The sequence below is a fragment of the Coenobita brevimanus genome, chromosome 66, assembly GCF_032717465.1.
Source record: "Coenobita brevimanus isolate Jiangsu-jjx chromosome 66, ASM3271746v2, whole genome shotgun sequence".
Classification (NCBI taxonomy): Eukaryota; Metazoa; Arthropoda; class Malacostraca; order Decapoda; family Coenobitidae; genus Coenobita; species Coenobita brevimanus.
The window spans coordinates 18,590,870-18,840,660 of NC_137019.1; the positions used below are offsets into that span (position 1 = coordinate 18,590,870).

The window sequence follows — 249,791 nt, forward strand, 5'->3', positions numbered from 1 at the left end:
ACACACACACACACACACACACACACACACACACACACACAAAGACCTGACAGGGCAGGCAAAAAGAAAGAAAGACAAGAAAAGCCAAAACAGTAGGTGAGGAAGACAGACAAGCATGAGAAAATACACAATACTAAAAAAAAAAAAAAAAAAGGTGGGGGGGGGGTAAATGTGGGATGGATGCGTAACAGGATGCTTCCGGGTAAGGCAGGATGATAATGGGTGAGGCGGGTTGATGGTTCCTCATTACCCACAAGAGACTCATTACCACTACAAAAAATAATAAATTTATAAGAAAAGTAAGGGGCAAGAAAGGGAAGCATAAGTAAATATAGAAGGAGGTAAATTTCGTGTGGATAAGTAAAAGTCGAGAAAGAGCAGGCGTGAAAATTATTAAATAAATAAAAAATAAAATAAGAAAAAACTAAGGGATATAGGAGGAAAACAAGAGAAAATACATTTTTTAAAAAAGGAGGTGAAAGATGAATGCGCAAGATGATCCTTCCTGGTAAAGCAGGATAGTAATGAGTGAGACGGGCTGAAGGTTCCTGTCATTACCCTCACAAGAGACTCATTACCACCTCACTGAGCCACACAGGGATGCCTCTCATGCCTTGGGGTGAGTAGCTATTGTGTTCGACGCTTAGGTAAGGAGTACAAAGTACAAAGGAGTACAAAATTTGGAGATACTTTTGGTAGCGGGATTCATGCAGGGTCGTTCTGGTTGGCCTGATGCACTGATAAATAGAGAGACAGATAGGACACTGACAGTACACAGGTAATTAGAGGCTGACTGACTGACTAACTTACTGACAGGCTGACAGACAGACAAATGAGTAGATAGACAGATAGAGAGACAGATATATAGATAGATGCACATACAGGCATACAGATAGAAACACAGATAGATGAATACAGATAGACAGATAGATATGCAGACGATAGATAGGTAGACAAATATAGAGACAGCGATAGATAAATAGACGGACAGATAAACAGATAGACACATCCTGGCGTGTAAAGATATTATGTCAAGTGATGTCCTGAGACTCACTCATTCTCTGTTCTCCCCTTAAAGATGTACAATACACTAAACCGCTCGAATAATGTAGTGTTTAATTTTTCCGAATGAATGTTTATGAATAATTACCATTTAGTTAAAATATTTGCATATACATATACAGAATACATATATATATATATATATATATATATATATATATATATATATATATATATATATATATATATATATATATAGATAGATAGATAGATAGATAGATAGATAGATTTTTTAATTTATTACATATATACAGTATATGGATAAATAGATACGTGTGTGTGTGTGTGTGTGTGTGTGTGTGTGTGTGTAAAACCAGGTTGTCTCTTTGTACTGGCAGGTGGACCGGAAATGTGTGGGAGATGAGAAGAGCTGATGAGAAAATGGTGAGAAAGAGAGGGATGATGAGGAAGCAGGAAGTGAGGAGGGAAGAACAGGTGCAAGGCAGGAAGAGAGAGAGAGAGAGAGAGAGAGAGAGAGAGAGAGCAATGGAGAAAGAACGGAGGATGAAAATGAGGGAAAGGGGCAGCGAAGAAGGCAAAGGAAGGACAGGAGGAGGGAAGGAGGACGCTGCGTGGAAGGAAAGGAAGAGGGAAGGAGACAGAAGGGAGGAAGGAAAGGAGGAGGGGAGAGGAACCAGGACGAAGGAAAGGAGGAGGGGGAAAAATGTGAGAAATGTGGAAGAAAGGGATGAAGAAAAGACGTGAGAAAAAGGAAGAGATGAGATAGGAAGGGAATGGACGAGAGCGACAACAGTGCGAAGAAGTGACGAGAAAGAAGGAGGAAAAGACGAGAAGGAGGAAGGAGGAAGAGAAATGGCAAGAAGGAGGAAGGGAGGAGAGATGAAGGAAAGAAAAACGGAAAGAGGAAGGAGTGGAGAGACGGAGAAAGGGTTGGATAGAAGAAGAACTGATGAGAAAATGGTGAGAGGTAGGAAGCGGGGGAAGCGGGAAGTAAGGAGAGGCGCAATGCAAAATGAAGGGAGGAAGGAAGAGAGGGAAGAAGAAAAATGACAAGGAGGTCGGGGTGAAGAGATGGCGTGAGAGAGACAGAAGGAAAGGGGCATGAGGAGAATGGACGGGAAGACAGAAGTGAGAAGGGAAGAAGAGAGAAGAGATGGTAGGCATGGAAAGAAGACATTAGAGAAAAGGAAAGGAGTGGATGGATGAAGCGCAATGATAGGAAGAGGAAACGTGAGACGAAGTGATGAGTAACAAGAAGAGGGAAGGAAGGAAGGAAGAGGAAGGACGCGTAGGAGAAAGGAGAGACATGAAGGAAAGTGAAATGGATGGAAGAAAGCAGAATGGAGAGAAGGGGAGAAGAGTGGAAGAAAGTGGGTAAGAAGGGAGGGAATGAAGAAAACAATGAGAGGGAGGGAAGATGAGGAGCAGAAGTGAGGACAGATGGAAGGCAGGAAGAGGGAAGGACGAGAGGGAGAGAAGCACAGGAGACAGGAGGGAGCGAGGGAAGGAGAAGGAGAGATGAAGCGGGGAAGAAGAAGGACAAGAGGAAGAAAGGGAGGAAAAACAAAGGATGAAAATGAGGAAAGGAAGGAGGGAAGAGGTGAAATGGAGAGAAAACGTGACAGGAGAAGAAAAGAATAATAAATATGAAAGAATAGGAGAAGATGGGGGAGGAGGGTGGAGTGGAAAACAAGAAAGAGGGAAACAAGGAAAGAGACGAGGGAAGAGTGGAAGAAGGAAGGAGAGCAAGGAGGAAGGGAGGAGAAGGACAGAAGGGAAGAGGGAGGAAGGAAATAGGAAGGGTGGTAAGAGGAAATGAGGGGGAAAGAGGAGGGTAAAAAGGTAGAAAGGAACGAAAGAGGGAGTGGCAGAAATCAAGTCATGATGAAAGTGAGAGGAGGGAAATAGAAGGAATGAAGAAGGATAAACAGGGGTAGTGGATGAGAAAATGAGAGAGAGAGAGAGTACACGAAGACGAAAATGACTGAGTGAAGGAAAGGATAGAAAATGTGAAGAATGAAAAAAGAATAAAAATGGATGGAAAGGAAGGATGATGAATGGGAGGACGAGATAAAAAAAAAATATAGGTAAGTTGAAAGAGAGAGAGAGAGAGAGAGAGAGAGAGTACTTTTCCTCTGTAGTCATGAGAGAGAAAGTATACATAATTCAGACATTCCACCTCTCCTTTCCCCTGAGCGTTAGGCATACTCTCTCTCTCTCTCTCTCTCTCTCTCTCTCTCTCTCTCTCTCTCTCTCTCTCTCTCTCTCTCTCTCTCTCTAAACCATTATACTTCGATGCGACACACACACACACACACACACACACACACACACACACACACGCACGCACACTGGAATAGACATTAATATATATATCTATTTATCCACCTGTCTATATACAGATAGATAGATAGATATAGTATATATACTGTATATATATATGAGAGAGAGAGAGAGAGAGGAAAAATATTAGACATATCCTACCCTCACCTCGTCCTCCTCATTTGTTCAGCGGTCCCCGATGCATCAGTATTAATCACACGCTTATTAAGGAGTAATTACTGTAGGATTAATGGCCAATGCACCTAGTGGGAAAGAGATGAAAGGGACAGGCGTGGGAGACTGGAATGCACTTTCTTACTTTGACTGCGTCCCTTGTACCCCCTCCTCCCTCCTCCTACCTGCTCCCTTTCCCTTCGCATCCTCCCTCTCTCCTTTCTCTCCTCCCCCCCCCCTCTCTCCTCCTCTGTCCGTGTTTCTACCTACTTTCCTTCCTGTTCTAGCATATCGAGTGTTTGCAGCCAAATTTGTATTTTAACTGTTCTCGGCACATATAACTGTGCTAAACATACTAACCTGGAAACGAGGTTAAAAGAAGAAAAAATCCTCACCCCATATCCCAGTCCTTTCCTTTTTCTCCCTCCCTTACTCTTCCCTTTTCCTGCCCTTCCTCTCCACTTTTCCCTCCCCAATCCTCTTCCCGTACACCTCGGCTTCCCCTTCATCACCTATTCCCTTTCCCACCACCCCCTCACCCTCTCTCTATCTCTTCATTTCTCTCCACAATCATTTCTTTCCTTTTCTCCTTTCTCTTCTCTTACCCATCACACTCCCTTTCTCCTGCTCTCCTCCTCCTCACTCCCTGTCCCCTCCCATCTCACCTTCCGATCTCTCCCCTTCCTGCTTTTCCTCCTCATCTCATCATCTCCAAGATACCCACCTTTATCTCAAGATGACTCCGTGGGATTATACGTGATGAGTTCCAGGCTTTTTTTTTTTTTTTTTCTAAGGCGCCTAATACTCTGGCTGCCCATAGAATTATCTATCACAAAGCCATCATTTTGTAGGGAAAATTCAAGGCAGACAGCTGATTAATCTTGACCGGATGCTATTATAAGAATATTATTAAGTCAATTTCACTTGACCCCTTCAGCACGAGGGCCTACTTTATATACATCTCACTCTGGTTAATGTTAGACAATGCTATTTAGCTCGTGAGATTTTTCAGGAGAGGGACATAGAAATGGTCTCAACATCTTCTCCGCGACTATGTACTTTGTATTTTATTCTAGCTAACGCCAAACGATTTTAGTCATTTCAAGAAAGACCTCTCAGAGTAAAAAAGTTAAAAATACGACTTCTGGGCATTCCAGTAACCAGTCCGTATGTATATAAATGAGATGGTTTGCCCTCCCAGGAATAATAACGGGTGGTATGGCTAAACGAGAGCACAAGAGTTATTCAAAGTACTCGTTATCATCGTATATGTGGCCGATGGCATCCGTATGAGGAGACGACGGGTATTGTGTGCTGGAAATAATGCTATTTGGGGTAGTAAGCAAAGAGTGGGGCAGGAGAGGGACGCCTTTATGTGGTGGCATCGAAATGATGGAGTAGCTCCACTGCCTGGTTAAACAAGCGTTGCTCAGTTCCTTCTCCGTCCTCCAAAAGGATGATGTTGGACTGCAGGAGAAAGGTAACTTCAGCCCGCAGCCCACTGGGTTCACGTTCGTATGTGCCTGGGGTTACACCTACTATTACTAGTACTACAGACAACTGTTTCGGCCTGATCTGGACCCTCTTCAGATACGAACAGTGATTGACATGAGATTTCAGAAGGAGTGTTAGATTGATGAATGCCCATCAAGTACATGAGAGAGAGAGAGAGAGAGAGAGAGAGAGAGAGAGAGAGAGAGAGAGAGAGAGAGGTGGATAAGGTAGGGAGGGAGATATTATGAGGTAATAAACCGAAACCAGGACTACTGCTGTGGGTGTTGACAGGAACGTGAGTGATGGCGGGGCCGGGGGCAAGTAGGTGTCACGCTTGGAGTAATAACTCGGCGGCGATTATTTAATTCGACTACTCAGGGCCGTAGAAGACTTTGGAATACCATTTTCTTAATGATACTACACATTAATGTTCTCCTCTAAGTTATTTGTATCTGTGTGTTGTCATAATGCAAAACTGTGAAATATCCAAAGCCAACAAAAATACGACCTCGACCTCCCAGAACCACAGAAAACTCGGTAGAACCTACTTAATAGCGATAATATTTGCATATTATAACTACACCTGAATCCAGTCATTACTCTTTAGTGGTGTCTTTCATGTTATGTATGTCAGTTTAATATCGATACAGTTGTATCACTAAACAGGAGACTCCTTCCTTAAAGATGTGGAAGAAAATATACTCCCATACGTGGATATAACTTCTTCCACTTGAACAATTCACGGACTCAGAAATCAAGACCCATCAGCGGTTATTTTGTATTGTCCTCTCAATATTTTCATAACATTAATATAAAACTAATATAAGCTTATTTTGCATCAGTACTAAGGTCCCATAGGAAATATAAATTGCTTAAGGAATAGCAGCTACGAAATCTTGGGAGCCAGCGAGTATCCGACCCTCTGTCTCCAATGGTACTCGAAGATGATTGATCCGACGGTACGTAGACTGGTGTGTGTGTGTGTGTGTGTGTGTGTGTGTGTGTGTGTGTGTGTGTGTGTGTGTGTGTGTGTGTGTGTGTGTGTGTGTGTGTGTGTGTGTGTGTGTGTGTGTGTGTGTGTGTGTGTGTGCGTGCGTGCGTGCGTGCGTGCGTGCGTGCGTGCGTGCGTGCGTGCGTGCGTGCGTGCGTGCGTGCGTGCGTGTGCACACAGTTCGTCGGTTTCTTGGGTTTTAAGGTTAGGCTGGGAGGGAGGGGCTGATCGTGTGAACTACTTAATCCCAGGTCTCTCTGTCGCTGAGGGTATTGAGATATGATTGATCCCCCGCGTGAGATTGTGCGACTCACGATTGGTTAGAGGAAGTTGGGTGAGCTTTGGAGGAACCAGGTCGGGTCGAAATAATTCAGTCTTAACCTTCCCTTGTCCGTGGTAATATGAGACAGGCTACAGAATGACAGATTCCTCGCCAGTGGGATCTCTGCTTGGGAGTCTGGAGGGTAACACTGAGATGGGTACAGTATTGAACGGAGTAGAGAGCATTCTTCAATCAACAACTTCATAAAATCTGAGGGAAGTAATTTTCATTTATATATCGTCTTGGATAAAGAACAGTTCGAAAGCCTGTGGACATATTCTGTCCTAACTAGGGCATATTATGGAAAGTAGTGGGGATATTCTATCTTAAATTTTTAGTTTCTTATTATATGATGGCGTAATCGAAAGCAATAATCTTGTATAAATCATCTCTTAGGTACTTATGGTCATTTCTGTGGATGAATCTGATTCTGGCGTCCTTCTGATGTTTGGGTGATATGCTACCAGAATGGAAAGACTGGTGAAGTATAAAGAGCAAATCTATAACAGGCTGTTATGAAGGTAAGTTAAAAGAAGTGACTGGGACTGATGCACCTAATCTATCAAGGAATCAGCAGGAAACAGATATCAGGCAAACGTACTTCAGATGATAACGAGATAAGTTTAGCGATAAAATAATAATACATCTAGATTTACCCACAACAACTATTCATAATTAGTCTACGTTCTGAATGGAAGTAAAAACAGTACTTATGAGAAAGTGAGTGAGCAGGGAAAGATGAACCGAGAAAAAATTATTAAGGTGTGTGACACAGTAAGTTCAGAGAGAGAGAGAGAGAGAGAGAGAGAGGGGGGGGGGGCAAAGTGCATAGGGAGACAGACAGTGGGGTGGCGATAGGAGATAGTGGAGGGATGGGCAGGAAGCAGGCTCGGGGAAAGGATGAGACAGGAAAAGGGGACAGGTGTGTGGAGGGTGATAGCGTGGGGAAGGTGACAGGTGTGGGGAAAGTAATAGGTGTAGGGATGGTGATAGGTGTGGAGAGGGCGATAAATGTAGGGATGGTGATAGGCGTAGGGAGGGTGATAAGCGCAGGGAAGATGATAGGTGTAGGGAAGGTGACAGGTGTAGGGATGGTGATAGGTGTAGGGAAGGTGATAAGTGTAGGGAAAGTGACAGGTGTAGGAAAGGTGATAGGTGCTGGGAAGGTGATAGGTGTAGTTATGGTGATAAGTGTAGGGAAGGTGATAGGTGTTGGGAAGGTAATAGGGGTAGGGAAGGTGATAGGTGTTGGGAAGGTAATAGGTGTAGGGATGGTGATAGCTGTGGGGAAGGTAATAGGTGTAGGGATGGTGATAGGTGTCGAGAAGGCGATAGATGTAGGGATGGTGATAGGTGTAGGAAAGGTAGTAAGTGCAGGGAAGATGATAGGTGTAGGGAAGGTGATAATAAGCGTAGGGAAAGTGACAGGTGTAGGAAAGGTGATAGGTGCGGGGAAGGTGATAGGTGTAGGCAAGGAGATAAGTGTAGGGAAGGTGATAGGCCCGGGGAAGGTGATAGGTGCAGGGAAGATGATAGGTGTAGGGAAGGTGAGAGGTGTAGGGAAGATGATAGGTGTTGGGAAGGCGATAGGTGTAGTTATGGTGATAAGTATAGGGAAGGTGATAGGTGCGGGGAAGGTAATAGGTGTAGGGAAGATGATAGGTGTAGGGAAGGTGAGAGGTGTAGGGAAGGTGACAGGTGTAGGGAAGGTGACAGGTGCGGGGAAGGTGATAGGTGTTGGGAGGGTGATAGGTGTAGGGACGGTGATATGTTGGGAGCAAGGGAAAAGTGTGGGGGAAGGGGACAGGTATGAGGGAAGGGAATGCGTATGGGGTAAGGAGATAAGTGTGGGGGAAGGGGATACGTGTGGGGGATGGGGGTACGTGTGGGGGAAGGGGATACGTGTGGGGGAAGGGGATAGATGTGGAGGAAGGTGATAGGTGTGGGGGAAGGGGATAGGTGTGGGGGAAGGGGATAGGTGTGGGGAAAGGAAATAGGTGTGGGGGAAGGGGATAGGTGTGGGGGAAGGAGACAGGTGTGGGGGAAGGGGATAGGTATGGGGGAAGGAGATAGGTGTGGGGGAAGGGGATAGGTGTGGGGGAAGGGGATAGGTGTGCGGGAAGGGGATAGGTGTGGGGGAAGGAGATAGGTGTGGGAGAAGGGGATAGGTGTGGGGGAAGGAGATAGGTGTGGGGAAGGGGATAGGTGTGGGGGAAGGGGATAGGTGTGGGGGAAGGGGATAGGTGTGGGGGAAGGGGATAGGTGTGGGGGAGGGGGATAGGTGTGGGGGAAGGGGATAGGTGTGGGGGAAGGGATAGGTGTGGGGGAAGGGGATAGGTGTGGTGGAAGGGGATAGGTGCGGGAGAAGGGGATAGGTGTAGGGGAAGGAGATAGGTGTGGGGGAAGGGGACAGGGGTGAAAGGCAGGGATCAAAAGACAGAGTACAAAAGGCTGGGGACAGACAGGGAACAGGGTACAAGAAACAAGGGGCAGACAACGCAGGAAATGGCAGGGGGACAGGGAGTTAGGGTAAGGCAAGGGGTGGGGTCAGCTGTAAGGGGACACTATCCCGAGTGGCTGTTTGCATAACAGTGAAGGACAGGAGATAGGCAGGAAACAGAAAAAAAAGAATAGACAAGAAACAGGCTTTCTGGTTTGGGAGGAAGATAGGGGGTGGAGAAGGGGCTAAGACAGGAGGCAGAGTCACCTGTAAGGTGTCACCTTCCCTTATAGCCGACAGGAGACAAAGGACAGACAGGACATAGCAGGAGAGACTAAAAGCAGACAAGAGGCATGCAAAGGAAAAGGGTCAGGCGGGAAGACAAAGGTACAGGGTAAGGCTAAGGAGGGGTCATCTGTGTGGGGCTACGTTTCCTTGTAGCCAACAGCAGACAGACAAGAGACAAACACGAAGTCAGATAAGGAAACAGAGGAGAGACAGGGAAGAGACAAGGGGGGACAGGGTAAAGCAGAGGGTGGGGTCATCTATAAAGGGCCACGTTCCCCGGTGGCTGTTTGGATAACAATGAAGGACAGTTACATCATTTTCACCCACCGAAGGCTGGGAAACACCCTGAGGCCACCACTGCTAGATTAAACCATGGCTCACGTTGTGGCCCCATCTTCTACCCCCCCCCCTTTCTATCTAGTAGTCTTCCTTCCTCCCTACCTTCATCTTTTTTTTTCCTACCTCCTCCTATCTCTTCCTCCCTCTATTCTCAGTCCTTTTCCTCTTCTACCTCACAGTCGTTCCTCCCTTGCCTTCCTTTTATTGTTCTCTTTCACCGTTTTTCTCTCTCTCTCTTCCCTTTCTTTGCCCCTTTACCTTTCCCCTTAAATCCACTCTTCCCAAATTTCGTCTCCTAGCTTTCCACATCTTCCTTCTTTCTTCCTTACTTTTCTCTTTCCCATATTCCTCTATTTAAATTCTCGCTTCTTCTCCGTATCTCCCACAATCTTCTTTTCCTTTTCTTTCTTCTTGCTTATTGCATTCTTTTCTATTCTTTTTCTTCCATTTTTCCATTTCTTCCAGTCAAATTTCATCCTGTCCATGTAAGACTCATTTATCTTAACTAAATCTTAATCGACTTCATAAAAGGCAGGTAATCAATTTTGAGCCTCCTGATCTCCCTCTTGGTCCATTATCTAATCTGCTGACCATTAAAACAATATGTCATACCATATCAGTAAATCTATACGCCAATCTATCTATCTATCCTCCCAGGTTCTATTATGTATACTCTCCACCTAATCATCTACTATCCCATCTCTGTCTATCTATCCATCTATCTACCCAACCATCTACCTACCTCCCTATCTGTCTGTCTGTCTGTCTATCTATCTATCTATCTGTCTATCTATCGTGGGTTCAAATGGTTGTTTTCAGCTGTGGAAACTGAACCACTCATATTCCATATACTTAATCACTACTTAGTTGCGATTGCAAGAAATTCAGTGAGCCTTAGGTCGCGTCCACACGTGCGCTGGAACAAGTGCTGGCAACACGTAAACAACACAATAACGAACAAGCTGCAAACACGCTGGGAACAGCAGCGTCCAGATCACGTTGGCAACATCGTGATGAAGGCTCAGGTGCCTCGTATGGACACACTTATCCCATCACCTCTGCTGCCAGCATGTTTGAAGCAGCACCGTAACATGTTTGCATACATCTGTCCAAATACTGCTGCCTACTTGTATACAAACATGTTGCCAGCTGTGTCGTCAACAGATGTCCAAGTGCACGTGTGGACGCGCCCTCAGTCATGAGGAAGGAATGAGTCTCCTTGTTTACTTGTTAATTCTAAATACCACTCTGACTGTACTTGGCTATCAACTAAGCTGAAAGAGGTTAGAGATCTCTGTCAGCTGAAAACAAACCGACTATATTGTACTTCCATCTGTGCAGTTTATACTAGTTTTTCCTTCATTTTTTATGCATACATATACAATATACACATATATATATTTACACACACACACACACACACACACACACACACACACATATATATATATATATATATATATATATATATATATATATATATATATATATATATATATATATATATATATATTTATTTATTTATTTATTTATTTATTTATTCTTGTCTCACTTGTGCAAAGATAAAAATAAATCACTCCTCCATTGGAATTAATTAATTATACTTTCACGCATTTAGTTAATATTTCCCCTTGTTTATTATACTGTATTTACTTTAACTTGACGTAAAGTATGTCTATATTAAAACGATACAAACAACACAGAAGATATTTGGACTCAATATGCAAAATAAGTCACAAAGAAAAGGTTGCTACGAAACCTAAATATACAGGATGATATTAAGGAGTAATATGCAAAACAAATAGCTCAGGAAAAGTGTCAAGCCTCCTTTACCAAAGACAAATACAAAAGAATATTAGGGAGTAATATGCAAAATAACCTGCAAAGGAAAAGGTGTTACGAAGCCTTCTATACAACCTACAATAATATACAAATGAATAGTAAGGGGTAATATGAAAAATAAGTCGCAAAGGAAACAGTGCTATGAACTTTCTAACATCTCCAAAAAATACGGCCCTAAGCCATCTTCCTATCCACCTCCAATCTACCCAATCCACTGTCTACTATTACCCTACACATTACCTTCCTCCCTCCCCATTAAATTGTTTTATTATCCTACACATTGCTTTCCTACCACCCCATTAACCTAATATTAACACTGTCATCCTCCCTCACTACCCTACCCATTTCCTTTCTACCTCTTATTAACCTAATATTAACACTCACGGTCTCCTTCATTACCTTATCCATTACCATCCTCTCTCCCCATTAAATCGTCTATTATCCTACCCATTACCTTTTTACCTCCCCACTAAATTGTCTTACTATCCTACCCATTACTTTCCTATCTCCCCATTAACCTTCTATTAAAACATACTCCCTCACTGCCCTACACATGATCTTCCTACCTCTTCATTAACATAGTACACTCAGGCTCCCTCACTACTCCAACCCATTACATTCCTCCCTCCCTCATCATTAAACTGTCTAACTATTTACCCATTACCTTCCTACCTCCCCATTAAACTGTCTTACTAACTTACCCATTACCATCCTACTTCCCCAGTCACCTATTATTAATACTCAAGTTTCATCAATCTACAGTACAGTAACTCTGAGTTCCGAGAAATGAGCTGCACAAGAACAAAAATATGGGTCAAGTTAAGGAACAACGACTATAGTAAATTATTATCAATAAACATTTCCTCATCTTACCTAATAAGCTGCCCTAATGAGCTGCTTGGTGAAGTGTGAGAGGATGAGAGAGTGGACCTACTGCACATCCTTCCCCACGCATTCTTCCAGCAGCTCCGTCCATCTACCTACTCCCTTGTTCCGCTTTATCTGTGTCAGAATATATCGTCAGTACTAAAAAAAAAAAAATGTTTTACATTCGTGGTATATCAATATAATGGCCACTGTATAGAGACATTTTTGCATAAGTGGGTTGGTGGAGAAAACACGGGTGAATAGAGGTAAGTTTATTCTCGACTATTATTATTATTATTATTATTATATTACAGGAAAATATGTATAAACCTCACAGAAAAGACTAGAAGCATTCCATATAGCGCAAAGAATCCAGGTGGGGGGTATAAAGTATGGAAGAAATTAATGTCTGAGCTAAAATACATTAACCTCAGTTACCGTTCAACAAGGCGTAAAGCTGTCACATTTCCATCTTTAATGCTGAGTTGCAACAATAGACCGACACTAGAATATGGTGCTTGACACGAAAATGTGCTATGGAAAGGATGCAGTGCTGCATTATTTTCATATTTTGTCACTGTGCACCGGGAAACAAACTAAAAAAAAAAAAAAAAAAAAAGTCAAGCACAAATTCGTCTCTGTTCACCAGTGCTTTCCCTATCCTTCTTCCCAAAACGAACACTGAATCATAAATATTATTGACAGAAAATTAAGAGGATTTATTATACCCAACATATGCCATTCAAGTGCTGCAGAGGGACGCCTTCATGTGGTGGCACCGATTCAACCAGGCGGCTCAACTGCCTGGTTAAACAAACCTAAATTACCTCCCTATCCCCTATATTGAGGATGAAGAACTGCAGGAAGAGGGATACTTAAGCCTACAGTCCAGTGGGTTCACATTTTAGATGAGCCTGGGGCCACAACAACAACAGCAGAAACACCCCGTCTTTTTTTTTTTTTTTTTTTTTTTTTTTTTTTTTTTTGCAAGGAAGAAGGAACCAAAGGCAAGAAGCCTGCAAACTGATCTCCGCCAGAAAAAATAAAAACAAGATAACAGAGCCAAATGCAAGAACCGTTCATTTCGAGATTCCTGAACACACTGCGTTTAAACGATTGGATGGCATAGGTAGTCGGAAATACAGACAGAGGAGGACAGTTCCAGAGTTGACCAGTTGCATACAAGAGGACTGGGAGTAACAGTTAACTCTTGCATTAAAGAGTTCAACAGAAAAGGGATGAGACTTTCCTGCTGTACAGTACATGTGCTACCCACCCGCCGTAGTGGTGAAGGGTTGCAAGAAGACAGTTCAGAGGAGTAGTGACCACTGAAGTAGCAATAGAAAACATAAAGATGCAACAGTGCGGTGACGAGACAGAGGTTGAGGGAAGTCAGTAAATGGAGGACAGTTAATGAGACGAAAAGCCTTTGACTCCAGCTTGTTGAGAAAAGCTGTATGTACGGAGCCTCCCCAACATCTGAGTTGTACTCTACACAGGGGCGAATAAAACCCCTGTATAAAGTCAACAACTGTGTAGGGGTAAAAAGGGAACGGAGCAGTCTTAGCACACCTAATGTCTTTGAAGCAGATTTTACAGGAGAGGTAATATGAATTTCCAAGATAAATCCCAAGAGAATGACACCCCAAGTATGTTCAAAGATGATGCAGAATTGAGTTGGGTATTGTTAAAAATTAGAGGATGTTTCTGTAGAAGATTCTGAAGGGTCGAAAGATATACGAACTGAGTTTTTGATGCATTAAAAACTACATGACTACTTTTACCCCAATCAGAGATATTAGCCAAGACAGACATCAGGTGTGCCATAGCCTCATCTCTTGACTGTTGAAGTAACTGCTGAGATGAATGCTGTGGGAAAAGGATGGAAAGGTGAAGGGTGTAGTCATCAACATAAGGGTGAATAGGGTTAGATGTACAGCTTAGGTCACTGATGAAAAGAAGGAAGAGAGTTGGTGAAAGGAGAAAGCCCTGAGGAACACCGCTATTGATGGCCCTAGCCTTGGGGAAGAACGGTGGCCGTCTACAACAGCAGCTATAGAACGACAAGAAAGGAAGCTAGAGATGAAGGCACAGAAAGGACAGAAACCGTAAGAGGGCAGTTTGGAAATTAAAGATGTGTGCAGAGTCGATCAAAAGCCTTGAAAATGTCAAGCACAATGAAAAAGCTTTCGCCATAGTTCCGAAAGGAGGATGACAAGGAGTCTAAAAGGAATGTAGGAAGAACGCCAGTCAAGTGTCCTTGGAAGAACCCATACTGACGATCAGAAAGAAGGTTATGAAAGGAAAAGTGCTTTAAAATTTTTCTGTTAAGCACTGATTCACAAACTTTAGAAATACAGGGTGTTAATGTAACTGAGCGATAGTTAAAGGGCTGGGAATGGTCACCCTTCTTCGGGACGGGCTGAATGAGAATAAACTTCCAACAAGAAGGAAAGGTACAAGGTGACAGACAAAGACAAAAGAGTTTACCCAGGCAGGGTGTAAGCAGAGAAGCTCAGTTCTTGAGGACAACAGGAGGGAACCCATCAGGCCCATATGCCTTGTTAGTACTGAGGTCAGTGATAACAGAAAGCACATCAATTTAAGAAATTTTAATGTCAGCTATGAGGAAGTCAGAGGGGGAAAGTGATGAAGGAACAGCACCAGCATCATCTAAGTTGGAATTGGAAGAGAAAGTCTGAGCGAAGAGTACTGCTTTATCAGTAGAAGAAACAGCTATAGAGTCATCAGAGAAGAAAAGATGAAGGAAGGGTGATGAAGTAAGGTTGTTAGAATGGCTTTTGGCAAAATACCAGAAGAAGTTGGGGAATTTGAGTTAGATAGTTCAGAGCATTTAGTACTGATTAAATTATGTTTAGCAGGGCAAAGGACAGACTTAGCACAATTCCAGGCAAAAGCACAAAATAGATGAGATTCAGGGGTCGGTTAGCTCTAATTCCAGGCAAAAGCACAAAATAGATGAGATTCAGGGGTGGGTTGGCTCTGGTTCCTTTTGTAGGTCCTCTCCTTGTTGCAGACAGCATTAGAACATGGGTGGCTAAATCAATTTTTTTTGCATTAGTCACAGGATACGAAAAAGGAACATATGTTTCCATGCCTGAGAGAATAACCTTCAGAATGAGCGAGGCACACACAAATGGCTCTTGGCAATGGAAGCAATAATAATTCCTGAGAAAATAAAAGAAGTACTGCCTGAGGGCCTCCCAATCGGCAGCTCCAAAGTGCCAAAGCTGCTACTTCTTGAGAGGGTCCACAGGCCTTACTGGAGTGGTAGGACAGGTTACGGTGATAAGGTTGTGATTGGAGGAGCCCAGTGGAAAGAAAAGATGAACAGCCTATGCAGAAGAATTAATTATAAGGAAAGGGTTAATTATGTTGGAACTCTCTCCAAGGCGGTCAGGGATAAGGACAGGGTGCTGTACAAGCTGTTTTAGGTCATTCAGAATAGACTGATGTAGGCTTGTTCACCAGGTGGATCAGTGAAAGAAGAGAACCACTGATGATGGAAAACACTGCAATCACCTTGAATGGAAATTTCAGAGAACAGAGAAACTGATAGGATGTGTTCCATCTTAGAAGCAAGATAATCAAAGAATTTTTCATAGTCGGAAGAATTAGGGTAAAAAAAAAAAAAAGCACAGATATATTTAGTCAAAGTATGACAGGATAGCCAAAGCCAGAGAGCAGAGAACTCAGAAGACTCAAATTCAGGAACACGAGAGCAAGATATTTTGCTGCATACATAATACAACAGCCACCTTTGGCTTTGCAATGTGTATAAAAAAAGTAGGAGGATACAGAGAGGGGTTTGCTACCAGTCGCCTCAGACAACTGAGTCTCAGTAAGGAAGAGAAATGAGGTTTAGAGGAAGACAGGTGGTGTTCTACAGAGAGAAAATCAGAAGAAAGGCCGCAAATGTTGCATACATGAAGAAGTGAGTCAGACAGTTGTTCCAAGTACCTCTTTTGGCCGTCCCCGGGAGAGGGGAGGATGATGCGCGGGGCTCTTATGGTCCCCTCCTCTGCTGTGGACTCTGAGGCTGGGATGCCATTTTTCTTAAAAATTTAAAAAAGGAAGTATGGTTTGTAATGTGCAAGTAGTCTGGTGTTGATAATTGGAGGAAACTGTATAGGCGAGTATGCTGGCCTACTCTCTGAGTTACTGAAACACTGAAAAAGTTCGGCAAAGGGGGATGATCAGAAGCTTGCCCTGAGGGCTGATGAAACGGGAGCTTCAGCTCTCCCTATCATCAGCTTTCCATCCACCCTGGGAGTACTGGCTTGTTCGGCTGTTGCTAAAGTCAGTTCTTGCTGATCCCAGACTATAATTTCAGCTTAGGTGAGACTGTTTGAACTAAAAAGGCTTGATATGGCCTTCATTAACTCCATAACTATTATGACGCTTTCTGGAGGTGAATAAATTCGTCTGGAGGTAGCAAAAATATAATAACAATAACAGCCTAATAATAACAACAACAACAATAATAATAATCTATCTATCTATCTCTTGCCAGACGCCTCAATCCCGTTCGGGGTGGCCAAAACAAATCGCCTCCACGTCGCTGTCCCCCGCCATTTCACTGCCCCGCTCCCAACTCACACCCACCTCTATCATATACCGGTACCTCTCCACCCCATCCCTCCATCTCATCCTCGGCCTCCCCCTCCCTCTTCCCCCCTCCACCTCACTCACATACATTACACTCTCTTCGTCAGTCTTTCACCCTCCATCCTCACCACATGGCCAAACCACCTCAGTGTATTCCTCCTAACGCTTCCTATCACATCCACATCCACACCACAACGCTCCTTTATATCCTCATTTGTCAGCCTGTCTCTCCATGTGACTCCACAGGCTCCTCCTAAATAACTCATTTCCACTGCTCTCACTCTTGACTTGTGTCATTCCAGCAACGTCCAAGCTTCACTACCATACGTTAGAGCAGGTATCACAATACTGTCATGTAGTAACTTTTTCACTTCCATGCTCACTTCCCTGCTTCCTATCACTGCTTTCAAGGAACCAGCAACCTTTCTTCCCTGCTGTACCCTTTCAAGCACTTCACCCTCCAAACCTCCATCCTTACTCATCACACTACCCAAGTACTGAAACGTACTCACATTTTCCAATTCCTCACCATCCAATCTCGATGTACATTCACTGACTTCACCTCTCTCAATGACCATCACTTTACTCTTCCCTACATTCACCTTTAGATTCCGTTTCTTACACACTCTCCCAAACTCATCTACCAAGCCTTGCAGCTCTCCTTCGTCTTCACTCAACATCACAGTATCATCTGCAAACAACAGTACAGGGAGTTTCCAAACACTACCCTCTCTCATCAGGGCCACTCCAACATCCACTGCCCTACCTTGCACCTCTTTTATTACCCCATCCATGCACAGATTGAACAACCATGGAGACATGACACATCCCTGTTTCAACCCAACCTTCAAAGAGAAAAATTTATTCAGTTCACCATCCACACGCACTGCAGCCTTAGCACCATCATACATACTCTTCACAGCATTCAACAACTTCCCATCTACTCCATATATTCTTAATACTTTCCACAATCCTTGTCTATCCACCCTGTCATATGGTTTCTCCAAATCCATGAAAGCCGCATACAACTTCTTTCCCTTCTCTAGAAGCTTTTCCACTAAAGATCTAAGAATGAATATCTGATCTACATAACCTCTTCTCTTCCTAAAGCCTCCCTGTTCTTCTCCAACTAATTCCTCTGTTCTTTCTCTAACTCTGTCAATAAGTATCCTACCATACACTTTTCCAGTTATACTAAGAAGACAAATGCCCCTATGATTACCACACTCTTCTTTTTCCCCTTTTCCATTGTACAAGGGAATAATTATACGTGACTTCCAATCCTCCGGGACTTTACCTTCTTCCCAGGCCAATCTGCACATTTTCCACAACCATTCTACTACTATCTCTCCCCCATACGTCAGCATTTCACCACACACTCCATCAGTTCCTGGGGCTTTCCCCAATTTAACTTTCTTCATTGTTTCCACAACTTCTATCCTACTGATTTCTTCCTGTCCTCTCACCTCCCTCCTTCTCCCAGACATTCCCCAGCCACTTATACTCGCATTACTTCCATCCTCTATGTTCAACAATTCCTTTAAGTGTTCTCTCCATCTGCTCACTTTTTCTCCCTTCTCCACTAGTAATCTACCATTTTTATCTTTCACTCCCCTGCTAACTTCACTTCCACCCTGTCTTACTCTTTTCACTTCTTTCCAAAACATTTTCTTAACAGTCCCTCCACTTTACACTCAAGTTCGTTCCAAATTCCTCATCCGCTCTCTTCCTACTCTCTCTTACTAATATTTTCACCTCTCTCTTTCTTTCTACATATAACTCTTTCTTCCGCCTCTCAACTTCTTCCACGCCCCTATTTCTCATCCATTCATTGTATGCTTTCTTCTTTTGTGCCACAGCTTGTCTCACCTCTTCATTCCACCACGTTGTTCCTTGCACACCCCTCCGTCTTCTCTTCATCCCACACACCACATCACATGCTGCACATATTTCTTCTGTAAATATCCTGCACACACCTTCCACGTCCCCCACCTGCTCCAATTCATATTTGCCCAATCGTTCCTCCACTTCTCTCTTATGCTCTGCCTTTTTCCTCATATTATTATTATTATTATTATCATTATTATTATTATTATATATTTTTTGGTTTTATGACGTGTCCCCTTTTTTTCGATAAGGGCTAAGGCGTTGCCTCTAGGTAGAGGATTTAGGTCTAGAGCGTGTAGCACTATATGCCCTTCCTGACGTCTACCAATGACCCTTGGGATGAACTCGAAACTCCAACCCTTCGGCCAGAGCCTTAGCGTTTGGTCGTCGTTAATCCAAATCAAGAGACCTTTTCCACCCCTACACACGATGTATGTGAGAAATTTTTAAGATCGAGGCAGGCATCGATATTCTAATAACAGACTGACAAACACATACAGACAGACAGATAGACGGACAGACATGCGGAAGAGACGGACAGACAACACATCCATCCATCCATACATACAGAAATACATATAAACATACATACATACATACATAGGCACAGAAACATTCTGATAAAACAGACAGACGAACAGGCTTACAGACAGACGAACAGACATGCAGAAAACGAACATACAAAACAGACAGACAACACATACATACGCTACATACATATAGTATATGCATCGAAACCGACTTAATCACAAATGTTGCATGAGAAATCGCTAATGACGTCATCGTAGTGAAGAGATTAAAATAACAAATGTGCAAATAAATTTCCTTCTAATAAACAAAATCAAGGGAAAAAAATACAAACAGGAACAATGTGATTAAATGAATCGCGTAATGCAAAGGCGTGGCTCACTGAAGAATCTCTTTACACCACAAACCTATCCGCACCAGTCAGACCTAAGGGTCATATTCTATGCGATTCATTTTGCTAATTTCACCTCAGTAGCCTCTTCTATGTACTGATGAAAACTATGAGACACCAAGATTAAACGGAGAGCATGCAAGTGAGTGCTAAGGCGTTAATATGCAAAATAAATCGCTACGGAAGAGGTGACACGAAGCCTCCTCTGTCTCACAAACTACGGGGCCCCACGGAGACCAAGGTGACGCCTCCAAGACCCACTCTCTTTGCACCACAGAACTACCCTCACCAATTCCAACACCAGCCATACGGAAGCCAGAAGGCACCAACATCTAACCACAACATAGCAATCTAAAGTACAGGGTCAAAAAGTTAGTAAATTATCTATAAACTAGGCCTCTGCTTACCTAAGATGTCGCACGTGTGGCAGGTGAGAAGCCGAGAGTGATGCCTTCGGACCTACTGCGCATCTTTCCCACGCAGACCCCTGCACCAGCTCCCTGCATCTCCTCCACTTGTTCCATTCACCCCTGCTCTGTGTCAAAAACATATCGCTAAACTATATTTCTAAGTCCACACAACCTTATATTAAACAGATATTAAAACTGTTAGGTGTATTATCGTATTATTTTGCCCGAAGAAATTTCACAGGGCTACAAAAAGACAGACAGACAAAGGAAGTGGACTAAGCGAAAAGAAAATTATATAATGCTCACTGAAATCGCTTAAGATCAGTTGCACATGTAGACTTCGCAAGTAACACTTTTATATAGGTACTTTTCATTTAATTAGTTTCCAGTTACTCATACTCAACAGCTTAGGCATGGAGGTTATAAGTATACCTTGAAATCGTTTAAAGAATAATTATATTACAAGAAGTTAGCTTTAGGTCACGAAATAATCAAAGAAATGATACCTAGAGTAACTCAGTGGCCCAGAGATGGAATGAGAGGAAGAGACAGAGGACGAAATGGCGAGAGAAAAGTCGAAGATTTGCTGAGATTGGATGAAACAGGCAAACAGTCAATAGGCCTGAGTGAAAGATTGGAGAGGCCGTTGCCTTACAGTGGATTGACTCAGGCTGCTGCTGCTGCTGATGATGATGATGATGACTGTAGTGCTGCGGTGATGTGGATGTGCCGGAAAACGTTAAGAGGAGCACGCTGAAACAGTATGCACATGTGGAGAGAATGAAAAATGAATGCTACACTACGGGAGTGTATGCGAGTGAGGTGCATGGGGAGAGGGAAAGGGGAGACGAACAAATATGGGACACCACAAATGCGTTTTTTTAAGCATATCAGTTAGTGTCGAGTGCAACTCGTAGCTTCCACAGACTCGTTTCAAGAATACGACAGTAAGGATGACAGATGGAGTAACGGGATGGAGAGGTTATTAAGCGAGGTCGTGTGGGAGTTGGAGAGAGAGAGCAGGCTGATGACGGGGGACAGGGTGATATGGAGGCGATTAGTACTGCATGCGCCCATCCTTCCCGGATTAAAAGGCAACTGATTATAATTAGACAGATACTTAGACATTCACCCAACCATCCATCCATCTACTTGCTCACTCATAACTCTCTCATTCGTTCTTCTGTCCATTCACTCTCTGAACCATTTCCCTTTCTGTCAATTCATCCATCCATCCATCTATCCAAGCATCCACTGCTCCAACCATCCATCTATCCATCCATCCATCCATCCATTCATCCACTACCCTTTACTTTCTCATTCATCCATCCATCCACTCACACTTCACTTCCTAAGCCAGCCAGCCATCCACTCGCCAATTATTTCCTCAGCCAGCCAGCCATCCACTCACCAATCATGACCACAGCAATCCATCCATCCATCCATCTACCCATTCATCCATCCATCCACCAATCCACCTACCAACTAACTCACAGCCACTTATCCACTCATCACACACACACACACACACACACACACACACACACACACACACACACACACACACACACACACACACACACACACACACACACACACACACACACACACACACACACACACACACACACACACACACACACACACACACACACACACACACACACACACACACACACACACACACACACCGCTCGCTGGTGCAGTGGTAACGTTCTCGCTTGCCAACTGGTGGACGGGAGTTCGCGCCTCGCTCAGGTTGCGAAAAGTTTCACTGATAAAGTGGGTGGTTACTGTCCCCCTCGAGCAAGGGGACGGGTGTGTGCGTGTGTGAAGGTCACAGCCTTGCCCTTAGATCGGACTATATGAGCTCTCAGCTCCCTTCCGGGAGGGTAAAAGCTGACGATCACGACCATCAAGTGATTCTGACCGACCCGGTGAATTACACACACACACACACACACCATTCCCCTCCTCCCTCGCCCCTCCTATCCGCCATTCCCCTTCTCCCTCCCCTTCCCATCACATCATCCTTTCCATCAGCTCTAGTCACCACCAATCCCCAATCCCCTATCAACCCACCTATCTACCTACCTCCATTAAAACCCATCCTTCTACCCTCATCAAACGTCCATCCTTCACCCATTCTAGTGCCTCCATCTAGACACATAACTTTGTCAAATGTTTATCTCTGTGTTTTCACCCCCTCGCCACCTCTACTTACCCCATTCATAGGACCACTCATCTTCTCCTTTTGTCCAACCGTCCCCTTCCCTCTTCCCCTCCTCCTCTTCCCATCCTATCTCCCTATTCCCATTAATAACCTACTCTCTTACCTAACCCATCCCCTTTCTCTCACTCTCTCCCTCCCCTACCTATTCTTCCACACACAGGCTAGGCTACATATATATTGCAATTTTAATCTGGCACATCTCAGATAACCGTAGTCTATAAAGACTAGCGTAAATGCGCACTTACGTTCTGCTACACATCCACAGATTACCTTAAACGCACACATGCAACACTAAATGTACACAGACCAGGCTGCACATAAACAGAGCACGCTAAATACACACACAGGCTACGTCACATATATACAGGCTATCTTAAAAGCACACTCCATGCTACACATACATGGGCTATCACACACACACACACACACACACACACACACACACACAACACACACACACACACACACACACACACACACACACACACACACACACACACACACACACACACACACACACACACACACACACACTCTCTCTCTCTCTCTCTCTCTCTCTCTCCTACCATGGCAAGCCTCCTTCCTCATGTACTCTGTTACCCTGGCAACCACCAGTATTTAGGCAGAGATAAGCGTGCCAGGAGTCGAAATCGACCCTGTCAGACCCTCTCGCTTAAGACCGCAAAAAGGTGTTAAAACTCATAGGACGTACCCTACCATGTAAATGCTGAGCCAGGATTTGTAGCGTTGCGTGCGTGCGTGTGTGTGTGTGTGTGTGTGTGTGTGTGTGTGTGTGTGTGTGTGTGTGTGTGTGTGTGTGTGTGTGTGTGTGTGTGTGTGTGTGTCTGTCTGTCTGTCTGTCTGTCTGTCTGTCTGTCTGTCTGTCTGTCTTTCTCAACATGCTGGATCTTCCTGCTGCTGCTGCTGCTGCTGCTGCTGGGACACACAGCACTGGATATATATAGTAGGTTGATGATTTTTTTTTATACATGGAAGAAGGAACCAAAGGTCAGATGCCAGCAAATTATTCCCTACAAGGAAAAACAAAAACAAGATAACAGAGGGCGAAACTCAAGATCTGTTCATTTCGAGATCCCTGGACACACTACTTTTAAAACAAGGGTGGTCATAGGCAGTTGGAAATACAGACAGAGGATGACAGCTCCAGGGTAGACCTGTTGCATAGATGAAGGACTGGAATGTGTGGTTGGGTACGGGAATAACAGGCTCACTGGTGAATAGGCCCAGGGAGAATATACAGTAGGTCCTTCGTGGGAATAAGTCACCCCATGATGAGAGATTAAGTCCACCATGGCAACATTTAAATCCTTCGGAGGAACATAGCTCAATGAAGAATAGCATGGACCCCTTGAAGGGGTAGTACGTCTACAGGGGAACAGTTATGCTCCCCATGAGCGATATTTATAGGTGATGGATGAATAGGTATGTCTTCCCCCCACCCACCATAGCAATTAAATAGGACCATGGGGAAACATCTCTCTCCCACGTAAGGAGTAGATTCAGGAGGGAAAGGTTAATTCCCCTAGTATGGGGAAACAGGAAAACGAAGGATACAGAAGAGACCCTTTCATAACTGAATACAGGTCCGGTGGAAGTGGGTAAATCCCACTATGTGGGTAAAATAAACCCACTAGGTATTAAGTTACCCTGCCCTCTGTTGCCTGACTACTGGCATTCTCCGTCCCCTTATTAGTGTTCACGACTATATCTTCTCTCTCTCTCTCTCTCTCTCTCTCTCTCTCTCTCTCTCTCTCTCTCTCTCTCTCTCTCATCTTTTTATCTATCTATCTGTCTTTCTCTTTCTCTCTTGTACAATGTCTGACCTTTTAAAACCCTGTCTCAGATGTCTAGCATAAAAACTCTTCCTGTAATATAATTATATTCGAAATGTATGTGTATTGTACCTACAGTAGGTTGTATATGTTGTGTCCCACGCAACGGTGCTGAAAATAAATTTTACGACTTTTTATTATACAGTACAAAGAACATTCTACATTTCCGACGACGGAATAATGTAGAAAATATGATATGCTCAGGCAAGACAAGGCAAAGTTCACGAGAAAAAAATATATATATTAAGGAACAACTGTACCACACAAGACTTGCTACAGAATGTCCATTCGACATCTTAGTACACGAAAACAGTAATGATGAAATGGCTAGACAAGGGGTCAATGAAGGCTCTACTAATCCCTCCAGTTGCATTCCGTCCAAAAGCTTTGGAAAATCGTCTGGAGATATCAACAATAATAATCATAATGATGCAATCCCAGTGAAAGGATTAATGAAGGCTATGAAGCCATCACACACCCCTAGAACAAAGAAATCTCTCCTAACCTGAATAAAATCGTCGGGAGTTAGCAGAAATGATATACTCATTGAAGGAAGGAAGGCTGAATCTAATCCAAGTTAAAAAATCAATAAGTAATCCTCTCTCTCTCTCTCTCTCTCTCTCTCTCTCTCTCTCTCTCTCTTTCCTCGCCACACCATTGTATCTTTATCTTCTTACTATCGCAACGTCAACGGCCACTTCTGTTTTGGACTATCCTCATGCAGCCCTCCTCCATTACGGCATATGCGTAGCACCTGTCTCTCAATGCACTCTCACCCCATCTCTCTTTTCTGCTCTGTTCTCTAATGCAAGCGTTAACCAATACTCTCAGTCATTCATGTACGCAACAGGTCAATCTGGAACTGTCTTCCTCAGCAACAGGTCAATCAGGAACTGTCTTCCTCAGTCTGCATTTCCCTCTCCCTATGACCCCCACTATCTTAAACGCAATGTTTCCAGACATCTCAGTATAAATGGATCTTAAATCTGGCTTTCTTTTCGTCTGTATTTCTTGGAAAGAACATTTTGTGGGCCATTCCCTTTTGGTTCTTTCTTCTTTGCATAAACGAAAAAAAAAAAAAAATTATTTACTTATTTATTCACTTATTTATGTATTCATACTGCAGTCTCTCTCATTGTGCCGACTTTTCACCTTACGGGAATATTGGAAAGGAACAGTTTTATTTTATTTCTTCGTCAAACAAAGCAGACTTTTTGTCAGCAAGGAACACAGATAAGAAAAGAAAATGGAGACTCTTTTTTTCTACTCGCACGTTTTTATTGGTGATTTTTTTATGGAACTCTGGTGATCCCATCCTTTCCACAATATCCTCGTTTCTTTGTCTCTCCCTTCACCTATATCCCACAGCCCTATTCTACCTTCTGTTCCTCTTACTTTTTCCCTGAACCGTATCACCAAGCCTCTTCATCCCAAACTCTCACCTATCCCTACCAAGAAGCCAATTTCCCTGCACCCATCCAAGTCCCATTTCCATTCACTCCCATTCCTTCTTCTTTCCTCCACCCCCCATTTCCTTCTCCACTAACCCTCTTTCCTCTTGACCTCCCTATTACTGTCTATCTGTCCGTCTACTTATCAGTCCACCGACCTACCCACCTATCAGTCCATTTTTATGTTCGTCTATCTATCTATCTAATATATATATATATATATATATATATATATATATATATATATATATATATATATATATATACACTGTATATCCTTCTCCCCCTTGCTCCACCAAAAAACATCCATATCTACCTCTCACGTCCCGTCCACCAACACACTCACTCATGTCATTCTCCAACTTTTTCACCCCCTTCTCTCAACTTTCCTCCTTCATCTACAACCTCTTCCAATCTCACCTCTCTCATTTCTTTCCTTCTTCTCACAATCAGCTCACACTAGTCTCCTTCCTCACACTTTTTCTCATCTCCTCTATTTCTTTTCCTTACTTTTCTTCATTATCTCCCTCAACTTTCCTGTTTTTCTATCCTCTCCACCATCTTCTTTAATTCCATCTTCCCTCTCCCATCCCTCTACTCCTCTCCACTCACTTCTTTTCCTCCCTCTCTTCCCCACACAAACTTCTTTCCACGAAACTACATTTTCCCCATCCCCTTCATTCTCTCCACCTCCTTCTTTCTCTCTACCCCTGTCTTTCTCTCCACCCACGTCTTTTCCTCCACTTCCTTCTTTTTTTCCATCTTCTTCCTTCTATCTCTCCATTTCTTCTTTCCTCCATCTCTTTTCCCTCTATTTTCATCCCCCTTCTTCCACCCTTTCCGCTTTACCTTTTCACTGGTCCCACTGGTCATCACTCTGCTCTCTCTCTTTCTCTCTCTCTCTCTCTCTCTCTCTCTCTCTCTCTCTCTCTCTCTCTCTCTCTCCACCGTCTTTTCGCCATTGTCCCCTCCCTCCTTCCCTCCCTCCCTCTCTTTCCTTCTCTCTCCCTCTGTCCCTTTCCCCCCATCCTTTCACTTTCCTCCCACATCTCCCTACCACCGCCCACTCACCCCTTATCCCTCCCTTTCTTTCCCTCCCTCCCACCCACAGTGTAGAGACTCCCACCTTCCCTCCTTCCCTCCATCGTCCTCCCTGACCTCTTTATCCTCCCACCCTTAACCCTCTATGGCCCCTCCTCTCTCCCTCTCCTCCTCCTCCTTCTCTTCTCCCTCTTCTTTTAATCTGTATGCCCTCTCGTCTTGGTTTTGAATAGATTGTCTTTGTCCTACATTTTTTCACTGGTCAAATTTTTGCTTTTATTTTCTCCTGTATGGTTTGCAGACTTTTTATTATTATTATTATTATTATTATTATTATTATTATTATTATTAGTGGTAGTAGTAGTAGTAGTAGTAGTAGTAGTAATAGTAGTAGTATGGCCGGACCACGGGCTTTTGTAACCGATTTTTGTGTTCTGTTTTTATTGACCGTGTTTTTGTAAATGTTGCTCCCTTCATAGGTCTAAATATCTACCAATGTATAGCTTTGGTTTTTCAGTGTCTGTCTTGCGTTCTCACATATCTTTGTCTCCCCCACTTACACATAGGATCTTTCGACTCTCTCTCTCTCTCTCTCTCTCTCTCTCTCTCTCTCTCTCTCTCTCTCTCTCTCTCCAAAACCTTTCATTTGACATCTCTAACGCTTCTTTCATATCATTACTTCCTCTTTCTCCATTTTTTTCCTCCTACACCTTCCCTTGCACCTCTCTCGTCATCTCATGCCTTTCCTCTCCCTCCACCTCCTCCTTCACCATCTGCCCCTCCACAAATCTCCTTCACATAATTATCTTTTTTTTTTTTTTGTTTAATAAATAACAGAACGGAGGAAGGAAAAACAAATGGGTAAAAAAAAATAATCCATACACCAGATTACTGGTGTCCTCTGTTCATAAAATATCTGTAACAGTTAGACTTGAACAGTTGTGGGTTGAAATTTGGAGGAAAACAACTCTGGGGAAGCGAGTTCCAGAGAGATGCAGTTCGGGGAATGAAAATTCTGATATGCAGAAGTTCTGCAATATGGTTGAGTGACATTCCAGTCATGAGCGTTACCAGATGCCCGTGTAGCACGTGGGAAGGCATGGAGAGGTGGCACCATGGATGCAACTTCGTCTGAGCATTTGCCAAAAAAATATCTGTAAAATAATGCAAGGGAGGCAACATTCCTTCTTACTTGCAGGGGAGGTAGTTTATATGTAATGACAGGGTTGTTAATGACTCTAACAGTTTTATTCTGAATTTTGTCTAGTTGTCTTAATGCAACCTCTCTACAACCATTCCACAAGGGTGAGCAATATTCAAGCTGAGAGCGCACATGACTCTTATAAATTATAGCTAACTGCTCATCAGCGAAGAAGTTACGGACTCCGTACAATAATCTAAGTTTCTTTGAGGCGGTTTTAGCAAGTGATCTGACATGAGAGGTCCAGCTGAGGGCACTGTTAAGTGAGACACCAAGAATTTCAATACTTTTGGAGATGGGAATATTAGTAGCACTGAAGGTAATGTACGAATCTGGCAATATCTGTCAATTAGTAAACTATATATATTTAGTTTTACTAGCATTAAAAGAGACAAGGTTGTTTTGTCCCCATTCACTGATTGTAGATAGATCTTGATTTATGGAGATGGCTGTACTGAGTTGAGAGGTAGAGATATTAGACTTTGTAAATGAGTGTCTGAGTGTGAATGAACTATGTAGTGTTGAGTCATGTGCATATGAGTGAATGGGATTGTGAGTGACAGATAAGAGATCATTAATATGAACCAGAAATAAGGTTGGCGCCAGAACTGATCCCTGCGGCACGCCGGCGTTAATTGAGTGGAAATTCGAATATACATCATCTACTTTTACTCTTATTTTCCTGTCACTAAGATAAGAAGAAATCAAAGGAACAAAAGACGTTAGTCCATAGCAAGGGAGTTTGGACAGCAGGGAACGGTGCCATACTCTGTCGAAAGCTTTAGAGATATCAAGAGCTACTGCATGAGTTTCTCCAAAAAGATCAATTGATTGATGGATGGTATGAGTTAAGAGATTGAGTATGTCAATGGTGGATCTTTCGTGGCGAAAACCGTATTGTCTATCACTAATTAAGTTGTTGGATTCAAGATGTTTAACAATATGCTTATTAATTAAAGTTTCAAATACCTTACCAAGAGAAGATGTGACAGCTATTGGGGTGTAATTGTAGGGGTCAGACGAACTTCCTTTCTTCGGAACTGGGTGGATATTGGCTTCTTTCCATGAATTTGGGAATAAAGAAGTACGTATGCATAGTCTGAATAATTTAGCTAGGACAGAGGCAAGTTCAGGGGAACACTTTTTCAAAACAATTGGCGGAATTCCATCTGGGCCTGGAGCTTTGTTGGTAGGTAAATTGTCTAGGATGGATTTTACGTATCTTGTCTGTATTTTAATATCTCCCTCCCTCCTCCACCATTTCCCTCTTCATCTCTCACATACATATTCCTCCCTCCCTTCACCATCTCCCTCTCCATTTTTCTCATCCCTCCCTCTCGCCCTCCCTCCCTTCACCACCTCCCTCTCCATCTTTCCCATCCCCCCCTCCCTCGTCCACTTCGTTTTTGCTATCCTCAGGCGATTTTATTTAGCTCTGAAGATACTTGTCCTCCTGGAGGATGGTTATAGCCTTCATTTAATGTTTCACTGCAAGAGATATCTTCAGAGCTGACTAAAATCGTCAGCAAATAGCAAAATATACTCACACTATGTCACTGGACAGAAGGGGTCAAGTCCCTCGGTTATAGTCCTCAATAACATTCACGGAAGACAGATCCAAGAAGAACGTTTTGGTTTTACGAAATTTGTGAGATGAAAATACTGAAAAAAAAAAAAAAAACTAATTATCCGTGTTCCGATCTTTCGCTTGTAAAGCAGACTCAAAAAGTAATTTATGAATCTTAATCTTGGTTTTATTTACTGTGTCCTTCGAAGGCAGATAAGAAAAAAATCAGAATAAATGAATCCTATATCGTTAAGCACTAGGTAAAACAAATAAAAAATGTATGAATCCTAACCTTGGATATACGCTCCTTATACGCAGTATATAAAGTAAAACATAAAAAAGAAGGCCTTCTTGTGACGTGACGTCACTGGGTTTCCGGTGGACGCCAATGCCTAGGAGTCCATCTCACTCTTTGTTGGTCCCGTCTCAGGGTCTGGTCACCCTATCTGGAGCCTTTGTTGATGCTCTTCTCGTCGGCTCATTTCATCCCTAGGCCTACCCAGTATCCACGCTCTGCAGCTTCATTCCATGTGAACCCACTACTATCAGCCGTATTTTAGGGGAAGGCTGAGACTCGGAAATTGCCTCGCTGGGGAACTGAATGGAAAACGACTATTATGGGTCGTGTTCTAGATAAAGATTCGTCGTCATCATCATCATGATTATCATTCTAGGAAAATATGGGACTTGGTGAAGCTTTGTGTGGGAATTGGACGCAAACAGACTAATGTGGGTCCTGTTCCAGGGCAAAATTGATACTAAGCAAAAGCTTATTTCCTTTTTATGGAGAAAAAAAAAAAAGCCAGAAGCCTGTATAAATCTCCTTTCCAAAGAAAATGAGAGAGAGAGAGAGAGAGAGAGAGAGAGAAAGAGAGAGAGAGAGAGAGAGGCAGCACTATAACGAGTGAATGGATGACTGACCCCTCACCTGCCCCCATACAAGCAACAGAAAACCCTATAATTTCAAATCTTATAATCTCAAACAGCTAACGAGTAGGGTTTTAGATAAAAAAAAATTATTAAAAGTGCCCTGTCTAGCTTCCTCCCATGACAATTATATATATATATATATATATATATATATATATATATATATATATATATATATATATATGTATATATATTTATGTGTCCAACTCTGGGCATAGGCTTCACAGTCTGCTTTCAAGGCCCAGTAGCCCTCCTACGTACCGCACACCTCTACATGTCACCAGTTCGACGCTAACACCCACCGTCCATACTGAATACATGCTAGGGCTGTCTCATACAGGACTGGTGTATTGGTATTTTTACATGTCGGTGGGTCTTCTAGTAGATCAGTAAAGTCTGATTTTTATGAAATTCAAATCCTTAAACTGCTCCCTGCCCCAGCGGGATTTGAACCCGGGTCCGTTAGGACTTCAAGCCACCTCTCTACCGATTGAGCCACCGCCTCCCCCCATTATCTTCACTGTGAAGCGGAGGTACAATAAGTCAAAGATTTCCCGTCCATTCCACCATCTCTTCATTATATCAATATCTCTTGCATTATATATACTGTATGGCTGTCGACATGAAGGTGGCGTATCTTTTTCTTTTCTTTTCTTTTTTTTTTGGGGGGGCCCCCTGCCTGGAAACCTTTCTTTTCCCTCCTCTATCTATCTATTGCCTGAAGCCTCAATCCCGTAAGGGATGGCCACAAACAAATCGCCTCCATGTCACGCTGTCTAATGCCACTTCACTGCCTCTCTCCCAGGCCACACATCCCTCTCTCATATTCCTCTCCACTCCATCCCTCCATCTCATCCTCAGCCTCCCCCTCTCTCTCCATGTTCCTCTCAAATAACTCATTTCCACCGCTGTCACTCTTGACTTGTGTCCTTCCAACAAGGCCCAAGCTTCATTTCCATACGTTAGAGTAGGTATCACAATACTGCCATGTAGTGATTTTTTACTTCCATGCTCACTTCCCTGTTCCCTAATCACTGCTTTCAAAGAACCAGCAACCTTTCTTCCCTGTTGTACCATTTCAAGCACTTCACCATCTAAACTTTCATCCTTACTCATCACACTACCCAAGTGCTTGAACGCACTCACATTTTCCATAACCTCCTCATCCAGTCTCACTGAACATCCAGTGACTTCATTTCTCTCGAAGATCATAACTTTACTCTTCCCTACATTCCCCTTTAGATTCCTCTTCTTACAAACTCTCTCAAATTCATTCACCAAGCCTTGCAGTCCCCCTTCGTATTCACTTAATACAGTATCATCTGTAAACAACAGTACAGGGAGTTATCACACACTGCCCTCTCTCATTAGTGTGGCTCCAACATCCACTGCCCTACCTTTTATCTCTTTTATTACCCCATCCATGTACAGACTGAACAACCATGGGAACATAACACATCCCTATTTCAATCCAAAATTCAGACAGAAAAACTCACTCAGTTCACTATGCACATGCACTGCAGCCTTAGCACCTTCATATTATATACTCTTCACGGCATTCAACAACTTCCCATTTACTCCACATATTTTTAATACTTTCCACATTCCCTGTCTATCCACCCTGTCATATGCTTTCTCCAAATCCACGAAGGACACATACAACTTCTTTCCCTTCTCTAGAAACTTTTCCACTAAAGACCTATTAATAAATATCAGATCTACACAACCTCTTTCCTTTCTAAAACCTCCCTTTTCTTCCCCAACTAAATCCTCTGTTATTTCCCTAACTCTAAATAAGTACCCTACCAAATACTTTTCCTATTACACTAAGATGACAAATGCCCCTATGATTACTGCACGCTTCATTTTCCCCTTTTCCTTTGTACAGGGGAATAATTATACCTTACTTCCAATCCTCCGGGACTTTACCTTCCTCCCAGACCAATCTGCACATCTTCCATATCCATTCTACTCCTATCTCTACCCCATGCTTCAGCATTGCACCATACACTCCATCAATTCCTGGGGCTTTCCCCATTTTGACTTTCTTCATTGCTTCCACTACTTCCATCCTACTGATTTCTTCCTCTCTTCTCATCTCCCTCCTCCTCCCAGCCATTCCCCAGCCACTTATACTCATATTACTTTCATTCTCTATGTTCAACAATTCCCTGAAGTGTTCTCTCCATCTGCTCACTTTTTCCCCCTTCTCCACTAGCAATATACCATTCTTATCTTTCACTCCCCAACTTACTTCTTTATCATCCCGTCTAACTCTCTTTACCTCTTTCCAGAACATTTTCTTACATTCCCTCCACTTTACACTCAAATTCCTCGGAAAGTCCTCATCCACTCTCTTCTTGCTCTCTCTTACTAAATTTTTTCACCTCTCATTTCCTCTCTACATGCAACTCTCACTTCTGTTTCTCATTCACTCACTATATGCTTTCTTCTTTTGTGCCACAGCCTGTCCCCTCCTCAAGGGACATAATAAACAACTAATAGTATAGATTTCTGACACATTATTCCAAATATTAACATAATTTTCGAGAGGATTCGTTCAAAATCATACTTGTGTGTGTGTGTGTGTGTGTGTGTGTGTGTGTGTGTGTGTGTGTGTGTGTGTGTGTGTGTGTGTGTGTGTGTGTGTGTGTGTGTGTGTGTGTGTGTGCGTGCGTGCGTGCGTGTGTGCGTGCGTGTGTGTGTGCGCGCGCGCGCTCTTTCTTTCTGCATTCTTTTTCAGTCCGTTTCCTTCTTTCCCTGGGCCTAGGATGCTCTGTATATGATAGCTTATCAACACTTTTATCTTCATTGATACAGCTGTCAAATGTTTCATTACCAAACTAGAGTGGTAAATAATATGACCTGATAAAACAATGTCTGAGTGGTAATTAATTGCTGTGTGGGACTGGAAGGGTGCGTTGAATGCTACTCTCTGCCTGCCGGCTCATCATCGCACAGTCCAGACCTAAACTCTGGGGTTCCTGCCTGATTAACTTTTGATACTGACTTTTTTTCAGGACAATGCGCTCTAACATATTAAGATCTCTTATAGATACATCCTAATATACGAGTAAGCCCTCGGTTGTCACGGCATCAGATATTATTATGGAAATTAGGGTTTCTCAGGGGCCGTGGACAAGTCTCATTCTGCTTTGTGAAAGGCGACTTCCTTGGTCCAGCATCCGCATCGCATTCCTTGCGTTCTCCCCCCTCCCCCATAATCACCGTTCATTTTTTCATACCCTTATTTTGTCGCCTGATTATGGCTCTCTCAGTACAGTTTTACGCTCATTGACCATTTTTAAGCCGTGGAGAGGGTCGCCTTCATTTGGTGGCACTGATATAACTGAGCGGTGGAGTTTCCCGTTTATATACGCCTTCGCTTGGTGGCACTTACATAACTGGGCGATGGAGCTACCTCATCATACAAACGTACCTCAACTATCCCCCCTACAAGAATGGTCAGCTGTGGGGAAAGGGAATCTAAAGTTTGCAACCCACCAAGTTCACGTCTACTACTCCTAAATCACATCCCCCACCTCACTGTCATCTTTCATCTCTTCATAGCTTTATTTCTCCTGTGTAATTATGGCTACCTCGGTAAAGTTTTATGCTCACTGATTATGTGTTTAAAGGATGTACTGATGATTTTTTCCCCTAACAATTTAGTCGTGCATGATGGAAGACAAGATGATAAACAGACAATCCAGTATCGTGTTGCAGAGGATTGCAGCTTCCACACCGCGACTGTACTTCCAAGACGATCTAAAGTAAATAATTTAAAGTAGGCACTTAAATGCAATATATACTTGAATTTTTACTTTCATGTTATAAAATGACACTGACACGTGTTCACAAATTCTTCCTCAGCGTGAGACCTTCGTGATGCTGCTGAGGAAATCGACGACGGTCTGCAAAACTGGATGATGTATGGAATGGGAAATATTGAAGAGAAAGAGGAATTTAGGTAACGATTGATGGTGGTGATCATGTCCTTCATTCCTTACTGTATAAAGAATGCAAAGAGTGCCGGATAAGATGTACCAAAACACTTTAATGACAATAAATGTCTCTATAACATGGACTTAAAAATTCTGAGACAACAAGAATAATTTCTAGAAGACCACTGTAGCGAAAGGGTTAAAAATGAAGATTTAATACATTTGTACATCATAAAATAAAGACACATATCTAGTGATATCTGTAGTGAAGGGTGTCTAGTCGCCTTTATTGTCCCAGCATCCACTTACGTCCTTGCTACTGCAAGGCGATTCTATTCAGCATGGAGGAGACATGTGGTAGCAGTGAATTTTGTCTAAAATTGCCATCGTTCCATCATGAAGACTGAGCTGTGATAAGAGAATAACACTGAATTATAATGCTAGGCACGGAGAAGTGTTAGGGCAAGGATGCAGAGCCCAAGTATTGCCTTATTCTGCCACTGAGCTACGGGATATCAGCTGAAAAAGAAAGAAATCTCAGAGCAGACGATCTATCACCTTCATTTCAGATATTTTACACAATTTTAATAGTCCTTGCAAATTGAGAGATACTAGTCAATAAAAGTTACATTTTCCCATTAATATTCAGTTACATTCAACCATATGACAACCTCTTTTTAATTTCTTTAACAATAATACAAGCATATGTCCCCAGAATATATCTATCCATAACCAGACTCCTTAATCCCGGAAGGCATGGCCGCACACAAATTACCTCCATGTACCCTTTTCGAGAAATTTATTAAATATGTTAAATTTACTAAAACAAGCATATATGCAGCATATAGACTGAAGAAAATTATGCAACCACTACAACAGCAAAGAGTTAATTTCATATTTCACTATACTTTTAAATAGCGGTATAATTAAGACTGCAATTTAGTTGACAAAACCAGGAAGCTAATTTGCAGTGTCGCCTCCGTCTGTTCCTGGTATATGTGATGGTATAGCGGTGAGGAAGGTGGCAACAATATAATGCGTGTAGATAATGCCTACACTTGCAACGTTTAAACTTTATACTCTCTTACTTTAACTAGGAGTAAAACTGCCATAACTCCATCTTGAATTACGCTATTCAAGAGGAAGTGCTATGGAAAGGCTGTACACTGTCGCAGAAGTGTAAAACTGCCACTGAGCTACGGGGAACAGGCTGCAAAAGGATGAACCAAGGTAGTGAATAAACAGTTTTTTTTTTTTTTTTTTTTTTTTTAATGTAAGGAAGAAGGAAGCAAAGGCCAGAAGCCCGCAAGATTGTTCCTTCCGAGAAAAAAAAATAACAGTAATGAACAACAGCACTGTCAAATAATATTAGTTTTAATCTAATTATTTACTTTTACTCCCTTCGCAGCGTAAAGGCCAGAGGCTAAGCTACTGTAGTGCCGAACAATAAGGGTAAGTGATTGATCTGCGTCCCTTGTAGCATTTTATATGACAGGAAAACCTTCAACTAAACATGTGTCTTATGTACAGTACTACCATATACAGTACGAGCAATCGTACGTTCTCTCTCTCTCTCTCTCTCTCTCTCTCTCTCTCTCTCTGTCATCCAGCTAATGACCAGATGATCCCGTGCGGGGGAGGGGGAGGTGGAGGAAGGAGTCCACATTTCCGGTCCAGCTACACTTGAGTCTTTATTCCCCTTCTTTCCTTCCTCCAACCGCCCTCCCCCCCCTCTTCCAGTGCTGGAGAGGGATGCCTTCACGGGGTGGAACTAATACGACAGGGCGCTGGAGATGAGCATTTATGCAAACGTCCCTCCCTCCCTGACCTCCCAAATGAGCATGATGTGCTGCAGAATACTGACAGTTTCAGCCTGCAGTCCATTGGGTTTACGTCCAAATTAGCCTGGGGCCACAGCAACAACCCCGTCCAAGCCCACCCACCCCCGACAGATCTTACCTCATACCCCTTGATACGTATTCCCTCCTACGCCACACCCCTGTGACTTGGCCTCTTATCCTCCTTTCCTCCCTGATATTTAGCCCGATACTCCCCCCTATCACTTGGCCCCTAATCCATCTGACATTTAGCCCCTCATCCCCCTAACACTTGGCTCCTCATCCTCTAACACTTAACCCCTCATTCCCCTAATATTTAGCTCCTCATTCTCTCTAACAATGACTCCTAATCCCCACCCCCAAATTCTGCCCATCCTCCTCCGCAGACTTGTGCCCTGGCACCCTCCCCACTTCCGCTATCCCTCCTAGGCTACAGCATAATTCCCTCCCTTTATTCAAAATGGATACGTAATCAGTAAAATGCGCTTTGTGAGCGTGTGCCGAGCGAACGAGCTCCATGTTATAACAATTTCCCTCTGATATACTAGAGTCAGTGCCAAAAAACACAGTGTTACGAGTCTTTTTAAATTTGATTTCGTAACTGAGGCGTTCACCGATTAGAGCCCAACACTCCATTAGAAAGCTCGAAATTTCACGGGGTTCCTACGCCTTTATGGGTGAGTTTTTAGCCAATAGAATATTTTACTGAATGAATGTATCACATGCAGAAAGAATTTCAACTCTTGTTTCACATAAGAGTAAAGTTATTAGCGTCGGCTTAGCATGACGGTCGGGTCGGGCCGGACGGGTTGGGCCAGGCCGCTCATTTCCAAACTTTAATGAAAGTAAACATCGCTCACTCGCTAGTAATTATTTGAACACTGTTTGTGTGTCTCTGGGATAACAAGCTTTTAACACAGAAAGGTGAGGACTATCTTAAACGCGATTTGAGTGTCCAAAAATGGTTGATGCTCTATACTTCTTTGAATAAATTCTTCACACTGTGATAGAAGCATTATCTATAAACGATTAATGTTCTCTCTCTCTCTCTCTCTCTCTCTCTCTCTCTCTCTCTCTCTCTCTCTCTCTCTCTCTCACTATTCAGAATTAATACATAATAATTAATGATCAGAACACTATTTGTGGAATCCTTTTAAGGCTAACAAGTCTCCAATGAAGGTGAGTACCCATATCGAGTCTTCGAAAATGGTTGATGCTTTATCTTCAAGTATATGCTGTATGCAGAAATATAAGCACTTTTTATGGATTCCCCCTTTGAAATACCAATCTTGCAAATAAATGGGAGTGGTGCTTATACGTATCTCGAATGCGAAGCAATATCTATGAATATAGGATATTAGTCGTGATGCTGATCGTGGCTATCCCGACAGGATGCTGTGGGGTTATCACCATGACCCCGTTACTTCCTGCACCATGATTTAGGCCTATCAGATCGACGTTCCCAGCCTTACGGCATCTTAGCCAATTATTGTTATTATTAAGTCTCCTTATCAGTTTAATACTGTTATGACTCACGTTACTTTGTCGAATTTTAACGATATTATTGTTCTAAATCTGATATGCAAATAGGCTGTGCTTTACAGTGTACAGCATGGTAACTGCCATTATCGTATTCACTTGGTGTCTCATGGAAAAAAAAAAAAAAAATCTTGCTACGACACTGGAATATGGAACCTAATCTATAGAACGGAATACACTGTTAGAGACAGCAAGTACCGTCCACAGTGTATGCGAATGCGTTCCCTGCGTCCTGCCAACATCACTCCCACCGTATGTGAAGGATTACATTATGGCAGGTCTTCTCCGAGCTGAGAAGTAGGCCTGGGATACGAACAAAGTCTGATGTCTCCTCGGTTCCTCGTCAAAAGCCAGTGATCATCCATTCTCCGGGTCCGTGGGCTGATGAGGCCGTAATTCGCGGCTCTTTTGTTTATCAGTTGACGTCCGCAGTGGTCGTCAATGGATGGGAAGTGGTGTCGTTCCCGTCTCCCCCTCTGGTCGTCATTAGTGACATTTAAGAGTAATGACTCCGTTATTCACACTCCTTTGTGGGTGCAGTTGTTCGTTTTGCGTCAGGAGAGAGAAGCCTTCTTTTTAGACTTTGGGAAGAGAGAGGGAGGCACAATGCTGTTCTCACGGCCCAATGGAGGAAACAATAGAGGCAGAATATTATACTTCCATGAATAAGTCGCCTTCTACTGGCATGGGTAGGGCCACACAATTCCACTCTTGAGAACTTTATCATCTCACACAGATACCAAAGTTCGATATTTTTCCCACATAAAATTAGAATACACAATCAAGGAGACACAGACATGGATTACAGGGAAGAGACGACGTAGACACTGCATATGCCTACAGTTAGTCCAGCTTCACAAGGCGGTGATTTTAGTTCTTCTGCAGCTTATTTCCCATGTTTCAGTGGCAGAATAAGATAGAATTGTGACTCTCCATCCTTTCCATAACATCTTTTCGTGACGCGTATCATATCCACGAGTCACCTGCTTGATACAGCTCAGCATTTAAGATGGAGAGACATCAATTTTTGGTATGGTTACAGTAAATTGAGAACAAAAAGGTCAAGAACATTATTTTCATCCTAGCCCAGTTTCCTACAACTGCTCATGATAGAGAGATCCAGACAATAGTTTTTTCCTTTCTTATTTCATACCTTTTAAAACACTACTCTGATGATGAAAGTAATAACAAAACAATAATAATAATGATGATGATGAGGATGATGATAATAATAATAATAATAATAATAATAGCGGTTATGGTGATGATGATGATGATGATGATGATGATGATGATGATGATAATGATGATGACGATGATGATGATGACGATGATGATAATGACAATGATGACGATGACGATAAAAACAATAACAGTAATAATAATAATAATAATAATAATAATAATAATAATAATAATAATAACAACAATAATAATAATAACAATAATAATAATAATAATAATAATAATTAATAATAATATTAATATTTAATAATAATAATAATAAAATAATAATAATAATAATAATTCATCTGTCGTTTCTCAAATGCTCCAGACCTTCGAGAGAATTAACTAGCACATAACTTATCAGTAAAAACAGTGAAGAGAAATTTACTATCTACCTCTCTCTCTCTCTCTCTCTTGTGGGAAGTGGGCTGATATGTCATCCCGTCTTACTTATCACAGGCAAGAGAAGATATACATAGGACTGTCTGTCGCTTCCGCAAGGCGACTCGTCTCTGTGTGTGTGTGTGTGTGTGTGTGTGTGTGTGTGTGTGTGTGTGTGTGTGTGTGTGTGTCTTTACACACACACACACACACACACACACACACACACACACACACACACACACTAGGAGGGAGGAGTGGGTCAGAGATCTACACACACACGTATTACATGGAAAATTAGGGTACTGCTTCACCACTGTTACGAACTGGTGCTTAATGACCCATGGCATGAGGTTAACGAGAAGTATAGTACTGTGTTTATCATCATCATCATCATCAAGAGAAAAATTATAATGAATGATAATGATGATGATAATGACTAATGATAATTAAGATTATGATGATGGGGGGACGACGGTGGTAGTGGCAATACTACTGATGATAATAATGAAGACTACGACGACGATGATGATGATGATGAAAAACGATGATAACAGTGATATCGAAAAGTAACCCAGCGCAATACAAAGGCACTTCCGTGTTTCATCACTGCCACACAGCAAATTCCTCTATACCCTGTTTCGTATATCACATTCTCCTACACGCCAAGTGTGAGGTGAAATAATTGGTTCCGAGAGGCTAAATAATATACCAGTTTGTCCTTATTAGCATCTCCTACCTCATCTCCCCTTCTCATCTCCCTCCCCTTCTTCCCATCACCTCCTCCTCTTATATCTACCTCCTCCAACCTCCCCCCCCCATCAACATCCCTCTCTTTCCTCACCCTCTCATCTTTCACCTCCCCTTCCACCTCCTGTCCTTCTTACCTCCTCTCGCCTCCTTTTATTTCTACCTTCTCTTCCAACCTCACCCACATCCTTCTTCCACCCCACCCCAACGTTCCTCCCATCCCTCACTCCCACCTTCGCCCCTCTCATCTTTTACCTCCCCTACCATTTCACATATCTTTCCTTCCTACCTTCCCTCAGCTCCTCTTATCTCTACTTTTTCCAACATCACCCCCATTCTCTTTCCATCTCAAGCCAATGTTCCTCCACCCCTCACTCCCACCACCCCTCCTCTCTCTCTCTCTCTCTCTCTCTCTCTCTCTCTCTCTCTCTCTCTCCCTCTCTCTCTCTCTCTCTCTTACCTTCCTCCCCACATTACATCTCTCTCCTCACTACCTCACCCCATTACTTCCTGCGTATTTACCCCACATACATCATCACCCTCCTTTATCTGTCTCTCCCTCACTTCTCATTCTCACCATCCCCAACTTTCCCCCTCCTCCTGACTCAAACCCATCTCCCCTTTTCATCTCCCCATCACCATCCTCTAGCATCCCAACCCCTGACAGATTTTGATCGACCACAACAAAGCAACCTTCTTCTCCCCCCTTGCACTTATTGTCACCTAAACTTTCCTACACCCAACATTTTATATGCTCCCATCTTACACGCACACACACACACACACACACACACACACACTTTTATGGGCCCTCCGTTCATACTCATACTTCATTGCCTACCTGGTACACGTGTCATCCTATGAATGCTCCCTTTCTATAACAATCATATTTCATTCTTTGCTCGCACCCATTCCACATTTATATATACACACTTCACTGCCATGACCCCTCCATCCATGCCCACACTGCCAACACCCTTCGCCCTATACCAATTTTCTTCCTACCACTCTTACATATTTTACTGGCCACTATTTTTTCAGGCTGTCATTCATCACAAAATTTTTCTACAGTCTTCTATTCTTCTGACTATCCACTTCAATTGTTATACGTTGTGTAGATATTAATGGAGGAAATTGAAAATGTGAGTGCGTTTAAGTACCTGGGTAGTGTGATGAGTAATGATGGAAGTTTAGTGGGTGAAGTGCTTGAAAGTGTACAACAGGGAAGAAAGGTTGCTGGCTCTTTGAAAGCTGTGCTATGGAACAGGGAAGTGAGCATGAAACTAAAAAAAAATCGCTGCATGACAGTACTGTGATACCAACTCTAAAATGGAAGTGAAGCTTGGACCTTGTTGGAAAGACACATGTCAAGTGTGGGAGCAGTGGAAATGAGTTATGTGAGAAAAGCATGTGGAGTTACGTGGAGAGACAGACTGACAAATGAGAAAGTGAAGGTGCGTTGTGGTGTGGATGTGATAGAAAACGTTATGAGAAATACATTTTTAAGCGGTTTGGCCATGTGGAGAGGATGGAGAGAGAGAGACTAACGAAAAGAGTGTATGCTTGTGAGGTGAGGGGGAGGAGAGAGGGGGAGACCGAAGATGAGATGGAGGGATGGAGAGGAGAGAGATATATGGGAGAGGGGGGTGTGAGCCGGGAGCAAGGCAGTGAAATGGCGTTAGACAGGGCGATATGGAGGCGATCTGTTTGTGGTCAGCCCTTACGGGATTACGGCGTCTGGCAATAGATCGATCGACAGATAGATATTTTACTGACCTACTTACCTATCTACTATTTGTACTGAAGATACCTGTCTATGATTATTACCATCATCATCATCTTCATCATCCACTCTCACATATCCTCACCCACTGCAACATCTAAACATGCCACTACCCACCCCAACCCATTATTATCAGCCCACAATCATCTCCATATCACCCTCCCCACTCTCACCGCCCCACTATCTACACCCTGGCCCATAGACATAACATTGCTTCCCCCACTACCTCCCACACCCACCCAAATTTACCCTCTCTCACTCGCCTGCACACCCACTCTACTTCAACCACCTATCCAGACCCAAAATTCTACCCCTATCCCGCTTCCACCCACTTCCACCCATACCCCACCCACACCCACACCCACCCTGCACCACCCTCACCTGCCCCATCCACATCTCCCGACATTCCACAACTTCCGTTCCTTGCCATCCCACCCACCTACCCAGACATGCATATACCTATACACATCAACATAAAGTACAAAAATGATACATGATGTGTGGAACCTTTCATATGAAGACAGACTTAAAAGACTAAATTTGCATTCATTTGAAAGGTGTAGTGCAAGGGGAGGCTGAACTGAGGTGTTTAAGTTGATGCAGGGAATAAATAAGGGGAATTTTAGCAAGGTACTTAAAGTAAGTGGACAGGATAGAACTAAATGTAATGGTTTCAAACTAGGCAAATTCCGCTTTAGTAAGGAAATAGGTAGAAATTGGTTGGGAAATAGAGTAACGGACGAATGGAATCAACAAGCCTAGCGGGGTAGTTGCTGCCCCTTCCACTGGGAGTTTCAAGCATGGATTAGATATGCATATGACAAGTAAGGGATGGATATGATAAAGTCTCCTAATAACCAGTACTAATTCATCCTTTTTCCTCTTCAAATTTCGCTATGATAGTCTCTTTTTTCCTTTCACACTTTCCTATAAAATGTCCACGCCAATTTTCCTACACTGCAGTATCTTCCGACTTTTCCCTACCGGTTGCGGTTGCAGGGTTTGGTGGGTGGGGGAAAGCCTTCTTCTTTACTATCCTTGTCTTCTTCTTGTAGCTCAGTCACTCTTGTAGGAACTGCCTAGCATGGGTCAGCTGGCCTACTGCAGTTATCATCACTTCTTACGTTCTCTCTCTCTCTCTCTCTCTCTCTCTCATATATCCCTCCCTATCTTTCCCTCTGCATTCCCGTATACCCCTAACCTCTTCCTATTTCTTAATATTTCACTCCCTCTCCATCCACCCATATTTCTTCCATAACTCTCTCCAACCCCTTTCCCTCCGATCTTCTTTTCTCCTCGTGCCTCCTCCTCCACCCCCCATGCCTCTGCCGGATCCCTCCATCTACCCTTTCCTCTCCCCTTCCTCTCCACCCTTCCCTCCTCCACCTCCTCCTCCTCTCTTCTCATTCTCTCCTCCGCTCTGGGCTAAAAATCCTCACCTCATTTCCTGTGGCAGAACATTCTTGGCGCCTCACCTGTCCGCCATATTGTTTGTTGATAGTCTTGCTCCCATACCTACTTGACCATCTCACAATCCAGCCTGGCAGAGCAACAAGTCATTTATTTAGCATAATAGGTATTGAACATTGCAAAATAGCATTCCATTTCACAGTGCAACACAAGAAACATTTAAAATTGCTACAGAACATCGTTGGACAGTGCACTATATCATCATATATCGGACACAGAGCAACACAGCATCATCGCACATACACCACGCTCCCACGCTGACCTGCACACAATATGGCCTAACAGAGCAATATATCGACTAATTATTATTGCGGTATAGCAATAAAGAACATAGCAGTACCGCGTCGTCAAATGAAAGATTGCAAAAGCCGTATTATACTTTTTTTTTTTTTTGTCATTCCCTATACCATCTTGCTCCCACGCTGACCATCTACGCAACCAGGTCCGACAGTGCAAAGTCCTGGAACTGAAATACAACACATAATGCCACCCAGGGAGTAGGTCGGCCACCCATCCTTCTCTGTTCTGGGCCACGGCAGACTAGTTTCGAGCTCCACCTCGCAGCAGGACAAAGCCGTAGACAAAGGGATGGCCAGGTTGGCCCTGGCCAACCTTGAAATATCCCTGCACACAGTGCACAGTGGTCACCCTAGTGGCCACCCAAATTTCCGGAGGAACACCTCCAGATTTCTCAAGAGTTCTCCTTGGGTCACCCCACAAGTGGGTCTGGCCACCCCTTTGTCACCCCATTTTATAATTCCTAGCTACACAAGTGCAGGGGGGCGGGATGGGGAGAGGAGGAAAAAGGGAGGAGAAACTAGAGACGGAAGCCGTGTGAATCAAAATCGGAATTATTTATTCCACTAAAATTGGATAATGAGAGAGGGAAGTGAGAAAGTAAGATAGGATACAAGAGAAATGGAAGGACGAGGGAGAAGGGAGGGAGGAAGGGAAGGGAGGGGTGGGGAGAGAGGGGATACAGATGAGGGAGACGGGGAGACGAGACAAAAGAAGGAGGGATACGAAAAGAATGAGAGAAGGAAGTGGAGAGGAGGGAGAGGGGACAGATAGTCAAGGAGGAAAGGGTACAGGGAAGGAGGAGGAATGATGAGAGGTGAGTGAGAGGGAGGGAAGAAGTGAAACGAATCTGAGGTGACGCAAGGTAGAGAAGGAAGACGGAGGTTGAACAGAATAGAAAGTAGTAGGGAGAGAAAGAAGAGGAAGGGAGGGAAGCGGAGAGACGTACGAGGGGTGACAGAAGGTAAAGAAGGAAAAGGGGGGGGGAGGAAGATAAAGAGATGTATGGAAGTGACAGGAGAGGGAGGGATCATGTGTGGCTGGAATGTTGAAGGATGCTGGATACTTAATTTTATACTTATTCTGGCTGATTTATATGCGGCTTTCTAAACTCTGTACATTTAAACTTGGCCTAAAATTGCCATATAACTCCACCTTGAATACTGAGTTGCAACAAGGAGTTAACACAAGAAAATGGTTCTATAACTCTTTACTTTATCTTGGTTTGAATATAAAGTTGCAACATGCAGTTAACACTAGAAAATGGTACTATATTCTTGTTACATTAACTTAGCTTAAAATTGCCATCCCCTCTCCATCCTGAGGGCTGCAACAGGCAGTTATTATTAGAATATGGTGCTTTTCTCTTGTCAGTTTAACTCTGGCTCATAATTTCATCTCCCTCCACCTTGAACTGTGATCTGTAACAAGTGATTAGTTTTAGAATTTGGATTTAATAACGAAGAAATGCTATAGATAGGGTGCAGATCCATAGTATGGTCTTAATATGCCAATAAGCCACGAGAAACAAACAGCGAAGGACGAAAATAAAGACCATATTAAGGTGAAATGAACATAGAAAGAATAATACAGTACAGAAAATACATTCTTCAGATGAAAGGAGCTAAACAAAGTTTCAACCTCTGCTCTGCATCTCATCAAAAATCAAGTTATATGCATTGGCCTTGGATTTATCATAGTTGCAACCCCACGCTCATCCGAATGTGAACCTGCTGGACCGCAGGCTGAAGCTGCCCTCTACCTATGGTCTACCATCCTACTTTTGGGGGATAGGGAGGGAACTGACGGACTTTTGCATAACTAAACGGCTCCACCATCTAAGATGATGCTGCGACAAGAAGGCACCCATCTCCAGCATCAACCTTGATATTAAAAGCCACAGTTAAACAAAATATTCCACCATCCATCCACCCAGATTACTCCATCACAACCATAGGGGCTTGGGCTAAGCTGCTCAGCCCACACATGTAAGTGAGAGTGACCAGCTGCTTTCTCCTTAGCAGCACTAAGTAAGCAAGAAACTCCAACAACCTCTTGGAAATGAATCTCTTATGGGTGACATCCAGCTGGAGCACCAAAAATCTAAGAAATTGTATGAGGGGAACGGGATTAAAGCACAACATCTCCACGTATCACGAAGGTCCACCCTCGATTTCCCTGTGTGCAACAGAGAATCAGTTAAAAACGAAAATTCTTTCATACTCTATGGAGGCATAATTTACTTAATTCAGGCTACTGTGAGACATGTTGTTCATCATCATCATTCACATCTCTCTCTTCACCACCTAAAGATGGGGTGTGGTAGGGTCCAGAAAGTAAGGAAAGAGAAAACACGATGGAGGGAGAACTAACCAACAGTATGCTCAAAGAAATAGGTCACACATTCATTCGCTTACCATTCATGCCCTTGGACTCCTGGCTATTAGTTCACCCATAGGAAATATTAATGGGTAAAAAATTGAAGAATATCTGTTTTCCCTCAGAATGCTCAAATTCAACCCTGCTTGAATAAAATTATCTGGATTTTGCTTGATTAAATTGCCCAAATACATCCAGAGCAACAAAATGATTATGGTACATGTAACTCCTTAATTCAGGTGATATACTTTCAGTCTGATTTCATCTGAGGGAACTAGGCCACTCCCACATAATAAATACTATTATGGTTGCATAAAATTGATGAACCTTACTTTTGAAGCAGGAATGAGAATCCTTGGTTACTACACAAATCAACCCTCCAATCTGACTACATTTGGCCATAACCTGAGGCGACAAGGAATAGAAATTCTTGTCGGATATGAGTAAATGCACTATAGTTTAGTCTTGCTACCTCTACATGATTGTATCTAACTTTGAAACGACCTCTACTAGTAATGGAGTTACCGAATGCTAAATCCACCCACTCCAGCTCATAAAGTCTCACTAAAACTGTCTGAAGGTAACAAGAATTAAATTAGAAATAATGTACATCATCGAAGAGAACGGGATTACAAGAGGTGATTTTCTGATCAGTTTGGTAACCTTAGTCACTCAAGGTTATAAAAAAAAAAAAAAAAAAAAAAAAAAAAAAAAAAAGACTTTTTTAAATTCCCAAAGTACAAAATAACCTTTTATATCTTTTTAAAAATTTATATTTTTCTGCATAAAACCTGAATAAAACATTTCACCTGTACACCACAACATACACTAACCATTTAACAGAATATGTAAAAGCATAAGACTTAAACCCTTCACCCAGAGTGCATCTTAAATACTGAATATCATTCTTGCTATCCACCTACCAATCCTTCATCCAGTCCAGCATTGCCTCATCAAGAGCACAGAGGCATGGGGTTAAGATACAGTCCAGGTATTTAGTCCACACAGTGCTGTAATCCTGAACCAGAAAAGCCACTCTGCCACTCTCTCTCTCTCTCTCTCTCTCTCTCTCTCACACACACACACACACACACACACACACACACACACACACACACACACACACACACACACACACACGCAAATATATTATATACCAGTATATATAAATATGTATATATTCATTTATCATTCATCATCTCATCCTGTGTTGCCCCATGAGAAGCGTTGGAGCTAGGTCCTGACATTTAAGATGAGAGCGATCAGTCTTGCTCATCCCTGAGAGGCATTACAAGAGCAATAAATCCCAACCACCCCTTGGATGTAAATATGCACAGGCTCAATGCGACTGGAGTGCCTTAATTACCCACCAAACTACCAGGCGCCATATGAGTATACGGTTACCACCCAGCCTAGTAAATAGTATCCTGTGTGTACAGGAAACCATTTGGTTTGTCACTCTGTATAGAGTCACCCATACACAGAAGGAATAGGAGAGAATGAAGGACAGAAAGACAGAAGAGGAAGGAAGGAAAGAAGAAAGGAAGAGAGGAAAGGGCAGTCATCCGAGAGTAGCACTACATCGAGTGAGTGGATGGTGAGCATTCCCACCTACCAAAATAAATATATATACTCCTCCATCCTTCTTTCCTTCCATCCTCTTGTCTTTCTTTCCTTCATCCTTTCCTTGTCCTTCTGCCTACGGGTGACTTTACACTCCCTCTTCTGTCTTTCTTTCCTTCATTCTTTCCTCTTCCTTCTGCCTGTGGGTGACTGTGCACTGATCGACAAGCCAAATGGTTTCCTGTACACCAGGAAACCATTTACTACGCTGGGTGGTAACCATATAACCAAATTTTGGTGCCGGGTGGTTTAGTGGGTAATTACTGCGCTTCAATTGGACTGAGCCGATGAAGGTTTATATCCAAGGGATGGTTGGGGTTGATTGCTCACGTAATGCCACTCAGGGATGAGTGAGGTTGGTCACTCTCATCTTAAATGTCGGGACCAACTGCCTAGCCCCGGGCTCCTATGCTCCTCATGGGGCAATATAGGATTGGATGATGGATGGATGGATGGACAGTATATCTATCTATCTATCTATCTATCTATCTATCTATATATACAAGTACATATATATGGAGCCTCTGTGGTAGAGTGGTAAAGTGTGCATTTTTGTACACTGAAGAATGAGGGTTCGCACCCCGCCAGGGTAATAAACTTTGGGAGCATTCTTCTGGCCACGTACTTCTTGGCGGACATCAGCGGTGCTGTGGCTGAACCAGTGTTGCATACTATAAAGTACACTTCCACCCAGTCGGCTTGCGTGGGCCAATTACACTTGGTTCACAGACTTCACAAACATCCAAAGCCACTACAGCACAACAATTACACTTACAAGCACTTCTCACCCTACATACAATCTCTACCAGACAGCCTAAGCCACTTGGTAGAGGTACATTGGCTGTATCGTCCCCACTTCTGTAGGGATAGGCCAGTCCTGCAGTGGACACTCAAACGGCTGATGAGATGAGATATATATATATAGGTACATTGGCTGTATCGTCCCCACTTCAGTAGGGATAGGCCGGTCCTGCAGTGGACACTCAAACGGCTGATGAGATGAGATATATATATATATATATATATATATATATGTATATATATATATATATCTCATCTCATCAGCCGTTTGAGTGTCCACTGCAGGACAGGCCTATCCCTACAGAAGTGGGGACGATACAGCCAATGTATCTCTACCAAGTGGCTTAGGCTGTTTGGTAGAGATTGTATGTAGGGTGAGAAGTGCTTGTAAGTGTAACTGTTGTGTTGGAGTGGCTTTGAATGTGTGTGTAGTCTGTGAACCAAGTGTAATCGGCCCACGCAAGCCGACTGGGTGCAAGCATACTTTAAAGTCTGCAACACTGGTTCAGCCACAGCACCCCCTGTGTCCGCCAAAGCAGTATGTGGTCAGAAGAATGCTCCCAAAGTTTATTATCCTGGCGGGGCGCGAACCCTTGTTCTTCAGCGTACGAAAATGCACACTTTACCACTGTATCACAGAGGATCCATATATATATACTGTATATATATATATATATATATATATATGCGGCCTTCATGGATCTGGAGAAAGCATATGACAGGGTGGATACACAAGGATTGTGGAACGTACTATGAATATATGGAGTAGATGGGAAGTTGTTGAATGCTGTGAAAAGTATGTATGATGGTGCTAAGGCTGCAGTGCGTGTGGATGGTGAACTGCGTGAATTTTTCTCTTTGAAGGTTGGGTTGAAACAGGGATGTGTCATGTCTCCATGGTTGTTCAATCTGTACATGGATGGGGTAATAAGAGATACAAGGTAGGGCAGTGGATGTTGGAGTGGCCCTAGTGAGAGAGGGTAGTGTTTGGAAACTCCCTGTACTGTTGTTTGCAGATGATACTGTGTTGTTAAGTGAAGATGAAGGGGAGCAGCTAGGCTTGGTGGAAGAGTTCGGGAGAGTGTGTGAGAAACAGAATCTAAAGGTGAACATAGAGAAGAGTAAAGTGATGGACTTTGAGAGAGGTGAAGTCAGTGAATGTACAGTGAGGCTGGATGAGGAGGAAATGGAAAAATGTGAGTACGTTTAAGTGCGTGGGGAGTGTGATGAGTAAGAATGGAAGTTTGGAGGGTGAAGTGCTTGAAAGGGTACAACAAGGAAGAAAGGTTGCTGCGGTTCCTTGAAAGCAATGATAAGAAACAAGGAAGTAAGCACAGAAGTGAAAAAGTTACTACATGACAGTATTGTGATACCAACTCTAACGTATGGAAGTGAAGCTTGGACACTGTTGCAAGGACACAAGTCAAGAGTGAGAGCAGTGGAAATGAGTTATTTAAGAGGAGCCTGTGAAGTCACATGGAGATACAGACTGACAAATGAGGATGTGAAGGAGCGTTGTGGTGTGGATGTGATAGGAAACATTAGGAGGAACACACTGAAGTGGTTTGGCCACATGATGGGGATGGAGGGTGAGAGACTGATGAGGAGAGTATATGCGAGTCAGGTGGAGGGAGGGAGAGGGAGGGGTAGGCCGAGGATGAGATGGAGGGATGGAGTGGATAGGGATATGAGAGAGCGGGGTATGAGTTGGGAGCAGGGCAGTGAAATGGCGGAGGACAAGACGACGTGGAGGTGATTAGTTTGTGAAGGCGTCTGGCAATAGATAGATAGACAGATAGATATACAGATTATATATGCAGTAAACCCACACCATATCAAACCAAATTAACCCTAACTTCGCCTATACTGACCTCTTCGTCTACCAAACAACCTTCAAATATATCAAACAAAAGGTCAATTTACTGAGGTGACACACTTGCCAGACTGAACAAAAATTAAAGAGTATTTTTTGTTGGCTTTCCTGTTGTGGTTTTGTTTTCGTTTTCATTTTTGAAGGCTCCAACATACTTGCATGAGTCGGCCTTTGTCACCTAATGGCAGCTCTCCATGCTGCTCGATCTCTGGCACCTTCCCTATTTAGTCCCTTAATCATGAGGTCACACTCATTGACCTCGTCTCAAGTCTTTTTCGGTCAACCTCTAACTATAATACCCCCAACATTAATACTTCTCACTTTCTGCACCCAATAATCATCCCCCATCCTCTCCACAAGCCCAAACCATCTCAATCTACCTCTCCTCATCACAACACCAATGCACTCCAGTCCCATCCTACCTCTCAACTCTTCCATCATAATTCTAGTCCCCCCAGGCCTTGTGCTCAAGGACGCACTGCACATCCACCTAATCATTGCAATTTCTGTACATTTCAGCTTGTGAATATCCTCTTCCTTTACTGCCCAGGTCTCACTACCATACAGCATTACACTCCTAACACATGCCGCATACAAAGATCCCTTAGCACGGAGGGGAAGTCCTCTCAATGTCTGGAGAGGCAATAGGTCCCTGAACTTCTTCCAACCACTCCTCACTCTAGCCACAGAGCTAGCTCCTGCCCCACCTCCAGCATATAACATGTCTCCCAAATTATAAAACTCTTCCACACACTCAAGAGACTCACCAGCAAGTTCAGTCTCCATATGCTCTCCCCAGCACACCGCACAGATGAAATCGGGATTATCTCACAGTCTACCTCTAATACCACTACAGCTCTTATGCACCCACTTATCACAAACAACGCAGAAGATGGAATTACTTCCCACACCCTCGTGACAAATTGCACATGGCCGCTCTCCCTCTTCTTTGTTCTGGTGTTTATTATAAACTGAAAATATTTAATACAGTATTTGCCTATGTGGTAGCATGATACACAGTACAAACTCGTGCAAAACTGATTTCCAGGTATAACTGTACACACATACAAGTCCATTAGGTATTCAAAAAACTAGATTTAGTATAAATTGAACACAGGGCTAGTATAGTTCCCCCAGATGAATACTGGCATTCTTTCCTCTTCTTTCTTTCCTTCATTTTTTCCTCTTTCTTCTTCCTACGGGGTGACTTTACACTCCCTCTCCTGTCTTTCTTTCCTTCTTTCTTTCCTCTTCCTTCTGCCTATGGGTAACTCTACAGTGAATGACAAGCCAAATGGTTTACCGTACACCAGGAAACCATTTACTATGCTGGGTGGTAACCATATAACCAAATTATGGTGCCTGGTGGTTTAGTGGGTAATTAGGGCGCTCCAATCGGATTGGGCCTGTGTAGGTTTATATCCAAGGGGGGGGTTGGGATTTATTTCTCACATACTGCCACTCAGGGATGAGTGAGGCTGGTCACTCTCATCTTAAGTGTCACGACCAACTTGCCTAGCCCCGGGCTCCTACGCTCCTCAAGGGGCAACGTAGGATTGCATGATGAATGATGAATGAATGAATATATATATACTGTATATATAACCTAGTTGTCTTCAGGCAAATCCTTCACTCATTCTCACTATCCCTAGACAACTTTACTCAGCTTCAGAGATGAATAGAGAAGTCTAAACAGACAGGGTGCTTGAGACTGAGCAGTGTGGGGAGCCACCACTGGGTGATCCAGGCCAATTCATGCAAATGTGTTGGAGTCTTTATACACGAAGCAAAAATACTGCAGCTATTAATCCCTGCACTATGTCTCTCCTTGGTTTAATAAAATTGCCTGGAGGTAACAAGAATAACTTACAAAATACATCAGTACAAAGGCTCACTTCTGATCTCCGTGCATGCACTGGGAAACTGTTCCATAAAGGGGTAAATACACACAAGCAATAGGGGTAAAAAAAAACTGCAAATACTCTGTACATTGCATAGATATTGGTTACCAAATATCAATCAATTAACACTACATAAATCATGAACAAATGTTCACCAACAGTCATCTGCTGGCACTGTGTCCTGCCTTACATTTTTTCTCTTCTCCCCTACACAACAAAGAGTATCCCTTACCACAATCTTTTTGTTGCCTGATTCATACTGCTATTACACAAAACAGTTCATGCAACACCTGCCATGGCCACAGCAGGCAGAGAAATGTCAGTGAATTTTTGCACATGGCTGTACCAGTACCCTAAAAACAATAAACTGCACAGTACAAACTTTCAAATCCAAAGATCCAGTTTCCAAAAACTTTTTCATTCATTCATTGCCATATGCCATGTATCCCAAACGGGGTGGCCAACGGCTTAGAGTTAATTATTTTACAGGGAGGGGCACTAATCCTCCACCAACCCCACTTGACACGTAGGGATGCCAACAGCATCTGGTGTTCCCAGGCGGTCACCCATCCAAGTACTAACCAGACCCAACGTTGCTTCCACTTATTATTTCAGGCAATGGAAGGGTGCTGATATCACTTGTCATCATACAATTATTGCATATCTGATTTTTTTTTTTTTTTTTTTTGTATAAGATCAGAAAACAAATAATGAATACAAGGTAGTTCACTGAAATTAGTGTTCATGGTACTCTAGGCTATATATGTTTTTTACACAATTTCCTCTAGTTATTATTATGATTCTACATACATAAGTTCTCCACTTTCTGTAAAGCCTCTGGACCCAAGCATTTCAAATTTGAGAGTACGTGCTGTACTGCCTAACATAACAACATAGAACAATATGCACATCCTAAGTTACTGAATAATACATAACAGCTACAACCTTTTCTTCTCCACCAAGTCTGATGGTAAAGTTACTGTAGTACTCCTAAACATAGCCATTAGTCATCTAAGGATATCAATGCTTTATCAGTTTTCTATAAAATATAGTATTGTACAATGCTGACAGATTACATAGTAACTGGAATGTATTTATTATATTTCAGTACAAGAATATAGTTAGTTCCTGCCATACACAAAAATAATAAAACTTTAACTATCACTATTCAGAAAGATACCAAAATAGTGAATCCAGTACACCTCAACAGATGAATATTTTTGGGCAAGTTGAATGTCTGGAAACACAGGGGATAGGGTGCAAAACAGGGTATCTTCAGTGATGTTCATCCATAAGCTTCCAGACTTTTGAATGACCCTGTATATAATGCATCAGGTAATCATACATTATTCATTTTCACAGACACACCAAGTTTCAACCAAACTGTCCAAATAAACAGCTAAAAAGCTGATATATCAGAATAATTAACTTTGCTACAAGTGATGCTTGACAGAGCAAAACTAAATTTTATACAAAACACAGTACACACTTGATATAATGAACTAATTGGAACCCCTTAACATTTAGGATGACAGTTTATTAAATCAGAACACCATGATGTTAGGTAATTTCCGAGGCGTCATGGCTTTTACTGAACAAAGATCGTTACATAGAGAATCGTTCGGCCACACAGTCGTACACAATTACATCCAGCTGGGTCTAAATGGCTCTTTTTCTCTATAAATGCTCTATTTATGACTCCTCTCATGATGCTGGTCACCCAGAGACTGAAGCAGCATTCTGCGGTGTGTGTGTGTGTGTGTGTGTGTGTGTGTGTGTGTGTGTGTGTGTGTGTGTGTGTGTGTGTGTGTGTTTACCTAGTTGTATTTGCCCAGTTGTGATATACAGGAAATGAGCTATGCTCGTAGGGTCCTGTCTCTGTTTCTCTGTAATTCAAATTTTGCTTTGAACTCGTTTAAGATTTTAGACTGGACGATCTCTTTGTCCAGGCTATTCCACAGCTCCATGCATCTATATGGAAAACTATATTTCTTGATATCCTTCAAGCAACTTGGCTTTTTCAGTTTCCTTCTGTGTTCTCTTGTTACTCTCCCATCACATACAAACAGATGTTCTCTGTCAATTTTTTCTAATCCCACCTTGTCCCTGAACACTGCAAATATGTTGCCCCTCTCTCTCCTTTCTTCTAAGGAAGGCAGGTCTGGTTTTTACAGCCTTGCCCTGTACGACAGATCTATCAGGCTAGGGACCATCACGGTTGCTGTTCTTTGCATTCTCTCGATCTTGTTTATATCTTTCTTTTTGTGTGAGGACCACACTACTGCTGCATATTCCAACCTGGGGCAGATCATGGCCACTATCAATTTTTTCATTATTTCCTCATCCATGTAATGAAATGCTACTCTTATGTTAGTCAAGAGATTATACGTCTCTCTATCTTGTTAGGCCTAATGTGTTTTTCAGGTGACACGTTATCCTGGACCAGCACTCCCAAGTCCTTCTCTTCTCTCATTTTTGTGACTGGGTCATTACCCATCAAATAATTCAGTGATGGACTCTTGGTACTTTTACCCATTTCCAATATTTTACTTTTTGTTGTGTTGAATTTCATTTCCCACATCCTGCTCCAATCATGAATCCTATCCAGGTCCTCCTGCAGCATTTTACAGTCTTCTTCAACTTCTACTCTCCACATGATCTTTGCATTGTCAGCAAACAGACTTGTGTAACTGTTCATTCAATCTACCATATCATCTGCGTAAATTAGGAACATGAAAGGCTTACCAGCATGCCCTGTGGGACTCCACTTGTTACTTCCCTCCATCCAGATATCCTGTCCTTTATTACTGTCCTCATTTGTCTGTCTCTCAAGAAGTCTCTCATCTACTCTGAGAGGTTCCTCTTCAGTCCTCCTATGTGTTCCAATTTCCCCATTAGTTGCTTGTGGGGTACTTGTCAAAGGCTTCCTCCAAATCTAAATACACACAATCCACCCATCTCTCTCTCTCTTCTGTAGCACATCTATCACCCTTGAGTTGAAGGTCAACAAGTTGGAAACACACGACCTTCCACTTCTGAATCCAAACTCACTTTCTGCCAAAATGTCCATCTCCTCCAGACATTTTATCCATCTGTCTTTCAGGATTCTCTCGCACAGTTTTGCAACCATGCTGGTAAGGGACACTGGTCTATAATTCAGGGGTTCTTCCTTTTTCCCTCCCTTATAAATTGGTACCACACTGGTCCTCTTCCATTCCTGAGGTACTTTCCCTTCTTCCAGAGAACAAACAATTAAACCGTGAATTTTATCCACCATTTATTCTCTCCATTTCTTTAGTATCCAATTAGAGATCCCGTTTGGTCCTGGGGCCTTCCTTATATCTTGAGTTTCCAGTAATCTGTATACTTTTTGCACTTCAACCTTTACATCTTTTAACACTACATTTCTAGTCACTCCTTCCTACTCCACAAATCACTTTCTCTAGTGAAGACTGATTGGAAGCATTTATTCATTATTTCAGCTTGCATAATTGCATCTTTATAGACATTTCCTTCTACTTTCAGCTTAATGATTCCTTCCTTTTGTTTCAATTTGCCATTAACAAAGCTGTAAAACAATTTAAGTTCTTTCTTACATTTGTCAACTATACCTTTTTTGAAGTTTCTTTCTTCCTCTCAATGTATTCTTGTATATTCATTTCTAGTTCTTTTATGTTCTTCCTTTGTTCTTTGGTAGGTGGGGGGATCCATCATCCACTCACTCGATGTAAGGATGCCTTTTGGTCTCTACACCGAGTGACAAGCCAAATGGTTGCCAGTACCCAGGAAACCACTTACTACGCAGGGTGGTAACCATATAACCGGGGTTTTTGGCCGGGTTAAGTGTTCCCCAGATTCCCCTATCTAAAATCACTTTATCATCGCAAATGTTTCAGAGAGCCTCGGAGAGCCCAATACCTCCCCCAGGGCCCCAACCAAATGGGCAGATTCGCATGGCCACTGGAATGTGAGAGGTGTGAATGAGGAAAGCAAGAGGGTGGAAGTGGTGAATGTGTTCAAGAGTGCAAGATATGCCATGATGGCATTGTGTGAGACAAAGATGAAAGAGTGTGAAGTGGAGGAGTAGGAGGGTGTAAAGTGTGTGAAGTTGGGCATGAACGGACAAGGAAGATGCAGGGAAGGAATTGCTTTGTTGATGCATGAAGTGTGGCAGAGTGGAACAAGAGATCACAAATGTGTCATCTCGAGATGTACCGGGATGTATGTCAAGTTCAGGTTCGTGAAGGTGAAAGTGGCTGTACTTGTAGCATATGCACTGTGTGATGACAAGAATGAGAGAGAGAAAGACAGGTTTTGGGATGAACTGGATGAAACAGTGGGAGAAGTGTCCAGGAGCTATAAAGTGATCATAATGGGCAATATCAATGGAAGAGTAGGCCCTGGTCCTGAGGATGACATAATGGGCTATAATGGAGTGCCAGGAGAAAATGATAATGGGAAGCGACTGAAGGATATATGTCAGGAAAAGAGGTTGTGTATTTGTATTTCAAACACACAGATGAACACAACTAAACGTGGTATAGAGGGAACGGGGATCGTGTTGAAAAGGGCCTGATTGATTATATGCTCGTTGAGAGGTTGATGGTGGGAATGGTTGCTGATATGAGGGCTGTGAGAGGACAATGCGAAGGTCTGTCAGATCATATGAATGTGCTATACAAGATAAATATGAGAGGAGTGAGGTGGACCAGGAGAGACAGGAGCAGTCAGGGAGAAAGACCGAAAATCGAGAAGCTGAGGATCAAAGAAATGGCAGATGAATGCAGGATCAAAGTAGAGAAGGAGTTAGAATCAGTGAATTGGAATGAAATGGATCTGGACAGCCTGTGGAATGCATATATGGATTGCTTAGTTAGGAATCCTAAAGCAGTGTGTGGTGTGGCAAGAGTAACAACAAAGAATAAAGGTATGGCATGGTGGGATGAAGACGTTAAGAGAGCAGTGGAGGAAAAGAGGAGGAAGTGGCTTGAGTGGTTACAGAACAAGGGTTCAATTGAAAAAAGAACTGAATAGTGGTAGGTCGAGGCACTCACCATCCACTCACTCAACGTAGTGCTGCTTTGGGTGTCTGCCATTTCCTCTTTTCCTTCCTTCCTCGTCCGTCTTTCTTTCCTTCATTCTTTCCTATTCCTTCTGCTTATGGGTGACTTTATACTCCCTCTCCTGTCTTTCTTTCCTCCATTCTTTCCTCTTTCTTCTGCCTATAGGTGACTCTACACTGAGTGACAAGCCAAATGGTTTCCTGTACATCAGGAAACCATTTACTATGCTGGGTGGTAACCATATAACCAAATCATGGTGCCTGGTGGTTTAGTGGGTAACTAAGGCGCTCAAGTCCGACTGAGCCTGTGTAGGTTTATATCCAAGGGGCAGTTGGGGTTTACTGCTCATATCATGCCACTCAGGGATGAGTGAGGCTGATTATTCTCATCTTAAACATCAGGACCAACTTGCCTAACCCCAGGCTCCTTCGCTCCTCGTGGTGCAATATAGGATTGGATGATGGATGGATAGATGGATACACTGAGATCAAGAAGCATGTTAGTGGTAGCTGGGGGTGCTCACCATCTACTCACTCGATGTAGTGCTGCTCTCAGGTGTCTGCCCTTTCCACTCCTTCCTTCTTTCCTTCCTTCCTCTCCTGTTTTTCTTTACTTCACTCTTTTCTTGTCCTTCTGCCTACAGGTGACTTTACACTCCCTCTTCTGTCTTTCCTTCCTTCATTCTTTCCTCTTTCTTCTGCCTATGGGTGACTCTACACTGAGTGACAACCCAAATGGTTTCCTGTACACCAGGAAATCATTTACTACGCTTGGTGGTAACCATATAACCAAATTATGGCACCTGGTGGTTTAGTGGGTAATTACAGCACTCCAATCAGTTTGAGCCAGTGAAGGTTTATATCCAAGGAATGGTTGGGGTTTATTGCTCACGTAATGCCACTCAAGGATGAGTGAGGCTGGTCACTCTCATCTTAAATGTCAGGACCAACTTACCTAGCCCCAGGCTCCTATGCTCCTCACGGAGCAACGTAGGGTTGGATGATGGATAGATGGGTGGATGGAAGAAACATGTCAAGAGACTAGTGAAGAGGAAAAAGAAGGAGGTAAATGATGATCTAAGAAGAAAAATGAATGCAAATTACTCTGAAAATAGGAAGTTATTCTGGACAGAGGTGTGGAAATGTAGAAGTGACAGCAGTAAGAAATGTGAAAGTGTGAAGAATGTAAGTGGTAGATTATTAACCCATGGGGATGAAGTTAGGAAGAGATGGAAAGAATATTTTAAAAGTCTGATGAATAGGAATAGAGAGAGCTGAGCCACCGTAAACATGATTGCTTTTGGGGATGTGCAGAGAGGGAATGCAGTGAGAGGAAACGTAACACTCGCACAGGTGAAGAACACTGTGAAACGGCTGATAAATCGGAGAGCAGCTGGGGTTGATGGGGTGTATGCAGAGACGATTAAGTGTAATGGGGAGAGTAGAATGAAGTGCATGTTGGCAATATGTAAGAAGGCATGGATGAGTGAAACTGTGCCAGGAGAGTGGGAAAAGGATGTGATTGTACCCTTGCACAAAAAGAAAGATGAGCGAAGAGAGTGTTTTCATGGGGCGACATAGGATTGGATGATGGATGGATGGAAGTTTACTGAGTGTGGTAGGGAAGGTATATGGAAGAATTATTATACAGAAAGTAAGAGAGTTATCAGCAGTCCTGGTGAGCGATGAACAGGGTGGCTTTAGGGAGAGACAGAGGATGTGTGGATCAAATATTTGCAGTAAAACTGCTGGCAGAGAAGGCTTGTGAGGACTATAAGGAAGACATTCACGGATCTGGAAAAAAGCAATCGACAAAGTAGACAGAGAAGAATTCTGGAAGGTTTTGTGCATGTACAGTGTAGATGGTAAGCTGCTACATGCTGTCAAGAGGTTTTCTGATGGTAGTTAAGCTGGTGTACAGGTAAATGGGTATCTATGTGAATGGTTCACGATTGGCGAGGGCCTGCGACAAGGTTGTGTGATGTTCCCATGGTTATTCAACATATATATGGATGGGGTAATAAGTAAAAACACGAGTATTGGAGAGAGGGATGGCGTTGGTAATGAATGGTGATGGATGGAATACTGTATCTCAAATTTGCTGTATACTGATGATCCAATACTACTTGCAAATACTGGACAAGAACTTGGTAGACTAGTCCAGAGTTTAGCTGATGTCTGTGAGCGTCGTGCCTTGAGAGCAAATGTAGAAATCAGTAAAGTGATGGATACTGAGAGATAAGGTGACTCCCAGTGTGATGTTACAGTGAATGGAGAGAGACTGAAATTGGTGAGAGTTCAAATACCTGGGTACAGTGATAGAAAAGAGAGGAAAATGTGCAAAAGAAGTGGAAAGTACAGTGACACAAGCAAAGAAAAGCAGCTGGTGCAATGAAGGCCTTGATAAGAAACAGAGGCTTGAGTGTTGCAGATGCACAAAGCTTACATGGAGTGTTGGTGCCAACTTTAACATACAAATGCAAAACTATGGTGTAGCATGAAAATGAAAAGTCAAGAGTGACAGCAGTAGAGATGGGACTGCTGAGGAATGTATGTGGAGTACAGAGTGTGCATAGGATATGATATAATGTAATTTGTGAATGATGTGGAGTGAGGAAGTCTGTGGACACCAGAATCAAAGAAAGTGTCCTGAGATGGTATGATCATGTGGACAGAATGGATAGCAACAGAGTGGTGAAAAAGGTACATCTGAGCAAATCTGAAGGAGGGATCAGGCATAGGTAGGCCAAGGAGAACATGGAGGGATATGGTGGTTGAGTGTGTGAGGAAGAGAGGTTTGGAAGTCCGTGAGGCTAGGGGACTGTCAAGAGACTGAGCTAGCTGGATGAATATTGTAAGGAGAAGCACATGACAGGGATTTGGCACCTCTTTTTAACATGACATCATCTGGACTGACTCTATCAGATACTTTTAAGTGAAGCTACAGAAAGTGGTGAACGTTTTTCGTGTATCAGATAGAGCCAGGATGCCCAAGGGCTTGAATGGTGAGTGAATGGAAGCGTGGTCCATTGGATTGGGCAAATTTGGGCTGTCTGGACGTTGCTACTCCTCACCCTACCCTGGGGTGGGAAAGGAGGCCAGGATGATGATGATGATGTTCTATCATTACTTCTCTTCCTCCATTTGTTCCATGCCTTATCCCTTTCTTTTTTTGCAATCATACATCTTTTGTTGAACCAGTCATTTCTGCAGTTCTCTTTCCCACTAACTTTTGGCACGTACTTTTCCATACCCGTATTATAGAAGTCTAGAAAGATATCCCACTTCTTCTGTATCTCTTGTTTCCCAGAATTCTCCCCAGTCCACTTCTTCACAAAATTTTCTCAATCTTGTCAAAGGCTGCTTTCCCAAAGTTGTATCTCCCATGCCTGTGTAGCTCATCTCTTGTCTCCCCATTTCCTTCTATCATGTGGAACTCTTTCACTACATGATCACTTTTTCCTATACAACACAGATATTATCAGGTTCTTTAGTTAGAATTAAATCTAGGCTTGCTGGTGTGTCATTCCCCCTAAATCTTGTCTCTCTTTTGACCTACTGCATCATTACATTATCCATTGCTACATTTCACAGTAAACGGACCCACGAATCTTCACTACATTCTGAGTCTCACTCCTCCCAGTTTTCCTCTTTACAACTGAAGTCCCCCATCTGGATTATGTTGTTGCTTTTCTCAATCACTTTCTGTTGGTACCTAGCCATCTCCAGCAACATCTCCTGGAACTCCTCATTCCATGCCCTTGTCTTGGGGGGGACATATGCTACAGCGGTCTCTCTTGCCTTTCCCTCTGGTTTCTATTACCATGTTTATCACTTCTGCCATACCTTCTCCCAGTTCCACACTATCCACATTTAGGCTTTTTCACTGCTATCATCACTCCTCCTGCCAATTTTTTCTTTTCTATCTCTTCTCCATATTTTGTATTTCCCATCTCCCATTTAGATTTCAATACTCTCTCTTAGACTGGTCTCTACGAAACACATAATGTCTAGCCCTCAAGAAATTGTCTATTTCTAGTCTTGCTGAGATTAGACCATCTACATTAGCAAATGCCACTTTCAATCTCTTTGCATTGTTTTTTATTCTGTTCTTCTCTCTCCCTCTCTCCTTCGGTACTACTTCCTCAATTTTTGATCCATAACTCTCTGACAGAACTCTTCTCTTCTCCCGTTCTCAGGTCTTTTTTTCTTTTGCTTCCTTAACAAATTCCTTTATTTTAGCTCTCTCTTTGCCAATTGCATCTCACCTTTTCCTGACATTTTTTATTCCTTCCTTATCTGTTGTTGATTATTTCATTTCCTGTGACCTAAGACTGGAATTTTACTCTGAGTGGCCTTGCCCCTCCCTCCACATATTTTCCCGGCCTAAACACTTCTTCAATCTCCTCTTGGACTTCGTCCTTTCCTTCCATAACTACTGACACTATTTCCTTTGCCCTTCTCATTCTGAACTCATGACATTGGTTTTTCTTTCAAACCTGAGATATTCATGCATTTTTCCTTGTCTGCTGCATCTCTGACAATTGATTCTTTACTTTTTAGTACCTTCACCACTTCCTTCTCTGCCTTCTCCTGGTTTTCCTTTTTATGTTGTTCTAAAATCTCCTTAAGACTTATTTGATCTTCCTGTTGAGTTTTTTCCACCCCTTATGGTGTTCTTGGATTTCCTTGATATGTTTTTCATGCATCTTAGTCTTAAATTCAAGCTTGTCAAGTTTACATTTCATCTTGTCCCTTTCCTCCTCCAGCCTCTTATTTCTCCATTTAAGCTGTTTTATTTCATTTACGGCTGATTCATTACCTGCTTTTAATTCAGACACCTTTCTCTCCTGCATCAACACTGCGTGAATAGACGTTCTCTAACCTATTTCTCAACTCTTTTATCTCCCTCTCCTGTTCCGAGGTTCATTCTTGTAATTCAATAATTATCGCCCATACATGTTTTAATTCCTGGGCATTCTTCTCAGCCATTTTCTCCACGCTTGTTACTCTTGCTTGGTTCAGTTTCATACTTCCATTGCTTTAGTCATCACTAGAGAACCCTGTGAACTCACTATCACTGGATGTAAACAATGAACTCCCTGTCTCCGCCATGGCGCAACAGAACAAAATTTAAAACCGTCACAGTGTTTTACTCTTATTTGACTGACACCTCCGGTTTATCTTCACTCAAATGAGATGGGACCATGACCCATGCATTCAATTCGCATATTAACAATAGAATTGCTTCCCTTCTGCTGCCAATTTCACATTATTTTCCCACTATCTACATGGACCTCTGCCTCTGATGACGTCCTCTATGTGTGTGTGTGTGGGGGGGGGGGGACACCATGCTGGGCAGTGTTTCCCTCGCATCCATTCTTTTAATGAACGAAAATTTGCTAAGAGTAACCACAAAGAAGAAAGGTATGGCATGGTGGGATGAAGAGGTTATGAGAGCACTGGAGGAAAAGAGAAAGAGTGGGTAGAATGGTTACAGGACAGGTTCAATTGACATTAGAACTGAATACACTCAGAGGAAGAAGCACGTAAAGAGACTAGTGAACAGAAAGAGTGAGTAGAATGGTTATAAGACAGGTTCAATTGACATTAGAACTGAATATATTGAGTGCAACAAGCACGTAAAGAGACTAATGAACAGGAAAAAGAAGGAAGTAAATGATGATCTAGGAAGAAAAATGAATGCAAACTACTCTGAAAATAGGATGTTCTTCTGGAAAGAGGTGCAGAAATGTAGAAGTGAAAACATTTCGTTTTTAAAGGCTCCAACATGCTTGCATGTGTCAGCCTTGGTCACCTAATGGCGGCTTTCCACGCTGCACGATCCACTGCAGCCTCCCTGTTCAGTCCCTTAACCCTGAGGTCACACTTAATGACCTCGTCCCATGTCTTTCTCGGTCTACCCCTCATAACCCCACCCTCAGTATTAACACTTCTCACCTTCCTCACCCAATTATCATCCCTCATCCTCTCCACATGTCCAAACCATCTCAATCTACCTCTCCTCATCACACCAATACACTCCAGTCCCATCCTACCTCTCAACTCTTCCATCGTAAACCCAGCCCTCCCGGACCTTGCACGCAGGGACGCACAACACATCCACCTAATCATTGTCATTTCTGTACGTCTGAGGCGGCAAATATCCTCCTCCTTTACTGCCCAGGTCTCACTACCATACAGCATTACACTCCTAACACATGCTGCATACAAAGACCCCTTAGCACGTAGGGAGAGCCCTCTCAATGTCAGAAGAGGCAAGAGCTCCCTGAACTTCTTCCAATCACTTCTCACCCTAGCCAGCTCCACCTCCAGCACACAACATGTCTCCCAAATAACAAAACTCTTCCACACACTCAAGAGATTCACCAGCAAGTTCAATCCTTTCACCCCTGACAATCTCCACCTGCTCCCCCCGACACGCCGTACACATAAAATCAGTATTATCTCGCAGAAAGAAATGTGAAAGTGTGAAGGATGTAGGTGGTAGATTATTAATCCATGGGGATGAAGTAAGGACCAGATGAAAAGAATATTTTGAAAGCCTGATGAATGGGAACAGAAAGGGCAGAGCCACCATAAACATGATTGGTTTTGGAGGTGTGCAGAGAAGGAATGCAGTGCTAGGATACGTGACATTCGCACAAGTGAAGAGCGCTGTGAAGCGGCTGAAGAATGGGCAAGTAACTGGGGTTGATGAGGTGTATGAAGAGATGATTAAGTGTAGTAGAGACAGTGGAATGATGTGCTTGTTGGAGATGTGAAAGAAGGCAGCAGAGTGGAAAAAGGCTGTGATTGTACCCCTACACAAAAATAAAGGTGAGCAAAGTGAGTGCATGAATTATCGTGGCATAAGTTTACTGAGGGTGGTAGGGAAGGTATATGGAAGAATTACTATTTAGAAAGTAAGAGAGATATCAGAAATCCTAGTGAGTGATGAACAAGGTGGCTTTAGGAGAGGCAGTGAATGTGTGGATTAAATATTTGCAGTAAGACAGACAGTGAAGAAGGCTTGTGAGAAGGACTATATGGTGTTTATAGCATTCATGGATCTGGAAAAAGCATATGACAAAGACAGAGAAGGATTCTGGAAGATTTTGCACGTGTGTGGGGTTGATGATAAGCTGCTAGGTGCCATCAAGAGTTTTTATGATGGTAATGAAGCAAGTGTTAGGGTTAATGGGAATCTAAGTGAATGGTTCACAATCAGTGTGGGTGTGCTACAAGGTTGTGTGATGTCCTCATGGTTGTTCAATATACTGTACATATGAATGGGGTGATGAGAGAAGTAAAAACATGAACGTTGGTAATGTATGGCGATGGATGGAATATCTTGAATTTGTTGTATGCCAATGATGCAGTTCTATTTAAAATACTGGACAAGAATTTGGTAGACTAGTGAAAAGTTTTGCTGATGTCTGTGAAGGTCACGCAAATGTAGAAAAGAGTAAAATGATGGTCATTGGGACAGGAAGTGACTCCCAGTGCGATGTTACAGTGCTGATGTCTGTGAACATCGTGCAAATGTAGAAATGAGTTAAATGATGGTTACTGAGAGAGGAGGTGACTCCCAGTGCAATGTTACAGTGAATGGAGAGAGACTGGAATTCATGAGAGTTCAAATACCTGGGTACAGTGGTAGAGAGAGGAAAACGTGCAAAAGAAGTGGAAAGTAGAGTGACACAAGGAAGGAAAGTAGCTGGTGCAATGAAGGCCTTGATAAGAAACCGAGGCTTGAGTGATGCAGCTGCGCGAGGCTTACATGAAGGAGTGTTAGTGCTAACTTTAACATTTGGATGTAAGACTATGGCGTGGCATGAAAATGAAAAGTCAAGAGTGACAGCAGTGGAGATGGGACTCCTGAGGAATGTATGTGGTGTACAGAGAGTGGATAGGATACAAAATAATGTGATTCGTCAAAGATGTGGAGTGAGGAAGTCTGTGGACACCAGAATCGAAGAGAGTGCACTGAGATGGTATGGTCATGTGGAGGGACTGGATAACAACAGAGTGATGAAAAAGGTATGTCTGAGCGAATCTGAAGCAGGGAGGAGGCGAGGTAGGCCAAGGAGTAGGTGGAGGGATATGATGGATGAGTGCATGAGGAAGAGAGGTTTGTAAGTCTGTGCGGCTATGGGACTGACAAGAGATCGAGCTGGCTGGATGAATATTTTGAGAAGAAGTGTATGAACAAGGATTTGGCACCCCTTTTAAACATGACAGCGTCCGGATTGACTCTACCGGATACATTTATGTGAAGCTGCAGAATGTAGTGGATGTTTTGGTGCGATCCAGACTAATGTCTGATACACTGGAAAAACTCTGGGATAAGAGGGGGGAGTCCAGATGTCGCTTTTATCAGAATTTCGTTTTTTTCGACATGGCTTTGGCCCCAGTTAGTCCGTTATAGTGAGGTCTTACTGTATTTTCAAAACAATTCATACCTACAAACGACAGACTTTGATACAATCAAAGGCACCACAGTTAAAGGGTCATGAGAGGTCTAAAATAACGATGTGGTTCATGCCTGCACTGTACTCGCCAAATCTTACCTCCTCACCAATACAAGGTAGTTCTTCTTAAGAGCTCTTTTCTTCTTTAAGCCATTCAAGAACAGTGGGGGTGTAATAAGAGACGATCACATCAGCACCTAAAAAGGATAAAAACATTATTAAGCCATTCTTCATTCATATACAATAGTCAATAATGCAAAAAAAAAAAAAAAAAAAAAATCATCATCATTAGGACCTTCTTTCCCACCCTAGGGTGGGGTGAGGAGTAGCAGCATCCAGACAGCCAAAGTTTGCCCAATTCAATGGGCCACCCTTCCATTCACTCACCATTCAAGCCAATGGAATCCTGTCTCCATCTGACAGGCCAAAAAATTCACCATGTTCTGTAGCTTCACATATACTCATCTGATAGAGCCAATCTGAGTGATGTCAAGATAAAAAGGGGTGCCTAATCCCTGGTCATGTGCTTCTTCGCTCAAAATTCATCCAGCCAGCTCGATCTCTTGTCAGTCCCTTAGCCTCACCAATTTCCACACCTCTCTTCGACACACACTCATTCACCATATCCTTCTACCTTCTCCTTGGCCTACCTTGCCTCCTTCCTCCTTTAAATTCACTCAGATATAGCCTTTTCACCACTCTATTATTATCCATTCACTCCACATGGCCATACCATCTTAGTACACTCTCTTTGATTCTAGTGTCCACAGACTTTATCACTCCACATCTTTCACGAATCATATTACAATATTCCGTATCCTATCCACTCTCTGTACTCCACATACATTCCTCAGCAGTCCCATCTCCACTGCTCTTACCCTTGACTTTTCATTTTCATGCCACACCATAGTCTCACACCATATGTTGAAGATGACACTATCACTCCTTCATGTAAGCCTCTTGCAGCTGTAACAGTCAAGCCTCTGTTTCTTATTAAGGCCTTCATTGCACCAGCTGCTTTCCTTCCTTGTGTTACTCTACTATCCACTTCTTTTGTACATTTTCCTCTCTTTTCTATCACTATACCCAGATATTTGAACTCTCCCACCAACTCTTGTCCCTCTCCATTCACTGTAACATGGCACTGGGAGTCATCTTCTCTCTCAATAACCATTACTTTACTCTTTCCATATTTACTCTCATGTCACAATGCTCTCAGACATCTACAAAACTTTGCACCAGTCTACCAAGCTCTTGTCCAGTATTTACAAGTAGCATTGCACCATCAGCATACTGTACTTCAAATTTGAGATGTTCCATCCATCACCATTCATTACCAATGCCATAACTCTCTCCATTACTCAGTCTTTACTCTTCTCATCACCCCATCCATATATATATCCATCCATCCATCCATCATCCAATCCCACGTTGCCCCATGAGGAGCGTAGAAGCCCGGGGCTAGGCATTTGGTCCGGACATTTAAGATGAGAGTGACCAGCCTCACTCATCCCTGAGTGGCATTACTAGAGCAACAAACTCCAATCACCCCTTGGATATAAACCTTCATCGGTTCAATCCAACTGGAGCACAATAATTACCCACTAAACCACCAGGCGCCAAAATTTGGTTATATGGTTACCACCCAGCGTAGTAAATGGTTTCTTGGTGTACAGGAAACCATTTGGCTTGTCACTCAGTGTAGAGTCACCCACAGGCAAAAGGGAGAGGAAAGAATGAAGGAATGAAAGACAGAAGAGGGAGTATAAAGTCACCTGTAGGCAGAAGGAAGAGAAAAGAATATTTTTATATATATATATATATATATATATATATACCTGTATATAGACACACAATATATATATGTATATATATATCTACATATATATATTGTGTGTCTATACTGTATATATATATATATATATATATATATATATATATATATATATACAGTAATCACTCTAATATCCGGATGCCCAATAACCGAACATCCCCACTAACCGAACCTTATCATCCTGGGATCAAACATTCCCAAAATGGTCCGAAAATCCAAAAAAATTGGAAAAAAAAAAAACGATTTTTTGCCATCCGTAATTTGAACTTACCGCGCACGCCGCGTGAGAGCATTGTTTTGGTTTGTCATTCCTCCGACGTCCGATAGAGCGCCGCTGCATCCTCCCCACTTCCCGCCTGTCTCTCACCGCGACAAGACCTGCGCTGTTCGCCATGGCTGCCCACGTGCTCGCTTTTGTGGTGGTGCCGTACTTGCTGCAAGGCCTCCTGCTGCTCTCTGCCATACTCTTAGTGTGTGTGATGATGGCCCCGCCTCCTGAGAAAAGGAAGAGAGTGGTGTTGACTCTGGAGAAGAAACGGGAGATATTGGAGAAGGTTGATGCGGGTTGGTCTTCCTCTCGCATTCTCCGCGAGTTCAACCTGGCCCGGTCGACTTTGTTCGATATCAAGTGTTCCCGAGACAAGCTCATGCAGTACACGGCTGACTTCTCGTCGAGAAGCAAACGCAACGTGGAGAGGAAGGTTATGTTTACCCCCAAGTATGCAGAGATCGACCGCTCCACGTTGATTTGGTATCGACAGCAACGTGCAGCTGGTGTGATGGTATGTGGAACGGAGCTGAAGGCTGCTGCTGAGAAGTTTGCAAGGCTTCACGACACCCTTGACTTCAAGGCATCCGAGGGTTGGCTCTTCGCGTTCAGGTTACGACATGGCCTTACTAACCGTAAAGCACATGGCGAAGCATTGGACGCTAACGAGGATGGAGTGGACGAGTTTCGGCACAAGGTGAAAGGCTTGATCGACAGGGAGGGCCTCACTCTCGGTCAAGTCTATAACGCTGACGAAACTGGCCTATTCTATCGCTCGGTGCCAACGAACACTCTCGCCGATGAGACGGAGAAGCGTGTACCTGGCCGCAAGCTTTCTAAGGAACGGATATCTGCTTTGTGTTGTGCCAATGCTAACGGCATGCACCGGCTTAAGCCCGTTATTGTTGGCCGTGCAAAGCAGCCTCGGTGCCTTCGTGGGGTGATGGATGTCCTTCCTGTCGTATGGTACCATTCTTTGAAAGCATGGTTCACAGCTGTGATTTTCAAAGACTGGTTTCACCATCACTTCGTCAAGGAGGTCATACATTACCAGACGAAGACACTGGGAATTCCTCGCGACCAGGTAAAGGCTCTCCTTCTCCTCGACAATGCACCTCCCCACCCGTGCGACAAGGACTTGGTTGCTGAGAATGGCCGTATTAGGTGCATGTTTCTGCCACCTAATATGACTGCTCTCATTCAACCAATGGACCAAGGAGTGATCGTGGCAACAAAGCGCCTGTACCGTCGGAAGTTCCTGGACGAGGTGATGGTGGTTCTCGAGGACGAGGACGAGCGCAGGGAAGGATGTGACACTCGAGGCAAGCGGACTTTGGAAAACCTTCGCCGCTACAACATCAAGTCTGCGCTGTACAACTGAGCTAGTGCATGGAAGGAAGTCCCTGTGAAAACTCTTGAAAATGGTTGGTCTCGTCTGCTTCTCGGAACAGATGTGGAGTACGATTTCCTAGGGTCTGACGTGGATGACTTCCATGCACGGCTACGTACGCACGGCGACGATGTTGATGTGGACGATGTTCGTGAGTGGTTGGACGACGACGAGGGCGATCCTGGGTATCAGACGTTGTCTGATATCGAGATCGCGTCTTCGGTTGCAGGTGTCAGTCCCGAACTTGAAGATTCCGACGAAGAAGGCGATGATGATGCAGACTCCGCCCAGCAGGACACTACTCCAGCCATCCCCAGGCTGAGCGCACTCCGGGAACATCTAGAGTTCGTCCTAGACTACCTGGAACACCCGGACTGCGACAGGAAGATGGGGCCCTTGGGACTCGTGGAGGAACTGCGTGCTTTCCGGCAGCACATCATCAATCGCCAGAATCGTCGGTCCTTGCGTCAGTCAACGATTGACAGTTTTTTCAGGCCCGTGACCCCCACTGTGCCAAGCCCTGGTTCCACTCCGTTGCCTCCCCAAGACAGGCCCTCATGCTCCGAGCCACAGCCCAGCACATCAGCTACAGTGGAGTCACCGCTCGACGTGAGTTTGCGGCTGTCTTCAGAGTCTTCTGTAGTCGGTACGCCATCACCACTACCCACCGATGCACCCCTTGGACGCCTGCCAGTGATACTCTCGGGCTCTGACAGTGAATAAACAGCAAGAACTTCTCCACTAGACCACACGGGAATTTTGAGTGTTGTGCAGTGAAAAAAACGGTGTGTTGTGTTAAGGTTTTCAAGTTGGGAAAAAAGACTAAGTAGAAAAGAAATTTAACGTAACTCACCTTCTTTGTTTTGGCTTTGGAAACTTATAAATTCTTGGGAAAAGTTAATGTGCAACACTTAAATTTAATGGAACATTATTTGGACTAAAGTGAACACTGTGAAAAGAACGGACTTCTGTGTGTTAGTGACTAAGTTCAGTGCAAGACTTCAGGAAGAGTGTAGTGCAAGTGCTTCAGGAAATCGTTCTTACTGTCAGAGTCCGAGAGGAGGCGGTTATTCATCGAGGTGGCCAGGGACTTGCTGTAAGTAGCCAGAATGTTTCATGTTGTACTATTTTCCATACTATATTTACCAGAATGTTTCATATTGTATTTTTTCCCATACTATACTTACCAGAAAGTGTCATACTGTACTTCTTTCCATACTAAACTTACCTCACGCATGTGCAGTAGGAATGTGTTTTTCAGAGTTCGGTTAGGTTCGGTTAGGTTAGGTTCGGTTAGAGTCCATAAGTACCAGAATGTTTATTAATGTATGAACATACTTCTAAACCCACATTTTATGTTTCTATTGCATTTATTTCAGTCATTTATGTGCCTTATTGGTGTGATTTGGGTGTTAAATAGGTGCTATGCATGTCCGGAGGGAGTTGTATAGGTGTTTCTCTGTGTTAGGGTCCGTAAGTACAAGTCCATAAGCTGGGGCCCAATATCCGGACGAAACCAATATCCGAACCTACCGATGGCTCTATTGATCCGGATATTGGAGGGGTTACTGTATATATATATATATATATATATATATATATATATATACACATATATATATATATATATATATATATATATATATATATACAGTGGAATCTCAAATTTCGACAGTTTAGAATTCCACTAATCAAATTTCGATACATTTTGGAGTGGTCTCCCTATCTTACTTTTCGATTGAATGTCGCGTATTTCGATCCTCTCAGGGCTAGACTCCAACCAAAACAAGCAAAGATAATATTTCTGATGTGAACCAAAATGCTAGAAGTGAAGGAAAATTATAAGAAAAAGTATGAGCCTAAACTAATATCATATGCGACGTGCTCTCAGGGCCAGACTCCAACCAAAACAAGCAAAGATAACATTTTTTATGTGAACCAAAATGCTAGAAGTGAAGGAAAATTATAAGAAAATGTATGAGCCTAACCTAATATTATATGTGACATGTCAAGAAGAGAATGAAAATCAACATCATTTATTCATACAGCATATGAAGTGTACGATGATATGGTTCCAAGACAATTCACCGTCAAGTCAATCTGCCATCAGCTAATTCCCCATCAAAACATAGACGATTTCCCGTCAGGACAATTTGCACCCTGGACGATTCCCCGTCATTCTATAAATATCTATCTATCTATCGCCAGACGCCTCAATCCCGTTTGAGGTGGCCACAAACAAATCGCCTCCAAGTCGCCCTGTCCCCCGCCATTTCACTGCCCTGCTCCCAACTCACACCCCCCTCTCTCATATACCTCTCCACCCCATCCCTCCATCTCATCCTCGGCCTCCCCCTCCCTCTTCCCCCCTCCACCTCACTCACATACACTCTCTTCGTCAGTCTTTCACCCTCCATCCTCTCCACATGGCCAAACCACCTCAGTGTGTTCCTCATAACGCTTCCTATCACATCCACATCAACACCACAACGTTCCTTTCTATCCTCATTCGTCAGCCTATCTCTCCATGTGACTCCACAGGCTCCTCTTAAATAACTCATTTCCACTGCTCTCACTCTTGACTTGTGTCCTTCCAACAACGTCCAAGCTTCACTTCCGTACGTTAGAGTTGGTATCACAATACTGTCATGTAGTAACTTTTTCACTTCCATGCTCACTTCCCTGTTTCTTACCACTGATTTCAAAGAACCAGCAACCTTTCTTCCCTGCTATACCCTTTCAAGCACTTCACCCTCCAAACCTCCATCCTTACTCATCACACTACCCAAGTTCTTAAACGTACCCACATTTTCCAATTCCTCACCATCCAACCTCGCTGTACATTCACTGACTTCACCTCTCTCAAAGACCATCACTTTACTCTTCCCTACATTCACCTTCAGATTCCGTTTCTTACACACTCTCTCAAACTAATCCACCAAGCCTTGCAGCTCCCCTTCGTCTTCACTCAACAACACAGTATCATCTGCACACAACAGTACAGGGAGTTTCCAAACACTATCCTCTCTCACCAGGGCCACTCCAACATCCACTACCCTACCTTGTACCTCTTTTATTACCCCATCCATGTACAGATTGAACAACCATGGAGACATGACACATCCCTGTTTCAACCCAACTTTCAAAGAGAAAAATTCACTTAGTTCACCATCCACATGCACTGCAGCCTTCGCACCATCTTACATACTCTTCACAGCATTCAACAACTTCCCATCTACTCCATATATTCTTAACACTTTCCACAATCCTTGTCTATCCACCCTGTCATATGCTTTCTCCAAATCCATGAAAGCTGCATACAACTTCTTTCCCTTCTCTAGAAACTTTTCCACTAAAGATCTAAGAATGAATATCTGATCTACACAACCTCTTCCCTTCCTAAATCCTCCCTGTTCTTCTCCAACTAATTTCTCTGTTCTTTCTCTAACTTTGTCAATAAGTATCCTACCATACACTTTTCCTATTATACTAAGAAGACAAATGCCCCTATGATTACCACACACTTCTTTTTCCCCTTTTCCTTTGTACAAGGGAATAATTATACCTGACTTCCATCCTCCAGGACTCTACCTTCCTCCCAGACTAATCTGCACATCTTCCACATCCATTCTACTACTATCTCTCCCCCATGCTTCAGCATTTCACCACACACTCCATCAATTCCTGGGGCTTTCCCAGATTTAACTTTCTTCATTGCTTCCACAACTTCTATCCTACTAATTTCTTCCTGTCTTCTCACCTCCCTCCTTCTCCCAGCCATTCCCCAGCCACTTATACTCGCATTACTTCCATCCTCTACGTTCAACAATTCCTTAAAGTGTTCTCTCCATCTGCTCACTTTTTCTCCCTTCTCCACTAGTAATCTATATACTTATTATTAATTAATCAATACTTTAATATCTCAAAGATATAACAAGAGAAACTAACCCCTAATGCGCAACCAATGGACAGCCGACCCCCCCCCTGGGTGGCGGCGTTGTATCGTGGTCTGAGTACCTGTAGGAAAATATTAGCCAAAAATCAGAGATTAACCCTAGAACATTATATTTGGTATGGCTGATAGTACTTACATTCAGCTTTCTCCAGAGACAGGTGTTGAGCCTTTGTGAACTACCCAAGGACTTGTGGAGACTTGCAAAGTTGGGTAACAAAATCTTCACTTTCACACCTCCAGCAACCCAGTTTCCCCTCTACCACAGCCTCATTCTGTCACAGTAAACTTTATACTACAACGTACAGGTAGTTTGGAATCCATATTTGTACAATAAGCACTGAAAATAAGGCTAAAATCAACGAAGTGTACGGCCGACATGCAGCGCGGCGGAGGTCTTCCCATCACTCAACAAACATTTCCATTTTCACAGCTAAAAACACGTATACTACATTATTTTCAATCATATTACTTCCCAAAAGATCACCGCAGCGCGCTTTTTATTCAGCCTTACGCCTGTCACTTTATTCTCGTTCCTGTCGGAGGCTCGCACTGACTCGGAAGAGCTAGAACTCGCCATAATGTCACTTTGAAAGTCTGCGGTAAACTGACGCTAAACAGGGGCAAACCGTGCGAAAAAAAGCTAGTGTGACAACTGGGGAAACAAGCGTTTCCTATTAGCATAAACTGCTTGTGAGAGGATAGCGCAGATTTACAGTTCTGAGCAGTCAGAGCGCTGCCATGTATCACAGCCAGGCTGGCTGGGCCGTGGGGGGGGGGGGGAAATGCGATACTTGGCAACAACGGAGGTCAGTAGTACAAAGGTAAAGTATGCTAATTGTAGCTAAAAGGTGGTGGTACTGATAGACAATACCAGCTGGAACATCCTTGCCCACGTTTATTCAAAATTAACTCGAATCGCAAACGCGACGCTCCGCCATTATGTCCCTTTTCGGCGAGCGTCACAAACGCGACGCCCCGCGTTTTAGGGGTTAATGGAAGAGAATCAATAGCAGAAATACTAAAACAAAATGAATTACAGGTGGTAGCAAATACAGTAGGCAGAATACTGAAACGAAGAGAAGTACGGTAATTATGATTATAAGGAGCAACATAGAAATGAACAATAGAGACTGAGAAAAAAAATAGTCATGTTGTTTACGGACAAGAGCTCCCAGATGGGAGTAGGCACCAACAACAACACGTCATGTGCAAGGTGATGCTCTGTTGTCGGCAGCCATCTTGCAACTGTCCAGCCAGCAGCCAGCCCTCTAGAGCAAAGTGCTGCACTTTCAGCCTGTACCTTCCACATGTGGACATGCATTTCACTGCAATTTAGTTGTATGTACTTTCTTTGTATTTTTGCGGCAACTTACCTATTTCAAGATGGCAAGCAAGAGTGGTTATTCGGGTAACAGTGGTAATGGACGAGAGCAGCCTGGCACCTCTAAATCTTCGCAGCCAAAGGAGAAATGGCAATATAGGAAAGGGCAGAAATACACCAAGTATACACTTGCTGACAGTATGGCAATACAATACAGAACTACTGTTACTTAACCACAACTATAGTTCATAAAGTTTACAGGAAAGTGGGCAAAAAATTATGATTTTAGGTAGTTAGGTTCGGAGGCCCTGGACCCAAACTAATTTTTCCCGTAAGAAGTTCAGTTTAAATTTCAATTATTTGAATTTTGCAGTGATTTTTAGGTACATATGCCCATTGAAAGTTGAAATTCCACTATATATATATATATATATATATATATATATATATATATATATATATATACTGTATATATATTCATGGATTTAGAGAAACCGTATGATAGAATTGATAGGGAGTATTTGTAGACTGTTTTAAGATTGTATGGACTTGATGGTAGGTTACTAAAAGGGGTGAAAAGTTTTTAAGTAAACAGTACAGCATGTGTAAGAGTGGGAAATGCTGTGAATGATTGGTTTCCCGTGAGAGTGAGGCTGCGACAGGGATGTGTAATGTCGCCTTGGTTGTTTAATATTTAAATGGATGGTGTTGTAAGGGTGGTGAATGCAAGAGTTTTAGGTGGAGGTCTGAGTCTGGTGAATGTTGATGGTGGAGAGTGGAATCTGAAGCAGCAGCTGTTTGCAGACGATACTGCACTGGTGGCTGATTCAGAGAAGAGATTGAGACAGTTGGTAGAGGAGTTTGGAAGGGTGTGTGAAAGGAGGAAATTGAAAGTAAATGAGAATAAGAGCAAAGTGATGAAGTGTACAAGGTTGGTAGATGGTAGGGGAATGAATATAGTTTTGAATGGTGAGCTGCTTGAGGAGGTAGAGTGTTTTAAATATTTAGGGTCACATGTTGCTATGGATGGAAGAATAGAGGCAGAAGTGAAGTTCAGAATGAATGAAGTAGGTAAGGTGCTGGGAGGAATGAAAAAAGTGTTTAGATGTCGTTCACTTAGAATGGATGTAAAGAGAAGGCTGTATGAGGGTGTTGTGGTACCGACTGCATTATATGGGTCTGAAACATGGAATGTGGGTGTAGCAGAGGAAAAGTTTGAATGTAATGGAGATGAGGTGTCTGAGGAGTATGTGTGGAGTGACACATATGGATCGAGTGCGAAATGATGAAGTGCGAAGGAGAACTGGAGTTGTTCGGGAGATGGCTGGTAGAGTTGAGCAGAGGGTGTTGCGATGGTTTGGGCACATGGAGAGACTGGATAATGAGCGATTGGTGAAAAAGATAACTAGATCTGATGTGAGAGGAGTAAGGCTGAGAGGGAGACCACGAATAGGATGGATCGACAGTGTGAAGAAAGCACTGGATGCGAGAGGAATGTCTGTTGGGCAAGGAAGAGTGGCTGTGTGTGACAGAAATAAATGGAGAGAAATTGTGAATGAATAAATGATGATGCAGCCCTGAGGTGATATTCTCCCACATTTGGTCTGATCGGCTAATCAGGTCAGGTGCAGGTAAGGGGATAGGTCTATTATGATGTGGCAGGGGTAAACCAGCTCTGCTGTCGGGGCCTTCTTGCGGATGTCACTGTTTGCACTACGCAGTTGACCCTTGTGCAGTGAGATGCGGTGAGGATCTGTTCCTTCTCCTCTTTGGGGTTAAGATGTGAATGAATGTGTTTGAATGAATGAGTAAATGGGGAGTGTGTCGTCCTGTCTCGGCTACCTCCCTTTCCTTGGGGGAAGCAGCCTTGGTATAGATAGATAGATAGATAGATAGATAGAGATAGACAGATAGATAGATAGACTGAACAACCTTGGGGACATCACACACAACTGTGTTGCACACCCACACTGATCGTGAACCATTCACTTGGACGCCCATTTACCCTTACACATGCCTCACTACCATCATAAAACCTCTTGACATCACCTAACAGATTACCATCTACGCTGTACATGTGCAAACCTTCCACAATCCCTCTTTGTTTACTTTGCTGTATGCTCTTTCCAGATCCATAAATGCCACAAACATCTTATTGTCTTTCTCACAAGCCTTCTCCACTATCTGTCTCACAGCAAATATTTGATCCACACATCCTCCACCACTCCTAAAGCCACCCTGTTCGTCACTCACTAAGCCTTCTGACATCTCTCTTACTTTCTTTATAATTATTCTTCCATATACCTTCCCTACAACACTCAACAGACATGCCACAATAATTTTTGCACTCACTTCGCTCACATTTACTTTTGTTAGAGGTAAAATCACAGCTTTTTTCCACTCTACTGACACAGTTTCACTCATGCATGCCTTGTTACATATCTCCAACAAGCACTTCATTCCACTCTCACCACTACACTTAATCATCTCTGCATATACCTCAACCCCGGCTGCTTTCCCATTTTTCAGTCACTTCACAGCGTTCTTCACCTCTGCAAGTGTCATGTTTGCTGGCACTGCATTCCTTCTCTGTACACCCTCAAAGCTAATCATGTTTATGGTCACTCTGCTCTCTCCATTCCCATTCATAAGACTTTCATAATATTCTTTCCATCTAGCATTTACTTCATCCCCATGAGTTAATAATCTACCACTTACATCCTTCACACTTTCACATTTCTTTCCACTGTCACTTCTACATTTCCAAACCCCTTTCTGGAATAACTTCCTATTATCAGAGTAATTTGCATTCATTTTTCTTCCTAGATTATCATGTACCTCCTTCTTTTTCCTCTTCATTAGTCTCTTTACAAGCTTCTTGCTCTCAATATATTCAGTTCTAATTTCAATTGAGCCCCTGTCCTGTAACCACTCTACCCACTTCTTCCTCTTTTCCTCCACTGCTCTCTCAACCTCTTCATCCCAACACGCCGTACCTTTCTTGTTTGTTGTTACTCTTGCCACACCACAAACTGCTTTAGCATTCCTAAGCACGCAATCCCTATATGTATTCCACAGGTTGTCCAGATAATTTTATTCCAATTCACTGATTCCAACTCCTCCCTTACTTTGGCCCTGTACTTATCCGCCACTTCTCTGATCCTCAGCTTTACGACTGTCAGTCTCTCTGTCTGACTGCTCCTCTCCATTCTGGTCCACCTCACTCCTCTCAGCTTGATATTGCATACCACAATCATATGATCTAACAAACCTCCACACTGTCCTCTAACTGCCCTCGTATCAGCAACACTTCCCAGCACTGACTTCTCTACGAGCACATTGGAGAGAGGGAGAGAGAGAGGAAAAAAAGCCCACATTAATGTGGTAGAAAGGATATAACCAAGTGGCTTTGTTCACCGGTTATACAAGCATCCCTCAACTCCTTTTCTATCTCCCTATCTCCCAAAGTAGGGTGGAGTGCAAGAGAAAGGCAACTTCAGCCTGAGGTCCATTGGGTTTACATCCATGAGGCTGGGGCCACAACATCAAAAAACTATAATTCTGGCAGTCCCCATACTAAATCATGGATGTATTCAAAAACCTATCCAGCTACCTATTTCCAGATACCTTAATTCCATATGGGATGGCCACAAATGAATACCCTCCATGTCATCCTGTCCTCTGCCACCTCTCTCAAACTCATACTCCTGTCTCTCATATACCATACCTCTCCACCCTATTCCTCTGTCTCACCCTCCCTCCCCCTTCAAATACAACAACTACAAAATACCATGGTTTTTTCGTTACAAATGGTACAGATAGCTGAGGAAAAAATGAACATCTGCTTTACAAAAAGCAATGGAGGAAACTTTTCTTTAACTTATGGTATGGGGTACAAGGGTTTAAGGGTAAATGCAGATAAAAACAAAAGTGATGATATCTAGGGTTGGTGGCGGTACTGTCAAAGACGAGGGAGAGTGGCCATGTGCAGTTTGCCACAAGGGCGAGGGAAGTAAATCCATCTTGTGCGGTGTTTGTGATAAATGGGTGCATAAGAGATGTAGTGGTATCAGAGGTAGACTGCGAGATAATGCTGATTTTATGTGTATGGCGTGTCGGGGTGAGCAGGTGGAGATTGTCAGACGTGAAAGGATTGAACTTGCTGGTGAGTCCCTTGAGTGTGTGGAAGAGTTTTGTTATTTGGGAGACATGTTGTGTGCTGGAGGTGGTGCTGGAGCTAGCTCTGTGGCTAGGGTGAGAAGTGGGTGGAAGAAGTTCAGGGAGCTCTTGCCTCTCCTGACATTGAGAGGATTCTCCCTACGTGCTAGGGGGTCTTTGTATGCAGCATGTGTTAGGAGTGTAATGCTGTATGGTAGTGAGACCTGGGCAGTGAAGGAGGAAGATATTCGCCAGCTCAGACGTACAGAAATGACAATGATTAGGTTGATGTGCGGTGCATCCCTGCGTTCAAGGCCTGGAGGGGCTGGGTTTACAATGGAAGAGTTGAGAGGTAGGATGGGACTGGAGTGTATTGGTGTTGTGATGAGGAGAGGTAGATTGAGATGGCTTGGACTTGTGGAGAGGATGGGGGATGGAAATTGGGTGAGGAAGGTGAGAAGTGTTAATATTGGGGGTGGGGTTATGAGGGGTAGACCGAGAAAGACATGGGACGAGGTCATTAAGTGTGACCTCGGGGTTAAGGGACTGAACAGGGAGGCCGCAATGGATCGTGCAGGGTGGAGAGCCGCCATTAGGTGACCAAGGCTGACACATGCAAGAATGTTGGAGCCTTTAAAAATGAAAACGAAAACGAAACTCTGGATACAGTAGTTAAAAACAACATTACAAGAAGGCCTATAATGATGACTTTCAGTATGCAATACTGACTATTCTGGGTTGATGTACTAGCTTCAGGAGATTATTTTAGGATTGTTTCTGAGTACCAACTGATATATAAACACAAGTTCCACTTGTCAGGCATTATGGAGGTACATTTATTGATGCCCTTGTGGGAGAAAATGGTCTCCCTCATAATTCACCCTCTGATCATTAGAAACTGTAGCTCCACAGTAGGTGAGAATTTGACCCCAAGAATCACCATCTGATGCTAGTTCAAGTCCTGGCCTTGTACATACCCTACATTCACATTGTGGACAGAACATCTGAGAGAATGAACAAAAAGCAATGAGAGTGACCATAATGGTGAGAACTTGTATGGACAAAATAACCTGGTTCCGTATAGAGGCCAGGCACCTGAGATAATGAATACAGAAATCCTCATTATATGTAGCCTTTCTTAATGTCCTTTGTTGGTAAGGGAGACCTTCACAAGGGTGGAACTGATAAGGGCGTAGTAAAGCTACCTGGTTATACAATCGTCCCTCAATTCCCTCCCTACCCTTCAAAAGGATGATGGTGGGCTGCAGAAGGGCAATGTCTATAGTCCACTGAGTTCACATTTCTGATGAACCTAGGATTACAATGACTATTAATGCTACTTTTGACACCCTTTTTTGCACTCCAGTCCAGACACAGTTACATAAATACAGTACTGCCTAAAATCCCATGCTACTTTATAAGGCTGATTTCCCAGTTTCTTCTAATATGCAGCATCAGTCATAATGAAACAAGTATTGCCATCCAATACAAAGTTCCATACTGGATGATAACTCTACATGGGTACTGTGTATACAGTACACACTTGGTTGTTGCATGCAACACACTGTCATGGTATGGGGAACAACTGTATGAAGCAATATCATAATCTGTCCATGCATGCGGAAATTACAGAGCAGTCATGAAATTGCAGACAGACTGACAAATGTACTGATGTACTGATGGAACTGCACAAACCTATAGTCCCCGACTGGTTTGGCTGGTAAGGGACTAAAAAAAAACTGATATTTTTGGGGAAAAAAAAGTATACAGTACAATGAGAAATTATTGCAGTTACAAAAGTTACATCATATTTGTCATTATCCTAACTCCACAACCCACTATTTAAAAAAAAAAAAAAAAAAAAAAAAAGTGGATAGATGAATGAGCAGGAAAGAACAGCAAGAAGATCTATGAACAGGTATGCTCAGTGTAACAGATAATGCTCCAATCTGACCGGTGGTAGGGATTAAGGGTACGCCAAATCTAGGGCTTGCACGTGTAAATCCATGAGCAAAAATTCTGTCACTTGTGGCGATGGGACATGCTTCATGAACTGTTTTTATTACAACAATATGAACCATACAACAAAAGGGAAAAAGGGAGGAAGGATGTTCTACGTCATTTACAGAAGAATTAGAACTATGGTAGTGTACGACACAAGGCTGGCTGGGGACTAACAGTGAGCTTTTACTCACAGCTGTGTACATAATGTTCTTATAAAACTGACCTGCTCGCCTCATACAGGTGAGGACTTCCATGAGTGTGACTCTGAGGTTGAAAGCACCTGCTTGAGCTCCATGGAACAGCATAGCATACTCCCCAGACACCTGCAAACACATCAACACATAAACTCTGGGAAACTGATGCTGGAAAAGGACACCATGTGACAGCATCAATGCAGCCATCCAGAGTCTTTTGTGGTTATATCTGTCTTGTTTTCATTGCTGACTGGCACACCCATATGCCACACCAGCACGCTCTCTCTCACACTCACCACTATGCTCTCCAACGGTCTCACCGCATCCTTCTCTACTGACCTCACCGCATCCCTCTCCATCAACTTCACCGCATCCCTCTCCATCAGCCACACTGCACTGCTCTCTATCAGCCTCACCACACTGCTCTCCATCGGCCTGACCGCACTGCTCTCCACCAGCCTCACCATGTCACTCTCCCTTGGCCTAACTGTACTGCTCTCCTCATCTCTCTTCACCTCCTCTTGAGGACCTGATGTGATTGTCTGGGCCCTCCAGCTGTCCTCCATCCTCTGGCACTAAGATTACACATGTTGTTAAAATATCAGGCCGAACCTGCACTTCTCCACTGACAAGCATAATTGTGGTTGCAATAACCGCTGCTGGCACAGTCCCTCAATGAGGGCCAGGACAGCCCTGAGTTGCCACGTTTGCTCAAGGTTGTATTATTAAGAGGTTGGAGGGAACACAAGACGTGCTGTCTAACGTGCATGTTGTGTGGAGTGACAGCTGGAGGCAGATGTTGTGAGAGTATGCTGGCTTATTCTGTGTTTATGAAAAACAATGAAAATGTTCAGCAAATGGAGATGGTCAGGAACTGGTCCTGAATGCTGATGACAGGACCGCCAAAGGGTATCACCAAGCCTGGGGCAAGATTATAGACAACAGGCGCCCCTCCCTCTAAAAACTGTGTTGATTATATAATACTCGAAGTCTTATGGTTAGGCTGCTCCCTAGCCAGTGTGTCACAGCACATTAACACACTGCTAAAAGAATCTTGGTGTGCCACAGCACTTCAGCCTCCCTCTCTAAAAAGTAAGATAATAACAAGGAAATTATAGTACAGGCAGACCCCGAGATATGATACCCCTAAATGCGAAACCCTGGCATAGCGATGGGAGTAGAAATACCACCCTACCCCACTGAAAGATGGCCAAACCCCAGTATAACGATGGGTTTTGTTTCTTCTTTACCAATTTTGATAATGTTTTAGACTTAAATTTTGTGTTTAGGATGATTTATAAACTGTTTTTAGACTTAGATTAATATGGTTTAGTCACTGCTGGGGTGAACATTGTCATTTTGGGGTACAATTTACTAAGTTTGATTTTTTTTAGTGTAACAGGAAAAGTATATGGTAGGATACTTATTGAAAGAGTTAGGGATATAACAGAGGAATTAGTTGGAGAAGAACAGGGAGGTTTTAGGAAGGGAAAAGGTTGTGTAGATCAGATATTCATTCCTAGATCTTAAGTGGAAAAGTTTCTAGAGAAGGGAAAGAAGTTGTACGCAGCCTTCATGGATTTGGAGAAAGCTTATGACAGGGTGGATAGACAAAGACTGTGGAAAGTATTAAGAATATATGGAGTAGATGGGAAGTTGTTGAAGGCCATGAAGAGTATATGTGACTCAATTCATCTTCATTTCTGCAACATTTGTGGCCTTTCCTCCAACTTTCACTCTGTTGAGAACCACCTCTCCTTCATTAAACGTCACCTTCTTTTCCTAACTGAGACTCAGCTGTCTGAGGCAACTGGCAGCAAACCCTTTTCTGTATCCTCCTACTTTCTCTATACTCATTTCAAAGTCAAAGGTGGCTGTTGTGTATATATACACAACGACTTATCTTGCTCTTGTGTTCCTGAACTCGATTCTTCTGAATTCTCTACATTCTGGCTTCGGCTTTCCTGTCATTCCCTGACTAAGTATGTCTGCACTGTTTACTTATCCCCTAATTCTACTGACTACCAAAAATTCTTCGACCATCTTACTTCTATGATGGAATACATTCTATCCATTTCTCCTTTCTCTGAAATCTCCATTCTAGGAGATTTCAATGTTCACCACCACCTTTGGCTCTCCTCTCCTTTCACTGATCCACCTGGTGAACAAGCCTACACCTTTTCTATCTTTAACGACCAAGAACACCTTGTATAGCACCCTACCCATATCCATGACCGCCTTGGAAAGAGCTCCAACATACTTGACCTCTTCCTTACAACTAATCCTTCTGCTTACACTGTTAATCTTTTCTCTCCGTTGGGCTCCTCCGATCACAACCTTATCACCTTAACCTGTCCTATCGCTTCGGTATGGCCTGTGGGCCCTCCAAAGAAACATCGTCTGTGGCACTTCGGAGCTGCGGACTGGGAGGCCCTCAGGCAGTACTTCTTTGATTTTCCCTGGAATAATTATTGCTTCCATGGCCGGGAGCCATCTGAGTGTGCCTTGCGCATTATGGAGGTCATTCTCTCAGACATGGAAACATACATTCCTTTCTCAAATCCTTTGACTAATGCAAGAAAGCCTTGGTTTAATCACGCTAGTTCTGATGCTGTCTGCAACAAGGAGAGGGCCTATAAAAGGTACTGGAGCCAACCCACCCCTGAATCACATCTTTTTTACGTTTCTGCCCAGAATCGTGCTAAGTCTGTTCTTCGCACTGCTAAAAATAATTTCATCTGTACTAAATGCTTTATTGCGGTAGGTAGGGGCACTCACCATCCACTCATTCAATGTAGTGTTGCTCTCGGGTGTCTGCCCTGTCCTCTCCTCCATCCCTCTTTCCTTCCATCTTCTTCTATCTTTCTTTCCTTCATTCTTTCCTCATCCTTCTGCCTACGAGTGACTTAACACTCCCTCTTCTGTCTTTCATTCTTTCCTCTTCCTTCTGCCCGTGGGTGACTCTACACTCAGTGACAGGCCAAATGGTTTCCTGTACACCAAGAAACCATTTACTATGCTGGGTGGTAACCATATAACCAAATTTTGGCGCCTGGTGGTTTAGTGGGTAATTATTGTGCTCCAATCGGATTGAGCCGGTGAAGGTTTATATCCAAGGGATGGTTGTGGTTTACTGCTCACGTAATGCCACTAAGGGATGAGTGAGGCTGGTCACTCTTATCTTAAATGTCAGGACCAACTGCCAAGCCCCGGGCTCCTACTCTCCTCATGGGGCAATGTAGGACTGGATGATGATATGATGATGATGATGATGACTAAATGCTCTCAACTCTCCAGCTCGAATTCTTCTCTTTCCTGCTGGCACCTTGCCAAAAACCTTTCTAACAACTTTACCTCATCATCCTTTCATCCTCTTTTCTACTCTGATGGCTCTGTAGCTATTTCTTCCACTGATAAAGCAGATCTCTTTGCTCAGACTTTCTCCTCCAATTCCACCTTAGATGATTCCAGTGCTGTTCCTCCATCACTTCCCCCCTCTGACTTCCTCATGGCTGACATTAAAATTTCTTCAACTGATGTATTTTCTGCCATCACAGGCCTCAATACTAACAAGGCATATGGGCCTGATGGAGTCCCTCCTGTTGTTCTCAAGAACTGTGCTTCTGTGCTTGCACCCTGCCTAGGCAAACTCTTTCACCTTTGTCTATTAACTTGGACCTTTACTTCTTGCTGGAAGTTTGCTCTCATTCAGCCAGTCCCAAATAAGGGTGACCATTCCCAACCCCCTAACTATCATCCAATTGCTTTAACATCCTGTACCTCTCTTCCTATTTCTCCCATCTTTCCTGTCACTTCCTACTGTTTTTCTTTCCATTACAGGTGGCTTTATATTGAGTGACAAGCCAAATGGTTTCCTGTAAGCCAAGAAACCATTTACAATGCTGGGTGGTAACCACATAACCAAACCATACATGCTCCCTATGTGTCAACAAGTGGGTTGGTGGAGGGTTAGTGCCCCTCCCTGTAAAACAAATAACTCAGAGTCAAATGGCCACCCCTTACGGGATTATGGCATCTGGCAATAGATAGATAGATAGATAGATCTCAAAAGCTTTCGAGTCAATTCTTAATAGAAAAATTTTAAAGCATCTTTCCTATCACAACCTTCTTTCTGATCGTCAGTATGGGCTCCGTCAGGATGCTCCACTGGCGATCTTCTCACCTACCTTTCAGACTCCTGGTCATCCTCCTTCTGGGATTTTGGTGAAAGCTTTGCCATTGCACTTGACATCCCAAAGGCTTTCGATCGAGTCTGGCATAAATCTTTAATTTCTAAACTGCCCTCTTACGGTTTCTATCCTTCTATCTGTGCCTTCATCTCTAGCTTCCTTTCTGGTCATTCTATAGCCGTTGTTGTAGACGGCCATCGTTCTTCTCCTAGATCTATCAACAGTGGTGTTCCTCAGGGCTCTGTTCTATCACCAACTCTCTTCCTTTTATTCATCAATGACCTCCTAAGCTGTACATCTAATCCTATCCACTCATACGCTGGTGACTCCACTCTTCACCTTTCCATTCGGTTCCAGCAACGCCCATCTCAGCAGTTACTTCAACAAACAAGGGATGAGGCTATGGCACACCTAATGTCTGACTTGGCTCATATCTCTGACTGAGGTAAAAATAATCTGGTTGTTTTTAATGCATCTAAGACTCAGTTCTTACACCTATCAATGCGACAAAATCTTTCACAGGTGTACCCACTAAGGTTTAATAATATTCAGCTTAATCCTGCATCATCCTTGAATTTGCTTGGTGTTTCATTCACTCTGGACTTATCTTGGAAAGATCATATTACGTCTCTTGTAAAATATGCTTCCAAGAGATTAGGTGTGCTAAGCTGACTACGTTCCTTCTTTACCCCTGCACAATTGTTGACTCTATACATGGGTTTTATCAGCCCCTGTGTGGAGTACAACTCTCATGTGTGGGGAGGTTCCCCACATACAACTCTTCTCGATAGGGTGGAGTCAAAGGCTTCTCGTCTCATTAACTCTCCTTCTCTTACTGACTCCCTTCAACCTGTCTCTTCACTGCACTGTTGCATCTTTATCTCTTTTCTATCACTACTTCAATGGTCACTGCTCCTCTGAACTGCCTGCATGCATTCCTCCACCTCTACGACGGGCGTGTAGCACCCATCTAACAGCAAACTCTCCTCCCTTTTCTGTCCAACTCTCTAATGCAAGACATAACCATTACTCCCGCCCTCTGTCTGTATTTCCTGCTTCCTATGATCTCCAGTCTTTCAAACGCAGTGTGTCCAGGCATCTCAAAATGATCGGATCTTGAATCTGGCTCTCTCTTGTATTTTGTTTTTCTCTTGGAGGGAACAGTTATTGTGGGCTTGTGGCCTTTGGTTTCTTCTTCCTCACATTATAAAAAAAAAAAAAAAAAAAAAAAAAAAAAAAGTATGAGGGTACTAAGGCTGCAGTGCGTGTGAACAGTGCACTGAGTCAATTTTTCTATTTGAAGGTTGGATTGAAACAAGGATGTGTCATGTCTCCATGGCTGTTCAATCTGTATATGAATGGGGTAATAAAAGAGATACAAGGTAGGGTAGTGGATGTTGGAGCGGCCCTAGTGAGAGAGGGCAGTGTTTGGAAACTCCCTGTACTGTTGTTTGCATATGATACTGTGTTGTTATGTGAAGATGAAGGGGAGCTGCAAGGCTTGATGGATGAGTCTGGGAGAGTGTGTAGGAAACAGAATCTAAAGATGGATGCAGGGAAGAGTAAAGTGATGGTCTTCGAGAGATGTGAAGTCAGTGAATGTACAGTGAGACTGGATGGGGAGGATATGTAGAATGTGAGTGCATTTTTGTACTTGGCTAATGTGACGAGTAAGGATGGAAGTTTAGTGGGTGAAGTGCATGAAAGGGTACAACAAGGGAGAAAGGTTGTTGGTTCCTTGAAAGAAGTGATAAGAAACATGGAAATGAGCATAGATGTAAAAAAGCTACCACATGACAGAATTGTGATACCAACTCTAACCTATGGAGGTGAAGCTTGGACCTTGTTGGAGGGACAGAAGTCGAGAGTGAGAGCAGTGGAAATGAGTTATTTGAGAGGAGCATGTGGAGTCACATGGAGAGACAGGCTGACAAATGAGGAAGTGAAGGAGTGTTGTGGCATGGATGTGATTGGAAGCATTAGGAGAAACACATTGAGCTGGTTTGGCCATGTGGAGAGGATGGAGAGTGAGAGACTGATGATGAGAGTGTATGTGAGTGAGGCGGAGGGGAGGAGAGGGAGGGGGAGGTCAAGGATGAGATGGAGGGATGGAGTGGAGAGGTATATGAGAGAGGGGGGTGTGAGCTGGGAGCAGGGTAGTGATATGGTGGGGACTGGGCAACATGGAGGCGATTTGTTTGTGGCCACCCCTTATGGGACTAAGGCATCTGGCAACAGATAAAGAAATAGATAGGTTTTGTTAGACTTCTTTGATGATGGGTTTAGGTGAGTTGTAAACTCCTTTTAGGCTTAGTTTAGCTTGTTTTAAGGCTATTCAAAGGTTTAGGTTAGCTTGAAATTTGTTTTTGGACTCATCTGGGTGGGTTTTGGACTTGGCTGTGGGGGAATCCCACGGCTCGAAAACAGCATCCCTATACTTTACTACATGTTAAATCTACCCTGAGATACAATACCCAACCTAGTGATGGGTTTTTACTTAACCAGTTGCATCGTTAAACTGGAGTATGCCTGTACATGATGTACAGAAAAGTGAGAAATATTATTCAGTAACTGAAGGAAAGAAATGAATACATTAAAGTTTACTATCACTTGTCATGTATTCATGCAGTAAATATATTTCTGACTGACTGATGTCTATAAAAGGTTAAAACAAAAGAAGATAGCAGGTCAGAGGTACTCTATATCCCTCGGCCTCTTTAGTATGACATAAAAGTATAGTAGTGCACAACTCTGTACCATAAATGTTATACATAGCCTTGTGTTAATGTTTTAACATATAACTACAGTTAAGTCACCTATGGTGCATGCTTCTATGGCACGGTTTTCTATGACACGGCAAGGTGCCAGACCCCAAAAAAAGATCCACACGCATAAACTATACCTATGGTGCAGGAGCAGCAAGATTTGAAACGCGCCTCTTGCCTCGGAATCTCCAACCCTACCCCTTCCACTTAAGCATTATCGTCGCCAGAGTCAGGTACAGTTACCTCCACTTCTAACGAGTACAGCGGGTGGTGTGTTTGGTGAAAAGTGGCACCACTGTGTTTGTTTATCATAATAATAGTAAGTGAATGGGCAGACCCGGCAGAGCTTCCCCTCCGCTATAGTATCTAGTACCCACAGAAACAATGTTCTGTCAAGTAATACTTTGTCTGCAAATCCAAGTGTTTGCCACGTATGTATAGTGGAAGGTAGAGAGAAGAAAAAATAGTAATGCCATTGGATCCCATTGTTTCTCTGACAGGAGATGACTGTGAGGCGAGCTGGAATGGAGGGAAGGGGGACAGGTGGTGGGGGTGCAGGACAGGTGGTGGGGGTGCATGTATCGAAACTTCGTCGTGTTTCGTTTTGAAAGATGAAGGGTGTGATTATACAGATGTTCTGAGGTGATCTATAACTCCGTATGCAATAACGTGTATTGGATGAATGTATGAATCTTAATGTTCGTCATACAATTTGGTGAACAGCTGTAGTTGAGCATAAATGTTAGAAACGTGGTTCACCTGAGTCTAGTGAGTTTGTGACGCAACTGCTGTAACATTTTTATGGCTGAACCAGGGTGCTCATAAATGATTTATGATTAAGCATGTGACACAATGGTCATACCATGTTGTGCATCATCCAGTGTGTTTTATTGTGGGGAAAAACAATCATTATATTCTCAAACAATGGTATAAGTAGATGTTCTGTTGCACAGTATTATAGCCACTCTGAGTGTTGGACAGCCATTGGCTTGTTGTGAGAAAATGTTGTGCAGTCATCATACTGATGGATCACATGGAGGTAATGAGATACTGTATTTGCATATTGAATACATATCATGTATCATAATAAATGAAATAACTGTTACAGACGTTCAGTCCACAAATGATGTCGCTTTCCTCGAGGTGGTATTTCATTACTCTAGATAGTTGTGACACAACATCCACAAACACTGACCATCATATATTATACTCTTTAAAACATTCATACATTAGTTTTCATACGAGGATTACACATTCAGGCCCTCCTTAGCTCCAGACGCATTATACTATTTAATCGTGCATCTATACTCACACACTGTTCATCCAGAGAGAGCAATATTTCCCATACCAACACCAAACAGCTCATGTTGGTGATGACCCTACTCCCACCTGCCCACCTCCTCACTCTCTCCTACTCCACAACAGTCTACTTCCACACACACCTTACCACCAAGCAAGGTGGTCAAGCCCTCCCACCCTCTCTATTCCTGCAACATTTCCTTCCTCTCCTAATACCCCGTCCCACCGACCAACCTCTCCTCAGGTATACCCCCTTACCCACCAAATATTCTGTTTCCAACTGTCTCTGGAATATTGTTTTGAGTGTTCAGCGTCATGGGACAGAGCATCACAGATATCCGTAATATTAAAATCTATTGTTGAACTTGTTATTATGAATCTCATATGATGCAACAATACCATAACGACTTTTTGCTTCCCACCTACAATCACTACCACCGCAGTGTCTGGTACACACTACACAGCATGATAATTTTGGTCCTGCTTTACTTTGTCCTACGATTGATATACTGTGTGTCCATTTCTGAAGTTGAAATAGCAGGGATAGCATCAGGCCAGTATTCACTGTTACAGAGACAAAGGGAGAGAGAGAGGGGTCTCACTCTGTCTTTCGTTGTGTATATGTATATACAGTATATATATATATATATATATATATATATATATATATATATATATATATATATATATATATCTGTATATATATATATATATATATATATATATATATATATATATATATATATATATATAAATATATGAGAGAAGGGGGTGAGAGTTGGGAGCGGGGCAGTGAAATGGCGGGGGACAGGGCGACGTGGAGGCGATTTGTTTGTGGCCACCCCGAACAGGATTGAGGTGTCTGGCAATAGATATATAGATATATATATATATATTTATATATTTATATATATATATATATATATATATATATATATATATATATATATATATATATATATATATATATATATATACATATATATATATATATATATATATATATATGGAGCCTCTGTGGCACAGTGGTAGAGTGTGCGTTTCGTACACAGGTGAACCAGGGTTCGCGCCCCGCCAGGGTAATGAACTTTGAGAGTGTTCACCCGGCCACGTATTGCATTGGCAGACACAAGGGGTGCTGATGTTGAACCAGTGTCGCTTACTGCAAAGTACGCTTGCATCCACTGGGCTTGCGCGGGCCGATTACACTTGGTTCATAGACTACACGCACATCCAAAGCCACTCCAACACTACAATTACATTTACAAGCACTTCTCACCCTACATACAATCTCTACCAGACAGCCTAAGCTACTTGGTAGAGATATATTGGCTGTATCGTCCCAACTTCAGTCGGGATAGGCCGGTCCTGCAGTGGATACTAAAACGGCTGATGATGATCATGATGATGATGATGATGGTACAGTAGAACCTCTTTGGTACGGACCCCTTTGATCCGGACTTCTGTTAATTCGGACAAAATTTAAAAATAATAATTTCCAAAAATATGTTGAAAGTAATTCTAAAGTCATTTTCATTATCGGCGCGGAAAGCGATAGTCATTCGTTTAGTCTCGGATCACGCTAGGTCGCAACATGGGCGCCTGTTTAAACACATGCTAGCATTCGTTCCATCAACTAGTTCACCAACCATTTATATTTTTATGCTGTATTCCTAAAGTTAATCCTCCTTACCATGCCCCTTAATTCAAGTGTAGCTTCTGCAATGAATAAAGGTGTTTAAAGGGGAGTTTGCTTACACAAAAATGGGTCAGAATATTCTGCAGTGTTTAATGATTACTGGAGGTTATTTTTTGTACTTAAATGTGCTTTACATGTACAGTACAACAAACATTAGCTTCTTGCCCATATGGGCGTTATCAATATGCCAAAGAAGACAAGGTACTTTTTTGCCTACATAAGTTTTATTTTTATTCCAAATATTACAGTTAATTAATTAATTTATTTTTTTGCCTACACGGGCCTTAGTCACTTACTATAATTTAAAATGTAGGCTAGTTTCTTGTCATGGCCTTACCTGTAAATTATGCAATACAAAACTATCGTACATGATTAGTTTGGTTAATTTAGTATCCTTTCATCTTTTGCAGTTACGTAGGGTTGACATATGCCACATATGTTAATAATTAACAAACATACCATATGTAGATAGTTTTTGGTATGAACTGGAGATTACCCTGATGGTCCGGACAATCTGCTAATTCGGACAACCCTTCCCCACATATAGTCCGAATGAGAGAGGTTCTACTGTATATATATATATATATATATATATATATATATATAATGAAAGACAGACACTCTCTCTCTCTCTCTCTCTCTCTCAAATAGCCTGTAAACAAGGGGGCTTGTTATGCTCACACTGTCACAGGTGGGTGATATGAGGCTACCGTCACTGTAGAAGGACACCAAGGGAGACAATGATCACCCTATCCTTCCCTAGGCCTATTGTGTCGTATTGTAGCAACTTATAATGAAAATGAGTGCACCAGTCTGTCTGTCTGTCTATGTGTTAATCTCTCTCTCTCTCCCTCTCTCCATATGTATATATGTGTGTGTGTGTGTGTGTGTGTGTGTGTGTGTGTGTGTGTGTGTGTGTGTGTGTGTGTGTGTGTGTGTGTGTGTGTGTGTGTGTGTGTGTGTGTGTGTGTCCATTTCTGTCACAGAAACTGCAAGGACAGTATCGGGCCAATATTCACTCTAATAGAGACAAGGACCCTCTATCCTTCCCTGGGTCTATTATTGTATCGAATTGTAGCAACTTGTAATGACACCATGAATGCACCAGTCTGTCTGTATGTGTGTGTGTGTGTGTGTGTGTGTGTGTGTGTGTGTGTGTGTGTGTGTGTGTGTGTGTCTCTCTCTCTCTCTCTCTCTTTCACAGAATTCCGGTCCTTCCTCGTATAATGGGTATCGAGACCTGATATTGACTTCCTTACCATATCGCATCACTACGACGAGATTGCAGCCTTATCAGTGACATTGTGTAGATCTACTGGACGACGTGGGGCAGCTTCAGAACCCGTGGGTATTTTTCCTGATCATGGTGGTTGGGTTTTACCATCCAGGTGCTGGTGCACCAATGTTGCTTACATTTACTTAGATGCTCCAGCAGGACTCAACTTTTATCCTACCGTAGGTCCAGCTTATCCTTGGCTGTGTCACACTGTATAAGTCTGTATGATGACACGGTGTATAAAACACTCCTTACTTTACATATAAAATTACATAGTTCACTGCACTACTTACTGTTTCTGTTGCTTGAAAACAGGACCTCATTCAGACTGCTGGGAGGTGAAAGAGTGTTCAATGCTCAGTCAGTACAGTCACCAAAACCGCGACTTTGGCTGTTATCTTGGCAGGAATGTGAATAAATTGGTGAAGGGTATTGACTCCCTGCACTAACACACATAGACTATACGCAATTTTACACTTTCCCAGCAGTACCACGCCACCGATTTATTTTGTACAGCCGTGGAACCATACTAAAACTTTGTGTTATAATGGCAGACAACAGACAGACATGCATGGTAAAGAAATATTGCTTCCTCTGGATGAACAGTGTGTGAGTGTAGACACATGATTAAATAGTAGGCTATGCGTCTGGAGCTAAGGACGGCCTGAATGTGTAATACTTGTATGAAAATGAATGAATGTTATAAAGAGTATAATATACGATGACCAATGTTTGTGGATGTTGTGTCACAACTATCTAGAGTAATGAAATACCACCTCGAGGAGAGCAACATCATTTGTGGACTGAACATCCGTAACATTGTTATTTCAATTATTATAATACAGTACTGTACATGATATGTATTCAATCAATATGCAAATACAGTATCTCATTATCTTCACGTGATCCATCAGTATGATGACTGCACATTATTTTCGCAAACAAGCCAATGGCTGTCCAACACTCATCATTCATTCATTCATTGCCAGATACCATGGATCCCAAACGGGGTGGCCAAGGGCTTAGAGTTAATTGTTTTACAGGGAGGCAAAGTGGCTATAATACTGTGCAACAGAACATCTACTTATACCACAGTTTGAGAATATAATGATTGTTTTTCCCCACAATAAATCACATTGGATGATGCACAACATGGTATGACCGTTGTGTCACATGCTTAATCATAAATCATTTATGACCACTCTGGTTCAGCCACAAAAATGTTACAGCAGTTGAGTCACAACTCACTAGACTCAGGTGAACCACGTTTCGAGACACCGGACATCACACCTTCTAACATTTATGCTCAACTACAGCTGTTCACCAAATTGTATGACGAACACTGAGACTCATACATTCATCCAATACACGTTATTGCATACGGAGTTATAGATCACCTCAGAACATCTATATAATCATACTCTTCATCTTTCAAAACGAAACACGACAAAGTTCCAATACATGCACCCCCACCACCTGTCCCCCTTCCCTCCGTTCCAGCTCGCCTCACAGTCATCTCCTGTCAGAGAAACAATGGGATCCAATGGCATTACTATTCGTTCTTCTCTCTACCTTCCACTATACATATGTGCCAAACACTTGGATTTGCAGACAAAGTATGACTTGACAGAACATTGTTTCTGTGAGTACTAGATACTGTAGCCGAGGGGAAGCTCTGCCGGGTCTGCCCATACGATGTAAACAAACACAGTGGTGCCACATTTCACCACACACACCACCTGCTGTACTCGTTAGAAGTGGAAGTAACTGTACATACAGTACCGTCACTACTTGTTATATGCTGAACCGTTATACGATAATTCACTCTAACGATAACAAAAAAGTTACACCCAAAAATCCAATTTACGATGAACTTCCCACTATAACGATAATGCCATAGGAAAATTTCGTACGAAGCCCCAGGTGCACGGAAGGCAACTGTCACTCGTCTCAGGCAAGATGGAGCCCCTAGCGTGCAGAGCATTGTTTTGGATCAGTTGCATAGCTCCACCACCCCTTCAAAGCCCTATCTTTTCCATTTGTTCACATGTGCCCCCCTGCTATCGTCACCTCTCAGCTAAGCATCGTACTACAGTGTACATCCCGTAGCACCAGGCCAACGTTATGCTAGTGTGATTATTGTGTTGTTGCAACGATTTACTATACGTGAGTAATGCTCCCTGTATTGGTGTGATAGTGTTTGTTTTGGTCTTGGAGATGACTTGGACTGATACAGGAAGTGATTAAGGTGGGCTATCATTTTTGTTTGACTGATTGCTTGATTGTGTGCATGTGTAAAGTGGGGAAAAATAAGGAAAAGTGGGGTGAAAAGGGGGACTTTGGGCAAACGTCCAGAACCAAATTGTTTTTTTCCCACAGGTTTAGTTATTTGTATGGTGCGGTTTTATATGGCATGGGCTCGGTTGAGAACCAATTAGCCGCGCCTTAGGCGACTTGACTTTATTCCTTTCCATTCATCCATCATCCAATCCTATGTCACCCCATGAAGAGCGCAGGAACCCAGGCCCAGAAATCCAATGTGCCATTATGGAATGAACTATGCTATGTTATATTTTTCCATCCTCTTAACACTACCTTGGAGGGCATGAGTCCTCCATGGGCTCGGGTCATGGGAATTGTCCCAAGTTGCCCTCCACTGTCCTAAGCCCTGGCTGGTGAAACAGGATATCCACCTCTCCCTGTTACCAGCTTGCCATCCACCTTCAGAGTGCCTTAGATTTCATTCCTCCCAACAGCTTCTAGCAAATGCTTAGAAATAATCTACAGGTTTTGATACCTGACACTGTTTCCAGCCCATGCAAAACATCAGCTTTACCTTGGCAATCCCTAGTAAGAGGATTCCTTAAGAGGATGCACTGTGTAATTTTGATATATATCACTCAAAACATCAGGACTATTGACTTACCTGATACAAGAACAAGGGATGATCTGGATATCTGTCCTTTGTTTGGCGTACAATATCGAGGTATGATATGCCAGGCTTCACCATCAGCATGTCTGCCCCTTCTTCAACATCACGATCCTGAAAAAAGATAGTGGTAAGAAATTATGATAAAGTGGTAAGCAGAAGTCTATAATGTGAAAATCATCACAATCATCATCATCATCCAGATCTCTTTTCCACCTAAGGATGGGGTTAGAAAGGGTCCAGACAGCAAGAGAAGGGTCCAGACAGCAAGAGAAGGGTCCAGACAGCAAGAGAAGGGTCCAGACAGCAAGATAGAGAACTCGCAAAAGTCTGCCCAATTTCATGAGCCAAATATTCATCATCATGGGAATGGGAGTATGGATGGGGTATATGTGCAGGAGTAGGTGAGAATGAGAGGGCAAAGGAAGGAGTATGTATAGTTGTGAGTAAAAGATGGAAGAAGAGCACAAGACAGTAAGGATCAGTTGGGTCAAGGATTGTGTGTGTAAAGTTGAAAGTTGGAATACAAATGTGGGCGATTGTGTGTGTGTATGCACCAACGCAAGATCGTGCAAGCAGAGTGAGAGAAGAGTTCTGGACAAATGTGGAAGTGTGCATGGAAAAGTTTCGAAGAAATGAGAGAGTGTTTTTGATCAGTGATATGAATGGTAAAGTAGGGAATGTGAAGGTTGATGGAACAGTTGGTGAGTGGGGTGTGCCTGCTGCGATAGATGAGAATGGCAGTGCGTTAGTGGACATTTGTGCTGGGAGGGGGTTGGTGATAGCCAATACCCTCTTCAGGCATAAAATGATCCACAGGTATACATGGCAGGTCATGAGAAGGGTGGGTGGTGAACTGAATGAAAGGAAGGCAATGATTGATTATGTGTGTGTGGATGAAAGGATGCGAAGATGTGTAATGGATGCAAGAGCTTATAGAGGTTGGGGGAGTGGACTTTCTGACCACTACTTCGTGGTGGCCAGAATTAGGATAAAAGTAAGATGAAGGAATAGAAGAAGGGAAGACGAGAGGAAGGAGTAGTTGCAAGGAGAGTGGAAAGGTTACAAGAGGATGAGAAAAAGGCAGAGTATAAGAGAGACGTGGAGGAACGATTGGGCAAATATGAATTGGAGTAGATGGGGGATGTGGAAGGTGTGTACAGGATATTTACAGAAGAAATATGTGCAGCATGTGATGTGGTGAATGGGAGGAAGAGAAGATGGAGGGGGGTGCAAGGAACAGCGTGGTGGACTAAAGAGGTGACACAGGCTGTGGCACAAAAGAAGAAAGCATACAATGAATGGATGAGAAATAGGGGCGTGGAAGAAGTTGAGAGGCGGAAGAGAGAGTTATATGTAGAAAGAAAGAGAGAGGTGAAAAGGTTAGTAAGAGAGCGTAAGAAGAGAGTGGATGAGGAATTTGGAAGAAATTTGAGTGTAAAGTGGAGGGACTGTAAGAAGATGTTCTGGAAAGAGGTGAAGAGAGTAAGACAGGGTGGAAGTGAGGTTTGCAGGGGAGTGAAAGATAAAAATGGTAGATTACTAGTGGAGAAGGGAGAAAAAGTGAGCAGATGGAGAGAACACTTAAAAGAATTGTTGAACATACAGGATGGAAGTAATGCGAGTATAAGTGGCTGGGGAATGGCTGGGAGAAGGAGGGAGTTGAGAAGACAGGAAGAAATCAGTAGGATAGAAGTTGTGGAAGCAATGAAGAAAGTTAAACTGGGGAAAGCCCCAGGAATTGATGGAGTGTGTGGTGAAATGCTGAAGCATGGGGGAGAGATAGTGGTAGAATGGATGTGGAAGATGTGCAGATTGGCCTGGGAGGAAGGTAGAGTCCCAGAGGATTGGAAGTCAGGTATAATCGTTCCCTTGTACAAAGGAAAAGGGGAAAAAGAAGTGTGTGGTAATCATAGGGGCATTTGTCTTCTTAGTATAATAGGAAAAAGTGTATGGTAGGATACTTATTGACAGAGTTAGAGAAAGAACAGAGGAATTAGTTGGAGAACAGGGAGGCTTTAGGAAGGGAAGAGGTTGTGTAGATCAGATATTCATTCTTAGATCCTTAGTGGAAAAGTTTCTAGAGAAGGGAAAGAAGTTGTATGCAGTTTTCATGGATTTGGAGAAAGCATAAATTATGACAGGGCGGATAGACAAGGATTGTGGAAAGTATTAAGAATATATGGAGTAGATGGAAAGTTGTTGAATGCTGTGAAGAGTATGTATGATCGTGCTAAGGCTGCAGTGCATGTAGATGGTGAACTAAGTGAATTTTTCTCTTTGGAGGTTGGGTTGAAACAGGGATGTGTCATGTCTCCATGGTTGTTCAATCTGTTCATGGATGGGGTAATAAAAGAGGTACAAGGTAGGGTAGTGGATATTGGAGTGGCCCTGGTGAGAGAGGATAGTGTTTGGAAACTCCCTGTACTGTTGTTTGCAGATGATACTGTGTTGTTGAGTGAAGACGAAGGGGAGCTGCAAGGCATGGTGGATGAGTTTGGGAGAGTGTGCAGGAAATGGAATCTAAAGGTGAATGTAGGGAAGAGTAAAGAGATGGTCTTTGAGAGAGGTGAAGTCAGTGAATGTACAGCGACGTTGGATGGTGAGGAATTGGAAAATGTATGTTTAAGTACTTGGGTAGTGTGATGAGTAAGGATGGAGGTTTGGAGGGTGAAGTGCTTGAAAGGGTACAGCAGGGAAGAAAGGTTGCTGGTTCTTTGAAAGCAGTGATAAGAAACAAGGAAGTGAGCATGGAAGTGAAAAAGTTACTACATGACAGTATTGTGATACCAACTCTAACAAACAGAAGTGAAGCTTGGACATTGTTGGAAGGACACAAGTCAAGAGTGAGAGCAGTGGAAATGAGTTATTTAAGAGGAGCCTGTGGAGTCACGTGGAGAGACAGGCTGACGAATGAGAATATAAAGGAGCGTTGTGGTGTTGATGTGGATGTGATAGGAAGCGTTATGAGGAACACTCTGAGGTGGTTTGGCCATGTGGAGAGGATGGAGGGTGAAAGACTGACGAAGAGAGTGTATGTGAGTGAGGTGGAGGGGGAAAGAGGGAGGGGGAGGCCGAGGATGAGATGGAGGGATGGGGTGGAGAGGTATATGAGAGAGAGGGGTGTGAGTTGGGAGCAGGGCAGTGAAATGGCGGGGAACAGGACGACGTGGAGGCGATTTGTTTGTGGCCTCCCCAAACGGGATTGAGGCGTCTGGCAACAGATAGATAGATAGTATTGCTGATGTCTGTGAGCATCGTGCCTTCAGAGTAAATGTAGAAATGAGTAAAGTGATGGTTACTAAGAGAGAATGTGACTCCCAGTGCAATGTTACAGTGAATGGAGAGAGACTGAAATTGGTGAGTTCAAATACCTGGGTACAATGATAGGAAAGAGAGGAAAATGTGCAAAAGAAGTTGAAAGCAGAGTGACACAAGGAAGGAAAGTAGCTGGTGCAATGAAGGCCTTGATAAAAAACAGAGGCTTGAGTGTTGCAGCTGCATGAGGCTTACATGAACAAGTGTTAGTGCCCACTTTAACATATGGATGTGAGACTCTGGTGTGGCTGAAAATGAAAAGCCATGAGTGAGAGCAGTGGAGATGGGACTGCTGAGGAATGTATGTGGAGTACAGAGAGAGAAGAGGATACGAAATAATGTGATTCGTGAAAGATGTGGGGTGAGGAAGCCTGTGGACACCAGAAACGAAGAGAGTGTACTGAGATGGTATGGTCATGTGGAGTGAATGGATAACAATAGAGTGGTGAAAAAGGTATTTCTGAGCAAATTTGAAGGAGGGAGGCAGCAAGGTAGGCCAAGGAGAAGGTGGAGAGAGATGGTGGATGAGTGTGTGAGGAAGAAAGGTTTGGAAGTCAGTGAGGCTAGGCGAGTGACATGTGATCAAGCTGACTGGATGAATACTGTGAGGAGAAGCACATGATCAGGCATTTGGCACCCCTTTGTAACATGACAGCATCCGGACTGACTCTATCAGATATGTTTATGTGAAGCTACAGAACGTGGTGAATGTTTCTCATGGATCAGACAGAGCCAGGATTCCAGGGGCTTGAATGGTGTGTGAATGGAAGCATGGCCCATTGGACTGGGCAAATTTGGGCTGTCTGGACATTGGTACTCCTCAACCTGCCCTAAGGTGGGAAAGGAGGTCAGGATGATGATGATGATGATGTATCACTGTATCATTTACAAAGGCTCCAACATGCTTGCATGGATCAGCCTTGGTCACCGAATAGCACCTCTCCTTGCTGCCTGATCTCTGGCAGCCTCCCTGTTCAGTCCCTTTGTCTCTAAGGCTACACTTAATTTAAGACTCTGTCCCAGGTATTCTTTGGTCTGCCCCTCACAACTCTACCCTTGATGTTCACATCTCTCATCATCCGAACTGATGTGTCGTCTCCCATCCTCTAAACATGCCCAAACCATCTCAATCTACCCCTCCTCATCACAACAGCAATATACCCAGCCCCATCCTTCCTCTCAATTCTTCAATCATAATCCTAGCTCCCCCAGGCCTCATATTCACAGACGCACTAAACATCCACCTAATCACTGTCATTCCTGTAGGTCTGAGCATATAAATATCCTCTTCCATCACTGCTCAGGTCTCACTATAATAAAGGAATACAGCATAACACTTCTAACACATGCCACCTACAAAGATCCCTTAGCATGCAGGGAACCCCTCTCAATGTCAGGAGAGGAAACAGCTCCCTGAACTTCCTCCAACCACTCCTTACCCTAGACACAGAGCCCAACCTCCAACATATAACAAGTCCCCAGATAACAAAACTCCTCCACACATTCAAGCGACTCTCTAGCAAGATCAATCTTCTCATTCCTGACAATCTCTATATGCTCTCCCCAATGGACCACACGCACATAATCAGCATTATTTTGCAGCCTACCTCTAATACCACTACATTTCTTATCCATCCATCCATCATCCAATCCTACATTCCCCCATGAGGAGCATAGGAGTCCGGGGCTAAGCAGTTGGTCCCGACATTTAAGATGAGAGTGACCAGCCTCACTCATCCCTGAGTGGCATTACATGAGCAATCAACCCCAACCACCCCTTGGATATAAACCTTCACCGACTCAATACGATTGGAGCGCAATAATTACTCACTAAACCACCAGGCGCCATAATTTGGTTATATGGTTACCACCCAGCGTAGTAAATGGTTTCCTGGTGTACAGGAAACCATCTGGCTTGTCACTCAGTGTAGAGTCACCCACAGGCAGAAGGAAGAGGAAAGAATGAAGGAAAGAAAGACAGAAGAGGAAGTGTAAAGTTACCCACAGGCAGAAGGACAAGGAAAGAATGAAGTAAAGGAAGACAGAAGAGGATGGAAGGAAAGAAGGATGGAGGAGAGGAAAGGGCAGACACCCGACAACAGCACTACATCGAGTGAGTGGATGGTGAGCGCCCCCACCTACTACAAATATACCCATTTATTACAAACACGGCACAGGATGAAGTTACTTCCCACACCCCTATGGCAAACTGCACATGCACAACATTCCCTCTGCTTTGGCAGCACCGCCACCAGCCATAGATATCATCTATCTATCTATCTATTGCCAGACACCTTAATCCCATACGGGGTGGCCACAAACAAATTGCCTCCATGTCGTCCTGTCCCCCACCATTTCACTGCCCTGCTCCCAACTCACACCCCCCTCTCTCATATACCTCTCCATTCCATCCCTCCATCTCATCCTTGGGCTCCTCCTCCCTCTCTCCCCCTCCACCTCACTCACATACACTCTCTTCGTCAGTCTCTCACTCTCCATCCTCTTCACATGGCCAAACCACCTCAACTTGTTTCTCCTAACATTTCCTATCACATCCACATCCAAACCACAATGCTCCTTTACATTCTTATTTGTCAGGCTGTCTCTCCATATGACTCCACAGGCTCCTCTCAAATAAATCATTTCCACTGCTCTCACTCTTGACTTCTGTCCCCAGAACAACGTCCAAGCTGCACTTTCATACGTTAGGGTTGGTATCACAATACTGCCATGTAGTAACTTTTTCACTTCCATGCTCACTTCCCCATTTCTTATCACTGCTTTCAAGGAACCAGCAACTTTTCTTCCTTGTTGTACCCTTTCAAGTGCTTCACCCTCCAAACTTCCATCCTTACTCATCACACTACCCAAGTACTTAAACGTACTCACATTTTCCATTTCCTCATCATCCAACCCCACTGTACATTCAGTGACTTCACTTCTCTTGAAGATCATAATTTTACTCTTCCCTTTAGATTCCGTTTCTTACAAACTCTCCCAAACTCATCCATCAAGCCTTGCAACTCCGCTTTGCCTTCACTTAACAACACAGTATCATCTGCAAAGAACAGTACAGGGAGTTTCCAAACATTGCCCTCTCTCACTAGGGACACTCCAACATCCACTGCCCTACCCTGTATTTCTTTTATAACCCCATCCATGTACAGACTGAACAACCATGGAGACTTGACACAACCCTGTGTTAACCCAAGTTTCAAATAGAAAAATTCAATTAGTTCACTATCCACATCCACTGCTGCCTTAGCAACCTCACACATACTCTTCACAGCATTCAACAACTTCCCATCTACTCCAGATATTCTTAATACTTTCCACAATCCTTGTCTATAGATATCATCACTATTGTATTATCTACATTTACTCTCAAACACTTGTGCTCCTATCCATTTCTCCATTTCCTAAATCTTTCCTCCACCACCTTTTCATTCCCTGCAATCACTATAGGTGACTCACAGCAGCCCTGGCAGCGAGACCTGATGACCCCGGGGGCAACTGATAGCACTGACGATCACCAAAGGCAGGAGAAGATTTGGCTGCATCCCTGAATGGCCCATAGAACGATGAAGCAAACTTGACAGCGTAAGACAGGACGGATACTTGACTGCCCAGCTTGGCTTCCTTCAGGGCAGCTTTGATGGCACCCACCCTCCCATCCATCATGTCTGATGGGGCAATGATTTGGGCACCTGAAAAGCGATGATAAAATAGCAAAAATATAGTTTCATCATCGTGAATCATCAGCATCATTCTGGCACTTATTCTTCCATCCAGTATGTCTCAGGATACAATGATATGGGCACCTGAAAAGTTACACCGACATGCAATCATCATCATTATTTTTTTTATCATCATCATCATCATCTAATCCAGTGCTTCCCCATAAGCAGCGTAGGCACCAAGGGCTAGGCAAATTGGTCCTGACATTTAAGATGAAAGCGACCAGCCTCACTCATTTCCGAGTGGCATTACGTGAGCAATAAACCCCAACCACCCCTTGGATAAAAACCTGCACTGACTCAACCCGATTGGAGTGCCTTAATTACCCATTAAACCACCAGATGCCATAATTAGGTTATATGGTTACCACCCAGCATAGTGAATGGTTTCTGGGTGGGAAGTAAACCATTTGGCTTGTCACTCAGTGCAGAGTCACCTGTAGACAGGTTTCTCTCGTACAGTTTTGCAACCACGCTGGTCAGGGACACTGGTCTGTAATTCAGGGGTACTTCCTTGTTCCCTCCCTTATAATTAGTGCCACATTGGCCCTCCTCCATTTCCAACGCACTTTCCCTTCTTCCAGAGAACGCACAGTTAAACTGTGAATCTTATTCACCATTTGTTCTCTGCATTCCTTTAGCATCCAATTAGAGATCCCATCTGGTCCTGGAGCCTTCCTCATATCTTGAGTTTCCAGTAATCTGTTTACTTCCTGCACTTCAACCTTTACATCTTTTAACACTACATTTCTAGTCACTCCCTCCTACTCCACAAAATCATGTTCTCTAATGAAGACTAACTAGAAGCATTTGTTCGTTACTTCAGCTTGCATAAATGCATCTTTATAGACATTTCCTTCTACTTTCAGCTTATTGATTCCTTCCTTTTGTTTCAGTTTGCCATTAACAAACAAGTAAAACAATTTAGGCTCCTCCTTACATTTGTCAACTATACCTTTTTCGAAGTTTCTTCCTCTCTTTGTATGCTTGTATATTCAGTATTAGTTCTTTTATATTCTTCCTTTGTTCTATCATTACTTCTCTTTCTCCATTTGTTCCATGCCTTATCCCTTTACTTTTTTGCAATCTTGTGCGGTGTTTGTGATATATGGGTGCGCAAGAGATGTAGTGGTATCAGAGGTAGACTGTGAGATAATGCTGATTTTATGTACGCGGCATATCGGGGAGAGCAGATGGAGATTGTCAGGCGTGACAGAATTGAACTTGCTGGTGAATCTCTTGAGTGTGTGGAAGAGTTTTGTTATTTGGGAGACATGTTGTGTGCTGGAGGTGGGGCTGGAGCTAGATCTGTGGCTAGGGTGAGAAGTGGTTGGAAGAAGTTCAGGGAGCTGTTGCCTCTCCTGACATTGAGAGGACTCTCCCTACGTGCTAAAGGGTCTTGGTATGCAGCATGTGTTGGGAGTGTAATGCTGTATGGCAGTGAGACCTGGGCAGTAAAGGAGGAGGATATTCACAGGCTCAGATGTACAGAAATGACAATGATTAGGTGGATGTGTGGTGTGTCCCTACATCCAAGGTCTGGGGGGACTGGGTTTACGATGGAAGAGTTGAGAGGTAGGATGGGACTGGAGTGTGTTGATGTTGTGACGAGGAGAGGTAGATTGAGATGATCTGGGCATGTGGAGAGGATGGGGGATGATAATTGGGTGAGAAAGGTGAGAAGTGTTAATACTGAGGGTGGGGTTATGAGGGGTTGACTGAGAAAGAGGTGGGACGAGGTCATTAAGTGTAACCTCAGGGTTAAGGGACTGAACAGGGAGGCTGCAATAGATCGTGCAGCATAGAGAGCCGCCATTAGGTGACCAAGGCAGACGCATGCAAGCATGTTGGAGTCATCTGAACGAAATGAAACGAAACGAAACGAAATGAAACAAACCCCTTTTGTTGAACCAGTCATCTCTCCAGTTCTCTTTTGCACTAAGTTTGGTACATACTTTTCCACACCCACATTATGGAAGTCTAGAAAGATATGCTACTTCTCCTGTATCTCTCATTTTCCAGAATTCTCCCCCATCCACTTCTTCAAAAAATCTTCTCAATCCTGTAAAGTTTGCATTCCCTAAGTTGTATCTTCCATGCCTGTATAGATCATCTACTGTCTCCCCATTTCCTTCTATTGTCTGGAACTCTATCACAACATGATCACTTTTTCCTACAGGACACAGTCATTTCTTCCTATAAGACACAGATATTTCAGAAATTCAATTGCATCAGGTTCTTTGGTTAGAATTAAATCTTGTCTTGCTGGTGTGTCATCCCCCCTAAATCTTGTCTCATTTTTGGCCCACTGGGTCATTACATTATCCATTCCTACATTTAACAGTATACTGCCCCACAAATCTTCACTACTTCCTGAATTCCACTCTTCCTAATTTACCTCTTTACATTTGAAGTCCCCATATCAGGATTATGTTGCTAGTTTTCTGTCACTTTCTGTAAGTATCTAACCATGTCCAACAACAACACCTGATATTCCTCCTCATTCCATGCTCTTGTCTTGGGAGGGACATAAGCTACTGTGATGTCTCTCTTGCTTTTCCCTCTGTTTTCTATTACCATGTTTAACACTTCACCCATACCTTCTCCCATTTCACTGCCATCATCACTCCTCCTCCCATTTTTTCTTTTCTATCTCTTCTCCATAGTTTGTATTTCCCAACTCTCGTTTGGGTTTCAATGTATGTAGACGTAGCCAAGGAGTGTAATTATACAGAGAAGGTTATCTGGTTGTATCATCGATGGGAGAGGCACTAGGAGAGAGTAATGGTGAGGTATTGTAGGACATGTCAGTGTAGGTCTTCTCTATTCAGTTATCCTCTTCGTATTTTAAGTGGGATGATGAAACAGGGAGATTTGAGCCGATGGAGTTTATTGTAAGACAGTTATATGTAGAAAAGTTAAGAACTTGGCCTGACCCGTGTGGCATATGGTTAGTAGCAGTTTGTGCTAGCAGCAGTCCTTGTACTTTACTCTCACTCTTCTACTCCCTTTTACCTATGGCTATATAGTTGCATACCATAGTTACATACAGTATTGCATTATAACATATTATGCCTACATTCTTCTTGCTCTCTCTCTTTCCCTTGTACTTTGTCTGTCCTAACCCTCTGCATTTTATTTTATTTTAGTTAATTTCCTTTCTCCACTGTCTGGTTGCTGCGAGTCACTGGCATTGGCTCCAGGGTAAAATATTTTTCTGCCTAAGTAATCTTGATGAACTCTGGTTATGAAGCAATGGCCCCCAGTTCCATGCAGCCCTTAAGTGGGCAGGGGGTGCTAAGAATCCCACGGTGTAGGAATAAATTTGTACATCCAAAAACAACCTTACGAATAGGAAATTGGAAAGTTCGAACTCTCAATCAGGAGGGTAAAAAGGAAGAACTTATTTCAGTGTTCAAGGAATACAATATAGATATTTAAGCTCTTACAGAAATGAGGTTGCTTGAAGTTGATAAAATGAATTTGAAAGATGGTATTACTTTGTTGGTTTCTGGTAGGCGTGATGGAAGTCATTACCAAGGAGTAGGCTTACTGTTGAGCAGAGATGCTTGTACGGCACTACGTGAGTTTGAGCCAATTAATGAGTGCTTGCTTTATTCTCGTTTAAAATCTTACCATGGTAATATCAGTATGGTGGTAGGGTATGCTCCAACAAATGAAGCTGCTGATGAAATGAAGGATGACATTTATGAGAAGCTGCAGGATGTAGTGAATACAGTGGCAAGACATGATGAGTTAGTTTGCATTGGTGATTTTAATGTGGCTGTTGGTAGTAGTAGGGATGGCTTTGAAGACTGTATGGGTAAGACGGGTGTTGGTATAAGAAACGAAAATGGGGTGCGATTTCGAAATTTTAGTTTGGCAAATGACCTTACAATTGGTGGAACCATCTTTGAGCATAGAAAAATACATAAAACTACTTGCATTTCACCATGTGGTAAATATTGTAACCAGACTGACCACATTGCAATTAGCAGAAGTCATAGGAGTTATCTGCAAGATGTTTGTGTAAGGAAGGGAGCAGATATAGGTAGTGATCATCAACTTCTTGTGTCAAAGATTAAAATAAAACTTAAGAGAAACATTAATGGTAACTGTACAGGAGGTAATAAATATGATTTTGATGAGCTGAGAAATGATGAGAACACAAAGGAAAAGTTTTGGTGGGAATGCAGGAACAGGTTTCTAGTCCTGCAGACTTTGATAGAATCTGAAGACAATGATATTAATCAAATGTGGAGAGAGGTAAAAGAGGTTTTGCATGAGAGAGCTAAAGTAACTATTAAGAAAAAGGGAAAAGCGAGAAGGAAAAAGTGGATGTACGATGAAACATGGAATGCGATTCAGAAACGGAAAGAGGCGAAGTTAAGATGTGAAGAACAACATGTTGATGGCCTGGTAGTTGAAGTACTTAGAGCAAAGTACTGGAGTCTACAGTCTGAAATAAAAAGACTCATTAGACATGATAAGAGGAGGCTATATGATGAAAAGGCAACAGAGACAGAAATTAAGGTAAGTAAAAATGACGGTCAGAGCACAAAAGTAGCGTATCAGGCCATAAAGGAGTTAACTGGGACTGAAAAGAGAAGGAAGGAAATACCGTACCAGTATGAGATAGAAATGGTAACTTGATAATTAAAGATTAGGATATAAAAGGACGGTGGAAAGAGCATTTTGAAGCTGCTCTGAATACACCAATCCCACCTGAAGAGGACATTTTGCCAGCCAAGAGAGATTTGCAAATAGAAACAGAGGATATAACCTTGGAAGAGGTAGCAGAATCTAAAAAGGAATTAAAAGAATTTTAAGGCCCCAGAAGAGGATATATTACTTCCCGAAATGCTAAGGTGGAAAATGATGAGTTTATGAATGTGCTTTTGAAACTTTTTACTGTGGCTTGGGATAATGGTGGAATTCCAGAAGAGTGGAAAAATGGACTGATTATTAAAATACCAAAAAAGGGAGATTTAAGTGTGTGTGTGGAGTTAACTGGGACTGAAAAGAGATGGAAAGATATACTGTACCAGTACGAGATAGAAATGGTAATTTGATGACTAAAGATTAGGATATAAAAGGAAGGTGGAAAGAGCACTTTGAATCTGTTCTAAATAGACCAATCCCAGCTGAAGAGGACATTTTGCCAGCCGAGAGAGATTTGCAGATAGAAACAGGGGATACAACTTTGGAAGAGGCAGCAAAATCTATAAAGGAGTTAAAGAATTTTAAGGCCCCAGGAGAGGATGGAATATTCCCTGAAATGCTTAAGGTGGAAAATGATGAGTTGATGAATGCGCTTTTGAAAATTTTTAATGTGGCTTGGGATAATGGTGGAGTTCCAGAAGAGTGGAAAAATGGAGTGATTATAAAAATGCCAGAAAAGGGATATTTAAGTGTGTGTGTGGAAATTGAAGGAGGATAACTTTGACACCTGTAGTTGCAAAAGTCTTTTCCAAAAACTTGTTGAACACAATACAGCCAGTAATTAATTAAATTTTAAGAGAAGAACAAGTGGGATTTAGAAAGGGTCAAGGCTGTAATGATCAGATTTTTATTGTAAGGCATCTGATGCAACAGGCTAATGAGATGGAAATGCCACTTAGTATGTGTTTTGTGTACTTTGAAAAGGCGTTTGATAGTGTTTCACGTGGAGCTATGTTTGAAAATTATGAGATTCTATGGTATACCAGAAAAGTCTGTAAATATTATTAGAAGCATGCATGAAGGTACACTCTGTAAGGTAATGGTGGGTGGTTCTTTGAATGATCCATTTGAGGTTAGGTCAGGAGTGATTCAAGGAGGAGTTCTTTCACCTTTACTGTTTGTTTTGGTTATGGATTATGTGTTGAGAAAGGTTGTAAGGAGAACAGGTGAAGGAATTAACTGGAAAGAAAATAAGAGGCTGATGGATTTGGACTATGCTGATGATATTGTACTGATTTGTGGAAGTATTTACGAGATGCAGAGGGTGCTTGATTGTCTGGTGGAGGAAGGAGAAAAAGTGGGATTGATAATAAATTGTGGAAAGACTGAAAATATTAATATGAATGTGGAAAACCAAATTGATTGTGTAATTGGGAATAATGTGGTGAATGTAGAAAATTTTAAATATCTGGGAACAATTGTATCATCTAATGGATCAGTAAACAATGAAATTGAGGAAAGGATTAGACAGGCTTGGCGAGCTGTCGGAATGCTGAAATTTGTTTGGAATAATAATATGCTATAAGTACATACTAAAGTAAAAATTAACATGTCCCATGCACCAATTTTAATTTATCGGCACGAGTCATGGTAAAAATACTGGGAAGGATTCTTGGGGTAATGTGGCAATGCAAAGTTACAAATGAAAGAGTAAGGGATATTACGAGAATGGAACCAGTTGATGAATATGTGAGACTGTCTCGCTGGAAATGGCTGGGGCACATATATAGAAAAGAAGGCAGTTTAATACAGGATGTGCCAGTGTGGACTGCTAGAGGAAGATGAGGCAGAGGTAGGCTGAGGGAAACCTGGTTGAGGACAATGAAAAGAGATGCAGGAGAGGAGTGTTGGTGGGACCTGGAGATGGCAGGAGACATATATTGGTGGAGAGAGTTCATCGAGGCCCTATGCATCCCATGGGGTGCCACAGGAAATGACTGACTGATTGAGTCATAGATGCCTACATCAATATTCTCTCTTAGCTTGGTCTCTACGAGGCACATAATGTGTGGCTTGTTTACCCTCAAGAAATCATCTATTTCTATGCAGTAGCATATGGCACTTTCAATCATTTTGCATTGTTTTTTATTCTATCCTTCTCTCTCCCTCTCCCCTTGGGTACCACTTCCCTCAATTTTTGATCCGTAACCCTCCAACAGAACTCTGTCTTCTTTTCCTCTGTTCTCTGGTCGTTTTTTTCCTTCGCTTCCTTAACGAGTTCCTTTATTTAAGCTCTCTCTTCCTCATTTGCATCTCTCCTTATCCAGAAATTTTTTAATCCTTCCTCATCTGCTAAATTCCAAGTCTTGTTGATAAATTCATTTACTGTGACCTGAGACTGGAATTTTACTCTGAGTGGCCTTGCCCCTCCCTCCACATATTTTCCCAGCCTAAACACTTCTTCGATCTCTTCCTGGGCTTTGTCCTTTCCTTCTATAACTATTGACACTATTTCCTTCGCAGTTCTCAGTTCTTCCCTTTCTTTTTCTGACCTCACTGACATCAGTTTTTCTTTCAAACCTGAGGTAATCACACAGTTTTTTTTGTCTGCTGCATGTCAGACAGGTGTTTCTTTACTTTTTAATGCCTTCACCATTTCCTTCTCCACCTTTTCCCGGATTTCCTTTTTCTGTTGTTTTAAAATATCCTTAACCCGTTAATTGCACATGGCGGTTTTTTGGAGGTGTCCATGGTGCGCAGACATAAGGGTAAATATTTAATTTCTCAAAGGCCAAACTCAGGAATTGAGAGAACACATGCCAAAGCATATAATAATGAAATATTAGCTCAATATTTACCTTGGTAAACCTATGGATGAACATTGAAGTGTCTGACTCCCCACTGGAATGTATGGTTTTCGTTTTCTTTTTCGGTTTTGAAGGCTCAAACATGCTTGCATGGGTCGGCCTTGGTCACCAATTCACTATATTCGAAATTCACCTGCGCAGCCAGGGCTGTATTGAGCGGTCGCACTCGGAACAGCCCAGGCTGTATAGAGCAGTTAACAGGTTGACTTATTTTATCCCGCTATTGAGTTTTTTTCCACCCTTTATGGTGTTCTTGGATTTCCTTGATATGTTCCTCGTGCATCTTAGTTTAAGATTCATACTAGTCAAGTTTATATTTCATCTTGTACCTTTCCTCCTCCAGCCTTTTATTTTCCCATTTAAGCTGTTTTACTTCACTTGTGGCTGTTTCATTAGCCGCTTTTAATTCAGACACCTCTCTCTTCTAGTCAACATCGCATGAGCAGATGCACTCTAACCTATTTTTCAGATCTTTTATCGCCCTCTCCTATTCCGAGGTTCGATCTTGTAATTCGCTAATTACTGCCCATTCCTGTTTTAATTCCTGGGCATTCTTCTCAGTCATTTTCTCCAAATTTGTTACTCTTGCTTGGTTCAGTTTGATACTTCTGTTGCTTTGGTCATCCTGGGAGAATCCCATGAACTCAATGTCACTGTATGTAAACAATGAACTGCTTCACTCCGCCATGATGCAACTGTACCGAGTTTAAAACCATCACTGTGTTTTACTCTTATTTGACCAACACCTTCAATTTATTTTCACTCAAATCAGACAGGACCATCACTCACATATTCAATTTGCATATTCAAAATATGCATGCTTCCATTTTGCAGTCGATTTTGTGTTATTTTCCCATGATCTATACAGGTCTCCACCTATGACAACATCCTGTGTGTGTGTGTGTGTGTGTGTGTGTGTGTGTGTGTGTGTGTGTGTGTGTGTGTGTGTGTGTGTGTGTGTGTGTGTGTGTGTGTGTGTGCACGCATGTTTGCAAAGCTGTGCACCCAACACATGAGGCCTGAGGTGGCTGTTGTCAACATTTTTGTTTTACTGTCAACGTCATAATGCATTAACTACTTGCTGCAGCGTGTTGATGGTTACATTCAAATTCAAAGTTTGATTTAGCTCAAAGTAAACAATTTACCATCCATCCATCAGTCAATCCTATGTTGCCCCATGAGAAGCAATAGGCACCTGGGGCTAGGCAAGTTGGTCCTGACATTTAAGATGAGAGTGACTAGCCTCACTCATTCCTGAGTGGCATTACATGAGCAATAAACTTCAACAGCCCCTTGGATATACATCCACCGCAAACTGACTTAGGACCTACACACAGAATTGCTATGGGAGAGTTGTCTGTATTTGCTTTGTGTTTCCACCTCTACCAAGTGAATTTTGGGGGCAGGAAGTAACTGGCAACTCCTCTGGTGTTGGCAGGAGGTGGTGAAACACTCAGCACGTCAGTGCCTGCCCAGAAGCAAGAGTGGGAGTATATGTTCCCGTCGCTCCGAGCTTGCACCTCCCTCTTTTTTCGTATGCATTACTGTTTGCCCTGTTATTTTCCTAGAATCAAGTTGTCATGCCTGGAAAGCACTGCTCACGGGATGAAAAGATCTGTATCACTGCATGGAGGCAGGATAATGTCCCTATCAACACAATTTGTGAACGTAATGGACGCGCAACGTCGACCGTCATGAAGATTCTTGCAGCTGCGTGTGGCCTGCCACCTGACGTCGTACCAGAGCACAAGCATGGCGGTGGAAAGAAGAGGATGACTTCCAGAGGTACAAATATGCTTCTGAAGAGGGAAGTAATCGAGAAACCTCGACTGACAGCAGCAGAATTGAAGAGAATGCATCCCCACCTGTTACAAGACGTCTCAATTCGAACTATCCAACACCACTTGCAGAAGGAGCTGGGTTTGCCATGCCGCACCGCAGCCAAGAAACTGCTTCTCGCTGACCACATGAAAAAGCAGCGCATTCAGTTTGCCAAGAAGTATGCACACTGGACATCAGATGAGTGGAGAAAAGTTAAGTTTTCCGATGCAAGCACATTTCAAGTGTTCCAAGTGCGTTCTGCCAGGATTCATCGCCCTGCCTCCCATAGTCAATATGACCCTGCTTACACGGTGCCGACTGTTAAGCACCCACAATCAGTAATGGTATGGGAGTGTTTCTCAGGTGAATTGGGAAGGGGAGGCCTCTACTTTCTTCCTAAGAACTTGATGATGAATGGTGGCCAGTACATTCAAGTTCTGAAAGATCATTTGTTAAACATTTTTGCTATTCACGGGTGCGACTTTTTCCTGCATGATTCAGCTCCATGTCACAAGTCAAGAAAGGTGACAAAATGGCTTCACGATAATCGGACTGAGGTCCTCAACTGGCCTGGCAACAGTCCGGATCTAAATCCGAGAGAAAACCGCTAAGCAAAGATGAAGAAAATCATGGGAAAGAAAAAGACTCCTAATCTGGACAACCTCATGACTGAACTGACAAAAGTTCGGTGCAAAGAAATGTCCTTAGATTACTTTAGATATCTAAGTGATTCCATGCCAAATGCATCCAACTGATCCTGAAAAACATGGGAAACATGATTTCATATTAATGAATGGCATTTCATGAACAAACATTGTGATATACTATGATTTCTGTGTTTTTTAATACCTTATAGAGGGAGGTTCAAAGCCAATTTGCGGTAGCTGTAAACCTACAACAGCTCAATTCGAATGGAGCCCTTTAATTACGCACTAAACCACCAGGTGCCATAATCTGGCTATAAAGTTACCACCCAGCATAGTAAATGGTTTCTTGGTGTAAAGATAACCATTTGGCTTGTCACTCAGAGTAGTCATCCTTAGGCAGAAGGAAGGGGAGAGAATAAAGGAAAAGAAAGGCAGAAGAGGAAGTGCAAAATCACCCGTAGGTAAAAGAAGAGAAAGAATGAAGGAAATAAAGACAAATTCATAAATAAAATGAAAACAGGGCCAAGTCCACTAGATTGTATCAGTCAGAATTCATATTATATAATCAAAGTATATTATATACTTTTTACATATCCTGGTGTTCCATGTTTGTATAAGTAGTGGGACCAAGAGCATCAAGTATGAAATTAGCTTTAAATGTAGCTGCCAGTTAAGAATGATAGATGGGGGGGTTGGGAAGGGGTACGGGGAAGGTTGGGAGTTGGATTCAAGGTGAGTGGAGTTCGTTTCGTCCTCCCTTCCCCTCCCCTCTTCCCTGGGTATGTAGGGGTAGGAAGGGTGCACCCCTAGGAAGAAATTAGTGATCGTGAGAGTACATACAGTATTTCTATTTTTTTCGGAGGTCCCACCCAACAGTCCGAAAAAAACAATAGTCCAAAAGACCCTCAGTCCCCTGTCATTCAGATTACAGGACTTTTACTGTATGTGTGTGTATATATATATATATATATTCATTCATTCATTGCCAGACCCCATGTATCCCAAACGGGGTGGCCAAGGGCTTCGAGTTAATTGTTTTACAGGGAGGGGCACTACTCTTCCACCAACCCCACTTGACACGTAGGGAGAATATATATATATATACTGTATATATATATATATATATATATATACATACTGTATATACTTTATATATACATTATATACAGTGCTCGTCAGAAGTATGGAGCGCCCTGCGTCCCTCCTAAGAAACAAACCGTTCAACATTGAAAATACATATAAATAATGCATTTTATTTACCTTTAGTGCTTCGTAGGGTAGCCTTTACGTTTCTTCACGGACCTGAGACGTCTTGGAAGTGAAAGGGCGAGGCTCCTGAGGTGCTGGAGGGGTATTTTGTCCCAGGAGTCACGAATGGCGGCTTCCAGCTTAGGCAGAGAGCTCACGTCCTTCCCTTGGAGACTCTTCTTTACGAGGTACCAGAGGTTTTCAATCGGGTTGAGGTCTGGGCTATTTCCTGGCCAGTCTGTCATGAATGGTATCTCACAGTCACGAAGCCAATTGGTGACTGATTTGGCCTTGTGAGCAGGTGCACTGTCCTGCTGAAACACTCGTGCACCTGTTAGCTTGAAGGAGTCTGGTAAATGATCACACAGAAGCTCCAGGTAAACATCCTGATTCACTCTGAGGTTCTTGGGAAGTACAACAAGCTTCCCCAAACCCTTCCCTGAGAAACAACCCCATACCATGAGTGAATCAGGATGTTTAACTGTGCTTTCTACATACCGTGGGTCAAGTGGGTCACTACCTTTGCGTCGATACACACGTGCTCCTCTGTTACAGGTAACACTAAACGTTGCCTCATCAGACCACAACACTGACAACCATTGCTCCTCACCCCAGTTTAGATATTTATTAGCAAAGGCAAGCCTACGAATTCTCTGGCTCTTGGTGAGAAGAGGCTTTTTCACAGGCCTATAACTTGTGTAACCAAGCTCATGCACCCTACGAGACACTGTTCTCACAGACACCTCACCAAACACTTCTGGGTTGCTCTCCTTAATTTTCCTTGCACTCACACGAGGATTAAACTCCACTGCACGTTTTAAAACATTAACAGACCTTGGGGAAGTTTTCCTAGGCCTACCAGACCTCGGTTTCTTTGTGGGAACTTCACCACTGTTTTCCACTCGAAACCGCGCACACCAACGACACAATGTCGATCGTGCCACACCAACCAATTCACTAATTTCCTTTGTCTGGTGGCCTGCCTCCTTTAGAGCAATGATCTGGGATATGATTTCACTCGATAGTTCACAGGTAAGTGCCATAACAAAGTTTTGAAGGCCAAAACACTGCGGGACACTCGGTAAAAAATGGCGCAATTTGAGAGGGACACTCGGCGGAGTTCCTCTCTCTCTCAGGCAGCCCGTGGGCGACTGAGGTGGGAACCAACCAGCGCGTCGGAAGGCCTCAGGCTACCGTGACGTCATGCTGGGAGCTCAAACTTGTGGCTCAATTCTTATCCCCAAAAATGGGTGATTCTTTTTGGGCCATAAGTATTGCGCACCCGGCGGACAACGCTGAATACTTTTGATGAGTACTGTATATATATATATATATATATATATATATATATATGTATATATATATACATAGTCAATCCTCGTAAAATGCGGCAATTTGGGTCTGGACCACTGCCGTGATTTATGAATAATAATTCTTATGTGAAAAATTAATTTGGGTCCAGACTTTAGCCAACTCGCCCCCACAGCACCCTACCTACACCTATCTAGGCACCATCAAACACACTCATACAAATTTAGGAATATTCAGTGCATGTATTAAGGTATCTCACCTTCATCCTATGATGAAATTGCTTAAGTGAATGGAGTGGGGTGGTGTTGGGAAGAACTTAGAACTTCTCAGCACTTGTTCTTCCCAAACTCTTTCACCAGCTTTGAAAACTTCTCTCCCCTCTCAACACAACAAATGAGCTCCAAACATTGACTGTAAGACAAATGCGGCAGCTTCTTGACGCCATACTGCTTAGAGTGCTTCATTGGGGGGTCGGGAGGGGCCATGGCGGGTAGGAGGTGGGTGGAAGTTGTACAAAAAAGGCAGGTAATCCTCGTACTCCACGGCGACGGTCTGTAGCGTGCGGATTGGCGGGACAAGAACAACAACAACATTGCGGCTTTATTATGCACATATGCTACCAGGGACACGCGGTGATTGGTTGTTGGGTCTGAATGCCGCAGTTTACGGTTCTCCTTGGAAAAGGCCCACTTAGGCGCCTAGATCCGCAATTTTCGTGACTTAACAGTGATTTAAGGTTGCCGGCAGTCTGATGGCCACCTAGCCGTGATTTACAAATCCGTGATTTATGAACAAGCGATTTACGAGGATTGAGTGTATATATATAAGGCCGCGCATGCGAGTTTGTACCAAGGGCCACCCAAGCCGATCATGCAGTTTCATGTTATATCACTATTTTGTCCCTTCTTTTATATCCCAGGCATGTCACTTGCTACAATATTGAATTAGACATAAGGATGAAAGTCCTCCAAAATACAACAGTGAAATCGATTTGTGAGGTGAGGGTGGGTGACAGACCGTCAGCCCAGGCGAGTTTGTGCCAAGCAACGCCGACAGGATGAGTCACTGCCAATCCACTTGCTATACACTGTTAGCTATTGTTAGCATCTAACAATTGTTATGAATATAATTTTGATTTATGTACCAGATTATTAAGTAAATTTTGCAAATGCTCTGACATGTATTCAAGGTCAATATTGTTTCTCATTAACCCAGAAACTCTTATGCTAATGATATGGCTACGTGCTATTTTCAGCGTTTCCAGCGCATGCTGTTGGCAGTACTACGAAGGCCCAGTTTTGCCTCGCATGTCATTCTCCGCGTACAAAAGCTACACTTTTCCTTTTGTGTGTGTGTGTGTGTGTGTGTGTGTGTGTTCATTGTGCTCTTAATGTCTTCTGATAGTGAGTATGTTGATGACCCTACCGCTGGACCTTCAGGGGTGCAAGAGAGCAGCCCTGCTGAAGGCTCCAAGTCTTTTAAAGTGGCTGTTTTTTACACCCACAGAGCTCGCCCTGGTCTTATGGATAAAGCACATGGTGTCAGTGTGGCTGCTTTGGAGAGCAGTGATAGTCATGGTGATGATAGTGATAATGGTGCAGCTAGTGTGCTGTTATGTGGGGATGCTGGAGATGGTGATATGGCTCCAGGTGCCATAATTCGTCGTGGTGAAAGTGATGGGGTTGTTGTGATGATAGTGATGACACTGGTGATAATGGTGGATGTGCTGCACTACCTGAGGACACTGGGGGTGGTGATAATGCACGTGGTAGCCTAGTGCATTATCACCACCCCCTAGTGCATATTTGATGTCTTTATGTCCATTAGCAAAATTGTAGTGAATGGTTTTGTGATCATGAACTTTGAGTGAAAATTCTGTCACACTTGGAAAACAGGAGTTTTCTCTTGCTCTAATTGGTTTATCCAAAATCTGTTTATATATTCTTAATCTGCATCCTTTCCTCTATACTATGGTTTTTTAATGGAGTCTCTAGCATTATTAATAATGGAGTTATACTTCGTTGAAGTTGTATACTAAAAATCACCGATTTTCGGCATTTCGAAAAAAAAATAATTTCGTATATTTGTGTATATTAGTTTCAGTGACTAACAACATGGGCATATTCAGCATACTTTACCCTTCATTATGGTCTTTGAATGAAGTCTCTAGCTTTAAAAACAATGGAGTTATGATCGTTTCAATATTCGCAAACTTTAAACGTGATTTCTGGCTTTTTAAAAAAATGTCGCTTGGTACAAACTCGCACGCGTGGCCTCATATATATATATATATATATATATATATATGAGGCGTCTAGAGCCAAAGGGGCATCCCCACCAATATACTGGTTTTGAGTTAGGTAGGGGAGACAACAGGCTTAACCCTCTTCTCAGTGACAGCACTGGTTGCCATACAAGATTCGGCCTTCTGGACAGTGGTAGAGGGGCTCAAAGTCACGTGGTTTTGTCCATGCTGCCGGGCGAACAAATCAGAGCAGGCAGGCATCTAAGCCACACAGCCCAAACCAATTAGCATTCTCACTCTCTGCCACTCCCCCAGAGCAGCCAATCAGCAAGCGTGTGGCCCGCCCGGTGTGCTGGTGAGACTTCCCTCCCGTATTAACTGAGGTGTCTAATTATTACGTATTGGATTTTTACCCCATTTATCGTAGATTATTGGTGACAAGATGAGCTCTTGTTATTGGGGTTGAAGGGGGGGTGACAAGATGAGTTCATCACATAGTTACAGTGAGGAGGTGATGCCTATAACCTCTCGTAAGTGTCAGAAGTGTGTGGAGAAGTGGAAAAAGATAGAAAGGAAGAGGAAAAGAGAGTGGTGAGGGGAGACAGCGGGAGGGGGCGTGGCACCGAGGAGGCAGAGTTGGATGTCGTTCTCCTAGATGACGACCCCACCATTTAACCCCCCACTACCCCTTCTCAATTTACTTAAGAAATACACTACTTTTTTTTTTTTAGTGTTATTATTTCAATCTATTATGGTAGAGGAAAAATAATAACTGCATTGATTTCAGATTTAGTTGTCAAAAACGTGAAATTACAGTAATAATCATTCGTTTATTAATATTAAGTGAACTGGAATCTTCAATTAATAAATTTTTGTACATTAATACATTCGTTGATGTTTCTTCTGCCATGTTTTTAAATCCCTACAATATGTTATTATGCCCATTTATAAATTGGGGGTTTGGTTTACTGCCTATTTTGTGGTTACGGTTATTACTGTTTTGTTTTTTTGGCTGTACATGTAGAGCATAGGCGCTGATGATCATTTAGATGTGTAAAAGGTCTGTTTATTGCCTTCTGGTTATGACGTTGCCATAAACACAACTTTAAAGCGTCATAACTCAAAAGTACATTTTGGCGCCGATGCCCCTTTGGTTCTAGACGCCTCATATATACTGTATATGAGTTTTGGGTGAGCATAGAAGCATGTATGGACAAGTTTGAGAGGAGTGAGAGAGTGATTTGATTGACGACATGAATAGCAAAGACAAGAATGTACGAGTGGATGGAGTGGTCGCTCAGTGGGGTGTGCCAGCTGAAGTAGATGGGAATGGTAGTGCTTTGGTGGACATCTGTGCCGGTAAGGGGTTAGCAACAGCTAACACCTACTTTCGGCATAAGATGATCCACAGGTATACATGGAGGGTTATCAGGAGGATGGATGGTGAACTTGTTGAACAAAAGGCAATGATAGACTATGTGTGTGTGGATGAGCAAATGAGAAGACAAGTGGTGGATGCAAGAGTGAGGAGAGGGTGGGGGAATGGAATCTCGGACCATCACTTAGTGATGGCCAAGGTAAGGCTGCAAAGAAAATGGTTGAAGAGACGAAGGGGAAGACAGGAGGAAACAGCTCCTGTGAGAAGAGTGGAGAAATTGCAAGACAATGAGAGAATGGCAGAGTATAAGAGCATAGTGGAAGAAAGATTGGGAAGGTATGAGTTAGAGCAGATGGAAGGGGTGGAAGACTTATGTAAGATACTCACAGAAGAGATAGGTGCAGCATGTGAGGTGGTTTGTGGAGTGAGAAGGAGATGCAGGGGTGTGCAAGGGACAGCATGGTGGAATGATGAGGTGAAACGAGCTGTCTTTCTCTGTCTGTATTTCCTACTGCATATAACCCCCAGTCTTTAAAACTCATTGTGTCCAGGCATCTTGAAATATATGGATCTTGAATTTGGCTCTCTGTTATCTTGTCTTTGTTTTTTCTTGGAGGGAACAATCTTGCAGGCTTCTGGCATTTGTTTCATTCTTCCTTGCATTAAAAAAAAAAAAAAAAAAAAAAATCAAACAAGTGCCTGACATCCCACCTCTGGGGGGAAACATCAATTATAAAGGATTTTTGGCTTTATTGGATCAGACTTGCCCGAAGTTAGTCCATTATAGGGAGGGTCTACTGAACAGTTTTCTAAATGGCTATTTAATTTGTACACAGCTAGTCATTTAACTAAGAATCAACTAACCTGCTTTGGCATAAGACGTGGCTTGCTGTGCAAGCCTTTTAATACTCAAGGTGTTGTCTATGGTTCCATCTTTCTTCAATATACCACAGTGTCCATGACTTGTATATGCACATAAGCAGACCTGTAATGTATGGATAAAATTCATGTATATCAGCATCACCTATACAAATCATCATCATCATAATCATCCTTACCAAGACCTCTTTTTCCCATTTAAGGATGGGGTAAGCTATGTTTCAGAAAGCAAGAAAAAACCTAACAGATAAGCCTGCCCAATTAAATGAGCCACACACTCATTCACTCATCATTCAAGCCCCTGGAATCCTGACTCCACTTCCCAGGCATAAACATCTATATAGTAAGCTCTCATTTTATGATGATCAGTTTGAAAATAAATAAATAAATAAATAAATAAAAACTCCATCGCATAATGATTTATCATGTTGAGTCACTTACAACATGGGTTCAATGGGGATACATTTTTGATTAAGGGCCACCCACCCAACAAATTCTAAAAACAAGTTTCCAACTACCCTAAACTTGCAGTTATTTCACTTCACTGTACTTTATCTGCTGTTTACCACTAATAATAGGTTTTAAAATCAGTTACCAACTCAATTACATTGGTAGTTATTTCATTTTACTACACTCCACTTGATGCTAGCACTCCAGTACCATATTATTGTTCCATCACTGACACGAACACACCCAATAATGACTGAGTTCAAAGGCCAACCTGGAACAAGGGAATTATTAAATTTACACATCGGCAATCATATATGCAAAAACAGTGACTGTACACTGGTCAGTGAGGTTCATATGGGATCATAATAACTGTAAAAGTGAAAATGAGACCATATATTGTAAAAGGTCCTAACTATTTTGTCATCACATAGGCAATTCATCACATACCAGTTCATCATAAAATGGGAGTTCACTGTAATTAGACCACTTCATACCATCCATCAGCTACAGAAGTGATCAAACAGGCTTTTAACACCTGGTTGTTGGTTGGTAACTACCATATATCCTGATATGTGCTGCCTACGTGAATATTAGGAGGCTCATTCTTACACTTGTAGCCACACACTACTCATACATTACAATCAAACTTACATTACAGTTTTCACTCAAACTTGGCCTAGATTTTTATACATTTAAAGCTTATTTCATGTAGCTCGGTGGCAGAAAGAGACAATCCTATGATTCTACAAACTTCCCATGGTACTTCTTTGTGACTAATAACATATTCTAGTGTTCAACTATTGTTACAACTAAGTACTCAAAAGGAGATGGCAGTTTTTGTCCTTGTTCAAGGGAAAAGTGTTACAAAACTGCAATGAAGATTGAGATGGCAATACAGTATCTGACCAGGTAAAAGTGAAAAGAACATACCACCATACTGTATTCTAGAGTTAATATATTGTTACAAATCAGTACTCAAGACAGAGAGAGCAATTTTTGACTCTGTCAGTGTGAAGAAAAAGCTTCCAATGACATAACAGTACATTATTTTCTTCCAGATATCTCAAGTCATATTATTCACATTTGGAAGGATTTTTTGAACTTCATGAGTTACAGATTTTTATGTCCTTGTTCCACACTGCCAGTCGTTCACTAATTGAAAGACATCGTCCAGTGAATCGTTCTTCATAGGGTCAGCTTTACAATGTACACAAGATCAACTCAGGAGTCATAATAACACAGGCTTCCTTGTCTTTATATTCCAAGTAATTACACTATCTGCTTCACAACGCCAGAGATACACTGACTTCCCAAGGCCACAGGTAAAACTAAACTGACTGAAACTCTTCGATTCTCTCCCCCATCCTTTTATAACCTTGCTTGAAACTCAAATGTTCTGGGACATGCTCCTAGCAACAACAGTTTTCTATGAAGGAGACAGCCAATATATTCCATATCTTTCTTACATTACATACTTCTCTAAATGCTTTATCATACAAAATCATCACCATCATCACCCAGACCTCCTTTCCCACCCTAGGGCAGGGTGAGGAGTAGCAATGTCCAGACAGCCCAAATTTGTCCAATTCATTGGGCCATACTTCCATTCACTCATCATTCAAGACCCTGGAATCCTGGCTCTAATGGATACACCAAAAACATTCACCACGTTCTGTAGCTTCACATAAACGTATCCAACTGAGTTAATCCGGATGGTACCACGTTAAAAAGGAGTGCCAAATCCCTGATCGTGCACTGCTCCTCACAATATTCATCCAGCCAGCTCGATTTCTTGTCAGTTCCCTAGCCTCATCAACTGAACCTCTCTTCCTCACACACTCATCCACCGTATCTCTCCACCTTCTCCTTGACCTACCTTGCCTCCTCCCTCCTTCAAATTCACTCAGATACGCCTTTTTCACCACTCTATTGATATTCATTCTCTCCACATGACCAAACCATCTCAGTACATTCTCTTTGATTCTGGTGACCACTGACTTCCTCACTCCACGTCTTTCACGAATCACAGTACTGTATTTCGAATCGTATCCACCCTCTGTACTCCACACACATTCCTCAGCAGTCCCATCTCCACTGTTCTTACTCTTGACTTTTCATTTTCATGCCACACCATAGTCTCACATCCTTATATTAAAGTTGGCGCTAACTCTCCTTCATGTAAGCCCCATGAAACTGCAACACTCAAGCCTCAGTTTCTTATCAAGGCCTTCATTGCACCAGTTACTTTTCGTCCTTGTGTCACTCTACTTCTTTTGCTCAGTTTCCTCTCTTTTCTATCACTGTACCCAGGTATTTGAACCCTCTCACCAATTCCAGTCTCTCTCCATTCACTGAAACATCGCTCAGAAATTAAATCAAATTACATAATTTCACAAACAATCACATAAATAAAACATTACAGAGGTAATAAAAAAAAAGATAAAAATTAATGCATAACTTTACTAAATACCTCTGTACACAACAGGAGGCTACCTGGCAACTCTGACTAGTTACTGAAAAGGCACAAAACATCAGGAATTTTCCACTAGCACTCCTCATCTCAACAATATTGTCTTCATTAACCCTTCTGCTGTGACAAAATTTCCTGAGCCAACTAAAGCTGTCTGTAGTCTGCCAAAATTACATTTAGAGTCTATCATCTGCCTCAGGGTTGCACTAAATACAGCTTAACACACCTTCTGCAGCTGATTTTCTTGCGCCAAATGAAACTGTTTGGGGACAGCATTATACAATCAAACATTCAGATATGACAATCAGGTGATGTGTAGTGTGTCCTTGAATGACAGGCCATGAGGAGCTAGGATTGCAAATGAAGAGTTGTGAGTAAGGATGGGACCTGACTGTATTAGTGTTGTGATGCAAAGAGGCTGACTGAGATAGCTTGGATATGTGGAGAGGATAGAGGACGACAACTAGGGTGCGGAGGGTGACAGTTGTAAACACTCAGACTGGGGTTGCAAGAGGCAGACTAAAAAAGACCTGGGATGAGGTCATACAGTGTGACCTCAGGATAGAGGAGGCTGTCAGAGATTGGGCAGCATGAAGACCTACTATACCATTAAGGTGACCAAAGCTGACACATCCTTTACAAAGAAAACTAAGGAAAATGAAATGGATGGCAAAAATAGGGGGTCCATATCTTGCGGCAAGTGTTAACTCCTTCACTGGACCTAATGCATTGGCATCTTCATCGTGGGTCCACTCCCCAGAGGCTGTCGAAGCAGAGGAGGAGGACTGCATGGGGGCCAAACCACCGTAAACTATGCCCCAGCCTCTCACGGGGCCAAAGAACACGGGAGTGGCTTTGGTCGCTTGGGCAAGTACCACATCTCTCAACACAACACATACAACTACACTGCTGTTTCAACACTGAGAAATGACTCCCCAGCGGTCATTTCTTGAAGACTTCTTCTAGCCGGTGACATTGAGAGCAATCTAGGACCCATCAACAAATACATACGTCCGGCATGCTCAAAACCTATCACTTGGAGCCGACAGGCAAAGGGTTTAGTTCAGTGCAATTCCTGCAAGAACTGGACCCATTACACCTGCACAACACTTGCATCCAGAGAATATTACACAAACACCCAGACCTGCTCCTTATGCTCCTTCCCCCCTCCCACTAAGCCCCCCCACCAACCCCTCTCCTACTTCCTCCACACCTCAGCCTAACCCACCAATCCTTCCCACACCATCCAATCCCCCAACCCCTCACTCCCACTCCACCCCGATCTAATTCACCCTAACCCTTACCTCATAACAACCTTCTCCTACCCCTTCCCCTCCACCCACACCCTCACCTCTCCACCCCGTGCTACAGCACCCAACACACATCGTACACAGAACATAAACATTCTTCAAATAAACATAGATGGCATAAACAAAAAACAAGAACTCACACAATTCATCAAACAACGAAACATACATTTTGCCATCTTACAAGAAGCAAAACTAAGTAGAACAAAATAAAAACACCTATATTTCATAATTTCACCACCGTCAGACAAGAACGGGCCAATGGCGCTGGCAGTGGACTCATCACCCTGGTACACAAATCCATCAACTTTTCAGATACTAGTGCACACACAAAATCACTTCTCCCCCCACATGACACAAAAGAAATACAATCAATTAAAATACACACTGGTAACAAATCACACATAACAACTGCAAATACATACATTCCCCCCCAATCGTCCCCCATAGTACCACACAATTACTCTCCTCAAATACACCACATCACTAATATACCCAACAAAGTGGTAGGTGGTGGCAACCATCATCCACTCACTTGATGTAGTGCTACCTACTTCTTCCTTAGCCTTTATCATTCTTTTTCTGTGCCTGCCTTCCTCTCTTCCTATTTCTTCCATCTTTCCTGTCACTTCTTATTGCTTTTCTTTCCGTGACAGGTGGCTTTACATTGAGTGACAAGCCAAATGGTTTCCTGTAAGCCAAGAAACCATTTACAGCGCTGGGTGATACCCATATAACCAAACCATAAGTGCTCCCTACGTGTCACCAAGTGGGTTGGTGGAGGGTTAGTGCCCCTCCCCATAAAACAAATAACTCAGAGTCAAATGGCCACCCCTTTCGGGATTATGGCGTCTGGCTGTAGACAGATATATAGATCATCCTGGGTGGTGATTTCAACACCAAGGCACTGACCTGGCATATCAACAACCCTGACACAGACAGAGGGCTGGTACTACAACCCCAAACAGATAATCTTTTCTTACTCAATAATCTCCATCAACATACCCATATCCCACACCAAGCCCGTTTCCTCCCTTCAACCCCAGACATCACCTTTTGCTCCCCAAACCTCATCCCCACAAGATCCTGGAGAGTGGTCAAAACCCTTGGCTCTGACCACCTCCCAATCATCATCACTACCAAAACCAGAATCACCCCAGCTGACAGACAGACACACATACACTAACTATAAGAGAGCCAACTGGGAGGCTTTTCACAACTGAAACAGAACAACACTGAAACATTAAACTGCACATCCATCACAAACATAAACACCACTGTGCACACTTTTAAGACAATTATCCATAATTCAGACAAAAGACACTTCCCTAGAGGCAACATAAAGAGACACAACCCCAACTTAACACCATAAATTCATGGCCACATCAATCAATGCGACATACTACAACACTCCCAACACCCCATACACAAGACATGGCACAACAAAGACAGGAACTCAACACTCAAACAATAAAATATCAGAACACTAAACACTAAACTGGAATACTTATCTCCAAACACTTGATCACAAACCAAACACCAGCAAACTCTACAAAACACTAAATTTCATCTCTCTCCAGCAGCAACACTATACAATCACATGCTGCCATCACAACAACTGACACCATACCCTCAAACAAACAACATACAAACACTCTCATCAATCACTTTTCACATGTCTGCCATCTAAACCCCTATCCTGACGACCGATGTGTCATCCGAGGCAAGAGACAGTTCCCCACAGACCCAGACTTCACACCTTTCACTTACAACCAGATGAAGCACATCATTAGCAACCTTAAACACTCATCTGCCTTCGGACCAGACAACATAAGCAACATACACCTTAAACACCTTGGACCACAAGGCAGACAAGCACTCACTAACATATTAAACTATAGCTACTCACACAACATAATACCGAACATCTGGAACCATGGCACTATCATCACTATCCCCAAACCAGCAAAAACCCCATGTTACCTTGCTCACACAGTCCAATCACACTCCTCTGCATCCCCTCTAAAGTCAATGAACAAATGGTATTACAACTAGTTACACCACACATCCCCCTAGCTCCATCACAAAATGGTTTTAGGCAGTTACACTCCACAAACACTCTTCTGACTGACCTTAAACAGAGAGTTTTTGATGGCATCAATTCAGCTATGCCACCATACAGAACACTCCTAGTCACACTAGACATTAGCAAAACTTTTGGTGCCATCCCCCCACAACCTCACAAACAAAATACTCTACACAAACATGCACAATAACACAAAAGATGACTGGTAAACTATTTAGCAGGCAGATGTGCACATGTAACATTTGCCGGTCAGTCATCGAACAACAGAAACTTCACAAACAATCCTCCAAAGATCTGTTTTGTCCCCTACTCTCTTTAACCTAAACATGCATGACATACCCACACCCCACACACCACAGATACACATAGCTTCCTATGCGGACGACACAACGCTTACATGTACACACCGAAATGCAAACACTGACTCACACATCCTCCAACCTTACCTCAACACACTACACAAATGCTTCACCACAGACAGAATCAAAATAGCCCCAGCCAAATCTACAGTGACCCTTCTCACAAACTGGACAGCAGAACACAGTTACATTCCACACCTCATCATAAACAACACTCTACCACACACACACACACACACACACACACACACACACACACACACACACACACACAATCCTTGGTGTAACATAATATACATCAATGTCATTTAAACAATACATCACAAACATTAAAGATAAATTAACACCAAGACTCAATGCCTTAAGGTCACTTGCCAATACAACATTTGGTCACAACAAAGAAATCACCACCACAGTATACAAACAATATATACATTCAGTGATGAATTATGCAAGCCCTGCTTGTGCTTCTAACCTCACTAAAATACACTACAACACTCCACAGACCACACAGAACAAGGCCCTAAAAATAATCACAGGCTGCACAGCTACTACACCCACAGACCACCTGCACCAAGAGACCAAGGTCCTCAAAGTCAAGTATCATCTAAGCATGAGAGGCACACAAATTCTTGCCGTACCCTCCACAAACCCACACCATCCACTACACTACATGGCAGCACATCCACATACACACCACAGAATATCAAAACAACACCCAGCACATGATATCATACACAAATACTGTCATCTCTTCCCCCTCACCTGCTTTAAACCAGCTTCCAGAAGCATAACCATACTCAAATCACTCCCCGCTCCATTCAGTCACTTGAACACAAAACACAACTGTATGCATGGCCTCCTGATATCCACCATTCTGAATCCTACCTCCCACGTGAGGACAGGGTCCACCTGGCCAGGCTGAGATGTGGGCATCATCCAGCCCTCCTGAGTTATCAGAAGAGGATGGATGACTCTGTCCCCGACGCCTGTCCAGGATGCAACACGACACCCCATACTATTAAGCACATTATGGAAGACTACATTGCACACAATCAACTGCACCAACAGCACAACATACATTCCTTGAGAGCTCTGTGGGAAAGCCCAGGTGTGACTACTACTACTACTACTACTCCTCCTCCTTCACTGCTAGAGGCCAATTAACTACAAATTACATAACTTACATCACAAGCCACAAGGAGGTCAGGGAATGTCTTTCGGATGAGTTGGATGGCCATGATGACAGGAGTATCCGGGGTGTCTGCGCTGGTCCCCTGATCATCTTTCGGCATGTTAGAGGGAACACCAAAAAGCAAAATCTGGAAAACATGACACATGGACTAATAATTTTACCATCATCAGCACTATGATCATCATCATCACTCTTAGTACTTGTACAGTATTATTATTATCTGAGCGAATTTGAAGAAGGGAGGAGGCGAGGCAGGCCAAGGAGAAGGTGGAGAGGCATGGTATATAAGTGTGTGAGGATGAGAGGTTTGAAGTCAGTGAGGCTAGGGAACTGACAAGAGATCCAGCCGGCTGGATGAATGTTGTGAGGAGAAGTGCATGATCAGGGATTTGGCACTCCTTTTTAACTTGGCAGCATCCAGAATGACTCTATCGGATGTGTTTACGTGAAGCTACAGAATGTGGTGAATGTTTTTGACGTATCTGATAAGAGCCCGGATTCCAGGGGTTTTAATGAGCAAATGGAAGAATGGCCCATTGGATTGGGCAAATTTGGGCTGTCTGGACACTGCTACTCCTCACCCTGTCCTAGGGTAAAGGAGGTCTGGATGATGATGATGATGGTGATGATGATGATGATGATTATTATTATTATTACCCATCCCTGCCCCTGTGGGGCCCGGGGACAGGTATTGTTTTCACTCGGTTTGGTTGTTTATTTATTCGTCTGTCTGTTAACAATCTTATGCAAAAACTACAGGTGCAATTTTCACTAAAACCACAGGCATGATGGGCTATGACCTTCTGATCACTTGATTAAATTTTGGTCCTAACTGGGCCAAGACCCAAGACGTAGGTAAAAAAAAAAATAATAAATAAAATAAAATAAAATATCCCCTCAAATTCATCATATTGACATGAAACCAAAACCCAAATGTGCATCTATCAAATCTGCATCCTATAACATGCCTCATTATATCAGGGGATCCCCCCTCCAGTTAGGGGTAAGGGGGTCAGTGTCAGGTGGGTCGGGCCTAAAATTTCACATGGGCATAAAATCATCAATTTTCATCTTATTATGTGGTAGGTGGGGGTGCTCACCATCCACTCACTCGATGTAGTGCTGATCTAGGGTGTCTGGCCTTTCCTCTCCTGCATCCTTCTTTCCTTCCATCCTCTTCTGTCTTTCTTTCCTTCATTCTTTACTTGTCCTTCTGCCTACGGGTGACTTTACACTCCCTCTTCTGTCTTTCCTTCCTTCATTCTTTCCTCTTTCTTCTGCCTGTGGGTGACTACACTGAGTAACAAGCCAATTTTCATCTTATTATGTGGTAGGTGGGGGCGCTCACCATCCTCTCACTCGATGTAGTGCTGCTCTCGGGTGTCTGCTCTTTCCTCTCCTTCATCCTTCTTTCCTTCCATCCTCTTCTGTCTTTCTTTCCTTCATTCTTTCCTTGTCCTTCTGCCTACGGGTGACTTTACACTCACTCTTCTGTCTTTCTTTCCTTCATTCTTTCCTCTTCCTTCTGCCTGTGGGTGACTATACACTGAGTGACAAGCCAAATGGTTTCCTGTACACCAAGAAACCATTTACTATGCTGGGTGGTAACCATATAACCAAATTTTGGAGCCTGGTGGTTCAGTGCGTAATTATTGCGTTCCAATCGGATTGAGCTGGTGAAGGTTTACATCCAAGGGATGGTTGAGGTTGACTACTCACATAATGCCACTCAGGGATGAGTGAGGCTGGTCACTCTCATCTTAAAAATTGGGATCAACTGCCTAGCCCCGGGCTCCTACGATCCTCATGGGGCAATGCAGGACTGGATGATGGATGGATGGATGGATTACATCTTATTTTCTCCAAATCTGATATGTGACATCTTTGACTAGATATCCTGATGTGCTTATACGTCAGCACTAAAATGACTATTGGAGATGGGTTTGCTGTGCCCTGGCACCACTTCTTGTAAGTAATCCCTCTAATATCCAAACGCCCAATATCCGAACATCCCCACTAACCGGACATAATCGTCCCAGGATCCAATATTCCCAAAATGGTCTGGAAAAAAAAAAAAAAAAAAAAAAAAAAAAAAAAAAAATTCCCGCCCGTAATTTGAACTTGGCGCGCGGGGCGCGGGACAGCTTTGTTGTGGCACGTCATTCCTCTGACGTCTGCTAGAGAGCCCCTGCATCCTCCCCACTTTCCGCCTGTCTCTCGTCACAAGTGCACGCTCGTAGTCATGGCTGCCCACGTGCTCGCTTTTGTGGTGGTGCCTTACCTGTTGCAGCCACTCCTGCTGCTCTCGTGCCTCTCCTTCGTGTGTGTGATGATGGCCCGGCTGCCTGAGAAGAGGAAGAGAGTGGTGTTGACTCTGGAGAAGAAGTGGGAGATATTGGAGAAAGTAGACGCGGGGTGGTCTTCTTCCCGCATCCTCCACGAGTTCAACCTGGCCCGATCTACTTTGTTTCATATTAAGAGATCCCAAGACAAACTCATGCAGTACACGGCTGACTTCTCGTCGAGAAGCAAACACAACGTGGAGAGGAAGGTGATGTTTACTCTCAAGTTTGCTGAAGTCGACCGCTCCACGTTGATTTGGTATTGACAGCAACGTGCTGCTGGTGTGATGGTACGTGGTATGGAGCTGAAGGCTGTTGCTGAGAAGTTCGCCAGGCTTCACGACGCCCTAGACTTCAAGGCATCCGAGGGTTAGCTCTTCGCGTTTAAGTTAAGGCATGGCCTTACCAACCATAAAGCTCATGACGAAGCTTTGGACGCTAATGAGGATGGAATTGACGAGTTTCAGCACAAGGTGAAGGGCTTGATCGACAGGGAGGGCCTCACTCTCGGTCAAGTCTACAACGCTGATGAAACTGGTTTATTCTATCTCTCTTTGCCAATGAATACTCCAGCCAAGGAGACAGAGTAGCGTGTACCTGGCCGCAAGCTCTCCAAGGAATGGATATCTGCTTTGTGTTGTGCCAATGCTAACGGCATGCACCGGCTTAAGCCCGTTATTGTTGGCCGCGCAAAGCAGCCTCGGTGTCTTCGTGGGGTGATGGATGTCCTTCCTGTCGTCTGGTACCATTCTTTGAAGGCATAGTTTACAGCCCATATCTTTAACCCTTTAACCGCGGGTGTCATTCCAGAATGACGTTGCAAAAACTGGACCAAACCGCGGGTGTCATTCTCGAATGTTTGTGAATATTTTGAATACCCCGCGTTTTTTCCGTGCGCCAATTGTTTCAAGGGAGAGTAGCTATTAAGTTCTTTCACTCCAGCCGACCCCCACCTCCCTCTTCCCCCCCCTAGGGCCCCACCTCCCACCCCCTGGGCCCCCCACCCCACCCCTGACCAAGCGCGCATCAGTATCTGTCCAGCTGTGTGAGTGACAACACATGTTGATGTGGCAGTGAAGTGCAGGCAATTACAGTGCCTTTTACCTGTCTCAGTGAACACAGAGTGGGTGTTTATCGTATGTGCAGTGTTCATATATGTTTATAGTATTATTATCAGAATGTGATTGGCATTTGGTAATGGTGTGTGAGCGAAAAATAGTGATTACAACACCGCTGATGTGGCAGTGAAGTGCAGGCAATTACAGTGTCTTTTACCTGCCTCAGTGAACACAGAGTGGGTGTTTATCGTATGTGCAGTGTTCATATATGTTTATAGTATTATTATCAGAATGAGGTTGGCATTTGGTAATGGTGTGTGAGCGAAAAATAGTGATTACAACACCGCTGATGTGGCAGTGAAGTGCAGGTAATTACAGTGCCTTTTACCTGCCTCAGTGAACACAGAGTGGGTGTTTATCGTATGTGCAGTGTTCATATATGTTTATAGTATTATTATCAGAATGAGGTTGGCATTTGGTAATGGTGTATGAGCGAAGGTAATGATGTGTGAGCGAAAAATAGTGATTTTACACCCCTCACTTCTAACGGCACTGCCCGTCCCGTGAAAGTCAACAAAGTCATGAAACCTACATCAATGGAAAGCTGAAGGTTAGTACTTTCTAATGGTACCTTATTTTTTTCTCTAGCTTTATTCTGTGCAGAGTTATTAAGGTGTAAAGGTTTGTTTACATTTGGCTGAAACCCCCGCGGGAGAGGACAGTCAGACCAAAACAATACCCGCGGTTAAAGGGTTAAAGACTGGTTTCACCGCCATTTCATCAAGGAGGTCATACATTACCAGACGGAGACACTGGGAATCCCATGAGACCAGGTAAAGGCCCTCCTTCTCCTCGACAATGCACCTGCCCATCCGTGTGACAAGGACTTGGTGGCTGAGAATGGCCGCATTAGGTGCATGTTTCTGCCACCTAATACGACTGCTCTCATCCAACCAATGGACCAAGAAGTGATCGTGGCAACGAAGAGTCTGTACCAAAGGAAGTTCCTGGACGAGGTGATGGTTGTCCTCGAGGACGAGGACGAGCGCAGGGAGGGATGGGACACGCGAGGCCAGCAGACTTTGGAAAACCTTCGCCGCTGCAACATCAAGTCTGCAATCTACAACTAGGCCAGTGCATGGAAGGAAATCCCTGTCAAGACTCTAGAAAATGGTTGGTCTCGTCTGCTTCTCGGAACGGATGTGGAATTCGATTTCCTAGGTTTTGACGTGGATGACTTCCATGCACGTTGTTACATAGCCTATGATTTCATCATCCTTTGTTTAATTCTAACGTACAGTGTGCTGCCTGTTTGATCACGAGCGTGTTCTGCCTCAGTCCCCCCCTTCTACCGTTATAGTAGAGTAAGTCGTCCTTTCTGTTATTCAGAGCGGGATTGTCAACTCTTTGTCCCCATGGCTTCATTTGCGCGTCCTTCTTACAAGTTGTATCAAGCTCTGCTGGCCCCTATATAATGAGCTCAGTCTCTGCATCATGGCCACTTAGATCTACTCCTCATTTCGTTCACATCTCTGTCCTCCCCTGTACAGTTATTATTATTGTGAGTGCTCAAGAAATCTCCAAACATCTAGCAGCTGTGTGCAATTTGAGTATAACTGTTGTTGCATTTCTTCTTGTACTGTGTAGCATAAGGTTAATTCTTGGGCCTAGTAGGGTTTTTTGTAATTTATGTAAAGGTTCTTTACGTCAGTCATCATTAATAATATTTTGTATCTGTAATAATTTATCTTGCATTAACTGAGCATTACCCAGTGTATTTTCATTTTATCAGGGCTGACTTAGGTAAATCTACTCTTGCTAATTTCATGTTAATAGAGGCTATTGCAGTTAACCATATATTTAACCTGTTTTTTGCCATTACATTATCCTTATGAGTCCTGAATGTTTTGTTGTTAGTTTGAGCATTAAACTTTAACTTGTAATTTTCCCTAACTCTTTTGTTTTGGACCTGGAACTTTACGGGACAGTAGTGATTTTTAGTATTCTCACTTAAAGTGTACATTATCTTTCTCTGTTCCGTAACATAAATTTGGCGACCTCATATCAGGATATTCAGGATATTATCATAAGGATATTGCTTGATATTTTGTGACTGTTACTTATTCATGATGTCTACTATTACTACACTTGATGAAGCCAAAGATTTTTTGTCAAATGTGCAAACAGTGTGTGATGTAGAGAACAGAACAAAGAATGAACTTAAGCTTGTTGCTCAACAATTGGGAATTGCTGTTCGCTCTCATCATTCTAAAGATCAAATTGTTGACATGATTAATGAAAGCTTGTTTTATGTAACTCCTCCAAATGAGCAAACGCAGATTGAATTAGCTAAGTTACAGCTAGCCCTGCAGGAGGCTCAGGTTAAGGAGGCTGAATTTCAAGCACGTGCTAAGGAGGCTGAGTCTCAGGCTCGTATTCAGGAGGCTGAATTTCAAGCAAGTGCTAAGGAGGCTGAATTTCAGACCCGTTCTAAGGAGGCTGAGGCACAAGTTGAAATTGCTAGGATTCAGGCAGACCATGAGTATCGCATGAAACAAGGTGGAACTGGATCATCTAGCTCTGATGATTTTGATGTGGCTAAAAATGTTAAACTTGTCCGTCCTTTTAATGAATCTGATTTAACAAAGTATTTTCAGTTGTTTGAGAGGGTAGCTACAGGTTTTAATTGGCCCAAAAAGTATTGGCCCGTACTCCTTCAAACTGTTCTCACCGGTAAAGCTCAAGTAACTTATGCATCTTTGCCTCAGGATCAATCTGATAATTATGATGTAGTTAAGAGCTTGATTCTTAAGGCCTATGAGCTTGTTCCTGAAGCCTATAGAGTAAAATTTAGGACAACTTATAAGCAAGATAAGCAATCCCATGTTGAGTATGCAAAAATCAAAGAAGATCTGTTAGAGCAGTGGTTAAATTCTAAGAATGTGGATTCTGATTTTGGTAAATTTAAGCAGATGATTTTGCTGGAGGACTTCAAGAGGTGCATCTATAAAGATGTAAGCCTATATCTTGATGAGAAAAGAATAGATAATTTGTCTGATGCTGCAGTTTTAGCTGATGAATATGTTCTCACTCACAAGAGATATTCTAGAGAAAAAGGGAAAGCTGAGAGTAAGTACGGTGCCTCTACTCAGAGTACAGGTAACAGGAAAGAGAATAAAGATGATGTTTCTCAGGAAGTAAATAACAGCTCCACCTCTAGATTTCAGAAAAGTAAATGTACTTATTGTAGTAAGCTTGGTCATACTACGGAGAAATGTTTCAGGAGACAGCGTGATGTGAACAAAAAGGAGTCTTTAAATATTCAGTCAATTGGTCTAGTGTCCACTCCTGAGAGTTCCCAGAATTCTTTAACTGGGTTAACTGAACCTGCTTTGAGGGGTAACTTAAATTCTCATGATGGAGCTCCTCTTTTGAGCAGTAACGTGGGTGACACTCTCAAGAGTTCATGTGCTAATTTCCTGTCTGATGGTTTTGTCAGTCCTCTGGACAGTAATGACAGGAAATCAGTTCAAATATATCGTGATACAGGTGCTTGCCAATCCCTTATGCTGACCAGTGTTCTAGGCTCTAATGTTAATTCCTCTGATGAAACTGTAATCTTACAAGGTGTAGGGAATAATTACTTCTCTGTCCCTCTGTGCAGAGTGAATTTAGAGTCTGGTTTTGTTAATGGTTCCGTTATGGTTGGGTTGGTTGAGACACTCCCAATGTCAGGTGTAACTTTCTTACTTGGAAATGATATTGGTGGAAGTCAAGTGTGTCCAGCTCCTCAGTTGTCTAGTGAGCCAGTGGCTGCGTCCCAGGATTGTGATGTCCCTGATGTGTTCCCTGCATGTGCTGTCACTAGGGCTAAGTCTAAAGTTACTGGTGATTTAGAGGATAATGATGATGATGATGTTATCCTAGCTGACACTTTTCTTGCTAATTTGGACCACTCACCAGATGAGGCAGTACCCCGTAGTGTTGATAATTTGTCTCGTCAAGAGTTGGTTGAGTTGCAGGTTGCTGACCCTGAGTTGAAAGGTCTAGCTAACTCTGCTTTCAGTGAAGAAGAGTCAGCCGGTGCTTCTACTTGTTATTATGTAAAGTCAGGAGTACTTATGAGGAAGTGGAGACCCCCAACAGCATCAGCCGACTGTGAATGGGAGGTTGTACATCAAGTTGTCATCCCTCGTGTTTGTAGGCAGGATATCATTAGAGTGGCTCATGATTCCAGTTTGGCAGGACACCTTGGAGTGAGGAAGACTGTGGCACGCATTTTGAAACACTTCTACTGGCCAGGTATCTTCAGGGATGTTTCCTGGTATTGTAAGTCTTGTCACACCTGTCAAGTTGTGGGGAAGTGTAATCAGACCAAAAGGTTGCACCTCTAGTTCCCATTCCTCCTTTTGAGGCGCCTTTCACCCGTGTGTTGGTGGATATTGTGGGCCCTCTTCCTAAGACTTCTTCAGGATTTTCTTATGTGTTGACCATGATTGATATGGCTACTCGTTATCCTGAAGCCATTCCACTTAGAAATATCTCAGCAAAGAACGTGGTTAAGGAAATGCTAGGGTTCTTCACAAAGTTTGGTCTGCCCAAGGAGGTACAGTCAGACCGGGGAAGTAATTTCATGTCAAATGTTTTCAAGCAGTCTCTGAAAGAGTTGGGGATCACCCAGATCACGTCTTCAGCTTACCATCCCCAGACCCAAGGAGCGTTGCAGAGATATCATCAAACACTCAAATCGATGCTCAAGAAATACTGTTTGGAACATCAGAAAGACTGGGATAAAGGTCTTCCATTCGTTGTGTTTGCCGCAAGAGAATCTCCAAATGAATCACTGGGCTTCTCACCTTTTGAACTACTGTTTGGCCATGAAGTAAGAGGACCCCTTAAGTTACTCAAGGAATGCTGGCTGTCGGAGGAAGATGACGTCAACCTGCTGGAGTATGTGATGAAGTTCAAAGAACGGCTGTCCACTGCTTTACAGCTGGCGAGAGAGAATTTAGGAGCTGCTCAGGAGAAGATGAAGACTTGGTATGATAAGAAGTCCAGGTTATGCCACTTTCAGCCAGGAGATCAGGTTTTGATTCTGCTACCAGTTCATGGGCAACCTCTTCAAGCCAAGTTTAGTGGTCCTTATTTCGTGGAGAAGAAACTCAGTGATGTCAACTATGTCATCGCCACACCAGATCGTAGAAAGAACAAGCAACTATGTCACATAAACATGCTAAAGTTATATCACAGGCGGGACGAAAATAATCCAGTCTGCACTGTAGCTGTTCCACCCGAGTCTGCAAGTGAAGCTCTCCCATGCAGTATGAGCCTGAGTGATAGTTTGGGGAAGAATCCTGATATCATGAATGATCTCCAGACTAAGCTTTCTCATCTACCTCCCGAGGAAAGGCAGGAGTTTTCGGCATTACTGCAGGAGTACCCGCAAGTGTTCCGTGCCACTCCAGGAAGAACCACTGTGTTGATGCATGATGTCGATGTTGGAGATGCAAAGCCAATTAAATTGCCTCCTTACCGTGTGAACCCAGTGAAAGTTCCTCTCATCCAGAAGGAGCTTGGCTACCTGTTGGACCACAAGATGATTGAGCCCTGTCAGAGCGAGTGGAGTTCTCCTGTCACTCTGGTCCCTAAGCCAGGTGGGTCACAGCGGCTTTGCATCGACTACAGACGTGTTAATCAGATAACTAAAACAGACACTTACCCTCTCCCTCGTGTGGAAGATTGCATAGACAAGATCGGAAAGGCTAGGTACATAAGTAAGTTTGATTTGTTAAAGGGATACTGGCAAGTACCTATGACTGAACGTGCTAGGGAGATCTCATGTTTTGTAACACTAGGAAAGACTTTTGCATGTTCGGTAATGCCATATGGTATGAAGAATGCACCAGCCACATTTCAGAAGCTCATGAATGTTGTAACAGAGGGTTTGGCAGGGTGTGTTGTTTATATTGATGATGTATTAATCTTCAGTGACAACTGGAAAGATCACCTATGCCATGTCAGTAAATTTCTTGACTGTTTAGTTCAGGCTAATCTTGTAGCTAATTTATCAAAGTGTGAGTTTGGTCAAGCTAAAGTTCAGTACCTCGGGTACGTAATTGGTGATGGACATGTTGCACCACCAGCAGCTAAGGTTCAGGTTATAAGTGATCTTCTCAGACCTAAAAGTAGGAAAGAGCTACAAAGATTTTTGGGAATGGTAGGTTATTACAGGAGATTTGTTCTTAACTTTTCAATTCTTGTGTCACCACTTACAGACCTACTGAAAAAGGGAGTTAAATTTGTCTGGACCGATAATTGTGAATCCTCTTTCAGCAAACTTAAAGCTATCCTATTAAGTCAGCCAGTGCTCGCTACTCCAAATTTTGCTAAGCCTTTTAAGATGGCTGTTGATGCAAGTGATACAGGAGCTGGGGCTGTTTTGCTGCAAGAGGATGATCAGGGTATTGAACACCCTGTATCTTATTACAGTAAGAAGTTCACTCCACCTCAAAAGAACTACTCAACTATTGAGAAAGAGCTTTTGGCCTTGATTTTGGGTTTACAGCATTTTTCATTTTATTTGTGTTCTGGTTTTGACCCCATAGTCATTTATACCGATCATAACCCACTGAAATTCCTTAGTAAGTTTAAAGATAAAAATCAGAGATTGACAAGATGGAGTCTACTTCTTCAGGAGTATTCATTAGACATACAACATGTCAAGGGGAAAGAAAATGTCATTGCAGATTGCTTATCTAGACTTTAGACAGATTGTTTTAGAGTAATAAGAAATTTCCTTTGTAAATTTCTTTTTCTTTGTGGGGAGGTGTTACATAGCCTATGATTTCATCATCCTTTGTGTAATTCTAACGTACAGTGTGCTGCCTGTTTGATCACGAGCGTGTTCTGCCTCAGTCCCCCCCTTCTACCGTTATAGTAGAGTAAGTCGTCCTTTCTGTTATTCAGTGCGGGATTGTCAACTCTTTGTCCCCATGGCTTCATTTGCGCGTCCTTCTTACAAGTTGTATCAAGCTCTGCTGGCCCCTATATAATGAGCTCAGTCTCTGCATCATGGCCACTTAGATCTACTCCTCATTTCGTTCACATCTCTGTCCTCCCCTGTACAGTTATTATTATTGTGAGTGCTCAAGAAATCTCCAAACATCTAGCAGCTGTGTGTAATTTGAGTATAACTGTTGTTGCATTTCTTCTTGTACTGTGTAGCATAAGGTTAATTCTTGGGCCCAGTAGGGTTTTTTGTAATTTATGTAAAGGTTCTTTACGTCAGTCATCATTAATAATATTTTGTATCTGTAATAATTTATCTTGCATTAACTGAGCATTACCCAGCGTATTTTCATTTTATCAGGGCTGACTTAGGTAAATCTACTCTTGCTAATTTCATGTTAATAGAGGCTATTGCAGTTAACCATATATTTAACCTGTTTTTTGCCATTACATTATCCTTATGAGTCCTGAATGTTTTGTTGTTAGTTTGAGCATTAAACTTTAACTTGTAATTTTACCTAACTCTTTTGTTTTGGACCTGGAACTTTACGGGACAGTAGTGATTTTTGGTATTCTCACTTAAAGTGTACATTATCTTTCTCTGTTCCATAACAACGTCTACATATGCATGGCGTCGATGTTGATGTGGACGATGTGCGTGAGTGGTTGGATGACGACGAGGGCGATCCTGGGTATCAGACCCTGTCTGATATCGAGATCGCATCTTCAGTTGCAGGTGTCAGTACCCAGCTTGAAGATTCCGACGAGGACGGGGACGATGATGCGGACTCCTCTCAGCATGACAGAACTCCAGCCATCCCCAAGCTGAGTGCACTCCGGGAACACCTAGAGTTCATTCAGGACTACCTGGAACACCCGGATTGCGACAGGGAGATGGGGCCCTTGGGACTTGTGGAGGAAGTGCATGCTTTCAGGCAGCACATCATTAATCATCAGAATCGTCATTCCTTGTGTCAATCAACGATTGACAGTTTTTTCAGGCCCGTGACTCCCGCTGTGCCCAGCCCTGGCTCCATTCCACTGCCTCCCCAAGACAGGCCCTCATGCTCCGAGCCACAGCCCAGCACATCAGCCACTGTGGAGTTACCGCTCGACGTGAGTTTGCGTCTGTCTTCAGAGTCGTCTGCAGTGGGTACGCCATCACCATGACCCAGCGACGCACCCCTAGGTCACCTGCCAGCAATACTCTCAGACTCTGACAGTGAATAGACGCCAAGAACTTCTCCACTAGACCACACGGGAATTTACATTGTTGTGCAGTGAAAAAAACAGTGCATTGTGTTAAGGATTTACAGTTGTGAGTGAAAAGACAAACAATTTTTGGACTAAATTTAACGTAAATAGACGTGTGTTTTTGCTTTAGAAAATTGTTATAAGAGTGGAAAGACTTAAAGTGCAGAGTGCAACACTTATTAAGTTACAATGGAGCATATGTTAGACAAGAGTGCGCACTGTGAAGAGAATGGACTTCTGAGTGCGAATGACTAAGTTCAGTGCAAGACTTCATGAACAGTGTACTGCACGTGCTTCAGGAAATCCTTCTTACTGTCAGAGTCTGAGAGGAGGCGGTTATTCATCGAGATGGCCATGGACTTGCTGTAAGTAGGCAGAATGTTTCATACTGTATTCTACTGTATTTTCCATACTATACTTACCTCAAACACCTCATTTCACTCTTTTATGTCTCTTATTGGTGTGAATATGCTGTGTCTTAGGTGCTATGCATGTGCAGTAGGGAGGTGTTTTTCTGAGTTAGGCTAGGTTAGTGTCCATAACTACCAGTCCAGGAGCCAGGGACTTGTAAGTACCCAGAATGTTGAATATTGTATGAACCTACCTCAAAAACCTCATTTTATGCTTCTTTTGCATTTATTTCAGTCTTTTATGTCCCTTATTGGTGTGATTTGGGTCTTAAATAGATGCTATGCATGTCCAGAGGGAGTTGTATAGGTGTTTTTCTGAGTTAGGGTCCATAAGTACAAGTCCAGAAGCTGGGGCCCAATATCCAGACAAGACCACTATCCGGACCTGCCTATGGCTCTATTACGTCGGATATTGGAGGGATTACTTATTTTTATAGTAGACCCTCGTTATACTGGATCAATTTGGGGGATGTCTGCTTTGATAAGGCCTATATTCTGGTACTCCCTGAAGAGGGGTTTCAAGTACAAAATGAAAATAAATTAGTCTATCTATCTATAGCCCGACACCCTAATCCTGCAAAGGGTGGCAGACAAAACGCCTCCAGGTCACTCTGTCACCCACCATTTGACTGTGTTCCCCCCAGCTCACTCCCCCCCCTCCCTCATATACCTCTCAACTCCACCCCTCCACCTCATCCTCAGTCTCCCCCTCCCTCTCCCTCCCTCCACTTCACTGCTTTGCGCAGTGGCAGTATCGTAACCATTGAGGTCTTGCCTAAGTGATGTATTTGCTGCTGCTATAAAGCTCGAATTGGGAAAAGTTGTCAATACCATCTCAGCACTTTTGCGGCACCTCGGTTTGGGTTACCTTTCCTAGAAGGGTAGTCAAGTCGTACCCCACCTGCTCGTGGTGACCTCGCAGACACCCTGTTTATTTCCATTTCTGTTCTTTGTGTTTTTTTCGTTTTTCTTTTTTTCTCCTAAATTAGGGTGACACAAATGGGGGCGGCGCTACCTGGGTTTATCCCAGGTAGTGTTGTATATATATACTGTATATATATATATATATATTTTTTTTTTATGCGAGGAAGAAGGAACCAAAGGCCATGAGCCACGCAATAACAGTTCCCTCCAAGAGAAAAAACAAAATACAATAGAAAGCCAAATTCAAGATCCGATCATTTCGAGATGCCTGGACACACTGCGTTTGAAAGACTGGAGATCATAGGAAGCAGGAAATACAGACAGAGGGAAACAGTTCCAAAGCTGACCTGTTGCATAAATGAAGGACTGGGAGTAACGGTTAACTGTTGCATTAGAGAGTTGGACAGAAAAGGGATGAGAGTTTGCTGCTAGACGGGTGCTACGCGCCCGTCGTAGAGGTGGAGGAATGCATGCAGACAGTTCAGAGGAGCAGCGACCATTAAACCAGTGACAGAAAAGAGATAAAGATGCAACAGTGCGGCGAAGAGACAGAGGTTGAAGAGAGTCAGTAAGAGGAGGTGAGTTAATGAGACGAAAAGCCTTTGACTCCACCCTATTGAGAAGAGCTGTTTGTGGGGAGCCTCCCCACACATGAGAGTTGTACTCCACACAGGGGCGGATAAAACCCCTATACAGTCAACAACTGAGCAGGAGTAAAGAAAGAACGAAGTCGGCTTAGCACACCTAATCTCTTAGAAGCAGATTTTACAAGATATGTAATATGATCTTTCCAAAAGAGAGGGGTGACATGATTGCGGTGTTCTGGGCCATGATGGGAGTAGATAAAGCTGACAGAAAAGATCTGTTTGTATGGGATAGGAGAGTAACAACAGGACATGGAATGAAACTGAAAAAGCCAAGTTGCTTAAAGGATATCAAGAAATACCAGTATAGCTTTCCACATAGATGCACAGACCTGTGGAATACCCTGGACAAAGAGACTGTCTGGTCTAAAAACTTAAACGAGTTCAAACCAAAATTTGACTTATTAAGAAAAAGAGATAGGACTCAACAAGCGTAGCTCATATCCTGTGTATCACAACTAGGTAAATACACACACACACACACTCAGGAGACAAGCTGGGGTGGGGAAGGGTGGGGGAATGGGGAGTTAGACAACCGGGGGCAGGGGAGGGCAGGGGGATGGAGAGGGAGACATGCCTGGCAGTGCTGAGCATGGTGGTGGATGGAGGAGGGATGGTGGGAGAGGACAGGGGACAGATGGAGGACTGGGAAAGCCGCGTGAACCACCACATCCCATTCACACACGCTTGTTTCAAACCTAGAGAGGGGTGTAGTGTTCAGACTAATGAATCAATGGTTGCTCGGATTGTGGAAATGTTCCTCTATTTCTTTTGCTCTGTCTAGCGAATCGTCGTTTATCGATGCGCTGGAAATTGGGGGATGGATGTATCCTAAAATTATGGCAAATTTTCGTAAGCCCTCCTGCAGATGTGTCGTCTGTCTTGTTTACACCCGTGTGTGTGTGTGTGTGTGTGTGTGTGTGTGTGTGTGTGTGTGTGTGTGTGTGTGTGTGTGTGTGTGTGTGTGTGTAGACATGTTTAACCCCTAACGACCGCATTTTTCTGAAGCTATGTTCCACCCCATCCACAATTCAGGGCTGATTTTTCAACTTTCTATCTATCTAGTCCAGCACCTTAATCTTGCAAAGGGTGGCCGCAGACAAAACACCTCCAAGTCGCTCTGTCACCCACCATTTGACTACCCTCCCTCCAACTCAACCCCCCTCCCTCATATACCTCTCAACTCAGTCCCTCCACCTCATCCTCGGTCTACCCCTCCCTCTCCCTCCCTCCAACTCACCCCCCCTCCCTCATATACCTCTCAACTCTATCCCTCCACCTCATCCTCGGTCTACCCCTCCCTCCACCTCACCTACATACACCCTCTTAGTCAGTCTTTCGTTCTCCATTCTCTCCACATGTCCAAACCACCTCTGTGTATTTCTCCTAATATTCTCAACCACATCAACTTTCACCAAGATAACATTTTTTCTTACTGATTTGAAGAGCTTGAATTTACACACCTGAAAATGCCAATCTGTCCCCTAGACCTAATGGTTATTGCAAAACTGCCTATCAAAGATTATAAAAGTCCCCCCTCACAGAAAGAGAGAAAACAGGAAAACATTGGCGGTAACCCAAGTTTTGCTAGAAAACCTTACAAAAATCATTGAAATCAATGTAAAATATTTTTTTGTTGATGAAACTACGTGTGGGAGTCAGGATGAGTTAAAAAAAAAAAAAAAAAAAAAAAAATCCCAAATGGCAAAAAACTAATTTTTGCTAAAGAACCTTACCAAAATCAATGAAATCAATGTAAAATATGTTTCAATGATAAGACTAGGTGCACGAGTCAACATAAAAAAAAAAAAAAGCAAAAAAAAAATTCTTGGTGAGAGTAGACAGTATGGCACGGAAATACCACTTCATATTTAGGACCAAAGGATAGGGAAGGAGGAAAGTTGAGATGGGTGGGGAGTCTCTGGTGGGGGCGAGAGAGACACACCACCAATGCCAGGGAGGTGGTCTATCTATCTACCTATTGCCAGACGCCTCAATCCCGTTTAGGGAGGTGGTGTGGGGAGTATTATGGAGGGAGGAAACACACACAAAGCGATCATAGCAGAGAAATTGCTGCGTCATTTGATATAAAGGGGGGGGAGGTGGAGGGGGGGTGACCAGGCATAAGACACCCCCCATACAATGTAGATGTGGTATTGGTGAGTAGTTTGGGTGGGAGGGGACAGAACTGGCTGTATCCAATCAGCCACAGGGAGATGGACAAGTAGCTGAGGGGGGGGGGGCCACAGACCTGATGAGGAGGTGGGATCATCCTTCCTACCATCTCATTCCTTAGTTCTGATTAGGTAGGAACCATTTACATCATAAAAGGAGCTGGCTTAATGCTCGGCAGTTTCTGACAGACCTTCTATGACCGTCAGTCATACATTCGGCATGGCAAACATGCAAACTGACGACCATCAGTCATAGTACTTCAGGGGTTAAGAACATATGATCAATTTTTAATGCAACGACTTCACTGTTCGTCCATTCAATCATTCATAAAGGCTCCAACATGCTTGTATGCATCAATTTTGGTCACCCAGTGGTGGCTCTCCACACTGCTCGAGCTCTACATTCTTTATTACAGTATTTTCTTTTTGCTACTGTTCTGATTCTACTATCCAAAATACTGTACTTTCATGTTCTGTAAAGTCTTTGTGGACCCAAGCACTTCAGATTTGCAAGTCTGATCTGTACAACTAGAGTGCTATTAAAGTCACTTATAAGGATGATTTTAAAGAAGCAACATGCTGAATAACTCAATGCCATAATATAGCAGCCTCATTCTATGAAAATACTTACAGAGGACAAGCCATTCTGCACAAGTGGCTGTAAAGCTGCTGCCAGCTTGTTCACTCCATAGCGAAAAACTCCTGGCATGCTGGCCACAGGTTGCTCTGCATCATCATCATCTCTATGGAGCAAGATATGTTACTCAAGTACTGCATTATGAACTGAGAGGATTACTTAGTCCACTAAATGAGAAAGTTCTATCTATCTGCACCTGTCTACAGCCAGACACCTTGATCCTGGAAGCGGTGGCCACAAATGAACTGCCTCCATGTCATCCTGACCCCTGCCATCAGACTACCCTCTCTCCAACTTAGACCCTTCTCACTAATATGCAGTAGAACCCCAGAATTCGCACACAATTTGTTCCTGGAGGCTGTACGTGTTGCGAACTGTTCGAAAACCGAATAATTTTTTCCCATGAGAAACAATGTAATTTGCATTAATCTGTACATAAAACCTTTAAATAAAGAAATATACCCAGTAGATAATATAAATGATAATTTTACTGCATTTTACCTGTGGTGACGAAAGGTGATGGCTTAAGCGGATGGATGTAGAGAGGAGGAGGTGTTAGTATTTGGAAGGGGAGTCACCTTCCATGAAAACTGTAGGTAGCTGCCTTTCTGGTGTCTTCTTGCTTTTCTGTCTCTGGACAAGGAGATTCTTGGGATCGAGGGGATGCTTGAGGTTGGGGCATTGCTTTGGGTTCTTTAACCCTTTAACCGCGGGTGTCATTCCAGAATGACATCGACAAAACTGGACCAAACCGTGGGTATCATTCTGGAATGTTCGTGAATATTTTGAACACCGCACGTTTTTCCTGTGCGCAAATTGTCTCACACAAGAGTAGCTGTCGAGTTCTTTCACGCCAGCCATCCCACACCTCCCTCCTCCCACCCCGAGGGGGGCCCCCCCCACCCCTGCCCTGACACGCATCAGTCAGTATCTGTCCAGCTCTGTACGTGATAATGGCACTCCGTCCCGAGTCATCGTCGCTCGCTTCCTCCTCGGAAATTATTAGTGCTAGTGTGCCTTCGACCTCTACACCGAGGAAGGAACTGCCGACGGCGAGGCAGAAGAGGTTGAGCACCCCAGAAATTAGGACAGAGCTGGATAAAACTGTAAGTACAACTCTGGATTGTAGCAGTGAGAGTGATACACTTACAGCAAGTAGTAGTGACGATTTTGCAGTGATTGGTGGTGAACCCTTTAGCATTGACAGTGACAGTGATGAAAGTGAACATGTTGTTTCCCCCCCACCGCCCCCAACTTACTCTGGGAAAGGGAAGGCCCCTATGGGGAAAATTGGTGTTGCACGTGGGAAGGGAGTGAAGCGTAAACTTACGTCTCCTACACCAGGCCCTAGCAAGCATTTCCCACCACTTTCCCATTCCCCTAGCCCTATTGCCCTTACATCTTCTTCATCTTCTGTCGTGCCCTCTCCTCAGTCTACATCATCTGAGGAATATGAATTCCCAGAGCCTGCACAGCGAGGGAAGGCAGGCCGTGCAGGCAGGGTAAGCAGGGCAGGCCGGCCTAGAACAAAGGGGATGCGTGGCACTAGGAGGGCAAAGCTGGGTGATAAGCGAGGTGATAAGCGGGGAAGAAAGGGTCAGATTTCACCACACACCAGGTCAGTAACCCCCCTGCCTGCCCCCCACCCAGCTCCCTCACCCTCGCCACCCCCCCACTCACCCCCCTCCCGCTCGCCTCCTGCATCACCCATTGCCTCCACCTCAGCTCCTTCTCACGGGGAAAAGAGTGCAATGCGACCTGCCACTTCCACTGAACCACGCACCGGGCAAGTGGATGCATTTGTTTGGTCTGATGGTGCTGATTTTCAGCCACACAATCCACCGTTTGACATGACAAATGCGGGAATACAGCCTGCCTTTCCATGCAACGAAGGAGATGATTTTGTTGACTACTTCCTAGCCTTCATGGAAGACGAAATCGTGCAGTTTGTCAGCAATGAGACCAATAGGTATGCAGCTCAGTGTGCAACAGAAGGGCTGGGACCTATTGGCTCACCAAAGCAAGTGTCGTGGTTGCCTGTCGGGATCAGAGAGCTGTATGTGTTCTTTGCTCTCATGTTCTTGATGCCCCATATCAAGAGACATGAGTTGGAGGAGTACTGGCTGGTTGATGACATTACTTCTATCCCAACATTCGGGAAGTACATGTCACGAGATCGGTTCCGACAGCTGCTAGGATACCTGCACTTCGCTGACAATGGAAACCCGTCCCAAACTGACCCTTTGTGGAAAGTGAGGGATTTTCTCAACAGGATTAGGGATCGATTTATGCAATTTTTTCGTCCTATGCAAAAAGTCGTCATAGATGAATCCCTGGTATTGTTCAGAGGACGTCTCAAATTCATGAAGTACATCCCCAGCAAACGCCACCACTTTGGGATAAAGTTCTTTGTGCTGTGTGACTGTGAGATGGGGTATATCCTTGATTTCGTGATCTACTCTGCAAGTACAATGGACGTGGACAGGAAAGACCCCCTTGGCTTCTCTGGCTCCGTTGTAAAAGTGCTGATGGAGAGTTATTTTGGTGGGAATCATGTGCTGTACACAGACAATTATTACACAGCAATGAAACTCGCCAAATACCTGGCTGAACATGGCACTGGCACTGTAGGCACTGTACGGAGCCATAGGAAAGAGTGGCCAAGTTTCCCAGAAGCATCATCCTCATCCAAGGGAGATGTGCACCTGAAGAAGTCAGACAAGCTTCTGGTGATCAGGTGGCACGACAAGAAGGTCGTGAATATGCTCAGCACCATCCACAAGGGGGAATTGCAGAGAACTGGGAAGGTCAGCTACAGGATGGGAGAGCCAATCATGAAGCCCGATGCCGTCATTGACTACAATATCAACATGAGACTTGTTGATAAGTCTGACATGATGAATGGCGAAATAGACTGTTTCAGGAGAAACACCCGATGGTACAGGAAGGCTTGCCTCCACATGCTCGATATGTGCATGCTCAACGCCTTCCTCCTCTACAAGACACAAGTCGGGGGCATAAGGCAACCATCCCTGAGACAGTTCTCCAAGACTGTCGTGCAGCAGCTGCTTGCACGATTTGGTCAGGTGATGGCATTGGTCCCGAGGCTACACTCTGACACACAACCTGACCGTTTTGAGTGCCGCAATTACATGAGCCGGCACCAGCTTGTGAAATTGCCTCTTACCGCAGGCGGCAGGTTGTCACAGGGCCGCTGCAGAGTGTGTCATAACACCACATGGAGGCCTCGGACGAGAAAAATGAGCACACACCAGTGCCAGGAATGCCAAGTCGCTCTCTGTGTGACTCCGTGCTTTGCCGAGTACCACTCTCTGAGTAAATACTGACAGTAACAGTGATATACAGTGATGTGACAGTGACGTGCTTTACCAATAATTGTATAATGGATAAGGTAGTAATAAGGGATATTTTGCCTAGAAATCAATGTAAATATTGGCCAGTATAATAAGTGATATTGTAATAAGAGAATCTGCGGCACTGCTGTGATTCTGTGATGCGACAGTGACGTGCTTTACCAATAATTGTATAATATAGTAATAAGAGATATTTTACCTAGAAAATTATGTAAATATGGCCAGTATATAAGTGATATGGTAATAAGAAAATCTGCGGCACTGCTGTAATTCTGTGATGCGACAGTGATGCAATATAGTAATAAGTGCAGTGTAAATATAATATATATTGCCCAGATTATATGTAAAATAGTAATAGAAGTTAGAAATAATGAAAACATCGCCGTTAACCAAACGTCAGTGAGCGTGTGATGCCGCAGTGAAGTGCGGGCAATTACAGTGCCTTTTACCTACCTCAGTGAACACAGAGTGGGTGTTTATCGTATGTGCAGTGTTCATATATGTTTATAGTACTATTATCAGAGAGTGGTTGGCATTTGGTACTGGTGTGTGGGGCGTAAAATAGTGATTTTACACCCCTCACTTCTAACGGCACTGCCCGTCCTGTGAAAGTCAACAAAGTCATGAAACCTACATCAATGCAAAGCTGAAGGTTAGTACTTTCTAATGGTACCTTATTTTTTTCTCTAGCTTTATTCTGTGCAGAGTTATTAAGGTTTAAAGGTTTGTTTACATTTGGCTGAAACCCTCGTGGGAGAGGCCAGCCGGGGCAAAACAATGCCCGCGGTTAAAGGGTTAATGGTAAAGAACCTGATTATGTACAATTTTCTAACAAAAATACGTAATTTATCACAAAGTTTAATGGAGCCTGTATGGCTGATGCGTAGCTGGCAGAAGACAAAGTGGGACTGGCGACCACGTGGCACCTATGACACCATGTCTCTTAGTGCGAATAGCAGGTTGCCGTACAAAAACTGGAGCGATTTTTGGACGAAAAAGCTGTACAAAAATCGAGCTGTACGAATTCTGGGGTTCCACTGTACTGTACCTCTTCAGCCTATCCCTCCATCTGATCCTCATTGTAGTCTACAAAAGATGTTTTCCATTGGACAGTTTCTTAAAAATGAGAGAAACATCAGTGACAGTGAAAGGTAAATATGAAAATACTTGCTAAATGGCAATCTGGCCTCTGCAATTCTTCGATCAATCAATTAAATGATGCCATGCTTTGACATAAGAAATCCCCATGACTGAGGTTGACCATGGTCTACACACACACACACACACACACACACACACACACACACACACACATGCACACACACACACACACACACACACACACACACACACACACACACAGTCTATTGTCAGATGCCATAATCTCATGAAGGGTTGCCACAAACAAATCACCTCCACATTGCCCTGTCCTCTGCCATTTGGTGGCCCTTTCTGAAACTCACCCTCCTCCTTCATACAACTCTCAACTCCATCCCTCCATCTCATCTTTGGTCTCCCCCTCCTTCTCTCCCTATTCACCTCACTCACATACTGTACACTCTTTTAGTCAGCCTCTAATTCTCAATACTCTAACGTAGCCAAACTATCTTGAAGTAGGCCTATTTCTCTTAACATTTCTATTCACATCCACATCAACACCACAGCCCTCCTCTGCCATAGTACTGCTGATATTTTTTATGGACTGGAAATTAAACCAAATGCCAAGCCTAGCTCCATGACAGCATAAAAATTTTGTATTCAGTACAGGCTCTAGTCCTTTCCTGTTAACTAGCTCAGATTCTCATTCTTTGGTAGTTTATTTCACATAACTCAGTGAAAGAAAAGGACAATGTTATGGCTCTACATCATTTTCCTAGCACCATTTTGTGACTAGCAACATATCTGAGTGTTTATCTACTTTTACAACTCGGCATTCAAAATGGAGTGACACCAAAATTAGACCAAGTTAGAGTAAAACAGTACTGGTACTGTATAGTGACTCAGTAATGAAATGTTCCTGTTGATCTGGAGAAGTCCTCTGACAGATGCCCTCAGGAGGTGATGAAGTGGGCAATGAAAAAGTTTGAGATCGAGGAGTGGCTGGTTAGAGTGGCTATGGCTATGCATGTGGGTTCTCGCACCCAAGTAAAAGTGAATGGAGATTTGAGTGATGAGTTTTTTGTGAATGCTGACATGCATCAGGAGTCAGACTTGAGTTCATTATTGTTTGTCACTGTGCTTAAAGCTCTCACATGACTTCAGAAATGACCTCCCATAGGAAATGACGTACACTCAACCCCTTGCTATCGCGCGTTCAGCTATCACGCAAACATCAAATGCACAACCATACATGCTATCACGCACCCCAAGACCGCTATCACGCGTTGAGTTTGAAGACAGGCTAGCCGAAACTTATTCACACGGCACTTCATATGAGGTTTGCAGAGGATATGATGGTTAATCGGAATGGTAACGTGGTAAAATTCCCGATTATCGCACGGGCATTTGGAATGCATCTGAACGGATTCCTGCCGAGGACACGACGGGCAAAACAGTCACCAAAACCCATTCGGCTCGAAAGAATATATCATACTACAATATTGAAATTTAGCCTAACACTGAATCCATCCATCCATCCATTGCCAGATGCCATGTATCCCAAATGGGGTGGCCAAGGGCTTAGAGTTAACTGTTTTACAGGGAGGGGCACTAATCCTCCACCAACCCCACTTGACACGTAGGGATGCCAACAGCATCTGGTGTTCCCAGGCGGTCACCCATCCAAGTACTAACCAGACTAACACTGAATACTTATTAATATTGTATTTTAGAATAAATATCAATCGTTTTGAAACCCTTATAAAGAGTTAATAATTCTTATGCCGAAAAAACTGTGATGTCGATAAAGTAATCACGTGTTTACAACTGAGACAGAGCTCTGACGACAGTGTGAGGGACGTGTGTGATAGCGTCCACGTTTTGTTCCACTTAAATGTTCCTCAGCCATTCCTGATATAAGGTACCATGTGGTACCCCCTTTAGCTGTGGACACTAAAGAAATGGAGACAGCCAAAGAGATCTGGCGGCAACTAAGCCACTCCCAAGCCTCGGAACCCATCAAACCACCCAAGCCGAAATCCTTATAAAAGTTTGAACGCCTTTTATGTTGTTTATTTATTCATTATACTGTTATTATTAATATAATAATGCTTTATTTCATGTTAGAGGAGAGCTTGGCAAGAAATCCTAGGCATAAAGTGGTTAATAGTTAGAAAAATGGGCCACTGAAAAAACAATTAAAAATTTTCCCATTGATTGTTCAGTTCAACTATCGCGTATTCAGCTATCACGTGCATTTCCTGTGACCAATTAGGCGTGATAGCAGGGGGTTGAGTGTATGCTGATGACTTGGTGTTCTATCTATCTATCTATTGCCAGTCACCTTAATCCCATAATGGGTGGCCACAAACAAATCGCCTCCATGTCGCCCTGTCCATGCCATTTTACTTCCCTGCTCCCAGCTCATACTCCCCTCTATCATATACCTCTCCATTCCATCCCTTCATCTCATCCTTGGCCTCCCCCTCCCTCTTCCCCCCTCCACCTCACTCACATACACTCTCCTCATCAGTCTCTCGCTCTCCATCCTCTCCACATGGCCAAACCACCTCAGTGTGTTTCTCCTAACACTTCCTATTACATCCACATCCGCACTACAGCATTCCCTCACTTCCTCATTTGTCAATCTGTCTCTCCCTGTGATTCCAAATGCTTCTCTCAAATAACTCATTTCCACTGCTCACACTCTTGTGTCCCTCGAACAATGTCCAAGCTTCATTTCCATACGTTAGAGTTGGTATCACAATACTGTCATGTAGTAGCTTTGCAGAAAATCAAAATGAGGCAAAGGATAGATTTAGGAAATGAAGAGACGGAATGGGGTACAAGGGTTTGAGAGTAAATGCAGATAAAACAAAAGTGGTGACATCTACAGCTGGTGATGGTACTGTCAAAGCAAAGGGAGTGTGGCCATGTGCAGTTTGCCACAGGGTGTTATGGGATCTTTGTATGTGGCATTTGTGGGGAGTGTAATGCTGTATGGTAGTGAACTTAGTCAGCACAGGAAGAGGCTATCTGTAGGCTCAAATGTATGGAAATGACAACGAAAACATGGATATGTAGTGCGTCCAAGAATGTGAGGCCTGAAGGGGCCTAGATTTCAACTGAAGAGTTGAGAGGAAGGATGGGACTGGAATGTATTGATATTGTGATGAGGATGGGTAGACTGAGATGGTTTAGGCACACTGAGAGAAAGGAGGATGACAACTGAGCACAGAAGGTGAGAAGTGTGAATTTCTGTGGTACAGCTTTGAGAGTCAGACCGAAAAAAAACCTGAGATAAGGTTACAGAGTGTGACCTCCGAACAGGGAGGCTGTATGAGACTAAGCTGCATGAACAGCCACCATTAGGTACTAAAACCAATTCATGAAACATGTTGGAACCTTTATAAATGATACAAAACAATACAAAACATCAAGGACTTACACAATGAAAACTGGATACATTAAGTTCCAGGGATGAATCTCAGTATTGGAAGTCTGCCATCTCCTTAATGTGGGGTTGAAGTATCCACTGTGTAGGATTCGCTTTGCTGGGGGTTCGTAGGAGGCCATAACCTGAAAGTTAAACTTGTTTTAGTTTGACTTAAAAATGTTCTCTCTCCATCATGAATGTTAAGCTGTTACAATATAGGCTACTACCACAAAAACAGGATGATGGTTATGAAGAAGTGCTATTGAATGGATGTATAGTTGTTAACACTGTCTTCTTCTGCGACCAAACTACAGTATGTCAAATAAGCTGCAAAAAGACAAAATATTGACAAAGTTAAGGTGAAAATTATAGCTAGTAATAGCATCAGGGATGTGTTATTTCATAACACAACATTTCCCATACAATAATCTTCAAGGAGACATAGAATCATCTTATTTTGCAGTTTTCTTCAGTTTTTTTCTTTACCACTGCTCTTCATAGGATTCTTTGAGTATATTCTGAGTGGGGTTTCAAGTTACAATGTTGTCTACTTCTTTTAAAAGTGAACAGTGCTTGACAGCAGTCTTTGCCTGCAGTCTCCAATGATGGCAAAGACAGGTGGATGCTATCTTGTGATACACCAAAGGCTGACAGATGCCATCTTTGAACGCCATTTTCGACACAAAATCATCAATATCAGTGATGATTTATTTAAACCCAACCTAAGTTTTCATGACAACCCAACCTTGTTTTCCTATCCAAAACTAACCTATTTTATGCTAATCTAACCAAACTTATATAATCCTAAACTCTCTCTCTATCTATCTATTGCCAGATGCCTTACTCCCATAAGGGGTGGCTACAAATTGCCTCCATGTTGCCCTGTCCCCCACTATTTCACTCCCCTGCTCCCAGCTCACACACCCCTCACTCATATACCTCTCCACTCCATTACTTCAGTTGACTATCCTAACTAAACTAGCATGTTGATACAGAAAAGACAAATATTTATGTTACTATGCATGCTGGAAAACCTTTAAAAAGGTACAACTTCTGTATTTTGAAAGTCAGGCTTGAATGAGATCAGGTGGTAACCCATTCCTGAGTGTCCATATATATAAGGACAAACCAATAGTGTCAAAGTTGCTGAGTCCGTATACATACGGCCCGACTCATAGTACCCTAAACTGCCAAGTCCACATATATACAGACAAGGTTTTTCGCACATTTGCACAAAACTGTTTGAGTCTGCCCTCAGTGTGCGACAGAAAATGGGATTATGGACACTCTTCTTGCTCTCCCATGCCTTATACCAATATAAAAAAAAAGTTGAATGTGAAAATATGGTACCGGTATGTAAAATTAGCAATGAACTCACAACTTCCCATCATTGTAGTTTTGACTATGACCACATTACATACATCAGGTTGTGTTTCCATACTACAAATACTCCTTGCATCCACCTACTCTACATCAGAATGGACTATCTATCCACATCAACTGCTGATAATATCTGAAAGTAGACATCTGACACAAATCTGGGTCATGCTGCACTGCCAAAGATATTGTGCTTACTCCCGACTTTCACTCAAAGATGGAGAACTTCCAAGTGATGAACTAACTGATAGTAATGTGTAAATAGTGTATACCTGTATATTGAAAGTAATACAGGTTCAGGCATACCCTGGTTTAAAAATCTCATTGGTTAGGTAAAACCCCAACGTTAGGTGGGGTATCGTACTATACATCAGGGTATTTTTAACATGTATTTCAAAGTGGACCGTTTACCAGCCTTTGGTTTCCCCCCAAACCAAGTCCTAAACCCACCCAGATGAGCCCAAAAACATGTTTAAAGGCAATCTAAATGGCCTAACAGCTGTCAAGGAAGCTAAACCTATGCCTAACACCTGCAAATAACTCACTAAAACTGACAAATCAAATCTGAATATTGTAAAATATGTCTGGAAAAAATCAAGCTTAGTAAACTGTACCCCAAAATGACAATGTTCACCCCACCTATGGCTAAAACACATTAATCGTGGTCTAAAAACAGTTTATAAATCAACCTAAACACATAATTTTAGTCTAAACTATCATCTAAATTGGTAAGAAAAATCAAACCCCATCATTAAACCAGGGTATGGCCATTGTTCTGCGGGGTATGGTGCAATTTCTACCCCCATCGTTAAGCCGGGGTATTGCATCTAGGGGTATCGTATATCAAGGTATTACTGTATATCAATGACAAAACCTGAGTCTAGCCATAATTCAGTCAGAGTCAAGGAATTCACATAAGCCACTGGCCATAGTTCTTTTCAAGGTTTTGCTGTAGACCAAGGTAAGACTGATTGGCCTGTAGTTTAGGGGAACGTAACAAGATCCCTTCTTGAATACTGGAATAATTTCAGATCTTTTCCAGGTAAGTCTTTACCAAATGGGCATGGCGATTCCACCCACATTGAAACAAACTCACAATCTTAAGGTAAGTAATTCGGGAACATATGCAACACAGAGTTAACAGTAGAATTGTGACTGCAAGAAGTGACTGGAAAAAAACAAAATACACCTATTTTGGAGTACAGTAAAATCTCGATATAACGGACTTCAATAGACCGGAATTCGCTTGTATCAGACTCGAGGAGCTACCGGACTAAATTCCTATACTGTATATCGGAAAAAGTCCGATAAAGCCAGAAGCAGTCCAGACTGCCCGACCACTTCAGCTATGTTCACCACAATAAGGTAAATAAAAGTCATGTTTATCAGTGTACAGTACAGAATTATTATACATATTATACCAATTGATTAATGTAGTGAAGTTATAACACAGTACAGTATAGTACTGCAGTGGTAGTCAAAACAGTTTAAAACCCGTTCATGCAATCCGGACTAATGTCTGATATATCGGAAAAAGTCCAGAAGAGCAAGGGGAAGTCCGGATGTCGCTTCGGTTGGAATTTTGCATATTTCGGAATGGTTTGGGCCCCAATTAGTCCATTATAGTGAGGTCTTACTGTACTTAGGAAGCAGCTAGGTCGGCTGCAGCACTGTTTACTGACGGGCTCTCCGACTGGCCGCACTGTTTACCAACCACTGCTCCAACTGGACACGTCAGTGTATCCCCTGTCAAAACAATGGGAAACTTAATGATTCAACCAGATCTAACCTTACCAAACCAAGCCTAATCCAACCTAACCTTACGCAAGTTTGACAGCCAGATTTCAAATTTAAAAATGTGCATTGGATGAGGAGGAAATGGAAAATGTGAGTATGTTTAAGTGCTTCGGTAGTGTGATGAGTAAGGATGGAACTGCTTGAAAGAGTTCTGGCACATCCATTATCCAGTCCTACGTTGCCCCATCAGGACCATAGTAGCCCAGGGCTAGGCAGTTGGTCCTGACACTTAACCCGAAGCGTGCCAGTCCCGTTTTAAAGCAGTCTAACAAAAATCTGCGGTCAGTGCCAGTGTGGTTTTAAAACAGTTTAAAATTAAAACATTCACTGTGATCACATTTTTCAAGATTCGTGGGTAAAAATTGGCAGGCACGTATGTTAACTGTTCCTCTATCATGCCCCAGGCAGTCAAGGCCATACACCCCCTCACTCCCCCCCTCACACTCTCTCGGCCCGTGTGCCTCACCCAGTGATGTACATAGTGAAGGCATGTTAAAAATATTTTCACCTAAATGAAGGGACTATACATAGTGAAATCAAGTTGTAAATATTTTCTAGTAAGTGTGATGTGGTGTGTGGAAGGAAGAAAAGACGGAGGGGGGTGCAAGGAACAGCGTGGTGGAATGAAGAGGTGAAACAGGCTGTGGCACAAAAGAAGAAAGCATACAATGAATGGATGAGAAATAGGGGCGTGGAAGAAGTTGAGAGGCGGAAGAGAGAGTTATATGTAGAAAGAGAGGTGAAAAGATTAGTAAGAGAGAGTAAGAAGAGAGTGGATGAGGAATTTGGAAGGAATTTGAGTGTAAAGTGAAGGGACTGTAAGAAAATGTTCTGGAGAGAGGTGAAAAGAGTAAGACAGGGTGGAAGTGAAGTTAGCGGGGGAGTGAAAGATAAAAATGGTAGATTACTAGTGGAGAAGGGAGAAAAAGTGAGCAGATGGAGAGAACACTTTAAGGAATTGTTGAATGTAGAGGATGGAAGTAATGCGAGTATAAGTGGCTGGGAGAAGGAGGGAGGTGAGAAGACAGGAAGAAATCAGTAGGATAGAAGTTGTGGAAGCAATGAAGAAAGTTAAATTGGGGAAAGCCCCAGGAATTGATGGAGTGTGTGGTGAAATGCTGAAGCATGGGGGAGAGATAGTAGTAGAATGGATGTGGAAGATGTGCAGATTGGCCTGGGAGGAAGGTAGAGTCCCGGAGGATTGGAAGTCACGTATAATTATTCCCTTGTACAAAGGAAAAGGGGAAAAAGAAGTGTGTGGTAATCATAGGGGTATTTGTCTTCTTAGTATAATAGGAAAAGTGTATGGTAGGATATTATTGACAGAGTTAGAGAAAGAACAGAGAAATTAGTTGGAGAAAAACAGGGAGGCTTTAGGAAGGGAAGAGGTTGTGTAGATCAGATATCCATTCTTAGATCTTTAGTGGAAAAGTTTCTAGAGAAGGGAAAGAAGTTGTATGCGGCTTTCATGGATTTGGAGAAAGCATATGACAGGGTGGATAGACAAGAGTTGTGGAAAGTGTTAAGAATATATGGAGTAGATGGGAAGTTGTTGAATGCTGTGAAGAGTATGTACGATGGTGCGAAGGCTGCAGTTTGTGTGGATGGTGAACTAAGTGAATTTTTCTCTTTGAAAGTTGGGTTGAAACAGGGATGTGTCATGTCTCCATGGTTGTTCAATCTGTACATGGATGGGGTAATAAAAGAGGTACAAGGTAGGGTAGTGGATGTTGGAATGGCCCTGGTGAGAGAGGATAGTGTTTGGAAACTCCCTGTACTGTTGTTTGCAGATGATACTGTGTTGTTGAGTGAAGACGAAGGGGAGCTGCAAGGCTTGGTGGATGAGTTTGAGAGAGTGTGTAAGAAACGGAATCTAAAGGTGAATGTACGGAAGAGTAAAGTGATGGTCTTTGAGAGAGGTGAAGTCAGTGAATGTACAGCGACGTTGGATGGTGAGGAATTGGAAAATGTGAGTACGTTTAAGTACTTGGGTAGTGTGATGAGTAAGGATGGAGGTTTGGAGGGTGAAGTGCTTGAAAGGGTACAGCAGGGAAGAAAGGTTGCTGGTTCTTTGAAATCAGTGGTAAGAAACAGGGAAGTGAGCATGGAAGTGAAAAAGTTACTACATGACAGTATTGTGATACCAACTCTAACGTACGGAAGTGAAGCTTGGACGTTGTTGGAAGGACACAAGTCAAGAGTGAGAGCAGTGGAAATGAGTTATTTAAGAGGAGACTGTGGAGTCACATGGATGTGATAGGAAGCGTTATGAGGAACACACTGAGGTGGTTTGGCCATGTAGAGAGGATGGAGGGTGAAAGACTGACGAAGAGAGTGTATGTGAGTGAGGTGGAGGGGGGAAGAGGGAGGAGGAGGCCGAGGATGAGATGGAGGGATGGGGTGGAGAGGTATATGAGAGAGAGGGGTGTGAGTTGGGAGCAAGGCAGCGAAATGGCGGGGGACAGGGCAACTTGGAGGCGATTTTTGTGGCCACCCCAAACGGGATTGAGGCGTCTGGCAATGGATGGATGGATGGAAGTGTAAGAACTGTACATAGTGATGTCAAGCTGTAAACACCTTGTAAGTGCCAGGACTGTTCATAGTGAAGTCAGGTTGTACCTCTCTTCAAGTACCGGTAAGTGTAAGACAATGCATTCACTTTGAGACAGGCATTCAAATTATGACAAATGTTGAAGTAATAAGTAGTCAGAAAAGTGTACTGAATATTGCCATACCTTCCCAACATAAATACGGTACCTGAGTCTACCTTACACAGAAAACGGCTTTCTCTCACCTACGCGGCGAGTGGGTGAGAATGAGAATACCTGTATACGAGTATGTAGAACTCAATAAAACCCACTTTTGAGCTTTAGTGAGTATTTTAATGGTGAGATTCATTGTTTTCACATCAAAATCTATCATTTTAGCCAGTAATAAAAAAGGTCAAAAAAATGGCCAGCATGGGGGTGACCAATAGGGCTAAAAATAGCTGGAACGCAGCAGATTAAGATGAAAGTGACCAGTCACACTCATCCCTGAGTAGCATTACGTGAACAATAAACCTTAACCACCCTTTGGATATAAACCTTCACCAGCTCAATCTGACTGGAGTGCAATAATTACCCACTAAACCACCAGGCGCCCAAATTCGATTATATGGTTACGGTACCACCTAGCATAGTAAATGGCTTTCTGGTGTACAGGGAACCATTTGGCTTGTCACTCAGTGTAGAGTCACCCTCAGGCAGAAGGAAGAGGAAAGAATGAACAAGGAAGAAAGGTTGCTGGTTCCTTGAAAGCAGTGATAAGAAACAGGGAAGAGAGCATGGAAGTGAAAAAGTTACAACATGACAGTATAGTGATACCAACTCTAATGCATGGAAGTGAAGCCTGGACCTTGTTAGAGGGACACAAGTCAAGAGTGAGGGCAGTGGAAATGAGTTATCTGAGAGGAGCATGTGGAGTCACACAGAGACACACACTGACAAATGAGGATGTGAAGGAGCATTGTGGTGTGGATGTGGATGTGACAGGAAGCGTTAAGAGAAACACACTGAGGTGGTTTGGCCATGTGGAGAAGATGGAGAGCGAGAGACTGACGAGGACAGTGTGAGTGAGGTGGACAAGGAGGTCAACGATGAGATGGAGGGATGGAGTGGAGAGGTATCTGAGGGAGAGGGGTGTGAGCTGGGAGCAGGGCAGTGAAATGGTGGGGGACAGGGCAACATGGAGGCGATTTGTTTGTAGCCACCCCGTAGGGGATTAAGGCATCTGGCAATTGATAGATAGATAGCATTAGGAATGTTAAACATAGCCGGCTACTGGCAGACGTCAACAGAATATTTATGCATTCTAAATCCTCATTTATAGCATTCAGAGGTAAGTTTATAAAAACGCCCAGTAGCTGTGGTAATCCAGGAAAAATAACAACCCGCAAAAGATTCACTTCAACAGAAAATATGGAAAGGCTTTTTCTATTTGGTAATGAATTAATCATTTCCAATATTCAATTAGTCTGCCCTGTACTAAAGACTTCTGAAATATTATATGAAGACTGGAGTGGCTAAGAATGGTCATGACTTGGAGACAATGGTGTTGTCCATCAAGGCTCATGCTGGTGTTAGTGTCCAATGTGGCCTACCTCTTCCTCACATCATCGAAACAGAAGAGACGGAGGGATGGGGTGGAGAGATACATGAGGAGGGTGCAAGTTGGAGAATGGGTGACCAAATGGCAGATGGCAAGGCAATATGGAGGCACTTTGTCTGTGGCAGCCTTTTATGGGTTTAAGGGATGTGGATATTATTGATATACCTTTATACCCCTTATTCATTACTGACTACTGTGATTATCTGTCATGCTATACCAATTCTGAGCCATGAACATAACTTCTTATGCAGCATTACAATATTATTCCAAACTCTGGTGTTTAAAAGGACCACTGGTCTTTAAATGGACCCACATGGTTTTTAAATGGCCCATGGTAAACACGAAGCAAAACACCCTCACCTTGTCATTACTATTCATAAGTATATCAAGAAAGGGCAACCATGTGCCTTACCTTAATACAGGCTCATGGCCAAATCAGTGACAATTAAATGCTGCTGTACGTACCACCAAAACACCGGCAGACACTGGAGACACAGTGTTGCCAACCCCTAAAATTTGCCCTGCACATACACTGAAATTACCCTACATTTCCTTTCATTACCCTATGGCTCAGGATGAAAATATTATTATGCTAGTTGGTAAGCCTGTATATACCAAATGTGGCTTCTCTTGTTTAGTGGAAGACGGTTCCGGGACAATTCGTCAGGACGATTCCGCGTCATTTATTGCAAGTATAACAGTATAACTATAAAGATGCCAAGTTATGAACCTGTGTAGTGCAACATATAAAATAAATGCAGAGATCTCTAGCGCGCGAAAATTTCGGTGTGATATGAGTTTCTCGTTGTGAAACTTATTTCAAAGAGAAGGCTCTAGTATTCTGTATTATTCGCCTAATTATTACCTCTGAAATGTATTGCTCATATATATATATATATATATATATATATATATATATATGTGTGTGTGTGTGTGTGTGTGTGTGTGTGTGTGTGTGCTTTCGTACATCTGGTGCAAAGAAAAATACTCTTTCTTCTGGCACTGGTTATTTAGGCTACCCGCCGATCAGAGCAAGACATTGGATATTATCATTTGAGATGAATATATACATGTACCTCTTCAAAGCCGTCTTAAAATATACCCAAGATGTTGTTGTACCAGTAATAATAAAGACAGCTACGGGTGACATAGATGGGTGACGCCAGAAAATGATTCAAAGTCGACTACGAAGTGCAACTTGTAAATTACTTGTAATACCCAAAGCCTACGCTGTTGAATGAACATGAAATTTGATAGTTCCTCTTGAAAATTAGTTATTATAGTATTAATTAAATAATATTAAGTTTATTTATAGAATAACGGGGAATCGTCCATGATGCGAATTGTCCTAATGGAGAATCGTCCATTTTTGACGGCGAATTATTTTCTCGGAACCTGCAGGACTATAATATAGCCCATGCCCCAGCAGCCGATGAGCTGTCAGCTGCCAGATTCACGAGAAGCATATTATTGAATTAAAATATCTATTGTTACAACAGAAGGTGGTGGGTAATGATGGGTGACATATCGTTGAAGCAGTTTTTCTTTTGACAGTAGACTGGTGAAGGAGAATTTTTAAAAATAGTACATTTTTTGAGCATATTCCCTCTCCGTATACTTTGCCACTTAACTTTTGCTGCAAAATAAACTTCACTCATACAAAAAAATCTTCATAACCATGCGGTTGGCAACACGGTGGAGACCCCCTCCATAAACCCTAGCGGCCTTGCAGTTCCCCAGCGTTGAGCTGGTTTGACAAAAATAACTGAATTTGCTATTAAAAAAAAAGAAGGCAAACTCGCTATAATGTAACTATAAATAATTCCACTCAATGATCTGATTTATTTAACTGTTGTAAAACCCATCGCCTTCTTTTGTCGTATTAGCACCTTTCACAACAAGTACTAATATAAGGCGGTGTGTATTTACTGAAATAGTTTTTATAGTAGTCACAAACATTCCAGAGATATTAGTTTCAGATGGCAAGATAATTTGCTAACTACGTTTCAGAGTGAACATGTCAGATTGGTTGTTATAAATGTGATTCAGTTTTTGTCAAGAAATTCTACCAGGTGTGACATGTAAACAAACATGGCGAATGAAGAGGACGTCATCTCGGCCAGAGAAGAGCTGGAGGCGGGTATCCAAAGGCTTGATGTGACCAAGAAGGCGGATGACAACAGTGGTGACGTTGTCAAAGAACTTAAGATACAAACTGACCAAGAATCTGCCGATCGTCGGGTTGGAAATGGCGTAGAGGTGCATTGGGGATTCTCTCTCCAAGACTTGTACCGAATAGCTCTTAAGTTCTATAAAGGTTGGTTTCGTTTATTAATTATGTACGACAGTAACACGGTATTTTCAAATTTCCTATTGAAATGAACTGTTGATAGGATTTTTTTTTTTTTTTTTTTTAAGTAGATGGTGGGAAACAAGTCACTCCGGCTCGTAGTTCTTCCGTTCCTTGTCACTCCGGCCCCCAGTTTTACCAGCCTTAGTCACTGTGGCCTCCCTGATAGTCAGATACAGATATGTCTCATGATCTCGGAATCTTCAGCTAGCATCCCTCGACAATCGCTCACAACCTTTAAATTTGTCTAAATGTACTTAAGATGGATTTATAAATGAGGCTATTTTATTATTTTCTTAGGTTAGGTTAGGGTAATTAATAATAATTAGGTTAATTAATAATAATAATGACAAATATGTAGGTATAAACACAAAAAACAAAATCTAAGGGCCAGTTTTCGGAAAACTACATTTCTTCATTTCAGAACCAAAAATATTTTTCCTGGTCAATTTTAGTGTGATTTGAGTGATTTTGACCTTCATTTTTGTCGGAAATCACTTGTTTTGAAGATAGGCCTATCTCCAAAACGAGTGATTTCCAACAGAAGTGAATGTCAAATTCATTCTAATCACACTAAAATTGACCAGAAAAAATACTTTTGGTTTCGAAATCGAGGATATGGGTTGAACCGTATACCTTAACTTGGAGGGCTTTGCCCCCCCGAACCCCTCTTATATTATTAACCTAACCTAACCTAACCTAACATTAACCAAACCCAACATAACCTAACCTTAATTTAAATGTCAGAAGAGGAGATGGAAGGGTTTGCCTTAATCGTTGGAGAGTCAAAGGGAGGGTAAAGTTTGGCAACATGTCGAAGGAAGCTGTGGAGGAGGCTGTCACCCTTCTCGAATGAATGGTACTGGGAGAAGTATTGGTGGAAGTATTCTCCCCAGATACCTGATCTGATGACCCAAGACTTGAGGTCCTCTCACAGCCTCTCAATATTCTGAGTGTGGCAACCAGTATCGAGGTCTACAAAGGATGTCTTGTGGCACACCGTAAAATTCTTACAGTACCACCGATTAAGGTCCTGTCTACAATGTAGGTCACTTCCACACTTATTACACTTCGGGGAGGAAGGCAGAACACCGTGACTGTGTAGGAAATTCACACTTTCCTGATTATATATAATAAAGCGAGCGATGGCCTACTATTCAGTCACAGCTTACTCACTACAAATGGAAGCCATTGTGGAACTGACTAAAGTAAGGGATGTTTGAAATTTGAAAATCTCCTAACACTATCAGTGATTTGATTGGCCCACCTTTTGACTGATGTTAATTTCATTGGCTGCGACATCCGAGCATGCTCTGCAATGGCATGACGTCATGCCCGGGAACTCCCTGGACAGGGAGAAAGACCGACGCGAAAGTTTGAAACTGAGGGGAGATCCAAGGTAATATTATATAGGATTTTTACGTTAAATATACATTTCCGAAAACAAATGTATAGTGGAATATTCAGAATAACATGGTCTACAACGTGGTTGTGTCATATTTCTTGGATCAAGAAATGTAGTTTTCCGAAAATTGACCAATCTAAGTTATGCCACCATAAGCACTCATGGTGGATTTGCGCAGCAGTACCACTCTAAACGCATCTGTAAAGAGTGGATTTCTCTCAGGAAGGGGGGGCTAGTGCAACTAGGGTGGGAGGCCGGAGTGACTAGGACCGGTAAAACAAGGGGCTGGAGTGACTTGAAATCTACATGGTGGGCTTTTATAAAATGTTCGTAAATAGGAGGCTCTAGTATTGAACATAATACTGTGTGTACCTTATATTTTATGGAATATGATGTGATTTAATTTAATCGCCAAGCGCTGTTTTACTGATCTGTACTGATATCATATTTTAAAGGATGTCTCCTGGGTGATGTACAGGTATATAATGAGTTGCCTTATGATCACACCTACCTTCACATGGTCATGTGACGATTGCGCCATGATTAGCAAACGCTCGTAATGCAAAAGTACTGTTTTGGAACAAGTTTTATGCAATGCACATTTTAGTTTGTATGCTGCTAAGTAGGTTATAATCACTGGGGAAAGCCCTTCAGTTAGACTTTCACTGCCAGTTGGGAAGGTCTTGTGGGGGCAAAGCCCCCTCAATTAGGTGACACGCTTTTCAAGATAGGTATCCGCTGAAATGTATGGTAATATAAGAGGGAAGTGGAGGAGCGACTGGGTAAATATGGATTGGAGTAGATGGGGGACATGGAAGGTGTGCAAGATATTCACAGAAGAGATCTGTGCAGCATGTGAGGTGGTGTGTGGGATGAAGAGAAGACGAAAGGGGGTGCAGGGAACAGCATGGTGGAATGAAGAGGTGAGAGAGGCTGTGGCACGAAGAAAGCATACAGTGAGTGGATGAGAAAGAGGCGTGTAGAAGAAGTTGAGAGACGGAAGATAGAGTTGCCGTATATGTAGAGAGGAGGAGAGATAAATAAAATAAATAATAATTTGGTTTTACGCCTGGTATCCTCGAAGGGCTAAGGCGTTTCCCCTGGGTAGAGGACTTTTGGACTGGAGCATGTAGGATTTTATGACTGGATGCCCTTCCTGATGTCTACCAATGACCCTTGTGTGGATTCAATCCTCCGACCCTTCGGTCAGAGCAGAGCGCTCTAACCCACTGAGCCACGGCTGCTAAGAGAGAGGTGAAAAGATTAGTAAGAAGAGAGTGGATGAGGAATTTGGAAGGACTTTGAGTGTAAAGTGGAGGGAATATAAGAAAATGTTCTGGAATGAGGTAAAGAGAGTTAGACAGGGTGCCAAAGAAGTTAGCTGGGGAGTGAAGGATAATTTTTTTTTTTTTTTTTTTTTTTTTTTTTTTTTTTTTAATGTGAGGAAGAAGGAACCAAAGGCCATGAGCCCGCAAAACTGTTCCTTCCAAGAATAAAACAAAATACAAGAGAGAGCCAAATTCAAGATCCATTCATTTCGAGATGCCTGGACACACTGCGTTTGAAAGACTGGAGATCATAGGAAGCAGGAAATACAGACAGAGGGAGACAGTTCCAGAGTTGACCTGTTGCATAAATGAAGGACTGGGAGTAACGGTTAACTCTTGCATTAGAGAGTTGGACAGAAAAGGGGTGAGAGTTTGCTGCTAGACGGGTGCTACGCGCCCGTCATAGAAGTGGAGGAATGCATGCAGACAGTTCAGAGGAACAGTGACCATTGAAGTAGCGATAGAAAAGAGATAAAGATGCAACATTGTGGTGAAGAGACAGAGGTTGAAGGGAGTCAGTAAGAGGGGGAGAGTTAATGAGACGAAAAGCCTTTGACTCCACCCTACTGAGAAGAGCTGTATGTGGGGAGCCTCCCCCCACATGAGAGTTGTACTCCACACAGGGGCGGATAAAACCCCTGTATAGAGTCAACAATTGTGCAGGGGCAAAGAAGGAACGGAGTCGGTTTAGCACACCTAATTGCTTGGAAGCAGATTTTACAAGGGATGTAATATGCTCTTTCCAAGACAAGTCCCGAGCAAATGAAACTCCAAGCATGTTCAAGGATGATGCAGGATTAAGTTGAGTATTATTAAACATAAGTGGGTATACCTGTGGAAGATTTTGTTGGGTTGATAGGTGCAAAAACTGAGTCTTTGATGCATTAAAAACAACCAGATTATTTTTACCCCAGTCAGAGATATGAGCCAAGTCAGACATTAGGTGTGCCATAGCCTCATCCCTTGCCTGCTGAAGTAACTGCTGAGATGGATGTTGTGGGAATCGAATGGAAAGGTGAAGGGTGGAGTCATCAGCGTATGAGTGGATAGGATTAGATGTACAGCTTAGAAGGTCATTGATGAATAAAAGGAAGAGAGTTGGTGATAGGACAGACCCCTGAGGAACACCACTGTTAATAGATCTAGGAGAAGAACGATAGCCGTCTACAACAGCGGCTATAGAACGACCAGAAAGGAAGCTAGAGATGAAGGCACAGAAAGAAGGATAGAAACCATAAGAGGGCAGTTTGGAAATTAAAGATTTATGCCAGACTCGATCAAAAGCCTTTGAGATGTCAATTGCAATGGCAAAGCTTTCACCAAAGTCCCGAAATGAGGATGACCAGGAGTCTGAAAGGTAGGTGAGAAGATTGCCTGTGGAGCGTCCCTGACGGAACCCATACTGACGATCAGAAAGAAGGTTGTGATAGGAAAGATGCTTTAAAATTTTTCTATTAAGAATAGACTCAAAAACTTTTGAGATACAGGATGTTAAAGCAATTGGACGATAGTTAGAGGGTTGGGAATGGTCACCCATATTTGGGACTGGCTGAATGAGAGCAAACTTCCAGCAAGAAGGAAAGGTACAAGTTGACAGACAAAGGCGAAAGAGTTTGCCTAGGCAGGGTGTAAGCACAGAAGCACAGTTCTTGAGAACAGCAGGAGGGACTCCATCAGGCCCATATGCCTTATTAGTACTGAGGCCAGCAATGGCAGAAAATACATCATCTGAAGAAATTTTAATGTTAGCCATGAGGAAGTCGGAGGGGGGAAGTGATAGAGGAACAGCATTGGAATCGTCTAAGGTGGAATTGGAGGAGAAAGTCTGAGCGAAGAGATCTGCTTTATCAGTAGAAGAAATAGCTACAGAGCCATCAGAGTAGAAAAGAGGAGGGAAGGATGATGAGGTAAAGTTGTTAGAAAGGTACATTACTAGTGGAGAAGGGAGAAGAAGTGAACAGATGGAGAGAACACTTTAAGGAATTGTTGAACATAGAGAATGAAAGTAATGCCTGTGTAAGTGGCTGAGGAGTAGCTGGGAGACGGAGGGATGTGAGAAGAGAGGAAGAAATCAGTAGGATGGAAGTTGTGGAAGCAATGAAGAAAGTTAAAATGAGGAAAGCCCCAGGAATTGATGGAGTGTGTGGCGATATGCTAAAGCATGGGAGAGAGATAGTAGTAAAATGGATGTGGAAGATGTGCAGATTGGCCTGGGAGGAAGATAGAGTCCCGGAGGATCGGATGTCAGGTTTAATTACTCCCCTGTACAAAGGAAAAGGGGAAAAAGAAGTATGAGGTAATCACAGGGGGATTTGTCTTCTTAGTATAATAGGAAAAGTATATGGTAGCATATCTGTTGAAAGATTGAGGGGAATAACAGAGGAATTAGTTGGAGAAGGACAGGGAGTTTTTAGGAAGGGAAGAGGTTGTGTAGATCAGATATTCATTCTTAGATCTTTAGTGGAATAATTTCTAGAGAAGGGAGAGAAGTTGTATGCAGCCTTCATGGATTTTGAGAAAGCATATGACAGGATGGATAGACAAGGGTTGTGGAAAGTATTAAGAATATATGGAGTAAATGGGAAGTTGTTTAATGACGTGAAGAGTATGTATGAGGGTGCTGAGGCTGCAGTGCGTTTGGATAGTTAACTGAGTGAATTTTTCTATTTGAAGATTGGATTGAAACAGGGATGTGTTATGTCTCCATGGTTGGTCAGTCTGTATATGGATAGGGTTATAAAAGATACATGGCAGGGCTGCTCCATGTTGGAGCAGCCCTAGTGAGAGAGGGCAGTGTTTGGAAACTCTTTGTACTGTTGTTTGTAGATGATACTGTGTTGTTAAGTGAAGATGAAGGGGAGCTGCAGGGCTTGGTGGATGAGTTTGGGAGAGTGTGTAAGAAACAGAATCTAAAGGTGAATGTAGGGAAGAGTAGTTATGGAAGAAGTGAATTCAATGAATGTACAGTGAAGTCGGATGAGGAGAAAATGGAAAATGTGAGTACGTTTAAGTACTTGGGTAATGTGATGAGTAAGAATGGAAGTTTAGAGAGTGAAGTGCTTGCATGGGTACAACAAGGAAGAAAGGTTGTTGGTTCCTTGAAAGCATTGGTAAGAAACAGGGAAGTGAGCATGGATTGAAAAAGTTACATGGCAGTATTGTGATAGCAACTTTAACATATGGAAGTAAAGCTTGGACCTTGTTGGAGGGACAGAAGTCAAGAGAGAGCTGTGGAAATGAGTTATTTGAGAGGATAATGTGGAGTCACACAGAGAGACAGACTGACAGATGAGGAAGTGAAGGAGCACTGTATTGTGGATGTGATAAGAAGTGTTAGGAGAAACACATTGAGGTGGTTTGGCCATGTGGAGAGGACGGAGAGTGAGAGACTGACGAGGAGGGTGTATGTGAGTGAGAGGGAGAGGGAGGCCAAGGATGAGATGGAGGGATGGAATGGAGAGGTATATGAGAGAGGGTGGTGTGAGCTGGGAGCAGGGCAGTGAAATGACGGGGGACAGGGCGACATGGAGGCAGTTTGTTTGTGGCCATCCCTTACAGGATTAAGGCGTCTGGCATTAGATAGATAGATAGACTTTTGATTATATTTGGTGTGTTCAGTGAGTGGGATCAGCAGTAAACATGCTGTCGCAGGTGTTGTTCAGGTGACTTTATTTAATATCACAAAGTAGGTATACAGTATTTTGCTTGTTTTCTTTGTTTATTTTGTCGAATATTATATTTTGTCGAATATTAGATGTACAGTTATAGTGTGATATATCTAGTACTAAAATTACTTTGGTTAAGAATGTTGGTTGTAAGAAAACAGCTTTAATCCCTGCATCACCTTCTCCATATTTACCATCTGTTTTTTCATGGATTTGGAGAAAGCATATGACAGGGTGGATAGACAAGGATAGTGGAAAGTATTAAGAATATATGGAGTAGATGGGAAGTTGTTGAATGCTGTGAGAGTATGTATGGTGGTGCTAAGGCTGCAGTGCGTGTGGATGGTGAACTGAGTGAATTTTTCATTTTGAAGGTTGGGTTGAAACAGGGATGTGTCATGTCTCCATGGTTGTTCAATCTGTACATGGATGGGGTAATAAAAGAGGTACAAGGTAGGGTAGTGGATGTTGGAATGGCCCTGGTGAGAGAGGGTGGTGTTTGGAAACTCCCTGTACTGTTGTTTGCAGATGATACTGTGTTGTTGAGTGAAGATGAAGGAGAGCTGCAAGGCTTGGTGGATGAGTTTGGGAGAGTGTGTAAGAAACGGAATCTAAAGGTGAATGTAGGGAAGAGTAAAGTGATGGTCTTTTAGAGAGGTGAAGTCAGTGAATGTACAGCAAGGTTGGATGGTGAGGAATTGGTAAATGTGAGTATGTTTAAGTACTTGGGTAGTGTGATGAGTAAGGATGGAGGTTTGGAGGGTGAAGTGCTTGAAAGGGTATAGCAGGGAAGAAAGGTTGCTGGTTCCTTGAAAGCAGTGATAAGAAGCAGAGAAGTGAGCATGGAAGTGAAAAAGTTTCTACATGACAGTATTGTGATACCAACTCTAACGTATGGAAGTGAAGCTTGGACGTTGCTGGAAGGACACAAGTCAAAGAGTGAGAGCATTGGAAATGAGTTATTTAAGAGGAGCCTGTGGAGTCACGTGGAGAGACAGGCTGACAAATGAGGATATAAAGGGGCATTGTGGTGTGGATGTGGATGTGATAGGAAGTGTTAGGAGGAATACACTGAGGTGGTTTGGCCATGTGGGGAGGATGGAGGGTGAAAGACTTACGAAGAGAGTGTATGTGAGTGAGGTGGAGGGGGGGAGAGGGAGGGGGAGGCTGAGGATGAAATGGAGGGTTGGGGTGGAGAGGTGTATGAGAGAGGGGGGTGTGAGGTGGGAGTGGGACAGTGAAATGGCGGGGGACAGGGCGACATGGAGGCGATTTGTTTGTGGCCACCCTGAACGGGATTGAGGCGTCTGGCAATAGATAGATAGATAGATTTTTATCATGTCCAGAAAATCAGTAAAATTAATTTTTTGCCAAATGGGAGTGGCCTTTCCTTATTTCCAGTTGAAATGGGTCTTTCACAGATAACTTGATATGCTTCAAGGCTTGCCATAGATACAGGGCATTTTGTATATTTTACCTGTGAAATACATAAAGACTTCGCCATGTCACAAATACTGTCCCCCTGATGATGTTGCCACCAAGAGCAAAACTTGCTGCCAAAGTCAGTTTGCCCAAATTGGTTAGTTCACCCATAGGTTTCATACTTGTCTATTCAAGTAGTAATAGGTGGTGCCAACCATCATTCACTCACTTGATGTAGTGCTGTCTACTTTTTCCTTCACCTTTATCATTGTTTTTCTGTGTCTTCCCTCCTCTCTTCCAATTCCTCCCATCTTTCCTGTCACTTTTTATTATTATTCTTTCCTCTTCAGGTGGCTTAATATTGAGTGACAAACCCAATGGTTTGCTGTAAGCCAGGAAACCATTTACAGTGCTGGGTGGTAATCATATAACCAATCGATACATGTTCCCTACTTACCAGCAGGTGGTTTGGCAGTGGATTAGTGCCCCTGCCTGTAAAACTACTACTGTACTCTCAGAGACAAACGGCCACCCCTTACGAGATTGCTGTTTCTGGCTATGGACAGATAGACTCATACTATACCTCATACCAGTTAATCTGGCCAGGCATGTATGGTAACACTGTTCCTGCCGAGATTCTGATTGGCTGGAGGTGTTTATTCGATTTCTTTGTTGCGAAAACTGATACTCTTTTTTTTTTTTTTTAATCAGATGTGATACTGAGTTTGTTGACAATACAATCGTCAAAAGCAATAAGAAATCCGTTTTATACTGATCAACATTGAAATTTTCATAGGAAGATAGAGATATTGAGTCAACAAAGTATTATAACAGTCCAAGTCAAGGTCAGCATTCGAACAATTCCTTTAAATCTCCGACACTCCGTAATATAACAGAAAATTAACGAAACCTGCTTAATCTAAGCGTTGGTATAACACACATTTAAATTTTAAGATCACTCCGCACCCTTAAATCGTGCCACAACTCTGAATAATAAAAAATTCTTATGAAAAGATGAGCTCTGTGGGGAGGGAGGTTTGAAAAAATCGCGAAAAATCAAACCAGGCTAAAGGAAAACTATTTCATTATATATCCTCTGTTATCACAGTACGGACTGATCTTAAAATTTAAATGTGTTATATCAACGCTTAGATTAAGCAGGTTTCCTTAATTTTCTGTTATATTACGGAGTGTAGGAGATTTAAAGGAATTGTTCGAATGCTGACATTGACTTGGACTGTTATAATACGTTGTTGACTCAATATCTATCTTCCTACGAAAACTTCATTGTTGTTAAGTATATAACGGATTTCTTATTGCTTTTGACGATTGTATTGTCAACAAACTCAGTATCAAATCTGATAATAAAGAGAGTATCGGTTTAGGCAACAACGAAATCGAACAAACACTTCCGGCCAATCAGAATCTCGGCAGGACAAGATAAAGCCAAGCAGCTGCAAATATTAATGCCTACAAAATTATGTACAGTAATACACTAAGTGATAAGATGCTTGGTCATACATTATGGACTTAACAGCTGCTGACTGGGCTATTGAGATGGGCACAGGAATTCAAAACTTGGTAAGATAACCTATCACCCTTCATCCATCTGTTCCAGAGAGTGAACATTTAGGCCAGCAATACCCCATACAGTATTTTCATTGTTGGATTTTTTTTTTTTCCAGCCATATGTATACAGATATTAACCCATTGGCTCCCAGTTTTCCTGCGCAAGGGATTTTGCTAGAAGGGCGCTAGGCATACCGCCATCCGTCTGTCGGCTCACAGTTGCGAAGCTCCTAGGTCCCTACCCTGGGGTTCCCTTCTTTATTAAATGTTGAAAAGTCCCAGTCCTGTCCTGTATTTAGGACACTGGGCACCAATGGCTTAAAGAAACTGATAGATTTTCCTGTGTTTAACCCATAGGCTCCCGGATTTCCTGTGCGAGGAATTTTGCTGAAAGGGCACTAGGCATACCGCCCTCTGCCTGTCGGCACATAGTCACGAAGCTCATAGGTCCCTCCCCCGGGGTTCCCTTCTTTATTATATGTTGAAAATGCCCAGTTCTCCTCTATCCCCCCTGGGGGTAGCGGGGTTTCAAAAATACTCCCCCGGTATCCCTCCTTGTCGTATGAGGCGACTTAAAGGGTTGGTGGTGGGTTAGTGCCCCACCCCGTAAAAAGAACTAACTAAACAAGCGAATAAAGCGCCTCCGACCAGGACCTACCATACGTTGATGACTAAGGAATGGACAAAGGACATTCTGAGGGTGGGGACATGGAATGTGAGAGGAGTGAATGATGAAGTGATAGGGAGAGAGATTGTTCAGGTGTTTGAGGATGCAAGAGTGGATATATGTGGGTTGACTGAAACTAAATGGAAAGGTGAAAGAGTGAGAGAATGGGAATATGGTTTAGGAATATGTGTGGGAGGTAATGAGAATGAGAGGGCAAGAGAGGAAGTATGTCTGATGATAAGCAAGAAGTGGAAGGAGAATATAAGGGAGTATGGAACAGTGGGTGCAAGGATTGTATGGGTGAGGAGGAAAGTAGGTATACAAGCATGGGCAATTGTATGTGTGTATGTGCCGACAGAGGACCAAGTGGTAAGAGTGGGGGAGGCGGTGGCTGAATCGGTAGAGAGGCGGCCTGCAGTCCTGATGGACCCAGGTTCGAATCCCGGCTGGGGCAGGAAACAGTTTAAGGATTTGAATTTCATAGAAGCAGACTTTCCTGATCTACCAGATGACCCGCCGACATGTCATAAAAGTACCCCCGCTAATACCAATACACCAGTCCTGTATGAGACAGCCCTAGTATGTATTCAATATGGACGGTGGGTATTAGCGCCGAAGTGGTGACATGTGGAGGTGTAGGAGGACTACTGGGCCTTGGGATAGGCTACTGTCCCCGAGATATAGGCCCTGAAGCCTTTGCCCAGAGTCGGACACAAAAAAAAAAAAAAAATGAGTTTTGGGCAAGTGTAGAAGCATGTATGGACAGACTTGAGAGGAGCGGGAGAGTGTTTTTGATTGGAGACATGAATGGCAAAGTTAGGAATGTACGAGTGGATGGAGTGGTTGGTCAGTGGGGTGTGCCAGCTGAAGTAGATGGGAATGGTAGTGCTTTGGTGGACATATGTGCTGGGAAGGGGTTAGGAGTAGCTAACACCTACTTTTGGCATAAGATGATCCACAGGTATACATGGAGAGTCATGAGGAGGATGGATGGTGAACTTATTGAACGAAAGGCAATGATAGATTACGTGTGTGTGGATGAGTGAATGAGAAGACAAGTGTTGGATGCAAGAGTGTGGAGAGGGTGGGGGAATAGAATCTCAGACCATCACTTAGTGATGGCCAAGATAAAACTGCAAAGAAATTGGTTGAAGAGACGAAGGGGAAGACAGGAGGATACAGCTCCTGTGAGAAGAGTGGAGAAGTTGCAAATAGTGAGAAAATGGCAGAGTATAAGAGCATAGTGGAAGAAAGATTGGGAAGGTATGAATTAGAGCAGATGGAAGGGGTGGAAAACGTATGTAAGATATTCACGGAAGAGATAGGCGCAGCGTGTGAGGTGATTTGTGGAGTGAGGAGGAGATGCAGGGGTGTGCAAGGGACAGCATGGTGGAATGATGAGGTGAAACGAGCTGTGGAACAAAAGAAGAAGGCATTTAGTGAATGGCTAGTGGGTATAGGTAGGGGAGAAGATGAGAGAGAGAAGAGAGAGGTATATGTGAGCAGGAGCAGGGAGGTGAAGAGATTGGTGAAGGACAGTAAAAAGAAAGTGGGTGAAGAGCTTGGGAGGAATCTGAGTGTGGAATGGAGGGAGAGTAAGAAATTATTTTGGAAGAAGGTAAAGAAAGTAAGGCAGTGTGAAAGGGGTAATAGTACGGGAGTGAAAGATAGGAATAATGGATTGTTGGTGGAGAAGAGAGAGAATTTGAGGAGATGGAAGGAGCACTCTGAGAATTTGTTGAATGTAGAGAGTGAGAGCAGTGTGAGTAAAAGTAGTTGGGATTGGCTGGGAGAAGAAGAGATGAGAATGGATGAAGAGATCAGTAGGGCAGAAGTAGTTGAAGCAATGAAGAAGATTAAGATGGGAAAGGCCCCAGGAATTGATGGAGTGTGTGGTGAAATGCTGAGGTGTGGGGGTGAGATTGTAGTGGATTGGATATGGAAGTTGTGTAGATTGGCTTGGGAAGAGGGAAGGGTTCCGGAGGACTGGAAATCAGGTATAATTGTTCCTTTATACAAAGGAAACTAGGAGAGAGAAGTATGTGGTAACCACAGGGGTATTTGACTTCTTAGTGTGACTGGAATGATATATGGTAGAATATTCATTGATAGGGTTAGGCATATAACAGAGGAGCTAGTTGGAGAAGAACAAGGGGGTTTTAGGAAGGGAAAATGGTGTGTAGATCAGATATTTGTTCTAAGATGTTTAGTGGAGAAGTATCTAGAGAGGGGAAAGAAAGTGTATGCTGCCTTCATGGACTTGGAGAAAGCTTATGACAGAATAGATAGACGAGGTATATGGAAAGTATTAAGAATATTTGGAGTGGATGGGAAATTGTTGAGTGCTGTGAAGAGTACGTACGAAGGAGCTAGGGCTACGGTGTGAGTGGATGTCGAGCTGAGTGAATTCTTTGATCTCAATGTGGGACTGAAACAGGGTTGTGTGATGTCTCCATGGCTGTTTAATATATACATGGATGGGGTTGTAAAGGAGGTGCAAGGTAGGGCAGTGGATGTGGGGGTGGCTCTAATGAATGAGGGTGAGATTTGGAAGATTCCGGTGTTGTTGTTTGCTGATGATACAGTATTATTGAGTGAAAATGAATGAGGGTTGCAAGGTTTGGTGAATGATTTGGGACAGTGTGTAGGAAGGGGAATCTGAAAGGTAATGTAAACAAGAGTAAAGTTATGGTGTTTGCGAGGAATGAAGTCACAGAATGCACAGTGAGGTTGGATGGTGAGGATATGGAGAATGTGAGTGCATGCAAGTACAGTACTTGGGTAGTGTGGTGAGTAAGAATGGAAGTTTTGGGGATGAAGTGCATGAAAGGGTGTAGCAGGAAGGAAGGTTGTTGGTTCACTGAAAGCAGTGATGAGAAATAGGGAGGTGAGTATGGAAGTTAAGAAGTCACTGCATGATAGTATTGTAATCCCTACCCGGATGTATGGAAGTGAGGCATGGACCTTGCAAGAGGGGACGAAGTCAAGAGTGAGAGCAGTGGAAACGAGTTACTTGAGAGGAGCATGTGGAGTGACATGGAGGGACAGGTTGACGAATGAAGAAGTGAAAGAACGTTGTGGGGTGGATGTGGATGAGAAAATTAGGAGAAATACACTGAGGTGGTTTGGACTTGTGGAGAGAATGGAGAATGAAAGACTGACTAATAGGGTGTATGTTAGTGGGGTGGAGGGAGGGGAAGACTGAGGATGAGGTGGAGGGATGGAGTTGAGAGGTATATGAGAGAGGAGGGAATGAGTTGGGGGGAGGGTAGTCAAATGGTGGGTGACAGAGCGACTTGGAGGCGTTTTGTCTGCAGCCACCCTTTGGGGGCTTAGGGCGTCGGGCTATAGATAGATAGATAGAATTTGTATTTTTTTCCTGGAGTAATTCTTTAGAGCATGTTCATGAAAATAATGAGCTGCTCCATGGAGGAACTCTGAAGGCATTAAATGTCTAAAATTAATTATTATATCCTCCTTTATTGTAGTTTCAGTTTTGGTACATTCTGGGTTACTCAGTGGAGCTTCTCATATACAGTAGCTAACTTGTGGAAGTACTAAATTTGACTTGTTTAGATAAGCATGTATCGTACAGTACCTAATTTTAAAGCCGTATTCTTATACAATCATATGATATTTGCAGAAAAGGAAGGCAAAGCAGTACACCTTGGTTATGCTGAGAAATGTTCCCTGGTTGGCCTGACCCAGCAAGTCACCCATGGCCCATTTGACCCTTCTTCCTCACCACCTGTCGGAGTCCTTGATGTCGTGGGCAAGGACCGAAGGTACCACGTGTAACTACTTGTAATTTTTTTTTTTTTTTTTTTTTTTTTTTTTTTTTAAAGAAGAAATAACCAAAGGCCATGAGCCCACAAACTGTTCCTTCCAAGAGAAAAACAAGATACAAGAGAGAGCCAAATTCAAGATCCGATCATGGCCTTTGGTTCCTTCTTCCTCACAAAAAAAAATATATATATATAAAAAAAAAAGTTCGAGATGCCTGGACGCACTGCGTTTGAAAGACTGGAGATCATAGCTAGCAGGAAATACAGACAGAGGGAGACAGTTCCAGAGTTGACCTGTTGCATAAATGAAGGACTGGGAGTAACGGTTAACTGTTGCATTAGAGAGTTGGACAGAAAATGGATGAGAGTTTGCTGCAAGACGGGTGCTATGCGCCTGTTGTAGAGGTGGAGGGATGCATGCAGACAGTTCAGAGGTGTAGTGACCATTGAAGTAGCAATAGAAAAGAGAGAAATATGACCTCTTCACTTCCAACACAGGTGCTAGAGAGTGACACCACCTTGTGGTGGCACCAGATTGATCAGATGGCCCTGCTGCCTGGTCATACAAACATCCCTCAGTTCCTTCCTTATCTGCCAAAAGGAAGATGTTGGGCTGCAGAAGAGAAACTTCTGCTTCAGTTTACTGGGTTCACATGCAGATGAACCTGAGACCACAGCTACTACTACTGTTGCTACTCATTGTGCATGTGATTGATTAATCAATGTCTGTTCGGTATTTCTCTTTCCTTGCTCTCTGAACCCTATCTCTTCCTGTCCTTAGGTAGGAATGAGTAGCTGGAATATTGGTGATATTTAACTTCCAGTCTTAAAAAACAGTGTCATGATCACCCTCAGTAAGGAGAGTCCTTAAAAGGGAGCATGGTGTAATTTTTATGCATTTATAATGTGTTCTAAATAGACCAATCCCAGCTAAAGAGGACATTTTGCCAGCCGAGAGAGATTTGCGGATAGAAACAGGTTATAACATTGGAAGAGGTAACAGAATCTATAAAGGAATTAAAGAATTTTAACCCTTTAAACGCGGATCGTCGCTTTTGCTACGATCGCCAAAAAGGACATAACGGCGGATAGTCGCGTTTGCGATTTGAGTTAATTTTGATTAAACACGGGCAAGGATGTTCCAGCTGGTATTGTCTATCAGTACCGCCACCCTTTAGCAACAATTAGCATACTTGACCTTTGTACTACTGACCTCCGTTGTTGCCAAGAATCGCGTTTTTTCCCCCCCACCCCCCACCACGGCCCGGCCAGCCTGGCTCTGATATATGGCAGCACGCTGACTGCTCAGAACTATAAATCTACGCTTTCCTCTCACAAGCAGTTTATGCTAATAGGAAACGCTTGTTTCCCCAGTTGTCACACTAGCTTTTTTTCGAGTGGTTTTCCCCTGTTTAGCGTCAGTTTACCGCAGGTTTTCAAAGTGACATTATGGCGAGTTCTAGCTCTTCCGAGTCAGTGCGAGCGGCCGACAGGAACGAGAATAAAGTGACGGGTGTAAGGCAGAATAAAAGCACACCGCAGTGGTCTTTTGGGAAGTACTATGATTGAAAATAATGTAGTATACGTGTTTTTAGCTGTGAAAATGGAAATGTTTGTTGAGTGACGGAAAGACCGCCGCCGCGCTGCATGTCGGCCGTACGCTCCGTTCATTTTAGCCTTATTTTCAGTGCTTATTGTACAAATACGGATTCCAAACTACCTGTACGTTGTAGTATAAAGTTTACTGTGACAGAATGAGGCTGTGGTAGAGGGGAAACTGGGTTGCTGGAGGTGTGAAAGTGAAGATTTTGTTACCCAACTTTGCAAGTCTCCACAAGTCCTTGGGTAGTCCATGAAGGCTCAAAACCTGTCTCTGGAGAAAGCTGAATGTAAGTACTATCTGCCATACCAAGTATAATGTTCTAGGGTTAATCTCTGATTTTTGGCTAATATTTTCCTACAGGTACTCAGACCGCGATCCTACCCTGCCACACGGGGGGGGGGGGTCGGCTGTCCATGGCCGCGTTTTGGGGGTTAAGGCCCCAGGAGAGGATGGAATATTTCCTGAAATGCTTAAGGTGGAAAATGATGAGTTGATGAATGTGCCTTTGAAACTTTTTTATGTGGGTTGGGATGATGGTGGAATTCCAGAAGAGTGGAAAAATGGAGTGATTATAAGAATGCCAGAAAAGGGATATTTAAGTGTGTGTGTGTGGAAATTGGAGGAGGATAACTTTGACACCTGTAGTTGCAAAGGTCTTTTCCAAAATCTTGTTGAACAGAATAGGGCCAGTAACCGATAGAATTTTAAGAGAAGAACAAGCTGAATTTAGAAAGGGTTGAGGTTGTAATGATCAGATTTTTATTGTATGGCATCTAATGCAACAAGCTAATGAGATGAAAATGCCACTTAATATATGTTTTGTGGGTTTTGAAAAGGCATTTGATAGTGTTTCACGTGGAACTATGTTGAAAATTATGAGATTCTGTGGTATACCAGAAAAGTTTGTAAATATTATTAGAAGCCTGCATGAAGATACCTTTTGTAAGGTAATGGTGGGCAGTTCTTTGAGTGATCCATTTGAAGTTAGGTCAGGAGTGATTCAAGGAGGAGTTCTTTTGCCTTTACTGTTTGTTTTGGTTATGGATTATGTAATGAGAAAGGTTGTAAGGAGAACAGGTGCAGGAGTTAACTGGAAAGAAAATAAGAGGCTGATGGATTTGGACTATGCTGATGATATTGTGCTGATTTGCGGAAGTATTTCCGAGATGCAGAGGGTGCTTGATTCTCTGGTGGTTGAAGGAGAAAAAGTGGGATTGGTAATAAATTGTGGAAAGACTGAAATTATTAATATGAACGTGGAAAACCATATCGATTGTGCAGTTGGGAATAATGTGGTGAAGAATGCAGAAAATTTAAATATCTGGGAACGATTGTATCATCTAATGGATCATTAAATAATGAAATTGAGGAGGGGATTAGACAGGCTTGGTGAGCTGGTGGAGTGTTGAAATCTGTTTGGAATAATAATATGCTTTCGGTACATACTAAAGTTAAAATTTACAAGTCCATGGTTTACCAATTTTAATTTATGAGTGTGAGTCATGATACAGTACAACTGCAACAGATCAGAAAGTACCGGTATTAGGATTTGAGAATAAAATACTGAGAAGGATTCTTGGGGTAAAGTGGCAAGACAAAGTTAGAAATGAAAGAGTAAGGGATATTACAAGGGTGGAACCAGTTGATGAATGTGTGAGACTGTCTCGTTGGAAATGGCTGGGGCACATATATAGAAAAGAAGGCAGTTTAATACAGGATGTACCAGAATGGACTGCTACGGGAAGAAGAGGCAGAGGTAGGCCGAGGGAAACCTGGTTGAGGACAATGAAAAGAGAAGCAGGAGAGGAGTGTTGGTGGGACCCGAAGGAGATAGCAAGAGACAAATATTGGTGGAGAGAGTTCATCGAGACCCTGTGCATCCCGTGGGGTGCCACAGGATATGATTGATTGATTGATTGCTGTTATTATTATTATTATTGGAAGTCAGGTATAATTATTCCCTTGTACAAAGGAGAAGGGGAAAAAGATGTGTGTGGTAATCATAGGGACATTTGTCTTCTTAGTATAATAGGAAAAGTATATGGTAGGATACTTACTGACAGAGTTAGAGAAAGAACAGAGGAACTAGTTGGAGAAGAACAGGGAGGCTTTAGGAAGGGAAGAGGTTGTGTAGATCAGATATTCATTCTTAGATCGTTAGTGGAAAAGTTTCTAGAGAAGGGAAAGAAGTTGTATATGGCTTTCATGGATTTGGAGAAACCATATGACAGGGTGAAGAGACAAGGATTGTGGAAAGTAATAAGAATATATGGAGTAGATGGGAAGTTGTTGAATGCTGTGAAGAGTATGTATGATGGTGCTATGGCTGCAGTGTGTGTGGATGGTGAACTGAGTGAATTTTTCTCTTTGAAGGTTGGGTTGAAACAGGGATGTGTCATGTCTCCATGGTTGTTCAGTCTGTAAATGGATGGGTTAATAAAAGAGGTAAAAGGTAGGGTAGTGGATGTTGGAGTGACCCTGGTGAGAGAGGATGGTGTTTGGAAACTCCCTGTACTGTTGTTTGCAGATGATACTGTACTGTGTTGTTGAGTGAAGACGAAGGAGAGCTGCAAAGCTTGGTGGATGAGTTTGGGAGAGTGTGTAAGAAACAGAATCTAAAGGTGAATGTAGAGAAGAGTAAAGTGATGGTCTTTTAGAGAGGTGAAATCAGTGAATGTACAGCAACGTTGGATGGTGAAGAATTGGAGAATGTGAGTACGTTTAAGTACTTGGGAAGTGTGATGAGTAAGGATGAAGGTTTGGAGGATGAAGTGCTTGAAAGGGTACAGCAGGGAAGAAAGGTTGCTGGTTCCTTGAAAGTAGTGATAAGAAGCAGAGAAGTGAGCATGGAAGTGAAAAAGTTACTACATGACAGTATTGTGATACCAACTCTAATGTATGGAAGTGAAGCTTGGACATTGCTGGAAGGACACAAGTCAAGAGTGAGAGCAGTGGAAATGAGTTATTGAAGAGGAGCCTGTGGAGTATGGAGAGACAGGCTGACAAATGAGGATATAAAGGAGCATTGTGGTGTGGATGTGGATGTGATAGGAAGCGTTAGGAGGAATACACAGAGGTGATTTGGCCATACGTGCTCCCTACCTGTCAAGTGGGTTGGTGGAGGGTTAGTGCCCCTCCCTGTAAAACAAATAACTCAGAGTCAAATGGCCACCCCGTACGGGATTATGGCGTCTGGCAATAGATAGATAGATAGATAGATTTGGCCATGTGGAGAGGATGGAGGGTGAAAGACTGACGAAGAGAGTGTATGTGAGTGAGATGGAGGGGGGAGGAGGGAGGGGGAGGCTGAGGATGAGATGGAGGGATGGGGTGGAGAGGTATATGAGAGAGGGGGGTGTGAGTTGGGAGCGGGGCAGTGAAATGGCGGTGGACAGGGCGACGTGGAGGCGATTTGTTTGTGGCCACCCCGAATGGGATTGAGGCATCTGGCAATAGATAGATAGGTTATTAGTATTATTATTATTATTTTTATTATTATTATTATTATTATCCGAGAGTTGGACAGGGTGTCAAAGAAGTTACTTGGGGAGTGAAAAATGAAAATGTTAGATTACTAGTGGAGAAGGGAGTAAAAGTGAGCACATGGAGAGAACACTTTAAGGAATTGTTGAACATAGAGAATGAAAGTAATGCAAGTTTAAGTGGCTGGGGAATGGCTGGGAGACGGAGGGATGTGAGAAGGTAGGAAGAAATAAGTAGGATGGAAGTTGTGGAAGCAACGAAGAGAGTTAAAATGGGGATAGCCTGAGAAATTGATGGAGTGTGTGGTGAAATGCTGAAGCATGGGGGAGGGATGGTAGTAGAATGGATGTGGAAGATGTGCAGATTGGCCTGGGAGGAAGGTAGAGTCCTGGAGGATTGGAAGTCAAGTATAATTACTCCCCTGTACAAAGGAAAAGGAGAAAAAGAAATGTGTGGTAATCATAGGGGCATTTGTCTTCTTAGTGTAATAGGAAAAGTATTTAGCAGGATGCTTATTGACAGAGGGAGATGACTGAGGAATCGGTTGGAGAAGAACAAGGAGGTTGTAGAAACGGGAGAGGTTGTGTAGATTAGATATTCATTCTTAGATCTTTAGTGGAAAAGTTTCTAGAGAAGGGAAAGAAGTTGTATGTGGCCTTCTTGGATTTGGAGAAAGTATATAACAGGGTGGATAGACAAGGATTGTGGAAAGTATTAAGAAGATATGGAGTAAATGGGAAGATGCTGAATGCCGTGAGGAGTATATATGAGGGTGCTGAGACTGTAGTGCGTGTTGATAGTGAACTGAGTTAATTTTCCTATTTGATGGTTGGATTGAAACAGGGATGTGTCACGTCTCCATGGTTGTTCAATCTGTATATGGATGGGGTTATAGAAGAGATACAAGGTAGGGCAGTGGATGTTGAAGCAGCCCTAATGAGAGAGAGTAGTGTTTGGAGACTCTCTGTACTGTTGTTTGCAGATGGTACTGTGTTGTTAAGTGAGGGCAAATGGGAGCTGAAAAATTTGGTGGATGAGTTTGGGAGAGTGTGTAAGAAACTGAATCTAAAGGTGAATATAGGGAAGAGTAAAGTTATGGTTTTTGAGAGACATAAAGTTAGTGAATGTACAGTGAGGTTGGATGAGGAGGAAATGGAAAATGTGAGTGTGTTTAAGTACTTGGGTAGTGTGATGAGTAAGGATGGAAGTTTAGAGGGTGAAGTGCTTGAAAGGGCACAACAAGGAACAAAGGTTGCTGGTTTCTTGAAAGCATTGGTAAGAAACAGGGAAGTGAGCATGGAAGTGAAAAAGTTACATGGCAGTATTGTGATAGCAACTTTAACATATGGAAGTAGAGCTTGGACCTTGTTGGAGGGACAGAAGTCAAGAGTGAGAGTAGTGGAAATGAGTTATTTGAGAGGAGCACGTGGAGTCACAAGGAGAGACAGACTGACAATTGATGAAATTAAGGAGCGTTGTGTGGATGTGGATGTGATAGGAAGCATTAGGAGAAACACATTGAGGTAGTTTGGCCATGTGGAGAGGATGGAGAGTGAAAGACTGATGAGGAGAGAGTATGTGAATGAGGTGAAGAGGGGGAGAGGGAGGAGGATGCCAAGAATGAGATGGAGGGATGAAGTGGAGAGGTATATGAGTGAGGGGTGTGGAGAGGGAGAGACTGACGAGGAGGGTGTATGTGAATGAGGTGAAGGGGGGAAGAGGGAGGGGGAGGCCAAGGATGAGATGGAGGGATGAAGTGGAGAGGTATATGAGAGAGGGGTGTGTGAGCTGGAACCAGGGCAGTGAAATGGCAGGGGACAGGGTGATATGGAGGCGATTTGTTTGTGGCCACCCCTTACGGGATTAAGGTGTCTGGCAATAGATAGATAGATAGGTAGATATATAGATTATTATCAGGGCTGAGTACCCTTGCCCAAGGTCTCTACACTCCTGTCTGTATGAGGCAGTATTGTTTGGATGATGGATGAGTGGATAATTATTATAAGTGTTATTATTGTAGACCTTCACTATAATGGACTAATTTTGGTGAATTCTGATGTGATTAAGCCAATAGTTTGTTATATCCACCGGTCCCCCAAAGATGGGATTTCAGGCACATGTTTAAAAATAAATGTTCTAATCCTGAGAATGAGAACTACTGTATACCCATTTTACACCAGTTTGACCCATGATTTGCCCCATTTGCAGCTTTTTTCATAGTCTTGCCATTGTATTTCATCATGATTGCTACATTATTACTATACCTGTAGTCTGTTATTACAACTCAGCAATCACAATGGGGAGAGGCAATTTCATGCCAGGTTGGAGTAAAAAGGGTAGGAAACATATGTATTGTGAGTGACCCATTGCATCCCATTTAATGGACATTGTTCAATATAGCTGACAGAAGTTCAGTGGCCTTTTTACTGTCCATTAAATATGATATCCGGTTTATTGAGATCTGTTAAACTGAAGGCCTACTGTTATTAATACCCTACCACTGAAACTGGTCGGGGACTATAGGTCAGCAATTTTGTGTCCTCTCTGTAATTTCCACATGTATAGACAGATTGTGATGTAACTTCACACAGTTGTTCTCCATACCATGATAGTGTGTTGCATGAAACAACTAGCAGTCTATTGCCAAGGTCAAGGTCACACTTGGGGCTCCGATAAGGTTGTCAGCATATTCATGTCAGCTCTGTAACTTCCTCATGCATGGACAGATTTTAGTATAACTTAACACAATTGTTCCCCATACCATGATGGTGTTTTGCTCACAACAACCAATCACCTGCTCTGAGGGTGAAGGTCACACTTGTTGCTCAAACTAGCTCGTCTGGAATTTTCTGTGTGCTCTGCAACTTCCACATGCATGGACAGATTTTGATATAACTTCACACAATTGCACCCCATACCATGACAGTGTGTCGCATGAACAACAAGCCATCTACTCCCAAGGTCAAGGTCACATTTGGGGCTCAAACAAGGTTGTCTGCAATTTTGTGTCCGCTCAGCAACTTCCACAAGCATGGACAGATTTTGATATAACTTCACGCAATTATTCCCCATACCATGACAGTGTGTCGCACGGAACAACCAGCCATCTACTCCAAAGGTCAGTTACATATGTATGGTCATCATCCGGTAGGGGACTTTGTATTGTATGGCAATACTGAATGCACTTGTCTCGCTCGGACAGAATACTTCAGCCGCAATTCACTTAAGAGTGTTAAGAAATGTTTAGCTTGGGCTGTGAAAAAGTACCCCTCACCATTTAGGGAGATCTCTTTATGCTATTATAATACTGTACAGGTTGGGGTGTCACCATTTGGGGAAATCTCTGTGGGCTACTGTAGTACAGGCTGGAGTTTAAATAGGTGTCCCTCACAATTTGGGAAGATCTCTGTATGCCACTGTTTTACAGGTTGGGATGTAAAAAAAGTATCCCTCACCATTTGGGAAGATCTCTGTAGCCTACTGTGGTTGGAGTGTAAAAAAGTATCCCTCACCATTTGGGGAGGTATCTTTGTAGGCTACTGTAGTACAGGTTGGAGTGTAAAAAGTATCCCTCAGCATTTAGGGAGATCTCTATATGCTACTATAGTACAGGTTGGGGTGTAAAAAAAGTATCCCTCAGCATTTAGGGAGATCTCTGTGGGCTACTGTTGCCATTTGGGGAGATCTTTGACAACATTAAGGTGTGAAATAGTACCGGTATGTGTCAAAATTTGCACTGGGTGAGTTCGGACACGTTCCACATCTTCAGCGTGAACGTCTGTTTCCTAGTTACTAAGGAATATTCAGCCATAATATGGGGATACTTTAAGAGAGGCATGGCACCAGTTTGTATGTATGTATGTCTATTTATCTGTCTATAGCCAGATGCCATAATTCTGTAATGGGAGGCCGTTTGACTTCTGAGTTAGTTGTTTTACGGGAAGAGGCACTGACCCACTGTCAACCCGCTTGTTGACACATAGGGAACACATATGTGTTGGTTATATGATTACCGCCAAACATTGTAAATGGTTCCCTGGCTTACAGGAAACCATTTGGCTTGTCACTCAGTGTAAAGCCACCTAAAAAGGAAAAGTGTTAGAAAAAGTGATAGGAAAGATGGAAGAAATAGGAAGGGTAGAGGGCAGACACAGAACAAGAATGATAAAGGTGAAAGAAGAAGCAGGCAGCACTACATCAAGTGGGTGGACGATGGTCATCACCACCTACCATGTACTGTTCTGTATTAACCCCTAAAGACTGCATTTTTCTAAGGCTGTGTCCCATCACGGCCGCAGTTTGAGGTTGATTTTTCAACTTTTACCAAGGTAAAAATTTTCTTGCAGATTTAAAGAGATTAATTTACACACCTGAATGTGCCAGTCTCAGTCCCGTAGGCCTAATGGTTACCGCAAAACTGCCCGTCAAAGATTACAAAAGTCCATCCTCACAGTAAGAGAGAAAACAGGAAAACATTGGCAGAAACCTAATTTTTGCTAAACAATCTTACCAAAATCAATGAAATCAATGTAAAAATGCGTTTTTGTTGCTGAAACTAGGTGTATGAGTCAGCATGAGAGTAAAAAAAAAAAAAAAAAAAAAATCCAAGCTCATAAAACACGGCAAAAAATTAATTATCATTAATGAACCTTACCAGAATCAATTAAGTCAATGTTAAATATATTTCCATTGATGAAACTAGGTGCAGGAGTCAGCATGAGAGTTAAAATCAAAAAGAAAAAAAAGAAAAATTTTGGTGAGTACACAGACACAGGTTGATCATGGCCGGGAGAAAGAATTGGGAGAGAGGACAGTGGAGGTGGGATTGGGGGTCTCTGGTGTGGGTAAGGGGGGATGAGACACTCCAGTGCAGGGGAGGTGATGGGGGGAGTATTATGGTGGGAGGAAATTCACACAAAGCGATCATAGCAAGGAAATTGTTGCATCATTCCATATAAGGGGGAGTGGAGGAGGGGTGGGGGTCTCTGGTGGGGGTGAGGGGAGGATGAGGCACACCCCCAATGCAAGGGGAAGGTGGTGTGGGTGAGGGTTATGGTGGGCAGAAACACACACAAAGGGATCATAGCAGGGAAATTACTGCATCATTCAATATGAATTGGGGATGAAGGAGGGATGGGGGGTTTCTGATGGGGGTGAGGGCAAATGAGACATGAGACACACCCCCAGCGTGGTGGAGGTAGTGTAGGGGTATTATAGTGGAAGGAAACACACAAAGTGATCACAGGAGGGATATTGCTGAGTCATTCTGATATGAAAGGGGGGGGTGGAAGAGGGGTGAGGGGTCTCTGGTGGTGGTGAGAGGGGATGAGACTCCCCACCGATACAACGTAGATTTGGTATTGGTGGGTAGTTTGAGTGGGAGGGGACTGAGATGGCTGTATCCAGTCAGCCAGAGGGGGGTGGAGAAGTGGCTGGATTAATTTTTTTTTTTTATGCGAGGAAGAAGGAACCAAAGGCCACGAGCCCGCAATTATTGTTCCTTCCAAGAGAAAAACAAAGTACAGTACAAGAGAGAACCAAATTCTAGATCCGATCATTTTGGGATGCCTGGAAACACTGTGTTTGAAAGACTGGAGATCATAGGAAGCAGGAAATACAGACAGAGGGAGACAGGTCCAGAGTTGACCTGTTGCAAAAATGAAGGAGTGGGAGTAATAGTTAACTGTTGCATTAGAGAGTTGGACAGAAAAGGAATGAGAGTTTGCTGCTAGACGGGTGCTATGTGCCTGTAGTAGAGGTGGAGGAATGCATGCAGACAGTTCAGAGGAACAGTGACCATTGAATTAGCGACAGAAAAGAGATAAAGATGCAACTGTGCGGTGAAGAGACAGAATTTGAAGGGAGTCGGTAAGAGGAGTGGAGGGTTAATGAGACGAAAAGCCTTTGACTCCACCCTATTGAGAAGAGCTGTATGTGGGGAGCCTCCCCACACATGAGAGTTGTACTCCACACAGGGGCGGATAAAACCCCTGTATAGAGTCAACAATTGTACAGGGGTAAAGAAGGAATGGAGTCGGCTTAGCACACCTTATCTCTTGGAAGCAGGTTTTACAAGTGATGTAATATTATCTTTCCAAGATAAGTAGTGAGTAAATGAAACCCCAAGCATGTTCAAGGATGATGCAGGATTAAGCTGAATATTATGAAACTTTAGTGGGTATACTTGTGGAAGATTTTGTCGGGGTGATAGGTGTAAAAACTGAGTCTTTAATGCATTAAAAACAACCAGATTATTTTTACCCCAGTCAGAGATATGAGCCAAGTCAGACATTTGGTGTGCCATAGCCTCATCCCTTGTTTATTGAAGTAACTGCTGAGATGCACGTTGCAGGAACCGAATGAAAAGTGAAGGGTGGAGTCATCAGCATATGAGTGGATAGGGTTAGATGTACAGCTTAGAAGGTCATTGATGAATAAAAGGAAGAGAGTTGGTGATAGGACAGAGCCCTGAGGAACACCACTGTTGATAGATCTAGAAGAAGAACGATGGCCATCTACAACATTGGTTCAGAAAGGAAACTAGAGATGAAGGCACAGATAGAAGGATAGAAACCGTAAGAGGGCAGTTTGGAAATTAAAGATTTATGCCAGACTCGATTGAAAGCCTTTGAGATGTCAAGTGCAATGGCAAAGCTTTTGCCAAAGTCCCGAAAGGAGGATGACCAGGAGTCTGAAAGGAAGGTGAGAAGATCGCCAGTGGAGCATCCCTGACAGAACCCATACTGACGATCAGAAAGAAGGTTGTGATTGGAAAGATGCTTTAGAATTTTTCTATTAAGAATTGACTCGAAAACTTTTGAGACACAGGATGTTAAAGCAATTGGACGATAGTTAGAGGGTTGCGAATGGTCACCCATATTTGGGACTGGCTGAATGAGAGCAAACTTCCAGCAAGAAGGAAAGGTCCAAGTTGATAGACGAAGGCGAAAGAGGTTGCCTAGGCAGGGTGTAAGCACAGAAGCACAGTTCTTGAGAACTACAGGAGGGACTCCATCAGGCCCATATGCCTTAGTATTCAGGCCTGTGATGGCAGAAAATACATCAGCTGAAGAAATTTTAACGTCAACCATAAGGAAGTCAGAGTGGGAAAATGATGGAGGAGCAGCACTGGAATCGTCGAAGGTGGAATTGGAGGAGAAAGTCTGAGTAATAAGATCTGCTTTATCAGTGGAAGAAATTGCTACAGAGCCATCAGAGTAGAAAAGAGGAGGGAAGGATGATGAGGTAAAGTTGTTAGAAAGGTTTTTGGCAAGGTGCCAGAAGGAGTGAGAAGAATTCGAGTTGGAGAGTTGAGAGCATTTAGTACTATTTTTAGCAGAGCGAAGAACAGACTTAGCACGATTCTGGGCAGAAACGTATAAAAGATGTGATTCAAGGGTGGGTTAGCTCTGGTACCTTTTATAGGCCCTCTCCTTGTTGCGGACAGCATTAGAACAAGCGTGATTAAACCAAGGCTTTCTTGCATTAGTCAGAGGATATGAGAAAGGAGTGTATGCTTCCATGCCTGAGAGAATAACCTCCATAATGCGCAAGGCAAATTCAGATGGCCCCCGGCCATGGAAGCAATAATCTATCTATCTATTGCCAGACGCCTCAATCCCGTTTGGGGTGGCCACAAACAAATCACCTCCATGTCACCCTGTCCCCTGCCATTTCACTGCCCTGCTCCAAACTCACATCCCTCTCTCTCATATACCTCTCCACCCCATCCTTCCATCTCATCCTCGGCCTCCCCCTCCCTCTTCCCCCCTTCACCTCACTCACATACACTCTCTTCGTCAGTCTCTCACCCTCTGTCCTCTACACATGGCCAAACCACCTCAGTGTGTTCCTCATAATGCTTCCTATCATATCCACATCTACACCGCAACGCTTCTTTATATCCTCATTCGTCAGCCTGTCTCTCCATGTGACTCCACAGGCTCCTCTTAAATAACTCATTTCCACTGCTCTCACTCTTGACTTGTGTCCTTCCAACGACGCCCAAGCTTCACTTCCATACATTAGAGTTGGTATCACAATATTGTCATGTAGTAACTTTTTCACTTCCATGCTCACTTCCCTGTTTCTTATCACTGCTTTCAAAGAACTAGCAACCTTTCTTCCCTGCTGTACCCTTTCAAGCACTTCACCCTCCAAACCTCCATCCTTACTCATCACACTACCCAAGTACTTAAACGTACTCACATTTTCAAATTCCTCACCATCCAACGTCACTGTACATTCACTGACTTCACCTCTCTCAAAGACCATCACTTTACTCTTCCCTACATTCACCTTTAGATTCCGTTTCTTACACACACTCCCAAATTCATCCACCAAGCCTTGCAGCTCCCCTTCGTCTTCGCTCAACAACACAGTATCATCTGGAAACAACAGTACAGGAAGTTTCCAAACACTATCCTCTCTCACCAGGGCCACTACCCTACCTTGTACCTCTTTTATTACCCCATCCATGTACAGATTGAACAACCATGGAGACATGACACATCCCTGTTTCAACCCAACCTTCAAAGAGAAAAGTTCACTTAGTTTACCATCCACACAAACTGCAGCCTTAGCACCATCATGCATACTCTTCACAGCATTCAACAACTTCCCATCTACTCCATATATTCTTAATACTTTCCACAATCCTTGTCTATCCACCCTGTCATATGCTTTCTCCAAATCCATGAAAGCCGCATACAACTTCTTTCCCTTCTCTAGAAACTTTTCCACTAAAGATCTAAGAATGATTATCTGATCTACACAACCTCTTCCCTTCCTAAAGCCTCCCTGTTCTTCTCCAACTGATTCCTCTGTTCTTTCTCTAACTCTGTCAATAAGTATCCTACCATAACGTTTTCCTATTACACTAAGAAGACAAATGCCCCTATGATTACCACACACCTCTTTTTCCCCTTTTCCTTTGTACAAGGGAATAATTATACATGACTTCCAATCCTTCGGGACTCTACTTTCCTCCCAGGCCAATCTGCACATCTTCTACATGCATTCTGTTACTATCTTTACCCCATGCTTCAGCATTTCACCACACATTCCATCAATTCCTGGGGCTTTCCCCAATTTAAGTTTCTTCATTGCGTCCACAGCTTCTATCCTACTGATTTCTTCCTGTCTTCTCATACCTCCCTCCTTCTCCCAGCCATTCCCCGGCCACTTATACTCGTATTACTTCCATCCTGTATGTTCAACAGTTCCACAAAGTGTTCTCTCCATCTGCTCACTTTTTCTCCCTTCTCCACTAGTAATCTACCATTTTTATCTTTCACTTCCCTGCTAACCTCACTTCCACCCTGTCTTACTCTCTTCACAACTTTCCAGAACATTTTCTTACAGTCCCTCCACTTTACACTCAAATTCCTTCCAAATTCCTCATCCACTCTCTCTTACTAATCTTTTCACCTCTCTCTTTCTTTGTACATATAACACTCTCTTCCGCCTCTCAACTTCTTCCATGCCCCTATTTCTCATCCATTCATTGTATGCTTTCTTCTTTTGTGCCACAGCCTGTGTCACCTCTTCAGTCCACCACGCTGTTCCTTGCACCCCCCTCCGTCTTCTCTTCCTCCCACACACCACATCACATGCTGCACATATTTTTTCTGTAAGTATCCTACACACATCTTCCACGTCCCCCATCTGCTCCAATTCATATTTGCCCAATCGTTCCTCCACATCTCTCTTATACTCTGCCTTTTTCTTATCCTCTTGTAACCTTTCCACTCTCCTTGCAACTACTCCTTCCTCTCATCTTCCCCTTCTTCTATTCCTCCATCTTACTTGGATCCTAATTCTGGCCACCACCAAGCAGTGGTCAGATAGTCCACTCCCCCAACCTCTATAAGCTCTTGCATCCATTACACATCTTCGCATCCTTTCATCCACACACACATAATCAATCATTGCCTTCCTTTCATTCAGTTCACCTCCCACCCTTCTCATCACTCGCCATGTATACCTGTGGATCATTTTATGCCTGAAGAGGGTATTGGCTATCACCAACCCCCTCCCAGCACAAATGTCCACTAACACACTGCCATTCTCATCTATCTCAGCAGGCACACCCCACTCACCAACTATTCCATCCACCTTCACATTCACTACATTACCATTCATATCACCGATCAAAAACACTCTCTCATTCCTTCCAAACTTTTCCATGCACACTTCCACATTTGTCCAGAACTCTTCTCTCACTCTGCTAGCACGATCATACATTGGCGCATACACACACACAACGCCCCACACTTGTATTCCAACTTTCAACTTTACCCGCAAAAATCCTTGACCCAACTGATCCATACTGTCTTATGCTCTTCTTCCATCTTTTACTCACAAATATACATGCTCCTTTCTTTGCCCTCTCATTCTCACCTACTCCTGCACATATGCCCCATCCATACTCCCATTCTCTCACACATTCTCCTCTCCATTTTGTTTCAGTTATTCCACATACATCCACTTTCGCACCCTCAAGCACCTGGACAATCTCTCTCTCTCTCTTTCACCTCATCATTTGCTCCTCTTACATTCCATGTAGCCATTACCAAGTCCTTTGTCCAGTGCTTGGTCGTCATTGTTAGGTCAGTCCTTGTCCAAGGCTTCGTGTTTGTTTTTTTAGTTAGTTGTTTTCCGGGGAGGGGCACTAACCCTCCGCCAACCCTTTCAGTCGCCTTTTACGACAAGCAGGGATACTGAGGGAGTATTCTTGAAAAAAAACCCTACCCCCAGGGGGTAGGAAAAATCAAACAAGTACTGCCTGAGGGCTTCCTAATCCACAGCTCCAAAGTGTCACAGACGACGTTTCTTTGGAGGGTCCACAGGTGTACAGGAGCGATAGGACAGGTTAAGGTGATAAGGTTGTGATCAGAGGAGCCCAACGGAGAGAAAAGATTAACAATGTAAGCAGAAGGATTAGTTGTAAGGAAGAGGTCAAGTATGTTGGAGCTCTCTCCAAGGTGGTCAGGGATATGAGTAGGGTGCTGTACAAGCTGCTCTAGGTCATTAAGGATAGAAAAGGTATAGGCTTGTTCACCAGGTGGTTCAGTGAAAGGAGAGGAGAGCCAAAGGTTGTGGTGAACATTGAAATCTAGAATGGAGATTTCAGAGAAAGGAGAAGTGGATAGAATGTGTTCCATCGTAGAAGTAATATAGTCAAAGAATTTTTGATAGTCAGTAGGATTAGGAGATAAGTAAACAGTGGAGATATATTTAGTCAGAGAATGACAGGAAAGCCGAAGCCAGAGTGTAGAGAATTCAGAAGAATCGTGTTCAGGAACACTAGAGCAAGATTAGTCGTTGCGTACATATACACAACAGCTTTGAAATGAGTATAGAGGAAGTAGGAGGATACAGAAAAGGATTTGACAGCTGAGTCTCAGTTAGGAGAAGAAGGTGAGGTTTAGAGAAGGAGAGGTGGTGCTCAACAGAGCGAAAGTTAGAGGAAAGGCCACGAATGTTGCAGAAATGAAGAAGAAGAGAGTCAGACAGTGGTTCCATGCAGCTCGAGTCATCACTGGGAGAGGGGTGGAAGGTGGGGGCATTTATGTTCCTCCCCCCCCCTGGATACTCTCAGACCATGTTTTGTGCTGCCATTTTTTTTTTTTTTTTTTTTTTTTTTTTTTTTTTTTTTTAAATGGAAGTGTAGTGTGTACTGTGCATGTAGTTTGGTGTTGATAGTTAGAGAAACTTGTATTGGAGAACATGCTGGCCTACTCTTTGTGTTACTGAGACACTGAAAAAAGTTCAGCAAAGGGGGATGGTCAGGACCTAGTCCTGAGGGCTGATGAAACAGGAGCTCCAGCTCTCCCTGTCATCAACTTTCCATCCACCTTGGGAGTACTGCCCTGCTCAACTGGTGCTACAGTCTGCTTCTCAGTTTTTGACAGACCTTCTATGATTGTCAGTCATAGGACTTTATGTGGCAAACTAGCAAACTGACTACAGACCTGGTGAGGGGGTGGGATCTTCCATCCTACCACCTCATCCCTTAGTTTTTATTGGGTAGGAACCACTGACATCATAAAAAGGGCTGGCTTAGTGCTTGGCGGTTTTGGGCAGACCTTCTGCTATCATCAGTCACTGGACTCTTTGTGGCAAACTAGCAAACTGATTTTCATGAGTCATAGTACTTCAGAGGTTAACCTAAGTGGGTGTTTTCTTATTCCAGAGTAGCGTGGCAGGCACTGGGATCCATGACAAGAAATGAAGCCAAACACCTATTCATCAATAAACTGAGCGACCTGGTGCCTACCTTCCGTCCATACGTTGAGGCTCTCTGGGCAGACAAACTGGAAAAGGAGAGGCTGGCGTATGTTTATGAACCTAGGGACCTAGTTTTCATTTTAATGCATAGTACTATGTGAGGTATATACTTGTTGAGTGGATAAAAAGGAATATGCTGAGAGATGGTGTGGACATGTACCGTACAAAGAATGCACATAGATTGGTGCCAGAGAAAGTGCGTGAAAATGATACTGAGAGTAGCATTGGTAGAGGCAGACCTTATCTGGTGTGGAAAAAGGGAATGGAACAGTACATTGAAGAAAGAGCAGGAAGAGGAGGGTTTGAAAGTGTGAGAATGATGTGTGAGAAAAAGGTAGTTTGGAGATACTTCTGTCATGGCTCTCCCCTGTCCAGGTGTTGCCAGGAGGGGACAGAGTGTTAAAGATGATGATGACCTCCGGGTCATTTTAACCAATATGGCATATATATGTTGTGGGTAGCAGCACTCAACATTTGCTTGTTTGATGTAGTGCTGTTTTCATGTGACAACACTGAGTGTTAAGTTAAATAGTTTCCTACAATCCAGGAAGCCATTGGTTGTGTTGAACGGTTGCCATATAACTGGAGATGTGCCGATAGTAACGGTATCGGCTGTATCGGCCTTTTTTTTTTTTTTTTTTTTTTTGTAGTACAGTATTGGTATCAGTATTGGCAAGGTAAAAATATGGCCAATACTCCGATACTTTTCTGATTAATTATGTGATTCAAGACACTCATGTTTCATGACAGTGATAAACAGATGGTTATGATATTATATTACGTTATAATTATTACATGTATGATGTAACATTGTCATATACTGTATTAATATTATATGTCGATTACTATATTGCTTCTGCATTAACAACACTCACGTTATTGGCATCAAATAAATCAAAATGAAATCAAATAAATAAAATAAAAATAAAAAAGTATCGGTATCAGTATCAGCTGAAAAGTGGGTATCGGTATCGGCCAACGTCTTGGTATCGTCACATCTCAACATATAACCATTTGACGCCTTGTAGTTTAGTAGGACAAGGGACCGTCACAAATCCATAAGAGGAAAAAGAGGTCATAATGATGATGATGATGATGCAGGAATATATTGTGTTTGTTCTCAAAATTTGTGTCAACCAAGGCAATATTTTTGTCAAGTAATAATCAGTTCTTATGGTTATATGTAGGGAAATCATTTTGTTTTAAGGTGACAGGAAATCAGGATACAGTAAAAGTCCTCTCATTCGGCATCTGGTCTTACGGTCTTTCCGGTCTTTTGGTCTATCTGTCTATCTATTGCCAGATGCCATAATCCCGTAAGGGATGGCCATTTGACTTTGAGTTACTTGTTTTACAGGGAGGGGCACTAACCCTTCACCAACCCACTTGTTGACACGTAGAGAGCACGTATGGTTTGGTTATATGGTTACCACCCAGCATTGTAAATGGTTTCTTGGCTTACAGGAAACCATTTGGCTTGTCACTCAATGTAAAGCCACCTGTCACGGAAAGAAAAGCAATAAGAAGTGACAGGAAAGATGGGAGAAATAGGAAGAGAGGATAGAAGGCACAGCAAAAGAATGATAAAGGCTAAGGTGGTTTTCATAAATAGTCTCATTACAAAAGTTCCTTGCTCTTCAGACACATGATGCCGAGCTGGTCAGCACCCACAACTGGGTCACCAGCTCATCGCTGTTACCCGTGTGCCCATAGTTGCCAATCTGGCACTGTTGGCGCTAGACCTAGTGCTTTTCATAATACTGTAATTTAGTGCCAATGAATATTGGATTTTCTTCTATATCTAGCACGTTTTGAAGTCCAATTTAGTGCGAAAATTTGAACAGTTCACCTATAGCTTAGCACATTTTGAATTTGAGCTTAGCGCTTTTGAAGATTTCTGCTTGCCAACACTGCATGGGCAGTTAGCCAAAATGACTCTTGAGTGTCTGGCTTTGTGAGCAGGACCTTTTGAAAGTTTGGAAATTTTGTTGTGCTATTTTGTGGTGTACATATGTAAATACACCTAGAGTATGATAAGTACAGTAGAACCTCTTTGGTCCGGACCCCTTTGTACCGGATTTCTGTTAATTCGGACAAAATTTAAAAATAATAAGCTCCAGAAATATGTTGAAAGTAATTCTAAAGTCATTTTTAGTATCGGCGCGGAGAGCGATCGTCATTTGTTTAGTCTCGGATCACACTAGGTCACAACATGGGTGCCTGTTTAAACACACGCTAGCATTCGTTCCATCAACTAGTTCACCAACCATTTATATTTTTATGCTGTATTTTAAAAGTTAAGCCTCCTTACCATGCCCCTTAGTGCAAGTGTAGCTTCAGCAATGAATAAAGGTGTTAAAAGGAGGAGTTTGCATACACAAAAATGGGTCAGAATATTCTGCAGTGTTTAATGATTACTGTAGGTTATTTTTTGTACTTAAATGTGCTTTACTTGTACATCAAACATTAGCTTCTTTTGCCCATATGGGCGTTATCAATATGCCAAAGATGACAATGTATTTTTTGCCTACATAAGTTTTCTTTTTATTCCAAATATTACAGTTAATTAATTAATGAATTTTTTTGCCTACACGGGCCTTAGTCACTTACTACAATTTAAAATGTAGGCTAGTTTCTTGTTATGGCCTTACCTGTAAATTATGCAATACAAAACTATCGTACATGATTAGTTTGGTTATTTTAGTATCCTTTCATCTTTTGCAGTTACGTAGGGTTGACATATGCCACATATGTTAATAATTAACAAACATACCATATGTAGATAGTTTTTGGTGTGAACTGGAGATTACCCTGATGGTCCGGACAATCTGCTAATTCGGACAACCCTTCCCTCCATATAGTCTGAATGAGAGAGGTTCTACTGTATGTTTATTGTATCATTCAGTACATTAAATTTAAGTTGCTTATTAAATATTTAAAGCTTGGGGTTGACCAGTAATACTTGCTAGACACTGATTGCATCAGGGTGACCGACAATGATTTCTAGAAACTTTTTGGCAGGTTTTCCCAGTCATTCGACAGTTTCTGCTATTTCGGCACCCACTTGGTCCTGAAGATGCCAAATGAGAGGACTTTTACTGTAATTGTATTCCATATGATACTTGGAAAAGAAAGAGAGAGAGGAAACAAGAATTATGATGGTTGTGATACTATTTTACAGAAAAGAAGAAGAAGAGAGGAAAAAGGAAGAAGAGGAAAGAAGAAAACTGGAAGAAGAGGAGAGGAGGAAAGAGGAAGAGGAGCGAAGAAAGCAAGAGGAAACAAAGTATGTATTGGTTTCCTAATTGTTATTATATTTAACTGGGCGGACTTTTGATAATCCTTCCTGTCAGGTTTTTTCTTCCTCTTTGAATCCTACCTTACTCCGTTGGTGGGAATTGAGGTCAAAAGGATGAGGATGAGGATGATTGCTATTATTATTATTATTATTATTATTATATTATTATTTTGCACTTAATGCCAAAACTGAGTTGCCTAGTTCTGGGCATGAAGCCTCTGATGGAACAAAAACAACTGAATATCTAGTGCTGGTGGCAGTAATGTCAAAGCAGAGGGATTGTGGCCATGTACAGTTTGCCACAAGGGTGTGGAAGGTAACTCCATCCTGTGTGGTGTTTGTGATAAGTGAGTGCATAAGAGCTATTGTGGTATTGGAAGTAGACTGCAAAATAATGCTGATTTTGCATGTGTAGGGGAGAGCATATAGAGATTGTGAAGTGGGGAAAGGATTGATCTTGCTGGTGAGTCTCTTGAGTTTGTGTGGGGAAGTTTGTTATTTGAAGGACATGTTATGTGCTGGTAGTGGGACAGGAGTTAGTGTTTCATTTAGGGGTGGGAGTGTTTGAAAGAAGTTCAGGGAACTGTGATCTCTCCTGACATTGAGAGGACTCTCCATCCGTGGTAAGGGGTCCATGTATGTAGCATGTTATGGGAGTGCAACACTGTATGGCAGTGAGATGTAAGCAGAAAGGGAAAATGATATTCATAGGCATAAACATCCATCTATCTATTGCCAGACGCCATAATCCCGAAAGGGGTGACCATTTGACTTTGAGTTGTTTTACGGGGAGGGGCACTAACCCTCCACCAACCCACTTGCTGACACATAGGGAGCACGTATGGTTTGGCTATATGGTTACCACCCAGCATTGTAAATGGTTTCTTGGCTTATAAGAAACCATTTAGCTTGTCACTCAATGTAAAGCCACCTGTAAAGGAATGAAAAGCAATGAGAAGTGACAGGAAAGATGGGAGAAATAGGAAGAGAGGGGGGCTGGCACAGAAAAAGAATGATACAGGCTAAGGAAGAAGTAGGCAGCACTACATCAAGTGAGTGGATGATGGTCGCCACCACCTACTAGAGATGTGTAGGACATCCTCGAATGAGAAGCCTGTGGGGGTAAGGATATCAAATGAAGAGCCAAGAGAGATGATGGGATTTGAATGTATTGTATTAGTGTTGTGATGAGGAGTAATAGATTGAGATGATTTAGGCATGTGAAGAGAATAGAAGATGACAGTGGGGGAGAGGTATGAACATTGAGGGTAGGATTATGAAGGACAGACCAAAAAAGTCCTGGGATGAGGTCATAGAATGTGACCTCAAGGAGTGGGGACTGAATGGGTCGGTTGCCAAAGATTTAGCAGTGTGGAGAGTCATCATTAGATGACCAAGGGCAATGGATGCAAACATGTAGGAGCCTTTATAAATGAAATGAAACAGTTGCTATCAGTAGTAGTAGTAGTAGTAATAGTAGTAGTAGTACTGTAGTGATAGTATGTGATGATCTCCAGATATCTGTAGATGTCATTGCTTTGTGCCTGCTTGTTGAGTGCAACATAACCATGGTGAGCAGGCTTGGGTGCTGCTTTGACCTAGTAACAGTCAGATTAATAGCAGCAGTCAGGCTAAAAGCACTGCCCCACTCGTTCAGGGATGGGGATGAAGAAGATGTGGATGAAAATGGCAAGACCAGCTTATCTGTCACCTCTCTCAAGGCCCTCTTGAGCCAGAGCCCTAGCTGGAAGATATGGTAGCCTATTTGGGAAAGGGTGGTAGAGGCCTTTCAAGGGTAGGGATGAGATGGATGCAGAGGCTGTCAGCCAGGACACCTCGTTCTCCACCTCTCCAGGAATGAGATGGATGTGGAGGATGTCAGCCAGGACACCTCATTTCCCACTTCTCTTGAGGCTCACTTAGGTCTCTGCCCCAGCCGAATAAGGTGGAGGTGGCTTTTCGGGGGTGGAGACAAGCCTGCTCAGGGAGCAGGCATAAGCACTGCTTTGAGATAGTAACAGTCAGACTAAGAGCACCCTCCCTCTTCCATCTGAGTCACAACCTAGAGAGGATGGGTAATATTGGCTATTTTCTTCGTAAATGAAACCATGTGGAAAATCCAGGAGAGGCTTGTATCCTGCCATGGAGTGATACAAGCTGCAGAGGCATTGCTTTGTAATGATATCATGTATTATCACCATATTCTAGTGTTGGTATATCATTACAGTTCAGCTGTCAAGATGGAGAGATGGCAGCTTTAGGCCAAGATAAAGTGCATGGTGTCTAGTAAGAGGCATGTTTTGTGTGCTGTTGATTTTTACCAGGATTGGTTTACTTCCAGGCGGCAGATACAAGAAGCCTTAAATCAGCAAACTTACGAACAGTTCAAGAAATACGCAGAACAACAGTATCCTGGCAATCCAGAACAGGTATATCTCTGTGTATTATGTGCCATGTCTGTCTGTCTGTCTTTATCCGTCTCTTTGTCCATCAGCCTTTGGTTGTCTCTGTCTGTTTCTGTCTGTCTATCTGTATACCAATGGCAAGGGGGCTGTCCTTTTAAACAAATGAAGGTAGCCTTTTTATCACAATGTACTGTATTTCCATTCTTGTAAGACATGAATGTATTAATGCTGTGATGAAGAAGCATTGAGAGGATTTATGCATGTTGAGAGGATGGAGAATGACAACTGGGTGTGGAGGGTGTGAAGTGTGAACATCTCAGGTAGAGTTGCAAGAGTGAGACCAAAAAAGTTCTTGGATGAGGTCGTAGAGTGTGACCGCAGGGATAAGGGACTGAATAGGGAGGCTGGCAGAGATTAAGCAGTGTGGAAGGCTACCATTAGGTGACCAAGCTCGACGCATGTAAGCATTTTGAAGCTTCCTTTTCTTTCCTATATATTTTTCCTAAAGCTGTCAGACAATGTTGCTCATTTGATTGGACACTATTGGTTACTCCCTCATTTACGTTTCTTTTTTGTCCACTGGACCCTCCATCACCCCATCCTTAGGTGGAAAAAAAAGAAAAAAAAATGAAAGTGGTGCCAAGGCACAGGAAACCCGTTCACAGCAGTCATTTTAGTGCTGACGTATAAAGGCAACAGGGTATTTAGTCAAAGATGTCACGTGTCAGATTTGGAGTAAATTGGGTGAAAATTGACAATTTTATGCCCATTTGAAATTTTAGGCCCTACCCACGTGACACTGACTCCCTTACTGCTAAGTGAGGGGTGACCCCCTGATGTAATGAGGCATATTATAGGATGAAAATTTCAAAGATACACCTTTAGGTTTTGGTTTCATGTTGATATGATGAAATTGAAAGGAGTTACGGCAAAAAAAAAAAAAAATGAGTTATTTAAGAGGAGCCTGTGGAGTCACATGGAGAGACAGGCTGACGAATGAGGATATAAAGGAGCGTTGTAGTGTTGATGTGGATGTGATAGGAAGCGTTATGAGGAACACACTGAGGTGGTTTGGCCATGTGGAGAGGATGGAGGGTGAAAGACTGACGAAGAGAGTGTATGTGAGTGAGGTGGAGGGGGGAAGAGGGAGGGGGAGGCCGAGGATGAGATGGAGGGTTGGGGTGGAGAGGTATATGAGAGAGGGGGGTGTGAGTTAGGAGCAGGGCAGTGAAATGGCAGTAAAATGGCGGGTGCCCCCCCCACCACCTGGGTGGTGGGGGGGGCACCCCCCTCTCGGCTGCCTCCATACCACCCTCTACTCCACTCCCTCACGCCCTCCTTGTCCCCCATCACTCTCCCACCCCTCCACACAACTGCATCTCTCCTCCCACAACAACCTGTATCCCTTCCCATCCTCTCTTGCCCCCCCTCCCTCCCTGCTAGCCTCATCTCTCCCTCAAACCCCATCCCATCTCTCCCTCCTTGTCCCTCACTACCCTTCCAATCCCCAACAGGACCCCGCGTGTCAGGCCTGATGTACGTACCTGTGTCATATTATTTGTACTTCTCTCCAAATTTTTACACCTCATTCTGTTCATTTCTCACTTCGTACCTACCAGTTTCTGTACGTACATGGTTGGAGAATGCCGTATGTTGTACTGCATACGACTCATCTTATTATTTTTTTTCATTCTCCCTACCTGCCCAGATTAGCACCTCAGAGTAGTGTCCATCTGTGTTAGTTTTCAAAAGGCTATGAGGCCTTGTAGGGCTACTCCCTGCACCTGTTTCATCTCCCCACACATACAAACACACCTGTTTTCGTGGCTGGTGTGATAAATTCCAATGAACTGGAGATTTTCCACAAGAGAATTTGGTTGTTGCCGAAACTGTAATGATAAGTGTGATGAAGTGTAATGATAATGTGATAATTGCAATGGTGTGATAAATGTGTAACGAGAAGTTGGGACAGTAAAAGGAGAAATCGGAAACAAATTATTGCCTTTTTTCCCCTTTCTTATGCATGCATTTAAAGCGTTATTCAACTTTATTTTGATGTCCTTCATGGTTATAAACATTTATATGCGTTTGTGTTAGTTTTGGAATGACTATGAGGCTTTGTAGGGCTACTCCCCACACCTGTTTTATGTCCCCACAACAACATACACCTGTTTTTATGGCTGGTATGACAAATCCCATTGAAATGGAGGGTTTCCACAAGGGAATTTGGTTGTTGCCAAAATTTTTGTCCCCAATTACCACCAAGGCCTTGTAGGCCTACTCCCCACACTAGTTATCTCCCTACACCTACATACACACCTGTTTTCATGGTAGATGTTACAGAACACAATGATGCGCTTTTGTTTCATGCGAAAAGCTGGTTATTTCCAACCCCTGTACCTATAGGCCTACTCTTCACAGCCTGCTTTATTTCCCCACAGTCTAGTAATCTCCCCACACCAACATACACCTGTTTTCATGGTTGGTGTGACGAAACACTTTGAAATGACCTGTTTCAATAAGAAAAAATAGGTAGTTATAAAAATTTTCATGTTTTTGATTGTTTTTGAAGGATAACTATCATAAACTTTTTTTGAACTTTGACGCACGATTGTGCGGTAACCATTAGGCCTACAGGGGTACGGATTGCGTTGTCAGGTGTGTAAATTCTTCCTTTTTGGCCAGAACACAGTCAATTTGCCCTTGATGAAAGTCACCAAAACACCCCCAAATTGCGGTTGTGGGAGGTACCGTGCCTGAAACAACTGCGGTCTTAAGGGGTTAAAATATACACTTTTTGGGCCCAGAGCCTGGGCCTTGGCCCAATTTGGCCCCAAATTTAACCAGGTGATCAAAAGGTCATAGTATATCATCTCTGTAATTTTAGTCAATATTGCACTAGCAGTTTTCACCAAAAATTGTTAACAGACAGACAGACAAACAAATGCATAAATCGAATGAAAGCAGTACCCGTCCCCGAGCCCCTCCTGGGTTGGGACGTGTAAAAAAAACATGAATGATGATGATAGTTGTAATGGTGATGGTGTTAGTAATGAAAATTTTGTCTGGTTTCTGTATCTTATATTTTCTTTGTGTTATTTGAGCTTACCTTGCTTAAATGGTGCCTTAATTGTGTACAGTATTTCGTTGTTGCTTGCAGTTCTCAGAGTGAAAATGTCCTAAATAATGGTTTCCTTGCAGCAAGGAATACTAATCCGACAGTTGCAAGATCAACATTACCAGCAGTATATGCAACAAGTATATCAGCAGCAACTTCTTCTGCAACAGCAACAAAATCACCAGCCACAACAGCTACAGCAGCAAATTGATGGCACTGTTGATCAGGTGAATTTTATTATTATTAAGCCTCTATCGGATGCGTTTATGTGAAGCTACAGAACGCAGTGAGTGTTTTTGGTGTATCAGATAGAGCCAGGATTCCAGGGGCTTGCATGGTGAGCACATGGAAGTGTGGCTCATTGTATTGGGCAGATTTGGGCTGCCTGGACATTGCTACTCCTCACCCTGCCCCAGGGTGGGAAAGGAGGTCCGGATGATGATGATGATGAATTAAACCTCATCATACAAATGGTGAAGCTTATTGTTTCCGTAAGTACTATTATTTTTTTTTTTTTGCACTGCTTTTTTCTTAGATCTTGATGATATTATATAAGGAAGGTACCCTAGGGTAACCCAAGTACTTGTGCTAAATATAAATGACCTTGACCTATTTTTGAAGGGCATATACATACTCATTTTTGGTGCAAAAATTGCATATTTGAGATTGAAATGTCTCAGAAACTAATTGAGTTCCAGGTACAGTATTTGGTTGAAAATTCTGTTATAAAAAAGTTTGCTGAGAATTTTGGCTGAATATTTTGCCATTTGGCCCCTTGGAAAGTACCAAATTCAATTCTGCTCAGTGTGTTCTTTGCCAATTGTTTTAGAGAAACCCACAAAAGCTGTAAAGCTGTAACTTTACAAAAATGTAACTATGACCATTCTTCATCCTTCTGCATACAGGTGACTTTACACTTCCTCTTCTTTCTTTCTTTCTGTCATTCTTTCCTCTTCCGTCTGCCTATGGGTGACACTGCACTGAGTGACAAGCCAAATGGTTTCCTGTACACCAGGAAACCATTTACTGTACTGGGTGGTAACCATATAACCAAATTATGGCACCTAGTGGTTAAGTGAGTAATTAAGATGCTTCAGTTGGATTGAGCCTGTGCAGGTTTATATCCGGAGGGTGGTTGGGGTTTATTGCTTACATAATGTCACTCAGGGATGAGTGAGGCTGGTCACTCTCATCTTCAATTTCAGGACCAACTTGCCTAGCCCCGGGCACCTACACTCTTCATGGGGCAATGTAGGATTAGATGATGGATGGATGGGTGATCCCTCTTACTATCTTGAGGGAATTTGGTTATAGTTAAGTATACAGTTAGCCAGTTATTGAAACAAATGTAAAATGTACCCATGCATCATTTATATCTTCCACACCCCTGTCTTCAAATCTTATTGGTATTACACAAGAAGCTACCTTAGGTTAATGTAAGTACATGTTCCAGATATGAATGACCAACTACAGTACCTTTAACCCGATAGCTGCCACGTACATCATATGATGGAAAATGTGTAGCTGCTGCATACATCACATGAGCAAATTTTTTTTTTTTTTTTTTTTTTTTTTTTTTTTTTTTTTGAATGGGTGCATTTCTAATGCTGTTTGGCACCTCAACTGAGCTCTTTCCGTCACCACCTGCGTGTCCGGCCACCACCCACATATCCTCAGTATCTCCCTATTACTAGTAAGGAGGGGAGGGTCAGATGCACAAATTCATTACTTCATCACGGCTGAACCAAGGTAAGTAATGAACTCATATATGTTTTTCCAATACTTTTTCTTTGAGAGAGTTTTTTTTTTTTCCCCACATGGGGAGGTAGACCAGGAAACCCAATGCAGCAGTTGTCGGGTTAAAGGTCGTAGACTTGCTTGTGATGCCAGAATTTCATACTTTATATGCTGGTACCATAAATAGTTATGGCAGAGCTTCCTTATTGTCTCTGCACAATAAGTAAATAGATAACTAGTTATTATTTGTTTTATCATTATTATTATTATTATTATTATTTTTTTTGGTTGTAGGTGTGGGCTCTCACCATCCACTTACTCGGTGTAGTGCTGCTCTCGGGTGACTGCCCTTTCCTCTCTTCCTTCCTTCCTTCCTTCCTCTTCTGTTTTTCTTTCCTTCATTCTTTTCTCTTCCTTTGGCCTATGGGTAACTCTACTCTGAGTGACAACCCAAATGTTTTCTTGTGCATCAGGAAGCCATTTACTGAGCTGGGTGATGACCACATAACCGAATTATGGAACCTGGTGGTTTAGTGGGTAATTAATGCACTCCAATCAGATTGAGCCTGTGCAGGTTTATATCCAAGGGGTGGTTGGGGTTTATTGCCCATGTAATGCCACCCAGGGATGAGTGAGGTTGGTCACTCTCATCATAAATGTCAGGACCAACTAGCCTAGCCCCTGGCTCCTACGCTTCTCATGGGGCAACACAGGATTGGATGATGATGATGCACTTTTTTTCTCAGATCATGATGATATACAGCAAGGTACCGTAGGGTAACCCAAGTACTGGTGCCAAATATAAATTACCTGTTTTTGAAGGTCACATACTCATTTTTGGTGCAAAAATTGCATACAGGTATTTGAAATTGAAATATCTCGGAAACTAATTGAGGTACAGCTGTTTGGTTGAAAATCCTATGATAAAAAATTTGCTGAGAATTTTGGATGGATATTTTGCCATATAGCTTAGTGGAAAGTACCAAGTTCAAATCTACCCCATGTTTTCTTTGCAACAAATTTTAGAGAAAACCACAAAAGCTGTAACTCCATAGCTACACAGTTGACTAACCTTAACCTCACCCTTACTACTGAAATTACCGTTTTGGGTGATCTTAATGTTCATCGTGTAGAATGATTATCGCGTTTGTCAGGACCGATGGTACTCGTCTAGAATGCAAGCTGTTTGCAGTATCATTTTAACCTCATGCAATTGGTAAAATAACCAACCAGAATACCAGATAATTCTGACCATAATGCCTATCTCTTGGGCCTGTTCCTGACATATAATCCAGGTCAGTACGGGATAGAAATACTGTCACCGTTTGGATCCTCCAACCGCAATCTCATCAAAGCCTCATTAGTTAATTGCCCCAAACCTCCCCATTGTGAACCAGTCAGGTTGACCAGACAGCACTCTGATAGGGCAGACTGGGATGGATTTTGAAATTATCCTTCTGATATTCCATGGAAGTCTTTCTTCACCGGTGACATCAGTTCTACCCAGTCCCACATGAATGATTTGATACAAGCAGGTATGGAATTGGTCATACCCAGTCAACAGTTCACTAAAAAATCGCACTCCCCAAAGTGGTTTGACAGCAATTGTGCCAGAGCAACGACCCAGAAGTCCTCAGCATATAGCATTTACCTAAAATCAAAATTGTCTGAATCACACAATTTAAAATTGCTAAAAACTATGCAAAAGCAGTAATTAATCTTGTTAAATCAGACTTTCTTCACAACGAAGCATCCAAACTATTAAATAGTCCTAATAACAATAGAATATTCTGGTCAACTCTCATTTACTTCAATAATAACTTTAACAAGTCATCACTTATTCCCCCACTAAAATCTTCTGATGGCAACTATAAATAACCCGCGTGGTAAAGTGAACATCCTAGTCCTTTCTTTTGCTAGAAATTCTAAGTCAGCCAGAATTTCCATGTACTAGAACTTGACTGTCCAGAAATAACTCCAATTAAGATACAGACTAGGTATGTAAAATCCATTTTAGACAATTTACCAACCAACAAAGCTCCAGGTCCAGATTGAATTCCTCCAATTGTTTTGAAAATGTTTCTCAGAACTTCTGGCTGTTCTAGGTAAATTGTTAAGACTAAGCATATGTACTTCTTCATTGTCTAATTCTTGGAAAGATGCCAATATCCACCCATTGCCAAAGAAAGGAAGCTCCTCTAACCCCTCTGATTACAGATCAATGGCTATCACATCTTTTCTTGGTAAAGTATTTGAGACTGTAATTAATAAACACATTGTTAAACATCTTCAGTCCAGCAGCTTGATCAATGATCAACAGTATGGTTTTCGTCACAAAAGATCCACTGTTGATATACTCAGTCTCCTAACTCATACCATTCATCAGTCAATTGACCAACATGGAGAAACCCATGCAGTAGCCCTTGATATTTCTAAAGCTTTTGATAAAGTATGGGACCATTCCGTGCGATCCAAAACCCCTTGCAATGGCCTATCATCTTTTGTTCTTCTGATTTCCTCATATCTTAGCGACAGAGAGTAAAGAGTAAATATAGACGATGTATATTCCAATTTGTACTCGATTAATGCTGGCGAGCCACAAGGATCAGTTCTGGCTCCATCTCCATTCCTAATTTTTATTAATTATCTCTTTTCTGTTACTCATAATCCCATTAACTCATATGCAGATGACTCAACACTTCACAGTTCATTCACACTTGAACACCGATTCACAAAGTTTAATATTTGTAACTCACAACTCACTACAGCAGTCTCCATAAATCAAAATCTTTCTAAGATCACGGAATGGGAACAAAATAATATTGTGTCATTTAACACTAGGAAAGCCAAATATATACAGTTTACTATTAGACAGATATTGCCTGATTCCTGTTACCTCCAGTGCTACTAATACTTCTATCTGTGAAAGTATTTAAATTCTCAGTGTCTCACATAACAATACCCTCAGCTGGACCTCACATATTAGATCACTTGGTAAAACCGCTTCAGAGAAACTTGGATTAATGTACAGAGTCCATAATTTCTTTATTGACGAGCAGTTAGCTATAATTCACAAGAGCCATTTGTGCTCTCAGCTGGAATATTGCTCACCCTTGTGGAATGGTTGTGGAGAGGATGCACTAAAACAACTGGACAAAATTCATAACAAAGCTATTAAAATTTTTAATAACCCCACTATTATAAATGAACTACCTCACTTACAAGTCAGAAAGAATGTTACCTTCCATGCATTATTTTACAGATACCTGTATGGCAAATGCCCAGACAAAGTTGCATCCGTTGTGCCATCTCTCCACGCCTTATCCCGCATTACACGGGCATCTGGTAGCGCTCATGAGTGGACTGTCACATTGTCATATTACAGAACTTCAGCCTATCAGAATTCTTTTATTCCTCGAACTGCGTCTCTTTGGAACTTGCTTTCCCAGAGTGGTGTTCCTCCAAACTTCAACCTACAGCGGTTCAAGTCCAGCTGTTACAGATTTTTTTATGATTGAAAGACACCTGTAACCAGGTGCATATATTATTTTCTTTTTATTCTCTTGTTTTTACTTTTTGTTATTAAAAAAAAAATAAATAAATAAATTTATAGATATTTAGCTGTGGTCCCTCTTATGATCTGAAAGGAATATGTTTACAGTTAAGCATACAGTTAGCCAGTTATTAAGACAAATGTAAAATGTACCCGTGCATTCTTCCACACCTTTGTCTTCAGATTGATATTACACAAGAAGCTACCTTAGGTTAATCTGGGTACATGTTCTATGTATGAATGACCATGAACTACTTTTAAAGGTCAACAGACATTTATGACACCAAAATTTCATGTCTTATATACCATAGATAGTTATGACGAAGCATTCTTATTGTGGCTACACTTGAAGAACAGATAACTAGTTATTATTATTATTTCACTCTCATCTTAAATGCCGGGACCAACTGCTTAGCCCCGGGCTCCTACGCTCCTCATGGGGCAATGTAGGATTGGATGATGGATGGATGGATTATTATTATTACAGTAAAAGTCCCATTATTCGGCAGCTGATTATTCGGTAGATCCGACATTTCGGCAGTTTTGAGAAATAGTCCCATTTACGAAAATCTTTGATTGTTCGGCAGATGTCTGGAATCATCTCGGCAGTCCAGGAAGTGTTATCTGTGACTTGTAGGCCTAATGTTTCATTACACTTCTGTATGTTCACTAATTTCAATATTTTTTCAGACTCAGGTATAGTATTATATTGATTACAATATTGGATAGTATCATACAGTACAGTAACAACCCCCTCCAAATTAGCGAGGGTTACGTGCCAAGCCCCCTCGCTAATTCTTGAAATTTGTTCATTCTTGACGCATTCCTGAAAGTGTCATTTACTGGTAATTGCGTAGCCCATGAACCACTGATACTGTAATGCATTACCCATAAATAATGGTGCTTGTTAAATTAGTTTCCCCATTGTTTTTAGCTGTATGGCTGTGACAGCTCTAGTATTTTTATTCCTCAGCATAATGGAGGAAGGGACTGTCCTGTTTAACTAAACCTAATCTAACCGAATTTAACTGTACCTAATAATTTAACCATACCTAACCTAACCTAAAGTCAGAAAAATACTTAAAAATAAACTGGAGGAATATGAATTGCTAAGGTCTCTCTGATGAAGGTTAAACGTACATTAAGCGCTCATTCTTTTGTTCGTTTTTGTGTTTAATGTGAAAGAGAGTACTGATGCAAACAGTAATATATCCCATTAACCCCTTAATAACCTCCGGCACTGAACAACCCTTTACAGTACCGATGTCAATGATATCAAGTCAGTGTGAGCTATAAAGAAAATTGAACAATTATGGGGAGGGAACGAAGGTCACTGGTACGTTTACACGACTCTATTCTAAGATTCCAAGCAGTCAGGCGGTCGGTTAATCTCAGATGTTTTCGCCCATTTGGTAAATGCCCCGTAACTTTACAAGGTTTTCTGTGACTCATAGCGAATCATAGCATGGGTTTGGAAAGCTAAATAACATTGCTAGGTGAGCCAGACGATTATCTTCACGTCTTTAAGAAAAACAAATTGACAGAAGAATGGAAGAAACTTACTCTACGTACTCAGAGGGATTAAATTTCTTCCATTTTCTTAAAGATGTGAAGATAATCATCTGACGCACCTAACAATGTGTTATTTAGTTTCCTAAACCCATGCTATGATTCACGGGAGAAGTTACAAAGTTACTGTGCATTTACCAAATGGGCGAAAACATCTGAGATTAACTGACCCTCTGACTGCTTGGAATTGTATCGTAGAGTCGTGTAAACATGTCAGTGACCTTCGTTCCCTTCCCATAATTGTTCACAGTTTTTTACTGTAATGGGTTGTTCAATGCCGGAGGTTATTAAGGGGTTAATGGAATACATTACTGTTTCCATCAATACTCTCCCTTTCACATGTAAACAAAAAAAACGAAGAAAAGAATGAATGCTAAATGTACGATTAACTTTCATCAGAAAGACCTTACCAATTCATATTCCTTCACTTTATTTTATACAATTTTCAGACTATTTTATTTTGTGTTTGGAAAAAATACTGTATACAGCACTCACTCCAAACATATATGTAATAACATAAGTAGTGATGAGTTCACCAATACAAGTGATGTACTGTGCTGGTAAGTAATATTATGTATCATTTCGGCCATCCAGGAAGTGTTATCTGACTTGTATGCCTACTGTGTCATTACACTTGTATATGTTCACTAATTTATATATATATATATATATATATATATATATATATATATATATATATATATATATATTTCAGATTCAGGTACAGTACTGTATTGATGGCAGTATTGTACAGTATACTCTCTCCAAACAGTTCTAATACCATAAGTGGTGATGACAGTGTTCACCAATATATTTAAGGTACTGAGTGGGTAGGTTTTTGATTATTCGGTAAATCCAACATCTCGGCATCATCCTGGTCCCATAGATGCCGAATAATGGGACTTTTACTGTATTATTACGGAGTGGCATGAAAATGAAAAGTCAAGAGTGAAAGCACTGGAGATGGGACTGCTGAGAAATATATGTGGAGTACAGAGAGTGGATAGGGTACGAAATAATGTGATTCATGAATGATGTGGAGGGAGGAAGTCTGTGGACACCAGAATCGAAGAGAGAGTACTGAGATGGTATGGTCATGTGAAGAGAATGGATAACAATAAAATGGTGAAAAAAGTATATCTGAGCGAATTTGAAGGAGGGAGGAGGCGAGGTAGGCCACGGAGAAGGTGGAGGGATATGGTGGATGAGTGTGTAGGGAACTGACAAGAGATCGAGCTAGCTGGGTGAACATTGTGAGGAGAAGCGCATGATCAGGTATTTGCCATCCCTTTTTAACACGACAGTATCCGGATTGACTGTCGGATATGTGTATGTGAAGCTACAGAACGTGATGAATATTTTTGGCGTATGAGATAGAGCCAGGATTCCAGGGGCTTGAAGGATGGGTGATTGAAAGCATGGCCTATTGGAGTGGGTAAATTTGGGCTGTCTGGACATTACTACTTCTAACCCTGCCCTAGGACGGGAAAGGAGGTCCGGATGATGATGATTATAGTTGTTATTGTTGTCATTACAGTAATCCCTCATTTATCCTGACATAATAGAGCCAAAGGCCTGTCTGGATGGTGACAGCATCCAGATAATGAACACTGTACCCCTCCCACACCCGGACCCTGCCTATACACACTTTGAACCTATACCTAACTTATTTGTACAGTACCCATGCCTAATTTGGCAGTGTTTTCTGGTCATTCAGGCATATTTAGATATCAGAACACACATAGGAATATCCAAAGTAATGCTAAACACCAAAAAAACCATGCAAAAGAACACTGAAAACCAAAAAACGTTCTATCTATTCACCACTATATGTACAGTACCCCTCCTAATTTTGGTAATTTTCAGGTCAGTCTGCCACTTTTAGACATCAAAACACAGATAGGAATATCCAAAGTAATGCTAAACACCAAGAAAACTGAAAAAAAAAAAAAAAAAAAAAAAAAAATTGAAAACCAAAACACACCCTACCTATACACCACTCCATGTATTTTCTGCCATCACAGGCCTCAATACTATTAAGGCATATAGGCCTGATGGAATCCCTCTTGTTGTTCTCAAGAACTGTGCTTCAATGCTTACACCCTGCCTAGGTAAACTCTTTCACTTTTGTCTATCAGCTTGTACCTTTCCTTCTTGCTGGAAGTTTGCTCTCATTCAACCAGTCCCAAAGAAGGGTGACCATTCGCAACCCTCTAACTATCGTCCAGTTGCTGTAACATCCTGTATCTCAAAAGTTTTCGAGTCAGTTCTTAATAGAAAAATTTTAAAGCATCTTTCCTATCACAACCTTCTTTCTGATCGTCAGTATGGGTTCCGTCAGGGACGCTCCATAGGCAATCTTCTCACCTACCTTTCAGACTCCTGGTCATCCTCATTTCGGGACTTTGGCGAAAGCTTTGCCAGTGCACTCAACATCTCAAAGGCTTTTGATCGAGTCTGGCATAAATCTTTAATTTCCAAACTGCTCTCTTACGGTTTCTATCCTTCTATCTGTGCCTTCATCTCTAGCTTCCTTTCTGGTCGTTCTATAGCCGCTGTTGTAGACGGCCATCGTTCTTCTCCTAGATCTATTAACAGTGGTGTTCCTCAGGGCTCTGTCCTATCACCAACCCTCTTCCTTTTATTCATCAATGACCTTCTATGCTGCACATCTAACCCTGTCCACTCATACGCTGATGACTCCACCCTTCACCTTTCCATTCGATTCCTGCAACATCCATCTCAGCAGTTACTTCAGCAGGCAAGGGATGAGGCTACGACACACCTAATGTCTGACTTGGTTCGTATCTCTGACTTGGGTTAAAATAATCTGGTTGTTTTTAATGCATCAAAGACTCAGTTTTTGCACCTATCAACCCGACAAAATCTTCCACAGGTATACCCACTAAAGTTTAATAATATTCAGCTTAATCCTGCATCATCCTTGAACATGCTTGGAGTTTCATTTACTTGGGACTTATCTTGGAAAGATCATATTACATCTCTTGTAAAATCTGCTTCCAAGAGATTAGGTGTGCTAAGCCGACTCCGTTCCTTCTTTACCCCTGCACAATTGTTGACTCTATACAGGGGTTTTATCCACCCCTGCATGGAGTACAACTCTCATGCATGGGGAGGCTCCCCACATACAGCTCTTCTCAATAGGGTGGAGTCAAAGGCTTTTCGCCTCATTAACTCTCGTCCTCTTACAGATTCCCTTCAACCTCTGTCTCTTCACTGCACTGTTGCATCTTTATCTCTTTTCTGTCGCTAATTCAATGGTCACTGTTCCTCTGAACTGTCTGCATGCATTCCTCCACCTCTACGACGGGCGCGTAGCACCCGTCTAGCAGCAAACTCTCATCCCTTTTCTGTCCAACTCTCTAGTGCCAGAGTTAACCATTACTCCAGGTCCTTCATTTATGCAACAGGTCAGCTCTGGAACTGTCTCCCTCTGTCTGTATTTCCTGCTTCCTATGATCTCGAGTCTTTCAAACGCTGTGTGTCCAGGCATCTCGAAATGATCGGATCTTGAATTTGGCTCTCTCTTGTATTTTGTTTTTCTCTTGGAGGGAACAGTTTTGCAGGATTGTGGCCTTTGGTTCCTTCTTCCTCACATGAAAAAAAAAAAAATCCTTCTTAGTTTTGGCACTGATTTCAGGTCAACTTGCCACATTTGGAAATCAAAACACACATAGGAATATCCAAAGTAATGCTAAACACCAAGAAAACCATGGAAGAAAACCATTGCAAACCAAAAAACACCCTACATTCAACCCTCAGCTATCACTCCCAGTTGGTCCCGCTATGGCTGCACTATAGCCGAAACCGTGATAGAACTTTTGGTAATAATTCTAATTGGTGCCATGACCTCAATATTTACCCCTAAGATACCTTTTTTGTACCACATATTAACATATAATAGTCTAAAAATGAGCATGTTTTATGATGTGATAACAATTCTTATAAATACCCCTAACAGTTGATTCATTGATGTTTTCTTCCCCACACTTCGCTTGGTCTCACCATTCTCTATAAGTTTCACATTTCCAGTTTATCTGCATAACTTAGGTTCTTCCTCTTCTTTACATCCCTACCAGGTGCCGCAGCATTATGTTGGGTGATGGTAGGGGGACAGGAAGGGGGTACGTTGGCCATGGTCGTATCACAAAAAAAGGTTATTGTTCTCGCTATCACTGTTCATGGTCTGAGGGTGTGCACTTGAATGGTTTGGCGGGCAGGAGACTCGGTCAGGCGGCCAATCAGCACTCGGCTGGCGCTGACGTCACATGACCAATCACGGAGTGAAGCTTTTGTTGGCTGGGCGGAGCACTGGAGCCTGGCCTTTTTGAAATTTTCGAACATTTGCTGTGCGCGATAGCAGGCATTTAGTGCATGATAAAGGTATTTGGGTAGTTTTGTATACAGGCGTGATAGCGAGATACGCTATAGCGGAACCCGTGATAGCCGAGGGTTGAATGTACCTATATACCGCAGGATGTACAGTACCCCTCCTAATTTCGGCACTGTTTTCAGGTCAGTCTGCCACATTTAGACATCAAGACACACAAGAATATTGAAAGTAATACTAAACACCAAGAAAACCATAAAAAGAAAACTGAAAATAAATAAACACCATATCTATACACGACTGTATGTACAGTACGCCTCCTACTCTTGGGGCAGTTTTTAGGTCAATCTGCCATATTTAGACATCAAAACACACATACGAGTATTCATAGTAATGCTAAGCACCAAGAAAACCATGAAAGCAAAACACCGAAAACCAAAAAATACCCCGCTTATACATGACTGTATATGCAGTACCCCTCCTAGTTTTGGCACTGTTTTCAGATCAGTCTACCATATTTAGACATCAAAACACACGTGATTGTCCATATTAATGCTAAACATCATGAAAACAATGCATAAATAACAAAAATCCACAAAAAAAATGACGACAGTTTGAAAGTTTGTTGTCTGTGACAAGTGATTGTTCCCGGGGCTCAAATATGCCACTGTAAATTTGTTATATTGGTATAAATCATATACCATCTTCTTCGATGATGTTTATGCTATAAGATAAGCTAATAAGAAGACATAAAACTGACAAGTAAGAGTACAAAATTCAGGCAGGAATAAAGTGTTCAAGATTAAAACTTACCTTCATATAACATCCCACCATTCTAATTCAAAATTTTGCCAGTGTCTTCCAAGAATTAAGCATATGTCTAGATGCAGAATTTCATGAGCTTTCTTGTTGTCACCAAGGAATTTCCATATGACCAATAGAGTTGAATAAATTGCAAAAAACTTTGAAAACTTACTAGTCAGTGCTATCACCACGGAAGTGGGTAAAGACTGAAGGAGTGGGGGGGGGGGAAGGAAAGGAGGGGGGGGTAGAGGCGAGGCTGTGGGCAGGATTCTCCCCCTTATGTCAGCAGGCAGACGGGTGCTTTTGCCATACATTTACCCTTGGCTTGCGGTCTGTTAGACGCCGAGTAGCCATGTGGAAACAACGCATCATCACCGGGGGACTTTCAACCTGCGATAGAGAGGCGGATGGCTGCTGTCACTGAACCTGTACTCGTGGTTTGTGGTCTGTGTTCGATGGAGGTGGCGGTTGGGAAAGACTTAGCCCCTTTGGCCGCGCGATATTAGACATTCGGTGGGGAATGTGCAAGGTAACAACACTCATACAGAATCAGGCTAAACAGTGATTGAGATCTTCAGTAAAAGGCATTATTATGTTTCTTCCCTCCTTATCTGACATCCTGATATTGGCAGTAAAAATCTGGATCGGTTTAGTAAATGCAAATATCAACAATATATCAGTTCAGTGATTTGTATCGGTTTCAGCAGTATGTCGAATAGTGGACTATGATCGATACATTTGTAATTTATAGGGTGGTGATGAGAGCCAAACTGATGGTGGAGATGAGAGCCCAGACCCAGCCGAGAATGGCCATGAGTCGGAAGGAGAAGACAGTGATGAAGAAGGTATTGTACAGAGAGAGAATTATATCCTTAAGTAACAGTATACCTCTAGTGTTTGTGAGTGAGGTGCAAAGGGAGGGGGAGACTGAGGATGAGATAGAGGGATAGAGTGGAGAGGTATACGAGAAGGAGGGATATGAGTTGGATGGAGGACAGTCAAATGGTAGAGGATAGGTCAACATGGAGGCACTCTGTTTTTGGCCATCCCATAGGAGATTAAGGCATCTGGCTATAGATAAGTAGAGATGTGACCTTAAGGGGCAAGGGGGGAATTGTTAAGTTTTGAGAATATCATAATTTTGTTATGCATGGTGTATGAGCTGAAAGATTGGTATACCTGACTATGAACCTGCCAACCCCGTAGCACTGTGGTTTGAATTCTGGTGTGGGTAGCTAGCATCATTGAACTCAGGTATTCAGACATTGGATTGGCAGGTTAAACGAGCACTTATGGTAACACCTGTAGAAGGCAGCTGATAACTTAAGCGATGTTTTGGCCTTGTATCCCAGGGTGGTGAGTAAATAACCCACCACAGGCTATGAGCACCTTGGCTAAGCCTTTCATGCTGTCTACCCTCACCTTTACCATTACATATTATTCAGACTTTTAAGCTGATCTCTGTATAGCACATCAAAATTTCATGTGATACTGGGCTTATTGCTAAGATCAGACATAAACCTCATCACTCTCATGACTGATTTTTAATTCTGTTCTTGCTACAGTCAGGTGCTTATATTTCTTGGGGAACCATTTCATGGGCCTCTCGATATCTGTTCCTTCATTCTTGCATTCAAAAAATAGAGATAGACTTTGAACTGTAGGGGTTGATACACCATTCATTAACCTCTTCACTTCCATGGAGCTTTCCTCATGTAAATAAAATTATTCGGAGGTAGCAAGAGCAAATTGAATACAGCATTGTGACATCAGACTGGAGGGGTTCACAGCACATTGTCCTTCCAGAACCTAGCCAAACTGTAGCCCCAGCCTCAATGTGGACTCGGAGAGATATCCAAGACTTCAAGGAATCCATCAGGCGGGAAGGCGGCGACTCTGTTATTAAAGTTGGACATGGTGAAACGGTTACTGTAAGATTCATATTTCATTTAGTTTCTGTTATGCAGTATTGTTGTTCCGATTCATAATTTTTTTTAGACCTTGAGGAGACTGAAAATGATATAGAGCAATGTGGTGGAGAGATGTACTAGAGAAGGGGATGTTGAGTTAGAGAGAGGGTAGTCTGATATAGAAGGCCCAAGCAACATGAAAGCAGTTAGTTTGTGGCCACTCCTTTATGAGATTAAGGCCTCTGGCTATAGATAGGCTAGCTACTGTATTTTATAAAATGTGCAGTACTTTGCAGTACTGTATTTTCCTTTCATTCATAGTTCAGTCATTTGATTTTGGCTCCTTTTTGTTCAGTTTTCCCTGGGTAGAACATTTTTATTTTTTTATTATTTTTTTTTTTTTAAGGCATGCAACCTTTATGTCTTTTATTTTTTTCAGTTAAAAAAGGTTACTATATATAATACTGTGTCATTATTTTTGTTAGTGTATATTCTGTGGACAAAAGTGAAGTGTGGTTGTAAGTTTTGTTACTAAACTTTTTTTTACCCTAACTTGACCCAGATTTTCATTCTGTAGCAGCTTTTTTCACATAGCTCACTGGCAGAAAAAGAGAATACTACAACTCTGTCCTTTTCTTAGCAGTCCATCTTGGCTAGCAACAACTGTAATCTGTTGTTAATCTGTTGTTACAACTTAACATTCAGGGTGGAGAGATAGCAATTTTAAGTCACGTTTAAGTTACCCCCTTGGTTGCGTATAGCATTCCGGAAATGCCAGTCAGTAGACCGGATCGTCCATTCTGGAAGAGCCGCGTGAAATACAGTATTGTGAACTTTTTGGTCATTTTTTGTGCCTGCTGCATGCTTATGCTTGATGAGTGCATCACGAATCATCAGTGTGGAGTGTAAACTTTGTCTGACTGAAATGTTACTGAATCATGTTTGGTTAGGTATAAGTGGGTAAAAACACATTATGAAAACACATTTTTTTTTTACCGGTTTTCCTGCACCATGGACATAGGAAATGTTTAGAGCCGCCGCAGCCAAGGGGTGAAATCAGGCAATCATCATTATTAGACAGGAAACTCAGCCACAAGTAAACAGAGTGAGATGTCAGGCTGAGATTCATACATTGTTACAGATATTATTTCATACTGGTGTCTCTTCTCCCGAAACTTTTCGGCAACTGTTTGGAAGTACAGTAATTAGCTTATTTTGGCACTTGATTTAGACCCCAGTTCATAGAAAACATCAGCGTGCAGTCCACTAGTTTTATTTTTCAGATGAAGCTGGGACTACAGCTACTACTGTTACTGTTAGAAAACAGCTGTACCATGGCCATCCCCAACATGGGATTTCCACAAGAGATATTATGGTGTCATTTAATGTTATATTACAGTAAACCCTCGATATAATGAACCCTTTTATGGTGAACTTCAGATATAACGACCCACCATTTCCAGAGTGAACTTCTGCCACATATAGCAACCTTTTGTCGCTATATCCGGCATAAGTTCGCACCCTGGCATGGTAAGTGTACTGTAACAGTACTACATTACATCATAGGCATTGTATTTATATGTACAACTTCTTACAGGATGGTATTTACTGTACATGTACTGTATAACTACATAAACCATTGAATTCTCCATGTGAAACTTCATAGATTAAGTTGTGGTTGCGCAAGTAGGACCGAACGACTCCACTGATATGGCGACCTTGGGTCGGTAATCCCTTGGATATAGCGAACTTTCGGATATAACGACCCACCCCTCCCCTCAATTAGTTCGTTATATCTAGGGTTTACTGCATTTGATTTATGAACATACATATGAGTGAGGTAGAATGGAGGAGAGGAAGGGGGAAACCATGGATGAGATGGAGGGGTGGGGTGGTGGAGAGGTACAAGTATATGAATGATAGTTGTGCACATTGGAGGGAGGGTAGCCTGATGGTGGAAGAGATGACTGGGAGGTGATTTGTTTGTAGCTACCCCCTCCAGGATTAAGATTTATATGTACTATATATTTGTATACAAGAGAAAGTTTGTCTGTCTATCTGTCAGTCCTCTGTGGAAGGGAATGCATAATGAACTCAACCAGCTCTAACAGGTATAACTTATTATGAATTTAGATGTGCATATTCAGTTGCTAAAGTGGTGCCCATGATAGTCAAGAGTAGAACTAAATTGAAATCATTAAGTCAACATTGTGGAAGCATGGTAACCAGTTACTGTATTTTTATTTCTACAACCATATCATTATTAGCTACAACAGGTTGGATGGGTGAATAGATTAATAGGGTGGGCAGGGCAGGTAGGATGAGTAGTGGGAAAATAGGACAATGTTAGGAAGAGGTCCATGGGGAACATATCCTTGGAGAAATGGACCCAAGGAGGAGCATACGTTCAGTGGGGTAAAGTGGGATCCAAGGGGTCTTCTCCCAAAGGCGGGCGACCATCCAGGGTCCTAGGCAATGCTGGTATGCATGATCATAGGGTTTTACCAGGGTAGTGCTGGGTACCCCTGCAAGGCTAACTGTAGACAGACAGAGAGATAATCAGATTGGTAGATAGATAGATGTAGATAAAAATACAGAAGCAGGTAGGTAGACACAGACAGACAGGTTGATAGATAGACTGATAGACAGACTCGTATAGATAGGTAGATAGATAAATATATAGACCAAGATAGCTATACAGATAGATAGATAGAAACTGTTAAATAGGTAAGTAGTCATTATGGATCTATCATATCAACATATGTTCCAGGTGCGAGTTCCTACCCACGAAGATGGCACTTGCTTGTTTTGGGAGTTTGCCACCGACAGTTATGATATCGGATTTGGTGTCTACTTTGAGTGGACAAAAGACTCAAGTAACATTGTGTCTGTCCACATATCGGAAAGTGAAGATGAAGAAGAGGAGGAAGAGATAGAAGGTAAGTAAGATTAAATAAGAAAGGAAATGAAGTAGAGGGTAGGAACTACTAGAATATAGTACATATTGGAGCTATGTTTTAATGCACAAAATGCTCGAGTAATGGTGTATTTGTCCATTTATTAAAATGTGAATATGAAGAGGAAGAAGATGAAATAGAAAGTAAGATATAGAAGATACTGAAGGTAAGAACAATACGGAAATTCATGTATTCACCTAGAAATTTACATTCTGTTCACGTATTGGAATGTGAAGGTAGGAAGAAGAATAGAAGGTAAGAAAAACAAGAAGTAGAGGTTAAGAATTTAAAGAATACTGTACTTGTTATCACTTAGGAATTTAATTTTAAAAGACAAAAGACTGTTGAGATGTACTTAGCTGATTTTGGCACTTGTTTTAGCCCTCAGTCCACAGAAGACATCAGTTGTACCATGGGCAACCTCAGTATGGGAATTCCCCATGAGGAAGCATGGTGTCATTTGATTTGATTTGTTACACGATTTCAGAGTAGCTACAAGTCAGCTTCATTTTATGATTGCCATTATGAGATGCATGCTTTTATAATCTTAATATTTTAGCATCTTTTCTTTGATACATCATCACCATCTTTGCTTATACACTTGCTACATTCCCTACAAAGTACCATTTTTCTGTATGTGATTGTCAGTTTTGCTTACACGATTGTTGTGATCACTACCTTTGATATACGTACAGCTGATAGTTATCGTCTAATCAGTTTTCCATGAACTTTACTAGGTCATATAGTGAAATTTGTGCACAGCACTGTAGTACTGTACTAGGATGACTTTTTCCAGGGGAAGGTGACGACATTGAACGTCTAGCAGGGAGAAAGCCTGAGAACAATCGGGCAGCCCAGTCAGTGATCATTCCCGTGTATAGAAGGGACTGCTATGAGGAGGTGTATGCAGGCTCACACACTTATCCTGGATCCGGCGTTTACCTGCTCAAGTTTGATAATTCATATTCCCTTTGGCGGAGTAAGACACTCTATTACCGTGTGTACTATACAAGGTAAAAGGTTGTATTGCTGGTGGGCTGAGAGATGCAGGTATAGTCCATTCCAAATTAGAATTTTTTGCTATGTCTTCGAGTCCAGGCGTATACATTACAACAGCCAGCAGTCCTCCAACATTCATTTTATGTCACCACTTGGCCACTAATACCCACCGTCCATATTGAATACATGTGACGGCTGTCTTATTCAGGACTGGTGCATTGGTATTAGTGAGTGTTTTATGACATGTCAATAGGCCTCATGGAGGATCTGTAAAGTCTGTTTTAACGAAATTCAAGTCATCAAACTGTTTCCTACCCCACCCTGGGATCGAATTCATATCATCAGGCAACAGACACTTGGAGCCCCCACAAACTGAAGAAGATGCCACCGCTCGCTAAATAACTTAATGTAAAAAATGCAGAAGTGTTGTCAACTTGAATTACTGTGTGTTATGCAATTTTTGTGTTACTTTACTGAAAATAGGATACTTATTGATTTATCTACACATAATACTGGAAGAAAAATGGCTTATTTATCAAAACATAATAGAAATGGAAGGTTTGCATCTATCTCTGTTTAGAGACAGTCTACATGCGATTATTAGTATGTTGATCACTCACGTTTTTAGGTGTTGGAAATACATCTGTAAGGAAGAATGGTAAATGGGTATAACAAAATTGTGTCTTACATAGCAAATGAAGGAAACATGGTGCCTAAACAATCGATGATCGTATGAACCTACTGGGCCCATATGGTAGGGGCTTTCTCATGGTTAGCATCCTGTAGTTTGTGTGGCCGCCACCAGTGGCCCAGGGTGGCGCTGATGATGTGTACACACCACATCTGATGCCCACACCTTTTGAAATCAGCTGATGAATCCGGAATGTATAGTGCCATGGTTCACTACACAGCTAAAATATACTGTATATGGAAAAACAGACTGTAGCAGAACTGAGATGTTTCCTCAAAGCAAGAGGAATACCATACCTTTAAAAATTCGGGACATTGCTACTCCTCACCCTGCCCTAGGGTGAGAAAGGAGGTCCGGATGATGATGATGATAAAAATTGGGATTGCTGATCTCGGTCCCCTAAGATATTGACCGTACAGTTCTTACTATTATTAAGTGTATAATGGATAGAATCATGTCAAGAGTTGCCAAATGAAAGATTACGATCTTTGGAAACTGGGTGATAAATTTTTCCAACAACTGAGATTCATAACACTTGTAAAAACGTGCTGAATGGTTTTTAATAAAGTTTATGGAGAATTTTTCAGCATAAATCACATTTAATGCATTGGTAAAATATCTAAGATGAACATAATACAGTAAAACCTCGATATAACAGACTTCAATAGACCGGAATTCACTTTTATCGGACTCGAGGAGCTACCGGACTAAATTCCCATATATCGGAAAAAGTCCGATAAAACCAGAAGCAGTCCGGGCTGCCTGACCACTTCAGCTATGTTCACCACAATAAGGTGAATAAGACATGTTTATCAGTGTACAGTACAGTATTATTATATATATTATATCATTTGATTAATGTAGTGAAGGTATACCACAGAACAGTACCGAAATGGTAGTCAAAACAGTTTAAAAATCGTTCTTGCGATTCGGACTAATGTCTGATATAACGGAAAAAGTCCGTGTTAGCAGGCGGAAGTCTGGATGACGCTTTTATCAGAATTTCGCATTTTTCGGAATGGTTGGGGCCCCAATTAGTCTGTTATAGTGAGGTCTTACTGTACTGATATAATGCTGTATGTATGAGTAATAATCCCAATAGGAATTGTTTTAAAGGAAAGTACACCAACTCTGAGCAGGTAGTGACCTCACGCTGTTTAGTGATCCAGCGAACATTGGCAACTTTCAGGAGTTTGGGGGGGCTCTAAGTGCTCTAACCACTTGGCCCCCACTTGATCTGATGATAGAGCTCTTGGGCTGAAATGTATTATAGTTTGTCATAAGATTCATGTCCCTGAGGTGGCTGGAGGTCTGCTGTCATTTATTGCACTAATAGGGGCATAGGTTTGTCTCATACCCTAAAATGATCTGGATTACAGTAGAAATACATGTCTGCAGGCAACAGTCAACTGCTTTAACCACTTGGCCACCTCTTGATCTGATGGTAGAGCTTTTGGGCTGGAATGTGCTGTGAATTATGAGTTAAGATTCATGTCCCTGAGGTGACTGGAAGTTTGCTGTCATGTAATGCGCAGTAAAGGCATAGGTTAATCTACCCCAAAATGATCTAGACTACGGTAGCCCAGCCTCAGGCCCCTATGCTTTGAAGGTGACAGTATGGGATTGGCAGTTATCATATTTAAAATTCATTCCATTCCACATATGCCCATACTCCCACACAAACTCCATCACTTGTAACTATGCCATGTTCACCATAACTAGGTATAAAATTGCCATCCCTCCAGCAAGAACAATCCTATCATGGCTTTCAGTCCCTACATGCCCTCCCCGACTCACCACACACATGAAATCAGCTTTCATTTTGCAGACTACCTCCAATACTGCTGCATCTTTTATGCACCCACTTATCACAAATACTGAACAAAATGAAGTTACTTTCCACCCCCTTGTGGGTAGCTGCACATACCCACTCTCCCTCTACTTTGACAGTTCTGCCACCGGTCCTAGATATCATCGCATTTGTTTTATCCGTGTTTACTCTTAAGCCCTTGTACTCCCATTCCGTCTCTCCACATCCTAAATCCTCCATCTCCCTTTCATTCTGCACAGTCAGCACCAAGTCATCAGCATACATCTCCCATGAGAATCCATTTCAGAAGTCACCTGAGAGAGCTTCAAGCACTGTGATAAACAGTAAGGGGCTCAAGACTGACCACTGTTGCACACCAACAATAACGAAACTCATCGTTCAAATTTCCATTCACCCTCGCCTGGGTGCAAGCACATTCAGACATTGCCATATCCTCTCTAAAAATCCACTCCTTGATCCTATGCATTCTCATGGCTCACTTCACCATTTCCTTAGGAACTAAGTCAAAGGCCCTCTCCAAATCACAGTAAGCAAAGTACACCTCACTCGTCTTTCCTATATATTTTTTCCTGAAACAGTCAGACGTTGAGTATTGCATCAGTGGTCCCTTTGTCTGACATAAACCAAAACTGCATCTGATCAATATTCACTCTTTCTCTTGTCATACTTTCCAAGGCTTTCTCCATTACTTACAAACTATTGTCTTCTTAATGTACAATTTTTCCATTTGTGAGTCTAATAGTAATACTACTACTGGAATAACCAATGGCACTGTGAAATAAAAGCACATCATTGTCAGAGGTTTTGTGGCAGTGATTTTTCGTGTACCAAGTGCATATGTGTTGTTAGTTATTGACAAAGACACCTGTCAAGGAAATAATTAAGTAAGGCAAGATTCATTTATGATAATTTTCTCCACTGAAGGAGAGATGGTCACCATGACAATATTCTTGAGCACAAACTACTGAATGAGACAAACTACCAGTCATACCTTGCTGTTGGTGGTTTGTTTTCACCTGACAGAACTGGGCCACTCCCATAGCTTGAATACTAGGTCATGGTTGTATGAAATTTAGTGAGCCTCAGTTATGAAGTAGGAATGAGTCTCAGTTCTATTTATTAGATAAACTTCTTAGAGACATTATGTCTGTCTGTCTGTCTCTCTGTCTCTCTCTCTCTCTCTGTCTGTCTGTCTGTCTCTCTGTCTCTCTCTCTCTCTCTCTCTCTTGTGAAACTAGGAGATGAAACAGCAAGAACAGCATTCAATCATTCAAGTCTGCAGTGTTCAGACTACAAGCCCATTTGCTATAGAATTTTTGTACTTCATTAATTTGTACTGTCTGCTTGTACTGCTTGACGTCTTTGGAGATGACATGCAAGTGTGGTAGTTAGAAGGATTGACAATATGAATTTAGGGTTGTGTTCTAAGTTTGTTTTCCCCTGATGGAACTGAGTCTTGGTTGCACGAACTTTGAAAAGCCATGTGTTTTTTATAGTCTGTTTTAACCTGATGGAACTTGGGCTGCTTCCATGGCTTCAGTATTAAGTCTTGATTGCATGAAATTTGATGGACCTCAGTTATGAGTTAGTAATGAATCTTTATGGTAACTAGTGAAATTCACTTTCCACTCAGACTACTATTGGTCATCAGCTGAGTCAAAAGGGGTTAGGGATCATTGTAAGGTTAGAACAGGCACACTGTAATAATGTGTTAATTGTTTTAACTCTTCTGTGGCTGCTGGCATTAAACGACATTTTACCATATCATGGCCGCCAGCATCGATGCAGCGGAACTTGTAGAAACTACAAAAATTTTTGAGAAGGAAACGGAGGTCTGGGAGATGTTGCCACAGACATGCTGTAGCCTCTAAACCACTCAGTCAGTACATCTCGTGAATCAGTCATGAATGGATTTCAGTTTTTTACTCCTCTCAAGTGTTACTGTAAGTAAGAAGAAAGCAAGAAAGTCAAGAAAAAGTGCTACACCCATTATCTTTCTCCTCTCTTTCCTAAACCACCCAAAGAAAAAAAAAGAAAAAAAAAATCCATACAGGAATAAACATTATGAACAAAAAAAAGAGGGAAGACATAATTATGATACAGGTATACCCTGATATACGATACCCCTAGATGTGATACCCAGCTTAGCATTGGGAGCAGAAATACCACCATACTCCACCTAACGATTGTCAAACCCCGGTTTAATGACGGATTTAGTTTTTGTTTTTTTGTTTTTGTTTTTACTGATTTTGATGATATTTTAGATATAGATTTTGTGTTTAGGTTGATTTATAAACTGTTCTTTGACTTATATTAGTGTGTTTTGGCCATAGGTGGGGTGAACCTTGTCATTTTAGGGTACAGTTTACTAAGTTTGATTTTCTCCAGACCTATATTTGACAATTTCAAGATTTCATTTTGGGTTTAGGTGAGTTATAAATTGGTTTTAAGCTTAGTTTAGCTTGTTTTAAAGATATCTGGGGATTTGGGTGAGCTAGAAACTTGTTTTTGGACTCATTTGGGTGGGTTTAGGGCTTGGTTGGGAGGAAAACCCATGGCTCAAAAATGCATCCCTATACTTTACATGTTAAATATACCCCAGCACCTGCCTAGCGATGGGTTTTTACTGAACCAATTGCATCATTAAACTAGGGTATACCTGTATTTTTATTTGTAAGTACATAATGTACGCATCATCATCATCTGAACCTCCTTTCCCACCCTACAGTAGAGCAGGGTGAGGAGTGGCAATGTCCAGACAGCCCAAATTTGCCCAGTCCAATGGGCCATGCTTCCATTCACGCATCATTCAAGCTTCCGGAATCCTGGCTCTATCGGATACGCCAAAAACATTCACCACGTTCTGTAGCTTCACACAAACATATCCAAGAACTGTGTACTATATTTGTTTCATTTTACATATTTCTTGTTTTACACAAACATTTCAGCAACGTATTAGGTGTTCTTGTGGTGAATATGTGGATGTAAAACCTTCCCTTCACACTAATTCCCTCATTTGAGATGCAAATCTCAGATCATATCGAATCTTGGTTGAGATGGTTTGGCCTATACACACACAACAGCACTCATTATCTTGAAACAGACTAAAAATAGCATCCTTATTCTCTCTTTCCACATAAATTAGGCAGTCCATAGTAAAAAAAAAAAGTCCATACAGGAATAAGCATTATAAACATAAAAAAGAGGGAAAACATTCATATTTATGATATTTTTATTTGTAAGTACACATTATTTACTGAATTTGTTCTTTGCACAAACATTTCAGCAACGCATTAGGTGTTCTTGTGGTGAATATTTGGATGTAAAACCACCCCATCCCTTCACACTAATTCCCTCGTATGAGGTGCTAATCACGAGTCTTATCAAATTTTAGACCTTTATCTGGTTAGAGCCTAAAAATATCATCTCTCACCTCCCTTTGGACACAAACTAAACCACCCAGACCACAGAAACAACTTGATGCTTACATAAGCACAATAAATATGAAAAAGTGAAAAAATAATGATAATGATTAATTTTTTAAATGAAACCTACCATATTATGTACTGATTTTGTTTATAATACACATATATAATCATTTCAAACCATTTCAGCACCATTAAAATTTTGGGGGGTGAAAAAAATTCTTTGTCACCGATATCATGTGTAAATTTGCTCACTTTTTCGCGCTTCATTGCACAGTACAGAATGGGTCTAGGAAATAAAAAAAATGCATTGTAAGGTGTTCCTCTTCGGTTTGCCAAGAAAAGAAATTGATTTTTGAAACTTGAAAAATCAGTCCCGTGGACGGCTAGTAGGTCCTGACAAATTCTGGAGGCTTGGCCACGGCGGGGTTAAATCTCATAGACTGCAAGTTGAAGTTGCCCTTTTCCAGCAGTTCACTATTCTCCTCTTTGAAAGGGAGGGAGTTGATGGATGCTTGTTTCCAGGCAGTGGAGCTATCTGGTTATGTCAGTGCCACCACATGAAGGCATCCCTCATCAACACCTGTGGGGGAAAAAAAAAGTATTCCCAGTAAAAGAAGCTGATGGTTTTTATTTTCTCGAGTTTTGACTGCAAAGAATATTACTGGAACCATTACTGAATATTGCCATCCTCATCATCATTACCACATCCTCTGACACCTTGAACAGGGTAATATGGGAGTGCCTGTTTCTTCTCTCATTTTTCTTTATGTGTACTGTATACTGTAATGAATGGTGATGGATGGAATATCTCAAATTTGTTGTATGCTGATGGTGCAGTACTGCTTGCAAATACTGGACAAGAACTTGGTAGACTAGCCTAGAGTTTTTTGCTGATGTCTGTGAACATCATGCCTTGAGAGTAAACATAGAAAAGAATAAAGTGATGGTTATTGAGAGAGAAGGTGACTGCCAGTGCGATGTTACGGTGAATGGAGAGAGACTGGAATTGGTGAGAGAGTTTAAATACCTGGGTACAGTGATAGAAAAGAGAGGAAAATGTGCAAAAAAAATAGAAAGTATTAAGAATATATGGAGTAGATGGGAAGTTCTTGAATGCTGTGAACAGTATGTATGATGGTGCTAAGGCTGCAGTGCATGTGGATGGTGAACTGAGTGAATTTTTCTCTTTGAAGGTTGGGTTGAAACAGGGATGTGCCATGTCTCCATGGTTGTTCAATCTGTACATGGATGGGGTAATAAAAGAGGTACAAGGTAAGGCAGTGGATGTTGGAATGGCCCTGGTGAGAGAGGGTAGTGTTTGGAAACTCCCTGTAATGTTGTTTGCAGATGATACTGTGATGTTGACTGAAGACAAAGGAGAGCTGCAAGGCTTGGTGGACGAGTTTGGAAGAGTGTGTAAGAAACGGAATCTAAAGGTGAATGTAGGGAAGAGTAAAGTTATGATCTTCGAGAGAAGTGAAGTCAGTGAATGTACAGTGAGGTTGGATGGTGAGGAATTGGAAAATGTGAGTACGTTTAAGTACTTGGGTAGTGTGATGAGTAAGGATGGAGGTTTGGAAGGTGAAGTGCTTGAAAGGGTACAGCAGGGAAGAAAGATTGCTGGTTCCTTGAAAGAAGTGATAAGAAACAGAGAAGTGAGCATGGAAGTGAAAAGGTTACTACATGACAGTATTGGGATACCAAGTCTAACGTATGGAAGTGAAGCTTGGACGTTGCTGGAAGGACACAAGTCAAGAGTGAGAGCAGTGGAAATGAGTTATTGAAGAGGAGCCTGTGGAGTCACATGGAGAGACAGGCTGACAAATGAGGATATAAAGGAGCGTTGTGGTGTGGATATGGATGTGATAGGAAGTGTTAGGAGGAATACACTGAGGTGGTTTGGCCATGTGGAGAGGATGGAGGGTGAAAGACTGACGAAGAGAGTGTATGTGAGTGAGGTGGAGGGGGGAAGAGGGAGGGGGAGGCCGAGGATGAGATGGAAGGATGGGGTGGAGAGGTATATGAGAGAGGGGGATGTGAGTTGGGAGCAGGGCAGTTAAATGATGGGGGACAGGGCGACGTGGAGGCGATTTGTTTGTGGCCACCCCGAACGGGATTGAGGCATCTGGCAATAGATAGATAGATAGATAGAATGACACAGGGAAGGAATGTAGCTGGTGCAATGAAGCCCTTGATAAGAAACAGAAGGTTGAGTGTTCCACCATCCGCCCTCTCCCGGTGACGACTCAATGAGATGCCTAGAACCTCTGTCTGACTCACTTCTTCTTCATTTCTGCAACATTCATGACCTTTCCTCTAACTTTCCCTATGTTGAACACCACCTCTCGTCCTCTAAACCTCACCTTCTCTTGTTAACCGAGACTCAGTTCTCTGAGGCAAGTGACAGCACACCCTTTTCTGTATCCTCCTACCTTCTCTACACTTATTTCAAAGCCAAAGGTGGTTGTTGTGTATATGTGTGCAACCACACCTTGCTCGTGTTCCAGAACTTAATTCTTCTGAATTCTCTATTCTCTGGCTTTGGCTTTCCTGTCATTCTCTGACTAAATACTGTATATCTGTGCTGTTTACTTATCCCCTAATTCTACTGACTATGAATAATTCTTAGACTGTCTTACTTCTACGATGGAACACATCCTATCCATTTCTTCTTTCTGTGAAATCTCCATTCTAGATTTCGATGTTCACCACCAATTTAGCTCTCATCTCCTTTCACTGATCCACCTGGTGAACAAGCCTACATCTTTTCTATCCTTAATTCCCTAGTGCAGCTTGTACAGCACCCTACCTGTATCCCTGACCGCCATGGAGAGAGTTCAACATACTTAACCTCTTCCTTACAACTAATCCTTCTGGTTATGCTGTTAATCTTTCCTTTCTGTTGGGCTCCTCCGATCAAAACCTTATTACCTTAACCTGTCCTATCGATCCAGTATGGCCTGTGGATTCTTCAAAGAAACGTCGGTTGTGGCACTCTGGAACTGCTGATTGGGAGGCCCTCAGGGAGTACTTCATTGATTTTCTGTGGAATGATTATTGCTTCCATGGCCAGGAGCCATCTGAGAGTGCCTTGCGCATTATGGAGGTTATTTTCTCCGGCATGGAAGCATACATTCCCTTCTCATATCCTTTGACTAATGCAAGAAAGCCTTGGTTTAATCACGCTTCTTATTATGTTGTCCACAACAAGGAAAAGGTCTATAATAGGTACTAGAGCCAACCCTCCCCTGAATTACATCTTTTTTATGTTTCTGTCCAGAATCGTGCTAAGTCTGTTCTTAACTCTGCTAAAAATAATTTCGTCCATACTAAAGGCTCTCAGCTCTCCATCTCGAATTCTTCCTGCTCCTTCTGACATCTTGCCAAAAATCTGTCTGACAACTATACCTCGTCATCTTTCCCTCCTCTTTTGTACTCTGATGGTTGTGCAGCTATTTCTTCTACTGATAAAGCAGATCTCTTCACTCAGACTTTCTCCTCCAATTCTACCTTAGATGATTCCGGTGCTGTTCCTCCATCACTTCCCCCCTCTGACTTCCTCATGGCTGACATTAAAATGTCTTCAGTTGATGTATTTTCTGCCATCATTGGCATCAATACAAACAAGGCAGGGCCTGATGTAGTCCCTCCTGTTGTTCTCAAGAACTGTTCTTCTGTGCTTACACCCTGCTTAGGTAAACTCTTTCACCTTTGCCTGTCAACTTGTGCCTTTCCTTCTTGCTGGAAGTTTGCACTCATTCAGCCAGTCTCAAAGAAGAGTGACCATTCCCAACCCTCTAACTATCACCCATTTGCTTTAACATCCTGTGTCTCAAAAGTTTTTGAGTCAATTCTTAATAGAATAATTTTAAAGCATCTTTCCTATAATAACCCTCTTTCTTATCGTCAATATGGGTTCTGTCAGGGATGCTCCACTGGCGATCTTCTCACCTACCTTTCAGATTCCTGATCATCCTCCTTTCGGGACTTTGGCGAAAGCTTTACCATTGCACTTGACATCCCAAAGATTTTCAGTCGAGTCTGGCATAAATCTTTAATTTCCAAACTGCCCTCTTATGGTTTCTATCCTTCTATCTATGTCTTCATCTCCAGCTTCTTTTGGTCGTTCTGTAGTCGCTGTTGTAGACGGCCATCGTTCTTCTCGTAGACCAATCAACAGTGGTGTTCTTCAGGGCTCTGTCCTATCACCAACTCTCTTCCTGTTATTCATCAGTGACCTTCTAAGCTGTACATCTAACCCTATCCACTCATATGCTGATGATTCCACCCTTCCCTTTTCCATTTGGTTCTTGCAGCGTCCATCTCAGCAGTTACTTCAACAAACAAGGGATGAGGCTATGGCACACCTAATGTTTGACTTGGCTCTTATCTCTGACTGGGGTACAAAATAATCATCTTGGTTTTACACCTATCAACCTGACAAAATCTTCCACGGGAGTACCCACTAATTTTTAAAAATATTCAGCTTAAATCCTGCATCATCCTTAAACATACTTGGGGTTTCATTCTCTTAGGACTTACCATGGCAAGATCATATTACATCTCTTGTAAAATCTGCTTCCAAGAGATTAGGTGTGCTAAGCTGACTCCACACCTTCTCTACCCCTGCACAGCTGTTGACATTATACACGGATTTTATTCTCCCCTGTGTAGAGTACAACTCTCATGCGTGGGGAGGCTCCCCACATACAGCTCTTCTCAATAGGATGGAGTCAAAAGCTTTTTGTCTCATTAACTCTCCTCCTCTTACTGGCTCTCCTCAACCTCTGTCTCTTCACCGCACTGTTGTATCTTTATCTCTTATCTGTCGCTACTTCAATGGTCACTGTTCCTCTGAACTGTCTGCTTGCATCCCTCCACCTCTACGACGGGCGCATAGCACCTGTCTACTAACAAACTCTCATCCTTTTTCTGTCCAGCTCTCTAATGCAAGAGTTAACCATTTCTCCCAGTCCTTCACTTATGCAACAGGTCAACTCTGGAACTGTCTCCCTCTGTCCATATTTCCTATTTCTTATGATCTCCAGTCTTTCAAACAGTGTGTTCAGGCATCTCAAGATGAACTGTTCTTGAATTTGGCTCTCTTTTGTATTGTTTTTACTTTTTTGTTGGAAGGAACGGTTTGCTGGCTCCTGGCCTTTGGTTCCTTCTTCCATGCATTAAAAAAAAAAGTAAAAAAAAAAAAGCTGCACAAGGCTTGCATGAAGGAATGTTAATGCCAACTTTAACATATGGATATGGGACTGTGGTGTGGTATGAAAATGATAAGTCAAGAGTGAGAGCATTGGAGATGGGACTGCTGAGGTATGTATGTGGAATACAGAGAATAGATAGGGTCCGAAATATTATGATTCGTGAAAGATGTGGAGTGAGGAAGTCTGTGGACACCAGAGTCGAAGCGAGTGTACTGAGATGGTATGGTCATGTGGAGAGAATGGATAACAACAGAGTGGTGAAAAAGGTATATCTGAGTGAATTTGAAGAAGGGAGGGGGCGAGGTGGGCCAAGGAGAATGTGGAGAGATACGGTGGATGAGTGTGTGAGGAAGAGAGGTTTGGAAGTCGGTGAAGCTAGGGAACTGACAAGAGATTGAGCTGGCTGGATGAATATTGTGAGAAGAAGTACATTATCAGGGATTTGGCACCCTTTTTTAACGTGGCAGCATCCGGATTGACTCCATCGGATACGTTTATGTGAAACTGCACAACATGGTGAATGTTTTTGGCGTATCTGATAGAGCCAGGATTCCGGGGGCTTGAATGATGAGTGAATGGAAGCATGGCCCATTGGACTGGGCAAATTTGGGCTGTCTGGTGCTACTCCTAACCCTGCCCTAGGGTGGGAAAGAAGGTTTGGATGATGATGATGATGATGACGATGACCTCTCCCCATCCTGATGTGGAAAAAAGAGGTTGGGATGTTGATGGTTAATATCATACACACAGTTTTGTGTTGTTCTTATTTAACATTGTGTTGCATATAATGATTGTATCATTTTTATGTCACTTTTAAAGGCTCCAGTATGCTTGCATACATCAACCTTGGACACATAATGGTGGCTTTTCTTGCTGCTTGATCTCTCGCAGCCTCCCTATTCAGTCTCTTATCCCTGACTGTGACCTTGTCTCAGATCTTTTTCAGTCTGCTTCTCGCAACCTTACCCCTGATGTTCATACTTCTCATCTTCCACACCAAGTTGCCATCCTCCATCCTCTTAGCATGCCCAAACTATCTAAATCTAATTCTCTTTATCACAGCACCAATACACTCCCATCCCATCTTTCTTCTCAACTCTTCAGATTCAGTTATAGCCCCTCCCCCCTCCACCAGACATGCAATTCAAGGACACACTGCACAATCATCTAATCACTATCATTTCTGTAGTTTGAGCCTACAAATATTCCCTTCCTTTACTGCCACCTCATTGTCTTACAGCTTTGCACTCCTAACATGACGCATACAAGATCCCTTAGCACGGAGGGAGAACCCTTTCATTGTTAGGAGAGGCAACGGCTCCTGAACTTCTTCCTCTCACTCCATACTCTAGCCTGAGAGCTAGCTCCAGCCCCACCTCCAGCACATAACATGTCTCCCAAATGACAGATCTTCACACACTCAAGAGATCAATCCTTGCATGCCTTAAAATCTCTGCATGCTCTCCATGACACACCACACACATGAAATCAACATTATTTGGCAGCCTACCTGTAATACCACTATATCTCTTAAACACCCATTTATCACAAACATTGCACAGGATGAAGTTACTTCCCACACCTCTGTAGCAAACTGCACATGGCCGCACGCCCTCTGCATTGACAGTACTACCATGAGTGAAATACTCCTAAACCATCCATCATGTATGTGGTAATTGTTTTTGTGTTTGTATTGCATTTACTCTATATTTTAAACAATTTTCAGTAACTTGGGAAGTAACTAACTAATTTTTGCACTTGGTTGAGCTCTTGGTTAACAGAAAACATCAGCTACACCATGGCCATCCTTAATAAAGGGATCCCATAAGAGTAAGCATGGTGTCACCATTTAATTTGGTTTGATTCTGAAATTTTCATTGTAATGTCAATATTTAATTGGGTTTGATTCTGTAATTCTCATTGAATTAAGTTAAATGCTGTATGTTCATTTTGTAAAGATTATGCTGTATTTTTTCAGTTATGGAATGCACAGTGTCTTTAACATCCCTCCAAAATTTCTTCAGTGAACAGACATGGAACTTAAAGCAGTATGATATTGGTGTTATTTTGAAGTTCCATTTATGCAGATATATTGTAGTCATTTTGTTTTCACTTTGGCTTCTCCCAAAATGTAAACGCTCTACTGTTCCAAAGTTGCATGAAATTCAATGAGCCTTCGTTGTGAGGTTGTAATAAGTCTCCTTGGTTACACATCAATCCAACCATCCAATCTGGCAACATTGTGTCTGAAAGAGGTTTATGATCTTCATCAGGTTAGATCAAATTTGTTAATGCACAGTACTGTGATTGCAGTATGAAGCACACGGGAATAGAGTGTGTGAAGGAAGGATACTCTCTGACACTTGGTGAGGAGTGTGAAATGTGAAAGGCAGGACACAGTGCTTGGAAGAGCTTGTCAGTGAACTTTTGCCTGTTTGATAACCAATTTGTTCTAACCTGATGGAACTGGGTCACTCCCATTCCATGAATACGAAGACGTGGTTGCATGAAAATTGATGAGCATTTGCTACAAGGTACAGATGGGTCTGCTTAGTTATGGCTCAAATCAAGCCTCCAGTCTGAAAACGTGTGGCTATCAGTTGAGCAGAAAGGCGTTAGGGATCCGCATCAGGCTAGAACAAACACAGTATAGTACTCAAGGCAAATGTTACATGATGTCTCCCAATAATACTGTAATGTATACAGTAGATAAGTGTATATAGATTATGCAGTATATTACTGTTTGTAGAATTTCCTGGAAGCATATGTACTCTTGTAACTACCTGTACATCTTTATTATGTTTCCTAGCAAAACAAAAAAATATATTACATAATTCAACAGCTAACTGAATTTGGGGAGTTACTGTTTCTAAGATGATCAGAGTGGCAATATACTGTAGTGTACTGATAGAGGGGGGACTTGCTAATCCTAGGATGATCAGAGTGGTAATATAATGCACTGCTGGAGTGGGGAGTTAGTATTGCTACAGTGATCCAGGTGGCAATACAATGTACTGGTGGAGTGGGAAGTTACCATTCCTAAGATGATCAAAATGACATTAAAATACACTGTTGTGCTGGGGAATTCCTCTTCATAAGGTGATCAGCAGCATTGTACCTGAGTGTTGTTTATGGTACTGGAGTGGGATGCCTTCACATGATGACACTGATATGACCAGGTGGATCCACTGCCTGGTCATACAAACATCTCTGAATTCCCTCCTCATTTCATTAAGGAGGATGGTGAAGTGTAGGAGAAGGATAACTTCCAGCCTGGAGTCCACTGGGTTCACATTCAGATGAACCTGGGATTGCAGCTACTGCTACTGTTTATGCAGTTTGCATTTATTTCAGTTTAATTTGACCTAAGATTTTCGTTCATCCATTCATCCATCCATCCATCTATGACTTGTAATAAGAGACGTACACTAGAATATGATGCCAAGCACAGACGAGAGCTGTGGAAAGAATATAGAGCCATATTACTGTTTTATTCAGCCAATGTGCAACATGAAATAAACTAGTAAAGGATGAAAGTCTCTGCCAGGCTAGTGACTTTAACACATATCTGGATGGACAGAGTGGAAATGACACTCCCTTGTTAACCTTTTCAACCATATGACAGGCGATGATGTGTAGCTGCATGTGGTGGCTTTGTGCACTGTGGATGGAGTGAAGCCTCCTCATATTTCCTTGTACTTTGCAGCAGGAAAGAACCCTGGTCCATACCTATTGAGGTGCTGTCTACCAGAAGAGGGTGCCAGTTCCCTACACAGTGTATGTAATGTACTATACATGTAGAATGATCATCAAAGAAGCAGTTACTTAGCTGTGGTTGACAGGTCTGCTTGACCTAACAGACTGGGATTAAGTGGCACCAACAGCAAGCAGATGACGTTTTGTATTTTATTCTTGTCAAGACCTGACAACTTTATTCAACTTGAGTGATGATTTTTCAGACTTAAAGGGTAAATTTTATCACAAGAACTGACTAGAATTGAATTTCTACCGTCTTCAGCATAAAAAGAAAGTATATTTAAGTACCAGTTTGTATGATACGGTATATCCTGATTTGAAATAGAAAACTACGGAGTGTCCAATGAGATAAATTTTAGGGGAGCTAGTTTTGAGTAGAAAATGCAAAATCAACATGGGTCCAATTCTCAGCTGTTGGAGAGCTATAACTACTGAAGACATAGGTTTATTATGAGAAACCATTTTCATCCATAAGGTCATCAGTAATTATAGTTCTGCACCAGTTGAGAATTTGACCCATCCATCCATCATCTAATCCTACGTTGTCCCATGAGGAGCATAGGAGCCTGGGGCTAGGCAGTTGGTCCTGACATTTGAGATGAGAGTGACCAGCCTCACTCATCCCTGAGCAGCATTACATGAGCAATCAACCCCAACCACCCCTTCGATATAAACCTTCACTGATGTATCATTAAATCGTGAGGACCGTGAAAACCTGAGGACGAGGGCACCAGGCACACCCCAAAAATTCTCTTCTCGGCTAATTTTCGCCATTCATAAGTGTATTCATCGCCATAAAACCTACATCATCGTCTTTGTCGATGTTTTTTCCAGCTAATAAGCATGAAAAAAAGAGGAAAAAATCAAATATATTTTCCTCACCTTAAAGTGCTACTATTTGATTTTCCCCCTTTTTTTTCATGCTTATCAGCTGGAAAAATCATTGACAAAGACGATGATGTAGGTTTTATGGCGATGAATACACTTATGAATGGTGAAAATTAGCCGAGAAGAGAATTTTTGGGGTGTGCCTGATGCCTTCGTCCTCAGGTTTTCACGGTCCTCACGATTTAATGATACACCAGCTCAATCCGATTGGAGCGCAATAATAACCCGCTAAACCACCAGGCGCCAAAATTTGGTCATATGGTTACCACCCAGCATAGTAAATGGTTTCCTGGTGTACAGGAAACCATTTGGCTTGTCATTCAGTGTAGAGTCACCCACAGGCAGAAGGAAGAGGAAAGAATGAAGGAAAGAAAGACAGAAGAGGGAGTGTAAAGTTACCCGTAGGGAGAAGGACAAGGAAAGAATGAAGGAAAGGACAGAAGAGGATGGAAGGAAAGAAGGATGGAGGAGAGGAAAGGGCAGACACCCGACAGCAGCACTACATCGAGTGAGTGGATGGTGAGCGCCCCCTCCTGCCACAAAATAATAACATAATTTATTACTCAAAATTAGCTCTTGAATAACCTGAAGTTTCTCAAAAATCTTGCAGGACATCCTGTATGGGACTTACTCAGCTCTGCATCATGCCAGTTCATACTCCAGGAAATGGTAAGTTAGTGGGTTTGGTTTGATTTATAATACTGTGTAAGACATCTGGTGGTCTATCTTGGTTAGATTGCTTCAGTCAGAGCTATAGGTATGATCTGCAAGAAGTGACTGGAGATTTTTTGGTAATGTAATGTCACAAAGGGAAGTAGGCTGGCCATAGACAGTCAAATACTGAAGTCTGTTCTCCTCTCCTGCCTCTGTTTCATCGCTGGATTCATAGACACTAAATTTTACATAGTGGACTGCGGTGCACTTCATCATTCATTTGTGGATGATAATATGCACTTTTGTCCATTACATCTTTCAAGCATAATTATGAATCCAGCAAAGGGAAATAAATGGGCATGGGAGGAAAATGGACTTTAACATTTGACTGTACCCGTAAATGTACTAGACTGTAGTAACTTAGCCTCAGGTCCCTACGCCTAGAAAAGGGGTAAGTTGGATTGCCTGTTACCATATGATAATTGCCTTCTGTTTTATGCTTTCAGTGCTGTCCAGATAAACCTAATACATTATGATGCTTATTGCCTTCAGGTTATACAGAATATGTAGTTTCTCCCCTATGAACTTTTAGATGTATTGTGATGATGATGATGATGATGATTATTATTATTATTATTTTATTTTTTAATCATCCACTGAGTGTTGTGACATGTGCTAAGTACCTCTACTTTTTATTTTAAGCTTCCCCCCCCCCCCAACTAAATACTGCATACATTGCCTTTTATACCTCGCTGCACTCATCGTCTCATATGAGGTGATATGCAGGCAACCCCTGGCTGCATTGATTGCTTCATATAAGGCAATGGATTTCCACGCCATAATTTCAAGCACAAGGAAGCATCGGTGGTTTCCATGGGAACGAAGAGTCCCACTCTGCGCCATCAGAGCAGTCGCCAAGCCCTGCCACACCGCAGTTGCCAAATACCGCATATTTAGTAATTCAGTTCTTGTTTGTAGCCCAGCAATGATGGACTTTTGCCCGTCTATGTTCCGCGGTCCTGGCGAATTATTGCTGCCCCCACACCCAGCCATGAGGCATAAATTACAGAAAGACGAGGGTGATGAACAATCAGAGCTCAGAAACATTTAATTTGATGACAAAAAGCATCTTAATATTTAAAAAAAAAGTCTAAATGCAATGACTCAGGGAAGGTAACCGGGTTGATAAGAATTAGTGCGGTGGGAGTTTAGACTTAATGACATTGGTATTAATAATTAATTACACATGTTGGTACAACAGTGGTATTTCAGCCACAGGCATTATAGTTGGTTTGTTTTCATCTGAGGGAGCTGGGCTACTATTGTAATTTGAGTTCCAAGATCTAGTTGTATGACATTGAGTCTGAATTATGAGATAGAAATGAGTCTCTTTGGCTACTAATCAGTTTATCTTCCAATCTGACTACACTTGGCCATCAGTAAGGTGAAAGAGGTTATAGATTTTTATCAGATGAAAACAGAATAGCCATAGTCAATTTCAACTTGCAAACTTTTTGAATTACACTCACTTGGAACCAGTGAAGTACTTTTAAGTAGGGGAGCAACAGTAGTGAAATGTGTGATCCATACACTTACTGCTGTAACTCATTCTGCATCTGCCTTTCTTGATTTTCCTGTATGACTTGTGCACATGCTTGCTACAATATATTTCAGTGCACATGCTTGCTACAATATATTTCATTGTAACCCTTTACTCTAAAAACATTTTTTTTTTCTTACCTCCAGTAGGACCTCTGTTATAATACACTAGATTTGTGTTCACCTGATGGAATTGGGTCTTTCCCAAAATTTTACTGTAATGTATTGTGGTTACCTGAACGTCAGAAAGGCTTTGATATAAGGTAGGAATGAATTTTCGTGGTTAGTGTTGAAATTAACCCTCCATTCTGACTACACTTGGCATCAACTGAGCTGAAAGGAATTCGAGATCTTTGTCACATTAGACCAAATGTTTGTTATCTATAGCCAGGTACCTTAATCCCATAAGGGGTGGCCACAAACAAATCGACTGCATGCCACCCTGTTCTCTGCCATTTTGCTGCCCTGTCTCCAGTTTAACCCCCCCCCCCTCTCTTTCTCCATCCTTCTGTCTCATCCTTGGTGTCCCTCTCCACCTCATTCATATACTCTTCTAGCCAGTCTCTCATCTCCATCCTCTCCATATGGTCAAACTCTCTCAGATTATTTATTTTGATCACATCCACATTAGTACCACAACATTTCTTTCTATCTATCTATCTATTGCCAGACACCATTATCCTGTAAGGGATGGTCATTTGACTTTGAATTATTTGTTTTACAGGGAGGGGTACTAACCCTCCACCAACCCGCTTGTTGACACGTAGGGAGCACGTATGGTTTGGTTATATTGTTACCACCCAGCGTTGTAAATGGTTTCTTGGCTTACAGGAAACCATTTGGCTTGTCACTCGATGCAAAGCCACCTGTGATGGAAAGAAAAGCAATAAGTAACATTAATATATATATATATATATATATATCATCATCATCATCCAGACCTCTTTTCCCACCCAAGGGCAGGGTGAGGAGCCCTTTCCTCTCTTCCTTCCTTCCTCTTCTGTCTTTATTTCCTTCATTCTTTCTTCTTCCTGTGGGTGACTATACTGAGTGACAAGCCAAATGGTTTCCTGTACACCAGGAAACCATTTACTATACTGAGTGGTAACCATGTAACAAATTATGGCATCTGGTGGTTTATTGGGCAATTAAGACATTCCAATCGGATTGAGCCTGTGAAGGTTTCAGTCCAAGGGATGGTTGGGGTTTATTGCTCACATAATGCCACTCAGGGATGAGTGAAGCTGGTCACTCTTATCTTAAATGTCAGGACCAACTTGCCTAGCCCCGGGCTCCTATGTTCTCATGGGGCAACACAGGATTAGATGATGGTGATGGATAACACACCATTATTCATTTTAATCTTATTAGCTTCAAATGACTTTATTCAGCTTTAGGAAGATTTTTGAAGTGCAGGAGGTAGATGCAGCCTACATTAACTCCTTCACTACTATAGTCAGTTTTCTCTGAACAGAAATCTGTAACCTTTTTCAGCTCAATTGATGGCCAAGTCCAGGAGTGATGATTTGACCAGTAACCTAGAAGACTCATTCCTCTCTCATAACTAAGGCCTGATAAAATTCATGCCACCACAGCTTATTTTTCAAGTTGTTAAGGGTAGCTCAGCTCATCAGATGAAAACAGACTGACTATAGATTTCTGTCATAAGTAAAATGGCCTAACGAAAAAAAGGATATAAAATGTCATCAGAATAAAAATGTTAAGAGTGAGTTTGGGTTTAGAGCGGTGTAGATGGTGAGCAGTTCCAATACTGCATTTTAGTAGCACTATATTACAGAAGGAAGCAAGGAAAAAATGTTGATGTAAATAGCTGTTTCTGACAAGAGCTTTGTATTCCTATATAATAATAATAAAAAAAAAGTAATAAGTATAGTTTGTGTTTAATAGGTCATTCATCCAAATAACAAGCTGTAAGAGTAATTTTTGCTGTTTTGGTCCCAGGCTCATTTGGACATCAGCCCAATGGAGTGCCTCCTTTCAGGGGATGAGGCAGTTGTTGGGGGACATTTATATAAAACAAGGTCTGTTCAGAAAGTACCCAACCTTAGGCTCTAAAAAAATTAATAGCTAACCTGTTGAGCTAGGACACAATCTCCTCAAAGTAGGCTTCTTCTGATTTTACACACACAGCGCAGCATTCTTTCCACTGCCTGAAACATTTTTCAGATTCAGTTTTCGATATCTCCTGCTGGTGCTACGTCACATCTGTTATGATCTCTTCTCCCATCTCAAGTCGGGGACCCATCAGTGGAGTTTTGAGGTTGGGGAATAATCAAAAGTTGCACAGAGCCTGCTGGACATGCAGGATTTTGTGCTTGGCTAGAAATTCCTGAAACAGTTGAGAAGAATGGACAGGGACATTATCGTGGTGCAGCTTCCAGCTTGCCACTTTCCAAAGGTCCGGTCTTTTCTGTCAAACTGCGTCACAAAGACGACGGATAACGTCGAGGTAGTAATGTTGACAGTCTAACCTACTGGTGCATATTTGTGATGTACTACACCAAGATAGTCATAAAAAAACTGTCAACATATGAGTGCATTTCACCTTGGTGTGGACCTGTTGCTTTTTTTTTTTTTTGGCTGAGATGACCCTGCATGCTTCCACTGGGACAACTGTGCTTTGGATTCTGAGTCTTACCCTTACACCCAAGTCTCATCTCCAGTGATAGCCTTCACAAAGTCTGGGTCACAATTTGCACACTCCAGCATATCTTGACCAATGTTCATCCAAGAGATTACAACAAATGTGATGAAGCACCTGCAGGAGATACCGAAAACCTACTTTGAAAATATTTCAGGCAGTGGATGGAACTCTGAGCTGTGTGTGTCAAGTCAGAAGGGGCCTACTTTGAGGGGGATTAGTGTCCTAGCTCAACAGGTTAGCTAATTTTTTTTTAGAGCCTAAAGTCAGATCCTTTCTGAGCAGACCTCGTACAACTAGGCAGCTTCACATGTTGGTTATACAGTATCTATAACACTTTATGAAGCTGTCCTTGTCCGTATATTTCTCTTGGCTATAGTCTATATATTTCTCCTGGATATAACTTTTTTTTTTTTTTCTTTAATAAAAAAGGACGGTGAACACCATATAATCTGTGATGCAGTACCAGAGTAAGAAAAAGTCTGATTCTACATCACTTTATTCTTAAGAGAAACATGAATCTGTGAAAACAATAACAACACTTTTGGTTAGTGAGCAAAAGAATGGAAGACATTATAAAGCAAACCATATTAACCATAACTAGGACTAGTTTGTAGGATAACAATCAAAATCATTTATCCATCCTGATCTCTCTTTTCCCACCCATAGATGAGGTAAGGTAGGGTCTAGAGGGCAAGAAAAAACTGATTAAGGGAGAACAGATTAACTGCATGCACAATTATATGGGCCACACATTAATTCATGGTGAGTGGGGGCACCCATCATCCACTCACTATGTAGTGATACTCTATTCCAGATTAACTCTACATTGAGTGACTGTAAACCAAGAAACAATTTAATGTGCAGGTGGTAACCTTATAACCACCCAATACGTGTTCCGTACAGGTAAACAAGTGGGTTGGCAGAGGGTTAGTGGCCCTCCCCAGAAAACAACAAAAAAGACAAAATGCTTCAGACCAGGACAGGCCAACAGGTGATGACCAAGGACCAGATAAAGGACATGATACAAATTTCAACAAGGAATGTAAGAGGTGCGAATGATAAGGTGAAAGAGAGAGAGACTGTCCAGGTGCTTAGGGTGCAAAATTGTTCAGTAGGTGAGAATGAGAAGGAAAAAGTGTGTGAATGAATAGTTGTGTGCAAGAAAGGGATAGTGAATATAAGACAGTATGGATCACCTGGTTCATGGATTATGTGGGTAAGAAAGTTGGAATACAAATGTGGGTGACTGTGTGTTTATGCTTCAATGGAAGACCATGCAAGCAGAATGAAGAAGTTTGAGAGGAGTGAATGTGTGTGTTTGACTGGAGTTATGAATGGAAAAGAAGGGAATGTGAAGCTGCATGGAGTAGTTGATGAGTGGGGTTTGCCTGCAGAAGTTGATATGAATGGCAGTGCCCTAGTGGACATCTGTGCAGGGAGGGGGTTGGTGATAGCCAATACCCACATTAGGCACAAAATGATCCACAGGTATATGTGGAGAGTGATGTGAAGGGTGGGTGGTGAACTGAATGAATAGGCACAAAATGACCCACAGGTATTTGTGGAAAGTGATGTGAAGGGTGGGTGGTGAACTAAATGAATAGGCACAAAATGATCCACAGGTATATGTGGAGAGTGATGTGAAGGGTGGGTGGTGAACTGAATAAACAGAAGGCAATGACTGATTATGTGTGTGTGTGTGGATGAGAAAATAAGAAGGTATGTACTGCTTGCAAGGGCATATGGAGGTTGGGGTAGTGGACTTTCGTACCACCACTTGGTGATCGTGAAAGTCGAGGTACAAATGCGATGGATGAACAGAAGGAGAGGGCAGGAGGAAGTAGCCCTTACAAGGAGTGTAGAAAGGTTCCAAGAGGATGGGAAGAAGGCAGAATATAAGACAAATGGAAGAGCAATTGAGTAAATATGATTTAGAGCAGATGGGGGAAGTGCAAGGTGTGTGCAAAATACTATATACACAGAAGAAATTTGTACGGCACGCGAGGTGGTGTGTGGGGTGAAGAGAAAGCAAAAGAGGGTGCAAGGAACAGCATGGTGGAATGAAGAGATAAGACAAGATGTATTGCAAACGAAGAACACACATAGTGAGTGGATACGATGCAGCGGCATGGAGGAAGTTGAGAGATGGAAGGAGTTATATGCAGAGAGGAAGAAGAGAGTTGAAAAAAATGAGAGAGAGAGAGTAAGAAGAGAGTGGATGAGAAATTTGGAATTTAAGTGTAATGTCGAGGAAGTTAAAAAAAAAAAAAAATGGAAGGAGGTAAAGAGAGTTTGACAAGGTGATAAAGAATTCAGTAGGGGAATGAAAGATAAAAATGGTAGATTGATAGTGGAGAAGGGAGAAAAAGTGAGCAGATGGAAAGAACACTGTATGGAATTGTTAATCATAGAGAATGAAAGTAATGCGAGTATTGGCTGGGAGAAGAAGGGAAATGAGACGGGAGGGAGAGATCAGTTGAACGGAAGTAGTGGAAACTTATTGACTGAGTTAGGGAAATAACAGAGGAATTAGTTGGAGAAGGAGGAGGAGGTTTGAGGACGGGAAGAGGTTGTGTATCAGATATTCATCCTCAGGTCTTTAGTGGGAAAGTTTCTAGAGAAGATAAAGAAGTTGTATGTGGCCTTCATGGATTTGGAGGAACCATATGGACAGACAAAGAATGTGGAAAACATTACGAATATATGGCATAAATGGGAAGCTGATGAATGCCGTAAAGAGTATGCATGACTTATGAGGGTGCTAAGGCTGCAGTGCGTGTGGATAGTGAAATGAGTAAATTTTTCTATCTGAATGTTGGATTGAAACTGGGATGCGTCATGTCTCCATGGTTGTTCAATCTGTATATGGATGTGGTTATAAAGAGATACAAGGTAGGGCTGTGGATGTTGAAGTAGCCCTAATGAGAGAGGGGAGCATTTGGAAACGTCCTGTTCTGTTGTTTGCAGATGATACTGTATTGTTGAGTGAAGACAAAGAGGAATTGCAAGGCTTAGTGAATGAGTCTGGGAGTGTGTGTACGAAATGGAATCTAAAGGTAATGAAGAGTAAAGGTATGGTCTGCGTAAGAAATGATGTCACTGAATGCACAGCGAGGTTGGATGATGATGATGAAATGGACAATGTGAGTGCAATTATGTGCTTAGTGTGATGAGTTAGGGTGGAATGTTGGGGGAAGAAGTGCTTGAAAGGGTACAACAGCGAAGGAAGGTTGCTGGTTCTTTGACAGCAGTGCTAAGAAATAGGGAAGTGAGCATGGAAGTAAAAAAGCTGCTGCATGACAGTACTGTGATACCAACTCTAACATATGGAAGTGAAGCTTGGACCTTGTTGGAAGGACAAGTCAGCAGTGAGAGCAGTGCAAATAAGTTATCTGCAAGAAACGTGTAGTTACATGGCGAAAAAACAGACTGGCAAACGAAGAAGTGAAGGAGCATTGTGGTGTGGATGTGGATGTGATAGAAAACGTTATGAGAAATACACTGATTTAGTTTGGACATGTGGAGAGGCTGGTGAGTAAGAGACTAACAAGGAGGGTTTATGTGAGTGAGGTGGAGAGGGGGAGGTTGAGGATGAGGTGGAGGTATATGAGGGAGGGGGGATGAGCTAGGGGGAGGGCAGCAAAATGGTGAGGGACAAGACAACATGGAGGCGATTTGTTTGTGGCCACCCCTTATGGGATTACAACATATGGCAATAAACAGATAGCTAGAAATTAATTCCCATACCATCCTGACTCCACCTCACAGGATTCCAGGGACTTGAGTGATAAGAGTATGGCCCACTCAGTTAGGCATGCTGTTATTTGGTTTATCATCATCATCCATCAGGTTTTTCTTGCTCTCTGGACCTCACCTCACCCAATAACTAATCAATACTATACAAACATCACTGAGTAAAAAAAATGTCTTCACAATACTCGGCAGAATTCTTCATTACCATCACCCTGATGCATTTTCCCACCTATGGATGGGGTAAGCTAGGATTTGGAAACCAAGACAGTACAGTACAAATGTGGAAAAACTAATCACCAACATACCAGGTGAAATGGTTTGTTACATCTCTTTATAAAAGTATATGTACTGAGTGATGTTAAGAATGCTCTATGAAATCTGTACAATATTCATAAACTTGTATTTTCCTTTGTCATGTATTTCCCTCAATTCTGGTTCTTTCTAACTGTTTGGTATAATACCCATTCAATATACACTTTCTGGAAGCATGTATCTATGTTTAGTGTTGCTAATACAAGTACCATACTGTACTGTACCATATTTCTTTGTGATTCAAAGTAAGTTAAGATGGATCAAATAGAAATGAATGAGTACTATGAATACTTAGAACTAAGAATACAATAAACCCAAGGAAATACACTGTTGGTGGCACATCAGCAGTACTGGAACTATTTGGCACCCAGTATCATTGTCAGTTGCAATCATCATCATCATCATCATCCAGACCTCCTTTCCCACCCTAGGGCAGGGTGAGACAGCCCAGGCAGCCCAAGTTTGCCCAGTTCAATGGGCGATGCTTCCATTTGCTCATTATTCAAGGCCCGGAATCCTGGCTCTATGTGATACTCCAAAAACATTCACCACACTCTGTAGCCTCACATAAACGTATCTGATAGAGTCAATTCGAACGCTGTCACATTAAAAAGGGGTGCCAAATCCCTGAGAATGCGCTTCTTCTCACAACATTTATCCAGCCAGCTCAATCTCTTATCAGTTCCCTAGCCTCACCAACTTCCATACCTCTCTTCCCCACACACTCATTCACCAAATCCCTCCACCTTCTCCTTGGCCTACCTCGCCTCCTCCCTCCTCCCCTCTTCAGATTCACTCAGATATACCTTTTTCACCACTTTATTGTCATCCATTCTCTCCACATGACCATACCATCTCAGTACTCTATCTTCGATTCTGGTGTCCACCGACTTCCTCACTCCACATCTTTCACGAATCACATTACACTAATTCGTATCCTATCCATCGTCTGTACTCCACATGCATTCCTCAGCAGTCCCATCTCCACTGCTCTTATTCTTGACTTTTCATTTTCATGCCACACCACGGTCTCACATCCAAACGTTAGAGCTGGCGCTAACACTCCCTCATGTAGGCCTCGTGCAGCTGCAACACTCAAGCCTCTGTTTCTTATCAAGGCCTTCAATGCACCAGCCACTTTTCTTCCTTGTATCACTCTACTTTCAACTTCTTTTGCATATTTTCCTCTCTTTTCTATCACTGTACCCAGGTATTTGAACTCTCTCACCAATTACAGTCTCTCCATTCATTGTAACATCGCACTGGAAGTCACCTTATCTCTCAATAACCATCACTTTACTCTTTTTCTACATTTACTCTCAAGGCACGACACTCATAGACATCAGCAAAACTCTGCACTAGCCTACCAAGTTCTTGTCCAGTATTTGCAAGCAGTACTGCGTCAACATTACAACAAATCTGAGATATTTCATCCATCACGAATCATTACCAACACCATCCCTCTCTCCATCACTCATGTTTTTACTTCTCTCATCACCCCATCCATGTATATATCGAACAACCAAGGGGACATCAGAACCTTGTCGCACACCCACACTGAACGTGAACCATTCACTTAGATGCCCATTTACCCTTACACATGTCTCACTACCATCATTAAAACCTGACAGCACCTAACAGCTTACCATCTACGCCATACATGCACAAAACCTTCCACAATCCTTCCCTGTCTACTTTGTCATATGCTTTTTCCAGATCCATGAATGCTATAAACACTTTATAGTCCTCACAAGCCTTCACTATCTGTCTCACTACAAATACTTGATCCACACATCCTCTGCCACCCCTAATGACATGCTGTTCATCACTCACTAAGACTCCTGATATCTCTCTTACTTTCTTTATAATAATTCTTCCCTGTACCTTCCCTACAACACTCAAACTTATGCCCCGATAATTCTTGCACTCACTTCGCTCACCTTTATTTTTGTACATGGGTGCAATCACAGCCTTTTTCCACTCTGCTGGCACAGTTTCACTCATCCATGCCTTGTTACATATCTCCAACAATGCTCTTCATTCTGCTCTCTCCACTACACTTAATCATCTCTGCATACACCTCATCAACCCTAGCTGCTTTCCCATTTTTCAGCCACCTCACAGAGATCTTCGCTTCTGCGAGTGTCACGTTTCCTGGTACAGTAAAAGTCCAATATTTCGGCATCCAATTCCCCAGCAAATCTGACATTTCGGCAGCTTTGAGAAATAGTCCCATTTACGAAAATCTCCGATCGTTCGGCAGATTCTCCGATTTTTTTCGTCAGTCTTGAAATTCTCCATGAGGCTCGCCAGCTAGCTACCTGCCTTTACCCGCCTTAGTGAGTGAGATAGTGAAAGTGATGGAACGAGTCTACCACTGCCATGAAGCTCAGAGGCTACCTCTTTCTCCTATAGCATAAAGAGAGGACAAACATGTAATGAGTCTAGCATGGGAAAGATAATCTGTTTCGCCATTCTTCCGCCATTCTTCCGAGTTGTTGCCGTGCTGCTGCCGACTTCTCTTGATTCTTCTGTGTGCTTTGTGAACTTCGTACCGAAATACCTCTGAAATTACTATTCGAGTGTGCTGGGGACTTCTTCCAGCAGTAGCAGACTCCAATCAACCCCTTCTATTGTACATATGTAAATAAGGAACCTACTATAAGTTTAGGTAAGTGCATGTGAACTTGTAGGCCTACTGTACCATTACATTTATATACAGTATGTTCACTAATTTCTTTATTTTTCATATTCATGTACAGAGATAGCCCGATTATCCGGGCTATATGGTGTTAAGGGGTGCCTGATTAATCCGAAAGCACGATTAATCCGGCGGAAACACAAGTACTGTACTGTTAGACTGATTTATTTACCGGTAAATGTACACTTAAGTACCAGAAAGACCTTTCCAGTTCAATGTATATTCCTCCAGCTTGTTTCAGTATTTTTCAGACTATATTCAGTTCGGTAAATCACGTTTTCTTACTGAAAGATTTCTTCCCTGTTAGTATCGTCACGTTCTAAAGCTGTACCTACGATTGTTTCCAGCACAATGGACGAAACTCATCGTACTCAAATGTGGACTTCGTTTCCCAACTTCCCAACTGAAGATTAGGTTAGGTTACATTATTAGGTGCAGTTAAGCTAGGTTAGGCCAGGTTTAAACACTTAGATTAGAACAGTGTCTTCTGCCATTACGTTAACGAATCAAAGAGTCGTCACACCAGAACAGATAAAAACAGCGGGGAAAGATTTAACAAGAAATGTTTATTTACCAACCCAGAAATAATCAGAAAAATATAACAGACTATCAGGATGAACTGATTTGGTAAGGTGCTTTTACTGCTTACAGCAAAGCGTATGTTTACCCCCCTCAAATACTCAATGTTCGTGAGTTCAGAAATTTGTGTACTCCCGTGGCAGACCTTGAAACCATTTTTTCAAAGTTATAAAGTCAGTTTCTTTTTCTTACAGATGTGAAAAGACTCGTCTGGTACACCTGGCTTTTTCCCCTCCTCCCTAAACCCATCTTGTGATTTGTTATGATTCGTGAAAGAAAATTAGGGGGCATGTTACATTAGAATTTAAACATAAAGTTAGGGTGCATGTTACTTTAGCATTTAAACATATCGGCGAAAACATCTGGGATGAAAGGACCGCCGAGCTGTTTGGGATTGTAGAGTAGGGTCGTATAAACCTACCAGTGACCTTGGTTCCCTTCCCATAATTGTTCGCAGTTTTTATGGCTCTCCCTAACTTAACGTTACTGACACCGGTACAGTAAAGCATTGTTCAAGGCTAACAGCCATAAGGGGTTAATGGAATACATTATTGTTTGTATCAATACTCTCTTTCACACATACACGAACGAACAAAAGAATGTGCAATAAATGTACACTTAACTGTAAGGAGCAGAAATAACTGTATGCTCTGTCGGTCCGAAATGTGTTGGGAAGCGACATCGAACAATGAATGTGGAACTGAATGCCACCTTACAAGAACACTTGAGATGAAAGTATTTTTTCTTATTAGTAAACATAATTGTTCCATTTCGTCCCCTATAATTGTGAAACTCTTAAATTTTCGTCCAAGCATACAGCGTAATAACCTTACCAATTCAATTCATATTCTCTAGTTTGTTTTTGTATTTTTCTAGTTTGTTTTCTTATTATCATAACGTTCCTTAAGCCTTACCTATGTTTGTTTCCGGCATATTGGAAGAAACTTACTCATAATTAGGGTGCATGTTACATTAGCATTTAAACATATCGGCGAAAACATCTGAGATGAAGTGGCAGGCCGCCTGACTGTTTGAGATGGTAGAGGAGGGTCGTGAAAACATACCAGTGACCTTCGTTCCCTTCCCATAATTGTTCGCAGTTTTTTATAGCTCTCCCTAACCCAACATCCCTGACACCGGTACAGTAAAGCATTGTTCGAGGCTGACAGCTATGATGGGGTTAATGGAATGCATTATTGTTTGTATTAATTCTCTCTTTCACACATACAGTACACTTAAGAACGAACAAAAGAGTGAACAGTAAATGTAAGAGGAAGAAATAACAATGCTCTGTTGGTCCGAAATGTGTTAGGAGGCGCGATACCTAACGAAAAATGCAGAACTCAATGCTAACTTACAAGAACACATGAGATGAGTATTTTTTTTTTTTTTTTTCTGATTAGCAGACATTCTTGTTTCATTTCGTTCCCTAAAACTAGGAAACCCATTACTTTTCGTCTAAGCATACAGCCTAAAGACCTCACCAATTCACTTCATATTCCTCCAGTTTGTTTTCTGTGTTTTTCTATTTTGAGGGTAGTAAATTACCTTCTCTTGCTGAAAGATTTTCTCTTTTATCACGTTCTTTAAGCCGTACCTACGATTGCTTCGGGCATAATGGATGAAACTCATCGTACACAAAAGTGGATATAGTTTCCCAATTTCCCAACTGGAGCCCAGGTTAGGTCAGGTTAGGTTAAATTATTAAGTAGTTAAGCAAGGTTAGGCTACGTCAGGAGTAACAGTTGCCTCACCAAACTCCATCCTACCACCCTTGTGATCGAGTTGTGAGCAGGAGGTGTGGGTGGGGGCAGGGTGAGCAAGACTCTCTCTGGTTTATCCATGCCTCTCTCGCTAGAAACTGGATGCTTCCTGTTTAAACCGGAGCTATCGTACGGATAATTCCATGAATTACTATACCACTGAACCATTGGGTCATGGCCCGGATATACCGAAAGCTGGATAATCCGAGCCTGGATAATCGAGCTTCCACTGTATAGTACTGTATTCATTACAGTATTGTACAGTATCAAACAGTATACAGTACTCTCTCCAAACACATTTGTAATGATATGAGTAATGATGATAGTGTTCACCGAAACATATAAGGTACTGAGTGGGTAGGGTTTTCGATAATTCGGCAATTTTGATATTTCGGCACTTGCCTGGTCCCATAGATGCCGAAAAATCGGACTTCTACTTTACTGCATTCCTTCTCTGCACATCCCCAAAACCAATCATGTTTACGGTCGCTCTGGTCTCTCTATTCCCATTCATGAGGCTTTCAAAATATTTTGTCCATTTGGTCTTTACTTCATCCCCATGGTTTAATAATCTACCAATTATATCCTTCACACTTTCACATTTCCTTACGCTGTCACTTCTACATTTCTGCACTTCTTTCCAGAGTAACTTCCTAATTTCAGAGCAATTTGCATTCATTTTTCTTCCAAGATCATCATCTACCTCCTTTTTCCTCTTCACTAGTCTATTTACATGCTTCTTGCTCTCAGTATATTCAGTTGCCATACAAAGTTGAATAAGCCTTCCAGATGCATGGCCAAGCCTTAAAAACTGTAAACATACAGTACACAATGCAGACAAGATACAGTACTAAGTAACATTAGGATATCATCCTGATATTTTTTTTCGTCACCAAAGGATAGGGTGAGGAAAGGAAGCAAGTTACCATTGCCTAATGATAACACTAAATCAGGTATAAGAATTTTTTGCTGCTGCATAGCTGAACTGATCCATGATTTAATAAGCGAGGGGGCAACTTTATGCACCACATCTCTTTCAAGTATATGCTGAACAAAAAGTACTGAATCATCATCATCATCTTTTCATCCAAATCTCATCCCATCTAAAGACGAGGTGAGGTAGAGGGCAAGAAAAGAAACTGACAGAATCTGAAGGAACTAAATGTTTTTTCAGCAA

At 42.5% G+C, this 249,791-nt stretch overlaps 3 protein-coding genes across 4 annotated transcripts; 1 reads left to right on the forward strand and 2 right to left on the reverse strand.

The window, feature by feature from the left end:
* Positions 1-16,119: 16,119 nt before the first annotated feature.
* LOC145405277 (uncharacterized) lies at positions 16,120-62,206 on the reverse strand. Its single transcript, XM_080276692.1, has 4 exons — positions 62,167-62,206; positions 43,125-43,225; positions 19,945-20,072; positions 16,120-16,178 (listed from the first exon to the last, which is right to left on the reverse strand). Exons 1-4 carry the CDS (start codon positions 62,204-62,206, stop codon positions 16,130-16,132), a joined length of 318 nt encoding a protein of 105 aa, XP_080132818.1. The 3' UTR covers positions 16,120-16,129.
* Positions 44,678-151,326, reverse strand: Pbgs (Porphobilinogen synthase). The gene is made up of 9 exons (XM_080276700.1): positions 151,199-151,326; positions 143,273-143,384; positions 126,820-126,954; positions 118,946-119,066; positions 101,640-101,872; positions 94,845-94,961; positions 80,719-80,818; positions 65,665-65,762; positions 44,678-44,873 (listed from the first exon to the last, which is right to left on the reverse strand). The coding sequence occupies exons 1-8, from the start codon at positions 151,324-151,326 to the stop codon at positions 65,692-65,694; spliced, it is 1,017 nt and encodes a 338-aa protein (XP_080132826.1). The 3' UTR covers positions 44,678-44,873; positions 65,665-65,691.
* Positions 151,327-159,906: 8,580 nt separating this feature from the next.
* Positions 159,907-220,227, forward strand: LOC145405284 (Golgi resident protein GCP60). 2 transcript variants are annotated; one of them, XM_080276698.1, is made up of 11 exons: positions 159,907-159,948; positions 160,582-160,826; positions 174,559-174,700; positions 191,983-192,123; positions 195,259-195,363; positions 197,717-197,804; positions 200,982-201,125; positions 213,664-213,757; positions 214,719-214,843; positions 217,593-217,761; positions 218,576-220,227. In XM_080276698.1, the coding sequence occupies exons 2-11, from the start codon at positions 160,601-160,603 to the stop codon at positions 218,794-218,796; spliced, it is 1,455 nt and encodes a 484-aa protein (XP_080132824.1). In that variant the 5' UTR covers positions 159,907-159,948; positions 160,582-160,600; the 3' UTR covers positions 218,797-220,227. The 2 variants fall into 2 exon arrangements, with proteins under 2 accessions (XP_080132824.1, XP_080132825.1); XM_080276699.1 differs by lacking the exon at positions 191,983-192,123.
* The last annotated feature ends 29,564 nt before the right edge of the window (positions 220,228-249,791 follow it).

Bases quoted from the DNA above. Each gene is read 5' to 3' on its own strand.
- LOC145405284 (XM_080276698.1), top strand. From the start codon at position 160,601: ATGGCGAATGAAGAGGACGTCATCTCGGCCAGAGAAGAGCTGGAGGCG. The intron at 192,124-195,258 runs GTATGTTTATGA...ACTATTTTACAG, and splicing joins CTGGAAAAGGAGAGGCTGGC to AAAAGAAGAAGAAGAGAGGA. The intron at 195,364-197,716 runs GTATGTATTGGT...GTTTACTTCCAG, and splicing joins AGAAAGCAAGAGGAAACAAA to GCGGCAGATACAAGAAGCCT.
- LOC145405277 (XM_080276692.1), bottom strand. From the start codon at position 62,206: ATGGCGGAGACAGGGAGTTCATTGTTTACATCCAGTGATA. The intron at 43,226-62,166 runs GTGAGTTCACAG...TTGCTCTGCCAG, and splicing joins ATTGTTTACATCCAGTGATA to GCTGGATTGTGAGATGGTCA. The intron at 16,179-19,944 runs GTAAGCAGAGGC...TAAATTTTTAAG, and splicing joins CCACACGTGCGACATCTTAG to AAAAATGGCATCCCAGCCTC.
- Pbgs (XM_080276700.1), bottom strand. From the start codon at position 151,326: ATGGCCTCCTACGAACCCCCAGCAAAGCGAATCCTACACAGTGGATAC. The intron at 143,385-151,198 runs GTAAGTCCTTGA...CTTGCTCCATAG, and splicing joins ATGTATCCAGTTTTCATTGT to AGATGATGATGATGCAGAGC. The intron at 65,763-80,718 runs GTCAGTTTTATA...TATCCTTTTTAG, and splicing joins CACCTGTATGAGGCGAGCAG to GTGCTGATGTGATCGTCTCT.